This window comes from Leptosomus discolor, chromosome 2 (assembly GCF_034619465.1).
Source record: "Leptosomus discolor isolate bLepDis1 chromosome 2, bLepDis1.hap2, whole genome shotgun sequence".
NCBI lineage: Eukaryota > Metazoa > Chordata > Aves > Leptosomiformes > Leptosomidae > Leptosomus > Leptosomus discolor.
In genome coordinates this window covers 40,702,589-40,990,946 of record NC_141392.1, presented here as the reverse complement: position 1 = coordinate 40,990,946, position 288,358 = coordinate 40,702,589, and the positions used below count along the sequence as shown (strand labels likewise).

Here is a 288,358-nt window from a genome sequence, read left to right as displayed (position 1 = left end):
TAAAAAGCAGATGAGAGGTAAAAGAAATTTTGATCTTTTAATATATTAAATAAATGAAAATGGGGGTTAGGGCAAAGAAAGGAAGTCTTCCATGTTGTTTTTCCTGAGGAAATACCAGAATGGCAGCCAAATAATAAAAAAAAAATCTATACTTGTCTTAAAACTTTGATAACTGTAACTTATCTGTTACCTAAAGCTTTTATATGTTGTAAACCATTGTTTAAGAAAAGAAACTGAGAGTAAGTAAAAGTTGCACTGGTACCAATACTGTGGTATTTGTAGTTTTTATTGATTCAGCTAAGCACTGCGAGGGGGTGTGCTTTGGTTTTTTTTTCTCCCTTTTTAAAGCCAATTGAAATTTGGCTTAAAAATACTGACCAGAACATAAGAGCATAGTGTTATTACACTCCTGAAGCTAATAATATCTCAAAATCAAAGTGGGCGTAATCCACTTTAACAAGAAGATAACTGACAAAGTCTTTTGGTCTTTCTCTACTGTCAGACAGAAATTTGTCGAACAACAAATAGAAAAAAAAAGTTTGCTTTGGAAGGAATATAGGAATGTTTTTCTGAAATAGCTCATGAAAAACAAGGAGACACATCACACACACAAGTTAAGACACTTGCTCATGCCACGCAAGAAATCTGTGGAAGAATAAGAAGTAAGTTATCTATGATTAGGACATTTTTATTGCAGTTGTGCATCCTTCTTACCTTCTCTCACACCAGGAAATAATTCTCAAGTTTTGTTAGCAAATCCCATTAAGATCTGTCCCAGATCCTCTTTGTAAAATATTATGCAATTTAAGGCAACACAAAGAAGTGATATTGGGGTGTGTGTGTTTATCAATTATTAGAATAAATATTTACACTACATTAGTCTCTATAGAACATTAACTAGACTGTTTTGGCAGACCAATCATAAATATTAAACAACAAATTCCTACCTATAAAGTCTTGGAGCTAATGGTGAAATCCAAGTTAACAGTAATGCTATTAACTTTAACGAAACAGTGTTTCAGCTTAAAGGTACATAAAGGTAACAAGGCTTTATACTTTCTGGGACCCTAGGGTAAGAAAGACATGGACCTGTTGGAGCAAGTCCAGAGGAGGGCCACGAAGATGATCAGGGTGCTGGAGCACCTCCCCTGTGAAAACAGGCTGAGAGCTTGGGATTGTTCAGCCTGCAGAAGAGAAGGCTCCAGGGAGACCTTACAGCGGCCTTCCAGTGCTTAAAGGGCGCCTACAGGAAAGATGGGGAAGGACCCTTTATGGGGAGTGCAGTGATAGGATGAGGGGTAATGATTTCAAACTGAAAGGGGGTAGATTCAGGTTGGATATTGGAAAGAAGTTCTTTACTGTGAGGGTGGTGAGACACTGGGCCAGGTTGCCCAGAGAAGATGTGGCTGCCCCCTCCCTGGCAGTGTTCAAGACCAGGTTGGACGGGGCTTTGAGCAATCTGGTCTAGTGGAAGGTGTCCCTGCCATGGCAGGGGGCTTGGAACTAGGTCATCATTGAAGTCCCTTCCAACCCAAATATTCTATGATCCTATTTGTAACAGCATGTGTGTCTCATAACACATCAGTGCTCTGAAGTTCCTTGTAGGCAAAGCTCTTCTCAAATTCGACTCACTACTTGTGTCTAGAAAGTTAGGTAATATTTTAATTTAATAAAACCAAACAGGACAGTTGCCTATTTCCATCTCTGAAAACCATGTGCGCCTGCTAGAGGAACTGTAAATAGGGGCCATTTTGTACAGCGAGTCAGAGCTAAAGCCTAGTTTACCAGCATGCCCTGTAATAAAGTAAAACAAATGTTTACAACTTTCTGCTCTAAGACTCTGATCTCAAAACCATACCTGAACCCAAGTTTCATAAGGAAAGATTCTCTATGAATGTACATTTTCAGTTTAATAAATATAGAAGCTTCCTCCACTTACCAAGTATTACTAAATCTAAATGAAGTAAAGTGATCCTGGAGTACAAATGTTCTGCGCAAGGTGTGTAAAGTAATTCTTCCACTCGTATTGACACTCTCCAGTGTTTTGGGCACCATACTTCAAGAAAAAATGTAGACACACTGGACACAATCCACAAAGGAGTAAAAAGGATGAGCAACAGTCTAGAGGGAGCATGAGGCAGGGTGGAAGGTATTGGCATTGTTTAGTCTACAGAAGAGACGACTAAGGAAATATGGGATGTCAGCCCATAAACATGAACAATTTTTCTGTGAAGAAGAAAACATAAACTACAGATGGCAAAAGAAGAAATGAAAATACTGCAGTAGGGGGAGATTCAATAACATTGTTAAAAGTAACCTTCCTTGGTAGATTGGTGAAGGGCTTAAGGAAGTTTTCTGGCTAAATTTTGTTTTCAGTTTAAAAATCAAATGCCAATACCCGGCAAAGATGTGAAGCACAAGTAAACCCTGTATATACGCCATGACTCCTAGGCCCATTCTGAAAATGTAACAATAAACTCTCTAGGATCTCCTTGAAGATTTTATATTAAACAAACATCTGCAGCAGGTCATACCCATTTGGGTCAATAGGATGCTAGTTGCTGAATGCAACTAAGTTGAAGCTGAACATAATTAGCATCAACATTATAAGTAGCAGCACTCTATTTTCATTTCGGGTTTCATTTAATTTTTCAGCCCAACAAGAAAATCTCATAGGATGGTAATTGTTCAGTCCCAATTTTTCCATTGAATTTTGTCTTCATGTGGGCCACTGAACAGAAGCATGAATTTTGCTCACAGTCATAGTTGTTAATTCTGTGTAAGATCTAGGCCTCTTTCTATCCCCAGTCTGTTAATATTTCTAGAATTGAAATGTGGCTTTAGAGACTTTCAAACCAGTTCTTCTGAATCTTTCTATGCTTAATGAGGAAACTGGCTTTTCCTTTTTATATCACTCTTCTTTAAGTAATTTTGAGCATTTGAAGCCAAGTTTTCAGCCCTGTCTTCCTGCTCCATTCCTATTCCTTTCTAGAGATCTAAATAATAAATTCACTGAAGAATAACCACTGTAGCTACAAACAGGCTGTAAGCAATCCAGGAGATTATGTGTAGATATGCACATTAAAAGTGCATAAAGATTAAAGGACATTTTAGACATATCCTTCTGAACTGAAACTTGGAACTTTGCACTTCCTGTGTGAAGAGGAGTTCATAGCATTTGTGTTACTTATGTTTACTTTGTTTGTGCTTCTAGAGACCTGATATCTAGGAAGAGACCATTTAGCAGTGATTCACAAATACATTTTGTGACAATAGTCAGAAAAGATGAACAAGCTGGGATTCCCTAGTCAGAGTGCTACTAGAAATCATCAGACATGGCAGGTAGATAAAGTTACCTCATCACAGTTGTATTTTACCTAATGTGTTGTATCATGCCATGTCTTCTTATCTCCTTAAGGATGCATGTTTTCTGGAGTAACTACCTGCTTGACAGAATACGATAACAGTGGCACATACAATTGCAGCAAGAGCAACTTCTGAGTTGCAGTCAGTTCTAGCTTTTATAGATTTCAGGAGCATGTCTCAAAGCAACAGAGGTCAGCAGTACCGTCCTCATTAAAAAACCAACCAACCAAACAAGCAAAAAAAAACCCACGAGAAACTGTAAGATTGGGGCTGGGAAAATTAGCCTTTGTTCTGTTAACCAGTGAGAGAGTCAAAAATAACACTTCGTTACCTTGAACCCCAATCCTGCACTGTAACAAGGAGACAGCATTCCTGAAATCACCTGAAAGCACCTTGAAAATTATATCAGCAACAAAACCTGGCTATAGGACTGTAAATGAGACCCTCTGCAATGGGTCACAGATGGTCAAAAAGGAGTGGTATAAACATGTAAGCCCAAAACATTTGATTCATAAGGATGATTATAAACTTACCATTACTGGCATTTTAGGAGATCTAGGAACACCGTTGCCTCTCTTGATGTATTTTAAGTTCTGTACCAGAAAAGCTGAAAAGAGGCGGATTGAATAGAGAAGTATAAAATAAAGCAGGAGGGATGTCCAACCAGTTAGAATTTGTCCCAGCCTTAATTCCAGGAACATATATTCATCTCACTACCCCTCTCTCCTGGCCCTGAAAGTTCTGCTTGGGTATAACTTTGGGTGATAAAACAATATTCTTGGAAAAGAGTTGTGTTTCAGCACAAAATCAAAGATGCATGTTTGTTCTGTACAATACTAAATGAATGAATAGCGCACAAGAACGCATCAGTCCAGTGAGTTATATGTCTAAGCCTCCACTGTTTGGAGTAGAACTTAAACTGCTTCTGCGCTTGAGACATGTACCTAATGTTATCCTAATATAGCTGTGGCCAAGATCATCTGAACATTCCTCAGCTGCGCCTGTAGGAGAATGAGCACAAAAATGTGAAATCTCCCACATTTATATCTGTTGTGAAATGCTGGCACACCCTAGCAGTCAGTTTTAACACTTGATTTGGTTTTGTGGGTTTATTATTTAAATGCCACTAATTTATGTTTGGAAAACTTGAGTCTCACATATGCGATACAGATTTCAGATGTGAATATGTATATATCTGTATGTATGTTGGAGATTAAGAGGTTGAAATAGCCTTAGGAGTCTTCTATAATTCTTAAATACATCTAAATATTGCATATGTATAATTAACTTCTCCAATGCTGCATTCCTGGACAACTACACAGGTATGTGGGTAGAAAAAGAGCTGATTTCCAATGCCTTCTATAATGCCACTGAAGTCACACATACTGAATTTTAAACATCAAGAAAAATACAGTAATTAAAATGAAAACAAAGATGACTTCTGAAGTGATGTGATGCAGTGTATTTTCATGTATATGATAAACTATTTCAAATAAATTACTAGCCAGTGAGATCACTCAATTGGCTCCATTTGTGTTTTACAAAAAATAGATGTGGCATTATGCATTGAGAGGTCTATTCCAGTTGCGCTGCAGGAGAATCCACTACTTATTATAAATTTCTTCAGAAAAAACACTTTTTTTTTTTTTTCAGGACAGATTAAATGTTTGGACTTTAGGACTGTGGGAAACCAGGAATCAGTTAGAACAGCCAGCTGTTCTTTAATCCAGGGATCAGCCTGTATCCTGAGCAGTTGTGGCACCTGGGGACTTTGAATGTCATTCAAACTTACCTTAGCTCTACCCATCAGGGTTGCCTAGAACCTAGCTTGATTGGACCAGAGATCCTGGCTCACAAAGTGTCTCTTGCAGCTAGTGTGAGCCAAAATAATCCCTGAAAAGCATGGTAAGAATGATAGGTTATTGGCGGGGGTGTCTTTTTTGTTTGCATGCATGTGGCTCACTGAAAGTGGACCCATTTTGCTGGAAAACAGTTAAATCTGGTAGATTTGTTTTCAGTCAGAAATGTATCTTATTTTCTTTTCTTTCTTTTCCTTAGTGACCATGTTTTTTTCAAACAAAATCTTATTATTTTTAATTGTTCCATGTTTGAAATTCACAAGAAATTTTGCTTTGAACAAGTAGTGTTAAAGCTGGACATTTCAAAAATGTTTAGGAAAGGTGACATCTCTTGGATAGCAAGGCAGGTAAATGCTCAAATCAATGCATTCTAGCAATGTTATCTAGCACTCATGACATATGAAGGAAATCTCTAGAAAAGGACCTTTTGCCTCAGCTTGACCAGACTGTAAATGTCTGGCCTCATTAATCCAGAATGCTAGGTTAGCCTTTGTTCTAAACTCCCTGGACTGCATAAGAAGGTGTCCTAGGCCATGGTTATGTGGTTACTTTAATCAAGCAGATGTCTGCACTGCTGCCAGAAAGATTGGTCTTGTCTTTTCTCCTCCTCTCCAGTAACCTACTGTCTTTTCCCTGCTGCTTTCCATGTCCTACCTCTAATACGCACATAGCAACCCTTTGAATCCAGCCAAAGAACTCTATCTGTCTGAAAACTAAAGACAGTGCTCTTACAAGGAAGCAGGAATGTCCAAGGGTGCAAAGGTGGGTAGAACTGCCCCTTTGCAAAGCATTGCAGTTTTATACTGAACTGAAGAGACCATATAATGTTTTCAGGGATTCAGAGAAAATAGCACCTAGAGCTGAAGAGAGACCAATTTATCAGGGAATGCAAGGAGCTATCACAAATTCCAAGTTCTGCATGAAGATCACTTACGATCTCTCTTTCAACATTTCACAGGTGGAGGTGGATATACACGGTACATCAGTAATCAGAGCCCACAAGAAAAGATCAGGATACTCATCTACTATATATGTTGAAAGCGCTTTTGCCACCAGCCCAGCGACCGTCCTGGAGTTGATGTAGATCAGTCTTTCCATTGTAGCTGCTGGTGCAATAACCCCGTGAAGACAGGCATTCTAAACTGCCTGGGACAAACTTAGGTGTGAGAAGGAGCAGGATGCTCTTGTCAGCTGATTGGGATGCTAACCTGGGAAAAGAGGCTGGAGTTCTGCTCTGGCATAAAGTTTACATGTTTCATAGGAAATAGAATGTGGTGACAGCAAGAATAAACAGTAGATGAAAAGAAAATAGAAACCTACTTATGTTCACACTGCCAAAGGGCAAGTGTACGTAAAAGCTTTCTTGCTGCAAACTACTCATAAGATGTTCTAAGATCCTTTGCAGATAATATTTAAACTCAATAAGACGACTTAAGGAAAACCAGATAGCCATCTTGAATGAGGAACTGAGATAAATTTTTAATTATTCCCCTCTACACCACCAAAACTAGCATTAGAGCAGGAAGAGAAAAAACAATAGGTCAAAATCTTGTAGACATCAGCACTTAAATCCAGAGATGTGTTTGACACTGTCCCTGTAATATGCACAAACCCAGCCTAATTCTATTATAGTTTAAAGACATGTCTTTCCTGCCTCTCAGGTAATCTAAGCTGGGAAAACTCATTCCATACCAGTTAGGATTTCTTTTAATTTGGGTCACTTTTTCTATCACAACAACGCACAACTGACATGTATGATTTTATTTATGCTATGTAACCAGGTTAATATTCTTATTACTCTGCTGCATATCCCATGACACCTTTGCAGGAGAGATGATTCATCTTAACAGGCTTAGCTAGTGAAACTCTTTAAATAACTATATGTGAAACGTATGGTTCAAGACAAAAAACATTTTGAAAGTGGAATAAGGCCAGGAATAGCAGCTGTTGCTAATACAGTGTAGTGAGATTAGATGTCTCATAGACGGCAAACCAAAGCAAACTTTAATCTCTGAGAACCTTTTGAGTTTACAGACTAGTTAAAAAATACAGGGCTACAGAACATATACTACTTCTAGGTTAAAATTGACTTGTCTTTTCTACTATGACTCCATTAAAACATTTCACTTTGTAAGTAGGGCAAAGATTCTGTGTGTAGGCAGGCAGAGACAGCTGGGAGTTATCCAGAAGATTCAGAAAAGAGGAAAGCTGGCAAGGAGGAGCTGGAGTGTGTGACAGCAGATCAGCCTCAGGACTCAGCGGGTCAGGGGCATATCCTGCCGATTCACTGCTGGGGCTAAATCTGTAGGCAGGAACAAAACAGATGTTAAGGTGAACATGTAAGGAATTATAGTTGTAGTTGAAGAGTTAATATATGAGAGTGATGAACCAGAACTTCAAGGGAGAAGCTGTTTCAGAGACTTTTTTTGTTTCAGTTCCACCTGTTCAAGGTGAAAATTATCCTACATTATTCCATTTATGTGTGTCTTCTAAATGACATTATCTGTGAGATAACCAGATTAGTTGGTGACCAGTCTTTTCTAGGGATGCAAGAGACACTCTTGCATCATGAGCATCAAGCCACAGTACCTGTCTTTTAATCCCTTCCTGAGTCTTCCTTCTGTGAAAGGATGAGGTTTATGCTTCAACTCTTTCAGCTGTGGCTTGTGAGGAGTTCACAAAATGCAACTGTAACACTCAGCCATGATGAAGCTGTTGAACAAAAAGGAGCAGAGCATATGGCTGTGGCTATGTATGAACTTGTATGTTTAAAAGGTGGTAATGACCATGGCAGTGATAAGACCATGGAGACATGGTTATTATGAACAGAAAAAGACTACATTTTTGCTTGAACAGTTTATATTTGCTGGTTTTGTCTGAAAGAGAAATCATCTTATGCAAAAGTAACATGTTTTGCTCTTTATACGAAATCAACACTTGTACCATCTCTCACATTTGAGTAGCCACAGGCTGCTAAGTAGGAAAAACACAGAACATGTCACTTCAATTTATCTGTCCAACCTGTGCGTTTTTCCATGCCATGTCAGTCCCAGTCTCTGGAGCTAGCATGGAAAAACAGAAATGTTAAATAAACTATGCCCAGCTCTGGATGATTCCAAGGGCAAACCATTCTTTGTTTCCTCTCTCAGCCTTCAGATATGGGTGTACCCGGGCAGTAGGAGAGTGATAGTCTCCTTCTGAGGCTATGACTGGAAGAGAATGCAAAGTCATACCTCACATTAAACAACAGGACACAAGTGGTGGACCTGTCTGGTGCAGCTAGCTGTCTGCTTGAATCCTTTCTGCTCTTTGACATTGTATTGTTCTGTTACTGCTGTATGTGCTCACCTTCACATCACCCAGTAGCAGTTGCCTGCCCTTCATTTTTTATCACTGTTCTTTGAGACGTCTTCAGGCTTCATCAGTGATAAATTTGTGGTGGGGAAGATTAATTTGTTTTTCTTCTAGGTTATTAGTTAAAATGCTGTGCTAAAAATAGCACAGGCCTAGAAACATGGCTATACAGAGCTCAATTAAAACGACAATTACAGAGTGATGATTTCCCAGTTTTCAAGAGTTTTTTGAGATGTGCTTATGAACTTGTGCATTATTCTAGCTCCTCTAGTCAAAATGTTGTGTAATACCAAGGCAGGCATCTGAAAGGTTAAGTGGAAGTCTTAACACGTTAATAACAATACATGTTTAATCCTAACCTGTAATCTTATTGAATACTCTGATAGACAGGATGTATTTTCTGCAAGCATGTTAGCATCAACATTCATCTCATTTTAAACTCTCAGTTAATCAAGTCCTTGATATGCCCTACCATTACTGATGTCAGGCTGGAAGGTGCGTGTTTACCTGCGCCAATTCATTTATTCTTCCAAAATACTATCACAATATTAGCTTTCAGTTAGTCCTTTCTGAGTTTTCAAGTGACTTAAGTGATACCAGCAATGACTTTTTTATGGTCCAGCAATTGTAATCGTCATTCGACTCTTACAAACTCAGAGCATAACTTCATTTATCAACTCTACTTCTTTAATAGGGATAAAATACTTGGTTTAATCATAGGATTCACTTGCATGAGTGGCCAAGAGATCAGAGGTTTCCCCAGTCGTAGGGTCTCTGCTGACCTCATGGGGGCAGCTGGATCATGCACCTGGAGTTTGTCAGGTTAGTTTATAGCACTAACACATTCAGTAGCAGTACAGATTTAAATCACTTCATGGTGTTTTGAAGCCATGCCCATACATTTGCATCAGTATAAACTTTTTTGAAAGTAGACCTGTAAAATTAACTACATGAAAGTAAGGTAGCCTGTAAATCTTGTGTGTGTGGCAAGTAGGTGGTGGGTAAAGAAAAACTGGTTTTGGTTAACCTGTGTGTTTTCAGCCTAGTGCTTGTAAAGAGATTGTAGGGATCAGAAAGATGCACACAGGCAAACATACATGGCAAAAAAATCTTGACCTACAGTGTCCCTACCTTGTTATAAGTAACAGAGGATTAAATTCCTCTTAGAAATAGAAAAGTGGGTAAAAAAGTGTTATAATACATAATGTAGTCAAGGTACTAGGCAGATACCAAATCAGAGACCAGACAGAGAGCTGTGGACATCAGGAGGAGACAGTGGAAAAGGTTGATTTTTTTGGTGGAACTGCTGAAAACCACGTAGATAATTGGAACTGCTCATTAATTTACCCTCTGTCTATTGCCCTGTAAAATATTAACAGTCTGGTACATCTCAGCCATTGTTACTCTGATTGCAGTTGTAGTGAGGTGTTTCTAAATATTTTTAGAATTCAGATAGAGAGGGTCCATGTTTCAGGTTGTCTACATTTAACCTGTGCCAAGGGCTAAACTATAACAGTCACTCTATCACCCAACAACCCCTCACCAACCAGGGAGGGGAACTGGGATAAAAGGAGAGCAGACCCACAGGTGAAAGTGAGAAGAGATTTTAATGAGATAACACCAATACCAACAGACATATACAGAGTTATACTCAGACAAATAAATATCCAGTCCTCAGGAGAAGCCAGAGGAGAAGCAGAAAGAACCCCAGCAGAAACCCCACAGAAGGTCCCCTTCCTCAGTAAATCTTCCCCCTTTATAATGACCATGATATTACAGGATGGGCTACACCTGTTGCTAACTCAGGTCAGCTGCCCTGGCTGGCTTGAGCCTGCCTAGCATGGCTGGGCTGTGATTCTGTCCCAGCCAAACCAGGACACAGACAAAGCACAGTATAGGGAGGTAGGCAGTGTCTGGAAAGCCCCTTTCTAAGACACAAGTAATCTGTGGCACATGGGCATTAACATTCTTTTTTAAATATGGTTTGACAATTTGGCATAGAAGGGCTGGATATGACAGTAGAAGTTGAGTTCATGGTGTCACAAACTTTTTCTCAGGCACCCCTCTCAACTCTTGCTTCACTCATGCAATACACAGGCAGAAGTATTGGAGTGGCAATCTTGACTGGGGCACTGTTACAAATGAAAAATATAGTGTAGCTGCACATGGTAGTGCTAACAAAACAAAGTGTAACACAGGGGCAGGAAGGGAGAAGCAGCGGGGCTAGAGCCACTAAGTCCCCATGTGCCCTGTGTTGAAGTCTCAGTGTGGTGCTGCTTGATTGATGCCTTGTGCTACAGCGCTGTAGAGATTATCTTTTTCTTCAGAGTAAAAAACAATGTAAGAAGATCCCATATGCCCTTCACAGTTCTGCATCCCCTTCATTGTGATTATGCAAGTGTGTGCAAGCTCAGCAGTATAATCTAAGAGCTTTCACTACCAAGAAAAGTGTTTTCATGTTTAAGGAACAAAGATGTTTTAACAGAAAACATAGAATCAAAGGAAACAAGTACTGGGAAAGGGCCTCCAGAAATCTTCCCCTTGCCTCATGGCAGGATAAATTTAGACTCATCTTCCAGAGATGGACACTCCACAAATTTCCAGACAAGTCATCTCAGCATTTCACCATTTTTTTCATTAGGAAGTTTTTCTAGCTTTTTCTTGCTGCAATTTAAGCCCATTACCTCTCCTAATAGCCAATGTAAACAAGAGAAAGATTCTTCTGCCTCCTTTTGAAAGAGCCTTTCATTTGTGAGGAATGTGATGTCCTTTTTTCAGCCTTTTCTTCTTGAGGCTAAACCACCTCAGTTCTTGCATATTCTGTTACAGGACAGTCTAAATCTCTGCTCATCGTCATTATTCTCTGAACTCTCAGGTAGTTCATATTCTTGGTGGAGTGCAGTGCCTAAACTACACACAATATTTCAGCTAAAGCCCTTCCATTGTTGAGTGCAACAGAAGGTTTATTTCACACATCTTGCGGGCTCTTGCTGTTTAGAAATCCTAGTGTGGTGTTTGCTTTTTTCACAACAGCATGATAGTATTGACTCATGCTTAGCTTATGATTCAGTATATCCCATGGACTCTTTTAAGAAGAAACACCACCAGCCACTTGTTTTCCATCCTATATTTGTGCAGCTGATTATTCTTGTGCAAATATAGTATCCTGCATTTATCTCTCTCAAATAGTGCCCAGGCAGTGATGAGAGCGCTCTTCCCTCTTCCTGTAAAATATTTGCCAATGTATTTTATGTTTCTTATTGAAAAACCCACAAGATACACAGGACGAGCTGTTACATGGAATTTTTTTGCCTTTGAATTTATGTCTTTATTTGTTTAGAAGGTACAGGGAATAAGGGTGTTAGATGAGCACCAACTCTATTAGCAAATACTTCATATGAGGACAAGAAGATAAGAGAAGAAACTTCCTAATTTGTGTGGTAAACTCCATAAATTCTGACTTGTTTAACCAGAGATTAAACCCAGATGTGAAGCAAACAGCATTAAGAAGAAAAAGGCAGGAGCCGACATTGATTAAACCTTTGTAAAGTTCCATGACGTCAAGCAGATGATTAAAATGTTAGTCGGGAGAAAGATCTCAAGATTGTATAGATTTCCTTTGTGTTCTCTTGCAATGCAATCATGACTTCTGGTGCAAAGTAATCAAGGAGTTAGTTAGGAAGAAAACATCTTTCCAATATTTTGTAAAAATAGGTCTTTATAAAGTGCTTAGCTCACACTTAATAACCAAAATTAAATAAAGAGGTCTTCAGCAAGTTATTCTGGAGCCAAAACTAGTGCTGCACACTCCTGAGAATATGACAAAAATAAGAAAATGTGTATAAATAAAAGTATAATTAAGTGTGACTCTGGGCACATTTTTTATTTCGCTAATTTTTTTACTGGTAGACATAAGTATTCAGATGTAGTAGCAGCTATGATATAAGATGCTAGGCCCATTAAATTTAGCATGTTCGCTTCAAACTCCACAAAGCACCAGGATTTGTTCTGACCTCACTTCTACAGTTTTGGAACCACTGTTCAACTATTCTCTGTTTAAAATTAGTAAAACAGAAACTGGGCCAGATTTATTAACTGGAAAGATACTTACATTTTGAGCATTGAGATCTGTCTGAGCCTTGAATTCTGGCCTGCTGTAGATGTTTTTTTGTTAATCATCTGATTTATTTCCTCTAGTGGCCCAGAACTAGACCAAGAACAACTTTGAAGCACTTATTTTTATTGTTTGTATAATCTAGTTTTGCTCAAAAAATCTCAGACAGTTATTGATTGAGATTGTGTTGCAGACTTCAGTGTGGCATTAACTTTGATAACTACATAAATACGTCAAACAGGCTAGTTGAAGGGTCAGAAAATAGGAGTTTAGAGAAAAATCCTGGCCTGTCCAAAGGATTTTATTTTCAAATGTCCTGAACATAGGTGCTATCCCTGCTGTCTGTACTCCTTCCTTATGGTATTAATCTCACAAAACCCAGAGTTTTTTTAACAGATTGCTAGAAGGGTAGGCCCTACATTAACATGAGAAGATATACACATACAGCCTATAAGGTTTGGTTTGCAGCATGACTGTCTATCTCAACTTCAGTTTGACTGTAACATCCTCCAAAGAGCTTACCAACAATAACTTACTGAGCTTCACAGTCCATACATAGACAAGTTGTGTTGTACTCTTGCTCCTCCATTTAAAAACATACTGAAGGCAACCTTGATTTCGTATTTTCTTCAGTAAAATTCTGCTGAAATCCGTAGATAAATCCAATGGTCGGCAAAGTAATTCACAAAACTATTTTTTGAGAATATAAAAAATTGGCTAATTGCTTGGTGCTGTGCCTTTTTCTAGTTTGCATTTGCCAAAGAGCTTTCAATGAAACTATTCAAACCTTCCCTAACCTGCATTTGAGCTTTGGCCCTAGTTACATAGAAAAGATGGAGGACACAGTTTCTGTATCTCTGTATAAGTACAAGGAGAACTAAGAGGTAATTACTTATTAAAGAGATATTTGATTTAGATACCAAACAGTGGACTACTGCATCAGGAAAGTAAGTATTAACAAGCAGTCAGGATGTGTGGTTTCTGCTGCACACACACATGTTGGGATGGATTTTTCCTGTAACTGAATTTCAACCATTCGTCCTCATTCTACTCTGTCCCACCTTGTGATAATTGTTAAAGGATACCTTGAAGCACAGTCTTGTGGCACTTTCGAAAACAAGAACCTCTCTCCATTGCCATGTATAACTTTCTTCCCTTTTTCTCCCTTTGTTTTAGAAACTGTGTACTTTTGGCTATTCTCCTTCTCACTTGTGTCTCTGTTTCAGCAGTATAGTACTGTGTGTGTGTGTGTGTGTGTGTGTGTAGGTTTTGTGTGTTTCAAAAACAAAGTGCTTTTGAAACAGTTGTGGAAGAAGAAGGCGAGCTTACCACTAGAATCTCCTTCCAGAATTTTTCCTGAATCACCAAATGAGGTAGTCATCTAATGACTCAATAGACAATTAGACAAGAAATGAGGGAAGTCAAAACTAGCTTATTCCTCCAAATGAGAACTCAAACATGTTTCTTCAGCTCTGTGTGAGTATTAAGCCACAATCCTAAAGCCACTACTGTTTCAAGACATGCTTTATGGGTAGTGAAAGCTCTAAAAAAGGCATCACAGCCTCAGCCCACAGGAACTCTGCTGATTTGTTTGCAGCACTTTTAGGGTCACATTTTTTTAAAGTACATCTTTTCTAATCACTCACCTTCTTCAGTTTCTCATTTTCTTGATGTCTTTGATGAAAATACAGGTAGGGTGTCCACTCTGCAAGTTACAGTTGGCCAGATTTATTTCCTCCATGTACTGGCAAACTGCTCCCTGCTGCATCTCCATGATCTGTTTTTTTTGTAACGTGACATATAGGTACTCCACTATAGCTTGTTATGCAGTACTGCAGTTAACAAATCATTTACTATTAAAAGATCGTAAAGCACAGCCTGACCAAAAATGTATGGACCTTATTTATATGTAACTAAAACACATCCAAAAAAACCCCACAAAACACGAAACTCCCTATGCTGAGAATTAGCAGAAAGCTCCACTGTATTTTAAAATATGGAGACATGTCTAGAATAGAATAACCCAAGTGCCTGTTCCCATACATATCACAAATTTTTATGGCAGTCACACAGGTGTATCTGTATAGTCACAAGCATTTTCTTTAAGTTGAGGTTTGGATTTTCCCTTCTGACAAACCAGCATAAGTAAAATTAATTTGACAGGAAAAAAAATACAGCAGTTTGAATTGGGAAATAAGATATTTGGCAAAACCATACTTTAAAGAAAAACTTTCCAGAAAATTAAACATAATAGCTTTCATGTCTGCTACAGTGCTTGACCTTCCCTTCTTCTCTCCACCTCGTGTGGATGAGTGCTTCCTCCCATCAACTGTAACACGGTAGCTTTAGCTCTGCAGCCTTTATGGCTCCAGGCAGTAATTCCAGTGCATGCTGCAGCTTCTACTGGAATTGCTTCACTTACTTTATAGGGTTTTGCCTACATTTTCCACTAGTAAAACTGAAGCCTCTCACAGATCTTGCAGTTGGATAGTTTTTTTCAGAAAGGAAAGGTAGTCTGGGGATCTAATTTGGGAGCTAGGTTCAAGCCCTTTAGCCACACACCTCTACTGTCACTCTGGACTTTGCCTACAAAAGCCCTAGCTTCTAGCTGCAGAAAGTTAATTTTCTGTGCTGGGTCCAGGGAGGCAGGAGCTACTAGGGTGCCCAGTGTAGAGTATGTGGCTCAGCCTCTCCAAGGAGAAAAGGGAATCACAGCAGGGTCTCCCCCACTCTTTATCCATTGAGTTACAAAGGATGCTCCTCTGTGAAGCACATGACAGTAATCCTGCTCAGCACTTGCCTAATGGGCCAGCTGCCTTGGGTGTCAGAGTGAAAAGAAACCATCCTTTAAAGTCCTGACATGGCCTAGCCTGCAGACCCATATAATCTTCAAGATCTACCTATACCAGTAGCAGTTACCCCACTCAGTTTCTTATAACAACCCCCCTCTCTACCAACCCCTTCCTGAAGATTATCACCTCTCACCAGCCTGCTACTGGATAAGCTCGTGTGTAGCACCCTCCTCCTTCCATGGCAAAATCAGCTGGATGAGCTGGGATACAAAATTAAGCTGCTACATCAACCTACCTTGTGGCGCCTGTAGCAAAAATAGTTCACACTGATGAGCAAGGCTAAAACACACAGCTGTTCTTTGGCTGATTCAAGAAGGGATGTGACACCTTTTCTGTCTCAACCAAATTCACTGGAAGGGGGGAGCTACCTAAATAGCAGCAACAGCCTCAGCCATCGCTTTTAAACTGCTGCTCCAGACCTGATAGAGGCTTATAAGCCTGAGAGAGACTGAGGCATAGCCAAATTTTGTGGCTCCAACATAGGCTGAATTACAATAACAGAACAACTGTGAATTCTCATACAAGTTTGTTACATGGCAACTAAGGGCATATTATTTATAGTTTTCAGCAATCTTGGAATGTCTACCCAGGTTCTGCAAACACCAGAAGGCCTGGTCGCTTTCCAAAAACAGAATGGGAACAAAAGTCAGTGAGCATGGGAAGAGCTGAGGGTTAAACCAAATCCAGCTGCCTCCTAGGAAAATGCAGTATTTCTCCTGAGACCTCTCTTGACAGTTTTGACAGGTTTATGACAGAGCCAATATAGTTTTGAATAGCAAAATTATCTTCATAACCCCTGCAATGCTTGGGTTACCCTGACAGTCTAGACAGCCCAGATGTGTCTGCACTAAGCTGGTGATCCTGCCCTCACCTGTAGCACAGCAGCTGTTTTTCCTATTGATGGCTCTTTTATTTTGTTGATGACTAATGCATCAAGCTGCTGGAAAATGAGTTAACTCTTCCTCAGGCAGTCAGCATCCAAATATGCAGCTCATATCACTATCTGACTTTTAATTTTTGACCACAGATGCAGCATTTTAGGGGAGGAGGATCAGACAGAGACCATACTCATATCCATCACCTGACATTAATTTTTTAAGTTCTCAGAGTAAGGGCTAAATCGCCTTGTGAAGTAGTGCCAGCACCAAGAATAGAGTTTCTTTACTTGCAATGTCTTCCTTTCAGCAAGGAAAAGTCTTTTTTTCCATTGACAGAGTTTGCATTTTATCCAGGAAAAGGCTATATCCACCCTCCATCTGTGAGCATGCGTGTGCATGTTTTCTTTCTCATAACTTTTTTCTGTGAGCTAATGGGTGTAATTGTTGCCTTAGTGAGGTCACACTGAGGCTCAGGCTTTCCAGGCAGTCACAGGCAGGCTTGCGAAGAACACGTGGCTACAGCTGCTTTGGGTAGAAGCACGGATATGCATGCTTAACTCCCTGGCCCACTCTGTCCCCTATCCTCACCCACTGGTTAGGTGACCTAAAGATTCCCCTGCAAATCCATCTGGCAGGCTGTAGAGTCTTGGCTCTGTTCTTGAGAACAGAAAATAAGCTTTAGGTCTACCAGGGATGTCTTGACCAGCAGCAGATGAACCTGGTTCTTTTTGCATTGTCTCAAGGACCATGTAGTCGATAGCCATCTCACCTGTCTGACATATAACAGGCTTGGGCCTGTTAAGATCCAGACTGTGCTGTTATACACCAAAACAAAATAAAACCAGGGTCTTGGAGTATTTGCAAAAATAAATACCATTGGCCAAGCCCACCCTGCAACAAATCCTGATCAGCCTCATAAAGGCCCTTTACAGTCCCTGCCGGACATGATGTCAGTGTTGAGTGGCCTGAGCAGCCCTTCATCAGCCTCTGGAAACTCCTTGTGCAGCTGGCCGGGCACACTCCCTCCCTCCTGAGGTCGGCTGCTGAGGTGGAAGGGGCAGTGCTGCTTTTCAAACTGTAGCTTCAATACTTGCTAGATGTTCTTCAAAACCCACCTGGACTACACTGCTACAATTGTGTGTCACAAAAATGTACGGCCACAAGAGACAGAGAGTGATATCATTATGACTTTCTGGAGGGAACCCTTAAGGGCATTAGCCACCTTCGCTAAAATTATATTAATGTTCCTCTAAACTAGGGTCAGACTGTTATATATTATAGGACCCAACTGCCTTTCCATGTTGTGGACTGTATAGGAACAAGTAGCAGATAATCAAGAAACTTATGCTCTTAAGAAGCAACCTAAAATCATCAGGGAAAAAAAACGTGAGAACAGCTACCATTACAAGTGTCTTAGGAAAGCTAAAGAAACTAAGCACATATATATAGGCAGAACCTCCCCCCCCCCCCCAAATTTGAGAGGGTGATTCAAAACTGTATGAAAAGAATGGGGTATTTTAAAATTCAGGAGAGTTTTCTAGAAATCTTTCTGGAACAGTGACCCTTAATGGAAGAGTGTGTGTCATTAGTTCTGCACCTAAGTTGTACTGCAACATACATGAAATTGCATTTCTCAGTCACCTTTCATGAATTGCTTGGAAGTTTTCCACAGAAAATGGACTCTTCATAGTCCATAAGTTAAAAAAACAGCATTCTAAAAATAGCTTTTCTACTGGTTAGGTCTTTTGGTTTTCTCCCCATAGTTTCTATAGGGGCTTTCTTGAAAGGGAAATTTAGCAGAGCAATTTGATCCTGAAGGTTATATTTGAGAGAATTTCATTTGACCTTCTCAATTTACTGTATCTTACATAAACAAAACACCTCATTTGAAAAGGAGGAGGAGGATATAGTCTGTCACTCAGTGTGTTTAACAGTCTATCTTTTCCAATATTTTTACCCTGAAGCTACCACCATCTGGAAGTAGTTAGCACAGCAAAACAATAAAAAGCCCATCTAAGTTCACAAGACTTGTTGCCTGCAGTACTTATTTGAGCAAGAAGATTAGTATTCACATTAATTCAGTTATTTATTCTACCCACACACAATGTTGTCATTTTTAAACCCAGTTTGGAAAGCTCCTGCTGTTGCTTATGAGCTAAAGCCCAAGCTGAGGTTATCATGTTCGCCTTGCAGCAACAAATGTCAGTTTGCACTCCATAAAGCATTGTACAGTTTGTAGCTGTGATTGTATATGGCTGTAGGACACCAGCTGTAGCGAGGAAAGTTCAGACAGATGAATCTCTAATCTTAGCAGGCACAGAAAAAAAAAAAAATTTCTACACACTTGAAATACAAGTAAGACTTTTTTTTTTTTTTTTTTTTTTTTTTGACTAAACCCAAGAGCTTATGTGTTGTTTATTTGAATTGCTACTTCTTCAGCTGCCCTTATGAGCATTCAGAGTGCACGCAGCCAACAGCGTGCGCCTCAGGAGTGAAGTTTGTTCAGGTCTTGAAAATGATCCTGTTCCCAGAGCAGTCACAGTGCAGGCATACATTACAGACATAAATGGCATGTTCAATTAAAACATCATTTTGCTTAACCAAGGGCAAATCATGCCTGACAAACAATCAGGGGCCTGGAGCACCTCCCCTGTGAGAGAGCTGGGGTTGTTCAGCCTGGAGAAGAGCAGGCTCTGGGGAGACCTTACAGCGGCCTTCCAGTGCTTAAAGGGGGCCTGCAGGAAAGGTGGGGAGGGCCTCTTGATCAGGGAGGGTAGCGAGAGGACAAGGGGTAACAGTTTCAAGCTGAAAGAGGAGAGATTTACATTAGATACTAGGAAGAAGTTCTTTACTGTGAGGGTGGTGAGACACTGGGCCAGGTCGCCCAGAGAAGCTGTGGCTGCCCCCTCCCTGGCAGTGTTCAAGGCCAGGCTGGATGGGGCTTCAAGCAACCTGGTCTGCTAGTAGGTGTCCCTGCCCATGGCAGAGGGGTTGGAGCTAGATGGTCTTTAAGGTCCCTTCCAAGCCAAACATTCTACGGTTCCATGATTTTTGTGCAGCAAGGTTGCAGCCTCAGATTTTAGCTGCTTTTGTATTTCCTTTTTAATAACTCCAGCAGTATCTGTGATTATTAACATTTGAATTTTTTTAGTGCCTTGGTGAAGTTATAAAAGACAGAGCTTAATGTGTTTTTCTGTATGATTCTGTATGACTCATTATGTTTAAGTCACAACTGCCCCAGTACTCTATTTTACACAATATTCAAGAAAAAAAAGAAAATACCTCCACATCAAGGGTAATTTCAACCCTTATCCCACACTTCCATACAACATCTTTTCAGTTTGATCAGTTTTCTGTTTGAAGATGGGACACAGTGCTTGGTCTTACAAGTGACTGAGTGCTGTGGACTCAGCAGAGCATGTACGTACACAAGTGCTTTGAAGTCAGAGCAGGACCTAGCAGTCTATGTCAGAAACAGAAGTATCTTTAGGATGTTTTCTTTTCTCTGATGGACGTTTTTGATATTAAAGAACACGAGTCCATATCATAACTCAGAAATGAAGATACCTTTACAAGCAAGTGGCATCTCTGCCTTCCCTTTTTACATTGCAGGTGTAAAATTTACTTACCACAGTATGTTGTCCTTCATTGCAAAAAATACGTACCTGCCTCTAATCAATAGGTATTTGCTCAAGCAAATATTAGCTCTTCAGACAGCAGCTATATTGGAAGTAGCTGCAGTTATCTCAGTTGCTTATGTCAGTCCGAGCAAAGGTTTTCTGTTGGCTTCTTTTCTAATCCTTGTTCCTTGCACTTCAAGAAACAATAGGTTGAATCCAAAGTTTTAGTCACTTCAACGCAGCTCCACGAGCAGGATTACCAATTCATTTGGGCATCTAACCCCTAGTTTATTAATTCAAGACTTTTTGAAAACAGTCTTTGATGGTTAATCCTAACTGCTTTAACACCTGGTAGAAGGACAAGCCTCTTACTATTACCCAATGGTGAAGCTTTCTCAGTTCACAGGATTTCTCTCTAGGTTCAGCAGGCCAGTTTAAACAGGTTTATAATGATGCTCTTTACCTGCAACTGACCTTGTCCTGGTGTAATTTTTTTGGCTGGATCTGTGACTCTGCCTGTTAAGACACCATAGCCTAATGTCAATAAATGCTGGAGGGATCAACACTCACACCTCAGCCACTACATTACAAACCAAAGTTGGCTGTCAGACATAAAATTGCTCCAGCCAAGAATCGGCAGTGCATTTCTCTTCATGTACCAAGTATCACACAAGACAGGAAAGACAGAGGAGCCTTTGAAGCAAAATATTAGCCCAGCCCTTAGACTGGCAAGAGAGCTTGCACATAGCAAGGCTTCCCCTTGCTCCCCCCACCCCAAGGTTCCCACAGCTGCTCAGCGTTGCTGTGTGGTGCTCCTGCCAAACAGGTGTCTCTGCCCCCCTGAGGGCTGGCAACAAATGACTGTTTGAGTTCAGTTTGTGCAATGGAAACTGTTTCCATTACCAGCGTAAGTGAAATCTATCCAAGCAACTGATTCTGGGATCTCAAAGCCCACATGTTTTCACAACCTATACTGACATAGCCTTAGCCTTTTCACTAAGTCGGTCAGGTCAATGATTTCTTTGTTCCTCAGCTCGTGAAACATTAGTTGGCAAACATCACCTTCACTAAGGCAGGTACCCCCTCTAAACCCCGTGGTTTAGAGGCTTGAACCCAGGTCTGGTCAGAGCTTTAAGTTCAAGAGATTATTTGTGCAAGAGAACCACTGCAAAAGGCTTACACACACATTCCTTCCTTATGCATAACTTAAATACTGTCAACACTCCTCTCTTTGCAACCTAGTAATTCCTACATTAATCATTCTACAAATCAGTTTGGTACTGAACAGGATTGCATCATATTGTAACAATTTGACCATCCTAAGCTGAGGCTGCCAGAGGTTAATTAATAAACTGCACACTGTGACAGACTTTTAAATGCCCTGGTGCTTTAAGCTGATCATGCAGCATCAAACATTTACAACTTCCCAATACATTCCTCATGTATGGGAAGAGCAGGAAAGATAGCTTAAGCTATACTTCAGACTAAGCCTCACGTCAAGTGTTCCTTTAATATGTATTTAGGAACCAAGTCTGTATGTTAAGATGAATTGCCATCTCACTACATGACAGTTTTGACATCTTTAGAGACACTGGTACACCTCTTAGTCACAAGGTACATGACATAGCTCTATCCATCCTTGAAAGGAGGCTCACTGAAGTTGTTCATGGGACTGACAAGCAGGTGCCTGTAGGGGATGGATATAACAGTCTATCTACAGAGACGAGACTACCAGAACTCAGTAGTGAGAACAAGGTCTTAAACACCCTATTAAACTCCAGTTCAAGCCATGCTACCTGCATTTAGGTTATGCTGACTAGCAATCAGTTTTGTTTATTTAAACAAGTAGTTACATACATCACAGATCTTCAGTGTTTTCTGTAACAGCTGTCAGTAGTTTATGCAGGTGTAAAATTTATCTCTTCATTTGAACCCTGCTCTAGCACTAGTATAGTCTGCTTAATCTTTCAACTCAGCTATCTAGTTTAATGAACCATTTCTAGGTATGGGTTTTGCTCCTGTGTAACCCAACTTAAGCTTTGTTATTCCACTCAAAAATTCAGAGTGGCTATGTGAGCAATGCTTCATGTAAGAGGCACTGAGCTCACTCACAGAATTATTCTAGGACCTTCTCCTAGACAAGACTTTTACAGTCTTTCCCCAGATTAAAACTAACATTCAACTCAATCCTTAAAAGCTTCTTTATTTTACTCTCAGACCCAGGCTTTAAGGACATCTTAAAAAAAATCAGTTACATAACAAAGACTGATATTGCAAAAAAGCGGAGGTGCAGTTCCAAAAAACCCCACAGTGTCTTCAAATATAAAAATATATATCCAAAGCATTATCTAGGAAAAGTGTACCACCATTTCTGCCTTAAGATGGTCCTGCCAGCTTTTGGGTCATAACTCCCCACTACACAGCTCAAGAGCTCATATTGGAAGGAGCATCTCCAAGGTTCATGTCACAGGCATGATTCATAGCAAACTGCTTCACTGCAGCACATGGACCCAACCTTAAGTTTTGTGAAGGCATTCCATAGTTTCCCCTTGAGCAGTGGGCATAAAGCATCCAAACATCTCCTGGGAAGCATATGTCATATACACAAAGCCATCTTCATCTTTGTAGTTCCTATACACTTCTGCCATTGTCAAGGACATACTGGCTAGGCTTTTGTTGTTCACCAGCAGGTAGAAAGCTTGTGTAGCAGTTAGAGCCATCCTGCTTCTAATTGGAGAAGGAAGGAGAAAGAGAGAATCGACCATTAACAAATTTAATAAGGTTTCAACTTTAGTCTATGAAATACATTAAGCAGAGCAGTTGCACAAACCACGTAGAAGAAACGCTGTGTAAAGTCACTATATGGCTTAACATCTTCATCAGCAGGAAATTAACTCTATGTTTGGAAGCCAAAAGGCTTGTGCTCTGGGGAAAGGCTTACATTGTCAGCCCATGAGTGCTATTGAGCCTGGGCTTTGAGTTCCCAATTACCAGGGAGAAGTGCTGAGTAGAAACGAAACGCTTCTGCAGTACAGCTGTAGTAAAGGATTTCAGCATGGTCTGTTACACTTATTATAAAGCGTACCTTCAAAAGAAGAGTCATTTTCAGACACGTTACACACGAGGAGCAGGACCTAAGTCATCCAAGAGCCAAAAGCATCTTTTACAGAAGCTATTGTCTACAAAGATCTTTTCCATACTTTAAAAAGCGTGCTGAAAAGCACATAGCTTTCATGCTTTGTCAGAGACCATCACTAAATGCTTTGGGAGACTTCTTCCCTGTAGTGTCTCAAAGAATAATTTGGAAGCACTTTCATTCCACTCACACCTAAGAGTAGCTTCGAACTTGGGCAAACACAGCAAAGGAGAGCAAGGCAGTGACAGCTGTAAGCAGAACAGAACCACAGAAGCCACAGTACCAAGTTCATCGAGCAGGAAGAAAGCGCCACAGCAGTCTGATACAGCCTTTACTCACTACAGCTAGGGGGAAGAGAGAAGACTTTCGGAATCCAAAAAAGCATTTTTTCCCCAAATGCATCTGTGGAAACATCTGTTGGTTTTCTTTAAACGCTTGCAAGAGAGGGAAGCCGTTATTACACCGTTATCCTCCTCCCCACCACAGCCAGCACAGCGCCGGAGAGCAGCGGCCGGCCCAGCGGCCGGCCCCGCCGCCGCCCCGCCCAGGGGCGCTGGCCACCTACCTGATGATGGTTATGAACTGCGTCATGGTCAGCTCCTCGGGAACAAGAAACTTGGTTTTGTCCAAGAGAGGAAGGTACTTCTCTTTATGGTATCTCTCAACAATTACCTGTTTTAATTAGGGTCACACTTAGCAAGACTTAGAACACCCAGGTGTCTGTCCGTCCGTGTCGTGTGTGTCCCGTCCCCCCTCCCCACCCGCTTTAGAAAGCGGTTCCCAACAGCGGCGACAACTCCGACAACAAAACAGAGACCTACCGGGATTTTTGTCGGGAACTTCGCTCGGATTCCTGCTACTTCTTCCAGCCGGGTGGCTGCGCGGGAGAGAGGAGAAGCGTTACGCGCGCGCGCAGCCCGCCGCCGCGCAGCCCCGCCGCGCACCCGCCGCCCCTACCGAAACTCTTCCTCAGCTTGAACGGCCGGGCCGGCTGCGCGCCGGGCGCCGCCTGCATCATCCCCCGCCGACCGCCTGCTCCCGGCTGCCGCCCCCGCCGCAGTCCCGCGCCTCTTACGGGACGGGACGGGACGGGACGGGACACGCCCCGCCCCGCCTCACGTGGCGAAGGGCGGCCCCGCGGCGCGGCCGCCTGCGTTCCCCCGTAGATTTACGCCTCCCCGCCCCGCCGCCCGGTGGGCACGAAGGGAAGGGGCGCTGCACCGGCCTGCCTGCCCCTCTGCCAGCAGCGGCCTTCCTCGTCTTGGGTAGGAATTACCCGGATGCGAAATGTCTGGCGTGCACGGCCGTACGGTGTTTTGTGAGGGGTCTCTGACCGCCCTGTGGGGTAATCGGAGGGGGCAGCTCGAGGCTGGGCTGCCTCCATCAACCTTCCCTTTCCAGATAGCCAGTCCAGGAGGCCAGGTACCTTCTCCTACTGACATAGAATCATTAGAATAATAGAACGGTTTTGGTTGGAACAGACCTTCAAGATCATCGAGTCCAACCTTTGTCCTAGCTCTACCAACACCACTAAACCATACCCTCAGGCCATGAGATTGCTTATTTTCTGAACGACTTGGGAGGTGAGAATTTTAACTGTTTTTTTTTGTCTCTAAGGCATGGTTGTGATTTTAAGGGTTTCCAAGCAGTCTTTGGGTCCATCTGTTTGCCAAATACAATGAGACAGATTCCCTGCCTTTTGGATTGCTTGTTCACCTGCTTTTACTTCAGCTGTCAAGATGACTTCGCAGCCAGATGTGGCTCAGCAAGGAGTAAAGTGAACTCAAGGCTGGTCGTTGTGTATGTAAGTCATCTCAGTGGATGGCTGGAACTGATCCCTGTTACTCGTTTGCTTTGCTTCTGCCTTTAAACTACACTCTTTTTAATTTTTTTTTTTTTTTTTTTTTTTTTTTGATTGACCAGGCTAAGGGCAACTGGAAGTTGCTAAGATTTATGAGTTACAGTTTATGAGTTACGGGTTTGGCTGCTTTTTCAAGGCAAAGTCAATGACTGTCACCCAAGATCATTTTGAAAAGGAACATCTTTATTATAGTGCGTGTGCACTACGTATGCATATGTCACAATTTTCAACCAGAACACGGTTTCCAGTGGCTGAAGTCCTTAGTGCTGCTGAGCTGTCCTTTTCTCTTGATCTGGAAGTGATGAGCTCTAGTCACAGCACAGGCTCCCCCATGTGGCACTGCGAATTTAATTGCTCAGAGAAGACAAGATTTTTGCTTTGAGGAGTTCATGAGCAAGAGCTCTGAACTTGGAGAGAGGACTTGAGCTTAAACTGGAATGGTGTGGCTACAGCTCCTCCTCATGAGGTGACCTCTGCATCTGGGCAGGTAAGCTCAGGGGTCTGCTTACACACCTGGGTCCAACTTCAGTTCTTTTGGGTGGAGGTGGGGTGACAGACTAGGGAAGCGTGAATGGAGGAAGACGCGTGCCACAAGTGGCATGGTGCCATAACTCAGTCTGGTGATACACCTGTTTAAGAAGATGAAGGAACAGAATAACAACTAGAAGGGTAAAGAAGCAGCATAGACCTACGTACGGCACAGGAACAAAGCCTGGGGGAGGCAGAAGGATGTGTGGAGATCACAGAGTGTGTCTTTGGAGTTGCAATCACTGTGGGGCTTCCCAAAGCTGCTCAGGAAGTGGGCTTGTTCTTCCACACACCCCTGCTGGTTTCTGCCCAGTAGATCCAGTAGAGAGATCTGTGATCCGCTGTGGGCAGACAAGAGGGAACCTGCTACACCAGGGCCCTGCTTTCTGTGTCACCTCTCACTGCACACAAAGTACAAAAGTGTGGCTCTGCACAGGCATTAGCAGCCCACCTTCCAGAGAGAGGTGACTTCTTTTCATAACCATAAGCTCCTACAGCAGCTGCTAGTAAGAAAAATGTGTACCTGATAAGAAGGGGACCCAAAAAAGAAGAATTCTCTGGTGATCAGTGAACCTGGTGATCATTTACAGCTCCGACTGGTGTGAAAGCTGAGAATGAGCAGAGACCCAGGCTTTAGTTAACATGTACTACTAACATAATGTTTCACTGTCTGCAGGCAGAGCGAATGAGAGGTCTAGTGAGTGACTACATGGCACCTGCACTCACTCTTGCATTGAAGTACCCAGTTTCAGACCCAAATGTGGAATTTATTCCTTCTTCTCTCCTTTCCCTTGTAAGTTTTTCTCGCATGCACATAATTAATGAACTATTAGAGCAATTTTGTGTAGAGAATGGAGTACTTAGAAGACCCTACTGAAACAGAAACAGAAGGACCAAAGGGAATAAGGAATAATCACTCTATTTTTATCTGCTTGAATGTCCAAAGTCTACACTCATAGGAGTTCTGTAAGTCCCTGAACATTAATGCACAGTGTTGGAGTTGCATATCTTACCTAGTTCAGTTTCATGGCCACGCTCATAGCCTCTCCCAGAGTCCCAGGTCTGCAGCTGTGTAACTGAATTCTGAAATATCCGTTGTCTCTCTATTGAAGTTGTCCCACGAGCAGGATCTGAAATCTGGTGTGCAAAGCGCCAATATACACACAGAGTCGAGGCATTTTATTTCATTGACGCGCATCAATGGGTGTCTGTCACAAGACAGCACACCTGGCCTCAGAGTTTTCTGTAATTATACACTTAACTAATACATATTCATCATTATTGCCTTAGATGATCGGTTCTTCTTCCTCACTTTTAATGCAAATTGATGCTCAGTCTCTGTCTTTTTCTTCTATTGTCCTTTTTGAGTAGGTGGTATAATTTGGGTAGGTGGTTAATGAGTCGGTGGTCTCAATCTCCCCTTGCTGGAATTACCTTTTACCTCCTTCTCTAATCTTGGCAGTCCCAAGCAGTTCTTCATGGTTTGCTGTCCAAACCACAATCCATCACCCTTTCTAACAGAGCCACATTGTCTAATAGTTAGTTCCTAAATCTAGTCTTAAATCATGTTACTGTTTCACCAAAATTGGATCAGGACCATAAACAGGACTCTTAGCAGCTTCCCAGTTGCTTCAATCACATTTTACATTTCACTAGTATCAATAATAGCCAGGTGATCCCAGCTTCATGGACCTAATCATACACATAGTGTGGCTCAAGCGAAGTGAGCGTACAAGAGGCAAAGAAACAGCACGTCCTTCACATTGGACCATTCCACCTGAAGAGGTTAAAAAAATTTGTCTCATAGCCTCAAGGTGTTTTAGTCAGGGAATTATTTTCCCCATACAGGAGGGTATGGGGTGTCCAAAATTTGAGGATACTGCGAAGTTTTAGTTTCAGCAGAAATGAGGGAGCTCCTGTGCAAGACAGAATTGCAGTATATGAAGAGAGTCTGAAAGAAGCTAGTACGAATTTTTTTGGGAAAGGACAAACTGATTTGTCCCAGAAGTATGGCTGAAGTCTGAATATGCGATGCTGTCGCAGGGGAGAAGTGAGTCAGCTAATGGCTGAGCAAAATGACTGAGGGTTTTGCTTCCTGACCAAGTGAGGGGGTGCTTTTTTCATAGACTTTCTAGCATATGTGAGTTGTCCATCCTAAAATTTGCCTGTTTTGCCTGCATTTATGCTTTCAGGAGTTTTAACTGCTTACCTTGGTTTTTTTTTAAGTTTTTCATCCCAATTTCCCGCATTTTTTTGGGTAGGAAAGCAGGGGGAAAGTGATGAGTGGGCTCTAATGTAAGGCCTTTCTCTTAGACTGTTCTGTTTCGTTCATGGTCATGTTTCTCAGAAAAAAAGGTCTTTATTGGTGTTAGAGAAAAGGCCTGAAGAGTTAGAATATTACACGTCCTCAAATTGTTCTTGTTTGGTAGTTATTCTTCCTTCGAATCATGTAAGTCTGTAAGGGTATGAAAGTCTCCCTGGGTTAAGCAAAATATAAGCAGCTCAGAAAAAAACAACCTGCTCTGAAGAGCTTGAAATCTGAATCTCCCAAACAAGATAAAATGATGTTGAAATAATTACTCCAGCTGCAAAAATCCAAGACACAAAGAATGTGTGCAACATTTTGAACTCAATTTCATGAGGAAAGCTACGGTACTAATGAAAACTGGTTTAACATTTTTGGAGCACAAACACATTGAGCTGACCACCCTGCCTCTTACAGAATTAAAACAAAAACAAAAACAAAACCAAAAACAAACCCCACAAACAAAACCAAAACCAGACAAATAAATATCAATATTTTACATGTGATTGTATGTACATCCTATAGAATCCCTGACCAGCTGCCTTTACATAGCTGAATGCTGCATGCTCAGATCACACCTCCAAAGCTTTCCAGAAACTGCTGCAAGAAGAAAAACAAGGTATAAAATACAGAGTGCTTGAGCAGAGAGAGACAAGTTGCTTCTGAAAGGATCTAGCCCTGGCACATCACAAAGACAAGATAACACCATAATGTTAACCTGTCCGGTGTGGCTGTGTATGTATGTCCATTTTCCATCTAGTGGATCTATAAGTTAGTATTTCCTTAGAGAGAAATGCTTAACACCTCTTTGAATGGTGAATTCTCCTTGACATTTGTGAATTCTCTGTGTGTTCCTGCGCTGAAGCAAAAGGTTTAAATTACAGTAGTGCAGCATGTACGGAAGTTTGGATGACATCTGTGGTCTGTTATGGTTTGGCTTGGTTACAATAAGCTCTGTAACAACAAAAACAAAAAGGTGTAAAAGATGCTGAGGTTTTTGCATCAGTGTATTGGAGTCTCTTCCTCGTCTCTGCAAGTGTTTCTGAACACTCAGATATGTTGCAGAGGCACAATGACATACCCCAAAGCAGGCATCGCCTTTTTTCCAAGTGCTGTGAGACAAACAGCACTGCTTTCAGGTGGACTTGTGAGCTGTTTGGAGCTGAGGATCAAGAGCTGTCTATGTTAACCAGAGGACCGAGATCCTCTGCTCAGAGTGCTGGAGTAGCATGTATGAGTGCTGTAAGGCTCTAGCCAAGATTTTGCCTGTTGCAGGAAGCATACAGCTAAAATCCAGTAACCTCCTGCATTCTACCTTCAGAAGCCTCCCCAGTGCTCTCTGGTTCTCCCATACCCTCGTTATTAAAAGCCCTGTGAGGTTTAAGGAATAGCAGTGATCAAAGGGCTCCGATTCCCAAGACTGGGGAATTTAAGCCATGGTAGTTTAAACCTAACCACCTGGCTGCTGCCCCTCGCAGGGGAGGCTGCCTGCACAGCAGGTGCAGCTTGTGCCAGCACCCGAGAGCTGATCCCCTGCATGGTTGAGGCGCAGTGGCCAAGAGCAGGCAGGGCATCAGCACCCCTCCACACCTGCCACTCCTGCCACCAGGGCAGTAGCATCCAGCACATCGGTAGGGTGGGAGCAGCCATGTTTTAAGTTGGCAAAGCTTTGCCTGCCAGAGCTCAGGGGGCAGGACTCCCAGCCTGAAGCTGGACTGAAGCTTGTTAGTCTGTTCTGCCAAGCTAGCTGAACAGTGCGCGCGACACCTAATGAAGGTAAACTCAAGGGACAGACTTAGTCAAGAGAAAAACTCAATAAATGTCAAAGTATGGGTGGCATTAGAAGTGATTCGCATTCCAGTGGAGGAGATTCACTCCACTGTTACATGGTGGAAAGCACTCTGGTTTCCCGTAAACTGAGATTAGCTCTTCTTTGTAAGTCAGTATGCAGGTGCTACTGAGTTAATTCCAGCATAGCAAAACTTGGATGGCAAACGGGGCTTCGCTCTGGCTATAAATGCATCCAGCGCTTAATAATCCTGAACACAAGCGGATATGTAAGCAAGAGAGGCTGAGGGATTAAGTGCAGAAGGCACAAAACTGTTATGTGTAGACTAACAATTTAAATATAAATGATACAGTGCTAGAGGGACCGAGATTTATTTATTTAAGCAGCCTAACTGAATAGGAAGAGAAACTGCAGCATGATGTTCTAGGGAAAAAATGTGACTTGGCAAAATGAAGGCTTATTTGTCGTGCTGAGAAAGCCTATGAAGTTCTACAGTATTATGCATAGTTATCTTAAATACGTGCTTTCATGAGGGCTGTCTATAAGTGAAGATAAAATAGTCAAGAGGTGTTTGAAAAGCCCTCAAGCAGTCAGACTGAGCCAGCCAATTTAATGTGTTTTAAAAGAGCCATCCTGAATATTTGCACGCTCCCTGAACACAGCTAGTTACAGATAGGGAATCCTTTGCCTCCTTCTTCCCTTCTGCAACTCTGAACCTGTCTATTTCTCCTCATGTGACACAGAAGCAAACCCACACTCCTGGGTAAGTCTGTAGTAATTGTGTGCCAGTAACTAACTTACTGAATTCATAAGTCTTTATACCAAAAAGCTAGCTGGAGTATCCTTATGTTTTAGGGAACGCTTAGCCCTCTTATCTCAGATTTATGGTCCAAACTCATCTGATAATAAGACTCAGATCACAAGCTAAGTCCCTCTCAAAATGCTGAGATAAGTTAATTTAAAAGTCACCAGTGCTATTTCTGGGTTGATAAGCTAGTGTTTATATGTAGTTTTGATCCTTTTTCTTTGTCTCCTGATTTTTTATCCCTTATATTGAACGTAGATCATATCTCTGATGGCTTTTAGGTGTAGCCGCAAGGATTAGAAATGAGTTCTGTTACTTTAAAATGAGACATTATGCGACTGTTTTGCACCAGAGCTTGGGATTCTGAGCTTAAAATGTCTCTTCTGTAAAAGAAACTTCAGTTACACTCATTTCATCTCTTCTCTCTTTCTTACCTTTAGCTGTCCTGCTGGTCTTCAGCTGATCATGATGGAGTAGTTTCTTTATGCTACTTTTTCATTTCAAGTGCACTAATCATGCTTTTCTTGAGTGCTCTATCTTCCAATTAAAGATTTTAAGACCTCTATCAACATCAATTAGTTAAATTTTCAACCATAATGAAAACGCTGAGTAGGCTGAGGTATAGTGAATTATCCACAGTAGTTTTTAAGTTGTTCCACAGGGTAAGTGCTTCTGGTTTAGCATTTTAAATTTTAGAAGAATTTGAGAATTAGATTCTCAGTAATTTTCTGCAAGTGTTGCTCAGATTGGAGATTCTAACTAGATGTAAAAAAAAAAAATCAGTGACTCTTTCTGAGGAAAGCTGGCATAAGCTGGCAATGTTTTGGTCAAGGTCCGTGCAAGTAGATCTTTGATTTTCTGCTTCCTGCTGTACCGGTGGTTCACCAGCTTTCTGTTCCATGGGGGCTGAGTGTAAAGTCTAGAAAGATGCTAAAAATGGGAAAACATCATTGGATCCTCCTTTCCCGTCATCTGCTCTCTTGTTATTGCTAAGATGCAGTATATTATGTTTTCTAACTACAGAATTGATGTAGTTCTTGCTAGCCAATTTCGTTGGTCATCTTTTTGAGAAACTGAAGAAATGTTCCTCTGTGTGGACAAGATACTTAAGTTTTTCCTTGAGGTATAGTACTTCAGTTAATGGATTTCCCTTTGTAAAATATCATAACCTTCTGTAGTCATGACTGCTTTGCAGCTAGCAATAATTGAATAGTGCTGTTTGGAGTTTCTTGATAACAAGGCCCTTCTGTGGGACTGGACATAGTCAATGAGTGCTGTTGCTGAATCAGTGGCGTTTTTAGGAGAGTGTGCATATTTGCTCGTTATAAGGGCCTGCTTGTACTTCACATGCGTACCAGCAACAGTTAATGCAAAGGCATGATGAAAAGGGAAAAGTTCCAAATTTAACTCCAATTAGAATTTACTGAGCATCTGTTTGAATAAATCTGATTTTTTTCATGTCTATTATAGGCTGGAATTCTGGGAACACGATTTCCCTCTTCTGTTAATGTGTCTGCTGTCTGACTTGGTAGCACATTTGCATTCTGTCTTGCTGATTTTAATAGTACTCCTACTATGAGCACAGATCTCAGCGCTTGCGCCTTGCCGAGAGCAAACAGCATCCCATGCTCTGTAAAAATGGATTTAAAAGTTATGCTTTGTCCATATATGATGATAGTCTTGTTTGAAGAGGTATTCTTTTCATATAGGGTTTTAAAGTATTTTCTCTAGTATGGTTGAGTTGTTTTCAGATAGGATGCCAGATAGTGGCTTTATGTCCAGCCTGTTCCTGGCCTCCCTGTTGAGACTGCCAAGAATGTGTGAGACAGTGCCAAAAGTAACTGTTGGGTTTTGGTTTGTAGATGCTGGAAACTAGTTTCTATTTTAACCTTCAGAAGGGGTGTTATAACTGACAGAGAGCAGAGGATTTTAAAAATAGCTTTAGCATGTTCCTGTGAAGCTGGCAGCTTTGTTGTCATCTTGCTGGAATGCCCAACAGAAAGGTCAAGAGAGTCGAGCTCCCTTTTGGGGTCAAAAGCATTCCTCACCAGGAGAGCAATGCACCGTTTCCAAGAGTAGCTGGGACCCTTGGATACCTCTCTTTTCAGGTGCATGTTATAGAGGCCTGATCCCTACTGGGAAATTGCTTTGCACTTAAAATCTGGACTCTTAAGGTACTCAGAAACTGTGGCTCTTGGGACTTGAAGTCCCTTTAAAATGCTGTCAGCAGAAATGTCTAAGGCTTAGACAGGTCTAAACCCCAAAACTATCAAAAAAAAAATCAAAGTATAAAGGAAAGATTGAGTTCCCGCTCTACAAATTCAAGACTGACGCTTTGTCTGATAAATCCTTTTTTAGGCAATTTTCTAAGATGTTAGGAAAAATGCCAAAATTAATGGATGTGAGAGGGAGGGATGTTGCTTAGCTGTTTTAGAAGGGGGACCCCTAGATAACTATTCCCAGTGTCTCTACTGAATTGTGTGATCTGAAACAAGTCCTGGAACCATGGCCAAGCCCCTGAGCCGTATCATATACTTAGCTGCATAAAAATTGTGTTGCAGAGCTCCATTAATACTCATGTGCCATGAACAAAGTTCTGTAGAAATGCTAACAATTTATTGAATACGAAAATGTTGACAAGTGCTTTGGACTGGTACGGGATTACTGCAAATTGTAGCCCAAATGTGAACATTATCAGATATTCAAAATGGTCTGCCTCGGGAATCTAACTGTAGACAGCTACGTCCAGAGTCCTGTCTTTTCAGGTCAACAGAAAGAGAGAGAAACTCTTGCAGACGGTGTATTCAGTGCTCTGAACTGTCTTCTGCATGAGTCCTTCCCTTTACCTTGGCCGCACTGAGGGCTTGATTTGAGTACCTGAAGTATATACTGTGAAAACTCTCCAAAGAGCTCAGCCTCATAGGAGTGGGCTTGAGTTCTGCTCTAGTTCTTTCAGCTGAATTTCCTTTGCCCAATAACACATAGGTTTGCTCAGTTCCTTAGTGCTATCAAGAGAAATTGTCACAATAGGTGATACCAATGTTTGCGTCTTTAACTTGAATTTTGGTCAAAACTGTTATACAGAATGTGCTCGTATAGCTTAGAGGGGAGAAAAATATAGCCTTGTACTGCTAACTATCAATGGGAAATGGATTTATAATGAAGCACTGAGGAATAGTATGTGTAAGATACAGGTGGGATAGGAGACACTTAACAGAGGTCAGACTGGCGAACCCAAAAGTGCAAAACGCTGGCTTGTTGCACAATGGATAGGCTTTAGTTTGTGTGACTAACATGTATGCGGTAGATAAACCAATTCTTCCCAGCCTTTGCAGTACTATGGTTGCAGTAAGCAATCTTTACAAAGGGATGAATTGTTCTTAGGCTGCAAATAGAATATATTGCACATGAGAGGGCTGTTGACTATGCAAAACATGTGCCACTGTATTGCCTTTTGTCTTCTTGAGCAGACCTAGCTGCTTTGGAAAGCAGAAGGCTTTCATTACCTGTTTGCTTTCAGGTTCCCTATCCTCTTTCAAACAGTATCTTGAAAAGCAATGCAATGCTAGCTTCATAGTGTTGAAGACAAGAGCTGAAGGCAGGGATAGATCTGTAACTGTTGGTGACTGTGGCCATACAGTGGTCACCAGCAACAGAGAATGGCCTTTGCCCAGACACCCCTGTGAATGTAAGGGAGGACTCTCAGAAGTATAAGTATCCTGCGTAAGAAAGACTAATCAAAGGGATTTTTTTCCATGTTTTAAATGAAATATTAAGTAAAGCAGATGTGACACCTGGTGAAAGTCCCACCCTATATAACTACATAGAGAAATGGGATAGATGTGATAGATGGCAGTTGTGGCGTATTGAATGGCTCTTGTTGGTAACCTCAGGGGGACCATACTTAAGGATCAAATGACTTACAGAATTTGTATCTGGGCCGTTCAGTACTAGGTCCTGATATGGATCTTGCTTATTCTCAATATCTCATATCAAATTGATGAAGAGTATTGGAACAAATACATAATATAGTGCCACTTTCTACTGTGCAGTTTCCCCTGGGTAGCATAATTTTTTATAGGAGGGCAAGTAAATTTTCCTCTTTTAAAGAGGATTTCTCAAACAGAAGGGTGAACCACACTTAGAAGATACTGGTCCTTCACAGGAGGCAGCTTTATCCTAAATTTCAAGAGGGGACTGCTGGAGTTGCCTGCTAGTGGTTGTGGACAAGCATTAGACCCCTGCAGCCTTCTGGCAAATGTAAATCCTCTCCCCTCACATGTGCACTTGGCTGTTTGCACCAGCATGATGGATTTTATGGTGCTGCCTAAATGACTTGTAGTCGCTTGGGCTCAGTAGCCAGAGGTGTTAATCTTCAAAACCAGCTCTGCTTGCAGGCTGTGATTTTTCCTTCAAACCAGACAGCTCCAAGAAGGCTGTGATCAGACTCTAGGAGGACACATTGAACTTTTAGAAAGAAAAAGCAAGAGTTGTTTCAATATAACCTTAAATATTTCATCAGGTGCTTTTCAGTGTTATAGTATTCTCTCCTGCTTTATCTTTTCCTTAGTTCTTCGTATCCTGGCTTCCTTACATTTATTTGTGTGAGCAGTATTGTGCTAAGCTGAATTATGTTGAAAATTATATCCCTGAAATACAAATACTGAAATGTATTTACATATATCACTAGGAGCTTATTGGAAAACTTAAGTTAGCCTTGTAACAGCTGAGGCATTCATTTGCATCATCTTTTTGCTGTGGGCAATCCAAAAAAGTTAGTCAGACTCACTCTTGCTAATTGTACCTGTCCCTTATGTAGCATTAGCTCCATGCAACTGTTAAGGGCAAAAGCTGAAAAGAAATGTTTTATTAACTTAAGAACTCTTCCTGCCCTTGAAATTTCAGTGTGCTCAGTGAACTGAGTTAAAAAATTCTGTTCTTGTATTTTCTTTATCATAAGATGAGGTGCAGATTTTGGGTGTGTACTAGTATATATAAATATATATTAGTATATATAATTCTAAGTATATACACGCAGAGACATGTATATATGTATATTATTTCTTCTTTTTCAGTGAAGGTTTGTAGTCAGATATACACAGTGGATTAAATAAGTTGCTATGGATGTAAATGATACTAAATGATTAAACAGCCCAGCTGTCTGTGGTCAAATGCAGCATTTCACCAAACACTTCTCCAAAATAAAAATTCTTCCAAGGAATGATTTATAATTTAGACCTGGAAAAAGGTTTCCTGGATAGCATTTGTTTCCCATGTGTAATGTGGTTTGAAATCTACTTTTTGGTCCAACTTTCTGCAGTTGTCTCTGAAATAGGCTTGTTGATGGATGGTGGCAAACCGCCTAAAGATGACTAGATATTTTGCCTCTCTAACATATGTCTCGAGAGTGGTGAGTTAGTGTCTAGCATCATGTTAATGTCACAAAGTAAAGGAAGTGGGGTGAGAAAGTCACTAATCAAAAATTTCTGGACTCACAGAAGAGCTAGGGAGCCAGCTGCCCAGCCTGGATCCCCTTCTTCCACGAAGCCTTAAATCTCCTCTCAGAAGAGACCTTGATCAAGCAGAACAACCTTTGAGATTTTTTTTTTTTTTCCTGAACAGGAGCAGAATCAAAATGTCTTGAAAGCTTTGGTGAAAACAGACGTGTGTTGAGAAAATCAAAATGTCAGGGCGGGTCAGAGAGAGGTAGATCATCAGCATGGTGGTGGGGCACTTGGTCTGGGATGTAAAAGGTGCTGGAGCAAGCCTTTGCCCAGAGGAACAAAAGCAGAAGGTTTCCATCCTTTATTTCAGTGTCTGTCTTTCAGAGCCTCAGTGTTCTGTGCAGAGTTAAGTCCGTCCCACTCATCAGAATACAGATATGTGAAATCTCCTCTCCTCTCTCATGCCAACACAACCTTCAATGCAGTCCAGTTTGGAAACTCCTGGTAAAAATATTCTTACTATTAAACCCCATGGAGCTGGGCATCTTACCGGTTTTGTGTGTCTTTTTTTTTTTTTTTTTTTTAGTTTCTCATAACTGGAAGTACAGGTTAACTAACATGGGCCAGTCCCAGCCCACTGTCTGTGAGCTGGCTATAGCATTCTGGCACTATGCAGTGATCATTATAAAATCATACTTTTTCTACCAATGGAGAATTACTCCAAGAAAGGTTTGCCTTGTGTGAAGGCTCAGCTCTGAGACTCCAGATTAACTTCCTAGCTGTGCCACAGTCTTCCTGGGTGACTTTGGAGCCTCTTTCTCTTCTGGTAGAATTTTCAACCTATTCACAGGAGAGAGGTGCCAAATTCCTCATTTGTACTTTGTGCAGTGATTAGCACAGTATTACTTTGTCCTTATGTGAAATATGCTTGATATCTTGAAATCCAGAGTGAAAGTAGATGCTACTATTAATTACTATGCTTAGAACTGGGGATAGCCTATGAATATTCTCTATAGGAAATTGATTTTGAGAAGGCTGTTTCTCCATTAAAAACCAGAATTGAACACTGTGACTCGTGCATGTACTTTTACATTATGGACTAGGTAATTTTTGTCAGATTACTTTGAATAATTAATAAATTCAAGGATACTGAAATCTGATCAGACACCTAGTAAAGATGCAAGAGCAAAATTAAGTTAAAGGTTTACAATGTGTTACTTTTTGTGTTTCAACCCAATGTTTCGTCTACATCCCTGGTGGACAGAAAGTCTTCCACTCTACTTTGAGAACTGTGTGAATTGCACACACCAGTGTTGCTCCCGGCTGACCTACAGTCGATTCAAGGCAGACAGCAGGTTCATGTCTCTCTCCCTCAGCGTGTTGCTGGTGGCAGCAGTACCCTTCATGCAGCAAGGCCTGAGTCTCAGTCCAGGCACCCTGTTCTGTTTCTAGTTGTGGCCAGTATAAATGGCCATATGTAGCTAGTATAAATGCACTGTATTTAAACTATGCATCCACTACTGACCAAAGTTGAGAACAGACTATGGGGCTAAATGGACCTTTGGTCTGACCCAACGTTTTTTGTCCTAAATTTACTAAAATGTCTAAGGAAGAATATAAGAACATGAAATGATACTTGTCCATCCTCTGCCATTTGAAGTACAATGATTTCCTGAGCTGGGGATAGTACCCAGTACCCTCAGATGTACTTTCTTCCATGAATCTGTCCAGTAGCCTTTTGAATTCATGCTGGTATAAACTTAAGTGTCTGCAACAACATACTAGCAATGATTTCTACAACTTCGCTACACATGGTGCGAGGAACCACCTCCATTGGTTTATTCTGAAGGTTTTGGCTGTTAGTAGTTTCATCCAATGATCCTCTGTTCCAGTACTGAAGGAAAGGACAATCACCTCCCATTCACCCAGTCTGACATACCACTCATCTTTATAAATGCTCCTGCAGTGTGAAAAAAAAAAACCCACACTGATTTTATTTTTAGGTGTTACAGATTAAAACCAGTATTTTCTACCTTGGATGATCAAATTAAGCAATAAGAAGTGGCCTGCCTTTTCACAACATGCCCTGCTATTCTGCAGCTTCCAGATAAGACTGATGATTTAGGTACAAGGTATTGCCTCTGTTTTCCAAACTTGAGTGTCCAAGTTAAAAGGCTTTTTTGCACACTTTGATTGGCCTTGCAGGGTTATTTAAAAAAAGATGGGTTTGGAGTTTCCATAGCATTATCAGCACTGACTCAGACACACAAGGAACATGTCTCAGAGGGAGAAGGTGTAGTTTTTCACATAATCTGTTTTCTCACTATAACCACCATTTCTCACTGTGACAGACTGGAATGGAAACCCCAAAAACTTCAGTCAGCTTCTGGCTCTATGCAGAAAGTCTTGCCCTGTCAAACCTACAGGACATTTGTTTGTTTGCATAATAGGAAGAAAACCATTTAGAAGCTGGGAGTTTATCCCTTGTGGTCATTGCACTTCTAGAAAGAAGTGAACAAAAATGTGAATGTGCTTCAAGACTAATTTGGGCTCCAAACATGCAATGAGTAATTTTTTTTTTTTTTCTACAAGCTGTCAGTAGAAAGTAGGGCCCTAAAAGGTCTGCCTAGCAAAGGGTTATATGGAGGTCTTTAAGAGACATAACACAAAACAATTTTTGCACAATTCAGTGTGTGAGATGCAAGCTGAAACAATCCAGGATGAATGTGCTGCAGCCTAAGGTTCAGGCATGGCTTATTTAGAATAATTGCCCAGCAGAGTACCTTTCCAGAGCACACTGGAAAGTCCAACAGCACTAGAAGTATCATCTTGCAATATTTCTGAGTACCTCTATCAAGATAACAAATTCCTTCAATTTTCTCTGGCTTCATTTCAGCATTAGGAGAAGTCAGCAATCTGCAGGACCTCATTCTTACCACAGAGCAGCTGGACTGCTAATTAAACAAAAAATCCTTGACTTGTCCAAAAATGATATAGCTGAGCAACCACCTGTTAGTGAATTATATATTTTGAAAATGGTTTTAAGGGGGGTGGGGTGTATTATTTTCTTCTTGTTTGCATCATCTGAGCACTAGAGAGCCCTCTTGTGCTGGGTGCTATACACACACGGTGCAAAAGGAGACACTTGTGTTTGTAAAGGGGCAAAAGAAAGAGTAAGATGTCTCTGGGCAGTATAGAGGACAGTGGTTTTGGAGTGCAGCCAGCTGAAGCTCAACCACTCTCTTAGAAATCACAGTTGAAGAGGGACCAGAAAAAGGTTCCCAATACTGAGGTATGTTATGGGAGGTTCTGTAAATTGAAACTTCAGTCCCTATTGTTGTTAGTGGTATTGTGACTGCATGACACAGTCCTGTATCCACTGTCTTTCCTTCGTGTCGTAAAAACTGATGCTTTAGACAGAGCTTCCAGATGAAGAGATTAAGTTTAAAGTTTTCTTGAACAAATTTTATTTGATAGATTCCACATTTTAAAGACTAAAATTTCTTGCACTCAGTGAACTTTTGATGAATGTCCAGAGTCCTGAGGTAACCCCATCTCCCTCTCCACAGATGTCTGCCCGCAGCCGTCCCCTGGGAGACTGGCCAGAGAGTCAGGGAGTCTGGGAAGCCCCAGCCTTCACTGACACTGATACCTGGCTTTGCTGTTGGTATTAGGACGGAGGCAGCTTAGCTGAGCTGTTCCAGCGTCTGAGCAGCTTCCTGCTGACTGTAGGACTCGGAAGAAAAAAAAGATTTCATCTGGTTCAAACAGAAACCAAATTCTGAAAAAGATGAAGTTCCTGTTAGCAGGAAACCCCCTTTCCTGGCTGTCCTCAGTTCTAACCTGGATCCTTGAATCCTCTCGCCTGAACTCAGGATGCTTGTGCTTCTTGACTTCTGTAGTATCAGTGCACAAAGGAGATGTGTAAAGACAGTTGATTAAAATGATTGATGTTAATGGGAAGTGCAGAAGGAAATTATCTGCATTTAAATTACTAATGTGTCTCCTAACACTGTTTTTCTCTAAATTGCTGGGAAAGTCAGACTGGATTTTAACAGATGGTGTTACATAGTTCCAGAAACAAATAATCTGACTACTGTGGTTGGAAGGGAATTTACTCTGTCAAAGCCTAGATAGAATTTTAAGGCAACAAAATATATCTGGCAGTTTCATAGATTTATACAATGTGTAGGCCAGAAGCAAAGGTTAGGTCTTTCACATCACATGTAACACAGGCAATAGATTTTCATCTGGTTTCTCCTGTGTTAAGCCTCTTCTTAGATGACAGCAGATTCTACCACACCATCAGGTAGCTCTTCAGGTCTGTCAAACTTTCAGTGCTTGCCAAACTTTCAGGGCTTATTGTTTATGTGCATGTTTCAAATGTCATCACCATAGAGAAAGCGGTATAATATTAGATAGTGCAAGTTTCAAGGAAATAACTCACTCATTCTTCCCAGCACTGCAAATGAGGGTGTTAAAGGAGTTTCTTTTCCACCTCTGAACTTCAGACTGGCTGTCAGCTGTTCTACTGTGCTTAGTTTGCTTTGAAAAAGTTATTGAGTTATTGTTGTAACTGTAGCTTACAACTCTGTTCTGTTGGGCCTATTGAGTGAAGTGGTGTCTCTAGTATACTTTTCTATTAACATTTAGCACACTTAAATTTGAGAACAAAATTGGTAAATTGGTATCATTTGGTAATATTTGTTATTTAGCTTTTAACTGCCTAGATGCTACTAATTCTCACTCACTTGGATTTTTGTGCCCTAAGCCCCTGGATCGTCACAGACGAAAATCTAGAGGAGAGTTGTCCCCTCAGTACCCTCCCTGCACCGTGCAGAAAACGCCAGGCTGGGTTTTATCCAGGAACACTTTTTAAGCCCGCTGTCTACTGTGGTCAGTGTCAATGGTTCCCTGTTCCAGCACTCCCGATCCCCAGCTTAGGCAAGTTCTGCATTTTCATACCTGTCTTTGGGTTTGGCTCTGAGAGGGATGAGTGAGCCTTCTGGTGGCATTAGGATTCTTTATACCACCAGTCTGACTGCAAGATGATGCCAAGCCTTTAAAGAGAACTGCCTTTGAGCTATGAGTTGTAATAGGTAGCATATTGTGTTTTGGCCATTAAACCTGTATGGGAGGGTATGGATGAAAGATTTATGTGCTCGCAAGGCTTGATAGCTCAACCGAAGGACATCCGGCAAAGTAAACAAGACCCGTAGCTGAGGGGGTTGAGTAATCACATTCTTGCATAAGTTCACCCACAGGGCAACGAGGAAGACCTTCAGCTTTCATCCTTACGACCACCAGGAGGCAGAGAAAGACCCCCTAGCAACAGAAGGAACATGGGCAGAGCATGGACCTGATTGCGACATCGCGAATACAGGAAATGAGACTGTGTATAATGTGCTTACACGAAATGGGAAGTTGCGAGCCGTTGGCGGAGCGCAGACTCCCCGGCAGCCCAGCGCTGCCTTTGCTCTTGTTCGCTTGCTAATATAATAAAATTCGCATTGGATTTTGACACTTTAAATTGTCCGTGTCTCTACCTATCACAATTTGGTGCCGTGACTCGGATTGCGACTAGATTGTGGCCTGCGGCTGCATTGGGGAGGCACCCCGCCATCCGGCGGCCCCTGCAGCCCTCAGGTCGCTTCTGTCTCGACCGACAAACCTAAATTGAACACTGAGCAAAGGAGAACCGGTAACCCTGTAATCTTTGTGCACGAAGCTCCGAACGAAGATGCAGGACGCGTGAGTATAGGCCGGGAATCCGTTCGGTTTGGGTTGGGTATCCTGGGGCACGGTGTATGAGACGTCCTGCCAGGGCGAAGTGAGTGCAGACCCTCTAGTAGTGCGTTTCTCGTAGCCCGCGAGGGAGTGAGCCACAAACGAGGGGAGCGGTTGGTGTGTGTGCGAGAGTGCCTCAGAAGATGGGACAAAGGAAAGCAAGCCCTTTGAGCCCATGGGAGAGGGGCCCCATGTGAAATTGCCCCAAATACCACCCGATAGTCCCCTAGGGCTGATGTTGAAACACTGGGATAACTTTCCCTCTAGGCAGGGAAAGGATAAGGTAAAAATGATCCATTATTGCATGGAGGTCTGGGGCGGAAAACAGATTCGAGGAGACCATCTGTATTGGCCTGTTTTTGGATCATTTGAGGGTTGGATATGTCAGGCGCTAAACATCTATGTTAACTCAAAGGAACCATTTAATTTGGAAGAAAGTGAATATGCCAGTCTGTGGATGGTGGCCGACACTAGGGTAAATTTATACCTTTTAAAAGAAAAGGGGGGTGGCTACCGAGGGAGGAAGAATAGAGAGGAAGACGCGGTCCCTATAATACCACCACCATATATTCCCCCTCCACCACCTCCCCCTCCCATTTTACCACCACCCGCACCACTCCAACCTTTGCCCTCGGCCCCTCACCGCTCGGACCCAGATTCGCCCCCTAGTTCCCCTGAAACTTACAGACGTAGAACCAGGAGCCAAACACGACATACACATGAGGGTGGCGGTTTGTACCCCTTGAGGGAAGTACCAATGGGGGGTCCACAGCCAGGAATGGGGTTTGTATCAATCCCCATTAACTCAGGGGACGTAAGACAATTTAAAGATAAAATGAGGGATCTCCTGGAAGACCCGCTGGGGGTAGTGGAAAGGGTGGATCAATTTCTAGGACCCAATACTTATACATGGGATGAGATTCAGGCTATTTTAGGAATTTTATTCACCACAGAGGAGAAAAACATGATCAGGAAGGCGGGGATGCAAATTTGGGACGCACAACATGCCCAGGGGCCAGCGGCAGATGCGAAATGGCCCCTACAGAGGCCCAATTGGGATCACCAGGACCCGGTACATAGGGGCCACATGCAAGACCTTAGAAATATCATCATCCAGGGTATCAGGGAGGCAGTCCCTAGGGGACAGAATATTAATAAAGCTTTCAAGGAACATCAAGAAGCAGATGAGTCGCCCACTAAATGGTTAGAGAGACTACGAAAGAGTCTCCAAATGTATTCCAGTCTGAATGTAGACACTCAGGAGGGGCAGGCCCTGCTGAAAATGCAATTTGTAGCAAACGCATGGGAAGATATTAGAAGAAAGATTGAGAAGATAGATGATTGGCAGAACAGAGGTTTGGATGAGTTATTGAGGGAGGCACAGAAGGTGTTTGTCAGAAGGGAAGACGAGAGGTTTAAGAAGCAGGCAAGGTTGATGGTAGCAGTGGCTCAGGAAGGACAGCGTGGGGGTGGGATTAGATCGACTCACAAGACGGACCCAAGACCTGGGGTGGAAGGAACAAGGAGAAAAGACGTGGAGTGTTATTATTGTGGGAAGAAGGGTCATATGAGAAGGGAATGCAGAAAACGGCTGCAGGATGAGAAAATATTCAAGGAGGATTAGGGGTGTCAGGGGCTCTATTTGCTGGGGGCTAGACATAAAACCGAGCCCTTGATAAAAATTAAAATAGGTCCCCAGCAACAGGAAATCGAGTTCCTTGTGGACTCCGGGGCCGAGAGGTCCACAGTACAAGAGTTACCCCGGGGATGTCACTTGTCCCCGGAGACAATGCAAGTATTGGAGCAAAAGGAGAGCCTTTCGGGGTTCCAGTAATAAAAGACGTTCTTTTTGAAACGGAATCTAAATTTGGGGTGGGATCCCTATTGTTGGTCCCAGAAGCAGATTATAACCTACTGGGACGAGATATGATCATCACACTAGGCATTAATTTGGAAGTTAAAAATAATGCGTTACAAGTAAAATTATGTCCCCTTAGAAGTGAGGATGAAGTAAAAATTAACCCCGAGGTTTGGTACACTCCGGAGACAGTGGGCAAACTAAATATCCCACCCTTCACTGTAACTATTAAGGATCCGGAAATTCCAATAAAAATAAAACAATACCCAATCTCATGAGAAGGCAGGATGGGGTTGAAACCAGAGATTGAAAGATTAATTAAACAAGGGCTACTGGAACCATGCATGTCTCCCTTCAATACACCCATCTTACCCGTAAAGAAAACTGATGGGTCCTATAGATTAGTCCATGACCTACGGGAAATTAACAAAAGAACACTTGCAAGGTTCCCAGTTGTGGCAAATCCGTATACTTTACTGAGCCAGCTGGGACCTGAAAGTCGATGGTATAGTGTGATTGATCTCAAAGACGCATTTTGGGCTTGCCCACTAGATAAAGACAGTAGGGATTATTTTGCCTTTGAATGGGAGGATCCTGAAACCCACAGAAAACAGCAGTTAAGATGGACAGTGTTGCCCCAAGGGTTCACGGAATCTCCCAGTCTATTTGGACAGGCCCTGGAGCACATCCTCCAAGAATACTAGCAGGGAGAAGGGGTACAGCTGATTCAGTATGTGGATGACCTCCTGATAGCTGGACAGGAGGAGGAGAAAGTCCACGTGGAGAGTATCAAATTGTTAAATTTCCTAAGCCTAAAGGGATTGAAGGTTTCCCGATCAAAATTACAGTTTGTAGAACCAGAGGTCAAATATTTGGGACATTGGCTAAGCGAAGGGAAAAAGAAGGTAGATCCCGAGCGAGTAAATGGGATACTATCAATGCCCCCTCCGACGAACAAAAGACAGGTTCGTCAACTGTTGGGATTAATGGGGTACTGCAGACAATGGATTGAGGATTACAGTAACAAAGTCAAGTTTCTATATGCCAAATTAAGCCAGGAGGGACTGTTAAAGTGGTCTAAGGAGGATGAAAAGCAATTAGAAAACTTAAAAGAGGATTTAATTAATGCACCAGTATTAAGCTTACCAGACTTAAAGAGACCATTTTACTTGTTTGTGAATACCGATGGGGGTACGGCATTCGGAGTATTGGCACAGGAGTGGGCTGGGAAAAAGAAACCTATAGGATACCTGTCCAAACTCTTGGATCTGGTAAGCTGTGGGTGGCCAACCTGCCTACAAGCGATAGTGGCAGCAGCTCTGCTTGTGGAAGAGGCACACAAAATAACATTTGGGAGTGAATTGAAAGTTCTATCACCTCGCAACATCCGGGGAATTTTACAACAGAAAGCCGAAAAATGGATCACCGATTCTAGGTTGTTAAAATACAAGGGGATTTTAATTTCCTCACCAAAACTAACTTTAGAAAGCACTACTTTACAAAATCCGGCCCAATTTTTGTACGGGGAACCAGAAGGGGAAAGGTTGACACATAATTGTCTACATACCATTGAGGAACAAACAAAGATAAGGCCAGACTTAGAGGAGGAGGAACTGGAAGGTGGAGAAAAACTGTTTGTGGATGGGTCCTCTCGAGTGGTGGAAGGGAAGAGAAGATCAGGGTACGCGGTAATCGGGGGAAGAAATCTTAATGTAATAGAATCAGGACCCTTGAACGCGGCATGATCAGCTCAAGCGTGCGAACTTTATGCAGTACTCCGAGCATTATGTTTACTAAAGGGAAAGGCAGGAACAATATATACAGATTCAAAGTATGCGTATGGGGTAGTCCATACCTTTGGAAAAATTTGGGAAGAGCGGGGCCTCATAAATTCCCAGGGAAGGGATTTAGTACACCAGGGCCTAATAACCCAAGTCCTTCACGCCCTAAGAGGTCCTAACCGAATAGCAGTGGTACATGTGAGGGGTCACTAGAAAGGCCTAGATTTCCGACAGCGGGGTAATAATGCTGCAGATCAGGAGGCTAGAAAAGCTGCTCTAATGTTTCTAAGGGCTCAAGATCCCTTCAAACAGAGAGAAAAATGTATCACCTGTGGAGGTAATCTCTATAAGGAGCCTTGTTATGCTTGCTGGGAGGATTGGGGCATGGATGGGATAGCATGTGCCTGTGGAAATCCAAGAGCAAAGCATTGTTTGCATCATGGAAAGGTGTTCCACCTCCTCAGTTTCACCACTCAAGAAGAGGAAAAGTTGCATAAGATGGGGGTAAAAAAGGATGAAATGGGAAAATGGGTGTTACCTGATGGGAGACAGGTACTTCCAAAATCCTTGGCTATGGGGGTATTACAAAGAATCCACAATACCACACACTGGGGAACCCAAGCCTTGATAGACCAATTCGCTACTAAATACATGTCCATTGGTATTTATAGCCTGGCCAAGCAAATAACAAACAGTTGCTTAGTGTGTCAAAGGGTCAACAGGAGTCAAGTAAGAGAAAGACCTTTAGGGGGAAGAGAGCTGGCACATAGGCCTTTTGCGAGGGTTCAAATAGATTTTACTGAACTCCCAAAGGTGGGTAGGTACAAATATTTACTGGTAATCGTGGATCACCTTACGCACTTTGTTGAAGCATACCCGACTGCACGAACAACGGCCCAAACCGTAGTAAAGGTGCTGTTAGAAGAAGTTATCCCAAGATATGGGGTAATAGAAGCCATTGATTCTGACAGGGGGCCTCATTTTGTGTCTAAAATAGTTAAGGATACCTTGGCGGCCTTGGGGACGAATTTGGAATATCATAACCCTTGGCATCCCCAAAGTTCAGGAAGAGTAGAAAGGATGAACGGGGAGATAAAGAAACAGCTCACCAAATTGATGATCGAGACCAAACTATCATGGGTCAAATGTCTGCCCCTCGCACTTCTAAATATAAGGACGCAACCCCGTACAGATGTAGGAATTTCCCCATTCGAGATGCTATATGGGATGCCCTATGACTTAGAAGTCCCACATAACCACCCTCAACTAAAAGATTCGCATGTACTGTGGTACATCACTCAAATAATGAATCGTAGGGAACAGTTGAAGAAAAAAGGATTGCTTGCCCAACGACCCCCACTAAACATGGCAATCCATAAAATGAAACCCGGGGACTGGGTGTTGGTTAAATCATGGAAAGAGACCTCATTAACCCCACAGTGGGAAGGGCCTTATCTTGTTTTACTTACTACAGAAACCTCCATACGAACAGCTGAAAGAGGGTGGACTCACGCCAGCCGAATCAAAGGACCCATAAAGAATCAACAGTGGCAAGTGACCAGTGCACCCGGGGACCTAAAAATAAAATTTCAAAAGACCTGAGTGAATACTTTTGAAATTGAATATAGTGAAAATCCAATTTTGACTGAAGATGGGCATGTAGAGGCTGAAGACGTCCGAATCAAGTGTGGTATATTAACTGTTACCCATTCGTGTGCTTTGTGTGTAAGGTGTGTCGGGAACGGTGGTGGACCCATTGCCGAAACAGAAGACCCAAGGGGCATCTGCCGAATCTGCTGGGAGTGGGAAAGAGAACTTACAGAATTGGCACTAAAATTAAAAGAATCACAGGGAGAGATTATTCCCGAATCAAGGGAATGGTGGGAGATATTTGCTAAGGGAATCCGGCCCGAAAATTATTGTTACCATTCGAACGAACCGATTCCTTTTGTCGCTGAAATAGTAAGAGGGCAATGCCGGAAGTTCCTGAAAGGAGTGAAGTGCAACGCACCCCAAGTTAAAGATACCAACTGGAATTCGTACATCCTAAGGCAAGCTGCTAAAGTAAGCACTAGCCCTCCTGAAGAATACCCCTGCTGCCGAGAAGATGGTACCCCTCGTGGCTTGAAGCAACCGAGTCGACGAGCGAGGCAGAGGAGTAAAAAACTGTGGAGGAACGAACCCAACGATTGGGACCGCAAAGCAGTGCTTGAGATCCTGCCTCAAGGATGGTAGCAAAAAGGCAAAGCCCTGGAGTGCAAACGACAAAAATCGGGTACGGGTATCAAATTGGGGTAGGAATACGCAATTGGTATATTACAAAAACCACCACTTTTCCCGATACGTATTTATAGGGGCAATCTGGGTAGTCTTATGCGTCCCTGTCTGTGAGCCATATGCACACCAACCTTTTAATTGGACCCTATCTAGATGGGAAGACCAAGCATTAATTAAGAATATCACTAAGTCTGGAGCGCCCACCTTCCAGTTGACGGTGGGATCCCTCAGTCCCTATTGGCACCCAGACCGGTTAGCACCATTCTATATGTGCCCAGCTTCAAACCCAGGCAAAGGATACTGTAACTCACCAGGGCACTATTATTGTGCATATTGGGGGTGTGAAACCATAGCATTGGATTGGACCCCTGGGGGAGGAGTTGACAAGTTTATTACAGTAAAGTGGAGGCCCTCAGGCTGCACGAAACCAACGCAGCATAATTATATAGACACTGGAAACGGACCACCATCGGGAAACGTATGTCAGGGAGTAAACATAACCGTCCTAAACCCAGAGGACTCAGCATGGCTAATCGAAAAAACCTGGGGTGTCCGGCTTTATGTGGCCGGTGTCGACCCTGGTAGCCTATTCTTTATAAAAAAGGAGGCCATTCCAAATGATCCTGAACCAATTGGACCAAATTCCATACTCACACACGAACAAACTCTGGGACCTACAAATGATACTGAAACTAGCAATGATACCCAGTTTACTAGTAAGAATACTCACTCTGGTATAACTATCCCGGAAGAAGATTTAGGAGGGAATACCAGCGGCAAACACAAAATGGGTGTGCTCAAGTATCGGAGTAACACCTTGCTTGAGCCTCCGAAATTTTAATAAAAGCAAAGATTATTGCATACAAGTAGCAATAATTCCAAAAATTGTATATCACTCAAATGAGTTTGTCTACAATTATCAAACCACCCCCGAGCACCATCTTGCTAGGAGGGAGCCGTTTACAGCTCTGACCATAGCCGCCCTCCTTACAATTGGAGGAACCAGAGTGGCCACAGGGATAACCTCTCTGATTAATCAACAAGCTGAATTTAAGTCACTTAGAGTAGCAGTGGATGAGGATTTGAGCAGAATAGAAAAATCGATAGACGCATTGGAAAAATCACTAAGATCACTATCAGAAGTGGTGCTTCAGAATAGACGTGGCTTGGATTTATTATTCTTGCAGCAAGGGGGATTGTGTGCAGCTTTAAAGGAAGAGTGCTGTGTGTATGCAGATCATACCGGAATAGTACGGGACACAATGGCAGAGCTAAGAAAGGGATTGGAACAACAAAGGAGAGAGCGAGAATCCCAACAAAGTTCGTACGAATCATGGTTTAACCATTCTCCTTGGCTTACTACTTTATTGTCAACATTGGCGGGACCATTAATACTGCTCACTTTAACGCTTGCATTTGGACCTTGTATTTTTAATAAAGTTATCGTGATAGTTAAGAACCGTTTAGAAGCCGCTCACCTGATGCTTGTTCGAGCGAAGTACGAATCGGTATCCGATGAGCCAGATTTGGCAGAAACCCTTATTTTGAGTGCTCAAGAGCTACAACGGTTCAATGAACAAAATAATGGACAAAAGAAAAAGGGGGGATTGTAATAGGTAGCATATTGTGTTTTGTTCATTAAACCTGTATGGGAGGGTATGGATGAAAGATTTATGTGCTCGCAAGGCTTGATAGCTCAACTGAAGGACATCCGGCAAAGTAAACAAGACCCGTAGCTGAGGGGGTTGAGTAATCACATTCTTGCATAAGTTCACCCACAGGGCAACGAGGAAGACCTTCAGCTTTCATCCTTACGACCACCAGGAGGCAGAGAAAGACCCCCTAGCAACAGAAGGAACATGGGCAGAGCATGGACCTGATTGCGACATCGCGAATACAGGAAATGAGACTGTGTATAATGTGCTTACACGAAATGGGAAGTTGCGAGCCGTTGGCAGAGCGCAGACTCCCCAGCCGCCCAGCGCTGCCTTTGCTCTTGTTCGCTTGCTAATATAATAAAATTCGCATTGGATTTTGACACTTTAAATTGTCCGTGTCTCTACTTATCACATGAGTTGCAGAAGAAATCTTCCTCAGAATATCTAGTTGCATCAGAAACTGTCCTCCCAGTCCCCCCTTCAATGCACATAAACCTATGACCAAAGTTGTAGTTCAAAGATGCTCCTTGGCTCCTTCAAGATGCTCAGTGGGTCAGATAGCAGATCTTGGATGCTTTCCTTGATGCCACATCAGCAATTCTTAGAGTGGGAGGCTCCTGCAAAATGGTGAGGGTAGTAGCTCTGGTGGGAGAGGACAGAGGGCTTCACACACAGCAAAGCAGGAGGAACTGGAGGAGGAGGAGGTAGTTTGGCCCCAAGCCAAAAGGGGAACTCGGAAGCAGTAATGGCTGCTATGGCCAGGGCAGGCTGGGAGGAAAAGGTGGAGCAGCTAGCTCCAGGTATTAATGTCCAGGCTGGCAGACATCGTGCTTGCCAGTCATGTTGACCAGATTTTCTGTATTTTAATCCCCAGCTGGCATTTTTGTCCCATAGGAAAAAGTTCAGCTTGTTGGTTGTATTGCATCCTCCCCATTCCTAACATATTTCTATTCCACTGTTCCTGATCTGAAAAGTTCTTGATTGGCCCCTCAGTTCCTATCCCTGTTTATGTTCTTACAAATTATCAGCCATCTTGTCCTCACCAAGCAATAAAATTGTGTTATCTCAACATTTATGCTGATCCCTGATGTGCTGTTCAGCTGGCGGCATTCCTGCCATTCGAACTCAAAGCCTTTACTTAAAGCTAGCACATCCTCTTGTGTGTGTCTTTTTTTATGGGAGAGAAAAGCTTTGGTATGTTGAGGGGTTGATGGCCCATCAGGAAAGTGGGAAGGGCACCAGTCACTCTGAATTGGTTTTAGCCTTAGGTGATAGCCATGTAGAGAACTTGGCTTTTAAGTGCTTTGCACATGGAAAGCAAACATATTTTCTGGGACAGAAAAGGTCTAGCTGCAAGGACTATCTGATGAAGGGGCCAAGGACTATCTGATGAAGGAGGCATGGGCTATGGGGTGCTGATGGCCCATCATGAGGCAGGAATTTGGCAGACCTCACCAAATAGTTTCAGCCAGAGCTGAAAAGATGTGTGAGGGGGTTGGTACAGAATCTCTCATCTCACTTAAAGAGAGAGGAAGGCATCTTTCAATCTTCCATGGCCAAAACAGCTTCTTCATAGCCCTTGTCGCACTTCCCACTCCCAGTGTGGATGCTGTCAGCTTTCAAGGCAAGGACTTGATGGACAAAGGTTGGACTCCTGAAGGTCTCTTCCATCTGAAACTGTTCTATGATTCTATGATTCTATGATTCTATGACTCTTTCATCGCCCTCTCCCCCTACGGAGCTCTACTGAGCTGCACTCCTCAGCTTTGGCATCGTCTCAAGCATGGTCAAGATTTCTTGGGTTTCCTGAAGGAGGTCATCGTCATGGGCACGCAGCAATACACATGAAGGCCAAAAAGGGCACAGAGGACCAGAGAAGAGATTAGAATAATCATGCTCGTTTAAAGGACAACAGGTTGAATGACATAGACAGGGAGCGAGTGAAGCAGACAAGCATTAAGGGTGAAGGAGGGCATCCCTTAACCTGTCTTCTAAAGTAAGGGAAAGATGACACAGAGTTGCAGTGGGAAGGACGCACAGGCAAAAGCAGATGCAGAGTTCCTGCACTGAGCTGGAGGAGTGGCAGGCTGGAGAGTACTGAGCAGCATAAAACAGCAAAATGTGAACAAGTTAGCACCAAGAGGTGGTAATCATCAGCTCTTGTAGCTGGCCTGCTAATCGGAGGTAACTGTTGGTGTGGAAGAACTTACTTAATGTCTCATTTTGAACCATTGGTAACTCCCCAAATGTGGAGGTCTTGGGAGTGATTCACATGCTTTTTGCCTTGAGGATATTTGTGACCGGATTCATAAACACAGGCAAATAAATGAAAGCAGACACATGAGACTTTACTGCGGCACATTACAAATTTTTGATTTAACGATATTTTGATTTAAGAAACCCACAGAGTTAGTCTTGATTTTATACAGTGTAAATTCTTCATTTCTTATGTACTTTCCTGGAAACATAAGTTGTCAACATAAAAATTCTAGAAAGTTTCCTTTCAGTTTTGTTCCTCCTACCCTTGTAATTCTGCCTTTTATTTATAAAGCCTGCCACTGATGTATACACCATCTTTTTTGGAAGCTTAACAACAGAGACAGCAGAGTGGAAAAGGGTCTTTAACTAGAGGCTTCTGAGAGGCAGAAGAGAGTAACAGAAGGATGAGTGTTGGTCTTGGTTTACTGGAAGCAAATAAAACCCTGGTGATGGTCCCCCTGCCACTGCTCTGCCACTCCTGAAAGCAAGAAGAATAGTTTTCAGTGCAGTACACATTTCCTTTGAAAATGTGAAAGGCCAAATATTGAGCACAGTACATAAGATGTCAGTGATTCACCTTCCTCTGTCATGTATGTGATTTTTTTTTTCCATACTACCCCCGCCCCGGCCCCCCTCCCCGCCTTTACTCATTATGCTTTGAAGTCTCTTGTTTTCCCAAGCTGGCAAGCTCCTAGCATTTCTCTAGCTGAAAATTAGCTCAGAATTGTGGTGTCAGGATGATCAGCACAATATTTCAAACCTTTCTAACAGACAAAATTGCTTCACAGTCTTAAAACACTTCTCCAATTATTTTTTCTGTCAGTATTTTCAGCTTTATCACCATGTGAATGAAAATAAAGAACTCTTGCCCCTGGGATGCTTGTTAGAGCTCCCAACAAAGGTACATGACTACATTTGCCATGAGCTCCTCTGTATTTTGGAAATGGCACTGAGCCTAAGGATTTTGATGAAACACAGTACCAGCCACTAAAATTAATAATCATACGGGATACCAAAATCAGGCAACAATTTAGGTATTGGTTTTGTGTTACATTATAATTTCTGGATCATCATTTGTATGTGGCATTTATAATACATTGTAATTATTACTCCCGCATCTCCACCTTCCACAGTCTTCCAATATCTGTCATTCTCTTTCCCTCTAGAAATAACCTATTTACCATGCTTCTTTTGCACCAGCAACCCCTTTGCTTTTTGAAAACTGTTTTTTATATATCTGATTGTCTATGTAATATGCATTTATTTATATCCTTACCAATTGTTCTTACTATGCATTCAACTTTGGAATATGGTGCTTGTCTATTTTTCTAGATAATCTAGTTACTTTGATAACAGCTGTTACCCTTCATGTAAATCTTGTCTTGCATATAAAACAAAGCATTTTGCACAGGTGTTCCCTTTAGTGAGGGGCACATGCATTTGAAGGGTCCTTCAGCAAGACTCAGAAATTGTAGGTTAACTGCACCATCATAACCTCTACATAAACTTAATTTTCATGAAAGGAACACAAACCAGAGAAAGACAGAAATAAGGAACAACAATTTAAAAGAACGTATAGCGTCTTTTTATTACTTGAATAACTCTAACTGCAAAGAACACAAAGTCTGCAGAAAATGACAGAATGTAACAAAGTGAATGTAAACTGTGAAGAAAAAGACAGGGCAGCAGAAAACATTGAAAAGGCAGTCACAATGACAATTAAGGATAATGAGAACTACTAACACTTGGTAACTGAACGTTCCCAACAGCAGTCTAGCAAGTGGAAGCATCTGTGTAAAACAGCTGTAGAATAAATCAAACCATGAAATGTTTCATTCATTTTTGAGACACATGTTGAGAAATGATAATGTGGATAGATGGAGAAACACCGTCAAAATTTGAGTATCCTGAGAATCTGCCTTGGCGTGTGTAGTGGGAAAGAAATTTTAAGAAAAATTACAACCAGTATTAATTTTCTTACAATGGATGTTTCATTTGGATACTGGAAGAAAAAAAAAAAAAAGAAAGTAGTTTGTACCTGTGCTCTTTCAACATATTGTTTGGAAAATTTTGCTTTACTTGGCCTTGAAATATTTCACAAAAAGATATAGTATATTTTCATGTAAGCTGAGGGTGCACCAATGATGTTCCTATTCAAGGACAACAAAAGTAAACCATTCTCAGAGATCTTGGAAAGATCAGGTGATGCTGGTTTAAAATTCAGTTGACAGAAATGGAAGTTTAATACTGCAGGCTGAACAAGAGATAAAAGACAGATCTAGAGTAAATACTAATTTATTATTGATTATTAACTTATCTGCAGAATAAGAACTTGAACAAAGGTATGTTGAAATGATACAGGTTTTAGGAAATCCTATGTCCAGTCTGGCTGCTGAAACAATCTTAAGAGCTTTATTACAGAAAAATACAAAATGGACACAAGAGGACAATTGCAACTGAGATTTTGAAAATCTCAGGAATCAGAGCTAGCAGGCATCAGAGAAGCAGACAGCTGTTCTGACAGCCTGTGATAACACCAGGCAAAACTGCCAAATGATACTTCTAAGCAAGGCCACAGGGCAAGACTTTTTCAAATGCAGGGCAACGACCAAAAATATGCAGCTTATGCTCCTAGCACCTTAACTAAAAGGGCATGGCATATGCCCAAACGAAAAAGAGCCTAGCACAGGTTTGAAGAGCGTCCTGCTTCTGCCTATGAGGTACACATTGGCCCAGACAGATGCAAACCATTACTAGCAGTAGGAGGTCAGCAGGCACTTTTTCTGCTTTCAGTTGCGGTTGTATGAATGTCAACCAGAATCCAGACCTGGAAAAGACCTCAGCGGTAGCTGGCATACTGTCTGCAGTTTTTGCTAGAATTGAAAGAAAAGACAGATCCTTGGCATTTTAGAAGTCATAGTGGTGAGGAAAACTTTACTGGTCTTGAAAGGCATGGGTCACTGTGCTCCGTAGTGAGCTCATATTGACAGAGTGGAGAGGTTTCCCAGTATCTAATGCAAGGCTCCCATTTTGAACTGGTCTTTCATGCAGCCTCTCTGAACTTGACTGGAGAGAAACCTCTCATTGACAGGATGTCCTCCTTTACTCCATATCCTGTGTCTAGCAGTTTTGTAGGAAATATAACTTGAGTTGTGAAAAGAATGCTTTAAAAGCCGAAAAATCAAACTCAAGTCCTTATTTTGTTGTAGTGATTTATGTAACCACACTCTTCAATTTTTAGCTATCATGTGCAGAAATATAATTGATAATACAGGACTGTCAACAGAGTCAGAGTTTCCTGACTCTACCAATAGCCCTGATACAAAAAATATCAGCACTATAAATCCTTATAAACATTGCAACGTTCTCAAATCTTTTTATGACAGGAGGCCAATCACTCAAAATTTTGAAAAGTGTACTAATGATGTGTAATGAACATCTCAAGATGAGGCATGCTTTATATTTGTCTATGGACAGTTAAGTACCTTTTGCACTTTTTCCTATTTCTTTGTCCTGGTGGTTAACTCCCATTTAAGCCTTTGCATGAAGGAATTTTTCTAAATATCCTTGTTACTCTGGTGACAGCTATTATCCCTGCTTATAAATCTTGTCACATTTTACAAGGTGTTCTCTTTAGCAAGGGACACGTGCATGTGAAGGGTGCTTCAAAAAGATTGTGGCCTCTACAAAACCTTTATTTTCAGTGAAAGGTACTTGAACTGGAGAAAGACAGAAATAAGGAGCAAGAATTTAATGAAGTTTTAGAATCTTTTTATTTCTTGAGTAATTCTAACTGCAAAGAATAACATTTCAAGAACCATCTGAAGTATGAAAACTGAAGCATAATTCAGAGTTCTTCCTGTCTCTTCAAGGGCTTAAAAATAAAGACCAGGTTTTGTACCTCAGAAATAGATTGTGGAAAGTGTTTGTATCACAGATAATTACAATAAAATGGCAAGAAATTATGGAAATAATAAAGCAAAGCAAGACTATTTCACTGAAAGTTGTCAAATACTAAAACCTTGCTATTCTTTCCAGATAGGTAATTTTTATTTGTGGCTGTTTTGGCAATTTCAGATGGATTTGAACTAGACTTGAAACAAATTCATAAAAATGTTGCTAACTAGAAGAGTGAAAACAGGGTTAGGCCTAACTTTTAAAAGATGTGATTATTTATGTTGTGTTGGTTTTGGCACAGTGCTGGAAACCTTATATCTGAGGGACATTTCTAGAAATGGCTGTTTTGTTTGTACGACATATGTAGCTTGTATGATATTTGCCAGAATTAGTGAAGCGTTTGTGGGAAAATTACAGATGGGAACTCAGCTTTGCAGAGATGAATTGGGGCTGTGCAGACACTTGCCTGGAGCAAGGTCGCAGTGAGGGCTACCTGGGGTAGAAAGCAATACACACTGTTGGAAGGGCAGTGGGATATGGCTTATATGTGTTACTTTAGTTTGCACTGTACATTAAAAAATGTGACGGGTTTGGTTTATGTGGGAGCAGGAGGCCACACCTTCACTACAGGGCATTTGCTGTCAGGAAAGATAATAATGAACCGGTGGGCAGAAGAAGCTGTGAGGTGGTAAATGGTATCTAGTTACTGTCCTTTGATTAAATTATTCTCTTTTTGCCTTAATATAAAGAACAGCAACCCAGAACCTTCAAGACTTTTCCCAAAATATGCTGGTAAATTAGCTAATAAAAACAGGACAGCTTGTCAACTTTATTATACTACACAGAAGAGATAATGAATAGAACAAGAAATAACAAACATCAAGCAATGGAACAATTTATACACACTGGATAGACTACCCTAGTACTCTAGTCAGTTAAGCTCATGTCACATCCAGTCTTACCATTTATTTTGTTTGCAGGAAATGAGAACATACCGATGGGATGTATCTACACCTGTGCACCGCTAGGAGCTGTGTAGCCCTTGGTTTTTAGTAAACTCATACAGAATATAGAGCATGTCCTATTCTTGTACTGTAGTTCCATAAGGCAACCAAAAAACATTACAAACAACATTACAGGTTAAGTGCAGAAGGTATAAATCCTAAGATTTCTATTTTATGCTTGGACTATAGGTCAACAAGCTTCTATTGACTTTTACAGTATTAGCTGTTTAAAGTAAAATTAAGGACAGAACTAATTTGAGTTGTGTTGTTGGATTACAGAGTAAAAGGATCCACACAGTTCTTATGAATAACATATCCTGCCTTGCTGCATTTTGTCAGGTGATGTCAAGAGGAAATAACATCCTTCTCCAGCTCCTCTGAAGGCTACTTAGCCCAACTCTGGGCCTGTCTGCCTGCAGGCTACTTGTCCAGGAGCAGCTCTCAAAGCAGAGAATATGTCTAAGTTCAGTATCTTATGAAATAATTCAGGTAGAAATGGTGGAGCGTATTTCATAAAAGAACAGACATCTCCCCTCCCCCTTTATCAAAGAGGGAGTGTGAAATAACCTTGAACTGCCAGGGTTTGATGTACACAGCTTCAAGAAACTAGCATAGTATGGGGTAGACAGACAGGCCACGTGGATGCTATAAAACTAGTGTCAGTAGTATGTCCTGAAACTCTGAAATGGTCTATCTAGATTTATGCATTGTATGCTTCCATATGATATTGTTGCTCTTAGAGGATTTCTGTTGGCTTAAGTCGATGTTGGATGTGGTTAAGGTCCCCCCAGCTCTTTAAAGGGACACAAGACTGGGATTCTTCCATGTTATAACAGTATTTACTTGAGCCTTAAAGCAAATGTTAGGACACCTCTGTCTCTAAGGACAGGTAACATATTACTAGCAGCAAACAATTTGGGGCAGTAGCCAAGTAGGACAGAAACTCAGAATAATGCATTAGCTACCACCTATTTTGCAATCCGAGCATTCAAGCAAAAGAATTCCTTTTAAGCGAGTACCCCTGAATCAGGGCTCTTGGCAGTCTCTTGTGGGTAGATGGTTGCTAGTTGAAATGTATTTCAATCCCAAACTGAGACTGTCCAGTCAGATGGCAAGCTGTACAAGACAGAGGAGAGCTCTGTCTTCAATCTCTGCTATTCTTTTCCTACTGAGGTGGTCCTCACAGCCTCCATACGGGCAGTCCCACCGAAGGAGGGCTGCTCCTTTGTCAGTTGGTGGTACAGTCTCTTAGGCAACTGTCTGTATGTCACATTTTAATGATATAACATTTAGAGATTTATGTTAGAAAGATTGTTGCCAATTTCTTCATTGCACCACAAGATTTGAATATGGGAGGCACAGCCCTTTATGAAGAATGAACTAGCAGGCTTAGGTCTTTATTGTGATTTTATTAGTGGCAGTAAAAATAAGAAAGTTTATTTTTGTAAGACGACTGCCATTTAAACGTCAACTTTTTTGAAACTACAGTATTGCACATAACAAGCTATAGTGTCACTTAATTCAAGAAGTAATCCAGAGGCATCTGTGTAAAGACTTCTGGTTACTGGTCTTGAAACATCCAACAGCTGTTACTACCAGGGTCGTTTCTCTGTATGTATCATGTGATACTCCTCCTGCAACTGTGGAAGCCCGTTAACTCTATCACTTATCCACTAGTGGAGGAGAGAACACATTCAGGCTGTAATAATGAACACACCCCACAGAACAGATTCTGAGAGAAGAAATGGTCAGTGTTTTCAAGGTAATAAATGCACAACTAAAGACTGAGATATTTTTTTTTTAATTAAATTAACAGAAGCACAACAGGAAGCAAAATAAACAATCCACCCTCCAAATACTGATTTGAAGTTTTGTAGTGTAAAAGCAGTGAGAACCATTTTTCTGCTGCTTGTTTTTATATATTGCTTCTGCTGTTTCTCATTCTTTAAGGATTTTTAAAGCTTATTTACATTCTTTTTTCCTCTTGATGTTTCACTTACAACTGCTGTATTTGCTAAGAAAGTATCCTTTCACTAATCAGGAAGTAAAGTTTTACTCTGGGAAAGTTAATCTGGGTCATCTTGAATGCACAGGGTTTGTTCAAAGAAGGTCTGGCAGCACATGTGCTCCTTGTCTTTGAGATTCTCTAGTTACTCTTCTTCTCTTTGGCAAAACTGGTTCAGGTGTGTCCTAGGTTACAGTGTAAAATGTGCCAAAAGAAAAAAAAAAAAAGTATTCTATTACCATCTTCAGGAGCTGTTGAGACCAGGTGGGGCGGTGCTCCCTGCCTCCCCCCTCTGGACTATCTTCTGTTAATGGACACAACAATGCCTTATCGCCTGACCCATCGATAACTCGCTCCTGGACTATCTCCTGTTAATGGCCCATCAAGGAACTGCCTCACGACTCCCCATCCCATTGTGAGATGCTCCGCCCGGGGGGAAGGAGCCAAGCAGTCCTTGCTAAATAAAAACGGAGATTTTGAACACCCTAGCAGCCTTCTTCCACTGGATTACCAGAGGAGTTTTCGCCTCCCACTGGAGTTCCAGAGGACAAGAGCTACCTACCTACCACTGGACCTTCGGAGGAAGACCAGACCATTTTACCTGATCGCTGCTTCAACAGAACTACATCCATCGCTTCAGGAGGACTGCACCCACCATCTTATCGGACTGCTACTGCCACCCTAACAGGGTGTCAGGTTGTATTTCTGACTCTGTCAGTGTAAACCAGTGGGTTGTGGTTTGTTTTTTTTTTTCCCTGCCTTGTGTGTTATATATATATATATATATATATATATATATATATTAGTAAAGAACTGTTATTCCTTTTCCCCATATCTTTGCCTGAAGGCCCCTTAATTTCAAAATTATAATAATTCGGAGGGAAGGGGGTTGCATTTTCCATTTCAAGGGAGGCTCCTGCCTTCCTCTGCAGACACCTGTCTTTCAAACCAAGACAAGGTGGCAGAGTTCGCTGTTAAAAAAAGAAGGATCCAATGTGTGTGATGATTAATGCCTACACTCTCAGCCAGCTATCAGTTAATCCATAATTCATTTGCTTTCCAAAGAGAATTATCTAGGTAGGACAGTGTAGGAGAAAAACAAAAATGTGCTTTAGATCAAGACTGTTATTCCTGTCCACAAGGAGATTCTGGTGCTCTTCATGCAATGGGCTCACATCTGCCAGTTGGTAGGCAAATATATTGCAGCAAAGAGTACTAAGACCTTACAAAGGACCTGTCATGCTTGATATTGATACAAACGCAAGCTCATGATATTACTGAATTGGAGTTTTTAAGATAAACTCAAAAATTAGGGTCTTTGCCAAACCAGTAGCTTAATTAAATGCAACATTATTTAAACCAGGTCTGGCCTAGGATCCTGTGGTTTGTCTGCTTTCACAGCTGGGGAAAATCTGAATGTATGTCTGTCCTGGGTTACACTGTAAAATGTGCCAAAAGGAAAAAAAAAATATTCTATTGCCATCTTCAGGAGCTGTTGAGACCAGGTGGGGCGGTGCTCCCTGCCTCCCCCCTCTGGACTATCTCCTGTTACTGGGCACAACAATGCCTTATCGCCTGACCCATCGATAACTCGCTCCTGGGCTATCTCCTGTTAATGGCCCATCAAGGAACTGCCTCACGACTCCCCATCCCATTGTGAGATGCTCCGCCCGGGGAGGCGGGGGAAGGAGCCAAGCAGTCCATGCCAAATAAAAACGGAGATTTTGAACACCCTAGCAGCCTTTCTTCCATTGGATTCCCAGAGGAGCTTTTCCCCCCACTGGAGTTCCAGAGGACAAGAGCTACCTACCTACCACTGGACCTTCGGAGGAAGACCAGACTCTTTTACCTGATTGCTGCTTCCACAGAACTACATCCATCGCTTCAGGAGGACTGCACCCACCATCTTATCGGACTGCTACTGCCACCCTAACAGGGTGTCAGGTTGTATTCCTGACTCTGTCAGTGTAAACTAGTGGGTTGTTTGTTTTTCCCTGCCTTGTGTTATATATATATATATTAGTAAAGAACTGTTATTCCTATTCCCCATATCTTTGCCTGAAGGCCCGTTAATTTCAAAATTATAATAATTTGGAGGGAAGGGGGTTGCACTTTCCATTTCAAGGGAGGCTCCTGCCTTCCTCCACAGACACCTGTCTTTTCAAACCAAGACAATGTCTTAGTTTCATTTCTTACCCCCACTTCAATTGTGATGACTCTTGTGTGCTGTTGAGAAGGACACAACTGTATCAAAGCGATATACGGAGATGCTATTTAGGACGCCGTGAATTAAATGTGAGTTATTTCAGAGCATTTAGGCATAATTTAATACAAATTTATTAAACAGTTATCAGAAGTAATTTCAAACATACATATAAAAAAGATGTACTTCCTTAGGGCATGGTGCAACTACAGAGATGTGATTTATAGATGAAGAGAGCAGAGATCTCCCTCCGCCTATAAGAAGAAGTGCTTTCTCATTTGAAATCTTGCTTATTATGGTAAAAACTACCATTAGTGAGATCTGCTGTTCTTGTCAGGGGGTTTAGTTAAAGCCTGCAGAAAATAACACAATGTAACAGAGCAAATGCAGACTGCAAAACTAGAGTTAGTTTCCTGAATCTATCAATAGCCCTGATATAAAAAATATTGGCACTGTAATTCTTCATAAACTTTGCAAGGTTCTCAAACAGAAAATGTATCATGATGGGGGCTTAAACACTAAAAAATTTTGAAAAGGAATAGTTTGAGGTGATGTGTACTTATATTTGTGTATGGACAGTTACATACCTTTAGCACTTTTTCCTGTTTCTTTGTCCTGGTGCTAACCTTTGATTGAAGCGCAGAAGCTTTGCCAGAACAGTCTGTAAGTTCAGGGAGACTTATCCTGTTGAGAAGGACTCTCACATCTTTAACAATACCAAATTTCTTTCTTAGTTCATTGTCTTTTTCCCAGCGTGCTGCTTCCTCATTTCTTTTTTGCAAGCCTTCTTTGGATGGGAACACAGTCTCATTGAGGAACTGAAACAAGAAAGAGTAGAAAGACTCTCTGAAAGTAAGTGTTGGATAGCCATTTTCCTCCCACCTTCACAGCTTGTTTCTACATTCTCCCCTACTTCAGGGGTGTGGCTTTGCAAGAAGAATTTAATTCAGGAGGGACCTTGCAAGCCAGCCCTTCTCTCTCACTGTTACTTTAAAATGTGGTCATGATGGCACTTATCACCTGTTTTTAGACACCCCACCTTCTCCCTTGGGGAATATCTTGCCATTATACTAAATTCAGCACTACTATTCTCTAAACAGCAACAGGCTGCTCCCATTAAGTGCAGTGCCTTTGTCCTGTTCAAATACTAAAAAACCCTTGATACATCTCAAGATAGAATTTTTCTCAGCATTATTTAATTATATTTTCTTTTGAACTGGTAAAGTCTTAAAGACCTGCAAGCTTTACTTTAATTTACTTTACAGTGATTGTGTCCACTGGAGTTCTGTTTGGCTTCTCCCAAAGTGAAATCAAACCCAGGTTACTCATCTTTCACAGCACTTGTCCTGTTATAAATATGCTGAATAATGCACTTTGCATTCGGCTATATCTAAGAGGAAAGTAATTTACTGTCCATACATAGACATTCAACTGATCATCATAGGTTACTACTACCTGTTGTTTTTTCCCAGTAGAAGGGAAGCACTGTGTGGGCTGAGAGACGGTAGTCACGGTGAATGGAGAGACATCTGTCGCATTTGAAGTTTTACCTTGGCGTGGGGGGGTATCAAGGGTTACAAGACATTCTACATTCTCTTCTACCACGTAGTCTCTTGACAGCGGTGGATGTGCAACTTCGGTCATTATATCACGGACAGCATTACATGTAATGAGCCAAACTGTGGACGTCCTAAGCAACATATCAGGGCCATATATTTCCATATCTGATGACAGAGCTTCGTGCCTCGTTACATACAGAAGGTAGACTTGCCCATTATATATCACCACAGCATTTGACTTAGAGAGAGGAATTTCAAGTTGCTCTCCAACAGGACCGATAGGTGAAAGTGATAACATATTCTCATCATCCTTATTCTTGATATTGGTCAGTGATTTTAAAATTTGTGAAACAACGCTGTTGGATGACTTCACAATAAGAGGATATGATCTTGCTGTCTTTCCATACAGCTCTTCTTGGGAACATTTCACATCTTCAATTACTACATCAGGACTAGAACAATGTCTTGTTAAGTTTAGGCTTGTTGGTATTATAGACTTTTGAAAATAGTCCCAAAAGGGCCTGGAAGCCTCATTCACCTTTATTACTGGCCATACACAGATTGCAGTTTCTGTAGCTTGTCTTACTTCAGAGACATTTTTAGCTCTGGCTGACATTAATTGCTGCATTTTAGGTGGGAAAGAAGAAAGTGGTATTGATGTGATTTTCGCTTCAGGTGGTATCTCTAGATCATGTTTAACCTGAAGTTCTTCAGTAATCGTAAGAAGTTCAGGGATTCCTGAAACTGATGCTGTGTCTTCTTCATCAGAAGAAGTTAGTGAGAGGCATCTTTGTAGAGAGGGCATTTCAACTGAGGTTTCATCACTGTGAGCATTAAAAATTGCTAAGAGCTCTTGTTCCTCAGCAGGGGTAATGTCAAAATCTTCTACTATGTCGAAACTTCCGGTAGAAAAAAAGTCTTCACTGTTGAATTGCTGATACTCTAGCATCAGCGCAGATGTAGTACTGGCTTCTGTCTTCATAAAAGCATTATAGTTTGACATAATGTATCCTGTTTAGACAGATGAGCTACTGTGATCAGGCAGTTGTATACGTTGGCAAGGCTTCCAGAGGAAAGAGAATGCAGGAGTTTCAGTAGGTCTCGTCTATCTTCATCTCTTTCCCGAAGGCCTGACACACTTAAAACGAAAGTTGATATAAATTAAAAATGCGATTATATATTTGTAAATGCACAGAAAGAGTGATTTTTTTCCTAGTTAACTCAAAATAAATACATTAAAACCCAGAAATATATTTGTGATTTAAGTATTAACTAAAGCTCATCTAGCCAGTAGGATTTTTCTGCAATAATAGTTTGTTGTGAGACACTTCCAATCTTGAATTAAATTGGCAGTGAGTTTTTGCTGCCTCAGCAGGAATTTGCCCAATAGTGCAAACTGCTGGTGGACAGGAACTGTTTTGTTTATACGTATTATTCCCTCATGTAAGAAGATGCAATCTTAGATACAATGCCATTAAAATCAATGCACATTTCTAATAAAAATGAGCTTGATGAAAGACCTTCAGAATCAATTTTGTACTTTGCTTGCAGAATTGTTTGACTTCAGCAGTCACTCTGAGAGAAGGAGTTAAGGGAATCTTAGTAGATAAGGTGTTGCTTAATGATTACCTAGATTGCTGTATAGTCCAGGGGATCGAATTAATAGATGTTGCTTAATGTTTCTGTCATCCATTGTACAAATTAGTTGAAGCAAGAAGTCCTGTGCCCTCCTACAATAGACAGTCTCCAATAAGAATTATGAACCTGTCTTAAGAACCGGCTGAAACCCACTCTGAAGTTTGGGCAAGAGCCGAGGAGCCACTGAGTCTGCGCAAGGACAAGGGGTTACCAGTGGTGACGAAAAGGAGCCATCAGCCTTCATCTTTTCGACGCCCAACGACCACCACAAGGAGGCACTGCGCAAGTGCAGATGGGAGAAGCTTATGGAAATTACTTTTGGGGACTAATTTTAATATGAAGCGGGAACAGGTCATACATATGTATAGGCGTATTGGGAAATCTTATGTATTATGTAATGCTTGACTGTATAAATTTAAGACAAGTTGCTGCATTGGGGCATGCACGACTTTGGTGGGGTTACCCTCTGTGCTGCCCAGCACTGATTAAACATACCTACTTTACAATCTCACAGATTGTGGGGTCTGTTTTCCGCACGTCAACTCCTAGCTTACATTACTCAGCTGTAGCAGAATCAGACGCAGTAGCTTTGTCATGGCTTTTAATGTACAAAAAATCAAGTTCAGATGCTTATCTGATACATCTCAAGACCTTCTAAGCACATGTGTAATTGTAAAATGCTAAACAACTACAAGTACATAGTTGAATTTATAGTAGAATGAAACATGACATTTAAATTTGTATCATGAGAAAGGCAAAGACTCTGAGGTGGATTAAAAAAAAATTAATTTTGAACTAACTGATCCTATTCCAATGACTATGTTCTCCTAGGAACAACCTACTCATCTTAGCATTACAGACTTGATTTTGTAGAAAGTAAACATAAACACTCACATTACTTGCATGTCAATCACACAATTCTGAGGTGCTTCTTAGCCTTCCTGAATATCAAAAACCATAGTGAATTCTCACCTCTGTAACTGAAGAGGTTCTACTACTTAACTTACAGGAAGAAATGTTATAAAAATGAGTTCAGTGAGCCTCTGTTTAAGATCATGTAAATTAACTTTCCTGAGTACTTTTAACCAGTAAAAATTAATACATTGAAAAATAAAATGACATTTCCTCCTCATCTAGGCTGTACCTCCTGCATTTATGATGCATACATCTAGGTGTAAGCATATAATTTGAGAAGTCTAATCAAGAATAATTAGAAATAATTATATCAATTGTCAACAAATTATTTGAATAATTGATTGCACATATAGGATGAGTGAGACCTTCTGTAAAAGCAGAATGTAAAACCAATTTTTTTCCTTTGCTTTCTCTTGTGAGTGTTTTTTTTGTTTTTCGCTTCTGGTTTTAGGGATTCTATCTATATCCAGCATTGCGATGTGATAAAGCTAGGACAGGTCTCCTGCCCCAGAAAGTCTCTTACTGGCTTCTGCATTAGCCTTTGCACTCTTTACAATAGCCCTTAGTGCTGGTCTATTAAATACCCATCTTCTGCTGTGCAAACATAGGAATGGTTCCTCCAGAGCGATTGCTGAGTAATAAGGAATTTGCTCTTATCTTTCCAGCAATGGGAGAGTTTCCACAACATCCCTAAGATAAGCTCTCTGGAGTCCTATGTGACATTTAAAGACTTTCCAGCTAGCTGTCATTGCCAAACAAATCCCACTGAAAGCACAAAACCACAAAATTTGCTTTACAAATCTGAATTATTGTGTCACAGTTGTAGGCAAGTTTCCTGAGTTCATAGACTGTCAAGGTGGCTCAGAGAGGTGCGAGCTGCCACCATTCTTCTTGCAGGTGCCCAAAAGCTTTGTAAGTATCAGCACTGTTAAAGCCGTTTAGTTCCTTTTGCCGGCAGACACAGATAAGCACACTTTGTGCCACTACCACTGAATAGTGCAGAGGAAATATCTTTTGCTATGTTCATCGTAGAGGTGCCAAGACCCCTCTACGGACTGCAACTGGGAAAGCAGGGAATGTAACCTAGATCTCTTGACAAATTTTCACTGTACTGATGGTGCTAAACTTGCAGCCTGTGAGCTTGGTATGACTCACCAGAACAATTATTCTGGCCTATAACCTGTTCCTGGTACCTTCATTCCTGGGAATCACGAAGGCGCCAGTAGCACGTCTGGTAAAATATTTGTTAGTGGCAGCATTCTCCCAGCCACCATCTTCCCAGGGCAATTCAGGAGCACTCCAGGATGTGTGTACGTATATGCAGCACACACTGCACAGGAATTAAGCCTGCTAGTCCTAGGACTCTGATCCAGGCATGTCTGCATGCACCAATTTCACCAATTTTTCAGTCATCTTAGTAACACGTTCATCTCCTCCTTTGCCTTTGGAAGACATTCTGTTTCTTGTGTGGCCAGAAAATTTGGGCATCAGTTCTCTATGCCTTCTCTCAGAATTAAAAAAGCAAAAGCGGTGCTTGACTGTGGTGAATCTAAAGTAAGACACTCTAACAATCCCACGCATGACAGAGGACTGTGTTACTGCAAGTATTACATAAATTAATAACCTCTTCAATCCTAGCTCTTTGCCATGCATAGTGACCAGTAGACTGTCCTCATCTATTCACACTGGAAGAACTAAGGAGTTTCAATTCCAGCATTTTAGCAGCAAATCACATTGATGAAAAATGTATTGTACCTCACAGTTCTGGCGGTGCATATCTTATTGCACAGCAGTGACTGTGCTTGTGTAACTTTGGTAGTCCTTGGCTTTAAGAGATAACCACTTTGGGTCATGGATCTCAAGGTCCCCCGTCCAATTTAAAAAAAAAAAAAAAAGACTATATTTACGTACCTTAAAATGTGCTTGTTTACACACAAAAAGAAATCTGTAAAAAATCCTCCTTTCTTCTTCCACCTCAAAACTGACTGCAAAGCAGAGCCTCAGACGTAGGAAATAAGCAGCACAGATTCCCTTATTACTTCTAGTTTATGTATACAAATCTTTTCCATCTGAAGTGATCTTATAGTCTGAATTTTATGATTGTGACTCACCATTGCCCTGGCTTAATCAGAGGTGAAGACAGCAAAGAGTCTTAAGAGAACTTACAAAAATACTAAAATTGAAATATTTTTCCTTATATTTGATAAAAATGTGCATATGAATATTACAACCATGAATTTATAGGAACATTTATGTTCTAATTAGTTTTTCACTTGTAAAACTATGGCTTGGCATCTTAGTTTGGTTGTAGTGCTTCTTATCACGTAGCAACAATTCAGGGGCGTTTCCAAGGCTATCCCTGAGAAAACTTGGGATTTCCTGAAATACAGGCATGACTGCTGCTAGCATGGCATAGACTATTTCTACCTGGACTCCATCTCGTATATAGCCAAAGTGCCTTTCACTTGTTACATCAGAAGTCTCCTAAGACACAGCATCTGCTTGGTTAAGTACCCTTATTTCAACACTACGTCTACATAGAAGGGTCACACAGATCTATAAAGTGTCTAGGACTTTGTAGTGTATGTTACAAAATACAGATTATGACACAAGTCACTAGATCTGCTATATGGTTTAACATATATAGTTCCTTTCCTTTTGTAACAGGTGGCCTGCACTTAGGCTATCAAAAATGTTGTAATGTTCAGGGAGAGAGCAGTTTGGAGAACTACTAAAATGGAAAAATATTTTGATGTTAGTACACTGTTGTTAACAGTTCTCTCACTTAGTTTCTCAAATTATGGGCAAACTGTTTGGGTGAAGTGCTGTTTTGTGAGAAGCAAGTGTTAGTATTCAGGTTAGCATCCTCTAAAAGGACTATGTTTTGCTGATAGCAATCCCTCCTCCAGGAACTGAACATGAACAGTGTATGTAAATCGTAACGGAAAAAAAACCCTGTGAGGTTTTTTTTAAGTTGCACTAGTGACCTTGTGATCCATGACACAGGCCTGAACTGGCGTTCTGCCCTACACAATCACAGTATGGTAGGGGCTGGAAGGGACCTCCGGAGATCATCTAGTCCAACCCCTCTGCCGAAGCAGGTTCACCTAGAGCAGGCCGCACAGGATTGCATCTAGGTGGGTTTTGAATATCTCTGGAGCTCCTCCTCCACAACCCCACTGGGTAGCCTGCTCCAGTGCTCTGCCACTCTTAAAGAAGTTTTTCCTCATGTTCAGGTGGAACTTCCTGTGCTCCAGTTTCTGCCCATTGCCCCTTGTCTCTGCCTCCAAAGGCTATGAGGAACCTCTTTCATAGTTTCTGTATCTCCCACAACCCTGCTGCCCTCTTGTAGCTGAGGTTTGTCTACCTGGCTCTTTCCGGCATAGAAATTTGTATTAATCTTCACAGCAGAAGTGTGTGTGGTGGAGGAGGGGGGGCATCACCCATGATTTAATTACAGCTCCATGGTGCTCGTGAATGTTTACAAGAGCTGATTAATCACCTCATCAAATGCACCGTTCTACTGCATGCAGTTCATACACTGCCTTGCACCAGTCACACTGTAGAGGACTAATTACATACAACATGTGCTAAGGGTCCTTCTAGCACAGTATCTCTGACAGTGGCCAAAAGTGGAGGCCCAACAATAATTTGAGAAGAGGCCATGAACATGGTGATACTTTCTACTTTCTTGAACCCCTCCCCCCAGCCTCCAATAGTCAGAGGCACAGGGCCTTGCTCAGCCAGCAACGATCTCTCAGTGAATTTTCTGCTAGCACCATGCCCTGCTGGGTAACACCATGTCCTGCTGGGTAACACCACCTACATCCATGGCAGCTTCTACCCCACAGCAGTGCCCGCCTGGGTCACATACAGCCGCAAAAATTCCTCAAGCTCACAGTTTTGGGGACAAGTTCTGGCCTTCCTAGTAAGGCTGGTGTGGGCTGGGCCACGCTGCTAATGGTAGGAGGGTGTGGGGTTTACTTACCCTTACAGTTGGAGTGCAGGTGCCGTCCTAGAGGAGTAATTGACAACTGCTGCCACAACTGCCGGCTGCGGAGAACCCTGGAGTTTCAACAGCCGCGCCGGCAGCAGGATCCCTTGGCCCCAAGCACCGCCGCCGCTGCTCGCAGGCACTTGGACTGTGCCCTGCACGGCTGTACCTGCTCCACCAAAGCAAGTGGCTTTCCTTCTGTGCCCACCGTCTCTCCCTGCAGCCGCCTTCTGCACCCACCGTCTCTCCCTGCCATTGGGCACGGCCCTCGGCGCGACCTGCGCTGTGACATAAGCACTTGGGTACTGGGGTAACGGCTCCATCCAGCCTCCGCAGGGCCGCAGCACAGGGATCACCACTGCCAGAGCTAGCAGCCTCCCCCGTGGCTCGCAGGACTCCCACCCCAGGTCCCGGCCCTGCCTGCGGGAGGGGGGCGCCCTGGCCCCCAGGGTCCCTCCTCCACTCCGCCCCGCTGCACAGCCCGGCTGCAGTTCCCCTCAGGCCTAGGGCACCTCACCGCCCCTTCAGAGGCCCTCATTCTCCAGCAGGGTGCAGGGGGGAGAAGTTGCCCGGCCCAAACCTCCTTCCTGAGCTTTCCTTGGTGCTGTTTCCCCCCATTGCCAGGCCGTGTTCAGAAGGCAGAACAAAAGCAAGCTTACCCCTCTGCATCACAGGTGAGTACTGTGGCCTGCAGCCGGGCCTCCCCTGCAGCCGGGCCTCCCCAGCAGCCCACCACCACCCCAGCCTGTGCTGGCCTTCCCAGCATTGAGGGTGTGCTCAAGGCCACGGGTACTGCTCACACCCTCCCCAGACATTTGTCCTCAGCTGCCAGGCCCTGGGCAAGGAATCATTCCCCCAGAGGGGCTGCCACATATGATTGCCATGCACCAGGACCTCCCTCCTCTGAGGGCTGGCCAGGCACCACCATGGGGCAGCTCTCCCAGCCCACGAGGGAGAGGGGTCTGTGCTCTCCACTGCTCTGCCATGCTGCCAACAGCACCAGAAAAGTTTGAGTAAGCAGCCTGTTTAATCTGAAACACTTTAATTGTGTATTCACAGAAGCACAGAATCATTTGGGTTAATAGGGGCCTCTTGCGATCATCTCATCCCACTCTGCCACAACACAGGCGTTTATGCAATAAGTTGTGGCCTGCTTTACTCCCAGCACGATGGGCTTTGAAACAGCCTACAGTTTCAGAAAGTGCTGGAAATAAGCAAGCCACTTTATTGTTCCCATCCAGTTAGTAGCTCCTCTTGGAAAACTACTGTGTCAGACATTTTATTTTACTCTAATGAGTGAAATAAAGCTAGAGAAACATAAACCAGAGATGTAAATTGGCTGGTGAGATGCATCATGAAGATAACCACCTAGTGCTCCCAGTTTGAAAGTCTTACCAACTCCACTGTATTTCTCCAGCAGTCATTAGGCTAAATTCAGTCTGAAACATGAATTCCCTGGGATTTTTCACTGTCAGCCACCTCCTACCAAGAACTTTTACATTAAGTTAGAGGACTTATTTCATACCTGTCCTCTGAGATGAATACCTGCTGCCTCTGGCTGCCCATTGATGCAAGGTCATTGACGTTCCGTATTTTCTCTCTCTTGATGTCTAAGGATGCCTGAGAAATCAAGGCCACTTCCTCCCAGTCAAGAAAAAAAAAAAGATAGTCCTTGCCCCAGAGAGCTTATGAAGCAGAAACTTCAGAGAGAATAAGGACTTTTTTCCCTATTCCTGCCAACCTACAGAGTTTTGTTGAAATAATATCCTGCTGAGATACAGGCAAGAGCACGGAGCACAAAGCAACACATGCGGCATTAGCACAGATAACTGCTTTATTGTGGGCAACCCCAGGAATGCCCCTGACCTTCAGGACTGTCTCTGAGCATAACAGGACATTCAACACTAGCCATTCAACACTATGTGCCTATGAGCAGATGGGAGTGAGAAACAGAAGATGGAAAGGAAGGCAAGAGATGTGCTGAAAAACAAGATAAAGTGAATCACTTACAATTTTGGTTTTCTCATCTCCTCTTTGCCACCAGCTTTTTTGTGTGAGCTGAGAGACAGTGAAAGTAAAGGAGGAGAAACACTGGCTGACTGTGATCTGCCCACCTACAGCTTTCAAAGGCTAAGAAGTATTTTAGGGAAGATGGGAGCTGTGGTGCAGCCCCACGGGGAGAAAAGGATGCACAGATGTTACCCTAGCTAGTGACATCTAACTGCGGACCAAAAGGGCAGTGGGTGTTCAGATTATGTCTGTGTGTGTGTAGGAGGGAGGAATGTAATGTAGGACAAAATTATCTGTGCATGTCTCCTTCTTGAAAAAAACAGTAGTTTAGCCCTTCACTGTACCAGTACTTCTGCTACCTCTCAGCTGGTGGATATCTCTTTAAGTAGAAAGCTGGTACCCTTTCTTACATCCTGCAAACGTGAATTTTGGCTTTTGGTGCTACTCAAAGATCAGTCCAGTCAGAAAGGGAGACACGGCAGGAGGTTGAGGATTTTTGAAAACCATTTTGCTATAACTCTTGGAAATGCTACTTGGTGCAATTCTGGCTCATGGATCCACTCTCCTCACCCGCAGCACTTGGTAATCACTCACTTTTTGACTGTATGTCTTTGCCAAAAAATTACTTTAAGAACATAAAAGAGGCAAAGAAACATCAGAGTTTTCTCTGATGAGTTCCTATGACTCTGTCCTTCCGATAAGAGGGGTGCAAACCAGAAGGCTGTGTTACCCGCTCACAGCTTGCAGAGTGGGGAGAGGGTTTCAACAGCAACCCTCTATCTGCCTTTTTCACATTCATTTGGGAACTTGCTTAATCAATTAGGAAATAGGTCATTGACAGAGCATGTCACAGACACTGAGTAGACGTTAGACTTAATCTTGATTTTTTTTTGTCTGCACAACTGTTTTCTTTAAATACCTAAGGAGAAATTCCAATTTCAGTGGGTTCTGGACCGAGTCCTAGCATATCAAGCACTTGCTAATAATACACACAAGTATATTTATCTATTTCAGATGCTGATTTGTGACATATAAATACAATATACTCCACAGATTTTGAAAAGAGGTGGCCTCCTTCAGCTTGCCATAAAGCCTCCTGGCTGAGATCAATGCATAGCCTCAAAGAGGAAACTTGAAAACCAGGAAAAGGTAAGCACCCCTCCACAGTCTGTACTGCCCAAGAGAGTAAGCCCTGACCCCCTGCAGCACCAGAACAAAGAACACCACACGGACATGATCGTGGGCCTCCAAGGAATCAGCCAAAGTCTGCACAGGCCCCAGAAAAATGTGGTTTCTGTAGTGTTTCATATGAGCAACTAAATCCTGCCAGCGCGCTGCAGAGCACAGTGCATAAACTGTCGGGTGTGAGCGCTGCTGGCTGCGAGCGGCCCTGCACAGCTCGGTGTGTCAGCACAGCCCTCCGCACCGCTGCTGTCCGGACTTTTCCATCACCCGGAGCACCGGAGCTCCACATCCCAGCGAAGCGCTGACACGGTCCCTGTTCTTGCGAAGCTGTATTTGGCGGCGCTTGCCAGCAGGTGGCACAAGAGACTAGCTGGTCTGCCATTACTGCCTAGCATAAAATGGACTTCTTTCTTAAAATGTCTGACTTCTGCTTAGTCCATGTTCCTAGCACCACCGCCAAGTGTACCTTCCATAACGAACGAAGGTTCTCCAGATTTCTTATGGCACGGCAGTAATGCTTTACACACACACACACAGACACAAAATTATTACATATGGATCAGATTGTGTCTGGGTAAAAGAAGGTGCAAAGAAAAAGGTATTGAAATGCCAGCTCTTTTGAGAGCGATGGAGTGAGAGAGGAACTCCTGGTCCTCTCAGAAAAAATAATTATCAAAAGCCAGGATCTCACGCATAGAAAAGGTACCCTTCCAGCAATTAAACAGGGAACAGTTAGTGAATAACTGCTCTTGAACATATAAATGCATTAATACAGCTGTGCATACAACCTAGCTGTGTACCAAGCAAAGCAGAGGCTGAAGGAGCTCTATCTAGTGAACCAGAATTAACTTGATCTCATTGCTTCTATGCATCTTCCACAGCTGAACAGATTGATTACACAAAAATATCTTCTTTTTTAAGTGGTTCTGCTTATTCCAGTTCTTCACTGACACCTGCTCCGCATTGATTTTACCTGGCCCCAGTCACTAGGGAGCTAGATGTTTCATGGTCAGCAGCTCTGTAATAAAGATGAGGGAATTACTTCTCACACTGGCAAACCCTTGGGTCTCTGTATGGCTCTGAACTACTGGGTCACAGGAGTTATTGCCAGCTTCTTGTGCTTGGGCACAACAGTACAGCATGACTCAGTAGCACACAAGAGAGTGGACTGAGCTAAGGACTGCTTTTGTAACCTTCCCTGTAGTCTGGGACACAGCAGGGCTTTGCTCCATCTGCATGATATGATTTCTAATCTTAGGAACAAAGCCAGCCATGCAGAAGTTCTGAAGACAAAGAAAAGCTGGAACAGCAGGGAATTGGGAAAAGGGAGGGAAAGGCAGATGAGGATGGAGTGATTACTAGTGCTAGCAGTCGCAACAGTTCTGTGGGGCTGCTGCACCTGCACCCCCAGCTCTCATTATTTAAGAGGTCTGGAAACCCCCAGGGACTGAGTCTGCCATTCTGGAGTATTTTCACTGAGCTACAGATAACTGCACTCACATACCTGTGCTTAAACCTTTCATGTCTTTCTGGCATCTGAATTCAAATGTGTTTCAGCACTGAATTTACTCTTACCTTAGTGTCTTGCTCCTAGAAAAGACAGACTACAACATACCAGGACAGACAACAATTATTGTCAGCCTGTTGTATACAGTGCCAGTGCTGATATCAAGATTATTCTGGCCTCAGGGAGCACAGGGAGGTAAGGGACTTGGAAACAGAGCTACAAGAATGAAGATGAAAGTCATATAAAGCTTTGCTATCTCTTTCTGGCATTGTTCTTCCATACTTCCACCCAGCTGAAATGTAATTACTGTACCATAGACTTGGAAAAACCACAGGAGCAAGAAGGTAAGCTTATGCCCAAGCGTAGAGAAGTTTGAGACTCCACTCTGAACTTGTTGAGCTGAGGGGAAGGCAACTGGCACCGGGGTAATGTTTCCTTGTAATATAATGCCATCTGCTGGGACCTGCTATTAGCAGATGAAGTTCTTCAAATGAACTTGGAATAAATGAGTGCAACAGGGCTAGAAAACACACACTGCCTCACAGCCATGTTAGCACAGACTGCAATCACATTTTCATTTAGCACCAATTTATTGTTTAATAGAAGCAGGTTTTGAAGATTTTTTTGATTCCTTCCTGCCTAATACATTGCCATGGCATGCGACGGTGTATACATCCTGCACTACATTCAGACTGGCTATTACTGCTGTAGGCTTTTCCCTCTGGAGCGAAAAACTGAAGACGTTGTGTGACGACAGGGCAAATGAAACTTGCTGCATGAAGTACTACAGGTTGCCTAACAACATGCTTCCCCAAGGACTAATAGAAACGAAAACAGAGACCACAGTACCTGCATTCGAGATTGTTTCTTGAATGCAAAGGCTGCCTGTTGCACAGGGACATGAATAAGCACATGGCTTTGTCACTGCTGGTGCCGCCCCAGAACAGGGACATTGACACATTGCTTTGGTTCCTCCACACTCCCATTGATGTGGGGAGAGCAGCACAGGCTCTTCAGAGCTGGCTGTCTACCTTGTCAGAGCACTTGAGATGCTCAAAAGAAGCTAGGCAGTAATGGAAAAAGCACCCACTACACAGGAGCAAGCTCAAGCCATCTTTGGCTTAGCTTGCATGTTGTAACAGTAGGGACTAATATAAGATTTTGACTTCAGTGGGGAATCCCTACACTGTTTCATACAAATTTGCATACCTGGGAGAAAAGTGTAGCTCCATTCTTGTCTCACAGGTTGGAAGTGTCATTTGCCTTGTCATTCATTGTGCAGTCACTCCTTGTATTTGGCATCTGACCAAATACAGTCAAAGTTTTAAAGAAAAGGAATAGAATGTGTACTGTGAGTGTGGCTGCATTAGATTATGTAAACAGGGAACTGCAAGGCACCAGAGACCTCGGGTTAAATATGAGTCAGATGCTGGGTTCACTGCTGTGTCACTTGTAAGTCAAGGACATGTTGAACAGTGTATTTGTCATTCCTATGTCACCCCTGCAGTGGACAGAGAGTGGTGAGGATAGACTTGCCCATGAAATTGATGTTCTGACTAACAAGTAGGATCTCCTACTCACTATGATTCCCAAAGGCATGATCCTGTAGGCATGTCTGTTTGTGATCTGTGTTCGAGTTCAGATGACTTACGTGACTGGGGGTGTAAGATGCTGGTGCCAGTCTTGTCTGAGTTCAAATGCTATCCTAACATGTGATTGCCATGCAGCATGAGGACAGATGTGAAGCCGAGAATTTCTCTGAGCTGTTCCTGTGAGAGATTTGTTCATGTAGATTGTGTTTGATGACAACAAACTGGGAAGAAACTACCCCAAATGCAGGTGTTGTGGTCCTTTTCTATTTTTAGTTCTTTTGGTCCCTGGGGAGGCATCTTTTTTGGTAACCTAAATATTTGAGGTTTGGGTTTGGTGTTTTTCTTTTTTTGTGAGAGTCCAGCTGTTTCAGGTCGGCTGACTGGTTTATACCACTGTATAGGTTGCTGCTAAGGCTTGGTTTCTGCTCCATTCCTCATGCATGGTACTTACACAGTGATGGATGGGCTGGAAATCTCTCTGCAACGGGCACATTATGCTGGATCTTGTTTGATAACAGCCCTTTGGGAAGATGAGCCTTAACTGTCTCACCAGCCCCTTTCCTGCTTTTGAATGCATGTGTGTTGGCTGGAGACTTACATTCTGTTTCACATGCTGAGGTAGCAGGCACCTTTGTAAATACACATTTGAGCCCTACTTCTCTCTTTTCAGTACCTGCTGTAGTGAGGTATACAAATCTGGCTTCAAACTGTAATGGACATGCCAAGATAAATGGTTTTTGACAATGGTCCTCGGGGAAGGAATTGTCTTGCTCTGAATACCTGTGTGATATGTTCTCTTCTGTATCTTGGAATATGCTTTCACATTGGTGTGCCCTCATGAGATTCCTATCAGTGGTGACCTCAGTGATGCTGAGTGCCTCAGAGGCATTAACTGGATTATGAGAGGGTGACTGAACAGTCTGTCTAATATGCGCTGTAGAGGTTTCAGACTTTCAAAAATAGGGCTTTGAACCCTATTCCTGCTATGTGATGCCATATTGAGGTACACATAATGTTTACACGTAGCAAGTGCTAGAAAAAGAATTGTTTCAATCCTGTAATGGATGTGTTAATATTGACAATGAAGATAACAGTTCTTTAAAAAGAAACTCGGGATGACTGTGCATCTTACTTGTTTTGAAATATCTTTGTATCGTGCAAATCCCATGGGAAGCATATGCTTTAGTAACTTGTCATGCTGAATGCTTCAGGTTGATTAGATTTGTTGCTTCATGACAGCTTGTGGCTAATATGTTGCTTGATGACAGCCTCGTTGAGGTTGAAATCATTAAGAAAGAAAATATTCCTATAGCACCTTGTCTGCACCACCTACATTTCTGTGGCAGGGTTACAGTGTCCCTATAGGTGTGCCTTTGAATTACTCCATTCTCACAAATGTTAAATTAAGAGACTTGCTGAATTTACGGAGATCTGATGTTGAACTGAGCCAAAATACTGTTTAACCTGCAACAGCATTCAGTTTAAGAATATTATTGGAGGCATGACTGAAAGAGCTAAACCCTGACAATCCTTGGCTTAGGCCTCACTGTGATCTGTTTAGTTTCGCTTGCGTCTTTGTTTTCCTAAGTCTTCCTTCCCCCACAAGGATGGTTTTAGCGATTTGCTGAGCAAAGTTGGTGAATAGATAACATCTTGCCTGACATCAAGGAGACAAAGCAACCTACACGTGCCAGACATTAAGGAAAGCCCAGCAAACACCTACACAGCTGCTTGTTACAAGAGGAGGTTGCATCAGAAAAGGGGCCCTGGCTTGTGCTCAAGAAGGAAGATTCAACTAGCATGAGGAAGACTATGAGCAACCATCTGAAGACGAAAAGACCCTAACCCTAAATTTACTGCGCATGCTTGGACTACGTAAATGAATTCCGGGAACTCATCACCATAAGACTGCCCTTCTCAGGAAATCTAATGAATATGTATGATTTTTGTGTATATGAACTGATGTGTGTTGCTAGCCCGTTGGAGCACTCATGGTGGAACATCCCCAGTGCTGCCCAGTGCTGCAATAAAGAATGCCTGCTTAATAACACTCTGTTGTTATGGAGTTTTCATCTCGGAATCCTTACCCAGCCGCACCTAGCCATCCACCTCGGTGAGGAGTGTTAGAAAGCAAAGGGGTTTGGAAACTCCGAATTTTGTATCATGACTACATCTGGCTCATGAGTGAAGCCTTACTGTACTTTGGTGAATTAAACTGAGATTTTTGCTCTGGAGCTTTTATTCCCCCAAAATGCTGATGTCTACCATACACCCTGCTCCTGCCTAGACAAATATGTTTAGAGTATGCTAAGACGCAGACAGAGCAGTTTATTTATTTGGAATACTCATTTTTTGGTGAAAGTGCATGGTGAATGTGTACCTTGCTTACTTGTGTTTTGAGGCCATGCGGGGACAAAGCAACCAATAAATGACATTTACTTGGCCTAACAGCTAACAGTCAATGTTAACATGTGACAGCATGTGAGACTGCATTCATTAGAGTGTCAATTTGGTTTAAGATTCGTTTAAGCTCTAGGTAAGGTTTCTGAGTCATAGTAAAGAATCTCAAAGATTTTTCTTAAACGATGCTCTTTTAATCCTACTGTCAAGTATGGCAGGTAGCAGTGAGCAAGGCCTAATATACAGGTGTTCCCCTCCAAACAAACACATTTCTCTGTGTCCTGGTTTGGGCTAAACCAGAATTCTGTTTTAGTGCTTTAACTTTTCAGTTAAGTCTCCTCTAACTAACGGCACTTTCTGAAACAGCAGCATGTTTTTCCAGACAGTGACTGCTTCTAGCAGTGATAGGCCTGATGTTTATAGTTCGTACCAAGGAATGGTGTGCAGAGAGGCCCTTGCTCATACTTGTTCTTGTAGCGACCAAGGTCACTGCTAAATCTTGAACTCTGTGTTGAGGTGCCGGGAGTGAAAAGGGTCGCAAGCACGACAAAGGTCACACCTGCAGGGAGGAGAGAACTGGACAGGTGACCCAAACCTGACCAACAGAGTATTCCATCCCATATATGTCATATTCAGTATAAGGCTGAGGGATCACGAGGGTCAATCTCTCTCTCCTTCAATGGCTGACATCTGAGGAGGACTCTGTCTGTTCTGTCGTTGATCCCAATCCATGCATCCCTGAATCCAGTGCCTGAGTCCAGCTCCTGCATCCCATCCCTGTCTGCTGTCATGTCCAGCCTGGGACTGCCCCAGTGCCAGCCCTGCAGTGTGGTGGTGACGTATTGTCATCAGGGTGGGGGGAGCTGGGTTCATTATTGGTTTTGTATCTATTTGTACATATTGTATATATTTCATTCTTTCCTTATTCTTATTATTATCTTTTATTTTATTGCTATTGTTTCATTAAAGCTGTTTTAGTTTTCTTTCCCAAACCGTAAAGTCTCTCTCCCTTGTTCTCTCTTCTTTTCACTTTTGGGAGGGGAGAGGGGTTAATAGAGGGCGTCTGTCATTTGCTAGTGGCCGGCCCAGCCTCAAACATTGACACTCTGGTATTTGGTATCATTATTATTTTCCTTAGGTCTTTATGAAAGGCACCTCTCCCCCACTTCATTTAGGTGGTACTAGAAAATGTTGGGATAATATCTACCAAAGGACATAGGTGGCAAAAAGTTGGCTTCTCATACAAATTGTGTGTGGTCAGAAGTAATTGCAGAAGCTTAGGAGTAAGTCATACCCCTGAGCTATTTCTTACTGTCTCTCAACTATTAAATTAGCAGGGATTAAGCTGACTGTTTTACATGCCCTGAAACAGTTTGCACACAGCCAGCAGGGCTTTAATTTTTTGGTTGTAGGAACAGTTTGCTCCAAGAATATGATCCTCAGAATGGCTGGCATGCCCACTCTGAAAACACCTATGGGGTTTTCTTGGATTATAAATTCATGCTTTTTGTTGCCTCAAGCTGCCTGAGTTCTGTTAGAAAGGAATAGTTTAGTCATTACTGCACACCTGCAACCATTTCAAACTAGGTGCTCTTCCTCCTCAGAGGTCTGACCTAGAAAGGATGCTCAGATCGCACCAAGCACACGTGGGTTCATGCAGGATGCAGCTCCCACTGCTGCTGTTAACAACTGCTGGAAGGGTAATGCTGCCTTCCCCCTCACACTAGTTCAACAGCCTGTGGTACAGAGCACCAGCAGCAGCAGAAGATCTGGCTGCAGTTCTCGCCCTTGTGTGTGAGGATTTGAATAACAGCTCCTGCCTCCAAGCTATAGCTGGACTTCCAAGCTGAAATATTACGAAGATAAATCAGCTTTGTGTTCATTCTTCACCAAGAAGGGAAAGGAGGCAACCCCCAACAGCCCACAGACTTGACCTGCAACTAAAGCAAGAAGGTGCAATGTTCGTTCACCTGCAGCAGAAGCTTCCTGCGGCCATGGGAAATGGGGGAAGGGATTATGGGCAGCATGTTGCATGTGATTTAGGGACTGTCACTCCAGAGGTTCCAGCCGAGGTGATTATATTGGGTCTGAAATGGCACGTTGCACGCTACCTTAGTTGTACTGGGCCTGCCTGTGCTGAAAATTCTCCACGAGATCTTTCCGGGTCCTTACTGTGATGCACTTGCTACCTTTTTAGTAACAGCCATACCTGTCATTAGGAGACAGTTTCCAAAAAATATTAACCTTCGATTGTGTGATACTTTAGGTATGATATGCAAATTGCTCAGATAAAGGGCAGGTAGTCAGCCTTGCGTAACTGCAGTATCTGTTACTCTTGGCATTTATTTCCTGCAGTTAACTCTTAAACAACAGCTGTCCTGCTTTAATGAGCTTTAAAAAAAACCTACAGCAGCTCATTATTTCTGTCTTTCCTAACAGGCCCATTTTAGAGGCCCTCATTTAGCAGCTCGTGTGATTCTTGCCAAATGGAACTCATTTCCATGACTATTAGGATCATTTGCAGAGTGTTACACATAACACAGCACAGGTTTGCAGTGAACCCTCTCTGAAAGCTCGTTTTTCTGCTGGCGATGGTCTGTATCACAGCAGCACCGTGACCATCTGTGGATCTCCCTGCATCTGTGTGAACAGAAGTGTATAAAACTGAAAAGGTTAAATTAAAAGATATACTGCCAAGAGAAACCTCTTATTTATTGTGAGCAGCTTTCTTCTTTTTAAGGTGTTAACTCCAACTGAAAATTGCATAATGTTAGGAGTCTTCGTTTTGCCCCTTAGAGGACATGCATACACACATCCCAAACAGAAAAGCCATTTCAGATGCTTGAGGAGGATGAAATACGAGTCTGCTGGGTGAGTCAGAGAGGATTTTGCTCAGAAATTTAAAAATGGCACAATCTCAAGTTTAATTCTCCAAATACCCTAACACGTAGCTATTTTCAAGGCAGGACAAGGCATATACACAGAAAGAAAAGCATTCAGGGCTTCTGTGTTTCCCTTTTAGGATTAGCAACGATGGCATTCAGCTCCGTGTAGATTCTTGCATAGGGCAGAGCTGCCATCGAGACTTTTATCTCAGCTGGGGTGAACATGACAGAAAGGTTGTACCTAGTCAGTGGTGATGTGTGAGGATTCATCATTTTTGCAGTCCTCATTCTTCGGTTTGAGGCCTGCACTGTGCACACTTCAACTTCACCTAGAGGCAAGGCACTCTGCATTTAAATGATAAGCAAAGCCAGCATTGCAAGTCAACACAGACAGCAATAAGGAGGTAATTAGCATCATTAAAGGGATTTACAAACTCAGGCTGAACTTTCTGCAATTACTTAATGAAACAAATTCACTCTAGTTTCTATTAAATCTTTTAGATTGCCTCAATCTCTGAAGGGTGTGAATAAAGAGGGATTAGTTTGGTCACTGTTGTGGTAAAACGGGTGGTGAGATCTGACCCTGCACATGTAAACTACAAGGACTTTCAGTCTTGCAAAGGAGAAGGATGCCCTAGATAACCTGTTGACTTCCCTCCAGACTCACTATGACATTATCCCAAGTGGAATGAGGACTGAATACAGGCCACAGATTTATAGATGTAAATGACATATGGTGTTATCTTGGCAAACAAAGGATTTTTTCCCTTCAGTGTTTTTCCTGTGCTTTTTTTTTTTTTCCACCTTTTGCTGTGTTCCTCCAGAGCCTCCTGCTCATTTTAACAACCCTCCACCAATGCCAGCTTTTCATTACACTCTTTCCCAGAGACTAATCTGTTGCCCTGAGCAATAGCCTGAGTAGGTCTGGGGACTGAAAAGAGATCTAAAATTAAATCCCTGCAGAGAAACTGCCTTTGTTCTTTCCCAGAGAAATGAAATAAGAGTATACCCTTGCGAGAAACAAAGGAACCTGTCCCACAGAGAAATGACATTGCTGCTGTCCCTAGGTGCCAAGGGGACATGAGAGGACCAAATACTGCTCCAGACTGTAAGAAACCCTGGTATGAAAAGCAAAGCCACCGTGCCTTGCTCCCTGTTTCCTCGCAGGGCACTGAAAGGAGCATGAGAGCCAAGCAGCCATAACCTTTATCCTCAGGACACCAAGCAGAAAGCACCACTGCCATTTTGAAGCTCAGGTTTATTTACGTTTCTCCTTTCTTTACATTTCTAGTTCAGATCCCAAGCTTTTCCACAGCATGGATTTATTACAGTGAGATGTGCATGCAGGCTGGTGGACAGCACAGGACCCTCCTGCATGGCAAATAAACATGCTGTGAGAACCGTTCATTTTCCACACGCTGCTGCTAGAAAAGCCACTTTTCAGCACCTTGGTAGGGGAAGGATAGGCCCAGCAGAAGGGCGAGACCCGCCCATTTTTTCCTCTGGCTTCAGAACTACCTCGCAGAAGACCTGCATTTTTTGACAGGAAGTAACTGGGAAGCCAAACAAAGTATCCCCTCTCTCCCTCCCGGAGCTCTGTAGCCGTGACAGAGAAGCACCAGCACACGACAAGAACACAGCCACTGGACTTGCCTACCACCATTGCAGTGCCCGTGCGCGGAGGAAGGTTGGGACCTGCCCCTGAACGTGGTAGTGGCTATGGCCGCGGGCCCTGCGGAGAAGCGGAGCCTGCGCCCGCCCCGGCGCAGCCGCAGAATCTTCCAGAGCCCGGTGAGGGGCGGGGCGGGCCGTGGTGGGTCGGTTTCGCTCCGTGTGCCGGTAATGGGGAGTGGGGGCGGGCGGGACCCGACCTCTTCTCGGCAGTTTTCGTCTGGGCGGCGTGGTGGGGGAGTGGGTAGGCGCAGAGCTGGAGCCTCGGGAGAGTTCCCAGCTGGCCTCGGCAGCGCTGCCCTGCGGCTGAGGGGGTAATAGTGGGGCGGGGGCGCTTAGTTGCTCGCTCGGGCGCTGGCGGTTTGTGCTCGTTGTGCACAGCTGCGGGTCATCAGGCGTACCCTGGGAGAGAGGTCGCTTGCCTCCTAAATCCGCGGGGTTAGTATTCTGAGCGTGTTGGTTGTAGTAGAGCTGATGCACTGGACGATCATTCAGAGCAGAAGATACTTTGAGGGGCATTGCAGACTTTTATGAGTCTAATTTGCACTAGTTGGACAAAAAACGAGCATTGCTTTAACTAAAAATATTGAATCCTTTGAGTTGGACTGTGCAGGCTTCTAATGCTGAGGTCCTGTAGCTAAGCTGACTTCTGATGGCACTGACTTTGCTTCATTTATTTTGCCAGCGCAGCGGCTTTCAGCTGGGTAGAGCCAACTTAGCGCTTCTGGTTTAGAGGTAAGAAACTGGATTGGTCTTTGTATTTGAACCAGTAGCTGACCTCTGCACAAGGATGAGTCTAGGCCTCCCTCTATTGCCAAGCTTCAGCTTGGTGCTTGTAATTATTTCCTCTGTTCACAATGGTTATGGACTGAGTGGAGCAGCAGTGCTGAAAAACGTGCAAGTCTGAGAGGCGTCTTCAGGTAAGAACTTGTGCAGCTCTCTGCAGGGGCAGTGCTGGGATCTAGTGGTACCGGTCTGGTCAGTGCCTAAACTGTAGGCTTTGGTCCTAGCTTGGCAATATTGCAGGTGGTTTAATATTGTTTTGAAACTGTCTGGAAGCAACAACATCACCTGGCCTTCTGCCCCTCTGGCTGTTTCAGAAGGCTTGGGAATGTATTGCTGATGTCCAGGAAGCAGTGCATTTAAATGGAAACAAAATAGGGTTTTGTGTCCTGTCCGGTTTTCCCCTCCACCCCCGAGTTTCTACGTAATGTCTGACCATTTAAACTCTGTAGGAGAACCAGGTGTGTCTGTGTATCTAAATTGAATAAATAGTTGTGAATATCGATTATCTTTCCTGCAAAGATACCAATGTGGTTGCTTTCTTAATAGCACAAGTTACCTCCTGGAATCTCACCTTGTGATAGAAATGTGTCTGCCATGCAGTGGAGATATTGCAGGTGGTGAGAAACTGAAAAATCACTTTTTTTTTTTTTTTTTTCCTCGTTTGGCTTTACTGCTTTACTTCTGGAGTCGTCTTCTATCTCTGATTCCAGGTTAGTTCTCTGCTGCTCTTATTGATTGTCACACATTAGAAAATAAGGGAGATGCTCGATTAATCTGTACAAGGACAGGCTGCAGTGCAAATTAAAAGTTTCAACATTTTGCACAGTGTTTAGAGAACTTGCTGAGGAACCTGGATATTAGCCTTTGTGTAGAACAGGGTGATAATTCCATTATTTCAGGCTGTTAGTTTGTGAGAGTGACTCCTCTTCTAGAGATTTTTTTTAAAGTGGGTTTGAAATCAGGTTAAATGATAAAGCCCTTTCATGGAGACAGGCAAAAGCTGAGAGACTAATGCCACATGGACTGCCTTCCAGCCTTTTTCCTTTTGTAGGCACATTCTGCCTGGTAGCCTTCTGTGTAACATGATCAATGTGATCAGAAAACATCTTGAGTCAGAACAGGTCTTTGTTGCCTTATTGCTGCCTCCCCTTGTCATGGGAGCTAACAGGTGTGAAACTGAGGGAGACCACTTATGAAGACTTTCTTTTTGATCTTGGCCCTAGCCTTTATGGCAGGCCTGTGGAGGTGTGCTAACAGGTGAGCTGCTCTGTGTGGCAGCTGAAAAGTGCTGTACAATGCTGATGAGTAGATTCTTTTCTTCGCTTAATCTTGGACTTTGCATAAGGTCAAGCAATATGAAAAAACATGGTGCCGGGCTTCGTTTGTAATGTCATCCTTCTCAAAGTGGCAGGTTTCTTTATGTCAGATTCCTCATAATTTCCCACTGTTGTTCCGGGGAGGGGGAAATGTGGTGGAGCAGGACAATTAAAAAATGGGTTTGGAAACTAAGCGTCTTAACGGGTCTTGTGGGATTTGAATTGGAGCTCTGATGAGGAGGGAGGTAGTAATTTTCTCCTGCGGAGCAAAGCAAAAGACCTGTTGAAAGCTTCATGACACATTAGGTGATTTATACTTCGTAGGTTTATTGGCTTTGTACCTTTTTTGCTTATCACCCACGATGCTGCTGGTATAAAATAATTCTGGTTAGCTCATGCTGGGAACACTAGCAAATCTGAGGAAAAGAGATTTACTATCTGTGTTTAAGTCTAGAACAGCTGGCAGAAAATTGGTACCTCTTGCTATGCGAAGATCAGGAGAGGTTGAAATGAGAGGAACCCCTTTGTCTAGTTCGAAGGTAAAGCAAAGCATGTAAGAATGTCTTTCTGTCTCCTGGGAGTACCTGAATACTTTAGCATGCTAGACTGCTCCCTTTGTACTGGACATGACATCTTGGTAATTCTTACATGCGCTACTGCTACAACAAAAGATGTTTCTTTTTCTGATGGTACCATTTTACAATTCCTTTTTCACAGTGTACAAGCATTTATTTTTATTATTTGAAAGAAGAGACGACTTCTTGAAGTATCTTGAGAGAGCTGACACGAACAGTAAAAGCTTGCTTTCTGCTTCCATGTGTCTAATTATAGTTAGATCTCTAATGACTGGTGCCATGAGATTCAGTAATTTTTGTCTGGGTTCTGATCTCATGCTTTTTACAACCTACTGTAGCCCAGAACTGATGCAGATGTATAACTTAAAGGATGTGCTGTGAATTTATTCAGACTTTGGTCACTGAGTGCTCTTGTGATGGCAAACCAACCTACAAATTCCTGACATAAGCTGTTGCTCCTTTGAGCTATGACAGTACTGATCTTTGGCAATCTCTCAAGTGTTAGTTCTTCAGAGCAAACAATTCCTAAAGTAGCAGGATGGTATACAGTCACACTGGGGCTTGGAGCTACTGTGCCCATTATGTAGGTCATTTGCACAACTGGGACTTGTTTTTGATTGACTGATATTCCAAAGACCTTTGGCTTGACCTCAAAGCTGAGCTAAAATATTAAAATGGTTAATTTTGGTAATAAATTACTAGCCACGAGATAAGACTGGCCTGTTTATGGGCATGATACCTGTGAATTCAGGAAGCCTGTATGCAGTTTTGAGGAAAAATGTCACTAATTGAGACAAATAGAGGGATATTAAGTTTATGTGGAGTATACCACTTGTTTCACACCGTGATGCCAGATGCCTTTGCTGCAGGAGGATAGGGTTCTGCCCCTGGAGGGGGCCATTACTGACTTGCACTTGTCCTCCAGCCACTGCCTCTGAGGAGCTGTGTCTAACTGGGGCTCTGACCACTTAATGCTACAAACTAATCTTTTGGCCATTGGCCAGACTGCAACCCATATCTCATGGGGCCCTTTGCCACAGTACGTGGTTACTCTTAAGCACCTATGCAGAGCTGTACTGTGATATCAGACTGGCAAGTGAAACCTTTCTGGTCCTTGCAGGGAACTTACTTTGTTGCTCATAAACATTTATGGGTCCTGTGGAAACACTAATTAGTGTCAGGCCTGATCTGTGGCCTTCCTTCCTCAGGTCTTGGCTTTGTTAGATAATCTGCTGTATTCTGAATGACACTTCTGTGTACAACAGGTGCACAATATCACATGGGGGGAAGAGCAAGAAGGATCACTTGGGCAGTGTCTTACTATTAATGCTTCTCACTTCCAGATGGGAGCTCCTGATTATCTCATTAATTTCTTCACTATTAATATAATTCCTGTTCAATTCTGTACACATTCCAGAAGCCATAATGATAGTAAACCCCTCTTCCACATTTTTCATCTAACTAAATGCGAAACAGGCTAACAAAACTTTGTGGAATTGCAAATAAGCAGGTTTTTTCTGAGAACTGACTTTTCTATTTCTTCCTTATAAAAATGGCAATGAAACAAGTTCCATCTTGTTTGAACTTCCAGTCCTTGCATTTATTATTCTTGTGATGTGTCTGGCCACAGTGTACCAAAGGCAGCAATGTGCATTCCAGACATTATGGACTTTAAGTACTGAAAAGCATGATTTTACCATTTTGTTCCTTGTTATGTTTTATATTTAGATTATTCTAATATATTTTTTACCTTAGGTTCACAGGAAAAACAAGCCATTTAAAAAACATTTTCCTGTAAAGCATACTTTTTAGTGGCTGTTCTGATCCTTTCGTTTGACTATTTAAAGGTAAATAAGCCACTGTCTTCAAAGTGTTTCATCCTTATCAAAATTTCAAGTCTCTACTACATCTTTTGTTGTATTGCAGATATGATTGTGGTTAAAATAGAAAAATAATTGCCTTTTGTAGCCTGTTTCTTACTTGGCTTAGTCTGTCAGACGTTTTAGTTAAAGAGCTTTCAGGAAACGGAGAAGGCTTGGGACTCTGAGCATGTTGGGACTTAAACCTAATGGTGGAGCAAATAGCTAGAAGAGTTTGCTGGAGGCTGCCAAAGTAGCATTACTAGGGTTGGAGTTGCTGCTGTCACTTCATTAGGCAAAAATGTTACTGCTCCTGTTTTGTGGTTGTGGGGCCTCATCTTGCAGTGTTTAGTTTCATGCTGCGGGTTCTGCTATTGGACTCCCAGTATGGGAGTTTTCATATTCATATGAATATTTCATATTCAATTCACCAAGAAGAGGCTTTGAGGAAACCTCTGTCCTTCTAAAACTTGCCGGCAGATGAGACAGACGGGCTAGGAATTTTAATGATCCAACTTTTTTCCTCCGAGTTCACTATTTTTTTCCATTTTCCTGTTTATGCTAGCCTGCCATGCCCTTTCTACTTATGGTGCAGCTTAGGATCCAGCTTATTTTCTTGGATTGCTCTCTCACTAAAGTGTAATGTGTTTGTTGCCCTGTAACATACAGGTTTTTCACTTGCCCTGTGCCTTTCATCAAGTCACCACAAAGGAGGATGCATGTCAAGCAGCTCCCTCTATAATATATATAGAAAACATAGTGGAGGCATTAATTCTGACAAGGTATTGTAACAGCAAAAAATGTGAGACGTGAAGATAAATTTCAAGTTTCAGTGTGAAAACTGAATTCCACTATACAGTCTTAGGTCAGAGTGTAGATCAGTGATGGGGTACAGGCTTTTACTCTTTTGCACCATTTCCTTGCAAGCACTGAACTACGGATCTAAAAAGATCAGGTTGCAGCTGTCTTGGGGGTCCCAGGACGTGGCTGAATACATTTTATTGATTTAGAAGAACCTTTTTCTCCAAGTCAGGTGATCATGAAGATTTTTTAAAAAGATGATTCTGCTCACCATTTGGTACTTAAAAGCAAAATTGGGGACCAGCTGGGGACTAGATTTTACCGGGTGTTATGGTAGCCACAGCTTGGAATGCTGTTTTGATTGCCTATATATATATATATTTTTTTTTTTAAGCTGGAGCCACAGCCTTACCCATCTTAGTTTTCTGTGCTTGTAGATCAAAAGACATTTTTGTAAAACTGAAGGGGTTCAGGAGTGTATTCTTGAATAGGACTGAAAATCACTGGATGTAGACTTTGCTGCATTACTTGTCTGTAAAGAGTTTGCTGTGTTGCTAACATAACCACTGCCCGTTTTAAAAGGGCCATACCTAAAGTTTTGAGTATTTGCAACTCCCTAAATGCTGTATCAGTATGAACAGAATGTGCTAATCTTTTGGTGTTCCCTGGAATGATTCCATTGACTTAAATGGCACTTTTGGTTAAAAATGTGTTTGTATGACCATATCTGTAACTCTTAAGCGTGGCCCTGCAGATATTCTTGGACTGTACTGTTATGACAGTTCTACGTGAGCTGTGATGCATTAAGCATTTATAAGCTTTTAAAATGAGCTTGTTAAGCTGGTTCTGCTACATGACCTTTCTGGTAGCTCATAAACTCCTTGGAGGTGTTTTAGCGTTCTGTTGGGAGCCCTTCCTCCATCTCCAGCTAGAACTTTGTTCAGATAAAAAAGTTGAGTGTGGGAACCCTGCAACGTGGGTTATTGCTATTCAATGATTTCTTTGCACTCATTCAAACTTCCTATGCATCATACTGGGGGCGCTGTTTCACCATTGGTTGTGAATACTAGGAATGAAGTGATTTGGAAGATTTATTGTAATAAGCCAAACACGCCTTCTGAATATTTTTCTGGCTCTCCAGTTGAAGTCTGTAATACAGTTCCATTGACCTGGATTACTTTAGCCTGAAGAAGCAGCTTAAAACCTGGGCTACATTTATCAGAGTTCTGTAAGTGGACCAGTTTTGTGTTGGGGCAACAGGTATACGTAGTTCAGGAGTCATTTAACCAGGGACAGACTGTCTCAGCATGTTAGCACGTTGTGCCCTTCAGCTACTTTAAAGAGTGTACTGCTAAGAAACCAGTATGTGAAAGAAAATGGCTTTTTTTTTTTGTTTTGTTTTCTTTTGTTATGTCATCTAATGGCAAATTAGCAAAGTCCAAGAGCATACCATAGCTGATTTGCTGATGATCTTACTCAATTACATGTGCTGTCACTTGCTGGGTTCTTTCAGTGCAGCATATTGCTTGAATGGGTGTGGCACTTGGTGAGAAATGAGTATTAGTACTCAAAAATTACTCAGGTTAGCAAAGGCTCTCTATCTGGAGGGAAATGCAAAATTCTGAATTGGAGATGTCAACACCTTTGGGGATCAGTGCCCTACTTTAATTGATAAAAGGTTTGTGCTGCTTCGGAGATAGAGATCATGTCTGAAAGGGATGTAACCTTTTAAAAACATCATAGTATTCTAAGTAAGCATCCTCTGTTATACTTGGAATGTGGTCTGTTTAGGACTAGGCAGTCTTGTTCATTATATCCTGTTGTTCATTATATCCTGTTGCATATGATTCTTAATGGGGAGCGGACCCATCCATGTTACCAGCATCATCTCATCCTGCTGGAGCACAAACCCTGTTGGATGCTATCAAAGGCAGGGAATGGGATAAAAATCTGTTCCTGCTCAGTAAATCAGTCCACTGGTAGTGGTTTGTACTGTAGCTGGGACTCTGTAGCTGGTTTCTTTTCAGCTACTGGGACTGAAATTTTTTTTGATCTTCTCATGGAATGCATCCGACCATTTCCATGCATATCTCTCTAGAGAGAATGCGTATTTGGAAAGGAAATTTAAGATTAAAATAGATGTTACCAGTTGAATTTAAATTTAGTGTATTTTGCAAACTACCTTCTTTGTGATACAGTGCACAGTAAGCAATTAAAGTTGCTCATTGTCTGTAAACAGGACTAAGATTTTGTTTCCTGCCTCATAAGATTGTTATGAAGCTGCATATGTGAAAAGAATATTGAGTTCCTAGATGCAGATTTTTTATATGAAGTGTATATTTCATTTTCTGTGAAAATGGGCACTAAAATAAGTAGAATAATTGTCTGCAAAAAAACACGAGAAATGTACAAGTGAGGTGCTCTGATGCTGTTAGAATAAAATGGGGACATAAGTAGCTTTGGAATTAAGGTTAAGCTGCTCTGCACAGGAATTGCCTCTTTCTCCTTGTTCTGAACTCATCGCTGCTGTTGCATTTAGTGAAGGAACCTGTTGAAGTGTTGTGTATGAAACAGAGTGAGTCAAAGTTTGGCCAGCTATTGCTTACCTCATTGTGACCTGTGCAGTCAAAAGCTGCCTTTCTGGTAAAACATAAACCAACTCTTACAAAAGCACATGCTACTGAGCACAGCAGTTGTCTCTGGAGCTTCTGCTTTCTCTCATCTCCTGTCAGTCTTTACCTTTTCTGTTTAAATGTTCTCTGCTGCTTAGTGTTCTCGTTTTCAAACCATAGGCAACATGAGTCATAGAACAAATTACTTAGCAGTAGACCTGTTTGGAAGCTTTTTATATGAAAATTGGAGGGGGATTTGTGTTCTCTTGTTTAGGCCTCCTGTAGTCTCAAAAGTGTATGAGAGCAATCCCTGCAACAGAAAGTCCCAGTGACTATGGCAGTCTCCTGGGAAATAAGGAATCCAGGGTAGTGCCTGCTTTGCTAGATTCAAACTAGGATCTTAATTTGAATGTACTAGAAAAGAGGATGATGTTGCAGAAGTTATAGAGGTCTGGGTAAGTATTGGTTGTTGATCCTTCTTCTTGTTAGGAGAACTACAGCCTTCTGCTAGTGAAAAGGGTGTCTATTGGAAATAGAGAGCAGTGTGATAAGCTATGGATATCTTAGAATTTGTTTACAGCATCCTCCAAATAACATAGTGCTTATCTGGAGTATTGAAATGTTTGGAGTCAGCTTCTTTGCTGGTTTTTTCAGTCCTCATTTTGTTTTTTCCATCGTCTATGTAACCCACACTTTGGTGGAAAGCAGACTAGGCTGTTATGCAACACCCGTTTCCATATCCATCATTGTACCATGTCTTTGCATGTATGCCTTCTGTCCTTCATGGTGGACTGCTCTTTCCACAGCAGCACCTCTTTGTGGAAAAGGGGTTTCCCCTCCTAAGCATCAAGGTCTTTAGGCAGAGATTTGTTAGTGTCATTGTTGTTTCTGTAACTCAGTTCTTGGGACATGTGAGGGGACCTGGGCTATTATCTGTTACAGATCTTTTTCCTTTTGTACGTTACGTTTTCAAAGCCTGTACTGCAATTCAGATCTGGTGGAAGGCTGGAAACCTTACTTATATATTGAATTAGAACAGGAAATAAAAGTCTGGGCCACATAGCATACTACTGCAAATGTTAAGTCAGGCTGTGCTATAATTTATGGCTATATCCAAAGCAAACTACTTGAGGAAAACAACCAGAGGTGGGGTGGGGCATTGGAAGTGAAAGTATGAGCGGGAGGGGGAGAGACACACAGACACAGACACATACACTCATTCACTCTGAGGTGGAACAGTCCAGCAAGCCTCTGTGTTCTGTAATAATCAGAGAAAGTAAAAAACATGAGGAGAGAAGAAACTGCTCTTTCTTTTAAATCATTCTATGCAAATATCCAAGTATGAAAGTATTCTGTACATTATTACACTTAATGTTTCTTGCCTCTGTCAAAAGTCAGTCTAGGCACATGTGGTTTTGTAGGTTAGGAATTCTGTACAAGAATAATTACTTGTTAATGTAGAAACTGTATCACTGCTGTTAACAGAAGCAGGTACTTTCAGATGAATTGTATAGTATACAAGAAATAATTGGAAGACTCTAAGCCATGTGAATGTCTTCTTTATTGGTATCAGCTGATAAGCTGAGCGACTCATGTAACTTACTGCAGCATTTTAGAATCACAGAATTCTAGAATGGTTTGGAAAGGACCTTTAAAGATCATTTAGACCAACCTCCTTGCAATGGGCAGGGGCATCTTTCAGTAGATCGGTTTGCTCAAAGCCCTGCCCAGCCTGACCTTGAACAGTTCTTGGCATCCACAGCTTCTCTGGGCAACTATTCCTGTGTCTCACCACCCTCATAAAAAATATCTTTTTGTTTGTTTGTTTTAATGCAGTCCAGGATAAGATTACCTTCTGCGCTGCAAGAGCACATTGCCAGCTAATGTCCAATCTTCACCTACCAGTATCTTCAAGTCCTTCTTAGCAGGGCTACTCTCAATCCATTCATCCTCCAGTCTGCTTTGATCTTGGGGATTGCCCTGACCCAGGTGCAGGACCTTGCACTTGGCCTTGTTGAACTTTGTGAGGTTTGCATGGCCCCACATCTCCAGCCTGCTAAGGTCTCTCTGCATGTGGCCTCCCTTCCCTCTAGCAAATCACCTGCACCTCTCAGCTTGGTGTCATCTGCAAACTTGCTGAGGGTGCACTCAATCCCACTGCCTGCATCACTGATGAAGATATTGAATAGTACTGGTCCCAGTACAGATCCTTGAGTGACACCACTCGTTACTGGTTTCCACTTGGACATGGACTTGGATTGTAACTCTTTGACATGACCATCCAGCTATTCCTTATCCATCTAAAAGTCATCCATCAAACCATATCTCACCAGTTTAGTGGCAAGAATGTTGTGGAGGACCATATCAAGGGCCCTACAGAAGTCCAGGTAGATGGCATCCATCGTTCCTCCCCTGTTCATTGACGCAGTCACTCTACTGTAGAAGGCCACTGGATTAGTCAGGCTTTAGGTGCTTCAATTTTACTACTGTACATCTTTTTTTTTTTTTCTTCCAGATCTCTACTTTGCCTCCTGCCTACAGTCCCAAGAAAAGGTTGCAGAGTGAGGCTTTATGGCCTTGATTTTGACATAGCTCAGACTAGATAGTTTTTATATATTTCTTCTAGAATTTAACAGACACTGGTAAGCTCTCTGCCTTTTATTTTCTTCTATCTTTTTCCTAGTGTTACAGCACCTACTCTGATAAATACTGTTTTCTCTGGTCTGAATAATAGGACAGTTTTTCCAATAGCAATTGTTCAGTCAGGGAAGAATTGGAAGTGCAGAGATGGATGGAGTTCCCTGCTGAGTTCAAGTGTTCACAGGTAAGCTGTATCCTGGAGAATGCCATGCTTTTGTCTGGCACCAAGACTTGCTGCTAAGGTCCAGATTTGGAGTGTGACAATTTTAGGGGCGTGAATAGTAGCATCTAAACAACTAAAGAAGCCAGGAGCAGTTCCTTGGCTGTACAGCTAAATGATGCAGCGTGATTGACATCCAAGTGCCTAACCTTTTATTTTTTTTAAAAAAAATTAATCTTTAACCTTTTTTCCTTTCTTCCATAGGGCAGCTGCATCCTGACTTTATTGAAGACAGTTACTAAGACATCTTGCCCCATAATGCTGCACCTGGGTGCTGTCTGGGAGCATGTTAGTTGTTGTGGGCCAACGCGAGGGACAGCTATGCTAACAAATAATTCGGATTATACTAGGTACTGTTCAAGCTTGTATCACGCCCTTGTTTTATGTATGAATATAATCAGCAAGACTGCTTGGTAGCCTGAGAGTGTGTTTAATGCGAACATGCAGGATGGATACAGCCTGAGTGATGCGGAAACTTAAGATGCCTACGAGTGGGATTGAAGTTGATGGGTCTGAAGCCTAAAACAGGGGTATGGAAGACCTGTGTTCCAATAGCTGTGAGGTTTGCTAGATGCTCACAGTCACCCAGTGCCAGTGCTGCTCAGACTTCACAGAGCCTTAGTTGGAAGCACCAGGTTGTCTGTGTTGCCAGGTATGCTTTTGGTGTGTGTGTATGTACAGAAGACTGCGAGCGAGGGGCTAGTATGTATGATTTAGGGCTCATAGAAACAAACACTGACAGAGACAGACCAGAAAGAACAAGAAAAACATTATGTATTGAAACCAGATTGTTTTATTTCAGTGCAGTACAAAGAAACAGGAGTTACTTTGCTTTGAATTTGTGCTGAAACTAAAAAATGAAGCAGTTGAAGTACATTCGTGTAGTACTGAAATCCTTGGGTATCAAAGCAGTGAAAAATGATAGCTATGATGCTGCAGCATTAAAATAAATATTTACATAGCTTTAAACTAATGCATTACTTCCTTGATTTAGTGTTATATCATTGGTAACTTAGTTTCCAGCAGTATAAGATACTACCACTGACAATGGTGTCTTAGCCATCAGTCTTTCAGCCAGTGATTTCCGTACGTTTACAATGCACAGGTACAGCAGCAACACTCTGTTACCAAGCCACCTCTCCGAAACCTCAGCAAACCAAAGTCAGCCTCTTTTTTTTCCTTCCAGAAGAATAAATTGGCTCAGTTCTGTTAATTACATTGGACTTCGGTTACATATAGTAACACCATAAACAGTGGGCCCCGTTCACAGTCAAATAATGAACTCATTGTATTAAGGTAATGAGAAAGTATTGTTTAAAGAAAAAAAAAAATTGCTACATTGTCATCCTGCAGCACCAACCACAATAGCTGCTCAGTTTTGGACTTCTTCAATTAGAGCACTAATTTTCAGCTTGAATCAGTACAGATCATCTGTTTTCCTAGTAAGTGCAGAACAATTACATTTTCAAAGGTATCAAAACATACTGACATAGTGATTTGCAGCAGAGTCAACAGCCCCATTTACAGACTCAGTGATTTTTTTTTTTTTTAAATAAGTAAACATTAGTTACACAGATATTGCTGTGAACCAAGCCCATTATCTAAAGGAAGCACATTTTTTGCCAAAAAGTCTTTACTTAAGAACATGGTTTTATAATGGATTTGAATAGCTGCTGTGTAAGGTATTAAAATCATGTGTCTTCCTGCTTGCACTTTGTACCGACACAAAAAATGGATAAACATGCAGTGAAGTGTAGCATCATTTAGAAAATAACGTGTAAAAAACCCATTCAGTATCTTATATTAAAGCATTTACACTGCATAGGCATTCATATAAGGATATAGTATAATAAAACTCATCAAATATACAAGCATGCAGCAATTGCTTTATAGTCACAGTTCTAGAAATGACCACACATTGATTCCTCAAATATAAATTGGATTATCCAAAATAGATTTTTGCAGCCACTCTCCTTTGCAGTGGCAAACTATTTTCTTGTGTGCATTGCAGATACTGACCTATATAACAGGCCTAAGCTATGCCGCTGTACCGTACACATCTGTGATAAATACTGTGTTTTGAAATAGGAAGGATAATGAGAAGTTACCCATACTTCTCATAGTAGAACTTGGAGACTACGCAGTGCTTGAAGAAAATATATAAGCATATTTATTGTATTCTCCTTAGAGAGTAACACTGCAACCTTGCCACATATCTAGCTACTGCATAAGCTGGCCATGCAGTTTTCAAAATAAGTTTAGACAGATTTTTCTATTTAATATTTTATTCCATCAGAAGAGGCATAGTAATAAACCTATATAGTACATATCCTTTTTGCTCTGCAAACTTTACAAAGGACTCCTGGCTACTTTTAGATTGTGTAGGGAAACACAGTGCGGTGCCAAAGTCGCACTCATATGAAACATGTTTGCAGAGAAGTCTTCTTTCTTCATTTACTCTTTTGAAGGTGGTGGTGTTATATACGATGGTGAGCTTGGACCATCTTAACTGTCACATGATGACAGTACCCAGATTAGACCCCCTCTGTGGCCAAGTGCCACCTGCAAGGTAAAGTTGAGGTCATGTGGCTTGAAGTTGTCTGTGGTTTTGACTTGCTTGTTATCGCCTAGCTTGGCAGGTTAACCTGGTCTGTGTCTCCAGGACAACAGCGAACAAAATACCTGGAGACAAGGCTTGTGTTAGTTGTGCAAGGTTTGCAAAATTGGGCTCTAGATGCTGATACAGGTTTCGAACATGCCACGGCAAAATCGGATTGAGGAGTAGGACTTAAAACCCTTTCCCCGTCCAGGTATGTTTCCAGTAGTGCCTGCATTCTGCTTTTGCCCTGACTCCCCTTGTCTTCGTACATAGTAATTTGTGTGTCTTTAAACAACATGTGCAGGTACTTCCTTCTTCTGAGGACTTCAAGTAAAGCTAGTGGAAGTAACCTTGTAGGATGTTACAGCACCAACGATGCACGTTGCAGGGATTCATCCCTGTGTACAAAGCAGCAAGGGATTCAGAAACAGCTTGTAGGAAATAGCTTGGAAAGGAAAAAGACAAGAGGCAGGGGAGAGATAACAGAAACATTTGCCAATGGAGAAAGGGAAGAGAGAATTGGGGCAGTGGTTGCTGTTCTGGTTTGTTTTGGTTTGTTTTGTTTTGTTTTAAAAAGTATAATCCTCTCTGGAACATTTAGTTCAGAGGGAAACATTGCCCTTTGTTTTTTAAAAAAGTGAGCTTTGGCACACGTGTAATGTGGGAATGAAAAGGCGGTTAGATGGCTTTGGTATGTGCTATCAGAAACTTACATTAATGTACTTCTGTGCTGTGGCCAGGAGTTTACTTTTGTAGTTCATTATTCTGAGTCTCTTCATGGGTGCATGTTTGTATTTTCTAGTAAAGGAGATGTGGCCCTTTCCAGAAAAGCTGTACTATTACCTTCAGTCTTATTTATGAGTAGGACAGCAGTGGAGCAAGTCATTGTACTAGAGAATTTCCAAGCTCTTCTGGTACAGAAGATCATTTGTCCTTTGAGGATCTGTCTCTGTGTCTGTGCGTGTGTGTTTGGAGCCTCAGCTCTGCATTTGGAATCTGAGATGGATGTGGGGGCATCTGAGGGCTTTTATTGTATCACCTGGCACTTGGAAAATTGGCTTACAGTTTATTTTAGTTGGCTTGCTTGCTGCCACAGGTGTTGCTTTTCTGCCTTTCTCTAGATTTGTTCACCAAGATCTCTGTGGTGACATCTGAAGACACAAATGCTGTGAGAAGTGACTATTTTTTAATGATTATTTGGCAGTAGGGTCTGTATAAATATACACAGAACCCCATTTTTTTTGCCTACCTTGTAAGCGGTATACATCCATTGATGGATGTAAGACACTGAATGCTGAAACCTTTGTACAGTATATCAAAGCTAATGGTTCACAGATTCTTCGCTGCATCTCTGTCACATTAAGAGCAGCAGTTTATATGTGAGGATTGTCTACAAACATAACAGTGTTCTGGTTTATAAATTTCAACTTCATTAAACTGCACTAGACTCATTCTTTGTCCAATTCTCTTTTTTAAATTTTTTTTTTAATTAAATGTTGGCAAAAATGAGACTGTTCTGGTTTTGATCCTGATTTCGTATGCATTTTACTATTTGTACTTGGTTCTTTGGGTTCCTCACTGAATCTGCCATTCATTTTTCTTTCCACAGGGAAAATTCTTATTATCTAGTTTGGAAATGTCTTTGAAAAAGCTGGAGACTGTTAAAAGCAGATGTCACAGCTGTTTTGAGTATAGTGAGAAGGAGGAAGAGGAGCTCTCCTGAGAAGCCTCACAGTTTGCCACAAAGAAGTTGGTACAAAGCTGTGAGCCCCAAGTTCCCACAGGTATGCACCTTTTGAGAATTAGTAGAAGTTGGACACGTAAGATTTTTGCTTTCTTTAGAAACATCATCATCAGCTCTATTTCAAGTAGCAACTTGGGCTGTTCCTTGAAAAGAGGAGGCAGTGCATTTTCTCTTTTCACCTGGCTCTTCCACCCATCTCACAAAGTGAAGAAATTAATTCAATTCCTAAAGCCAAGGGGCATTTGAACTCTCACCTTTTCCTGCTAAAGTTTAGCTGCACGTTTCAGTCATTTCAAATCCGGTTGTATGGTAAAGAGTGGTTTACACTAGAATAAAATTAGGCCACCAGAAGAAGTATTTATATCACCAGAAGAACCTCTAACTAATTCAAAGTTTGCCAAACATTCCCTGCACCCTCCCCCCCTCCCCCAGCCAATCTCTTCTTCCACATTTTGCATATGTGTCTTTCCAGGTGAAGAACTATGTGAGGCACCCAGAATTATATGTTTGACCTCCTTTATTATGCTTTCTCTAATACCACATTAGATGAGGGATCTCTCAAAGGGCAAAAATATGTTGAGCAGGCAGCAATTTTCAGAAGCAGCAGGTAACTAAAAAATACTTTGTTTTCTTTGCTCCTGAGGCAATGACAAGTGAAAACCTGGACCGGGTTACTGAAGAAGCAGGAGACAGTAAGAGGACAAGTGAGATTAGAACAGCCCTCTGACCTTTAGTAAGGTGAACAGCAGTCACTTCCAGAAGGATCCTGCTTTTCTGTCAAGTTTCAAGAAAAATACTGAATACAGGCGCAGTGTCATTTGAGGAAATATAAATGAGGAATATTGTGGAGTAATTAAATACTGAGCAAATCCACTTGAAAACATCTGTTAGCAAGTCAGTCAATAAAATGTTCCACACACTTCCATTTGAAGAGCTGCTCATTTTGTGTTATATACTATCTCACTTAGACCATGCTATATATAATGGTGCATGCCTTTAATCTTTTAACATAAAGATCCCTTCCCCGTTAAGTCCCTCAAAGTTACACTTGGAACTAATTCCAGCTTCTAAGTCATATGAACTTTATATAGTTAGCACTTTTAGGGGGGATTTTTTTTTTTCATTTAAGAATGATTAACTTATCAAATTTGATTGCCTGATACCTATGCTTAGTTTTTACCAGTTTATTAGGAGTTCAGAATGCTGCATATGATGTGAAATTTACAGGCATGTGCTGTGTTGTAAATTCTTGCTTACACAGCACTAGTAACTTGTACCAGGCAGAGCCCCATTTCAAATATTGCTTTACCTCTCAGTACCTGCTATACAGAAATTGAAGGGGGTTTATTCATGCTGCTTATTTCTTTCTGTAAAACATAAGTTTGTTATAAGTTGTAAAGGTTCCCTCCTCATTCTGAGAACAATCACGGGAGTTCACTTATACAAAGGAGTGCAAGGTGGATGCATAAGAAATAGAGGATTTTGCAGGGAAAGGAACAAAATGAGAATGTAGCCCAGAGTTTTTAGGCCAGCACCCAGACCATTAACTCAGTCTGGTTCAAGTTGGTTTGCCTCTGTAGCTTTTTCCACCCCTTCCTTTCTATCCTTATTACATTTTATGCTGTTGCAGGAGGGACAGATACTACTGTGTGAGATGCAGTGCCTGCCATGTGTTCACACAACGCCATCGCAATACATACAATTTGTGTTATTCATATTTGTGGCCATGCAGCATAAAGGAGCACAAAATAATCGCTGCAATGCTACAGTTTTCAGCTATTTTATTATATTTTGTTCTATTCTGTAGCCTGAGTAAGCCATCAACCTTATTTCTATTCTTAAAGGGAAAATTACCATGTTCACTTTCCAGGATGAAAAAGATTTATTGAGTCTTCCTGTAAAATTGCAGTGTACAATTGTTGTGAACAAAATAGAGCTGATGCGATTGACTATAGCAGAATAATTTGCAGCCAGAATTGAACTGTGCTCTTAAAATCTAATTTTAACAAAGTTTTCAAAAGTAGCTGCAGTAGCTTCATTTTTGTCCTATGTGTATTCTGAATTTTAGGGAAGACCTAACCTTAGTATGTTAATGCAGTTGTAGCATATGGATGTGGCATAGAAATGTGTTTTCATGAAAACCCAATTTAAGTACTGTCTTGAACAACTCAATAGAGCTAGATTCTTCATTCTGATTCTCTGCAAATTCCTGATTTCAAGATATTTCAAACACACAATTCTCACAGACCTTTTCTTTGAAGCCCATGCAGGGCTAATCCAAACAGGAGGTGTAATAGAAGGCTCCACTGTATTATAAGACTGGAGTTTGTTTACTGACTTCAGCATCCATAGAGTGTCAAGCATGTGAATTCTCTTGTCTAAACTATTTTGAACGAGGTCTCTTTTACATGCTAGCTTGGCAAGCTTCTAAGGCATTTGTGCAAAGTGATGGTGCAAGAGCAACCTGATTCAACACTGAGAAATTCATAAATAACATCCAGCAATAATTAAAAGTGAAAAACTACAGCTAAGAAAAGCAATCACCCTACAGTATCAGTTGAGCTACTATACTCTGCAGTGTTAAAAGTGGAATATGTTTACTGATGCCTTCAACTCAGGAGGTATCAGTGAGAATTTTACATTTACTAAGGATTCATTCTGGTTTTTTACATAGATTGAACTGGATTAACAGTGATTAAAAAGAAAGGATAAGAGGGGAAGAAAACCATAGTTTCCAGAAGTTACCATCTGGAAACATACTATACATGTAGCCAGTATTTTTGTATTAGAATGAAGAGTTAATTTTGAAGTCCAAAATGGTTTTAAGATAACTTAGCGCTCTCTGTAAGGCCATTCTCAGGAGTCAAGTGCATGTCATTCAAGATGGGGATATTTATAAAGGACTTCAGTTTGAAGAACTGGAATAGCCAGCTGATGTCTTACCATCTTGATGAGAAAGTCTGCGCTGTTTCCTCTAAGTACACACTAAAGTCACAAAAACACCCTATAAATTTTTTCTCTGGATTTCTCCTTAGATTAGGGTTAAATTGCAGGTCACATTCACATAGAGCTTAGCTGTTCAGTTTTTATGCATGCAAAGCTCAACAAAGTAGTAGAATTTAGGTAGCTAGTAGTATAGACAATAATGGGTAGATCTTAAGAGTAGCATTGTGAGGCTTTTTTACTTGTTTCCCAAGCTCTCCTCAGAACCAGCCACAGAGCATGGAGTTACTGGGAGGAACACTTGGCCCTGTATAGTGTAAAACTGTACAGCATAGCCTCAAATTCAGTTCAAAGATGCAGTTTTGTTAGAAAAAGGTGAGGAGAAAAAAATTGGACAAAAACTTAAATCTGTTCCTGTCAGGGTACAACTATGGCAGTTGTGCTGTGGCACACAATCCATGCTTTTCTGGCCTTCAAAGAGAAGGCGAGAGTGGTTGTAGATACTAGTTCATCCTTCAGGCAGAAAAAACTGGTAGCTGGCCCAAAGCAATTCTCAAGTAGACTTAACATGCAAGATTTGTAAGTAGCCACTGCATGGTTTTTGGCCTTCACCCTGTGCTTACAGGAATTTCTGTAATTTTGCTTTTGATGTCAGCCAGGTGTCAGGGAATTCAGATTTTATTTATTTTTACACCTTGGCAGGACAAAATAATTCAACTGTGTTGTAGATTAGTTGATAACAAAGACAGGAATAACTTGTGAAACTTAGTTCTAGAACTGGGCTTGGAGAAAAATGCTCAGGTGTAGATGTGGTTTGGACCAGCATTTCACATTAAATTTTTGTCTTTTTGTGACTCTAGTTTTAGGTACTAACCTGTAAACATCGCAATATGTAGTCTTCTTGCTTAGGAAGCTTGCTGTATGCTTTAGCAGGACTTTACATGAGGAACAGTTAAACAAAAACTTGTATGAATAAGGCACTAGTAAATGTTTGCAGCAAACAACAATTACAGTCTATATTCTTTAAGAATAAAGCCGTTCTGTTTAGGAAATTGCCTTTAATATGACAGAGTTACCAATGCCAGTTAGAAGGGGGTTAGAGAAAGTGCATCTTTTGGATAATGCTTGTGAGGTCTGTGAGAAACCACTGAATGCAAATTCCTGTTAAGTTTGGAAATAGCCTGTGCTATACTCAGGAGAGCTAAAGCAAGAGGAAACTGGTCCAGATTCTGATCCCTGCTAATCCAGTGGGAAATCACTGTAATGGATTTGGTCCAGATTTATTTACATTGGTAGAAGGATCTGAAGCCAGAATTGAGGCTGCTGTGGCAAATATAGTTAAACAGTAACAGTGCTAATCCAAAACAAATAATTGGCTATAATCCCCGTAAACAGATTCAAAAAAGAATCTCATATTTTTAATTTCCTACTTGCTGAAGTCCAAGGATGCACTTTGTCTTTTGGCTAATGTAACAGACCAAAGCTTTCTGTACTGTTGGAGCTGCTGCCATTCTAAACACTAATTAAAATGTCAATCCATACTTTATACCAAATGAAACTTGAGTCTGCCAGTCTGTTTGTAGGATGGCTGACCACGATTTTGCATTAAAAGTTGTTCGAACCCCCCCAAACTCTTCCATTCATATGCTACTTTTAAAATGTACTTTTATGTATCATCTCATTTGGGGGTGGGGGGTGTCATCGAAGCACCAGAATTTGTCTACCATGCCAATAAGAATGCATTTGTAAACTAATGGATCTGGTCAATATTCATGATTATATTTCCCTAGGATCTGTTCAGTAAAACTACTACATCAGAATCGTTCATTTGGTATACTAAATGGAAGGTCAGTGGTAACTCCACAGTCTGATTTCATCACTAATCCTGCTTTGTAAACAGACAGCTTAGCTTTATCATCCGACAAATTTCTGTTCCACTCAGATCCTCCATTATTTGTACCAGATGTCATTTAAAAAACTTAACACATTTCTAGTATCCATAATGCAAGAGGGGGAAAAATGACATTGATTCATTCTTGTATGTGATTGCCATCAGGTGCTACAATTAACAACTCCAGACAGTGGGGTTTTTTTGTTTCCTTGGGTTTTTTTTGTGTCTTATGTAAGAACTTGGTATTAAGTTTATCTCAAGCTTCAAGATCATCCATCCATGGGGACCTCAGAAGCTTTAGAAAGATCTCAAAAATGTGGTGGGTGTTTTGTTTGTTTGTTTTGGTTTTTTTTTTATCTTTGACTCATAAGACTAAATTCATTGGTGGTATAACTTGGCTGAAACTTTCACCAGAAATTAATCTGGACTAGTATTTACTTCTTGAACAAAACAAAAAAACCCCAACAAGTCAATTAAGTGGTGGGGACCTCTCTCCCATACTTGCTCTACATATTCTAATTACATACAGAAGGAAGAAAATACAGAAATTTCTCTTCATAAAGATCTTTCTTTCATAGCAACTCAGGAAACTTTTTTTCTTTTTAAATATTTATTTCTTATATGACTGTTAGAATATATGCTTTTCTTTGTGTGTGGGGATGCTAATAAATGGGATGTGTTTATCTGAAGATTAGAAAATGTTATTGACCTTTACAGCTGTGCAGGATCTTTCCTGTAAAAGTTGACAACTTTAAAAAATTTTTGTTATGTCATTATTTCCAGTAAGATGATTTAAATCTTGGCAATTGCCAAAGAAACAAACAGTCTTTGTCAAAAGTGTGCCTTTTGCAGTTGTAACTAGTTTTGTAGTGTGTCTCTAGCTGGCAAGCTGAAGTTGTGCAGGTGTTGTTACCTTATGAGAATTTCCTAAGCTGTGCTTACTTTAAAATAAATTTGAACTTCTTTTTAACCTTGTAAAGGAAATGTGTTTTGAAAATCAAGGTGGGTTTTTAACTTGTTCTTAAGATTAAAATAGTACATTGGGACACAATTGGTTGGTTTTCCTTCCCTTTTTGCCCACTGATTTCCAAGTGTGCCTTCAGGAGCGTACAGCAAGGTGAGGAAAGTCTGCATTTTGGAAAAAGTTCTGTGTTTAAGAAAATGCAGAATACACTTTGCTTTCATGGCCATATTTCTTCTACAGACGTAGAGGGAGAGTAGTGAAACATTTTTATTACAAAACTAAGCAATTACAGGAGAAAAAAAAATATGTTGTCAAACATTTATATGTATTTTTTTAAAGAGCAGATTTGCACTTTTAGAGAACAGTTGCTTCTTGGTGCAACTGCTGTGTTTGCAGAGGCACACTATAAACACCAACTGAAACTGTGGCCTAAATGAAGGCATCACATTTCTGTTTGTGCTGATATATTCACCTATATGGGTGACATTTTAAGAAAAAAATGCCATTTCACAATTTTTTTTTTTAAATTAAAAGTTGTGAAGGAAAAAAATTCCAGGTGTAAAGTCGAACAAAATAACCATATGATCATGTAACAGTAATTATGGCATGATTTTGCATAACCCTCGACCTTCATAAAAAGCAGTATTTGATTTGTATATGTGCATTGGTTTGATAATGAGTCATCATGCAGCTGCTGACTCGCACTTGATAAGTACTTAACTTGGGGGAAGCCATTTTTCTTGAGATTAGAAAAAAAAAAAAGGCAGTCCTAGGTCTTTGCTATTAATCCAGAGATTTTCATTGTTAGATGAAACATAGTTATTTCCAGTTATATTATGTTGAAAGGAATCCACATTACTTTGATAAAAATTCCATTTATCTGAGAGGCTTTAGGGATTGTGATGACTTTGATGAGGCCAACCCCAATCCCTCAAAACCTCCTCCTACTTCTAGGGGATGAATGAATTACCAGTCATGTAACTCTACAATGTATTTTAAGGCTAGTCAGAAGACAGAGAAGTATGATACTCAAACTAAATGCTCAAAACTAGGACTGGATATTTATTTAAATGTAATGATTTATGTGGTTGAAAGTTTGCTTATTTCTTTATGTTTTCTAATACAGTAAACCTACCATCTACTTGTATATCAATAACTGATCTTAGAATGCCATTTCATAGCTTGAATCTTGGTTTTGCCTCAAGGTTTATTCTAGCCAAGATGGCAATTAGGGGAAGTCCTAAAACTGAAACAGAAAAATTGACACATGCTGTTAAATTCAAATGCGGAACATTAATATGGAAGCAGAAATGACATTCAGTGTCAGAAGTAACAAATTTGAGTCTTAAATAATTCAATACAGAGAATATAGTTTAGACAGTTTTTATATAAGTGTGCTTTTTCCTAAAAACACCCCCCCCCAAAGCAAACTTTTTTTTTTTGCTTTTTCTTGAAGTCTTTTGTCTGTAAATACGAAAGAGGGCTACACCCCAATGTAATTCTTCATTGCCATACTAAACAGTAAACAGTCTTTCTAATTCACATTGCTCATGGCAGTCTTATTTGATGTTGCTTTATTAAGTTTGTGATTAAAGCAGTTTGGGATTTTTGTTGGTTGTAAACTTTTGGCATAATGTGAGTACCAGTCCCTTTCAAAAACAGCCTTGAGTTGCTTAATGATGCTTGTGCTGTTCCCCGCGTCTGCTTGGTTGATAACAAGGCCAGCTCCAGCATTCTGCGTAAAAGCATTTCCTACCCAATCAAAATTACCTACAAGTAAAGGCAGGAATATACAATGAGTTTCTAACATTAAAAGGAAAAAAAAAAGATCTCCCTAAGGGCAATCCAGCATGACACAGTATCACTTTCCGCAGTGCCTACCTGGGCAGAGATGGAAATAAGATTTCTATACTAGCAGCAAAGAAAAATCTCCATTACGTACCAGCATGTAGTGCAGACTTTTTCTGGAAGTTTCGCAGCTCTAATCCTTCAGAAGTGAAAACACGTTCTTTTATGTGCTCAAACCTAACTTGCTCTTCCTTGTGCGTATATTGTGTTACTCACAGAATGGTATTATTATTACTCCATTTACTCTCCTCATCCGCCTTTTCAGTGCCAAGAATGAAAATATTTTTTTGCTGCATAAACAATTTAAAGTAGATGGGATGGAGAGTGGTTGCTCCATAATGCTGAGCCAAACCAATAGATCTTTTACAGGTTGCCCATTGATAAGATACTATTTCAGGGAAGAAAACAGGTTTCACTGTTTTATGCCAGTTATTACTGCCTTTGTTAAAATCTAAGGTAATGAATGAACAGGTCAAATCCTGGTGATCATAAAGCACAGAGGATAACTGGATTAATGGAAAACAGGTAAACCAAATGTTTTATTTCTTTCTTTTTATTTCACTAGGACTATAACCATTTAAGTAGTACATTTATAACACATGCAGTATTTTGGAGAAAAAATGCTCTTGCTAGAGGTAATCTTTTAAAACAATAGCTGAACATACATAAAACGTGAAGGTATCTGAGAAGTTTATATCCTTTCAGTATCATTGCAGCTGCTTCAGCAGGAAATTATAAGAATTATAAAGTTGTTGGGCATAGTAAATTGAAGCCTCATCATAAGGGACATTTCTTCCTATGCTCTCAAGTAAAAGACACATCAGGTCCTTAACAGGCATTTGTATTACTTTCACACAGCTTTGATGATTTCTTTCTTTTATTTATAGGTAACTAAGGATGTAAGGCAATGGGAAAGAAAAACAACCTAGCTAAGAATCCATGCTGTCTAGACAAGTTATGTTACTGAAATTTGATCTGGCTAATATAAGGAATTTAAAATGGAGTAAAACCCAATTATTTGGGAGGGGCTCACAAAATATTTGGGAGATAAGAGGAATAAGCTGCACTAGTTGAAGTGAAAAGCTTTGGATAGGTTGAGAGGTGTGTGTGTTTAGAGCCCATCAAGGTGAGCTTTTCAGAGTAGCTCTAGGTGATCTCTACACTCCTTGGGATTCTCCATCTGTGCATGGGCATGGTTCTGGGTTGCAGCCTTTGCCTGCCCTCACTGCCTCTGTAGACCCTGGCATTCAGCCCTTTGCAGTAAGGCAGGGTGAGGAAGTAAGCAACTAAAGCATCCAGCTGCAGCATATTAGATGCATGTTTTCTCTCTTGACTTTATAAAATCTCATGAGTTACTTTTTAATTCCGTAGCAGTTTTCTGATCCTGCAGGTCACTCACAGCTCAAGCAGTCAGATTTTTTTTAAAAAGTAGTTTACAGCTTGCATTTTGCTATGTGCCATACAGTGACTTTACTTAAACACACCTTTACCCCAAAATACCGATTGGATATGTACCTAACATTAGGAGAGTGTCTGAAGTGTCATTACAGTAAATTGAATAAGACTTCAGAAGATGAGGATGAAAGGCATTTACCAGGATTGACTGTAGCTTGGTAATAACATTGGAAATGGAGAACAGTCCATCTTCACTGGGTTGCAGAAACAAGATAGTATATTAATAACCCAATTTATTCCTACTTCATAAAGCGTGTGGTATTTGTGTTTCCAGTCAGTTTTTAAATACTGGAAGCAGAATGCTGCTTTTGAGAAACTGATTCATGGGGGGGAAGAAAAAAGAGTTTTTAAATGAGAAGAGGCTCAAAGCTCAGTCTTCATCTAGGTTCCCAAAGACATGAACTATTATTTTAACTTAACAAGCATATCAGCAGTAGATTCCTCATTTAAAAATGGGTGTTATATTTCAGGCTTTTGGCTACAAACCAGAATTTCTTGAGATGTGGTTACTTACCAATGTATGCAGCTCCATCAGTCACCATATATTTGTTACGATTTAATTTGGGAAGGGAAGTGTTCTTCTGTTCTTTAAGAAAGCATGCATTCTCTTCCTCAAGGTCAAAGAATTTCTGCCATAAAATAGAATGGAGTGCAGGTTAATGAGAACTGTTCTGTAACAGACAGACAAAATGTGGTCTGCTCTCTGCTCTTTATTGGAAATGAGTTAGTGCTACAGAACAGCTTGAGTTTTTATAGCCAAGCATTAATTTTAATAAAACACTGCACACTGTATTTCTTACTAAGTTCTCATAGCTTGTGATACTGACTATGCCTTGGCATTCTGAACTACACAAAGTATATGGCTGCCGCATACTAAAAGCAATACAGTGCCAGGTAGTAAAGGCTATGAAATGAACAAAAAAAGCCCTCATCTTTGTGTTCCGCATGATAAGAGCCAGGAATTCTTTAGGTCGTTTTCTAATCAAAGGATATTGGGGTCTGAAGTCTGCTTCAGGATCCAGATTGGCAGGCACACCAACAGCTAAATCAATACCTTTATATTACACATTGCATAGTTTCCAACAAGCAACTAGTTGATTTCAGAAACTTAGAAACTTCTCAGGATTAAATCTGATACAGAGACATCAGATTTACCAGACAAGAAGAGGAAATTGCATTTGTTTTACCCTAAAGGGTCAAGTCTGAGTTAGGGGTGTTTTTTAAAATTTTGGAGCTATATGCACTCCTTGTCTGCATCAGTGCAAGATAAAAATGAGATTTCCAGTACAAATCTAGGTAGTGTTTGTTTCATCAAGGAAACTAATAGCTAGGCACAGATTCTAAAACCAGAAGTAGAGAGTAACAAGATGAAGGAGAAATTAAATATTTACTGCATGACTGGGAAACTTTGATTGAGGTGATGGTGTAGATCCTCAGAACAAAGCTAATTCACAATATATTACTGATGAAAGTAACTGGCTATACATTGTACCCACTTAGGACATTGAAAAATTGTACTTAAAACCCCCCACCCCAAAACTCTTTGATCATTCTTGGGGATCTGTTTTCCATAATGCAATATTCATCTCTTGAACCAGTTGCTCTTTTTGATACAAACCTTGAACAAATCCTTTTAGGTTATGGAGATGTCTTTCAGAATAATCTTACTACTTTGCAGTTGGGTTTTCAAAGTACTAAGTTCATTACTGAAATGTAGTGATCTCTGTGGTAGACTACGTCATCAGTTTGATTAAATGAAACAAGCATGTACACATAGCATAGAGGCAGTTAGTTTTATAAAGCATTTTTTAGCCAGCTGAAGATGTAGGCAGGTTTCAAGCTGGTTTGCAGTAAACTGCTTGACTGTTGCAAAATGTGGTGTTACTGATTACCAGGAACACCAACTTGAGGTTTTATACCACTGGTTACTTAAGAACTGCATATAAAACCTCATTCAAAAAAAATCGCTCTTTTTAATTATCAGTCTTGATCATTATCGTTTGGTTTTCCACAGAGAACTCTTTAAGTTCTGAACAGGCTTTTCTGCAATTAATATTACCAAACCTGATTAGATGGTTTAGTTGCAGACAAAAAGTAGCATAGCCCAGAGGCTGCTTATCTAACACTTCATGCTGTGGTCTCTGTCAGAATCTTTCTCTTCCTCGTTGGAAAATGCATTGGGTAAATTTTAGGTTGTCCGAGGTTGCACCAAAACTGCTTGGAAAACCTTTGTGTAAAATACCAAGGCTAGTTCAGGCTGCTGCCAATTCCAGCACTGAGGAGGGCCTCTGTTCTTGGACTGACACACCTGCCTCCCCACAGTGATGAAAGTTTGTTAGGGCTGAAGCAGGTTTTTAGTGCATTAGAAAGAAAATTCTAAGAGTTTGTGTTTTTTTCAGTGCCCAAATACTGAATGGTACTGCAGTGCAGTTTTGTGATCAATAACTATCACACAGTTGTTCCCCTAAACTGTCTCTGAATTTTGTATGTCACCTCATGCTTACTTACCTGTATGTGGCATTGTTATCTTCCACAGCTTAATTTCTGTAGCGAGTTCAAATACTAGCGAAGTTCCAAAGATAGTTTTTTGAATTTAAAAACAAGCACAACCACCCAAACTGTGTGACTGCTTAATAAAGGGCATTAAAAAAGATAATTCTATGTAAAACTGTATTATCTGTCCTTTAAATGAGATTTATATTGTATATTCACATCTAACTAAGCTGCATGGAGAAATTTTTTCTTTAATTACAGATTTTTAATGTCACTAACAACTACAGCATTACACTTCTAAATCAATTAGAACAAACTATCTTAGCAGCTGTCAAGGAAATTTTACTAGATATTAGGGGTTGATCCTTAAGCCAGCATTCAAGACTGTAGCGCTCTGCCTGAGGAGCTGCTCTACAAACACACACCCACCATGGAAGTATGTACTTAGCAAGCCAGAGATGGATCTAAATCTTTCTGAAAGGGTCTTGAATTTTTCAATAAAGTCAGAAGAAAATGGTCATGTTTTTCCTGGAGCAACAAAACAGGAATGAAGACAGTTAACAGCCATAGGGTGTTCATCAAGGGTACTTGCAGTAACTCTTCCCAGGGATGGGGAAGATGCTGTGGGACTAATATTAATATTGTAGGGAATAGTCTAAAACTGTCAAATAGGTAAAGTATTCAATGCTAGGAACGACAACATAACAAGCTGTCTTCTTCCTGGGGGGGGAGACTTGGCAAAAAGTTACATACCTTGATGTAAAAAAGTAGTCAACCACAATAATCATATAAGCTTAGAGTTGTCAAATTGAGGTAGATTCATCAGGTGTGCTGAATTGAAAAAATCATACCATACTGTTCTGTTTGTATAACAACTTTGTAACAGAGAAAATTTCAGATTCGGGCAGGAAAAGATAGAAGGCTTGAAAATGTAATGTTTTCTCCAGCAACAGCAGGGAAGCCTTTAACTCCTTGTCAATACAGCTACCAGTGGGGAAGCCCATCTGCCCTCACAAACAGAATATACAAATGTAGCTTAGAGGAGCAAGCGAACCAGCACTGGCATTAAGCAGCACAGCCTAATGTTCTCCAACACACTCCTTCGGAGAACTGTGGTAACAGTACGCTGCCTGCTGCTAACATTTCATAATATTTTCCATCTTTATTTTAGCAGTTTATAGCTTTAAAATTAAATTAGTGCTTAGGAGCAAAGGTTTCATAGCTAACTGATAACACTGTGTTTACTCGTAGGGCATTTCTGACTTTCTGAGAATTAGTGAAAGGTTCAGTTTTTTCCTTCCCCTGACCTTAGCAAGAATACACCTGCACAACTCAAAAACAGATTCATGTGGAGGCTCAAGAACCACTTGTGCTGTAGATATACATGTCTGTTCCAAGCCACTCCTTCCTTGTCACCAGTCACTTTGTCCTAGTTCACACTTTCTGTGGGCCCTTCAAAAACACATGCCTTTCTCTGTTCAGCACTGCACCCAGCAGAGCCGGCCCCTTTTTACTGCTCCTCCGAGAGCTAGACTGAGCTGAGCATTCTTACACAGAATCACAGAATGGTAGGAGTTGGAAGGGACCTCGAAAGATCATCTAGTCCAACCCCCTGCCAGAGCAGGACCAGCTAGAGTAGATCACACAGGAACACGTCCAGGCAGGTTTTGAATGTCTCCAGAGAAGGAGACTCCACAACCTCTCTGGGCAGCCTGTTCCAGTGCTCTGTCAGCCTCACAGTGAAAAAGTTTTTCCTTATGTTCATGTGGAACCTTCTATGCTCCAGCTTGCACCCATTGCCTCTTGTCCTATCATTGGCCACCACCAAGAGAAGCCCGGCTCCAACCTCCTGACACTCGCCCTTTATGTATTTATAAACATTGATGAGGTCACCCCTCAGTCTCCACTTCTCCAAGCTAAAGAGACACAGCTCCTTCATCCTTTCATCATAAGGGAGATGTTCCACCCCCTTAATCATCTTTGTGGCTCTGCGCTAGACTTTTCCAAGCAGTTCCCTGTCCTTCTTGAACTGAGGGGCCCAGAACTGGACACACTATTCCAGATACGGTCTCACCAGGGCAGAGTAGAGGCAGATGAGAACCTCTCTGGATCTACTGACCACACCCCTTCGAATACACCCCAGGATGCCATCGGCCTTCTTGGCCACGAGGGCACATTGCTGGCTCATGGTCATCCTGCTGCCTACCAGGACCCCCAGGTCCCCAACCTGTGCTGGTACAAGGGGTTGTTCTTTCCCAGATGCAAGTCTCTACACTTGCCCTTGCTGTATTTCATTCAATTTCTCCCCACCCACCTCTCCAGCCTGTCCAGGTCTCGCTGAATGGCAGCACAGCCTTCTGGCGTGTCAGCCACTCCTCCCAGTTTTGTGTCATCAGCAAACCTGCTGACAGTGCACTCTGTTCCCTTGTCCAGGTCATTGATGAATATATTGAATAGTGCTGGTCCCAGTACCAACCCCTGAGGGACTCCACTAGATACAGGCCTCCAACTAGACTCTGTCCCGTTGACCACAATTCTCTGACTTCTTTCCTTCAACCAATTCACGATCCACCTCAGTACCCAATCATCCAGACCACACTTCCGCAGTTTAGCTTCAAGGATGCTGTGGGAGACTCTGTCAAATGTTTCACTGAAATCAAGATAAAACACATAAGATGTATTTACAGAGTCAGAGTCAAGCACACAAAACTGCAGGAGGACTGGAATTAAGGTCACAAGAACCACAACAGTGAGCTCTTCAGCTTGACTCTACCCTTTATGTTTCAAGCTTTAGTTTCATGACCATATGTGGATCAGTGCATAGGACAGAGCTCCCTGACTGAGCAGCAGTTTGGTGTGCAGTTGACATCCTTGACATTTGTCTGTGTGCTTACAGCATTCATTTAGTCTTCAAATAAAGCTTTTTCCTCGCGAGTTCTTCCCAGTGATCATTTTCTTAGAGTACTTATATTGAGTTTGCACTCTCAAAGCAGTTACAGTTGAATCCAAGAATTATTAATGCTTATGTGAACTGAACTCCGAGCGAGATGCTGAGGAATGCATAATGAGGGACTAAGCCTTTTCTGACTGCATTGATGATGATAATTGCCCAGTATTACCAAAGTTTTGTGGCAAGAGAGAAAAAACCCTGATTCTAGATAGAGCACACTGTTACAATTCAGAGATCACAACTAGGAAATCACGTCTTGCAGTCCCTGCCTTCCTGACCTCAACAGCGGCCTGAAAAATTACACACCCAGCGGTTGGTGGCTGGATTGATCACAACACTGGTTGGCCCAACAGATTTGCAGTGCCCTGTTTCTAACTATATATTTGCAGTTAGGCAATACCAAAACTTCCATTAGCTCAGTCAGAGACCAGGGGAAATCAGGAAAAGGTTCCCATCTAACAGAGAAATTATATCTGCACAGCCTTCTTCAAGATGACCATGTACCTCAGGCTGCTGCTGTTGGCAAAACAGTGTACCCTGCAGCCTCAGCAAGCCATTGGCACTCGCTGGAAACTTCATAGCCAAGCTAGTGTTTCCATAGGCATAAAAAAAAAAAAAAAAAAAAAAAAGAACCAATCACAACAAGGCATATCACAGGGATCAAAAGCTACATGAAAGAAAAAAGTTACTGAATATATGCTTTGTAGGACTTTGTATTATCCCCAAGAGAACAGAAGCAGCAGGGCATGTGCCATTTCTGTCACAACAATATTGACGTATTGGGACAGCTTAGCAATTTTAACTATAATTTCAATCAGAATTTCTAAGTTAAGGTTATCTTAAAACTTCAGCGTTCTTCTGTATAAACACATACAATACATTTTCTGTACAGAGTTTAGTTTCACTTTATTTTCTCACAACCAAAGCAGAACCAAAAGGGAAAAGCAGAATTTTCCAGTAATCCAAAAGGTTTAAGTTTTTACCTTGTTAGCCTATTCCTTCTCCCCCATACACACACGTAGTTTTGTTTCACTTTGATCCTGGCTAGAGCAGATGAATACAAAAGGAATGCAGTTTGAAAAAAAAAAAATAGTGCTCATCTGACATGTTTTGTGAAGTAGAGGAATGTCTGATGGAGCCTGCGGCAGTTTCAGCCAAAACCAATAGATACCAGTAAACTCTTGAGCCTTGGGCTACTGCTCATACCAAGGCTTAAGGCAGTGCCTTACCCAGTTGTGTGGCACATGCGATGCATATGTGGCACAGAGGTAACTGAGGTGTGTTGTACCTTTACAGCTATTTAAATCTGGGGTAGTCTCGTTTTTTTTCTGGAAGTTGTATTTGTAATTTCTAACTACAGATATTCTAGCCAGAATAGATCTCTACCTAGAGTAAGTGTCTAGAAGTAATTTTTTTTTTCCTTTTAGCATTTACTTCCTGTCAAGATAAATTCTGCACTAATGATTTTACCTGCTCTAAATAGATGGAAATGGATATGAGTATGTAAAGCATTAGGTGCCACTTAAATAAAAAATGATTTTGAATATATAAATAGAATTTTGATGATAAATATGGAACAAGCTAGAAGTTACCTGGAGTGGCTTAAACAGTACCAGCCATGTATTGGCTTTTTAACTTAAAAACACAAATTATGCTGCTTCTTACCTAGGAAACTTGTAATAACGGTGTACGTTATAACAAAAATCCCTATTTCAAGATACGCATAAATACCATTTAGTATGTGTAACACAAATAGTACTTGTTTTTTTACAACTGTCAGTCTTAAAAAGCCAAAATGATTCAGTGGATTAACAATTTAAGAAGTCAAAATAATTCAGCAGATTAAGATAGTTACCTGAAAACAAAACAAAACAAAAAGAACTTGGTCCAAGATGAATTGATCCAAGAAGGCTGATTTCTAATATGCCTCAATGTCATGAAAAGGAACTGTATCAAACTGAAAGTAGTACTTACCATCCACTCTGTTCTCTAATACAAATGTAACATATATGGTTCCTGTATTGCCTGTCTAATGTGGTCACGTAATGGTTGTTCTAGTCTTCACAATTCTGAATTTGTAGCCTGAATTTAATGCAAAATCTTAATTATTTTTTCTTGAACTTTGTACCTGACTAAAGGAATGCAGCTGAACAGTAAGGTTACACGAATCCAGATTAAACCACATTTTTGTGCTGTCACATTTACTCTTACCAGCCAGTATAAACAAGACACGTGACTACAGTTCACTCCATTAGCTTTGCTGTAAAAGACCAGATGTAGTGTTTTACACGGGCTGTGCACCACATAGACTGCCTTTTGGCATAATTCTATTTTTCTGTCTTAATTTCCATGTCTGTTGCTACTAGGAATAAATTCAGTTCATTATATTACATTTCCTATGTTAGTTAATGACATTTAAAGGCTTTGATTTTAACAAAACTTTTCTTGGTTTTGAAGTTTTCTTGCCTTTTTGGGGGTGGGGTGGGTGGGAAATATTTTAGATTTCAAAGCAATATAGATTATACTTACCACTTTCAAGCTACAGCTTGGAACTTCAGTGCAAATAGCTTTCAGAGATGAAACAAAGTTGAAAGTAAGGGGATCTGTGTCTCTTGAGAAACTTATGAGAAGTCGTACTTTAATACTTCGTAAAACTAATGCTTCTCTTATCTTCCCATCTAAATATGGCCAGTACCTGTGGAGAAAGAACACAATATATTCCGAGAACTTAAAAAAAAATTTGGATTTTTATGCAGCCAAGTCTAGACATCATAGAGAAAACTAAACACGCGTAAATTTCATTTTCTATCCATTGCAGGAATGCCGTCCTCATTTAAATGGATTCTCACTACACAGATCTGCCAGCATCCTTTTTTTGTGTCATTCTGCCCTGCACCAAAACTGTCACTGTGGGGACAGGGAGGCTGTGGATGTTTGAGCACATCTTCCATCTGTGCAGGTGCACAGAGAGCTGCCAAAACACTTGCACAAAATACAGGTACCTTGTCTGCCCATAGCTGGGAGAGTTACTCCTGTGTCACTGCCTGCAGTGGGAGCAGGGGAGCTCTTGCAGTGCCAGAGAACCAGCAGAATGAGCTACAGCTGGAGTGTGCTGCTTCCCCAGCCCAGACAGAGGGACAAAGAGGATTTTCTGTTGGTTACACAAGTAAGGCAACAGGAACCCTGGATACCTCCCTGACTGCCATTTTTTTTTTTCCCTGTGTCCTGGGACCGAACGGGCTGAGGACTGGAATGCTTTCTGTAATTTCTTGCTTGGGAAAAGGAGAGCTGCTGCTAGGCAGTGTGCCTGCGTCCTTCAGCAGCAGATGAAGATGGGTTGTTTCAGGAGGATGCCACCTTTTTTTCCTGATGAGGATTGCAGAAGTTCTGCCATGAATGGGATGGTGGCTTCCATGGTGCTAGTCTCACCATCACTAGTTAGCTCTGTGTTCCTGACCTTTGGTAGAAGCAAGTTGGGACAGGGAGAATTAGACAAAGAAAATGTATGTTTTCTTTATTCCAGCAGCATCAAGGCATTCGGTCTAATGAACTCTGAGCTCTACAATGCCAGAAAATAACGTACAAGGGAGAACTGGGAGCTGACAAGGTAGAGATAAGCTGTGGCAGTGCCTCAAACACAAAGCCACGCTGTAGGAATAACGTTGAAGAATTCATACAGGTGGCTTCCCTGGGTCTCCCTAATCCAGTAGATTTCTGAATTCTTCAGGCATGTGAACGAAGTAACGAGGAATATAGAAGAGAATATCAACTGCAACACTGTAATGGTTCTACATACTAAGATGCTTTCCAACATGAAGGAGAAACCCGAGGGATGTGGATTGTTGCACTGAGGTTCCTACAGCACTACCCATGACCCTTTCGTTGTGACAAAGGCTGTAAATAATGAGTTTATTGGAAAAAACTCTCTTGTAGACTTGAAACAGCTAATGCTTGATATCAGTCAAATTATACTTATTTTTTTTTAAATTTGAACAAAACATTCTGTAACAATGCAAAACTGGAAAAAAGTACATAACCACATGTTTAGTTTGGCTTAACTGCGTTCAAATAAAGTGCATGGAGGGAATGGTGAGCTTTGCTAGATGCTCAATTCATTGTGAATGTTATCGAGAGTTGGAGGGGCCACTGGATACTTGCCTTCTGAGTGGGATGGTTTTATTACACTGTGGCTCCAGTTTTGGGTCATGAGTGCTTTTTAATGGTCCGTACAAGCAGGGTGTTTAAAAATTACTTGGTTTTGTTTGTTTTGAGCAACTCTCAGTTGCTAAATGTGATATAATCCAAATTAATCTATGCTGAATTTGGAATGTTCACATATATGTGTCTTTCAACAAAATGACATCTCCCATGTTGTATATGAGAACTCACAACATGTTATTTCTCTCTTAACGCACACACACGCTCACTCTCTCTCTCTCATGTTGAGGATCTGTATGATACTCATAAAATACCAGTAGCTGTAGTATCAAGATAGTGAATATAATTGTGTAAGAAATAGGATTCATGTATAAGCAGATTCTTGTATTCCTGGGTCCCAGTCACTTGCAGACGGTCACACTAGACAATTTCTGATCTCCTTCGACAAGCAGATCCAAAGCCTAGGACTCAGAACTGGAAATGTCTTCTTAGGTCCCAATTCTGCTCCCATTTAAGTCAATGGCAGAACTCTCACTGATTTCAATAAGAGCAGAATTGGGCCCCAAGAAATTGGTCCACAGTAGCAACTAATCTCCTGTGGGTTCACTTTCTCCAACAGACCTTATTGGCATTATGATAACCTGCTAGTCCTGGACATGGACACTCACCGTTTAGCATTGGTGTCAATGACGATCGGCAAGTAGTCCATGACAGCTATGTATACAAACTGTTTCGCATCATCAATAACACTGTATATAGCTTCAATGTCCAGAACTCTGTCCTTTGGGCAGAAGAGTTTAGGTGAATTCTGTGAAAGGAAAAGTTCAAATATGGCATTTAAAATATGTGATTTATTTTCTCTTCCTCTCATTCTTCTTGAGAGGGCAAGTAGCGTCCTTTATTTTAGTGGAGAATATCAACTGATACCTTCAACTGTCCTGCTAGAATACTCAAAGGTACAAAGGAGAGGTATTTGCTTAATTTCCCCTTGAAAGCCTCACCATTTAGATGTTACTGTGGGTAAAATGCAGAAGACACAAGCTTCATAACATCCACTGTCATCAGAGAAGCTCTAGTTGAAGTTACATTTCAGAGAATTTTGTTCCAAAGAGTCCCAGGACTGGTTACTATTAGATGGAGTAACGTGTCTGTTCCTGCCACGTGAGCCTGATCCCCGACTTGTGACCAGGAATTAAGTCAGTTCTGTTTAAAGTTCCACACAAAGTCACCATTTGCTCAGTCACTGTCACAGGGAGATGCTGGAGTTTTGCAAAAAAACTTATCTTTAAAACCTAGCTTCAGGTACAAATTAACTCTTTACCTGGTACTGAGCCAGAAAGTGGGAAGCCCAGATTTCAGCTGTTCTGCCTTGTATCTAGGGCTGTTGAATGTGTCAGTGAGCAAGGTGAAGCCAGCAGTAATCGCCCATCTCTGGCAGAGAGGCCCAGGACTTTGCTCTTCTGCCCACTTAGGGAGAGAGAAGTGGAGCCACCTGCCAAGCTGCTCACAGGCAACACCACAGTTCCTGGGAGCAGAGGTTGTTAAAGGCCATTTATCCAGCCGGAGCAGGTGCCAACGTGCCGTGTGTCCTTTTCTTAACAGCTGGCCCTGCCAGACCCTTGCCCTCCTGCTGCCATATCACCTTCTCACCTTCCTATCTGCTTGGGTTGCAACCGACATCTAGAAGAGTTTGTTTTCTTTAGGGACAGATGCAGGGGATTTGATTAGTCTTTTTTTTTTCTTTTAATACAATACCTGTCACACGGGTTTCTTAATCATGACTGGTGTTCTTAAGGTTTTACTACAACTAAGTTCAGAAGGTACTAGAAAATTAACTGTAGCAAGATTTCAAGACCAATATTCCAGATTCATTCCTGAATGCTAAGAAAAACAACCAAAACCTCTTATATTTTATCAGCCAGTCTGGAAGACGATTTTGTTGCTAAGCAACACTAAGCCACAATTCCCAAGTATAACAAAAAAATGCAATGACCGTGTGTTATGCTTGTTGTTTTATACAGCACAAATGTTGAAAGTGAAATACATTTTCAAAGGATGAGTTTCAATTCAAGAAGATGTGTAAAGTGATTTTGCTAAATATAATTTACGTCTATTATCTGAAACTTTTAGGAGGCTATCACATTGAGATTTTCTTCTTATACTCGTACTATATTCTTGAATAGAAGTTTTAAGTTACAGAACAGCTAAAGAAAGGAATTCTTACACATTGTCTTTTTCAGATGTGTCCACTATAAAGACCAGAAAGTGAAAGACATTTAGAAGATAATTAGAAGAAAAACTTCTGTTGAAGCTCTCACTGTAACACTTGTGTTCAGGCATTCCACTTGTTACCCTGTGGCACAGCTGACCCCTGCCATGGCCATACAATATTTTAGTACTTCTCTCCATATTAGTTGTATAGTACTTGCTGTTCTGATCAAATACCTATTGATTCTTCTCTTCACCTACCAGAAACAGCCCTTTAGTCTCACTGGGCAAGACTACCTTGCCATGCCCCTGCTCAGCGAGGTGTGTCATCCCAGACCAAAAGGGAGGCAATGCAGGGCTGAGGCAAGGCCAGCACCCCCAAAGCTCTTGGAGCTGGACCTCACTGATCTGAGCTTCTGAGTACCAGTGATTCCTTCCTTTTGTTTTCTGAAGGGGAATTTCAAGAGAAGAGGCTTTTGTTGCCCACAGAAAGGGAAAATACAAATCCCAGGGAGGATGTGAACGTTCTGCAAACTGCAGAAGAGCAGTTTTTTTGTAGAGTCTCTCTTCACCTGTCTTTGTATAGGATCCCAGATTCCTTGAAGTTGGCCTTACCCAGCTTTCCTTACTGTGTGCCCCTCCAGGACTGTCTTTCAGCAGGATTTCTCCATTTCTTACAGATTGCTTAGAAGGGAGTAGGAGTTCATTTCACAGCTCCTTAGCTAACTGCCCGAAAGTCAGTCTCTAATTTAAGCTAGTCCTTAAGACTCTCCAGAATCAATGGAAGCGTATGTCTCTTCAGATGGCTATTAATTCTGGCTATCTTAGGCACTTCCACATTTTCACTCCAAAATAGCTCTCTGTCTCCCCACTGATGGTAGGAGTGTGAAAAATCCTGGATGCCTGAATGTTGTCTGACTCCCAGCAGGTGAAGGTAAACCCTGCCCTGTGTAACCACTCATCTACACCAAAACCGTGTGCTAGTGGCTGTACAGCTTAACAGTGTGCTACATGCCTTGCATTGTTTTAGACACAACTGGCTATAAAGCAATGGGGGTTTGCCCCTTGTTTTATACAGAATGGTAAATAACTCTTAGCAACTTCATTACATTCCTCATTTTGAAGGGGTTGTTGTTACTTATGCAATTACCTCCAAAATGAAAGACACTCCACATCATCATCATCTCTGTTGCTCTGTGTACTTTTTTCCAGTTTTGCTACATCACTGCTGAGATGGAGGACTGCTCCATTTCTTCCCATTAAAAATACACACACAGACAGTGTTTCCATAGGGATTGCTGCTTGAATTTTAGAAGTTTTTAAATGTCGTTTAAAAATAAAGCTAAAGTAGATGATGATCTACAGAATTATGAATGCTTTCAATGAAAGAGGGTAAAGAGGGTTAATCCTTATAAATTACGTTGACAAAAATGCAAGCTCTGATATCGAGCTTATTCTGTATCATTTTAGATGGCTGATTACAGTTCATTTACTCCCAAGTCATTCACCTTCTATCTACTAGTGTAAATAAATAACCTAATTTGAAGGGCCTCCCTATTGTTTTTTGAACATTAGAGGAAAAGCAGTGAACATTACAGAGAGGGGGGAAAAAATAATGCTCGAATGAAATCCTGCAGCATCTTCAGTCCTAGCAAACTGCATGTATGAATAATGTCACAGAAATCAGAATGAAGAAAAAATATATTGTGATTTGTCTGTTCTGCACCACAGGAAAAGGCAAATAACTAAAAAACCATTTCAGTTACAGACTTCCCCATGAAAGTATATCTATAGGAATAACTGTTTTCCTAGACAACAGAATGATTTGATTTTCCAGCATTATGAGACTATCAAACAAGTTCTGTCTTGCATAGGTGACAGCTGGAGTGGTCTTATCTCTGTAGCTGAGTTTCCACTTGCACGAATCTCAACGTTGGTAGCTGCTTTTGAGCAGCTGTCTGCTATTAAGGACATAGCAGTAACGTGCATCTTCTTCACTTAGGGCCAATTTAGAGAGATACTTAAGCCTAGGCTTAAATTACACCATATATGTTCCTATTCATGGAGATTACTTTCCATGGTAATTTCTCCCTGACAGATACTGTCACGCAGCATTATGATGGATTTATTGCGGGGAACTGTGAACATCTCTGTATCAGCGCAGAGACACTTGAGATTCTGTCACAGATGCTACTAACACCTACCTAACCTGGTCTCACTGATCTGTAGTTCACAAACGACAATATTACGAGAGTAAGCAGATGTTAAATTTCCAGGTCTTCCAAAAATCTGGTGGGTTAAATAAGTTTCTTCCCTCCCTTTCTGCAACTCATTTCAGAACTTACCGACACAAAAGCTTCTGATTTTGTCTCGTTCAGCTGCAGTGTGAGTTTATTCTGAGTATCGTACACTCCATATAGTCTCTTAGACCAGCTCGGTGGTATTTTATTCTTGTATCTTAATGAGCTATACAGGGCAAATATCCTTTGTAAATCCAGGACCAGGCAGCTGCAGTTGTATACGATGACGCCAAGTTCCTTCATCTGTGAAATTAAAAGTTCATATCATTAGTGATGCTTTGGCTGATGGATCTCTGTAAGTACGCAGCAAAAACGTAAAGGTGTCTGATGGGTGTCTTCTAGACGCGTGCCTTGAGTTCAGCGGTAGTACTATTGACCACAAGAACATTCCTACCAATACCCTTTTAAATGCAAACATATAAGTGAAATCTTCAAAGTTAAGAGTGGGCAAAAGCTGTAACTGTATGTTCAGCTGTAACATACAAATATGTTCGGTGAATGTCAGAGCTGTGTGTCCTGATAGAATACAACACACCTATGGACACAGCGTAGGGGTGATACCCATTTGTCATAGGCACCATCTTTATTTAGGTGTTGCCCAAGGTTTACTACTCCTGGCTACAGTGGTTTTAATTTCTTTATTATTTTTATGTTATTTTGTTTATAGGAAAAGCATCCTTTCTGCTGGATGATGTAGGAGCACACACTGCTACCAGTGACAGTTTCTTACTTCAGAAACAATTTGTTTTCTGTGAGTTCTGGAAAAGGTAAAAGAAATGGACTTAAGTTATTTCCATGTTGGAGATTTCCATGTTGGAGAAGCTTCAAGTAAGAGGATGAAAAAACAGGTGTTTAATACTATCAGTAGCTAAATTTACCATGCTATTAAATCCAGCATGTTCTCGTTTATAATATATCCAATTAGGACACAAAAAAGTTGGGTTATTAACACTCCCATTGCTATGGTATGGTATCTCACCTGGGGTATGCCAAATTTCTAGGTGTCAGTTTATTCACATGTAAAAATTGAGATAATGATACTCTTCTCTCATGAAAAATACTCTGTAAGCATCAACATTCTCACATACAAAGTATAAGGAAAAATAGTCCAAGTAAATATAGACATCATAGTAAAATTAAATGCTTTAACCTATGCACACAGTCTCACTTCTCTATTTACGTGAAGGCATGTCTCCTGGTCATCATAAATCTTGGTTTGGCAGAGATTTCATTAATTGCACATCCCTAGTACTTAAGTTGTTGACAGAATTTAATTTATAAACAGACTGTCTGGCTTCTGTTATCAAAGTGTTACCACACACACACTCTCTCCCTTCCTTGGCTTTATAATAGCTCAGGAAAGCACTGCTGTGGGCACAGATGCTATTGACCTCTCATTATCTGCATTTCACACTAGTTCAGCCATCTCCAAAAATAAAGTGAGAAGAAAACCTGCATTTATCTGTTGGAAAACAGTATGTAGGATAACTATTTAAAGGATCCATGCTGGTTTTCTGCAAGCAAACTCTCTTGGTAGCACGTCTCAGAAGTCTTCCTGGTATGATGAAGAAAATAAAGTGAGTACAAACTCCAGCATGCTCATGCTTTGACATCAACAAATCCCCACTGGTTTTACTCCGTTAGGTGAGATCTCCACAGGCACATGGAGTAGTTTCTGGTAGAAGCATATCTTTCTGTAAAGCCTGTGGGAACTCTGAACCCCACACTAGCCTTATCTCAAAGCTTGTTCCTGCGCAGTTCTCCCTGACTGCAGATGAGAACTACTCTGCAAGAGTGGGCAGAGGAAGGGAAGCAAAGGATGGAATTGAAGCTTCACTGTCTGTGGTGGGTGAGAGGACACAACAAATCCCAATACTCCAATGAGAAAGAAACTCAATGGGTGACCCCTTCTTCAGGTCCCCGACCTGGAAAAATCATGTGCATAAGAATATACAACCCTGAGCGATCTCATTTCCAAATATTTACTGAATAGTTGCAATCACAAGAACATTACCTACTATTCTTACTGCCTAAATCAGAAAGCTTCTGCAAGCTTCTTTAATTCAGAAACAATACGGAATTCCTCCATTACCTTGCGCAACCTGAAACTTGTGGGTAATTAGAAAATACAGACTACTTGCTGCAGTGCAGCCTTTCATTTATGGATAAGTAAATTAATTTTGATGATAAAGACAAATTATTCCAATGTATGCCCAACATCCTAGTCAAACTGTCTATTTGGAATAACATCTTTGTTTTTTCCCCTGGACGCTGGTATCTTTGAGGATGTTCCTGTATTCAGTTCTAGGCTGTCCCTATATTCCATGCACTGTTTGTCTCCAAACATTTTTAACTATACATTATCACTGTTTTCACTGTGGCTGCCAATACCGCTCTTTTAATTGCCAGGCATACCATTGCGAAGGACTTACTATTAGTACTCTGTTACATGTAGCTGCATAATGTAGTTTAATCGGCTTTTCATGGCTGTTAGTTTGATTCTGACATAATTATGTGGTTACAGTTTTCCTTTCATTTATCAGTCCCATTATTAATGACTCCACTTTATCCCTTCCATTAAAAGTAAAGATAAAATAGTGTCCTCACAGCACACCAGAGCTGCCAAAATTGCATCTGTGTGAGCAGCTTTCCTCGAAACAGGAGTGTTTGCTTGTCTTCTCCCTATGAATTAAAGGATGCCCTTCTGCCTAAGCGCCTCCTCAAATAGAGATAGAGAAGAAGCCAGGGGCACTAATGGCTTTTTTTTAAGTACAGTTTTTACAGATCACCTCTGAGCCTGACTGTGAAGCAAAGCGTTAGCCATGCCTTACCGCCAGCCTCTCCCCGTGAACAGAAGCACACAGGGACCGGCCCGTTTTGCACAGGAACTTGACCCTCTTGTGGGAGTGGGCGTCTGCCGGAGCCGAGGTGGTGTCCTGGCCAAGGCCCTGCCACTCACCCACTCGCAGCAGTTATACTCGAATCGCAGACTGGAATGAAGCCATTTCAAGAGATGTATTTACAGCGCAGTGATGAACCCTGCCTTCCCACGGCGTTGCGTCTTGCAGTTGGCTTCCCTGGCGGCAAGCACTGATCAAAGCTTTTCCTGCTTCTGATGCCGTGATAAGAGCTCTCCCTCACATGGCTTCCCTGGTACATGATACAGACCAGGCTCCTCCTTTCTCTCTCTGGGAAAACACAGTTATCCTCTTTACCAAGCTGCCTGTTTTCATTAAGCTTTTATGAACTTAAGTTGACATTTGACTGAACCTGAAAAGTAGATTCAAAGTTAATGGAAGAGGGCAGACAGCGACAGTGATGCTTATTGTGTAGACCTCATTTTCTTCGGAAACCAGGTTAGATGTCAGCCTGTCACCTCATGACCATCTTGGTTTACATATGATACATCAACTTAAAATGAAAATAATACGAGCAGTGCACACATACATGCAGTAAAATCCCAGTCATCTCCTTTCTTGTAGAACAGCCTCAATAGGTTTGGAGACCAAAAAGTACTCTGTCTCAGAAGCGTCTTCCACACTGAGCCTATTTTTACTCCCATAGTCTGAGGTAAGGAGAGACTGTTCTTTTTCCAACTAATCAAAAAGCCTATCATCCTAGAGGCAGTGCAGAGAGGGAGCAGCAAGGATGCACTAGTGACAGATTTAGTATGAAGTGGTATATCATCCAGATAAGGGAAAAGACTTTCTCTTTGGTTTGAAAGCTACTGTTATTGCAGACTTTTTTCTAAATAGTCTCAGAGGAGAAGCAGAAAAAAAAAATTATATTGAAAGAATCAAAATCTGAGTTTGCTGCCTGGCTTGTAGTGACTGAAACCTGCAGCTAAGCATCAATCTAAAATATCTGTTCATGGTAAAATCCTTCAGGGCAAGAGCTCTTAAGGCAAGGGAATATTTCTTCATCCTGAGTTTTAAAAGCAGCTCCTACAGTAATGAAAACATCACTGAAAAATTAAAGTGAAGAAGATCTCAAGAAACCAAAATCATAATAAAACTAAGGAAGATAAATCTGTAATGAAAACAAAGTCACAAATTTGATTATCTCAAAATGGAATTGAAATAAAACCACAGAGTTGCTTGTGAGTGACATTTTCAGGGCATGTTCTGGGGGCTGGGGACAGGAATGGTTTTCTGGATAGAGATTTTTGTGTCCTTTACGAGCAGGTTTCCTTTCCTTTTTGTTAAGAAGACCATGAGTGCTCTTCTCAAAGAATGAAAAGCATGGGAGCTGGTTGCCCTTGTCTTCCCCATGCCATTTACATTTGTGCACAGACACTATTAAAGGCTACCAAATCACCATTCGTCTTTCTTGCCAGTAAGGGCTTTCTTAAAGCACCAGAGAAGTGAATGGCTACATAAGACTCAAGAAACGGTGGCTTAAACCCACTGTACAATGATGCTCTAACTACAGAAATCAGTTAAGCTACAAAAAGAATAAATATGGCCTAGCTAGAAAAATAGTGATTTTTATGACAAGAGAAGGAATTCCTTACTAGACTGGATAAAGAGCAGGATTTCAGAGACAGGAATTTTTGCCCATTCTTTTCCTTTGTACATTTATAGGCAGCATATACAAAATGAAAAAAACCATGGGAAAATAACCTAAACAATACAGGTTGTGGGCCCATAACACTGTAAGCTTCCTAAACTGAGAAACTGTAACCAAGACTTTTCAAATACGTTTGGATCATGGGTTAGACAGGGTGTACGAGGTGTCCTTATCCTGCACCATGCAGACCAGACAGTGCATTTTATATTTACCTTGAGCTACACTCTATGAGACAACCCCACTGTGTAAGCAAGGTACTATTTGACCTACATAAGAGTGGCACAATCTGGTTCACAGCTTGCAATATCTGAATTGTGGCAAACATAGCAGGAGGATTTAGAAAACTCCATGTTAATTTCTTTTAAAGAAAGAGTTTTTAGTAATTGCTCACACTTGGGCCTGATCCTGAAAACTATAAGCAGCTCTCCTCGGGCATTAACTGCTATTTGCCAAAAAGCTCTGGCCACCAGCAGGTGCCAGGCATCCACTACCTGTGCTACAGAAACTGGATTAACTGCAGGTAGTCTATTGCACACTAAATTTACTAAGTAGACTTTTTACATACAGGACTGTGTGTGCATCTGCCATTTGAAAATGTATTTAATTATGCTTTGAAACCTATGATTTTTTTTTTTTTTAGTGATCGATTTCCAAATGACTGACCGAGCAAAACCAGAATCACAACAGGGTAGTGTAACAGAGTAATAAAAAACATGCTACGCTGATTAATCAATTACTAAGGCCTAAAAGCACCTAGGATTTTCAATAGCTTCTAAAGAAAAATAATATACAATGTATTCATTACCACCTTAAAGCAGACCACAGATATTTACAGTAGTAAACTCATCTTTTCATAAAATGTGCTGTAATTATTTGGTTAGCCTGCACTTCAAACATACGTTCTTTTTCACTTAGTTATCAGTCTTACCTGACCCCTACTGCAAACATCTCTTATGTTTTCATCGGTATCATCTAATGCTCAGTGAATCTTTCCCCGTCACACAGAGCATCATCTTAATGCTGCCTTCTGTGCAGGTGTTCTTCACCTCTCACCAAAACCTGCTGAGCAGATATGTGTGCCAGTCCCACGCCAGGCAGAGGTAACAGCCGAGCGGTGGCCTGCGGCGCAGCGCAGGAGGGGAAGGGCGTTCGGATGGGAGCGACCATCACCAAGGGAGAGACAGAGAGATTTGAGAAAGGTAAAAGCGTCTGTTTGTGCAGTATTGTTTGATGTAACTATTGTAGCAGACTTTGCTATAACAAGATTACATGGGTAGTGCTCACCACAAATTCATTAAGTGTAACAGACCCCATTCAAATAGCTGTCACTTCGATGCAAACCAAAAAATGCAACCTGATGCTGAAGAGGCCAAGAAGGCTGCAACACTGCCTGGCTCTTTTCTCAAAAAACCTATGCCAGTACACTGAAACAGCAAAAGCATGTAACTCAGCTATCGCTTCACTAGAAATTGCAACCTACCCTTCTGCATCCCAAGGAAAATCTTCCCTCTGTGCTTGGCTAGTAATACAGTGCAGGGACTTCACAGCTTTGTTATGTTAAAGTCAAAAGTAATTCAGTGAAATCCAAATCCAACACAGTCCTGCTTCTGCTCTGATTTCCACTTTTTCCTTCCATGTCGATAAGAACCTGGGTGCTACACTACTGCTGGGAAATTCTAAATAGAAAAAATTAATACAAATGGCAAAGGACTATATTCTCAGGAAGTTAGTAAAACTCTGTCTAGCTTAAACTATCTGAGAGTGAATAAATGCAAAATTTAAATTAATAGCATCTTTTCATGTCAGAAGTCACCTAGGGCACAACAAATGTTCTTACCTGAATTTCCCTGTTTTGAAAATTTTGAAAACTGCAAACCGCTTTTGAAGATTACTTAAAGAATTCAAACAGATTAAATTTTGAGAGTAACTGTTTCATTACAATGAGTGTTCTGATTTTCTATAGACATTTTTCTTGAATAAATGGTATTTTGAAATTCCTAGATTCAACTCTTAACAATTCCCCAATGAATCGCTTCGTGAGTCTTGCACGTAGATATCTCTTGTGACTGGCCTATGTCCCACAATCATGTGGGTTTTACATTGCTGTCATCTAAGGCCAAAGGTTAATTTTCTATCATCTTGCTTTTAAGTGATTTGAAAATAACTGGCAGGCAGAATTTCTACTGAACCAGAAAAATGTTCCTTCCACTTGACATAAGAATGCAGTCTCAACCTGAGCTGGAAGCTCGATCCCATCACTGAAAATGGAAAACTGTCATTCAAGCTACTATGCTGGAAATAAATCTGAGCACGTGATCAAGAAAAGGTGATGCATTTGATAGAGAGTGCACCCAGCATTGGCACTGAATGTCAGTATAAAGCCGTGACATGGTCTCACTACAGGAAAGGAAGGGACAGAAGTGGACTGACTGTGCCCCACTGGAACTGATAAAGCACATTTGAATTGGCAGACACTAGGAGTCCCCTAGTCTTTAATCCTCACCTTTAGAAAGTACATTTGCTACATTTGGGTCTGTGGTTCTTGTAGAGTCAAAGTCTCAGGGAAGTCACAACTTCATACATTACTTTAACTGTTATTACCTAATGACAAAAAGCTGCCATGATAAGGCAGAGGAAGTATTTCAGGAGCTGATAATTTTTGTGTTCCTTTCCTTTTTCTGCTGGTCCACAGGTCAAGAACACGAAACTGTACAGTGGTGCTATTAATTTCCACTTCACCTTACATTCGGTAGATACTCCCACCATCATTTTACATAGCACCCTGCTATATGCTCAACCATGCTGAAAAAATGCCAAGGTTCAGCATTTCATTTCTACTGAAAGGCACTGCAAACGAGATGCAAAGCAAGCTAGACACGCAGGCAGAAGGGGGACTTGCTTTAAAATTGTGTGGTTTAAAAAAAAACTTTGTGAGGAACAGGTAGCAATGCATCTTCAAAGCAGAAAACCAGAAATCCCTTGTGTCCTTGTCACGTTAGGAAAAAAACCCATCACGATTTTTCAGCCATCTCCTCTATTGATACAGAAAACTCAGCAACAATAAATCTGTTTGTACAACCAATACAAATACCATTTGTTTAAACCATGGACCACTCTGTGATGATGTTCACGTAGAATCAAACACAGAAGTGAGAGTGCAAATTTGGGCTTTCTTACTGCCGTTGATGAAGCTCACTAACAAATCAAGCCTAACACATTGCACTTGTCAGAACAAACCAGAAGGCAGAACTGAATCAGTTAAAAATTCCTTGCTATATAGTCTATCAGCATAATTAATATCACTTGGCATAATCACAGCCTAATTTATCATTTTCAAATGACTTTCTGGTTTACAGTTTCATTACCCTCTCAAAGCAAGCACAAGCATCTCTTTAGGGGAAAAGCAAGCTTGGAACTGCAAGAAACCATTTTTCCAGTATCATGTTTGATTTATTTCTTGTTTTACTGCAGGAAATCTAATTAACGTGAATTCTAATTTGATTCTCTTTCTCTTTTGAAACCCAGATTTTGTTCCTTATATCAAAGAAAAGCGCAGGCTGGGAAGAAAAGCACACTACATTGTGCTGGCCTCCATCTCACTGCTGGCAAGCTGTACCACATTTCAATACTGGTGTCATTCACATGATGTTAAACAATTCACTACCTCAGTGGAACCACAAAAAAATTAAAAGGTGAAGTGAAAAATCCTGCTAGCTTGTGGAAAAGCCTGTCATCTCCTTTACCATGCACACATGCATACCTCCTGCTGCCTCTTTCCATCTTTCCTGTGTTGGAGCCTGCCCTGTCAGCCCTTATCTCGCATCCTCCTCACGCAGCTGGAAATCACAGCACGAGCTCTTAGTATTTGTTCTCATCCTATGTAATGCTGCAAGGGGCAGCCTCTGTACGTCTTCTGCTGTACAACACAGAGAGGAGAGTGCAAAGGACTGACCTCAGAATAAGGGCAATATTTATGTCTAAGGATTTCTCTCAAAGTACACAGTTTCTTTGGGAATTTCAGATTCATGGGCTTCAGGGAAATGCAACAGCACGCAGTTGACTAATTGGATGCATTATTTATAACGTTACTGACACACACAGTGGGTTTTTCTTTCACAAACTGAATAGGGATTGGTGGCAGGCGTGCTGTGGACACAAACTAGGACAATGACATTGCATATGAATTATTGCTGTAACTGTTGAGCCTTGGCAGACTACCTGATCAGAATTAGAAACCTCTTCTCTTGATGTAAGCAGAAGGCCAAAGGCTCTAATTAATTTTTGACGGAGCCTTGATTAAATTCAGTGTGCAGGACCTTGAGGTAAGCCAGGAATCCAAGCAGTTTAGATAGGTAAAGTAATTTAATGAAACAGTACACAGGCAGCCCAAGGACAGCAGCTAGCCTATATGAAAATCTATTTCAGAAATCCATGCTGCTCTTTGTCCTATTCTTCCGAGTAGCCACCTTAGATATTTGCAGGGTTTCCGGCTGCTTCAACATGGAAGCAATGACTCCTATAAAGAGGTGGTCCTGGTATATGCTCCTTGGAAAAAAACTGACCTTAACAGTAAAATTTGGAACACATTGATTCATGCTTCCTTAATTCCCTCTCTCTGCTAAAGCACTATGTTGCACGCAGAGGTAAAGGTCATTTGGGTCATCTGAAAAAACCTCTTTGTACTTGGTGAAGTAGTAGATTCAGCTGAGGTGTCAGCTGGCTGCTACTACATGAACAAATAGTAATAATGCATGCTACGGCTATACCATCATGAGAAAGAGGAATATTAATCTGTTTATTGCATAAGGTTATGACCTGGGTGTTTTCTCCTATCTCAAATCACAGCAGATGCTGCCCTTGTGGATGTAAAAAATATTTCTAAATCGTGTATAACACCCCTTGTGCAAGAAACAGAAGTATTGTGTGCCAAAGATGTCAGAGACTTAATATGCTACTAAAAGTCAGCATAGCTCTTACGTAAGTTAATACTGAACAGAATGAAGAAGAAAAACCCAACATAAACCAAGTGAGAGACAACTTTAAGGCTGGATGCCATTTCCATCTGCAATATTGGGTAATAATCACTTTAACTTTATGGAAAAAGGAAAGAAGTATCTGAAAAGGTACCTGAAAACATGTTCTAATCCAGTCTTAAAAACAGAAGATCAAATTTATTTCTCACAGTTTCTGTATAAACCAAATTCTTTGTTACAGCACATATAGAGTTGAAGGTAATAAAATATAAGTTACAAAGGTAATAAAAAAATGTTTTCAATACGTTTAAGCAGAACATAAGTCATGAAACTGTAGTATATGTTCATGGTGTCTATATATATATATATGGCATATGTAGGTTCTGTACCTATGCTGCAAAATGATTTGCTACCCAATCACAGAAATCTACCATACCATTAAATTTGAAAGAAATGTCTAATAAGTCATTATACTCATTAGAAAAACTTGATTGTCCAATACAGGAACTCTCACAACTTCTGCAGTTTTCTGAAGATACACCGCACATTTCTGTTTGCGTGCGCTGCCTGGCCAATACCCCTCCCTCAAGCAAGAATTAATAGTTTGCCACTGAGCAGTTCCATGAAAACACCAGTGATTTCACTGTTTTGGTCACTGCCATTTACTTAGCAAAGTTAAGAAAGGTGACTGCACGATGACTTTTGAACTAGGCCTTGATGCTTATGGCAACAATATCAAAATCTGAAAAGGTTTAGTGATGCCATTAATTCTGCAGATTCATACGGAAGGAATGCTTTGTCAGAATCTGTTTTGTTCTGCTTGATGACTTATAGATATAGAAAGATGAGATTTTATACTGAACTACAGAACCATTATTCTTTTCATGGAATGACTGAAATGATTGTCCTTTCTTGCCCTGACTCATGGAGATTTATGGCACAGATTTCAGCCTGATTTACTGTGTGTCTTTTTCTCAGGACAATACTAAATGCAGTTTACCATGAAAGGGTTCAACTGTTAAAGTGGGAGGTGACCGGGCCACTGCATTTGGGAATGTTTTGGAGTTGAGGCAGTTCTCAATGAAGATGTTTAACTAGAAAGGAACTATTGCCTGTGCAACATGTAAGTGTGTGTGCGTGGGTGGAACCATATATTGGGAATACACTTTCATGGTTATTTTAATGTTATTTTAATTGTTTAGTTGAACAAGACTGATCTGATGGGGTATGCTAGTAACTGAATCCCTCTGAGAGGAATCTGCCTCCATTCGTTAACATCACTGACCAGGATTAGTTACCAGCAAGTTCTTGTGGGAGATGACAGAATAGAGTGTGGTGCATTAGCTCCCCCGCAGAGATTCAGCTGGGTTTTAATAAACAAGTTCTCTTTCAGCACAACATAAATCACAGTTTTGGGAAAGTGGTGGATTTACTACCTGCCTTACATCCATAGAAGCTTACTGATTATTTAAGACCCTACCACCAGCTGTTGATACAGATGCTGGAACCCCTGGATCAGACTGTATGACCTGTATCGTTATCTAGGACAAACAAAATGATTAATGGTTGGACTTGATGATCTTAAGGGTCTTTTCCAATCTAAATCATTCTATGATTGTAAAAGGCCTTAAGAGCTGGTCTTAAGAACTCTGACTCTACAGGCATGCCTACCCCTTAGCTGCTGAACTCCAGCAGTAGGCTCGGCACAGAAGTGCAGCACAAACACTTTTGCTCCTTCCAGGCAATCTGGCTTGGACTTGAGAACAGCAGTGGGCGGGACAGATCGGTGCAAACAGGTCAAGTTCTGCAGCCCCCACTTTGTGCAGGCTGTCTGCAAGCCAGCTCCGGTGAGAAAACCATAAAACCATTCTAGTGCAGCATCTGCATTAACATACGTTGCTGTCCCAGCACATCTTACTATTTCAGGGTTTCTTAGTGAACACCACACAAATGAAACTACAGGACTTGTAAGTGCAATTGGTTGGCAGATCTATAAATTCAAGTTGAGCCCTTCTGCTTTACTGATTGCTGCAGACAGGCCTTATAGAAGTGTGTCTGGAAACCATTCTCATCACTATGACCAATACCAATAGGTACACTATTTGTGATGCCATTTCTGGGAGATCATCGTAAACTATTTTTGCAAATTTCAATAGCTTAACTCTTAGGCTGCTGAGTCTCATCTCTAGGCCATGGACTCATGCAAGCACATCTCACCAGTGCCTGCCTGATTGCTTCAAGATAGCAGTAAGGGTCTTTAAAGCTGTCTCTAGTTTTGCACACACATGTATGTAGGATTTTCTGTCCTCTGTGCAGTGGTGTACACTGTGTATTCTGCCACCTGCCGTGGTTTAACCCCAGCCACTGGGATGGGGAGAAGAATTAAAAAAAAAGTAAAACTTGTGGGTTGAGATAAAGACAGTTTAATAAGACAGAAGAGGAAGAAAATAATAATAATAATGATAATAAAATTACAATCATAATAATAAAAGAATTAGAATATATGAAACAAGTGATGCACAACGCAATTGCTCACCACTTACCAACCGATACCCAATCGGCCCCTGAACAGGGGTGTCCCCCAGCCAATTCCCTCAAGTTTATATACTAGGCATGACGTCATATGGTATGGAATACCCGTTTGGCTTGTTCGGGTCAGCTGTCCTTGCTGCACCCCCTCCCAGCCTCTTGTGTACTCCCAGCCTCTGCAGGCAGGGCAGTATAAGAAGCTGAAAAGTCCTTGACTTAGTATAAACACTGCTTAGCAACAACTAACACATCAGCGTGTTATCAACATCATTCCCATACTAAACCCACAACATAACTACTATGAAGAAAATTAACTTTATTCCACCCGAAACCAGGACACCACCAAATTCCTGCATGCCTCCAGTTCCCTAAACACTTCTAGAACCCATCCAAAACTCTCAAGTCTGATAATCCTAATGCGCTGATATTTCGTCATGTCTGAGGGATCACTTATAAATCAGAACCAGACACACTGTCTTTGAAACGTCTTCTATGACTTTTATTTATTTTAAGATGTAGTGATTGCATGGCAAGTATTAAAAAGCAAGCAAACAATTGTGAAGTTAGTTTTACTGGAGAAATAACTTTTTTTTTTTTCCTGTGGATTGTGGAGATCCAACTACCTGAATATCCCATGCTGCTTAGGAAAGTAGTTTATCTGTTCAAACTGGATATTCCATCATTTTGCTCTCAAAGTTTATTAGTTATTGATTTAAAATTTATGATTGATTACTCCAATGGTAGGTAAACCCATTCTACAGAATTATGAGAAGAAAATAGATCTGTAATTTCAGAGGTCAGAGATAAATTAATGAGTGTACTCCTACAGTCAATAGAAATCAAATAAAAATATACAGCAAGCTGTATTTTGCCCTCTCTCACACTAAATACAAACACATAATGAGGATGATGCATGTGAGAATGGAGCACAACAGTGGAAGAAGTATGATAAACAGGAATGGCTTCCTAGCACCTCAGAGCTGGGAATCGGCTCTGCACCCAGAGAAACAAGACAAGCTGAGAAGTCTTTTTGGCTCCAAGTGCAAGGTGAATATACAGTCCCATGCTCTTTTCAATCACTAGATCACAAAACCAGAAGTCCCCAGGAGTAAGGTGGAACTAAGAGCACTGCCAGGCAGTCACAGAAGTACGTGCAGAACACAAGTTACCCAGGTTCCTGTCTAGTTTCAACCAGCCCTCTGATAGTGCACAGCAATGCTAGCAAGAGGCAAACAGGCCATTTGCTTCACTGAGATGCATTTGTAAATAATACATAATAATTATTGGTCAGATGGTCAGATAAAACAATTTCAAGCAGAGTAAGCCTAATGGGCAATGCTGACTGGCCTGATTTACTGGATGTAACAGAGAAAAAGCGGCCTGTCTCAGTTAAAGAATAAAACAAAACATCAGACTTCCAAAAATACAAACTTCACACCATGATAAATGCACACTGTGAGTTCTGCATATTTCCAAGAGCAACATTTCCTCCTCCTCTCCCAAAAAGAAAGAGGAAAGGAAAAAGAAAAGCTGCTGTTTTGGACATAGGCAACAGTCATCAAAGTTCTCTAGATCTGGTCAAAGATGGAGATGCTAGCCAAAAGCTCTTAGTAAAAATAATAAATATATTTTCAGCCTGTCTTTTGAAGGACAAGCCGTAATAGCACCACAGCAGAGTTCCGACAATACAACTAGGTTTCTATGCAGCAAGGAATAAAAACACAAAAAAGGTATTTAATTGTAAGTACAGCTCTAATACCTACTTAGACCTGTTTTCTTCACATCTTGACCCATTCACCTATGCTTGAAGATCTGGGTTGCACTTTTATGTTATCTTTATAGTATTAGCTAGTTCTGGAAATAATCACATTGAAATAAATCAGATTAACAGCATCAGTTTTTTTAAGGATTGTATCACATAGCTAACAATTTATCAAAGCCTTTTAGAAGCAGATATTCTCTGTCACATAGTAGAGATATTATTTAACACAGAAAGGTGAATTTAGATAGAACATACTAGTATTATGTTGCATGTACTTTCAGACTAATATTTACCCATCTGAGCTTGATTGAACCTTGGTGGATGACGAAGTTGAAAGAGGCTCGTTTCATGTTATAGGACACTTGAGACTGTGCTCAATATACTAATAGCGATATGATACTGAACACCACAGGGAAAGTAAGAAAATTAAGCAAATTATTAGGAGATGATGGCAAGGATTAGCAATGGTCTGAAGTACACATTAGGGACTTCATAACAGAACACATTATATCAAATTGAAACTCTCAATATAACTTTTGCTTGAGCTAAAAGATGTAATTCCACTGTCAGACAAAGTATCTTATCTCAAAAGGACCAGATGTGCCATTACATGACTTCAAGAGACTCATTTAGATAAAAGTTCAAAAAATGACTGATTATAGCATGCTTTTTTGCTCTATGCAGTTCTGTAAAGATAGGCTACAACTGTCATTAACAGAAACTGCAAATGTGCAGATCGTATCTTGGTGATCAGTTTGGAGAGGTGGCTCTGCTATAGCAAGATTTTGGGAAAACTGGAAGCAAATGAGATCATCACGATGTAGTCTGAGGTATACAGAAGTCCAGTATTTATCACACATTGTTTTTATGGGAGGACAATTTTGATCACACAAATAAGTAGAAACTACATTGTTCAAGGATGTACTTTGAGGAAATGATCATTCCCCTCTCCCTAAGAGATATATAAAAAGAAGCATGAGTTGCATTTGCTCCTGGCAGCATTCCAGAGCTTCCTGCATTTCTGGAAAGTTTTGATCTGGATCTATATCCCCAGAAACTGAGACCAAGAGAAGAAGGAATAATCCCAGGATGAGCTTTGCCACTCTCTAAGCGCAGCCTTTGAACTGTGACTTCTCCACATGAGTCTTCTCAATATAATTGGGGTGATCCCTTCAAGTAAAGAACCACATGGGTTGCTCCCAATTGATGTTACCCCTTGCAAGCAATCAAAGTGTTGCTCCTCCAATATCCCCATAATCCCAAATTGCCCCCAAACTGCCCTTTAGGCGCCGCACTCAATACCTGAGATACCATTTTCATCTCTCAACTTTTGTCATCTCAGAGTAGGAAGAAAAAGAAGTTAAGTTTTATCATTCTTTCTGTCACAGAAGACAAGAGGAGGAAAAGGTGGTAGATAAGAATTCTAACTGCTGCTTTTGTCTCCTTTTTTCTATGTTATAAGGAGAAGAGCCTGAACAACTAAATTGAAACCCCTAGTATCTCTCAATCCAGTTCTGTTCTGTCTGGTGGTAACAGGCAAGACACACAGCAACATTCCAAGTGCTCCTGGAGCTGTCCTGCTGCAAACCTTCCTATAGGCTAAGTCCAAAAAACTAATTCCTACTAAGACAAATAAAGTATTGGCTCATCAGTTTTTACTTAAAATTGACACACATAAAAAGTATATCTTTTGACCAGCTGGGTTTTTTGGTTGGTTTGTTTTTTTGGTTTGGTCTTTTGTGCATAACCTTGTTTACCTACTGTATCTACAGGTGCTTAACTTTTTTTGAATAATTAATACTCATGGCTCTCAACATCTCACATAGCTAATCTGACTGTTGATTCAACTGAATTATTAACAGAATAAATGAATTATTTCTTATTCTTCACATGTAATTGATCTTTCATAATTGCTACAACTTTCATGTACTGAGGGAGTCAGTCCTAAAGAGACAAGTACATTTTACATAATAATAATAATAATGCCCATAAATAGTTTCTCAGTCACTCATTGCCACATATCTCACCATGTACAGTATTTTGGTCCTCTTGTATATTTAACATCTTAAACGCATCAAGTGAAAACCTAACTCCTCAGAAAAAACAGGTCACTATTTCCAACCCAGTGTTGGGACAGTTTATCTAAATTTTCTAACTACCTTAAATTACGTAGATATAATCAGCAGTTTCTAACTTCTAACAACAGGAGAGGAAGAGAAGGATGGACAAGAAACTGCCTGAAAAGGAATTACTGTTGTTTAGTAGTCCTGTCAGATACCCAGCTGTCACATGGGACACTTTAGAAAGTGCTCCAAGGCACCGCTGAGAGTTGGCAAGAACAAATCACTGATCCAACAGAGATGATCAGATAAACTTCTGCTATTCAAAACACTGCCCAATCTCATTTCATGAAAGAAGAAAAGCCAAAAAATGCAACTTATAAGACCAAGCCTAATTCACCAAGAATTAATGTGTCTTCATAAATGAATACATGGGTGAAGATACCAGGTATTATTTTTCCAGTCCTCCTCCTGATGGATTTTTAAGATGAATAGAAATCAAATGCCTTTCTGAAGTCTTACTTTGTAAGTGGTGAAAGAAATCACACAACAAACCCATCAGACATATAAAACAAACAGGAAAACCTATTTGAGAGCAAGTTCACAGGGTTGGTTTTCTGTCCCTAAAAAAAAAAAAAAAAAAAAAGAAGTATGTTTTACAGCCTGGTTGGTTTTTTGTCCTTAAAAAATTACATCTTACAGCCATTCAGCTTAAACTGGTCTGAATTTAACAGAAGAATGAGCAATCCAGAAAATATATGGACTTAAGAGGCATCTTAGAAAGAAAAATCCTCTGCTAGCAGTTTTTACACAGCTAACTAAGAGAGAAAATCATGGGTCTGCTTAGGAACTTTTCCTCAACATCAGCTGAGCCAAAATTTAAGCAGAACTTTTTGAGATAATGCTTTTAAGATGTCACAGGCAAGGTAAAGTAAATTACTACCTGCAGTAGAACTGGATAGTGGGGTTTGTTTAAGAACCAACAAGATGAGAGCTTTTGTAACTACTTGGTTATCTTTCACACCTTCCATCCATACCTTTCATCCCTGCAGGGAGGTGGCTGGTGGCCCAGGATGCTTGGGTGGAAAGTCAGGTCCGTCTCTGCCACGTGGCTGCTCACCATTACCTGTCTCAAGCATCACCAGCCAGTGATGGTGCACCCCCTGGCTTCCATCTCCTCACAGCTCTCTGATCTCCAGGATCTCTCCCACTTCCAAGATCTTCCCTCCAGCCAGGAACTTCACCTTCTTCTGTTTGGGTCCCCTTCTTTTTTTTCTAAGGCCACTTCTTTCTGGCACCCCAAGTCTCACTTTTCCCCCAATCTAAACAGTTTCTGTGCATAAGCACAAGGCATAAGCAGCCTCCTAACTGGTGGGTCTGTCTCACATGTCTTCAGTAACTGGAGAGCTCCAGACATGCCACTTCCATTTAGTCCAGGTGTTTACAGTGAGACTCCACCAACTACAAGGAGGAACCAGCAGGCTTCTGCTTGAGACCTTAAATGTTCAAATTTGGACAGCAGCTCCCACACATACACCCTGCTACCTGTTAGGATTCATGATTTAAGCTACCTTTTTTGCCTATAATAGTATTTAATATTAGCCTGATTCCACTTCCAGTGAAGACAACTGGATTAATTTTACTTGTTTTAATAATTTTCAGTAATAGAATTTTCCAAGGGCTAATTATTAGTTGTACATAAACGTATATTTCTGAAGTGGTTCAACTAATCCATTAAAACAGTTGTTTGCCCACTGGATTCAATTATTCATGTGTGAATAAAACTTTTCCAAAAATGTTGTTAGTATTAAGAGAACCAAAAGTGTTTCTTGAGTTGATTAAAGGTTCTGTCTGTACTACAAACCTCACACTTCTTAACGGAATTAAGGAGCTAAATGCATTTTCAAGTTTTGCTGGAACTATTGGAGAGCGTCATGGAATAAAAGAAATATATGACACCTTTTGTTAGCTCTTACTCTGCATTAATGTTATGAATTATAACAACTTTTATATAACCAATTTCTTTCATTTAAGTACATTAATAAGCTACCTGGTCAAGAAACTAGAAACTAGAATACAGCACCATGGCCACCTCAATTGTTATTAGTTCAAACCACAGGCAAAACTTAATCAGTATATGTACCTAATTTTAGGCATCTTTGAGTGAATACTTTTTCAGCCAAACATTTTAACATAGATACGCATATTTTGCTGAGACTTCAACATGTTGTTACCTTAAATATATACTTAAGTAAGTTGCACAGCTACGGCCCAAAGGTGTTGCTTGGCTTGTTTGATGGTTACAAAACTAACTTCTTAGTAGGTAAGAGCCTGGGAACTTGGGAAAATACTTTATCAATTGCATGTATTACTGAATGCACATCATTGAAGTGGAAGATGGAAGTTGTACAGCTGATCACATAGACCTCCTATATGAAATAAGAACTTCAAAATGTGATTTAAAATTTTATCTCAATTTTCCTCCTCTAATACCCCCCATAAATCACATTTTGAAGGCAGAATGGCACTACAAAGAATAAGAAAGCATCTCTCTGGATGTATTTCATCAAGCTGGTGAACCTGTAAGACTTATTTATACAGGTTTTGCATCATTTTATCAGTTTACAACAATTTACCAGAAAGAAACTAAGCTAGTAGAAATATTATTTCACCGATAAAATCTTACACAGCTTACTATATCTAAGAAAGCAGCACCTGTCTAAAAGTGGTAAAAACTCCGTGTGTTCACAACTCAGAATTTTAAACAGGTTATGTAATTGGGCAATATTTGCAGTATACTGAGAACAACAGAAAAAGATGACACAAATCCTTGACACAAAATCTAGATCTGTTCAAAGAACAGAATGAAAAAACATCTAATTTTTGTAAAACCCTGTTTTCAGGGAGTCTAAACAGTTCTTTTCATTTGCCTGTGGAGTCCGATTTCAGACTGAAGCAGAGAGCTGGCATAGATCATTTCTGCCAAAATTATTAGAGTTTTGGTGAACTTGCAACCTAACTGAACCACAGTTTTACCTGAAAAGTAATGATGTGCTGTCAGACTTGCCTATAATTTAAAAGCTGAAATTTTGGCAAGTATTAAAATTTTGACAGCAAAGGCACAAGGATATACGCAACTCTAAAGATTATTCCTTAAGTAATGTATGCAGCACATCAAAATCTCTCCTTGATGGAAAAAAATTTACTTTTAAAGGAAATACCAGTATTGCTGCTTGTCAGTGCTCGCAACTCAAGAAAATGGCAACAAAACTCAGTAAGCCTCATACAAGGATGACTTCTAGTGTCCAGCTTATAAATGTAGAGAACTCTTCACAAAGACTGTAAAAACAAAGCTGACACTTTGGGCATGTAAGTCCTGATGTTGTTTTCTACGGAGCTGTTAAAGGCAAAATTACTATTTCAACTTTAGACTCAGGCTCCCAAGAGAAGAATGATACTAACGGACTTTTTTTTTTTAATCCCCCTGCAAAGGAATAAAATAGCCATAAAATCCAGTTAAATCTACCACAGCATCCTTGCATAAATATTCTCTAGTATGCTGAGCTGCCCTACATTAAATGCTCTGTACTGCTATGTCACAGAAGTTCTACAACTTTAGGCCCCTAGAAGGCAAGAGGTAGGAAGGATCTGGGACTATGGCCCAGGGTGAAATACTGTAGAGACCTGCTGCAACTCTCTAGTACAACTGCCACACCAGGGAAGCAGGTAGGTGCTCCTGTATGAACTATGCAGTGCACTGGCCTGAATGTATGCAAAGGTTCAGTACAGAGGAAGCAATAAACACGCACATAGAAAATACAGAGGAAGGCATACAAAATATATGACAACCATGCACAGTTACAATCTTACGCTTTTCATTGCATTTTAGATATTATTACATGTGAAACTGGATGCACTCACATAATTTACACTGGAACTGTGCTGCTGAATAATGAGACATTGTTAGCTAGAGGTGACTGACTCATACTGGATGTTTTGAGTGAGAAGACAACTGCTGTGCTTGATAGGCCAAAGTACCATATGTTTCTAGAATAGCAGAAACCTACTTTATTCTGAGATTTGCTGTCAAGATCCAGTAATACTGGCCAAAGTGGTTTGCTGATTCAATAACCACAAGTTCTCTTACTCTAAAAGTCTGGTGAGCTTCTAAAGAGACCATATGGGACTAATCAACAGCCCAGTTTGCCTTTTCACAGTCCCTTCCCTGCAGGTAAACCACGATGTAACAGGAAACGTGCAGTGGCATCTGCAGTGATTCCCTGCCTCCTACTGCAAAACTGCAGAAGCCCTACCCTGCTACTGCAGGCAGTGCAAGTGCAAGGGCATGGGTCTGCCCAGGCCTGGCACTACCTGCTCTGCTATTTCCCAGTTAAACTAAATTCTTACTTATTTAGGCTGCTTTGAGAGAAGAGATGAGGGACCTGATCGCTCATTTGCAGCTACACTGGGACTCTGATAATGAGAACCCATGGGAGATGTATTTCCCTAGTGACAGCGTGGCTCACCGTGGGTTTTAAGATTAGGTCCCATGCATGTGCAAAGCATTTTCCTCGAGGAGAGCACTCAGAATAAAATGAGAGAGTTCTGTGCTTATTTTGCCTCTTATGTGAAAAGAGAAGTTTAAGACAGATTATTATTTTAGGATTGCACGTCAGATGTCTTTGAAAGTTGCCCTGATTTATTAACCTGTAACTCTGGGGTAAGGGAATTGGATACTCATATCTGATGTCAACTGGAGCCAAGCCTCTAATTTCCTTAGGCTGTTCTGAAACCCCAGTATACATTTCTCAACTAATTGAAAGCAGATTCTCTAACTGCAATTCAGAGTGTTTTCTTTTTGCTCTGTACAAACACTCTTCTGAGTTTCATCTTATCTCTACATATAAAAATATACTGTTATATGACAGTAAGATGAAAAAAGGAGTCTAAATGCATGTAGAAAAGAGTGATAAAATTAATAGCAAGGAATCATATTTGAAACACTGGCCCACAAAGCACTGGCAAAGTTTAACGTAGGTATGTTACAAGAGTTAAGGTTTACTTCAGTATGAGAAGACCAAACCTATAAGGAATTGTAGTATCTGTTATAAAGATCATAAACACAATATATAATAAAGATAATAAATATAACATAATAAATATAACATAATATAATAATCTGTGTGGTAGATGTGCTGCTTTTCTGCACATTTATTATTCTTACCAGTACTGAAAAATCACAATTAGAAGAGTCTTCAAGGCTAAACTATTTATAAGCTAAATAATTTAATGAAGAGCTATTTTGTTTTGACATATGAACAGTTTAGCTCATGAGGCACAGACAATGTATAAACATTTAATTTCCAAACTGTCCAAAAGCCCAAACTATATGTTCTTCTGTTGACTAAAAATACAACGTACTTTGAGGAAAGGCTTTCTCTGATTTGCTAACGACATCCTCTTTCCTGCCAGTTTTCCAGATGCCTTTGTAAGGATTAAAAAAGTTACTTTTTAAATAAATTAATACACCTAGGAACAGCAAAACTGTTCTGGCAGGGGAGTTGGACTAGATGATCTTTCGAGGTCCCTTCCAACCCCTAACACACTGTGATTCTGTGAAAACTGTATTTACTCACTCTACTAAGATGGTTAATCTGTTTTTATTCAGACTTTCAGTCACTTAGCTCAAAACAAACCTTAAAAACTTCAACACAACCAACACATGCTTTCTTCTTTACAAAATCATTGAATCTGTTAAAAATTATTCATGTGTTTCCAACATTCTCCTCATGTTTAGAAAGTAAGCTTTTTTACTGCAACTAATAACTGCCTAAGATTGCTTCTTTTTTCCCCTCTGTTGTGTGTTTCAATTACTGAAATCTAAAAGCACAGGCTCCACGTCCTAAATATGACCAACAGCAGCCTCATACAGTCAGTGGTATGTAGGAAAAATTAACATGACAGCTATTAATAATCCTGAGACTGTTGCAGAAAGAAAACAGCTACAGATACCTACAAGAAGGCAGATAAGCTGCATCACTGATGAATTACTTCTTCAAAATGGTTGTAGACTGTAAAGAGTCCTCAGCACTGGTTGTTGGCAGAGGCCTTAGTCTACATCCTTCAATTCTCATGTTTATGCAGAATCAAAATATGGAATTCTCTCTAATACATACAGCCTTCAAAGACATTATGCTATTTGACCTTCTGCACTCATAAATCTCTCCCTCCTCAAAGGTGGTGGTATTTTAATACCCACTATCCATTTGGAATTCTTTCCAAATTTGTCTTTTCCTTATTTAAATGGCAGATGAGAGGGACTAAGTCATGCTCATGACATTACCACAGAGTTTCCATACTGGTTTGTTTTCCAACAGATTTGCCCACTTTTTTTTTTTTTTTTACAATAAGTGAACTAGAACTTACTATCTTCAAACACAGAATCAAAGAACTCAATAAAGGCAATAATTTTTCTAAATCTAACCCAAAGCATGACTGTTGAGGATAGCTATTCCAAAGAAAAGTAGTAAAATTTACAGCAATATACTTTCGCCAACACAGAAGAGTCATCAAACCCATGGCAGCACAGTTTCTGATGATAGCAATTTTGTCAGCAAACTATGAGAATGCTATCCATCTCCACATGCTGGCCTCAAAATGTTACTTTTTTCCTCATTATACGCTCAAAGGGTATAGGATTATTTTTTTAATTAAATTACCTGTCCCAACGATCTCCAGTCTAGGCTGGCACTTCCAATGTACACGTGCTGTTTATCAACAATCCAGAAAGATGACTGAAGCCGACCTTCATTATATGCAGACATGTTCATATACAACACTTCAGCACCTAGGGATTTAAGGATAAAATAATAAACAGCATTGTTTAGAAAAACATTATTTAAATATATAATAATTTACATTATTAAAAAAAGAAACAACTTTGTATTTCAGGGCCTCAGCTTCCAAAACTAGTGAGGGATGTAATTAAACATAGCATTAAGGTTTAAAATCAATGATAAACAGCGTTACTGTCCCACTATTTAAGACCTTAATTAACATATAGTCCAGAAAAGCAGGTATAGGGAACATCCCCATGCATTATACTACTTAATTTTCTTCCATTTTAGAACCAAATAATTGCTAGTTTTTTCCAGCACTGTATGTTCCTAAAAATAGTTTATTTTTAAAGGTCTATTCTGTAACTCAAACCTGCTACATATTATAATAATGACCTTTAAAATATGAACCTAATTACAATCCCTTCCTGAAAAGCAGAGTCTGCTTATTTTCCCTCTGCAATGGTTCAAGCAGGTAGCCTACAGTGGGCTGCTGCGTGGAACAGACCTCAACAAGAGGAACATGGGTGGAGAATTAAGGAGTGAGGAAGTAAGCAAAAGCCTAAAGCATGCTGAAATTGCTCTTAATCCTGCTAATCTGTGACATTCAATCTACCACTTTGAACTGCACAGTTTTAATCAGGATTATAGGCCACTGAAATCAAAAGGAGCTACTTATTGGGTAAAAGCACATTGGCTCCCTCACAGGAACAGGAATGTCTGAATTGGCCCCATCAGTATGTTTGCAGGACTAAACCCAGAATATACTTAATATTAGGTGACTTTAGGAGATTTATCACATTATTATTGTTCTTTCAGTGCTCCAGTGTTTGTAAGATTAGGCAATTAATTTGAATTAATCATTGCTGAAGGTAATTTAAAGTAACCCACTCATCTTCACATTTTAGTTATGAAAGTAACTGGGGAAAAGAAGTGACAGTAAACAGGAGCCTGGAGGGCCGTTAATGATACCAGCCATCTCCCATTAAACATTGATGGGATCTTCAGTACCATGAATTCCAGTAATGGTTGAATATGACTCACAACTTCAAAAGAATTCCAGGATACCTAGAGAATTAAAGTGTATTCTTTTCATCAACTTCTTATTTCTGACCTCCTGAGAAAAATTTGACTTGCAATTTTAAGTAACAGTTACCAGTGCTAAATATTTCTTTTTTAATTATGAAAACTGTAATTCTCACTTGAACAAATTATTCTAGAAGGTCAGACATCACGGAAAGCAGAAAAATCAGGTAAGGTGCCACTTTTCATAAAGCGCCAAACATGCAACATAGGATTTTGAGCAAGTTACCAAATTTAGTTCGTTGTGCAATTACATTTCCTGCAACCCAAATACCTTTCCCATTTTTTCTAGGTATCACCCATCCACATTCAACTATGATTAGAAACAAAGGTATTTTCCAATATTCCTTGGAACGCATGGCTGCTAACTTTTAATCCATGCATTAATGAGCAGAACTGTGCTAATTAATGAGATAACGTGTGTGAAATGGAAAAGAAATCAGAAAACACTATAGCAGGTGTTAAATGGTTTAAATTGTTTTCTGATGAATAAACAAAACAAAACCAACTCCTACTCGCTAAGGAAAACAATTCTGTAAGGCCCTAAGCTCATCTGAAAACTGTGTATAAAAATCAAGTTTAACATAGCAGTTTGCCTTGATCATTTTCTTTCCATACATCCAATTTGCAACATTAAATAGCAGTATAAATTTAACTCCCACAGCACACCTACATCAAATAGATTATAAATTAAATGTTTAGGATTTTTGTATAGGAAAGGTAAAACAGTCAGAAGCAACAATGAGCTTCCTTCTCATAACTGAGAGCCTAAAATAAACACAGTTTAAAAACATTTTTGAAATATCCAATGTTGAACAAAAATGCTGATTGCCAAGTTACAACAAGAGACTATTTAACCAGCAATACTAACATTAAAAATAGCAGACATTGTCAGTAACCTGACACAAAATTCAAAGGTTGTAAAACACCAGGATTTGTGGGTATGCGCAGTTTAAACATGGGGATAACCAGTGGGATGGGACTATTACTGTAAAATATAATCTAGGCTTCCATTACCAAAATGGTGAATATAGCAGTGCAGGAGATACTGCTATCACACATATCATTAAAATCAAAACCTGGATCCCAGTTTCTTTTCCTTCTGAAAACAGCCAACTCATAAGGCTGAGGAAACAGTATCTTCACGTTAATTAAAAAAAAGTCATGTGTTGCAAACAGCAGCTGCTGTGCAGCCTATTAATGAGCCCTTAACTTTTGATGAAAGGAAACATGTACCAGTATTGATAATTGCCTCTGTTCCAGAAGCCCTTGAGATGTTTTGTTAAAACAGGCTTATCAGGCCTTCAACACAATCCATCATCCCTAGCATGGTCCAGGTCCCATGAGGAAATTAAATTGGACCGATCAATACGTGAAGCCATAACAGAACTCTTTATCATGCTGCAGTCTCAATTACACAAAGCTGTGGGTCTACTGAGTTCAACCAGGAGGCACAATTTGTAGGCTTGATTGCCAATATAGATGCCAGATTCTTAAAGAATGAATCTAACAATTTTGTTTTATTGAAGATTGGACTGCAGGATGAGATCTGAAGAGAAAAACAGCACCGTCACTTAAAACTCAAGTGGATTTGCCTCTCCCATAAAATTGTGCATTCCAAAGGTCGGGCCGGATTGCCCCCTCTGCAGGAAAAAAAGAGCACTGCAGGGATCAAAGCATACTTTAAGTAACATTTCTCTGAGCACTTTTTCTTCTAGGTGGGGAGGTTTTCTATTCTGTATAAGGGAGATGACTGATGCAGTCAGGGATGCACAGAGGGAACCCTGCTGTTGAATGCCCGGACCTTCTCCATGTGATGGGAACACAGCCCCTGGGAGGTACCAGAGTGCCACTTAGCCTATTCCTTTGTCTCATAATGGACGAAGAAAATAGAAGACACTAGTAGTATTGCAAAAAGACTGGCTCTTCATTAATTTCCAAAAGAAATCCAATTCCCAGAGTAATCCCGAAGAACGATGGCACAAGTAAGTATCATTTACTATTTCTAGCCTTGCAACATCCTGTTCAGTCTAGCTGCCTGCTCTCAGATACTCCACTAACAACGTCATGAAGGCTACAGGGCAAGCTTCACTTCAAGAACAGGAGCTTAAGGCTAGGATCTTTTCTACATGCTTGAGTCAAAACACTAAGCTGTTAGCAGGAGAATTTAATCAAGAGCTCATCACATATACGCTCTATCATGAAAAACTCTATGTCATCAAGAAGCGTATCTTGGCACACCTGTGTTGCAGCATACGATAGTTATGGATTTTACTGATGCTCAAACTGGGGGGCTCTTCTTCATGGGAGACTGCAGGAGGCCAGGGCTCACAGGGCTGCCACTCAGCCTCCAGATCCAGGTTTTTGCAAGAGCCTGAAGAAGGTGCACCAGGCGGCTTTGGATCCAAAGCCTGCAAGCAATCTAGGATATTACCAGGTTATACTGGTAGAGAAGTAACATCACTGAGACAAATCACCTCTCTGGTAGATATGATAAATCAGTTTTATAAAGACGACCCAGAAAGAGCAACTGTTTAGGCTGCTATTATCACAGCTGCCTTGAAAGCAAACATGCAAATTCTGCCCGCAACAGTTTTCAACAGCACCAGTTACAGGCTAAACTCACTCTGGAGTTAGCAAACATAACGCCCAAGAAACAGAAGCTGCATTTGCTTGTACCACAGCTAAAATTGGCTTTCTGTCTTCACAACTTTCTTACTTTCACTACAGTGTTTTTAAAACCAGAGAGAAAGAAAAAAATCAGAAAGGAGAAGGACTTAAGAATTGAGAGGAGAGCCAGGTAGAGGTATCTGGGAAGTTGCAACAACAGCGATGAGTGATTCGCAACAGTCAGAGCAAGGATAAGAGCAGCACCAAGAGCCCTGACCTCATTATCCCTGACAGGAGGAAACAGTGCTGCAGCAGAAAAGAGGGTAGAGAGAAATGGAGATACAAAATCTGATGGCACATGTTGGGACTGTGCATCGTGCAAGGTCCCAGGAGAAAGGGTTGTGGAGCCAGGCTGGGCTCTGCTTCCCCTTGCTAGGAACAGGAGGGTTTTAAAGGTAGAGGAGGCAAACAGGGGCTTTTGAATTCCTCTCCTTCCCCATTTTGGGAAATCAGAGCTTGTTAAGTGCAGGCTGCAGTGGCACAGCAGGCGATAGAAGGGGGATCACATTGGGGCAGGGGGAACTGCACAGGTCAGTCGGTAGGATGTGGGAGTGGGGAGGTTGTAGAGGGATCACGGAGGAGAAGGGACAGCAAGACACAAGGAAGTGCTAGTATATGAAATGAGTTTGGCCAGTGAAAGACAACGGCAATGCTTACAGCTCTCTTACACATCTGCAGTTTGAACCTGACAGAGGGTCCTGCGCCATAGTCCTCTGCACATCTTCCAGCCAGTTCCCCACATCATCACCAAGCTGGCCACAGTAGGAACAGCTGCCTTCCTCTGCTTACCCTATTCTTGCTGTCCCTGCACTCTCCTCATCACCATGTCCATACAGTTTGCTCACAGCACCGTTTTTTTTCCCCTCTCCTAATTCTGTGTATTCCCAAGCAAATACCCCAAGTAATGAGACCTTTAAAAAGGAGTCTGAGAATGCAAGCCTCTTCGTTCCACCCCACTGCTGACAGCCACTTGGCACACAAAGATACACGTTTTGATCTGTACCTTTTGGAGGGTGGCCTCAAGCCAGAGTCAAGAGAAGACTTAACCAGTTCCTACCATGAACCCTAGAGCTCACAAGCACATGCACACTTGAGCACAGCTGGTGCTTGAGCAGCCCGCGTGGCACCTTGCACAGCCTCTCTGGGGGCTACCACACAAGTGGGAGGTAGCACATGTGGCACTTGCCATTGTGACATAGACCTGCTGTATTTGTTCAGCTAAACTGAGTTTTCAGATCAGTGTAGATGCAGTTAATCATCATGTGCCAACTCAAAGATCAACAAGAGACCCTTTATTACTACTAGGTCCCAAACTTGTTTTTTAAAACACAATTTGCTCGCTAGGATATGGATGTCTACACATATAGTTATATAAAGTGAATGTCTCCTTCCCTACATTTTGCAATAGACTGTTTCATTTTATTTATTTGCTTTCAATTACAAGCCTTAGCACAACGTACACCCATGAATAAAAATAATTTTTATTCCACTAAGACAAAAATCCAGAGTTTTTCATGCCCTGCTCACAATTGGTTGAGTAGACGTCTCATATTGGGCAGACACAAGTGACCCAGGCAGAGGATCATCACCCTAGGAATTTTCATGCTTTTTTCCTCAACTGATTGCAAAAAGTCTGGAGTTGTTCCAGAAGCACCATTAGCGTTACTCGTGAACACTCAGAGGAGCCCAAGTACAAAAGCTGAGGAATGCACAACTTGACAACAAAGTTATTTTTACTACATCTCTGAACGATTAAAAGACAAAATAGACTATTTGCTATTTCTGTGCTGTTTATGGAATACTGGATTTGAAATGCAATTTAAAAGTCTGCTTGGCACCAGAAGGATTAATGATACAGACTTAAAGAGAGAACACTCAAGGACTTTCAGGGAAATCTCTGATGGTAATACCTTACCTTTGAATCAGATGTTTTATTTACACTGTCCCCCATCCCCCCTCCTTTTTAAAACTACCAGGACTGAATCCTGCCACTCTGGGATTATGTGCTATTCATCAGTCTAAGCCCATAGTAATTTAAAACAACAACAAAAAAAACACAACACCAACACCACACTGTACAATAAAAATGCTGACTTTTCTTTAGCAGCTCCATATGCAACTGCCACACACACAAAAAATGAAATCATAGTCACTCAAAGAAATTACATTCTAGTACAATCCCAAGCAACTCAGAAAGCCTTTGCAGTACAACATACGTTCACTCACCTTAGCCTGCCTTAAACTGCAGCACTCAAACTACCTGTGTGACAAACGTGTCTTCTTTCTGAGGGAAATTCCCACTCACCCCCAATGTACAACCAGCCATCAACTATGTGCACATGCAGCTTCTCAAAACATCACCGGCCCCCAAAGTTAATGCTGCCTACAATAAAATTAGGCTGTTTCTGATGTACATATTTTTCATGAAAAATTACTGTAATGAATACTGCCTTATTTTACAGTATCTGAAGTCACTGACACAAAGATAATTTTGAGGCGATCAGTGCACAGGAGAGAAATCTGTGACTGCACCTCCATGGGCTCCTCTGTCCATCTCTAGAAAGACATGGGGGCCTGTAGCATGCAGAAAACACCCTCTGCTCCCTGCATGCTGCCATCATTCAGCTCCACTGGCACGTTCCCCAGTCAGCCCACGTCTCTATGCCTGGCTGGAGCTTGGAAGAAAGGCTGCTAGGAGAAAGCTTCCCTGAGCAGACGGGCTGCAGTCAAGTATCTCCCTGCAGACTTGCAGGTGTGAGAAGAGAGAGGTCTCCGTCACTGCTGGCTTGACTTCCCAGCCCCCTCTCCAGGCACTGAGCCAGCTTCTCGCCTGGTTCCCTTCCCTCCCCAGCAGACTGTAACATGCTGTCGGGCTCTGTCCTGCACGATCAGGGAGAACAAATATCCTCTACACTCACCATTGATTTTTTGCTTTGTTTTTCACTCATTCAGTGAACTAAAATCATTCCTGTGAGCCAGCACAGCCCCAGAAACTGCTCCATCCACACAGCTGAGGAAGCAAAGAGCTGAGTGTGGGGACAGGAGAGAGCAGGAAGAAAAAAAAAATAGTGAGAAATGAGCACCACAAAACCCAGCTCTCTGACTGAAAACAAAAGTATTACAGAATTACAACTGGCATAGGTTAAAAAAACAAAAAAACAAAAAAAAAACCCAAAAAAACCACCAAAAACCAAACAAAACCCAAACCAATAAAATAGTACTAGTGGCATGAACAGATCTCATTTTCAGCAACCCTTCTCCTTCCTTCCACCACCCCCTCAGCTGTGCCCAAGTAGCTTTTTCAGGGTCCAAGGAATGAACTGGATCAGAAAAATTGATCCAGGATAAAAATAAATAAAAATAAAATGATTGTTTCAAATGTAGAACAATTCACTGCTCCAGTTCACCACGTGGCAATAAACAATTTTTCCGACACAGCTGAAGGCACAGCGCAAGTGGGGAACAAGTGACTTGTGGCTAGGTGCAACAAGATGCAGGAACTGCTTATTCTAGTGCTGCTATTTAAAGGTACACCCACGTAATCGCAGCCTCTGTTCCTCGCAAAACCAGGCCTCAAATTCCAGAAGGCAAGCCCCACTATTTGTTTGCCTTTTATCTTGCATAACCATTTGCCTCGTGCAAACAAAGCAGATAGGAGGGCAAAGCTGGCCTTTGCTTGGGATGACATTTCCCACATGCTTATACAGGGGTCTACAGTGACACAGAAGATCTGGAAAAGACCCATCAGGGAATCCTTGTACGGGCAGAGTTTGCTCACTGGATGCAGGATGGAAGATTCTTGAGAACAAAGGAAAGGTCAGAATTAATTTCTTTCAATTGCCTGTTTAACTTCAGTGACATCTTGGGAGCTAGCTAGTTCCCAAGGTAATATTTCTCTAAATATGGCCTTACAGTGGCTTTGAAGATGCCAAATGTTGGCCTTTGTGCTAGTCCAAGTAATCAAAATACCGATTTCTCAGCTAAGTACCCTACTGTAGGCAGAGTTCAGTGTAGGGGTGTTACAGCTCTCACCTATGTGAACGTTGCCCGCTGGGCCATTTTGATTTACTCAGCAGAAAAAGGGGACATATAACCACAATGCTTCCCACTCCATGTCACAGGGGAGACAAAAGAGAGGCCTGACGACATTTCTTTGTAATACTTACCTACTCAGCTACATGTAATTTCTGATTCACTCACAAAAAGCCAAAGGGCCATCTTAATTGCAAGGTGGGCAAACAATGACAAACACGACAGTATAGAGATAAAAGGCCTCCTCTTCACCCACAGAATAGATACAGCACAGGCATGCTCTACTTGAGCTTCCCTGTGAATAGCAGGTAGCTCTGTTGATTAATCATGTGTGGGCATGTTTAATTAACCTATGCACAGAATTTTAGACGGCAAACAAGGAAGAAACTTACACAACTACAGACCTCTGGTCTTTCCAAAGATGGAAATCCAGTTTCCAGAGTAAACTCGTGGCTTTCTCATTTTCACTCACAGAGTGCTTCCATAAATCCATAAAGGATTGAGATTCCATAAGGAAAACCACAAAATGCAGTGCAGCCCATGTTAAAAAACCCGACTATTTAGGATTTGAAGCCTGATACCCCCTTTCTCTAATGCAGAATATATAACATGATTTTTAAAAGTAAATTAACCTTGTTAATCCTATGGGGTTTTATTATTTAAACTGCATTAGTTCTTTCCTTTCTTCCCACCTCCTTTTCTTAAACCCTGTGGTGTGTACTTGACTTTTTATTTAAGATTTTTAATTGTTACAATAGGATTTTCCACATTGCATTTTCCACCAGAAAATGTCTGTTCTATTCTTAATGAAGACACATCCATGTCACCACATCCTTAAGAGGCACATGCTGCCAACCCAGTTGATATTTGATAAGCAAGTATGCCACAATTGCAAGCAGCCAACACTACAGTTCGTTACATGGAACAAGTCAGGAAAGCAGATGTGCTTCAACTCTACACTTCCCCACTCAGATTTGGCTTCTGAAGTCAGCGATTTCTACTGTATTTGCTATTGAAACCTGTACTGTTTGGGACAAAGTTTAGGACTCCCATTTTAGACTATCTTTAAAAACAACAAAAAAAACCATTAAATTGAGTCTGTGCGCAAGAATTTAGTGTAACTTAAGATCAGCTTTTCCTTTCCCTCTAACAATTTTATTGAAAGCAGCAAACATTTAATGCCTTTTAACAGGGTTTGCTGCCTGATGCAGCAAACATGAGAGAAACCCTCATTTTGCACTAGCTTGACTCTGACATCAGTATTTTTCAGTCAAATTTTTACTTCTTTTTGAGCTATTTAAGGTACTTCATATCAATAGTCACAGATTATTTTGAATAACATTTTGAATAATGAGAGCACTGATGATCAGTTCAATTCTTTCTCCTTAGTAGAACTCAGCATTCCTCCAAATAGCATTTTCTGAGTATAAATCTGTTTTGTGAGTCTGATGATTCAGTAAAGTCTGTAAGATAACAACTGTACAAAACAGTTTGACAGAATATTTAAAAAAAAATTTCCACATTTTTTTTTTGCCCTTCATTATTGGAGAGTAGGCTGCTCATTTACTAGATGAAGCTATAAAAGTGATTGCTTTAGAGATTGGGTAAAGTAATTTCCTTACTTAGTTGATTCAGGCAACAAAGCATATTACTGCTTAAAGGAAGACTGTAATACTATTGGTAAAAGCATTACTAAAGTTGGATTGTGGCTTTCTTTCTTTGCGTAATTATAATTGCATACATTTTTATTATAAAAGAAAGCTATTTTAAATATAATAGAGAGATTAGTAAACTCACACACTGCTTACCCCACCCCACTTCAAAGACTCTTTTCTTTACTCAGATTAGCATTATGAAGCACTAGATTTGTTATATACTTCCTAGAGGAAATATCTAAGAATTCAGGGACATTTTTTCCATCTTAACGTATGAGGAATTAGAATCACAATCTTCTGTGAATGATGCAGGCTAAATCTCTACCAAAAAATGCAGCGACTATCTATGCCTGTTGTGGTAGGGATTTAGCCTGTACACCACCAAAAAAATATGTAAGAAGGCAGCCTTTACTAAGTTACAAAAAGCCAAGATGGTGCAGCAGAAAAAAACATACCCTTTTATAACCTTTCTTATCCGTCCACCGGTTCATGCACTAAGGCTGTTATAATGATTCGCTCAATAGCTCTGTCCATTCACCTGTATTCACATACAGATTGGCTGGAGCTCCTACCGTACTTCCCAATTCTTCTACTGTTCTCTTGCCAAATTTCTGCTCTGTGGTATTCATTTGTTTAGTCTCTCCTTGCTCAGTCTCTTATCACCTCCTCAAACCTGTTTACAACATTCTTCATCCACCTCTTTCATCTTCTCACGGGTATACTGGGATGCTGTCGAGGCCAATTTCATTTTCCTCAGTCAGGCTATCCCCAACATATCCCTATCTGTCTTTTTAACTTATCAATGAGATTTCATTCTATATATTCTAAAACCAATTCTAAAATTGGCAACAATCACTTCTAAACATGATGACTAGCAATAACAACACTTGAGCAATCATTCCTAAATGTGGTTCTCAGACATTTGTGGATCTGCTTTGGGTTCTGTTGGTTTTCTTCCTCTCCCTCCGAAGGAAAAATCTCAATTCTGGAAGGTGAGAAAGCATACTGCAGGGCAGGCAAAGAGGATGGAGTCTACCTCCTCAGAGGGCAGTATTACTTGGTCCTAAGATACTGCTTTTTATAATACCTTCATAAAAGAATTGACTTTTTTCTGCACTTCCATTAACTGATTCTCTGAGCAGCCCCAGAGTATTATCTCCAGGCTACCAAAAGCCAAGAGCGCTAGCTGACTTGGCAATGGCCATACAAGGAAAGCAGAGGCACAGCCTGGGTCTAACCTGGGTCTGCCACCAGCACAAACTTTTCATTTTCTCTCTTACTACTTCTTCTCATTTGTCTCTCAACATCTTTCCCTAACTCTTTCCTTTGATCCTGTCCTATTATCCTGTTAAGTCAGCCTTTGACTTCATTTTTTTTCCAGATCATTCCTATCTCAATTCCAATTATTTTTCTGTCCTTTCATCTATGTTGTCACAAGCCCACCAAGAACACGTTTCACCTTTTGCCAGCATTCTTCTCTGATCTTTTCCTGAATTAACTACTGTTTTCTGTTTCTGCCTCCTTCATCTGATTCAGTCTCTCCTTTTACTTAATTTCCCCCACTACTTTCCCCCTGCATCATTCTTCCTCCCTCTCTTCCACTTCATCCTCAGTTCATCATTTTACTCCTGCCCTTGCCCACTCATTCATTGTTTCATTTATCACATATATTCATTCAGTTATCATTATTCACTCCCCCACTCCCCAATTACTTGAGGAACATATTGTATTCTCTAACTATATAAGCAGCATGATATATTCTCCAAGTCTTTAGAAATAAATTTGTGGAAAGGAAAAAAATATTTTTTCTTAGGAGTTTTAAGGCTAAACACAGTTTTGGGATGCCCAGTTTTGTCCTAATTTTATTTTATTCAGCATGTGCTAGAACTCCTGCAGGTATTAACTCATGGTATACAACCCAAAGGTAGACAAAGATTGCTGACTGTTGTTGCAGATTGGGACTCTGCAAATTTCTTCATGCTTGATCCAAATAACAACTGAAGCTGAGCTTTCGTTCTTTACCACAGGTCTGGGTTCTTAAAAGAACAAGGCACTTTCACAGTTTCTTCTTTTATAAAAGTAAGCATGCTGAATAGACACAGCAAACTTAAGAGTCTCATGCTTGATTTACTATTGTTCTGACCAGCCTGTCCAATGCATTTTTGAGGGCTTCAGCATTCTGTTTTGGTCACCCAGATACTTCATACGTTAAAATGGAGACATTTTAAAGAGACAAATGGACGTGCCCCAATGTCAAAAGCAGAAAAATGCACATAGTGCACTGAGGAAAAATAAAAAGCACGTGAGGAAAAAATACTTTGTCTTTGAGGAAATTCATAGGACATACAAATCAATAGTTTGTCAGTTAGCAGCTTTTTAACACAGAATGACTTTCAGCCAAACAGTCTATTTGAAATGTAGAAAGCAAAATAAAAAGAAGCCACAACTCCACAGATTCTATGTTATTAGCTGGGTGAAGGACACACACACTATACTATCAATAAAAGTGACAGCACACCACAATTACAGAGGATTTTAGTGTCCCAGAGGGACTAGACCACAAGTATCATCTCATTTCTCCAGTGTAAATATCAGCAACTGTCTGGGAAGGACAGGAATATAGCTATATTACTCCCCTGTGAGATTTTGAACTGGTGGAGAACCAGCTCTGTAGGACTTCTTTCTTCTCAAACCACACAGGACAGACAGAATTAGCTCGAGGACAGCTCGAGACAGAGACGGACCAGTTCAGAGCCATCTGGGATGGCAGCAGGGTAGAGGACAGGGGTTGTGTAACTGGATTGCTTGCAGCTGCACACTGGGATCTCTACAAAAGTAATGCCAGAAGGCAGCATGTGCCCTTCTAGTCCCAACAATCACATTGTGGACTTGGTGCCAATCCCTTCAAGGCACTCACTCTGAGCTGCAGGAGAAAGTGCTGCCTTTACCTCAGAAGACCCACGGAAGTAGCTAGCTGGATGCGTACCCAGGAAAGCCTGAGGGACGAGAGTGTGGAGCAGCAAGACAAGAGACAGAGAAATCAAATAGATTTGCACTATAAAACACATGTTATATAATACTGGAAATGATAAAGATTTGATGGTGAACACGGCTGAATATTGATAGGAAGTATAGTGAATGTACAGGCAAGTAGGCAACTCCTGCATGAAAACAATGAAAGATCAAACTGAAAGCAGTACTATAAACTAACAAGGTCATAGGAAGCACAGGAGACAGTTCTGCTGTGGAGGAGGATCAGGTCCTTGGAATAAAGACTGTGGCTGTATGACCTCTCTCTTTTGCATTACAAAGGATGAAGTGAATGGAGCAAATAAGGCTAGGATTCAAGAGAAAAAGGAATGTCTCGTATTTTAAATTGCTTGAAACTACCCAGGATATTTGGATCCCACAGCTGATGTTCCACAAAGTCTCTCTGCATGAGAGAGGGCAAGACAGGGCTGGCACACACATCATTTTCTGAGGACTTAGTTTGAACCCTTGGGGTCTAATCTTGTTCACAATGACACTGATACATATTAAGTGCTACACAGTGATAAATACTCTTTTAAAAAAAGCAACCGAAACAAGCAACAGATTGTGTGTGCCACAAACTGACATCAAACTAAGTGGATGTCTTGGCTCTTACCCACGTCCTATTTCTTCATCTATAAAATGGAAACTAAGCTATTCCTCCATTTGCTGTGAGCACCATGAACACTTATTCTTGAATATACATGAAGCACTATTATTTTAGTGTTAATACCCGAGGAAAAAAAAAAAGGAAACAAGTTTGTCCCCAGATGAGGTCTTCACAAGTGTTCAGTAAGCAAAAGAAGAGGCAATACAATGAAAATGACCATGAAATAAAATATTCTACACATGCTTACATAAGCATAAAAATCCCTGTGCATTGAATTTGATAGGCTCCAGTGGGAAGAAGATTATGTCATATTCAACCAAAGTCTGTATCATAACTGCGAACAGCTTGATGGTACAAAAAGAAGTGATACAGAGAATCTATTTTTACATAACATAAATGATTTTCTTCATGGACAAATAAGAGAATGCATAAGCTGAGAAGCTACCGTTTATTTATTTTGAGCAGTGCATCGTACTGATTCAAACTGCAACTATCAAAAAGCTCCTGTACAGACAGCCACACTGTACTCCAGCTCACTATCTTCGTAACATCATTGGCATCCTGCAAGCCCATTCTGATAAAGTTTAGTTTCAGACAGAAGACCTTCATAACATAAGGACATAAGCTAAGAGAAAAATCAAAGGTCAAAGACAAAAACCTTTACTGTTTTCCTGGCAATACTTGAAAACATTTTAATAGAGGCTCAGCAAAAACATATATGATTAGCAAACCCAAATGCCCCTCTCCCAGGAGATGATGCAAGGACAGTTAAAAGAGAGGCTAAAGAAGAATGTTAGAGATAAAACTGTATCCTTCAATAAGTAGATCTCAGTCCAAGTGAGGGAAGGAAAGAGAGAAAAGTTAAATTAAACTCAGACAACCTAAATGCAAAACTATATAAAGCAAATCACAAAGATTTTGGAAATCTGGATACTGAAGTTGCAGAACACATTACTACTGTGCATAGTGTTTTGTGGATGACAAAAACACAGATAGATTCAAAAGTGATTGCACAAATTAAAGGAAAACATCATCCAAACACCACAACAGATTGCTGAACTCCATGACAGGCAGTTCCTAATCTACAAATTGCTAAAAGGATATATAAAGTAAGGGGAATATCATCCTCCACTTGTTTCAGTTGTCCTGCTCCTTCTGTAGGTGTGCAGTCCTGCTGACCCCAACAGTGCAGAAGACTGACCTTCAGTCTGTTTCCATTGTCTCATGCCTGAGAACAGTTGCTCTGTGAACCCTTTGCTTAAGAACTGTTATTTTTGAAAGCTTGACATTGCAACCATCATAAAGTTCTTTTGACATGATTTTGGAGCTTAGTATAAATATTATGTAGTCCTATAACTCTGCTAGTGTTTTTCCCATCACTCTGTGCAAACATGACTACTGAGATAAAAAAGCATCAAGAGCAAGGATCTGTTTTGTTCTGAGTCACCGAAGTGATTGTCAGTTTCTGCACTACATAGGTATTAATATTCGTACATTATATATAGTTAATATTCTGTCCAAAGGAAGGAAAAGATGTTGAATGTGCTCTGTTCTCAAGCGTAAGCATTAGAGACAATCACTCTACAAGAATGTGCAATAAGAGATGGAAATGATGGAAAGTAACACAGAGATACCATTCTGGGAACTTTTCTTCCAGTTGAATTACTTTAGAACAAGCTTAATGTAATTCACTTTCCAACTATTAGGCTCTGTAAAAATTCATAACACACCAAAGAGTTGTAGCAGCCTAAAGTTAACTTGAAAATTTATATAGAAGATTACCAGAAAGATCAGTATTAGCATTAGTGGCAATTAAGATAAAGCTTGGTAACTAATGTTGTATAAACACGCAAGATTTGGTCACATGGGTTACTTTACGGTACAACCGTGCTGTATGCAACAACCCAAGGGTAGACACAGCTGAGTAGCCTTTCCAAAGCATTCATGAAACAAAAATCAAATGGTGTCAGCTTGGTTTTGGACATATATTAATGCTCTCAGATGCTTTTGACAACTTCTATTTAACTTTGAGCACACAATACTTTAATTGCAGGTCTGAAGCAGAAGTGATTGAGCTAAGCTGTGAAGAAGCTAGATGGATGTAAAAACATGTACACAACTTTAGAGATCCAAGTGTCTGTGTCATTTCACTTCAGATGATGGTCTTCCCAGAGCTGCCCAGGTTTGTAGTTGCACTTCAGCCTAGATGGCATAAAAAAACCCCTGAACAAAGTGAGAGACCAAAGACTCACCATCACTTGGAAGGCCGAAGTCTGCTCGTGAACAGCAGCAGTCAAAAATATACCAAGTCATACCAGCAAGACTGCTGTGACTGACCAAGGCACAGCTCTAGGAAGACAGTCAGGCTTCACATGAGTATCAGCCATGTGGGGACAAGACAAAAATCAGCAACAATAAATCAAGATGCTTTCTTTGGTCCCCTATGTAGAACCATTAGCCTTCATCTCTTTCCAGGATGAGACAGAGTTAGTGCTTTCGCATATAAGAGAAAGCATGGAGTGCGAAAATTTCTGCAAAGGAAGCACAGCTACCTAACAAATGTTTTCTGAGCTCAGATGGCCCTGGCAGCTCTTAGCAGCTCTTCCAGTAACTGTAGGTAGGAACTTGCATGCTATCCATATGTTTTAAAAATGTCACAACTAATTTCTGTTAATGCCATCCGTTATTGGTTCATCTGTACTAAAAAGTGTCAAACCAACTACTGCCACACAGGAAGAATCCATTCCGGCATGTAAACTATCAAGCGAGATTTGGAGATGATCCCCCCCCGTGGTATGAACCTGCTCTGTTGGACCTAACTAGTTACTACCAGACAAAAGCAATTTGGCTGTTCACAAGATGGCTGGATTACCAACACTCATAGCTGTGCTGGCCCTTATGAAATACAAAAGTGCCCATTTCTGGCAAATCCATGAATACACATGCATTAGTAACAGACTCAAGTGCAAGGACATTTGCTAACTGAAATTATGCACTAAAATACTGATCGATCTACTATGAAAGACTTTTTCAATTACAAATTTCAAAGCAGAAGTAGTATTATATTGTTTCTACTAAACACCTAGCATCTTAAAAGTGCCTTACTGTACATCTGACCTTAATTATCAAGAAAAAATGTAGTATTACTTACCTATGGGTCTTTGAAACAATGATTACAGATACTGGAAAGCACGTGACTAGTCTTTTATAATGCAAAAGTACACGTTACCAACAGAAGGGTACTGTCCCTGGTAACACAGCCATTCCTCTCAGCAAAGGTATTCATGTCTAAGTAAAGTCTACAAACACAGATGCTGTAGAGCTTAGAATTAGACTTTATTGCTTGCATATCTGGCTCTGATGGGCACAAATTTTTGGCTTAAGTGAACCTTTTCCCCTCTCCCCATTTGCAAGTAGTAAGCCAGTACAACAAGACATTTCTTTCAAAATGTATCTGGTGGCAGTAGAAGAGCAGAAGCAGAGCTGGGTCTGGAAGCTAGGTTTCTTCCATCCCAGATGAATATCTAACTACTACACAGCCATCTTTAAGTGCAGACATAGATTAGTGTATTTTCTGCAAACTGTTACATTTTGAAAAGGAGGGACCAAGGGAGCACCACTGCACACTTCCCAATCCTTTGTGATCTCAAACTCTGTTTTACAAAATTTAAGATTTTTCAATACTAGCTTCAACAATTTGCTTTCTGTCAGGTGACCGGTAAGACAGACAGCTCTTCAAGTTGACAATTTAGAAACCTTCAGACAGAGCAGGATTTTTAACCTAATCTTCCGCAACTCAGGCAGATGCTCTGTGTCAAAGGCATACTGTTTATCTGTATGTGTGTCTAAAATGTAACAAAAATACTACCTACCTGCTCTTTTCAGCCACATTTCATAGGGTTGGACATGGCTTACCTTACATTGCAGGATCTAGCTCCTCAACTGAAACAAGTGAGAAACATCGCATGAGTTCTCATGGGATTTAGGCATAAAACCAATGATGAACATTTCCTTGGTATCAAGACTTTAGTGGATGTGAGCATATTTAGCACCGTAAACTGAGAGTTTAGGTGCCTAAACAGAAAGATGTTTACCCAAACACCAACCAAGCAGGAGTTTCTGCATGTTAGTGTTGCCTAGATGTTAGATAGATAGATACTTGAATGCCTGAATCTCTGATGCAAAACTGGTACCTGCTTCTTTCTTTTAAGATGACATGCAACTAGTTTTGGAAATTCTGCTTTGTTATTATGCAGAACTCTGTCAAAGTTATGCAGTTCTAAGAGGTAAAGAATATAACAAGATCTTTCATCTTGAAATTGGCTTTAAGACTGCTTGTCACAGGCTGAAAGTTGTTGAGAAAATATCAGGGAACACTCTCCAGCAGCAACTAATAAAACCTAAATTAAAGCATGCATCTACTCTGTTGTGGGTACCAAGGAGTATAACATAATAATAAAAAAGGAACAAGGTCTGATTCATAAAAAATATAAAAATGAATTAAAAATCAGATGTCAAAGGCTTTGCTAGTACAATTTTCATTAGCTGCCTTTTGAATACACTCATATTTTAAGGTATGGCTTAGGCAGAGTTTTAGAAAAATGTCAACATTTAAAATCTGAAAGGAACGGAAGAAGAGATTTCTCCCCTTCTGTTCACATCCACCTTTGTTTAACTCTATGAAACTCAGATCCAGATTACTTGTTTCCTTCAGGAGGACTCACCCCTAATCTACTGGTCCTCTCAAAGGATCCTGCTTACTTGTGTGAAAAAACATAGGTAAAAAACAGTCCATTTTTGGTACTGGTGAATTTTAAAAGAGCAGGAGCTTATCCCATCTTCAGCACCCATCCCTCTCACACAGACTTGCAGAATCCAGCCTAGGAAAGACTGATGAAGAAAGCAACAGAGCTACAACTCCATTCAATGCCTTAAGGACAACCAGCAACTGAACTTCAGCTCTCAAGAGCACTCTTTACACTCCTATGGAGCATGCATCAGACAGTATTATTTTTATGGTACAATGTACAAAAACTGGCCATCTGGCCAGGCAGAAATTTCTTCAAGATCCAGCTTCAGGATTCCAGCTTCCCATTGTATGAATGGAGTGTATTTTCTTTTTAGTCTTTGCAGTGTTTTTAGATTGATTCTCAACATTACCTTCACATGAAAAGGAATTAAAGGCTTGCTTAGAATCATAAAAAAGCCCAGGTTAGAAGAATCATAGAACAGGTTGGAAGGGACCTCAAAGAAGGGTACTCAGAAAATTATCTGGCACAATCTTTTGTGGGAAAGGGAGGCTTAATGAGGTTATCTAGCACCCTGTCTAGTCACATCTTAAAAACCTTCAGTGGTAGGGACTCTACCCTGTTCCTGGGGAGTTGTTCCAGTTAATGATTGTTCTGGTTGTAAAAAATCTTGTTCTTTCTTGTGTTGAGATGAACGTACCTAAACACATATGTTTATGTTCTCCTTCCAAATCATTATGAAACTATTAAAACCATCTTTGAAACCAATCTAGATCTTCCCCATGCACCAGAGCCAAATACTCATAAGGCTACTCCTCACAGGGTCTTGGCTACTTTCTTCTTAAAATTGCCAGTGAAAGCTCTTCCATAATCTGCTTACAGTCCACCGTCTCCATATTTGGAACACCTTCTCTGATACTGAAACCAAATATTCTGGGCTGAATGTAAATCAATGTCATCATGGTTTACCCTACCAATGGCTTTCAAAAAAACCTGTCGCCTACACCCCAAACATCTTTTAGGCCCAGAGAAACTTATCAGGAAATGCCCTCTTTTACTTCTATATCTTTATCTTTGCCAGAGAAAATGGCAGTTTCTCCCAAATGGTGAACTCCACATTCCTAGGGTTTGCAGTACACAAAGGCTCTAGGTTAAACAAAGTGCTTCAGTCACATCCAGGAGAAACTGGACTGATGTTGCCAGGTGATCTCCATCTTTTCTATGACATAACACAACTTTTTCAGTTCTTCTGTAATATATTAAAAATATGACATCTTCCCATTCCCCCAGAGCTAGACAGGGAAAGGGAACATGACTGTGGCCAAAGGTAAGAAGAACTCATGTCCCACAGGCATCACAGCTCTAAAACTACACAGCACCTTAAGTGTGCCAACAGAAGCAAACAGACTATAGGACTTAACACATTTCATCTAATATATAAATCATATTCACTATTGCTGTCCATCATGCAGCATTTTCATTAAAACAGAAGTACAGGAAAACCCAAAACCTGTAGAAGTTCCTAGGCATTACACGAACTCCGAGCTTTCTGGTTTTTGAACCTTTCAAAACCAGGTCCCAGCGTTTCTACCTCCCTTGACAACCCCAGCTATGTGTTTTCTGTGTCTCTGTTGTACCCAACATTTATGCCTGTGAGATCATATGCTGAGTAATGCAGAAATCTAATGCAAATTACAACTAAGGCAGCCAAAAAAAAAAGCAGACTGTAGCCAAATCAGCCCCCTGAACTGTCTTACCACATGATCACTGGTGCAAGGAAGGCAGCAGTGACAACATATGGTGGGGAGGGTAAAGAGGAGGCTGGGATCATGCAGCTGCCCAGATATAAACTGATTTAATTTGTCATGGAATGGTATCTGATGTTTGCAATCTAAAGCAAACAAATAAAAGCATAAAAGCTTCTAGAGCTCCACTTTCTACTCATTTCTTTGTCTCCTTGCAATAACAGAACTTTTTAGTTTCTCTGTTCTGGTTGTACCTGGTTAAGAGTGAGTGTAATCCTGGGCAAATGTGCACAAATGGCTCACTGAGTAACAGCCACGCACGTGACCTAGTGATTAGATCCTGCCCTAGCACAATGACCTTATATTGTCCTCCAGTTTCATTGCTAACATTCAATAGCCATTAATTGAGTTAGTTGATTTTTTTTTTTTTGTAAAGACAGACTCCTCTTTTCACATCTGCCTCAGCTAGCACTGACAAAACAAAAAACATTCCGTGTAAATATATGAAAAATGATTCATGAAAAGGGAGTATTGGGGAAAAAAGAAAATAGAAAAGGAATGTAGCAATGCAAACTGAAGAAAGGAAAGCCATTAGCACGTCTTAAAAAACATTAACACTGTCAGCTAAAATAAGATTGTAATTAGTAAGGGATTTAGATTCTGTACACGTAAGAAACGATACAACAACCTGCTCATTGGAGACAATACTATTCAAATGTTACTCAGGAACAAAGACTGATAGATAATTACGTGCAAGGAGTGGGAGGGTTACAAGAAATGTTTCAATCTAGTAGACTGAACCACAGCTGAAAAAAGGCTAAAACAATAACCTTGAAAACAAGCATTAATAAGCCTCTGTCACAACACAAGGAGGATAAAGCACAACATGTTTGTTTACACAGTGAGCAAAATTTTGCCTACAGGCAGACCTACCTTTCACAACAGTCATACACCTATATACATACGTGAAAGTAAAATATAGCTTTAACATTAACTATAGAGAAGCAAGACGTCACAACCTAGGACTGCATATTATAAAAAGTCTTGTAAAAATAAGATGTTTTATAGCCTGATTCGTAATAATTTTTGACAACATGAGCTAGGAGAACTTACATGTGGTTGATTTTTTTTTTTTAATTACTAATATACATTTTTAAAAAATACAACGACAGAATACAAATGATCAGATCTGGCTTCTGGTGCTTGTGCTGCCATTAATAATCACTAGTTGTCCCTGAGAGACAGAAACAGCAAGCAGCCTCACCTAACAGTGATGTTGTAAAAAGAAATTCATTAATACTGTGTGGAGCACTTGGATACCACAGTGAGAAGCAGCACAGCAAAGCCTGTGAGGAAATTAATCATTCTGCATTCAGTGCAGGATCTGGCAGACGTGCAATAAAGAAAGCCTGGAGACATACATTAAATATGAAGAGATTCTAGCCATTACCAGCAGAAATAATATCCCCTGAATGAGCATCATCTGCCTTAGGCATTAAACGTTTGACGTATTCTCATTCAATACAAGGGAGAAACTTCTGATTAATGTGGTAAGATTATAGCAAGTATCATCCAGGTATTCAATGCAAATATATAGAATTTGGTAATCTAATTGAAGTCTATCTTAAATATAAGTTCTGAGACTAGTATTTCCTCATTTCCGCATGCTTAATTTTGCAAGTAAATAACAATCCCACAGTGCAGCAATTATTAGCAACTGTACATTATCTCAACACTCAGAGGCTCCTGTAACCACAGCTCTAGGCGTGTTGTGTATTAGCACAGTAGATCAATCTATGTTTCATGCTGCAGCTGCTAGACTACTTCTGTAATCAAGCTACCCTGTTTGACAGCTAGCTCAAGAGAGTCAGGATAGCAAAGGCATGACAAAAAATAATTAAAAAAAAGGCTTAACAGTGGCAACAAACCTGTAGGTTTACAGCTAGCTCAGATGACTGTACTAACATTGCAACTGTAAATTACTAATGTTATTTTACTCTACATCAGTTCAGTTCTGCTCTGCCATCCAGGTAAGTTATGCTTTATCTTACCCCATCAGCTCAAATCTGAAGACAGATTTCAACTTTCTCCTCTGTTAATCAGTAGGGACGGCTGCTGTAGGGAGGACTCTAGGATGCACCCCTGGGTTGGAAAAGGTCTATCAAAGCTGTTTTCTACAGTACTTCAGAAATGGGGAGAAGCAGCAAGGGGGCTCCATGCACGCCTGTCTAGAAAAATGAAAGATGTGCTAGAATAATCTGGCTGGCAGAAATAGTCTTAATATCCGTGCTGAGATGCAGCAGTGCTGTAACATATCGTGGTTGCTAGTACAAAAAAAACTCCATTGCGTGAGACAATATGGATGACCAAATCTAGTTCTTCAAGCAACCATGTATAAACCCATGTCACTGTGTTGAGTGAAGCTGCAGTATGAGGCAGATAGCCATGGCCTGAGGAACTGTAGCATCCTTGAAGGTTCCCAGGTGGTATATCAACAGGTACATCTTTGGGCTGGTGCCCAAATTATCTCTCATTCTGACCCAAGGAACCAGCCCACAGAGCACTGGGGGAGGGGGGGGGCGCACAGCTTAGGCGTTCCAATCACCTAATCTGCTGAAAAGAAAGGCAAGGCTCTTCCACCTTCTCTATGCAATAGCAACTGTCTTTCACATTTAGTAGGACAGCCCACTACCTGGAGACAAGTCTGACTCTTGCATACAACCTGCCTTGGAAAGAAGAGGCTAGCCTGTGCTTACCTAGCAAGATGGAGGCAGGCTCGGGAAGACATGAAACTCCCGGAGCCCCACAGGCTATGTGTGTGCTTTCTCTCCATGCTGCTGCCCATGGCTCGGGCTCCAAGCGTATTTGCTGCTGAGGAACAATCAGCTCAGTTTATTAGCTGGTGAGCCCCAGAGTAGTGCTTGGACCTCTTCTGCCTAATTCAGACAGACACCACAAGTAGGAGTTTGGGTCTGTTCAGCCAAATGTATTCTGGGTCTTCATCTTGAGAAACTTCAACGCTTGGCTGAGCTATTGATACATTTACTGCTTTCTTTCCCACAAGAGGAGCACTTCTATTAAAAAAGGTGCATGGCATACTTTCCAAGACAAATCTGACCAGTTGCAGGGGAAAAAAAATTATTTATTTTCACGAATATACCTGTCCAAATGATGATGCAAAGTTCCCTTTCAAGGATCAATTCTGCCTGATTTCTGAGGATGCAGGTGGCCAGTGCCTCATGAGCAAAGAGATTAATAATTTTAATAGCCAGATCTTTCATAGCAATAGGATAGCATAGCAAAGCTTAATGACATGTTTGTCCTCAGCTAAGTCAATGGTAGTAGGTAATAGCAATTTTCTTCTTCAGCAGATATGAAAAATGCTACTATAGATATGTTTTCCATTTACTGTGTTATTAATACTATTCAACTAATGGAAATTGGGGTAGTCTTTTTTTTTTTTTTTTTTTTTTTTTTTTTTTAAGTAGCCTATCAGTTAGCTTCTGTTTGACACAAGCAGGACATACCATGAATCTGCTGTTCATAAAAGGTCTGCTCATTTCAACATAAAATTAAAGAACTAAATCTGATTGAATGTTAAAACTAATAAAGATTAAAACCAAATAAAGATTTACCTAGCTTTCCTGGAGATAAAAACCAAACAAACCTAAATGGGGGCTAAAGACTTGCAAGAGAGTTGGCAATCACCACATCATAATAAAGACATTCTAACAAATTGTAGAAATAAGCAATCGAAAACATGGAATGGAAAAAAAAAATATTCATAGTAAGAAAATCAAGAAGTTCTAATATTGGTTTGTGAAAAATACCAACAGTACATAATGATAACTAGTTACAGGGTTCTAAGGCTATGACAGCAAAACTCACAAGTATTACTACACAAAAGCAACTTTTTCTGATTCTTTGTAGCTCAGAGCACTCAAATATATTGATCGCTTCATTTGAATACTCTAAAATCTCCTGTCTTAGTAATATGAACAAGGCATAAGGGAAACTAAAGCTAGTAAATTTGTAGAAGCCTATGCTCTATTTCATTGTTCAAAAAGCTCACAGGTCTAATTAATTCCCCCATAAACTGAAGGAAGTGTTAATGACAAACATCACTCCCATTTCTAGCTAAATTTTCTGTTCATCTTTTTTTGAAAGAGGGTAGGTTTGATATTAAGTATTCTCAATAAATGATAGCTAAAAATATCTAATGCCAGGTACATCAATACAAATGTACAGTCCCTATCTCTCATCTCCTCTGACTCATGGGAACTTGGGACATCAAAATCACAGGGAAAAGAAACCGTTTTTTCAAACTGTTTCACTGACATTGATATTAAAATACCTATTTCATTTTCAACACATCAGAAAAAGATACTTCCTTACTTCACAGATGTCTGACAAACAGATGTATCCTCACAGGTTATCACACAATCAGTATCACTTTTGGTTATATAACAGAAATCATCAAGGCCCTGGAATAGGCCATGTCATGAAATGACACGTCTCTGTAGTTATTACATTTAAATAACGTGTCAATCTTGATCAAAAGATTATCTCTTTAAGGGACCAGGACATCCATCAGTAATGTTCTTTTACTTGCCCAGTGAGTAGATTACAAGGAATTTAAACAAACAAAGACTGTTTTTTTGTTGGAAAAGCGTGTTCCTTATTCTTTACTGTAAACGGACATAGTTTATGCCAAGGTGCCAATTCACATAGCAACTGGTTTTCTTAACTTTTTAGAATTCCCTTAGTGACTGATATAGTAATCTGTGTCAAATATGATCACCATCAAAATATATAGGTTCTTTTTTGATGATTGAAAAATGTATCCTACCCTTAAAATTATACTTTTATCAGACTATATAGATAATTAACATATTATTATTCAGGAGAAGTGTGTATAAGATTACTAAAACTCCTAAGAGACTCTAATTTCTTTCAAGCATTTCTTAAGTTCTCTTTCCTATTCTTCCACACAGTTTTACATAAAACAAATTTAGCCATGTAGTTCCAGTGTGTAATCCCTCATTGGATAGGGATTTTAAGCCTTAAAACAATGATTAGGAAAACGGTCACCTAAGAAATACACGTAGCACAGAAAACCTTGTCAGCTGGCAAAATCTTGACTGGTGATCTATTTTCTAGTACTCCAGAATCACCAGTACCATAGACATGTTGTATCATTAATTTATTTTATTATTGCTTGAAAGATGAAACTATCTTGTCTCATAAGGAATGACAGCAGCCTCTCAGGTTATATTGTTTACCATTAGAATGGCTTTAGTGAGTTTAAACATTTATCTAATCACTACACCACCTTTTTATCCACTTCCAAACTGAAAACATCAACTACAGTAACAGAGTTTCAAATTTTTTATAACTATGAACCAGAGAAAGCTAAAGGATTATAGGGTAACAGTGCTAAACCAATAGCGTGCATTTTACATAGCATCTGAGTCTGCATTTTAAGTAAAAGGAACATGACATAGTATTCAATGGCATAACAACATGAAGACCTTGGTCTTACCCTTTGTTTTCAAGTCGTTTAATACCTTTGATTCCATGGGCAGTATATCGCTCACTAGTTTTATCTCAATATTTCGGGATGCCAGTTCAAGCAATTTTTCAAAGAGACGCTGACCCTATGAAGAACATTAAAGGAAAGCAGAAGTTGACATAGAATTGTTCAAATAGCGTACCAACAAATTAAAGAAGCATGTTAAAACAAAAACATTGTACAACAGCTGAGTAAGTATGTTCCTAGATACAGTTCAATCTACTTTAAAGGTTAGCAACTCCAGCAATTTTTTCCTGGAGAAATACGGTTTTGAAGGCCAAGCTTGCTTCTTCCTTTTCCCAGATTGTGCAATAATATTGATGACAGGCAACATGCAGAGAATGAAGTGTCGGAGGTTTTTATTCTGAATAAACATATTTTTACACTAACTTTCATCTAAATAATTACATTCTGTTAAACAAGGATAAAAAGCGCAAGGAAAAGAGTCTATTACACTTCTTCTGTATCGAATGATTTTTTTTTTTTTAAGTGGTTCTAACCATAATACAATACATTTTCAAGTAGTCACGTGCTCTTCTTTAGATGAGCTCTACTAGAAAGGAAAACAATGATCTACATGTAGTTCATATGCTTTTCCTTTTTACGCTCCTATAACTTTAGTATTTAAACCCTATTTCTAACACAGAACAAAAAGAATCTCGTACTGAGCTAGAAACATTTTAAAACAGAAATCAAGACATTTGTTTCACATGAAATTGCCACATTTTTCCATATCCAAGAAAGAAAGAAAGAAAAAGTAGGCCTTTTGATGGCATAGTAAATATTTAATATTTAGAGTCAATATTTTAACTTTAAAAAAATGCTTAGTTAGAAGCATCTAACTACACAATGTCAAGAATAAAATACCCAGCGTATCACTACTGTGCTGTGTTACCACAACCACAGTTAGAGTCCATTACCTTGCTGCCATTCTAGCTTACTACAGCAGACACCAGTTACGGTTAGCAGTCAAATACACAAAAACTTTGGGTTTACGCAGCTGACAAAGCACATGCCCTACCTACAAGGTTCACTTTAGGTTCAGTATAATGCTGGCCCCAAGGTAAACCTAAACCAAAAAGCAACAGCAATATCAACTTTCAAACAAACAGGTAGAAGATAAAGTTTTCCATAGAACCATGTTATATAATTCTCTGTACAAACTGTTACTCTAAAAATCTTAAAAGGATCTTTCTGTTCAACTAAAATGGCCAAAGCAAATGCAGTCTGGGATGATGCAATCTGACGTAGCATGGACTAACAAACCCTCAGACAGAAGACCTCCTCCCACATCGAGCCCAGAAGCAGCAGACAGTGGAAAGCCACCCTTTGCCCTGTAAATGCCTGCACAGATTGACACCTTGAACCTTGCTGGGCCTTAAGCATTATGCAGTGACTGAAAGTAGCTCTTCACCTGTCTACTGTACAGACCTATTTTTTAATGTTCACTTGTTTTGAATATATGTGGCAAAATAAGAATACCCAATCTCCTAAAACTAGCCTTCTCAAAATTACAGAGCAGCCAGAGGCTGCAATGGAAACACAGAACTACTGTTTATGTTTTACTTTTGTAATATATACCTGCTTCCTCACTCAAATCCACAGCATAGCTCCCTGATCATCCCAGGGCTCACAGGAACTTAGTAGTCAACAAGATACTGCTATAACAAAAGCATTAGACAACAACTAACAACAGGAAAGCAAAAACATGCTTTGCATGAAGTTCCAAACGCTTCTTACACTCAGATTCAGCATTTCTTGAAATGACTAGGTGGTCCCATATGTAAGAATTACACCCATAATTTAACTCACACACCCAAAAACCCTTACTGTGTTGCTATGCAAGTCAAGGAGCAGCTTTCCTTCACATTCCTCATGAAGCTGAAAGGATCCTCAGTTCTAACATCAGTGACTGGGTTGGGTTTTTTTAAGAAAAAGAGGAGCAGATGCTACCAGAGGTAAGAATTAATGAAACAATAGCGTGGAGGGGATGGAAGCTGCGTACAGGGTTATGCAGCAGCTCTATCATGATCCTGGGGGAGCAGCAGGGCACTGACCAGTATTCCTGGGTGCCCAGCTCCCTCCAAGAGGGTCTTCTCCTGCAATTGCTGCAGACCAGCACTGCTAGACTCTAACTGAATCTGGGAACAGCAATCACTGTGCTGTTGTTTGCTGAGTTCCCAGCCCATGCCTTGCCCCGTCCCCCAGCTCCCCCAGCACGACAAGCTCCTGACATGCCAGAGTTTGGGCAGCCTTTGGACCCACTTCTCTCAGGCCCACCAACTGCAGGCACCAGTACTTTTATCTTTGCAAAAAGTGAGCAGGGAAAATTAAGGACTAAAAGGCTTGCATGACAAATTGATTAAATATATATATATACATGTGTGTGTGCGTGTAGAAACAGCTACTCTGAAAAGTTCTATGTGCTGATTTAATTTACTAGGTAGGAAGACAGAGACATACAGTCTTTGTTTGGGTTATCTGTAAAAACTGATTTTATCTGGAAGCAAGTAGAAAGTTCTAGCATACAAAAATAAACATGGAAAAGTATTCATAAATTTGATGGAGAGCGATTTGCATTATCAATACAAATTAATGCATTAACCTTTCTGCTAAATAAATGTTTAGAAAGTTAACATATAATGCTGACAAGACTATTTGTTTCAGGGGATGGTTCTTCACATTTTTTCCCCATGGTAATTATTTTTGGACATTATTGCCACTTCTACCTGCACAAGATTTTATTTACATATGATTTACAAAAGTTTTGGTAAATAAGCCTTGACTTTCGGTATTCATTTTAGTTTGGACAAAAAGAGAACATGGCAGTGCTTCCTGAGTTCTACCTGATCTTAGTATGCCCTGATGTGACCAACACAACATCCCTGATGGATGACCTGGCTGTCTCTTCCAGGCTACGCTGCCAGCTCAACAGCCCATCCTATGGGTGAACAGATCATTTGGGGTGCAGCCCTGTGGTCCAATGAAGACATCCTCTCTGAAAATACATCTCTCTTCCCATCAGGGACACCACAAGCTATGCATTTATAATACCCCTTTTTATCTAATTATGTTAATAAATGGTAAAACCTCAAATTGATAAAACACTTAAAGCATCTCTAAGTAGTGTTGGTTAAGACTAGGAGTGCACTCACCACAAATTTGTGTGTTTATACAGGTACAAAAAAACACCACTCACTGCCAGAACTGGAAAGAATTCCCTCTGTCTCATCTCTTGCTGCATCATCCATCAGCAAGCATTCATATGCTCACCAAGGCTTAGTCTAGACACTCTAAATTCACAACTTGCTTTTAAAAATCCGTATGTACTATAAAAGAGTAGGTTACTAGAAAGTCTTCCTTCATTGTTGAAGAACCTGGCCTTCTTATCCATTAATATTAATTTGAAACTCAGTTTCTATACTTTGTGACATATTTACTTGCAATTTTACTGTTTCGTTCTACGAAAAGGAAAAAGACAGGACAGAAGGTCTGAAGAGTTTTGTCACTGCTGTCAGCACATTTGAAATGCTTCTGTTGAATGCAAACCCTCATGCTGTCATTCAGACCACATTCTCTTTGCGAGACAATAGCAGGCTGCTGCGCAACTATGTGACAGTGATAAGAATCACTTCTATATACAGCTTGTGAGGACTGAGAAATAGTAGCAGCCAAGTGCTATGAAACTGCAGTATGCTACCTTATACTACATTTGCATTTTAACAAACAATACCACCAGAAATCTGCCTATCCTGATAAAATATTCTCCTACACTTCTCACTGAACTGTTTCAAAAAACCTACTGAAAGTGACAAATTATGACGTAAAAAGTATTCATCACATGAACATATTGACATTCTCATGGTACCTTTAAACTATGATACATCTGAAACATCCATCCCAACTGTACCTGCCACAGACACCTGGTGAATTTTAAAAAAAAGAAATTATCATTACCAAAAGGCCCTGAAATTGCCCTCAAAGCCATTTCTTAGCAGTCACTAGGTAGACCGATTCTAGCCTGCCTGATTTCCTTTGCCTGCTATTGTCTTTATCAGCATGCATTCCTCACTAAAAATAAAATAGGGGAGATATGAATGTGAAAAGGATGTATTTATTGAAGAACTTAAAAAATGAATTCTTGTGCTCTTCAGTAACTTAGATTCCTACAGTTTAGACAATGCTTAGCTTTTTCTTTCCACAGAAATAAAACTGCTTACTTCCAGAATTTTCTTCTGAATTTATTCTATCTAATTCTACTATTATTTTTAAGAGTCGTCCTATAATCAAGCCTCTGTGTGTATCTATAAAACATCACTAAAAATAGCATGCTGGCAGAAACCAATAAAGCAAATAAATCAAGAAATCCTAACTTTAACTTCTGCTATTTAGTACAAAATGGAGAAACTCATATGCTCTCCTCAAATTCTTCTTGCAAAACACCTCATGGAAATGGAGGGAATGTGCTTTCATTTTAAAAACTCTCCTTTTTTAATTTCTTTCCTATGCCTCAGAGTCTGTACCAGCTGCATCGGGAAAATGCCATCACCAGAAGAGAAGAGATGTTTGAGTAAAGATACGCTTACAGAAAAGAAAATACACTGTGATCTCTATAACTAATTATAAGCTATTTCTGCTGGTAGCTCTTAGGTTTGGAGGAGTGCTCTTCTTTGTACTTGTTTACATTTTTTAATAATCATCAAGGACAGGTACTTAAGCTCTGGCACTAACACCTGTTCTACCAAACAAATCACTTAAGAACCTTGGGCAATACATGTCTGGGCAATACAGGACTCATCATCAGAGATTTTATACAAAGCTGGACAGCTGGTTTACATAAGACATATTATCAGATGGAGTGTGAGACTGCTCCCATTGAGCCATTTGGGACCTGCACAATAGGTAGGTAAACAGAGCTGAAGTCAGAACCACCTATTTTTTATATGATCATTGTAAAAATCAGGCACAGATCTACCTTTTAATCATCTTATGGTTGTCCAAATAGCCATCCGGGGAGAACTGTGCCATACTTATGGCAACACCAGTAAGCCATGATGGCACTAATTCTTATTTGTGAAACACAAACAAAATTTGTGAGGAAGGACTCGCTGGAACTATAGAAGGTCACTCTAAATTAAAGTTTCTAAACATGAGATGAGCCAGAGGAAACGAATTGTGAAAATCATGAAATTGGCATCATCTTATGTTCACATTTCTCTTCACTTCACATGAATTAAAAGCTATCCTCAAAAATTGTGTTTTCATTGTCCTCTGATATCACTAAACATCAGATTGCCACAGGAGGGGTCACACGTTCACACTCCACAAAAATCTCAAAGCCTCTATACGACAACTACTCTGCTATCTTGAAAACGCACAGATGACAACACAAAGTTATGAAAACATAGTTTTCTTCTAATGAGAAAAGCAGGTGTAGAAAGCCTACTCAGTATTTGCCAAACAAATATTTGTTTACTTGACCGCTTAAGCTGTAGAAGCACACAAAACACTGCAGCATCATGTGTTTGCATTTGGAGATTCCAATTTAGCAAGACTCATCAACTCAGATGGCTGAGCACAGCAGTTGTGATCTGGACAGCTCAGTCAGAAATGATTGTTTATTTAGATTTATAACAACAAAACATGGACAGGCAATTGTCAAGGACACTAGGTAATACACCCACCAAAAAAAGAAAAAGAAGAAAAATAGAGCAGGAAGTTCTGTAATTTTATATATGCACACATATACATACATATATGTATGCCCAACACACATCTGCACAAAATGGACAATACGTATATTGGGCATATATATATACACGTATGTGTGTATATACAATTGCAGAATTTCCTGCTGTATTTTATTTCAACACATATTTGACATACACGTGTATATATATATATATATGCATGCATGTGTGCATGTAACTACACAAACACATATAGATAGAATGTAGCTAAACCTTGTAACTAATTTAGAAAAAGCAATCTAGCCTACTCAGCTTTTCTCCTTCAAAAATCCACATCTGTTGAAGTGCTCTTGTAGAGAACCTTGCTTTGCAATATGCCTTGAATAATCATAAGATGGAAATCACTAGTTATAGAGCAGAATGTTATAAAGTCTACTGCTCACCTAGTAGAGTATTCTTCACAGTTGGACTCAATTTTAAAGGTCTTTTCCAACCTAAATGATCCTATGTGGGTCCATAGGGAAAACAGTTATGTCCTTAGTTTCTAATAAAACGAGGATGATTCAAGGAATGACTAGAACTTACTCACTAAGCACCATACTACCTGGAAGTTTTGCTTCTCACTCCTTTACCTTTCATAGTACTTCTGCTATTTTGAGGCAAATTTCCCTGAACTCAGACTTGAGGACATTCGACTTACACTTCTGAAAATTACTAGATTACAATTCTTGAAGCTCCTCTGAAATTTCACTTTCATTTTACAAGTGGAGAAAGCAGATATAACAAGACAAGTTTTCTTCCTTCCCTTTCACATGCTAAGCTTTGTGTATGTTCTCTGGGGCAGTGATTTGCTAAGAAACGCTGCCTCTTGGCAATTTCTCTAGCAATTAGACTGGCCAATAACAGTATAGTGTTTTAGCATGAATGGACAAGCTTGACAGAAAGATCTATCAGCTGTTCAGCCCACACTGCTGTACGAATGAGGAAATGACTGGAATATTAATTGCCTTTAAACAGAAGTAATTACTCATTTTTGTAAGACTACTAGCAGGAAGAAATAAATAACTAGAATAGAATATTATGAAAAACGTTTAATTTTTCTGTCTTTAACAGTGCATTTAAGGATGAAAGAGCAAATCCACTTCTTGTATGTCTCTTCTTTCTTTCCCTGCTCTGACATTTCGCAGTATCTTACAGTTTTTGCTTTGCATAGAATGTGGAACAGTGAATGGATTTGACGCTTAACTACTGAAATCCCAATTTCCAGTTTGCTATTTTTGTTCTCTGTTTGGGATTTGTTAGGCTCTGATGGTTTTGAAGCAAGTGACATGTTGAGGTTTTTTTCAGACAAAACATTTTTAAGAAGATTCATGAACATAACAATTCATGCGCATCCTAAAAACATGTAAGGCACTATCTCTTTGAATTCATCTGCTTGAATGACAGTACATGGGTCTGAAGTTTCATAGGCAACAAAATTAAATAAAGCTTAGCTACATAATTACCTTGTGAAAAATCTCAGTATTTTGATTCTCAAAAAATTTATTAAAAATTATATTCCAATATTTATAAGCATTCTAAAAGGAAAGGTTTGCACTATATTTTCCATTTGTTTGCTCACCTGAGATTTTCAGTCTTAAATGGACATGCATCAGATTTATTCCGAAGAAAAGTTAATATATGCTGTTCAACTAGGCTATAGTCTCTTTCAAAAGAAGTAGAATCCAGTTCATGACTTGAAAACACAGGCTATTTGCAGTACTATCTTTAGTTGCTCAGAATACCAGTCTTTGTTTATCATCTACCAAACGGCATTTTTTTACTGCACAGCATCAACAGAACTAGGAAGGAAAGTGAAGAGTTTATGACATAGTATAATAGAGCTGATTCCTAACAGTTACCCAGCTGTCATTTTAACCCCATTTCACGTCAGCTGAGCGACTTCTTTCAGCAGAGGATCCATTTAGTGGAAAAGAGGAGATACTCTCAGCCTATCCATTCTTTGATATTTTAGTTTCACAAGTGATACTATGTGGAAACCTGCCCTTGCCATATTTCTAAGAGGATTACTCTCAAAAGTAAAGTGTTTGTAGGCACAGCATCATTGTAATGCATATCTGTCTCATTCACTATGATTTCTGATTTTTCCTATTGCTTTTAATTGCAGTAGTCTTGAACACTGCTCCCTCCCAAGATTAATTTTGAAAAGGTATAAGAAATCATCTGATACTACATTGTTCTTTATAAGTGTAGGTCTATCCATCTGTTTGGCTGCAGAATTAATCCACGTGTTTGCTCTTTTACTTCATCAGTTCTACCAAACAGAAATAAGTGTATAGATTTAGGGATAACCCCAAATTATGGATGTGTTAATATAGGTACAATTTTGCAGGTTTCTTAAGATTACACAATGACACCCTTTCCTAAGATGGAAGTGATATGAATAGGTGTTGGACGTGTTATCTAGTCCAAACATGCCACCACTCTCGGGAAAACTATTTTATTGGCAGGAAAATCCCCATAAGGAAAGAGTTTTTTAGACTACCCAAACAAATAGGTCTGCTACAGGAAAGAGCTGTAGTTCTAAAAATGTAGTAGTGAAGCAACAAGAAAAGATTGTTGAAGTCCCACCCTTTTGTTAGGCTAGAACATACCTGGCATGCTGATGGATGACTGTGATTGAGGTCCCACTGGGAAGATACTATGTCAACAGACTTTTCAGCCATATTAAGCAAATTCATCCAGCCTTGGAAAAGAGACAAATGGGATGGTGCACTGTCTGAATAGTTGATCCCTTCAGGAATATTTTCCACAAGAGCAACCCTGAGAATACATAAGGAAAAAATAGCCACTTAACAAAAGCACTTTTCTTTATCAAAAAGTTCCAAATTGTAAAGAATGTCAGGTTTGGTGCCTGTGGTTCAACATCTGCTCCCAGAGGCTCTCAGCAGTGTGTCACCCCTGAGCTTGCTCTGAAGTTGCTGACTGTCATGCTCTGTGCTTCCCAAAACAATAAAATGGGGAAATGACCCACTGTTAATGCAGCAAAGCCAATTAAGCTTTTGAAGATCTGCAAAATTAGTGTAAACATAGAAAAGCTTCCTTTTTAAAACACTGCAAGTGGCAATTAGACCTTAAGGTGAGGATGAGAAGAACAAAACAATCTCTTCCTGTTTTACCACTCTCATCTTGGCATTTAATTTCTTCTCTTCAAGCAATGCGGCAAGACACGTACTCCCTGGCATTCTCTTAGGTCTGCTTTCACAGCTGACATTTTATTACATTGCAGCCTCTATACATGAATTATCCCTTTCCAACTGCTCTAAGCTACATAATTTTTCTGCTTTTGTTTACCTGTGTGTAAGGCTTTAACTGGGATCCAGTGGTTAAGAAAAGAAGAATTATGCCCTTTTAATTTCCTGTTCTTTTTTTGGAAGACTCCTTGAACTTACTGTCTACATTATTCCAAAAGTTTGCAAATTACATACATTCACATGGATCCAAGAAGCTAAACAAACATTGTAAACTGACAGTTCAAAATATGCTCCTCTGCTTCAGGGAAATGATGCGTTTCATCCAGCATACTGCCTCACTGCTAGATTCCTTAAATTCCAACAGGTAAAACTCCTCTCTACACTCAATAAAGTAATCTTAAAAATAAACACAAGTCAAACAAGTTTCCCAATTCTCTCTTTAGATAAAGAGATTAGATCTTCAACTTATCCAAGTGTCCCTTCTCTAAGTGCCCCCAGTATCTGCCACTTTTAGTGTGAATCATAGAAACCAGATTTAGGGACTTGGAGAATACTCCATTGTATCCAAATACAAGAAGCATTTCCAGATTGTTGCTGTACTTATGAATTATACACTAATTATCAACTCCATCAATATGAAAATTATTTGTAAACTTTTTAAAAGTAAATCATTAATACAAACCTCTAGTGTAAACGAGAGCTGTACACTTTTTGACTGTTCGAAAAACAGGTTAGTGCAGTACCTTCTATTAATTCAGTTCACCCCTACATGGTCATATGGAAGCTTTTATGGCTATTTCAGAATATCAAGCATGTTTATGAAGTTAACCCATTAAAAGACTGAAGATTATTACTCTAACTGTGTAAAGAAAATCCAGGAAGAATTGTGATAAAGTAATTATCACATTCTTACTCTCCTGGCTTAGCAAAAAAATCCACCCCCCCAAAACCATAACAGGCACAGCTCCACCTTTCATTAAATATTGAAACATGTTTTCTTATACCCCAAAATCTATCAAACAACATACATATCACTAAGCTACAATTACTGATGACGTTCTCCACAACATACTTTGAACACACTATTCTATTGATTAATATTAAACTTAACTGTATTATAGTAACAGAGTTGTAACAACAGTAAATTAACTGTAAAAGGTAAAAAACACAACTTGATTTTTTAATGTCTTCAAAGCATACTTTATTCTAAAACATTCTACCTACCTTGTTTACAAACTTTCAAAATAACTAGTGCCCTAAAAATTCTTTGCCCTTATTAGTCTATTAGCAATGCTGCACTTTTTAAAAGAAACTATTTTATTCTGACACTCAATGTTTTAGGCTTATTTATGCTGCATCTAACCCTGTTACAGAACTTAATAAAACTTTTGTTAGATCTCTTGAAAGCCTGGTTAGTTCTTTTTCAATAGTTAACATTACTAATCATATTGTGGCTCTTAGCAATGTCCATGTTCCCAGAGCTGTTTTCTGAAGACCTGCAGGATAGCCTCCTTCAAAGAGCAGGAAACTGAAGCATAGAAGATAAAGTGATCTCTACAAGGACATAACCCCCCCCCCAACTACACAGTAGCACAGATGAGAAATGAATCCATGTCCTTCTGGCCTCTTCCACCCCCTACCCAATCACACATAGATACAGGAGAGCGCTATTTTGAATGTTCTCCAAAGACATTCTTTGTATCAAATGATTATTTTAAAAATTATCATTCAAATGTGGTTCTGATTTAGCTGGAATTTAAAAGTGCACATCAGTCCCTTAACACAAGATGTGACCAAAATTTCTCAACAGCAGAATATTGTCTGACATGCATAGTGTTTTCTGGTGGAACCTAAGCAAATGAATATAGATGACCCCACAAAATGACTGATTGGATTGAATCTATTATGGTCACTTCCAGGGGCTTGTAATGGTGCTTCCCATGGGCTGTACAGAACGGCTGTCTCACTGGAAAGCATAAGCTTAACTTCCATTCTTCCTACCTCTGTCTTTGGCCAGTTGGAAGCTGCCAAAAACATAACACTGCCAAAGGAGAACTGAGATGATCTGGAGATCATGTATCTCAACCGCTCCTGTCAAAGCAGGGTCAGTGACAGCAGGTTGCTCAGGACATTGTCCAGTATATTCCTCTAACCACTCAAAAACACCAAACTCAGAAATTAAAAGTAGTCAATCACCAAGTTTCTAAACTAAGTGATTTTGCCTTCATAATCTTCCCTTTTCCTTTGGCACAACAGCAAAGTTCCACTGCTTAGTCAAGAAGAGTTTTGTTAAACCTCTGTGCAAATTTTGGGTTTGCAAGCCCCAAATCCATCAATAAAAGCTAAATTTAGTTCTAATTTTTGTTCCAATATGACCCACAAAGAGGTTTTTAAATATTGTGTAACAAAAACTTCCAGGAAAGAAGGTCATTCACAGACCTTGAGGAAGATTAGACATGGTGACATAATTTATTCTGCAAAAATGGCATATTGACAAAGCAAAATAAAAGTAGCATGTTGATTAAAATAGACTTTTCCTATGCTCAAAGTCATTAGCAGATAACCTTACATCTGTTGGATGAGATGTCCTTCCCTTCCCTGATTTCCTGGTGCTCTGAGTATTTTATCTGATTAATGGCAACATAAGCTAGCCTCTTCAGTTATATGGGTGAATATTCTCAAGCCTACCTCACACAGACTGAGAAGCCTGAAAGTAATGTTACCTGATTTCTGTGAAGTTACAGAGAGCACCAAGGCTCAGAACTGAGATGCAAGCTCCTCTAAGCTAACAGAAATGTGGTAAGCAGTATAATTGTATTTAATGCCTATCAAAGAATAGACCTTGACCTCAATAATAAGACTCTTCTGAGCTCAGCTACATGACTTGCATTTAACAACTCTAAGTGAATTCTGTCCCAGGCTAAGGGTTCTTCTTCATCTTTGACAGTTCTTTGGTCAGAAAGCAAGAAGGTCAGTTTCTGATCTCGCACCAATTTTTTCCTCTGAAGGAAAGAGACAGAGTCTTAATTTAGCATCTGGGTTAGTTAGAGTAGAAAGAGGGCTAGGGCAGTGAAAATAGGGAGAGGCTATATGTCTGTCTCTTGAATAAACTTGGGGTTATTGGCAAAAATTTATAGCTCTGTTGAAAAGTTTAGCTGTAGTTGATTACACAAACATAAAAGGAAAGTTCTTTTGATAGTTCAAACTTCACACTATATTAAAATGACAAGTTGTAGAACATTATTCACTCCAGTTTGTCTCAATCCAGAGTCATAAAGCAGAGAAAATCTAGGTCTCATGCACTTAAGTGTCTCTACAACATCTGAATTTACTCACCATTAAAAGGAAGAAACATGATAAGAAGACATTGAGACAATAAAGAAATGAAAGATGAGCAAGAAGACTGGGAAAGGTTACATGAGTCCTGCCCCTACACCAGGGTCCTAGTTCAAGATACTCTTTTGGGGCCCAATCTCTTAATCAAGAAGTCCTGGAACCACCAACCCTTGCCCTGAAGAGCCATGGCTCCTCACAGAGTTCCAGCTCCTCCTTTGATATAACCCCAGAGTCTTTAATATCCATTCAAAACCTAGTCTTTCTCAGATCAGTGCTTTCAGTTGAGGCTTTCACCATGTCACCTTCAAGCCCTCCCCTTCCTCCTACATCACATCACTCCCACCACTCTTCTCCCTCAGATCTACTCATTAGCTGTCGTTCTGGCCAAGACCAGCTCCACAACAGGACCACAGGTCCAGCTCTTGCTTCAGAAAGGGATTAAGAAATAACCTGCTAGACAAGGTATAATTGCTGTTCCAAAAACATGCGGAACAAACTCTTTTTTTCCGTGTTCAGAAAAGTGTCCTAAAAAGAAGAGAAAGCACAGCACAACTTACCAGTATATTTGGATATTCTCCTTACAGTCAGTGGTAAGGATTTGGAAGACCATGCACTACAATTCTACTTGCAATCAGACTCCAGAGCATAAACGTATGCAGTGTATTTGGATAATCACATGGTATTTCCAGTAAAGAAAATTTAAACTGGGCATTATATGTAAAATCTACTCTATAACTAATTACATCTAAATCTTCCAGTATGAGAAGTTACAGAATCTATTAGCTATCACATGCTGTCGATTTCAATTTAAAACAAAATGTTTAACCCATTAAAGTAAATTCACTGCAGAACACAATGGTTAAAAGTGAAATGGAGAGCAGATAAGATTGAATTTAAAATGGACTGTGAACTCAAACTAAGTACCCTAAAGCACCTACATTATTGGCATTTAACTGATAATGCCACAAGCTCTGTAACAGTCCTCCAACACTGACAATCTCAACTGGTGAGGCACATGCATGTGCGTTTGTACATGTGCATGCACCTGTGCATATGCACACTACAAAAGCTCTTTGCTAACATTTACTTGTCTGGTTTTTGAGTTTTACTCATGAAAACTTTGATTTCCAGACACAAAATCTTGGGATGCCAAATGCTTGGTTTAAGACTATGCTTTAAATTAGATCTGCAGTGAATGCAGAGAAGTTCAGATTCATGGTATTAAATACATTTTTCTACAGACATGCAGCATTGGCCTTCTGGGCTGTGAGCACACGTTGCTGGCTCATACACAGTTTTTAATCCATCAGGTACAGAGCTTTATCTGAGCATTTCTGAGTGATATAGCAGACTAGTGTGATGTTTACACTGAAAAGCTGCTCTCAGTGCCTCCCTGATGAATACATATTTTCAACATGATTCCATGCAGTCAATGATAAAATACTGCAATGAGCATATTAACACTTACTATTTTAAGAAATCAAACCGTGCTGGAATTTCAGAGGCACATAGCGCCAGTCTTTGTTTTGAAGGAATATTCTTCATCTCTTGATTGTCTTTATATTCAGAATCTGGTAATCAGTCATGAGATATGAAGGTAAGAGTTAAAAACCTGTTGTAGAGGAAGGCCCACTAGATGGTCTAAAGCAGATTTCCTAACTTCCCTGTCCCTGGACATATGAATGGCAACCCAGTGGGATAAAAGGGGAGAGGTTTGACAGGGTTGATGGTAAGCATGTAAATGGGACTACTAGACTGTTGTGTTGGTGATATAACGAAATAGAGCCGTGGTTACAGGGTGCAGCAAAGCAGTGTTCCCTCTAGCCATGCTGCCTCAAGTCAAGGATACGCATACTGGTCCTGGACTTCTGCTCTTCATCACAACAGTCAGTCGGTGACTCCTCACACTGCTTACCTGGGCCAGCGTGGATGCCACCAGGGCATCCTGACACAAGAAAGGGCCACAGCATTTCACCTGTAACTGGAGCCCCTTCAGCCAAGTGAGTGGTCTGATCCTATTTAAGATGTAACTGCAGGAGGTGGCTGTAGCACAAAAGTGGGAATAAACAGCCTTGCTAACTTCAAGTGTTCTCTGAACTCCAGCCTTAAGCACTTTAGCTAATGTTTAGAATTAGAAGTTGCTTTTCAGCTTTCCCCTTCTATGGCTGCCCCTTCTTTGCACTTAGTCTCCTTTCAATTTTTCTTATCGGTCCACAGAAGCAATTGAAGTATGCTAACTATACAACAACACATATTTTAACTGCTCACCACTTAGACCTTTTTATATTTTCCGTAACCAATTTGGAGATCACTATTATTGCTGTCCCCACATAATTGTTTTTGGGCCCACTCATCATGCTGTTTACAAGCTAAACACAGCGTGCAGACATGCACAATGCATCCATCAAGCCTGGCAGATTTTGTGTGCCAGATTTTTGGTTGGTACAACAAAAAAATAAGAATTTCCGTCAGCAGTTATGTCAGTGGAACAACATTGGTTTTTACTAGTTGAAGATTAGACTCAATTCTCTGGGCCTATAGAATAAATAACTAGAAGTGCACCAGGAATACCCTCTTCTCTTTGGACTGCTGCATGGATTGTTTTGTAAGAAAAAGACGATTTCCCCCTCTCTCATACCATTATCAGAAAGAATGTACCAACAATAAAATCCTACTGTTTCAACTTCCTGCAAGTGATGAGCAACACAATATTTGTGTTGTAACATACCATAGACACGTAAGTCAAAAGAAGGACCCACTATACAAAAACACAAGTCATCTAAGTTTTAAACCTGTGACTGATTTCTAATTAAGCGTATTTGAGGTGATAAAATGAAATTTACACAGTTGTATTTCAGATGTAACTTTCAATTCTCAAAGGCAAAGCTGCATCCAAAAGAGGAAAATAATTAACCAGATGTTTTACAATGTCACTTCAATCTACTGGAGACAGTATTGCCCTTGTGCCAACATAAGTCTGAACCTTAGTCAGAAATTCAATCTAGCCTGCCATGAACATTTTAATACTGGAACTAAGATAGCATATAAAGTATCAAATGAAAAAGGAGCACAGACATGGGGAAGAAAGAAAAACACAAGAAAGAATAAATATCAAATATTAGAGATCTTCATTTGTTTGTTCTGACGCAACTGATGTTTGCCTCAGTTCAAAAAAACATATAAATAAAGTGCAACTTAGCATTAAGCCTTTAAATGGCTTTACTGATATTCTTAGGACTTCTTATATGCTTGATGCAGACTTAGGCATTTTCTTGAATTATGCAGGTAAGTCCAGCTCAACACTGATCTTTTCCCTCCACTACCACATATCCAGGCTCATAGCAAAATAATCCTTATCAACTGGCCCTTGATTATAAAAATCCAGTCATAAGTAAGCAAAATAAAGCTAAGAACTAGCAATCACTAACAGGTATCATCAGCTGAGACCCTGAAATCCCTCCCTACCAGGTAGAATTAACATCATAATGCAGTGGACCATTATCTGATTTACCGTATTGACTTTAACTGTCTGTTTATTTATTGAACAGATAGGATGTAGAGTTTGGTCCTCTAGACTTCAATGTGGCATTTCTCAGCAATTCAGCAAAGAAGACATTTCATAGGTCCTGAACATACAAACCTAATTCTTCCAGAATTAAACACTGAGTATAAACAAAATGAAAACCTTTTACTGTAACTTTCTGCTTCACAACCACAGAATGGTTCGGCTTGGAAGGAACCTTAAAGATCATCTAGTCCAACCCCCCTGCCATGGGCAGGGATACCTTCCACTAGATCAGGTTGCTCAAAGCCCGATCCAACTTGGCCTTGAATACTACCAAGGAGGGGGCAGCCACAGCTTCTCTGGGCAACCTGGTCCAGTGTCTCACCGACCACACAATAAAGAATTTCTTCCTAATATCTAATCTAAATCTGCCCTCTTTCAGTTTGAAACAGTTGCCCCTCGTCCTATCACTCCCTGATAAAGAGTCCCTCCCCATCTTTCTCATAGGCCCCTTTTAAGTACTGGGAGGGTGCTTTAAGATCTCCCCAGAGCTTTCTCTTCTCCAGGCTGAACAACCCCAACTCTTTCAAGCCTGTCCTCATAGGGGAGGTGCTCCAGTTCCCTGATTATTTTCATAGCCCTCCTCCGGACCCGTTCGAGCAGGTCCATGTTGATCTTATGCTGGGGGCCCCAGAGCTGAATGCAGTGCTCCAGGTGGGGTCTCACCAGATCAGAGGGGCAGAATCACCTCCCTTGATCCGCTGGCCACACTTTTCTTGATGCAGCCCAGGACATGATTGGCCTTCTGGGCTGTGAGCACACGTTGCTGGCTCATACACAGTTTTTAATCCATCAACACGTCCAAGTCCTTCTTGGTAGGGCTGCTCTCAATCCACTCATCGCCCAGACTGTATTTGCACTCGGGATTGCCCTGACCCAGGTGCAGGACCTTGCACTTGGCCTTGTTGAACTTCCTGCGCTTTGCACAGGCCCACCTCTCCAGACTGTCAAGATCCCTCTGGATGGCCTCCCTTCCCTCCAGTGTGTCGACTGCACAACACAGCTTGGTGTTGACAACAAACTTGCTGAGGGTACACTCAGTCCCACTGTCCATGTCGCTGACAAAGATGTTAAATAGCACCGGTCCCACTACTGACCCTTGTGGAACACCACTCAGACACTGAGCCATTGAGTATGACTGAGTGTGACCATCTAGCCAAATTCTGATCCACTGAGTGGTCCGTTTGTCAAATCCATGTCTCTCCAGTTTAGAGACAATCCTACGATTAAGCCCAGTATAGTGACAATCCCTAATTTCTCAGAAAAATTTCTCCTCTTTTTTTTATACCTTCTACAACCATATATATATACACACAGACCAAACAGATAAAAACCTAGTATGTGAGAACAGATACATCTTTTATGGACTAATTATTGAAACAGTTACAAATATCTCATGGTTTCTGATTGGGACAAGAAATTTATCAACACCAGCTAAGAAAAATACAGTACCAAACTGAGCAGTCAAGTCATCAAACCATAAATGAGCATACCTACATTTAAAAAAGCCAAGTGTAAAAACATAATAAAACTAAAATCTATATGATACAGGTCTTGTGCTACTCCTAATTTAATTTCGTATACAAGTGTGGCTCATGAAGAGAAAAGAATATGACTTAATAACAGAAATTAACAGGAGATTAACTGCAGACTTAATTAAGGCTAGTTTGACCAGAAAACCAACACACTATCCCAATGAAAATCCTATGCTTTATGATCCCAGCTTTCCCATCTTCATCCATGACAATTAGTTCCTTATTCCAATATGAAAGAAGTACTTGCTAGAGGGAAGGGCTGCAACAGTGACACCTACATGTGAATTTCCAAGAGACAGAATGAAGTTTCATTTTAGGAAACATCCAGGTGTCTCATTTAATCAGTTCACTTCAGATGAAATCTTGCAAGAACGGATGAGCACCGTATCTAAATCCATCCCATGTCAGCAGCTCTTGAAGTCCCCCTGTTTAAATTGTAATCAGAACTGAAACATACTACAATGGTGCAGTGTTCTGCTCATGGCGCAACAGTTATCAGCCTTATGATATGTGTAAAATCTATTTAATGGACACAGACTAAGAATGGAAATTGCCATCTGTTCCTTGTATATATTTGGGCTTTCTTTGAGACACTTCCATTAGTCTACTGTTAGGGTATGACAAGCCATGACAAGAAGCTCTAAAATTTGGCTGTGACATATCTCTGTCCTCATCATGTCTAAAACATACCACAAAACTTTTCAGCACCTTATCACACGCCAGAATAACTTCCTTTTAGACTGTGATTTCACAATAGTGTTTAAAGGCAATGGAGGGCAAACAGCTTGTATTGTGATCTTATTAAACAAACAAACAAACAAACAACAAAAACATCGATGAAGAAGGATGCCATATTGACGTTTGCACATGGTTAAAATTTATTTGGGGGTCACAACAGCACTTCAAGAGCTCATATCTACTCTGCCAAACTTCAGGTAGCATAACTTTCTCCTATCAAAGCTTCTCTATGACTACCACAACTTCATTCTTTATTCCACTTATTTCTCATCATTTACCTCCGTCATTTTTTCCCCCAGATGCTCATTGTGGAGCACTTTGTGACAGGGAACAGAGAGAATTTCTCTCTCAGTTTCCCTTCATTTTGACGATGTTTTATAAAATGAGACTTAAATATCGCTGGTAAATGCCCAAAATGCATAATTTTGAGTGAACTGGTCATTCTTGGGAGATTTCCTTTGCTTTTGTAGCAGAAACCTGCTTCACTTTACATTCTTTTACCTGCTCTACCCTTTAGCCTCAGTAACTGAGGTCCCACCCTGCAATTTCTCTCTCCTGTGATGCTTTTATGGACAACAGTCATTTTCCTTCTTAGCTTTCACCCTGCACATCCAAGTGCCTCTGGTGTCTTTTTTATTAAATAGACTCTTCATTCCTAAAACCTCCTCCTACTCAGCATGAGTTCAACCTTCTTGATTACTGATGGTCAGTTACACACAGTATTCCAGATTAAAACTCATCAATGCCTTTCAAAACAGCATTAATACTTCCTTTGCACCTCTGGTTACATCTTGCCTGATGTAAGTAGCATTGCATCTATCTCTAAGCAATTCTGTCTTCTTTTATTACAGTTTCCCTGAGGAATTGCTTCTCTTAAACAGTATAAAGATGAAAAATCTAGTTAAATTACAGTTAGACTAATGCCTAGGCATGACTAAAATCAAACTGTTAACCAAAACGGTACGTACATCCCCATGAGAAACCAAAAGATCTATTTAAGAACCATTATAACCTCACGAAATTTGAAAAGGGGTTTTCCCATTCTCAGTCTGAGGAAAGGGCATTTTTGTATCACTTCTATTTATTTTCTGCCTTCAGATCATATATTTTCTCACTCAAATTTAAATCTAACAATGTCTGTAGGGAAATGTATCTTTAGGAGCCTCCACAGTCAGCTGTTACTTTATTCATATATTTAAGTGAGAAAACTCACTAAACCAGACCTCTGTCATTCCCTGCTTCTGCATGACTGCTGTAATTTGTGAAGTTCAAAAACTAAAACAAAGTAAAAAGATTCCAAGACTAAAGAAACAGACCAGATGACTAGTGAAATGTGTAACAGACATAAGAAAAATCTTTTTACAATCCTCTTCTGAAACTGTAAGCAACATGTTCCAACAATACAGCTGAGGTAGCTTTATTTCTTTCAAAGCTGCCTCTGAGGATGTGTTACTATTTTCAACTAATCCAAGAACAGACTAACCACAGAACCTAAGGACTGATAAACTGCATGAAATATTAAACACAAGAAATGTTGTGAAGCAGAGAGGACAAAGTTGAAAATACAGAAAGTCTGCAAAGAGCAATTTTGAGGCATTAACTCAGTCCCTGATAAGAAATCGTATCATGATTTGGATCTGCAGCAAAAAAAAAAAAAAAAAAAAAAACCACTTGAAGAAATTCTCCTGAAAGAACCAAAATTAACCCTTAGCAAAGGTATTGGAGATTGACAGAATCACCTATGTTGTACTGAATCCTAGAGAAGGCAGACATCCTTCCAAGAAGTGGACAAAAAAAAGCTCACATAACTTTAAGGAAGAACACCACTGCACAAGGGAATAAGGAGCTCCAATTGGCATTCCAGCAAACAAAACAGCAGACAGTATCATCAAATAATTCAAGTTAGAAGATGCTCCTGGAGGTCATCTAGCCTAAACTCCTACTGAAAACCAGCCCACTTAGATCAAGTTGCTCAGCACTTTGTCTGGTAGAAGTGCTGAATATTTACAAGGATGGAGATCACACAGTTCTTTCTGGGTGCCTGTTTTGATATTTGACCACTCTCACAATGGAGAAAAAACCCCAAACAACCCATGTACTTCATTGGGATTTCCTGTGCTGCAATTTCTGTCTCTTGCTTCTCGTCCTGTCACTGTGCACCTCAAAGACGACTTCGGTTCTGTTGTCTCTATAATCTCCCATAAGATAGCTGCAGACAGCACTAAGATCTCTCCTTCCCTTCTCCAGGTTAACCAGTTCTCTCAGCCTCTGCTTGTGTACTTTGTGCCCTCAAGTCCTCTAACCATTCTAGTGGCCGTTCACTAGATTTACTCTAGTGTGTCAGTATCTTTCTGTTATTGGAGGACCCAAAACTGGACACAGTATTCTAAATGTAGTCTCAGAGGTGCTGAACACAGGGGAAGAATAATTTCTCTCCCTGCTGCTACACTCTTGCTGACAAACCCAGCATGCAGTTGCCCTCCTCGGATTCATATTCAAGCTTGTTGTCTAGCAAGAACCCCAGATCCTTTTCTGCGAAGCTGCCTTCTAGCCACTTGCATAGGGTTATTCCAACCCAGATGTGAGACTTCACATTTGTCCACATTGAATTGGTACTGACGATCACAACTCTCCGAGCCAAACATTAAAGGTAGTATTCTGATGAAATAACAATGACGATAACAAAAGCATGAGCTGATGCAAACAGACGAAACAGCTTCTCAAGAAGTTACAAATGCAAAAAGTTTCACGTCTTTATACAAGAGACATTAGCATTGCCTAATTACTTGTTACTACCTAACGTCAGACACGGCCCGTCTCACTAACTTTTCAAGATTATTTTACCATTTACAACAGTTGGATTTGCAAACTACAGTCCTTGAAGAGATTTGCTTGTTGCGCGCACTATCTCTGAATAGGTGACAAAAGCACAGTGCCATTTCCATAAGTCACACAACACCAAAGTTCTTTGAAGGCAACAAGGAAATTGTTGTAAAGAAAAAAAAAAATTAAATTTAGGAATAAAGATTCTACAATAAAGGCTAGTGATATCTTATACTGATTTCAAATGAACAGCAACCTGAGAAATCTGATAAAGCTTTTCATTTAATCTTAATCTATTAAGAGTCAAACAGCCTATATTAATAATAAAGTAAAATGCCCTGCCCTAGTACCCAGGCTCCTCCAGTTCTTGATTTGTAGCACCCATTCTTACTTTTCATCTGCAAACGTATGACTTTTGTGCTTTGCAGTATTAAGTAACTTCTCTGTAAATCCAGACCATAAGATCACCTCTTGTCTTCTTTGATATTATGCAATTCTTTTGCAGAATTACCAGGTCCTTCCTAATATTGACAATATTTCTCAAACTAGTTTTTGAGCACAAAATACACTAGTTAAAATATTAAATGGTATTGAACTTGAGGATCACTGATTAATTCCAAAACACTGCTGGCCTCTCCCTATTCATGATTTTACAGTACCCACTGTTGTGTTCCTTTGCAATTTCTCATCCACCAAATGGTTTGCTTAGACTGATAAAAAGTAGATCAACTGTCTTACCTTGTTAAAGTAGTCAGTTACTTTATCACTGGAACTAGATTAGTCTGGTACAACCTATCTTTTACAAAATCAAGGGAAATTTTTATCCTTGTTTCCAATATCTCTGTGCTAAACCATGATACAACACTGAAGTCAAATTTACAGGCTGGGATAATTTTTTTTTTATTTTAAAGTAGAGAATCTGTTAACTTACAGACGCTATCTGGGAAAGCATAAAAACTTAAAGTGACCTATCCCAAAGAGACCACGCTTTCATCACAAGAGATGAAAAGAATTTTCCTTGACTTAATCATACTTAATCATTGTAATGAGTAAATTAAAAAAAAAAAAAAAAAAGCAAGCAATACAGATGGGATGTGGAAAACTTACTTGCTAGAGTGAATGAGATATATGAAAATGATTAATTAAATTATTAGAGAACAAAAACAACTGTAAGATGAAAAAGGTAGATACATAAAATCAAAAGTAAAGCTTATTTCAAAGAAACTTCAATAGGAACACTAACTAGTAAAGCAAAAATACAAAAATGTACTCCAGTTCATCAGCTGTGCTTATATAAAAGAGTTTGGACATTTGCAGCTAGGAATCTCTACATAAAAACAGATTCAAGGTCAGAGAAACATAAAATGTTCCATTACTGTAATTTACACAAAGTGACTGGATATGAAGCCATCTTATCTTGATCCAAAAAAGAAGGAAAAAAAAAATATTGGTTACTCATTACTCAGACTATTCCTTTTCCCTATGAAAAAAAAATCAAAATTATTTTGTTTTCCCATCTCCAGTATTTTCTGGACTTATACTTTCTCAGTTAACATAACTAAAGGTAAGTTCATCAGGGCTGCCTGCTAAACTACCACTCATTCTTTTCTTATTCTGTTTCTAGCACTTATAAACTACGTCCCATAGCATTTATGGTAAATAATTTACCCAGGCTTATGAAAAGAAAAAAAAAAAAATCAGTAATGTAGACCTGTCAGTCTTATTTTCCCACTGCAGGATAGAAACATTTGATGAAAACTCAGCAATATTTTGAGATACGAATTGCTTTGCTACATGCCAATCTTCTCAGGAGTTCCACCCACTCTAGCATGATTCCTCTGGTGGCCTTTTAGAGATATAATGAAAAGTTATTACATCTAACTTTCTTACAAGTTCAAGACTAAGTTATTTAGGCTACAGATTGTGTCATCTCACGATTTTTTTGCAACATCTAACATATCCTGGACAATAATATATTGCAGACCACATCAGGACTACATAAAGATAGATAGATGCAAGGACAGATAAAACCAACAGGCTCAACTGGATTAATTTATTGTTCCTGACACTTACTAGTAGAAACACCTGGACCTGCCACAAATAACATACCATTCAGAGTAGACCCCTTCAACCTTATCACACATTCTTTCAAAACCCCTCTACCAGTCTATCATTACAGAAGGTGGAAGATGTTTTGAAAAGGGGATATTGATCTGAAGATTTCACATCTCTCTTCCCAATACCAAAGAAACCTCAGGGATGAGAAGGAGGGGTTTGTTTCTGTGAACTGGTGCTTTAGTTATAACTGAATATAAATGCTTTTTTTAAAAAAAAAATCTCTCCTGAAAGAATTCCTATGACCTATTTCTCTTTAATCAAACTACGCATACCAACGGAGATGCTATGGCAGGACAAGAGTCTTCAAGTATGTCTCTGTCCCTTGGCCCTAGTGATTCCCAATAAATAACAGAAGTAATTGATGAGCTGCACAGCATCTTCAAAGCAAAGACCCCATTTCTGATGCTCCAAAGACAGAAATGGGGAAAAGGCTACAAAGAACAAGAGACTTTAAAAAGGTTTATATTAATGGTGATGGGAGAGGGAAAGGTAGTAACAAAAATATCAGCTTTTTGTCTCTTCTATTCGTCCACTGGCGAGGAAAGGCTTCTCGCAAAATTGATGGGTTTCCTCCTGCCCTCCCAGGTGCAAGACAACTGTTTATGGAAACTGCACACTTCCATGGATCCCCATGTGTCCCTCACCTGTGAAGGCAGATTGTGGATTGTGGTGAAGCAAAATAAATTTAAAACTGGCCTCTCTAAAGTGAATAACAAAATTCCTAACAGTTCAGTTGGAACAGAACTTAGCTCTAACTTAATTTTAAATAACCTCCAAAAAAGTCTATGAAGGATTCTACAGTAGTTCACTTCTCAAACCCATTAACTGTCTGTTTGATCTCATTAATACTCAACTTTAGTTAATTCTGACTCAGCATTTTTTGTGCCTCATGAGTTCATGCATATAAAAAAAGAATAAATAATTAGTATGTAGAAGAATCTCAAGTGTTTTAATTTGCAAGGAATGAAAATTGCAAGTGAACATTTTTAACAGTCAAGTTTAAATGGTTACTGATGACCAAAAGTACTGTAGAAAAAGTCATTCAAGGCTGTTTAATATCTGCTGTAAGGGCCAGGATCTACTGGGAGTACCCTCATCAGCAGGCACACACACACGCACAATTAAAAAAAAAAGAAAAAAAAAAATCACACGCTTTCTCACTACACAGTTGCACATTCTATGGGCCCTACGAAATTTACATTATTTCCTTCCCCCACTTTTCGCAGACAGCACAGAACACGCCACAGAACATATACCTGCCCATGTCCCTGATATGGTGATTAAGATACTCTTCTGAAAGGGAAGATGCAAAGAAAAGCTTACAGCTCAGCTCTTCTGCTTTCCGTCTACTGCTCACTCTAAAGCCAAGCAACAACATCCTCACCTGGCATGGTTATTCACTCAGTGGTGTGCACTCTGTTTGGTTTGGCCTGAGCATCTCTCATATTTGTAATTACCTGGAGGAACATTTTAATTGTGAATCCTAAGTTTGCTGAAGGACAAGATAGGAAACCCTGCTAAAAAGGTAGCAGTGTTAGAAATGCAGAGTAGTAGAAGCTTTGTCTGGTTGGGGTAGATTTTTTGTTGTAGTAATTTTATTTTAATTTTTAATAATTTCTTAAAAAAATCATTTTTATGGATAATTTTCTCCACTTCTGCTGCCTAATTTGGATTTCAGTACACAAGGCACGGTTTGGGATATCTACACGATTTTTCAAAGGAGGCCATTTCCAGTAAAAGTTACAATAAGACAAAGTAGGAGGACAGGACTATCACAAGCAATTTAGAGTTCTCAAACTAATTTTAAAAACAATATGATATGACAACATAAGCATATCGTCTGGTCTGTTCTAATTCTAGCAAAATTACATGTTGAAGAACTTCACAGGACTAACCAAGTGCAAAACCAAGACAGAGAATTTCTTCTAATTTAGCTGTTTAGGACGGGACTCACTCTTGTGCTTGTGAAAATTATAACAATATTCCACCAATTTCTTTTAAAGGATTAAGATCAAGTTTTTGGTAAATAGGGTTTTCCCTGTTCTTCTGAGTACCACACAGATGAGAAGAAAATCATTTACAATGCTTTTGACTGCATAGTTTCCATTCTATTAGCCTTCCCCTTATCAAGATGTTTTCTGACTCAATTCATCATAATTTTTGTAACGAATACTTGTCAATACCTTATTTGCCTTACAATGCATTCCTAAAAAGTCTTTCAGCATGAAGTTAGCATCTCTTTACAATTAATGCTTTTCCTCCCAATACATGTTGCAACATAACTTCCTTTCTTATTTTTCTTTAATCCTTCATGTTTTGGCTGACAGTCCTTCAAATATACATAAAGTCAGTGACTCAACTTCAGGAGTTTACACCGGCACATTCTCACTGCTGTATTTGATTATGCAGGTTTTGGGAAGTTCATTCTGGAAATGTATTCTGGACAAAAAAATGCACTTGGATAGTAACACAGCCATTGTTGTGATAGACAGCATACAGAAGTAAACAATTTAAATCATTCTTATTCAATACTCTGCATTCCTTTCCTACTGTCTTGTTTCAAATACTAACTAGATCAATAAAATCACTCTTTCATTTGCCACTAACTCAAATACAATCAGAAAACCACAATTTTTTAAAAAAGCTTATCTATAACAGCAAGGGTTTGTTGGGGTTTTTTTGTTTGTTTGGTCTTTTTTTTTTCCATTTACACTCCACAAATGACAGAACAAAATAAACATCAATCTACAAATTGCATGTCTGGAAAATAACTAAATCTTTGGGAAACTAGTTTGATCCCTGGAAGAACAAACTGAAAGTTTGAAATTCAAAAGGGTTCACCAAGTAGTATTCAAGAGCAACAATGAAAACAAAACTACAGAATGGTAAATTCTGATGGAAGTTACCAAAATAAAAAGCAGGGTAAGCAGGACAGACTTAAGACAAACACCAACACCCCCCCCACACACACCCCCCACACCCCCCAACCCCCACCCCCTCCATTCTACCCCTGCAAAAAAACTCCACAACCCAAACAGGCAGAAGGTATGTAATGCATAAGAAGCCAGAGGTGTGTTCCCAATCGCTGTGGTACATTCAAGCTTTCAAGTTTAGAACAGACCTGTTAGGTACTGATACTTGGAAATGGATTTGGCTTATTCTTTTCTCTGTAGAATCATTGTAAACAAGATGAAAGCAGAGAAATATGAGATGCAAACTGAAGATAATAGTACTGTGAGCAGCTTGATACAGTCATTTTGTCTGAAAACCGCTTTTGAAAATAAATAGCACTCTTGAAGAGCAAATAGACTCCAGGAAAAATAAAATAGAGATGTCTTCAGTTACATGAAAGTCATCTTGTGTCTTCTAGACACAACTACCAGACAATCACAGGACAGGAACATAACAGTCTGGCACAGACACTGAACATCCCTAAACTTGCTCAAATTCTCAGTAAGTAAACCCATAGTGATAGTCCAAAACGGAACAACACATCTGTGTGGTAGCCAACATAAAACTTGAATGTAATGTAATACTACACAACCTCAGAATAAACAGAATAAAACAGTTTAGAGAATTTAAAATGAATTTTGCTCTGTATATAATTCACTATTAGTTTGCCAATATTAAAAGAAACACCAATAATTTTACCCTTTGATGCAAAGAAAATGTAGCGTGCTTAGCAAGATTTTATGTAGGCCTCGTGCACAAAGCTACACCAGAATTTTATATCATTTAATCAGATTAGTTCCAAATATCTTTTAGGGTATTATTTGATTTTTTACTTTTTTTACTTTTTTTTTTTTTAAAAAAAAAAATAAAAAAATATGACACTCAACCAAGAAGAAATCAGGTAACAAAGTGAGGTGCAGTACTGGCAGCAAATTAAAATGAAATGAAAAAAAAAATTAAAAGTGTTTTGGGTTTTTTTTTTGCATTTATTTGGTTTTTACATTTTAATGAATTCTTCCCCTGCTCCCAATATAAAATGGTAGTTTTCAGCGTCAACTGCAAGTTCATAATACTATTTTACATTTATGCACTCTATGTATTCTTCTAGACAGTCCTTCTTCCTTATCTCCTTCATTATTGCTGAATTTTAATTCAGTATTTAATAACTGCATTGCAATTACAATTTAAAGAGCTTTGGTGGAAGAAATACCAATGCAACTTTCATGTCTTATAATTTAGAGGTAAGTTCTAGTCAAGTTTCCAGCCTTGAGTCTGTGAACTGGAATACATGAGAATCACATTGTTAGTCTAAATCCATCTCTGTTAAAACATGGGAACATGAAAAATTTACCCATTACTATATTCTGTCATTTCAGTTGCTGAAAACAAGAAGCAATAGCCACATATAATGATAGCGTAGTTATAAAGTATATCAGTGAGCCATAACACCACGATCTCATGAAAAAGAAATTTCATATGCTTTAAAGCATATGAAAGTCAAGAAAATGCACTGCTGACTTCTCAGCAAATAACCAGGCTGTCTAATGAGGGTGGGACCGTTTATGAAAATCAAATGCTTTTTATGGCTGCAAGCTTTCTATTGTAAGTCAAATAACTAACAGACAAAAAACAGCTAAAATGAAGAGTAGAACAGTAAAGTCACTTGCTGTAAAAAAAAACCTATTAAATTTTTAAATAATTAAAAAAGACCAAGAAGCTTTGCTGACATAACAATCTATACTGAACACTTCCCCACCTGCCCACCCCCCAAAATAATAAGCACTGTACACCATCAGGAATGTTTTTTTTTTTTTTCAGTTTTCACATAGTTTAAGCCTGTGGTTGGCGAGGCGAGATGTCAAGACTGGGTTGGGCTGCACTTGGATGATTAACTGACCTAGGCTTTTTCAGTACCTTCCCCTCCAAGCATTCCAGAAGGAAATAATTTTTTTAAAAAAAATAAACTAGTTCTTCTAGTTAGAAGACATCAGCTTTTCTATCAAAAAACATCAAGGCCCTAAACCCAGAAACCACATACACAAAGTATCTTCTTGTACAAACCCCAAGAACTGACTAGTTGCATTATTGACTACTCAAAATTTGGGCTTTCTATTGTGCTACAAGGAGCAACAAGAACATGAATGAAGCCGTTTCATTGAGGAAGATTACTGTACGTTTTCAGCAAAATATTTCTAAGCATTAGCAGAAATGTTTTGTTTCTAGTTAGTAGCCATACACAAAATAATGGCATTTGTAATGAAAATCACTTTTTCCAATGTCTTCAAATTCGTAAGATTTCATCAGCTTGAAAATGCTTTCTGTTGCTTCAAATTGGTTCTTTTTCACTGGAAGTGGGACATGTTTTTTATATACACACTGAATGGTTAATGAAATGCAGTCATTTGTGTTACCATCACACTCCTTTAGCACTATGCCAAAATACAGACTTCCAAGTAGTCTTTACTTTATTACAAATGCTTTGCATAGAAAATACATTTTTTGATTAAACTGAACTTTGTTCTTAATGAGACAAACGCTGTTACAGTAAATAATTTTTTCACTGTCATATTACAAAAAAAAAAGCAGCTAAGTATTTAAAAAGAGGAAAATTTGGAAAAAAAAAAAAAAGGGTAGTAAATATAACATGTTAACTCTTCAAGTGATCAAAACACTTGGTCTTGTAGGGGTCTTACACTGATTTGGAAGCAATTTTTGAGGTAGACTCCCTCTCCAAACGAGAGATATCAAGCAGTCACCAGGTCACCACGCAGAAACTGTGTTCCAGTATAGTCTTGCAGCAGTATTTTCAACTTTCAAAACAGTAGTTCCTGCACGAAATCTCATTCAAACATGGTAATTCCTGCTTCAGAGAGGTAGCAGTACTCCAACAGAGAGACTTAGAGACAAGAAATAAGCACCCAGAGGGTGCAGATCGAGACAGGGTGCCCTAACTGTTGGTCCAAACAGCAATTACAGCTCATTTGCCCGCCTACAGCCATGCTCCCCTCCTGCACATGGCACACAACACAAGGGAGCTTTGAGAAGCACTTTAAGAAAGATATGACAACAGTTTTACAAATAAGCAAAATGCCTGACAGTGGAATTAAAATACCCGAGAGGGACATAAACAATGATGATTGTTTCACTTAGTAATGTGATAGAGAATTCTGTTACTCCATCTTCATGCTCTGCTCTTGTTGATTACTGTCCCTTCCATTTACATCCAATACCAATGGGGCCAACATCACACCAAGCGAGTGGGGTGAGCACTGCTGTGCCTTTAAAACTGTTAAATTGCAGCTGCTTAACCAACAGAAAAGAGCCTTCATGGATTTTAAAAAAATAATCATGAAAACCCCAAACCTTCTGGAACTAAGCTCCTCAGAAATGAAGCAAAGTTCCTTTCTCTATCTTTTCCTCTTTCCAATATAGGGATGGGCAATTTTCATTTATGCTACATCTCATACAATCATGTACTCTGCACAAATAATTTCAAGGCTGGATGCTGTGTGTGCAACATGATGACCTTCTAGCATGCATTACCTTTCAAAACATTGGCACTGGACAACAGAATAATATTCACAACACGCTCATTAAAAAAAAAGTCACAGATAAGGGAGCTAAAAGTTTTGCTACTATTTTTGACCTTGAACAAAGACAAACACAGAATATTTCCTATGGACCGTGGAACAATAAACAAAGGTTAGTTGTTTTTCCACTATACTTCCAGCTATCTTTTTCTCCTAACCTGTCACTAATGTCTAGGAAGAGTGTTCCACACTACAGTGATTATTAATAAAAGGCCAATCAGCATTCTTCCCTTGCTAGACAGTGAGAGGCACTGGGAGTGCATTAAGCTTAAAATATGTCAAACCAATGTCCCTCTTCATTGCCACATAATTACTAACAGTATGAGTTCAACGAATTCGCATTACCTAGAAAAGGGGAAAAAAAAGTTACATACCATCATCCTGATGGATTGCTGAAGCTCGAAAGCAAAGGAGAGAGAGAGAGAATATGCAACGAAAAACTGATTGGTATGAATACCACCTACTTCCAATATGAAATAATAGTTTTAAATACAAGGTAGCATTTAGAAAATGTGTGTTTAGTCTTCGATTTTTGCTACTGATTAAACACTGCATCTATGTACCTCCCAAAATAATTAAAACTTTTTATTGTTTGTGGATAAATTTATGAACTTGATTCAAAACTTTTATCTTTAGTGGATTTTTTTCAAATAAACTCATCTTGTTTATAACTAGAAACAACAAAGTCAGAATTTGTGAGTTAAGACCCTACACATGACAGTTACAGTTTATTTCCACATGAAAGCTATAATAAAAGCAACTTAAATGTAAATTTTCAGTAAAGAATCTACAATTAACTCTTTCTTAGAATTGCTATATATGGGTTAGTTATCTAATAGCATACTAGGTTAATATAATCAGTGAAGGTGGAAAACTTAAGAGAAACGTATTTTTGATTCCAACACACATATATTGGGCAATAATTAAGATAATACATACAACTTTAATACCATAATACAGCTAATTAATCTTCAGTCAGCTCTACTGATAACCCCTTTATCTTGAAGTATGGTTTCACAGATACAGCTTGAGTCTGTACAGAGTCTGGTACAGAGACAAATTATCCAGCTGACAGGCCTTTGATTACCACAGGATTACAAAAAAGCAAAGTCTGTGTTTGCAGAGATCTCAAAATGCTTTTGTAATATGTGCACACCATCAGTATACATTTGTGACAATGCTGCTGAGTCTCTCAAACAGTGTTAAATGTCCCACTGAAATTTTTAGGCTTCGTTCCCCTGTGGGAGGGTACGATTTCTGCTGCCTTCTCTATATATTGCTCCTATTAATGGGACTTTCACACATTGCATTGAACACTGCAGACATTTCTGTGTGACTCAGATTTTTTCGCAGACTAGGTTGTGAGAATCTTCAAATTTGTATGCCCCTTTCACGGCTGATGAGATTAAAATAAACAATACTGAAGTATACGTATTAATTTCACATTTGTGTACTGCTGAAATCACTATGGAAACTTTACTACAAAGAGCTACTGTTTCTTGATACTGGTGAATCAAGCAATGCTCCTGAAACACTCAGTAGACACTTCAGTAGTGTTATGAGAACGTATCTGGAAAAGACGTATTATTTTTGCTTATTATTAATATTTGTGTAAAACATTCTGAAGATGGTAGTGACAATCCTCAGAGACAGCAACTTGCTGAACTGCAAAGGTCTAATCCTGCCTGTCCTTTTTATCTGTCATCTGATGTAAAACTGAAAGCTAAGATGAAATACAGCAACACAAATACAGTAGCTCAATATAGGTGACTGCACTTCGGAGAACATATCATGCACATTATGCCTGAATAGCCCATACGGGGAAAAGGAGGACCAACAGAGGATGAAATTATTGCATTGTTGATAAGAAGTACATTATTACAGTAGGAAAGAGTCAAAATATAATCAACTCCTCCCTTTTTTCAGCCCCTGGTTAAGGGACACAAATAACATCCTTCAAAGCAGTCTCGAATATTAACTGCTATGCAGCCACTATATTATTTCATCTGAGAGATGAAAGAAAAACAATTTGTAAATTTTCTGATCAAAGGTCACAGCCTATTCCAAAATCTGGACAAAAGACTTGCCATCTATTTCTTTTGCAAGAGAAAACACCATTGTTTTCATTAGATCTTCTTGCTTTTAAAGAAAAAACAATTTCTCCAACTCACTACTCCACTGACAAAATCAAGAATGCAACTCTGCATTTTACTTGGCCGAAGCTTTACAGAGCACCAACTGTGCACAAGAATTTAAAATATCTGCTGAATGAAAGCTGACCCTTCCATCCTGGGCTTTTCTATAGAGATTCTAAGTATAGTATTTAGGCAGGTGAAGACAGACAGTACCATTCTGGAGCCTACAAAGCAGTCCTTCCTATGTGCACCAACAGAGCAGAACACCATTTCTTAACCCATTATTTTCTATTAAAAAAAGAAGTAGAGAAAGCAAACACACTGTGCCAAAGTCCTGAAGTGACTCAAGAATCAGTATACTGGTGATCTTATTGACAGTATAAGCTTCTATCCCATTGTTTAGAACTCTGCATTCCAGCTGTAACAACTCCCCCAAAACTCTTATTCAGCAGTGAAATGTTTAAAAAGCATTTCTTGGCATCTTGCCCTTCAGCAGAAGAAAATTTGCATTTTTACAGCATTTCTGCCTGTCAGCACTAAAATATTCTAATGAGTTTTGCAGCTGTGCAGGGAGAACTGAGAGGCGGTCAGCGGATTCTTATGGCAGACTGCTGGGAAACAAGTGCCTGAGGGTGCTGAGACAGGAGAAACCAGCTGACCTGACCAGTCTTTACACTCCACAGAAAATTCAAACAGCAGATTTCACCTCCAATGAGCATGTCAAAACAAAGGCCCTTCATGATCCATGGACTCCATGCAGCAAGGAGTGTTAAAATCCTTATTTTTTTGCCTGATGCTAACAAAAGAAGCAGCTTTCTGTAAGAACTCCCTAAAGAGCAAAATACAGCTAGCTGCAACTGCAACTCCCATAAGCTGTACCTAGTATATGGGGTTTAATTCACAGATCTTTATGCTATAATGCACTTTGAGAAACTAAGCAAAAGCAAAATCAGAGAACCAAGGCATCCCAGGTTTCTACTTGGAAGTGGGGACAGCAGTGTGTCTGACTTTAAGGCACTTCTTGAAAGGATGTTAGCTAAATGTACAAGTAAGAGGCGGCAGCAATAACACCAGGAGCTAGTCAGCCATGCAGTCTCTGTAAGAGCCTCAGGCTGAGGTGGCTGACATAAGAGGATTGCAATACCATGAACTGCCATTCCTCAGGGGAGCCATCCAGCACTTGGACACCCAGTTTCAAAGGGTGAATTAAGTCCAGGAATCAAAGTCCAAGTAAGGGGTTAAACGCACTTTCCTCTCTGCTAAAAGCAAAACAGCACTTCTTCATTGTGTCTCTTGGTTAAACACTAACCTTACATATTTCCTCCTAAAAGACATCCCTTGGCCAACCCAAGAAGAGGCTGCCTTGCTGTTTCTGTACATCTTATTGAAGTCTACTAATTGCAGTCATTAAAAAAAAAAAAGAAATCCTTCACAGTAGTAGAACAGCTTAAGTATTTTGATTTCAAGTCTAATAAAACTGAGATCACATAAGCATATTCACTGGATTAACTATTTTATCACACAGTCTTCTAACAATTACACCAAAACATTTCTTAACTAATTAGCCAAATTCTTCTCTTAGCTATACTAATACATGAAACTATGGATTTGTTTGATATTTGCAGCACTGTGGCCAACACAGATTTATCCTGGAGACACTCTGTCTCCAAATATAGACTCAAGATAGTTCAAATCCAGGCAGGGAACATGCATGTGTGTAGGAGGGAGTCTGAAGATGCTCAAGGAATGGAATTTATGCCACTTCCTAAACCACTGGGGGATAGAGGAAGACCACAAAAAGGCCTGTAAGGATAAGTCCAAGTGCAAGCACACTGTCAGAATCTCACAAAGCCAAACCTAAATAACAAGCTAAGGAAAGAGAGAGGAAAATAAAGTTACAGATATCTGTCAAGGGGAAGGAAAGGAAATTAAAAAATCCTGTAAAACTAAGCAATAAGGAAACATCTTTACTGCATGACAAAACCTTAACAGAGTGTAACCCAAGAGAAAACTAAGTCCACATGAACAGTAACACCAACTAGTCTTCATGTCAGAGTTTATAGATAAAGTAGTAACAATTTAACACACCACCATTCATTATTCAGAACATTCACATTCACTCTAAAACTTCTTGAAATCTGTCTTGCTTCTCAGATTTGGAGTTATTGAGAGGAACGGTATTCTCCCCATTAGTGCCTGCCAGTGTCCTGCCAATGTGACACAGCCACAATGTCTCTGTCCTTTTCCTACTACCAAAGTGTTACACCACTCAATGCCTTAAAAAATTAAAACCTCACCCTTGTAAAGAACAGATCTGTAGCTCACATTATCACATTGTAGACGGCTAGATGTTATGTTGAAGGGTAAAGTATGAAAATACGAGGATCCTGAGGATCTGAGGTGAATCGCAATGAGGAAAAACAAGGTACACATTACAAAGTTCTGACTGAAAAAAAGAAACTGTGACCCAATTCTGTTGAATTTAGAATAAGAATTTTATCTGGCATTGGTGTTTATTATCTAGAATGCCATATACACCATTAACCAAGAGAAACTACGTCATTTAGTTTTCTCTTTTTGCTACCATACTGTAATTGAAGATCTACAGGATATGCTTATCGAAAAACCCATACAATGGCCTTGTGTATGTATTTCAAAAATTCATGCTTAATCTCTAGACATTAAAGGACAAGGACAATATCAGAAAAGAAATTTTTTTTTAATCTCAATTTTAGTTACCAAAACTACGGTTTTTCACCTCCCACTTTCTCCTTAGTTTTGAGGAAGGACTAGCCAATATTGTTTTTATTTAATCACTTTTTGCCCATTAGATTTCTGCCCCTCACCAGGAAGATGCAAATGTCGGGCTTGTTTTTATTTCTGTTCTTCTAAATATCTCCATTGCAGTTCGATGCCACAGTACTACTATACTCAGAATTTATACCAAAAAATTCCGTGAGTTTGTTTTCTTAACAGCTTATTTGTTTACACATTCTTAATTCTGAGCTAACGTTTTCAAGATTCACTATCTACAAATGCTGTTAGAAAAAGTCCTTCAAATACAGTAACACACACCACCTCATATCAAGTGCCTGTTTCCTGACAGCCGCTCTAGGCAATATACCTAAATAGCTGCTGGAGAAGCTCTGCACCTCAGACCATGGCAGGCAGTTTCCTTTCTAACAGAGATGAGCACACACAACTTGGACAATGCTGCCCTTCTTAGGTGAAGCCATTCGTTACCGTCATACAGAAGGAAATCCAGCTGCTGTTCTTGGTGTTAACGTTGTATTTTCACATTTAAATCTGCAATTTTTCCTCTTATATTTCATGGTATGCATACTTCTGGGAACACCCTGAATATCCATCAGTCAGGAATCAGGAGCTGATACTTCCTGATAGTAAGCACTGACTTGGTACCTGTTAAGCCACTGGAAAGAATCTCAGCCCCTTTCCTTTGTTTGCATCATTTCTAAGTCTTGGGTAAATACTATTATTTTGATTTTCAAATTATCTAAAATTTAACAGCTGAGGTACTTAGTGTCCTGTACAAAGCTGCACAGCAGCCACATAAGCCCCTCATCAGCTGGGTTATGTCTATTCAGCTGTTTTGGGCAGCAACCCATTCACTGTTCACCCATCTGTAAAACACAGTAAAATATCCTAATATTTCAACTTTACTGAGCCTCTCAAAAGATCAATGAATAGTGTTTAATGTCATATACATTAATTAGTTGGTGAGATGTTCTTATTTTATTTCTACATTCAGCTTGTGATCATGTAAGTTCATACAAAACCTTTTTATAAGGCCTGAATATTGCAAATAAATATTACTGGGACATTTAGACCGATTTTTTAATGACAAAATATATGTTGTCTTTTTATTTCCCTCCACACAACCCACAACCTTCTTATATGAATGCTTTGTAACTGTAAATAACAATAGTAATTTGGAACAAATAATCATATATCAATACACAGTAAGTGGGAATATGATTGCTACCTTCTTTTCTCTTGGCCTGGGCATCTTTCTAAAAAGTCCTGATTATCTTGGTATGACTTGGGATGGATAAATGGGTTGGCTCACAGCTGTAGAAACCAATCAAGAATCAAAATATTTTTCCTCAAACAAACACAATTTTATGGAGTTAACAATAATTTAATGAGAATCTTCTAAGTAAGAGCTCTCCTCCCCAGAGCAGGAACAAAAAGATATTCTGTGGTGTTCACATTTACACAATCCAACAATCCTTTAAACTTAATTAATGCCCTTCCTGCCCAACAAGAGCAACAAAACTACTTTGCAAAACAATGAAGGAAAATTCAAGGTAAAACCTTTAGTCAGCAGCTATTTGAAATCAGCACTGCACATTCAGCACACATAGTCAAGGTAGGAAAGGTAATAAAAATCCACAGATGAAAAGAATGAAGTACTCGAAGTATCCATTCCCAAAGGACATTGCCAGCACTCAAATTACAAAGGCAAGATTCTACAGAAATTTTCCAGGACACCTTTGGAGCACTAAGATAGGTTAGTGTCTGTTGCTTTTACATATCTATTTGTATTTCTGTTTTTTTTGAGGGTTTTGTTTTGGTCTTTTTTTTTTTTTTTTTTTTGAAAAAAAAGGTAGTTAAGTTTAGTTTACATAGAATTGCATCTGGTTAAAACTGCATCTGTTAAAAATTGATGGGTAAATTTCTGGCCAAGATGAAGAAACTAAAAGAATGTTTTAGTCTGGTGCACTTGTGTAAAAAAAACCAAAACAAACCAAGCAAAATAAAAAAAACAAAACCAAAAAACAAACACCAACATAACCAACACACCAAAACAACAAACCCACAACAACAAAATACCCCCCCCCCCCTTTCAGATTTTAGTAGGAATCATTAACGGAGTTATTGGTAATTACTCTGTACAGACAAGTCTATGGAATATATTTTAATAGCAACATACTGACCTAAAAAACAGCCCTGAAAGCATCAAAATATTCTCAAGAATTAGAAGTACATTTCTAGCTGGAGCACTACTACGTGCACATGCCCAGAGCAGTACCTCTGACACAGAATCACTTGGCTGCTCATCCCAGATATTTGTGTAACTCTTCTCAAGAGCAACTTTGAGCACCGTACTGTTTTTTCCTTTCTAGTCAGTCCTGAACATTTCTTTTTCCTGTGCAAACAGATGGGTCACTAGAAAAAAAGAATAGCTTGTCTAATGTCATACAGAGGTTACTTCTCTACCACCTTCCCATACTATTCCTCAAAGTTGCTATAGCGACAAAGTGGCTCTAGGTTGTGGCAGCTCGTTTTGGCCGATAACTGGAAGGTGTTTAAGATACCTTTAAGGTCACTTACAAACATCTATAAAACACACCAGATGGGGCAGGTCTTGGAGACTGTCACCATTCCAGTAGCTCTGGCTGCATGCTTGAGAAGACACTTCTACTAGTCCAGCACTTCAGCCTCCATTGCCCAAAATACATTCCCCCCTAACATCTTCCAGTGCCTTTATTGAACCATAAGCCTGTCTATTCTCCACCAGCATATGTAATGAACTGCAAAACACACACTGCCAAGCTGATATAAGTGACTCAAAAATGGGTGAAAAAAGGGCTAGTATTTTTGAGTGTTTGAACAAAAATCAAATGGTGGCTGCCCTCCTCATGCTGGTGGCATATTCATTCTTTCTTTAAAGTTTTGTGGTTAGTTATGATTAGCATATTCATATTTTGCTAAACTATTGGTAAAAGTGCATTTTTTTCCAGTACTCGGCCAGTAGAACCTGGGGTCTAAATTTTACAATTTGAGAGACTGATTCAAGTCCAGCTGACTTGTGGAGGTACTTCATAAATGACAACAAAGAAAACTAAAAACTCATTTTATTTTCCCAACAGGATTTATAAAGAAATGTTTTGTGAGATCAGTGAAGATCAATTAGCTACATACCTGCAAAAATCACAAAAGATATCAGATTATCATCTGTGGTCATACAGATGAGTACAACATATTTATTCCAAGATTTCTAAGCAGATCTAGAAAAACAGTAAAAAGTCAAAGCCAACACTTTTAACGTGCCATTAAATATTCATCAGAAGTTTAGTCTGAGGCAAGATGAATCCTCCCCCTCATATCAGAAGGCATGCAAATCACTGATGGCTCTTAGAAGAGCCATTTCAACACTTCGTATGTGAAGACATCAGATTTAAATGTACCAAATTATGATGCTGTCAGTCATGAAAATTCCCTCCGAGTTGTATCATAATTTTGCAATAGTCTTATTTGGAAAGGACCGGTCATTAACTAAAGAATAAATGACAGATAAGGAATTGCATCTGGCAGATGCCAAGGCTGGTATTTGTGCATTATTTTTCTGTTTTCTGGTCAGGTTGACAGGAAGCAAATTCATTATTGAAAAAACCTAAAACATAACATGAAAAAATAGTAATGGTAATAAAATGGATCAAGTCCTCCAATACACTTTTTCCTCTTGGTCAAGGCAATGGGACCTGGGTAAATGTAATGAAGGAAGCAAACTCATACTTTACCGATTAACAAAGGTCATAAACAGAGAGGTTTGGCTGCTCACCACATAAGAGTACTTTGTATCTAAAGTGTTACTCACAGGCAGTGATGCTCCAATTAACTAGAAACATATAGACACAGGGAGACCGTATGAGAGACCACAGAAAGGTGTCTCTGGCTCCACCTATATCAGAACCCACGTATTAATATGAAGGAAACAAGTCAGGAAGAAAACCTTCAGAAAAAGAAAGAAAATCCTAAATGTTTCACCCAAGTATATCTTCCTGAAACATGTACAGAGCGTCTGAAAAAAACCCAACAGTCCTAGCAAACCTCAACCATCGATTCTCCTCCATGCCTCCCAGTGAGGCATTAGCATCAAGAACTGCTGCTGTCTGACTATGCCCTCAGTGCTACAACTGGCAAAGTGTGCTGCATATGGCTGGAAAAACATAGTCAGCTCCAGCTCACCCAGGCAAACAGTACCAACAGCTCTGGCATAATGCTAGGGCTTCAGCATGCACCACAACTGCTTTTTCTTAACTGCAGCACTGCTCTGGGAGGCAGGCCCAGCCACATACTCAGCAGGTCACCAAAGGCAGTGTCTAGCTCGTTACACTTGTCTTGAGAAGTTTCAAATCACGCTAACTGAGAGGACACTCACAGTACCATCATCATATGATTAGACACAGAACTCAACACATCTGCTGTAAGCTGACAGGATAAGTACCTTTTTTATATACTGTTCTCGAGGATGGAGAAGCAATTAAAAATAAATGTTGTCACTGGAACAGGTGCTTGCTAGGATCTGCTGCAAAGTCAGCCCTGGCCAAATGAACAAGTCACCCTGAAATGGAGCAGGAATTCAGACAGATTCTACTACAAATTTTAGCCACTTTTAATGCCTTTCCCACAGAGGAAAGGAAGAACGATTTATCAGGGAGCTTTATTAAGTTGGATTGCTATTCTTACCAGACAGAATAAAAACCTCTCTGAAATGTCAGAAATCACTCTTCGAGATCACAAGAATGACCAGTTATTTTAGATTTAATAACTGTTTAGAGCAGGCTTACAATCTAGTAAAGAAAATGACCTTGGAAATCTTAAGAGTCCCACTGGGATGAAGTCATTTCACTTTTCTGAACTCATTATATAGAAAACGAAAGGAACAGGAGAGGAAAAGGAACAGGAAAAAGAGAAAAGGAAAAGAAAAAGCAAAAAAAAAAAAAAAAAGATAATTTGATCATTGAGAAACCCCAGCAAAATACAGAGGAGAAAGGCTACTCTAGCACACAAACTGTTCCTTTGTCCCACCTACATTACTCAGGAACCTTAAAGTAACTGGAATTTGATTTCTATTAAGGTTGGAACATTTTCTCTGATGTGAGTTTACAAATTCTAAGTCATGAAAGGAGAAACAAGCACATACTTAAATACATAATTTCCAAGAATACAAAATATGTCAATCTCTATTAATTCCTAAAAAATGCTTAGGATGACAGAAAAAGCTGCCTTAAGGAGACTCTAAAGCACTGAGTCTAAAACTCCTGTCCTAAACTCCTAAGGAAGTAATTAGATTTAACTGAACAAAGTAGGAGAAAAAGAACGGTTTGTACATTTGGACAATAGGAGTTAAAGCCCAGACCTATTCAATAACACGTAGTTAATGATGAACTATCTATTGGCAGTAATGCAAATAGATTAAGATATAAACAGATCATGAGTTTTGGCACCCCTTTTTAATTTTGCAAAGACATTCTTTATAGCTGAAACTAAATGCAAAACAAACAAATTGACCCCTTTTTTGTACCAGTGCAGAAACAGAGGAAAAAAAATTCTACTCTGTACAGCTACTGAGGAACTATGGTATCTTTTCCGTTGAAATACATTTTTAAAAATGAAAAATAAAAGGCAGGAAAGGAAGAGCTCCCTCTCATGCAAGTTTGTTGAATTACGGATTTCCTTCCCTGGCTCAGGAGGTTGAATGCCTTTGCAGGAAGTCCATCAGCTCTTCACAGTGTCCAGCCATAGAAAACAGTTCTAATGGTACTCCTTCTTTTGATGCAAAAATAAAAATGACTGCAAATAGGAATAAACTTAAAAAATAAGTGGTTTTATAGCTTATACTCTCCCATTACCCCAAAATAGGAAGACAACAGTCATCAAAGAATCATAGAATCGTTTAGGTTGGAAAAGACCTTTAAGACCATCAAGTCCAACTGCTAACCCAGCACTGCCAAGTCCACCACTAAAACCATGTCCCTGAGCACCACATCTACACGTTTTTTAAATACATGCAGGGATGGTGACTCAATCACTTCCCTGGGCAACCTGTTCCAATGCTTGATGACTCTTTCAGTAAAGAAATTCTTCCTAATGTCCAATCTAAACCTCTTCTGGTGCAACTTGAGGCCATTTCCTCTTGTTCTATCACTTGTTACTTGGGAGAGGAGACCAACACCCACCTCACTATAACCTCCTTTCAGGTAGTGGTAGAGAGCGGCAAGGTCTCCCCTCAGCCTCCTCTTCTCCAGGCTAAACAACCCCAGTTCCCTCAGCCGCTCCCCATAAGACCTATTCTCCAGATCCTTCACCAGCTCTGTTCTTCTCTGGACACACTCACTCCAGCACCTCAATGTCTGTCTTACAGTGAGGTGCCCAAAACCGCACACAGTATTCGAGGTGCAGCCTCGTCAGTGCTGAGTACAGGGACACGATCACCTCCCTACTCCTGCTGGCCACACTATGGCTGACACAGGCCAGGATGCTGTTGGCCTTCTTGGCCACCTGGGCACACTGCTGGCTCACATTCGGCCGTCTGTCAAACAGCATCCCCACATCCTCTTCACAGAATCATAGAATGGTTTGGGTGCTTTTCTGCCAGGCAGCTTCCCAGCCACTCTTCCCCAAGCCTGTAGCGCTGCATGGGGTGGTTGTGACCCAAGTGCAGGACCCAGCCTTATTGAACCTCATACAATTGGCCTAAATCCATCGATTGATCCAGCCTGTCCAGATCCCTCTGAAGAGCCTTCCTACCCACAAGTACATCAACAGTCCTGCCCAACTTGGTGTTGTCTACAAACTTACTGAGGGTGCACTTGATCCCCTTGTCCATCATGTTGATAGAAGGCATTTTTATGCCAAGTGGCATGAGTGTTTTGTAAACAGAAATTTTCAGTTGCTCTTTAACAGGCTTGTTTTCAAAATCTAAGCATCTTGTTCTGTTTAGACATTTAATTATTATGCCTGTCATAGTTTGTTTATTAAACAGGAATCAGTCAATATAAACCTTGCTATGCTCAGAACCCACGCAGCACAGAGAAAATCTCCCCCACAATCAGCCAGGGGCAAAGCACTTCCAAGGTAAATCAACATAAGCATGTGCTGCAGTATGCTTATTTAATAGTGCTGCAAAACTCTACTTGGCAAAATAGCAGAGAGGAGTTGAAGGAAAGATTTATAAACCAGAAGAAAAAAAAAATTAATTGTGGGCCCCCTCTCACAACCCCAGAATAAAGAAACACCTAATGAAATTGAAAGCAATACACGCAACACATAATAACTGATCAATACAAATAATTACTGTATACAAATAGATTTAATCTCTGGAACTCAGTGCTGCAGGGTATTGTTGAGATCTAAAGCTTAGCTTTTCAACAGGAAGATTCAGCTCCTCTGCAGGATACTGAAATTATAAAGGACACAAACTCTTATCAAAAACAATCCAAACAATTTCCAAAGCAAACACAAACACTGCCTAAGTATCACCACTTACTTGCTGTAAGGCAGAATTAGTCAAAGCCTCCCTACAATCACCAAGTGAACTAAATAGCTTTGCCACTCATGTCACTCAGAAAACCGAATTCCTCCAACAAATCCAAACACAAAAGAACAAATGCCTTCATTATATATTACTCTGAGGACAAGAGAAATGATCAAAATGGCAAAATTATCACTGTAACAATGCAAGACAATCTGCCTTAAAACAGACAGACAAAACAAGAAAAATCTTCCAATTAATATCAGAAAAAGACAAAAATTGGAAAAAAAATCATTATGACCACAGATTTGGTACACCCTAAACTTGGGAACCATGGAAAGTAGCTACCATTGCTTCCTTTTCCACCTTGCTGTTCCTCAGCCCCTCTCAAGAGACGGGGCCAAACCCATAGCCAGAGGCAGGAGCTATGCCAGCTGCTACTATCGCTTCAACGGATATTGGAAAAGCTAGTAAGACAAGGATAATTAAGGACACGTGCAAGCTCTGTAGGAAGTCTAGCATGAGCATGACTATCAGGAGCAACAAGCAGGAGAAGAGGCATATTGAACAGCTGAAGTTCCTGGTAATAAATCAAAATGACCTTGGTTCAAACACTTTGGACAAGACAGACCATCTCTTAATAGTTGTAATTTCTTCTGTTTCCCAGATTGCCATTTTTAGAATTTACCAGTCAGTTTCAAAGCCAAGTACATCTTGACTGACATTACATCAGAGGCTAGCCAAGATTTATTCACAACAGATCAGCCATTAAAAAGTACTATTTTCAAGTTACAACAATCTAATTTTAAAGATGCAGTGTCTAATGGACCCACAACAAGACAGGCAAAATTTCAGACTGCTAAGCATATCCTCTTAACCCGTCTCATCCATCAGGTCTGCCTAACAACATTACTGTGGTGTCTCAAGAGAATCATTTGTATCCCATACCACAGACGGCAAAACCTCAACTTTTCACAGTCGTCACTGTTTTTGTTCCTTAAATTGCTTTTAATAGGAAGGGTCAAAAGCCATTTGTATTTTTTAAAGCCCAGCATCCTGAAATCAAATTCTGTGGAATGAAGCCAAGAGTGTACAGCACCCTCTGAAGTGAAAAGCTTCCTCTTAGCAGACCTGATCCACTTGTAAAAAAAAATAAAATGCCTACTTTCAGTCATTTAAGAAAAAACCAAAACCAACCTCCACATATAATTCACAGTATGAAAGTTACATGGGACGGTGAAAATAAATACAAACAGCATCATTTCATCTAAACCAATACAGTTTTCCATTCAGTAGAGTTCAGATTCTAATTTCAAAATCTGTCTGCCTGATAAATTTTACAGACCTTCCCCCATCTCCCCTGTGCTCTTTATTTGAATTGCAATGTGTCTATCAGTAGAAGACACAGTAATGTTTACAGTGGCCCTTGGTAATTAATCTGATAAGTACATTTATTTGCCCTAATATTTGCCTCAATTATTAAGACAAGGTTGTAAATTCTTTTAAATTCCCTATTTTTATTTTTGGATTATGACATGCAAAGCAGGCTAAAAAAAAAAAGTAAGTTTCTGTATCTACATGTCAAAAGACAAAAAAATTAATTTCGGTCATTTCTTAGTTAAATTTCAAATATTCAAGTTTCTCTTGAATACTCCACTCGATATTATTGAATATCAAGTTCCTCTGTCCATTTAACAAACAAAATAGGAAATTGTTTGCAGCCTACCGCTTACTTCACATTGTGGCACTAAAAATGACCTATAAGGCAAGATGCATTTCTGTTCTCATGCATAGGCTGTTTTTCATCAAGAAGCTCAAAGATTATAAATCATAATTCGTAATTTTAGTTTCAAACATATTTTCATTTCTTCAGAAAGTGCTATTTCTTACGCACCCTTTCAGATGGGTGGCAACAATCCCTTCATACAAGAAAGCTCGCTTTTCCACTTCCCTGACTTGCTTTTGCTACGAAGCCCCCAAGAGAAATAAATGCATCAGTTAAGAGGAAGGTCTTTTTGGTAACATATGCAGTAAGTATTCCTTATGTAATAAGAGTTTAAGGACTGATTAATGGAAGATCAACCTCATATTGAATAACAACAAGCAGATCAGAAAGACTGCCTTTGTATTCATGAGCAACAATACAATCACAACAAAAAGCTGTAGGCTTTATTGGAAATACCACTTACAACATATATCAATGATTCCTCTCTCAGTCCACAAAAAGCTCTAGACTTCTAAAAATGTCTTCCTTTGTCTTTCTCGCTCTTTTTAAAAAATACTCCCTTGCTATTTTTTGTCACAAGCTCCAAAAATTTCTAGCCAACAAACTATTCTAGACCACAGCTCTATTTCAGACCTATTTTCCTTTAAAATAGACAGAAATGAAATTGACTTTCAGAACATGAAAGCCTTTAATGAAACATCAGTGAAGTTGCTCTCAAACCAACAGCATCCTTTCCCATCAAGCTTCTTCACAAATTCAATTAATTACAAACAAAAAAAGAATTCTAGGATCATATATGTAAACTTGTGTTTGACAATAATTTAATCTTAAAAAAAAAAAAAAAGAGAGACTATTTAGTACCATTCTGTCTCAGTATATCCTGCATACATAAGCGCCTGTTCCTGAATTTCAGTGAAAGTACTCACACAGCAGAAATATAAGAATTCAATAATTCTTGTCTTACTTATTAAAAGTGCTTACCCCAAGTACTAAATATATGCCACAGGCAGCAAATTGATCTTACAGCACTTCAATTAAGTCTGCAATGTATTTAACATACAAAAGAGCCCAGTTTCATCACACAGAGAAAGATTCAATGTTAGCAGCTAGCAGCTGCCAGCACTTGGACACTGTTATTAGAAATAGTTTAGGCAGTTTATACACATAGCATTGATGTGCCTTCTGGTTCAGGCATTAGTAGCTAGATCACGCACTTGAATCACTCTGTGAAAGGCACCTTAAAATAGAGCTGGGGTCTGAGATCCCTTTTGTTACCGTGAATGTAGAGCAGTTTCATTGACTCTTATGTTTAAAGTCAACGTGGTGGATTTATTCCCAGCTTCCTCTAACACAGTCCAGAAAAGACAAGAGTGACACATGCCAACCAACAGAAAACTAGGCAAAGGTGAGTATTCTTCAGAAAAGCAGACTGGTGTTACCCATACAAAGAGACAAAAGTAATTAATCTCTCACACATGGAAAAAGTATTATCCAGATTTTCCATAGCACTATATATCACTCCCACTCTGAATTTTCTTCCATTTGAAGAATACAAAGTGAAGAAGATTAAGTTCTTCCTTGGCTAGGTCTATGCAGCTACCCAGAACAAAATGGGAAACATTAGTTGATACAACTAAGAGGAAAACATGGTGCAGTAGTTGTTGCATATGTTGAAGTTGTGCGCAGCACCTTGAAGCCAATGAGCAGAAAGACTTTCCCCTCATCTGACCTAGTTCTGTCAAAGATTCACACATAAAGACAGTGGGTGTAGAGGTGACACATGCAATATCTTTAAAAATTTTGGAAGGCAACAACTCACACTGAAGAATACCCAAGATCCTGATGCAGAAAGCAAAGCTAGCTGAACTCTAGAAAACTTAAGACAAGATATTAGAAGGCTATCCAGAACTGTGAGCATATAAGAACGTGAACAGATTAGGGCCAAGTCATTTTACAAAAACAAAACAATGATGGATAAAAAGTGCCAGAAGGATGGTTGGTTCCAGGACAAAGCTACATGATGCTGCAGGTACAACCTATCTGAAATGAGCTATGAATTTAAAGAATCTCCTTTACTCACCCCCTTCTCTCTCCTTTTTTTTTTTATTTTAAGCAACATTTAAAAAATATTATAAAAACCCATTAAAATTGCAAAAACTTAATCCAATGTGCTGGATTGTGAATTGCTGCTGACTGCACTGTGACAGATGCAGCACAAAAATGCACTGTCCCCAAAGAGTTTTCACACAAAATCAACAAGAATAGCAGAAAAGGCTCAAAGAAAATTAATTTTTCACTGCATTAGTCTAAAAAATAAATATCAATTAACTCACTGTATACCCAGCCATTGGCAGCTTGGTAGATTCTGTACAAAGAGTGGAAGAGGTTGCTCAGGAAGGCTGCGGAGTCCATCTTTGGAGCTATGCAGAGCCCAATTGTGCACATCCCAAAGTAACCTGCTATAGCTGACCCTGCTCTGAGCAGGGAAATGGACTGAAGGATGCCCAGAGGCCCCTTCCCACTCCAGCAACTCCCTGATCAGATTAGATTTCTGAGAAGTTATTTAAGGATGACTGTTTCCCCACAAAATGAATCAGAGAGTGTGCTCTACATACAAGTTAAAGCCTTGGAAAAAAGCAAAATACAGTTGTGAGTGAAGTCTACAAATGTTTGTTAAATCAGCTTTACTGATGGACAGAAGAGGAATTTGGACAATACCATGCAGGAAAAGCATTGGTCATCACTGATGAACAGATTCAGGGAGGAACCTGACAGTAAGAAGTGGCAAAATAAAATTCACAGTCTGAAAATTAAAGGTCAAAAAAATCTAATCACCTACTTAAATCTAAAGTTAAAAGATATACACAACCATGGCAGGTGTCTGAGGCAAACCTTAATCCAACATAGTCAATACTCCAGTCTTTCTGATCGTATCACTGATTTTCTTCACAGTTCCTAGACAAGCCATTGTGTCTATTAGTAGAATGCAACAAACAGTAATATATAAAAAGTCCCCCTATATAAAAGGGACAGTAGTCTTAGGTCAAGTGATCAGTGACCTTCCTGGAGAAAGAACAGAAGCTCTTGATGAAAAAAAGACTTGACAGAGTTGGGAACTATGTGAGCCACCTCAGTACTCATTTACTGAAATTTAATGGGCTTTGACCCAACCTTACAAAATAATTGAACTAACGCAAGAGTCTTGCTCAAAACCTACCACCAAAAATAACTTCAAAAAATGTCCTTTATTTTGCCAAACCAGCCTCCAAAACCAGAAATTCAAAACAAGAAACCATTTCTTCTTCTGTTACCTACTTTTCCCAATTATACCACAGGACTACGATAACTACTATGTGCCATTATATAAACACATGTACGTTCTTGTCCACGCCAAAATAGAAGTTTTGTTTGTTACCTCTTACCGACAGTTATTTTGACAGTTCTTTTCTGAGAGTCCATCCTCATCTTCTCCCATAATATCCACTGCCGAAAATATCAGTGCAACCAGAATTGCAAAGCAGCACACCAGTGCAAAGATCACAATGCATCTTTGCTGGGACTGAAAGAGATTAAGATTAAAAATGTTTTAATGGCATGAGCACATTCCAGTCAACGACCTGAGACTTTAAAACTTTTACATAAGATCTAAAATTCTTTGAAGATCTTACTGCCATAGCTGTCAACATGAAACACACCTCAGGATGAAAGCACTCTCAAAACTGTCCTTCAGGTATCACCTTGAGAGGTATTTTAAACCTCTCAGACGTTAAATAATTCATGTCACAAAAAATATTCATGATTTAAACTGTTTTCTGTTTGTACCACAAGGAAAGCATTATGCATTAAAATAACGATTCTTACAATAACTACGTATTTTCTGATTGTTTCTGACAGGTCAAGTACACACTTAGGATGGCACTCAAAAGTCTTGAGAGTTTTGTTGTGTTTGGCCGAAATAAAACACATCATTGCAAAAAGACCAAAAAGCAAAGTCCTTTTCCTTTTTTATTGCTATACAAAGTAACTAAAATTGTTACTACGATTGTCACAGCAACTGAGACACTTTGGCCAGTCCTTGTCCCACAGTACTTGTAATGTCAGGGAAATGAATTCACAGGTGATAGATGGGATTCAAAGAAACAACAGAGGACTGTTGCTCAATATGATAGGCAAAGCCCTCCGCATCTCAGATTGAATATTAAAACATGGCATAGCAATATCTTATTCTACAATATGAAATCCAGCAGTACTAATTCAGATACAACTGTGTACAGCCCTAGATAAATGTGAAACCTCCAAAAGACAATCTCCTGACATGTAATTTACATAACTGCATGAATGTAAAATATATTTTATTCTGACATCAAATGTTCAAATAAATATAACGTGTATTTTTCTACTGAAGAAAATTTGCACAAAACCACACATACATATAAAAATGTAAAAGCGTAACTTCTGTTGCCATAGTTATTTTCTAAATTTTCATTATTGCCCTGTAATTAAAATGTCACATAAAGAAAAAAAAAAGCTTTATAAAGGAATGGGAAAGAGGGAAAGTATATGGAAAGCAGGAAAAGCGTAAGAGAAAGGAAGCAATATCATGCTTGCATGAACACCAACTTCATAGTATTTCCATTGTTCCTGACATGTTGTTTAAGAGGCAATAAGTTTTGGAGTAATAAGAATGTTTTCCCATATGCATAAAGAAAACGCCTGACTTTTTTTTTTAATAAGCTTCCAAAACTTCTGAACTAGTGCACATCCAAGAATAAACAAGCTCATGCATTTCAGAAAAAATCAGATAAAAGCATATTATTTCAGTTTGTGAAAATTTAAACCGCAACAACTTCTTCAGACAAACAGGAACAACTTTTCTGAAATTTAGGGAGAAAGGTATCCTTTTACCTAACATTAACGCTGAATATGCTGCCTAGTTTATACGCATATTTTAAATATAATGCACATTAGACACTTTCATACATTTTTTAATATACGTTTAAATCTGTGTTTTCTAATGTATTACCTAAAAAACTCACAAGAACGTAGCACAAGAATGTCTTCTTCAACTACTTATAAAGCCTACTTCTGAAATAAATAAAATTTGGATCTTTTTTTTCTGCTACTAGATATAATCATGGCAATGTACAAGAAGAATTAGACTGCATTTGGGTGTCCAGAAGTAAGCCTGCAGTCAGACACACAGTTGGACTTAAGAGAAAAATGTTAAAACATTGCCTGATACTACTGGCAAGAAAAACTAAGACGTGCCAAAGACAAAGAGGTAATCAGATATGGGACTCTGCTTTATGCCCTTTCTTCAGGATGGCTCACACTCTTGTTAAGATGACCATTGTCTCATGCCGTTTTTACAGTTCTGTAAATGCATTTGCAGAAAACGTTTGATGCAGCCTCTTCCAAGTGCTGAGCATATCACCATGGCAGCAAGATAGCAAAGCTACTCCCATACTAGCGAGCCAAACAGACTCAGGGCTTGTTCTCTAGCCCCTAAGAGCAGGGGATGTGACCCAGCAAGGCACGCAACACTAGCATTCTTTTTCCTCCCAAACCAGGATAAGTGCAGCCATTCTACTCACTGGGAATAGTCCCAAGTCAACATTTTGGGTGAATTTGTAGCACAAGCATCCTAGCTACCACACAGGAGAAGTGACTTTATGCCATTGTTCCAGGGAATAACTCCCATCTTCTTGCTGTGTCGCCGTGCAAGCAGTAGAATAACTACAGAGAGTTCAGGGTCACTGGACCAGCAGGGACCATCGCAGCCTTCAAGGCTGGGCCAGCACACAGAAGAGGCAGCAAGAGATGTTTCATTAAAAGGAGTCCACAGCACCTCTATCACACATGTCGTAAGTCCTAAACCAGCCCTAAAAACCTTTCAATCAGCTTAAAACTTAAAGGCCAAAAGCTACATAAAATCTTCAGTGTATCAAAAATTATATGGTACCACAAGAAGGAGGGGGGAAAAAAAGCAGGTGCAACAGATCCTTGAAGTTCCTTCCATACCAGGAAATTTTATGTTAGCAATTTCTATGTGGTTATGTTCAAGGAATATGGAAAGGGCAGACCAAAACAATTCTGAATGGACCCTCTTAATCTATCTTTAATCCGCATTCCACATAAATTTGGTGAACATATTCAAGCCTTCTTGACTTCTGTGCTGGAGTTGAAATTTGTATGAAGTTTAAATCCCTGTTCTTTCACTTCTGCATGTGTAGAGCTTGCCAAGCTCTGCAGTTTGACTGACTGCTTCTCATTATGTGCAGCACATAAGTACCACTAGTAAGACCACTGCTATTCTATCAGCACTAAAATACTGCATAAAACTAATTTACTGCTCTTATTTACACAAATCCTTTACATTATGCATTTGTCTTTGACAATTATAATGGACTAGTTATTTCACTTTTTCTTAAGTACTAGCTTAACAGTGTGGCTATAAATAGTGTAGGGGACCTTTTAAATCCACACACAAAAAGAACCACCTTATCAAACCATGACAACAGTATTTTTAGTTTGAACTAAGGGTAGCACAAACTACTAAATGAAACAAAGCAAAAATTCCAAGTTTGCAATTCTCTTAACCCTATATTTTTAGTCACCAGTCTGAAGGGTCAAGTAAAGACCATTTAAAAAAATTTACAGAGTTAGTAAGGATGTTTTACAGTCCATCTTAAAATTACTCCTGCTGTGTGGCGATTTTTTGATTGCTTTTAAATCTATATATTACATTAGAAATGAATATTTGAGTATTGCTTAAATTCAAATAGATGATTATATTAGAAAAAAAAAAAAAAGCTACTAGCACCAAACAAGTCTTCTCAGCCTTTCTTTTGACAGTGGTAATAAATCTTAATTTTCATGCACTAATGCCATACTGTGGGCAATTTTCTATTTTTTTTTTTTTTAAATTTAAAATGGATAAGAACAGACCGTGTCACCATTCTATTATACCATCTATGGAAGCCTATGTGTATGTGTGCATGTCCAAGTAATAGCAGGCTTCTTTAAAGAATTCAAAATAGAAGCGCTCACACCACAGACAGGTTAGAAGGATTCTGTTATATTTGCTCTTCAGACTCTTGCATTGGTGGGCTTGGGCAGACTGTTTGCTTGATGCTACGTTGCTGCACACCCCCTTGGCAACTGGGATCCCTCAGAGCTTATCAGACCCATCCTCGAGTTTCCGTCAGTAAATGCCTAGAACCCCTCTCTGTTTAAGTTTTTGCTCTTCTACACTTAATTACAGAATACAGGGTCAGGAGGGATATCTTAAGATTATGTAGTCCATCTGTCCATACACATGGTTAATTTATACAACTACTACATGTGACAGATATTTGTTTAACCTGTCCCTAAGAATCTAGCTTGACCGGACCTGTCAGAGGACAACCACGGCTGAGATCTCTCTACTGTAAGCTCAGGAATTCTGTTGCATGAGAGAAAGATTTCTTCTTATGGAAGACTGGAAAAGAAACTCCTGCAGGAACAAGGACTATAAAAAATGTTGCTATTTTCCATTTCACAAGCAAAATGTATTTCTTGCACCTGCCTCATCTAGCTTAAACAACACTTATGTTAAAACAAATCCACCAAAACACTGCATTTACTAAAACAAAGTTTTAACTAAACTAAACTTTAAACTAAAACAAATGCTATTAGACCCCTAAACAGAGAGTGAGAAAAAGAATGAAAGCCACACAATGGGTATGCAGTACAGCACTATTCAGACTGATCTGAGAAGGATCCTGTTTGTTTATTATTATTTATTATTAAGAAGAAAGATTGTCCATTAAAGTTGCATCAGAGCCTGTGATATTCAAGCAGAATTGAAAATGAGAGCAAGAAAGAAAAAGGCCTCCATCTTTACTGCACTCCCATTGCTCAAAAGCTGTTAAGAACACTTCAGTGGCCCATAAAGCTTTCCGTTTCTTCACAAACAATAGGTATCTCTGTAACATACTAAATTTAATCAGGAATTTACTTTTCGCTCAATACAGTACAAAAATGTCCTTCGGTCCTCAAACAGGAGCCATGAAATCGCAATGCTGCATCTAACTGAGAAAACCAAGCACATAACAACAAAAATGTCATGGCTTTGAACTAGTGCTTTATTTTTATACCTGTTTAAAGAATAAAGGAGGTAATATTTACACAGCATGCTAACAAGGAGTACATATCTGCTTGTCAGAACCACAGAGGCTCTAAGTGGTAGGCTTTCTCATCATCTGCCATAGCAGCAGCCTGCTTTCCTAGAAGATGTCCGAACACCAGTGTGAGAACAAAAGCACTCATCTTCAACACTAGTAACCTGTTCAACTGCTCTTAAAATTCTCCTTATGAGTTCTGCTACAGTACATTGGTCATAGATAGTAACAAACTGGACTTCAAGAATTAGCATTCATTCTTGGATTAACCTTGGTTCTTAAAATTGTTATATGTATTTAGTAGAGAAAAACATTACAGTAAAGACTGTTTTCCATTAATCTGGAATCCATACACAGCAATAATTTTCATTGCAGCCTTAAGTCTCCCAGCTGGTATGATTAATACCAATCAACAATTAAGTTCCTGATAAAAAAAAATTGGAAGGAACTGAACCAAGAGTGCTAAGATACGTTAAATATTTTCAAACTGGCTGAGCCTAGTGAGCTTCATCCTTAGATATTTAAGGTACTGGCTGAGGCTAACAGAGAACTTTTAGTGCTTATCTCTGAAAACTCACAAGCATGAGTGAAATAGCAGAAGACCGGAAAAATCGAAAATGTTACCCATATTTAAGAAAAAAAGGTGGTCACGCAGTAGAAAGTAGGAAATAATAAACTAGTTATTTTAATTTCAGTCTCTAGAAAATACTTGAATAAGTAAGTAACAAAACTATTGTATGTAAACATATAGCAGATAGATTTTGTCAGGAAAAAGTCACATCAATTGATTTTGATTTCCATCTTTCTTAGTCACGAGCCCTGTTATCCTGCTGGAGAAGCTGAAAATAAATATACTTCGATCCTTAATAAAAACTTTCTTACAAACCACAGAAACTATGTCCATATTATTATAGGAGAGGTGTAAAGCTGGTTGGAATATCATGTTTACTGAAAAAATGGGAGGATGTTTCAGAAAAGATTCAGAGGATTCTGCTGCATATCTGTTTTTGTTCATGTCTTCGTTAACAATCTAAATTATGAACTAGAAGTGAAATCTGCTTATTAAGTTTTAAATCAAAACCAAAGTAGCATGAATTGAAAGCATGCTCAAAGACTAGATTAAAACTTCAAAATGTCCTTGACAATGTAGGGAGTATGTTGAGAAAAATAGGTTAAAATTCAAGTAAGGAAGAGAAATCAGTTGCACAGATATAGGAAGACAAACCATTAGGAAAAAATATAATCAAAACGATTAAGAGGCTGGAGCAGATGCTTTAGGAAGACAGACAAAAAAGGGTAGGACTCTGCAGTTTCGGAAGAAGAAATATGACCAAGGGGTACAAAATCATCACAAGAGCAACAGGCATAGTTAAGGCAGAATTATTGTTCACTAAGTACCACAATACCAGAAATAGGCGATGTTTATTGAAACTTGTAGGAGTTAAGTTTCAAACAGATAAAAGTACTTTTTTATGAACTGGATATTGAGCATCTGGAATTTGTTGTCATGGGAGGCTGTGAAAGCAAACAGCAGTAGCAGGTTAAAAAGAGATTAGATAAAGCCTTCAAAAACATGACCAGAGCAGATGCTAGAGAAAGCAGGCAGGGACGAGCCCTCTAACAAAGAGGGTTGGGGACATGCTGTTGCCACTGTTAGACACACAGTACAGGGCTAGATATGTCATGGGTCTGAGCTGTAGAATATATTTTTTACACTCGTAAGCAGCTTCCTTTTTCCATAGAAGGACCCACGAGTAACAGCAGACTACAACCTGAACACGAATCAATCATATCACACTGTTGTGTTGACTTACCTCTCTACATCCTAATATAATGTTTGTACTGCATTTAAGGCAAAAATAATCCTTACCCTCTACTTCAAGTTGTTGTATTTTGTTCACCTTTCAAGACCACATGAAGACAGTTTAGAGAAAAGTCAACAATAAATATTTAGTCCTATAGTTACCCACAGAAAGAAAAGAATCAAGAGTTAATTCTCCAAACAACATCCTTTAATTTCAGTGTTTTCCAAGCAAACAAGGCATATGAAGTTACACTATTTGCCCAGTAGTCCCTGTCTGCCCACTTTCTTTTGAATCTGTATTTGAAAGAAAGATTTATAGAAACGTAATTATCTCAGACATTTTACAAAATCCAGTATGTAGGTAAACTTGGCTAAGACAGACCCAAATTAATGCCTCTACAAAGGGAAAGATGGTCCAAAGTTTTGCCTTCCAGCACACACACAGCTCAGCACCATGCAGCCTCATGGAGGCAGGGATGGGAAGAATCACTGCTATGGTGGTATACAAAGGGATTGCGGGCCCTGAGCATGCACCTGCAGTGAAGCAGCTGTGTTGGTTTCATTACCACCTAACAAATGTTTGATCCAACAGGTCAGGCATAGAACACATGGACAGACAAGTTAACTATCAATAAAAACCCAATAAATTACCTTGGAAGAAACCCAAGGCTTTAGGGGTTCCTTATCTGAACCTCCTCCACACAAAGTGCTATATTACAGAAAGCTATTAACATTCAGAATATGAGCTCTGGAAGAAAACTGTGTTTCCAGCACATGACCAACTAACCTCTAATGCATTTGTTGACCAGAATTGGCATAAGGAGGAGTGAAAAGCCTGAATACATTTAAGTGTTCATGTACCATTTTCCTGAAATTTGGCCCAGGCTTCTCAACACAATATATCGACTCAGTCTTCAGCATAACATAAAACAGTATTATAGTTTAGCAATGTCAAAAAAAAGCCATTGTCTACCCTAACAGTCTACTCAAATACACTGTCTCCTGCAAAGAAAAAAAACCACCACTATTGAGGAATCTGAACCTGGCCTGAACAACCAATTCAGAATACTATTAACAACCCATTAGTAAAAACCACTGTAAACAGGATTTCTGTACCCTGATATCTCCTTACGCATCTTTAAACTCGGACCCTCTAAGTAAGGACTCTTACCATAGCTAGCATTAGACCCATTACTCCACCAGGAATTTTGCAAGTAAAAATTGCTGGGCTAGAGAAAGTTATAATCAATTTCTTTTTAGAAAACTTCGCTACGTAATAAAAAGACAAAATAGCTTTAGAAAAAAAACCAAACCAACCAAAAAAACCCCACCAAGACTGAATGTCAGAACTGATAGCAACAGTATTGGATTAACATTTTGGGGTGACCCAACAACAAGAGTCTTTAAAGCACACTGAAGGGAAGCAAGGAGAGAATAGATTAAATAAGGTGGGGGAAATTATGTTCAATATGGGGAAAAAACCTTAACAACAGAAGTCCAAGGTTCACAAAGGAAGAGTTGGAAAAAACAGGAAGGAAGCAGAAAGGTAAGAAAGAATGAAGGAAAAAGAAATTACAAAAGAGAGAAGTAAGAGGTAGAAAGAAAAACTGAGAGGGATGAAAATAAATATAAAATTGAAAAGGGACAAAAAGATATAAGAAAAGTAGTAAAAAAAATCAAATTAGCACTTGAGAATCTACAAACTAGACGACTGCAGCTAAAAATAGTGTTACTAACAGGTCTACACATAAAATGCTTAACTTTACATATCAGATCTTTTATGTACAGACAAGTGACCTTCTATACAGCACTTTAGTTCATAAATATAATTAAAAACTGAACTCAACCCTTTTCAGCAATCAGGTGAAACAGAGCAAATAATCACCGAGCAAACAAGTGTTTAAAGGTCTATTTCCCATCAAGAACTTGATCCTGTAAGGCAGCACTTTGAGAAACAATGAGATTAATGAATATATCATGATGCAAGCTATTTAGCATATTGTAGAACAATCAATTTAAAATCAGTTGTAATCGCTGGAGGACAGCTGGCTGGGGAGATCTAGCAGATGATACAGACTGGCCTGTAGTCTACAAGTCCAGGTATCAGCAGGTGCTTTGGTTTTCTGATTGCTAGCAGAGAATGGTCTTTGCAATTTTACACCTTTTAAGTATCACTCTGAAGTCTACAGCATAGCAGGCCAAGCAGTTAGAAAGCCCCAAAGTTAGAAAGCCCCAAGTAGTAGCCCTACTACTCTCTACACCTTGTTTAAATTTTATGCTGACTTAACTCCTAATGGAAAACTAGCCTGAAATACCAGAATCTCTATAAATAAGATTCTTCTGCAGACACTGAACAAGAAATTGCAGTAACTCACCATATTGCATCTATCTCTAGCCAGCAAGTCCCTTCTTTTCATAATCAATAGAAAAAAAAAAAAAGCTACATTACTACTATCTTTCCCACACTTCGCATTCATCATATACCCATTTTTCTACTAACTCTGACCCATGCATTTCTTAAATCTCTTTTGGAACAAACTGTTCATTGTACACTTTCAAATATTAATCTAAAGATTAATCATGTTTCTACTAAAGTGAAATGGAACATTTTAAATTATAAATAAGGGGAAAATTACACTTTTCTTCTTAGTTGCTGGTGAAATATGCTCAAAACTTTTCCCCTTAGATATTTCAGGCTCATTTTAAACACCTTACCAAGAAAGGAAGGGCATCCCACATTTGAATTACTTGAAGTCATGCGTTTAACAGGCCTAATGCATATTTCAGGTTTTATTTCCATTTGGTCACCATTTGAACACCAAAACAAGCCGGAGCACTGAAGCATCAGTTTGGCTACAAATGACTCCAGAGTGATTCCACCCCACTCCACTGGATCAGTCTAATACACTTTGCTCTGGCAGCACAATTCTGCCCCAACCTAGGCAGGACTGCAGTAACTATAGGACAGCTTTTGCTCTTCAGGTAAGGCTCCTAAGGAGCAAAATATAACAGTTATAAGTGTTCTAAATTTTACCATCAACCCTGTCGTACTATTAAGGCGTGTTCCGGCCTAAGGACAATCTGCTGAGATGGTAACATCAAGCAATTCAGAACTCTTTAACAGTCTGAATCCAGGACAAGAAGCGCTTAGGGGCAGAGGACTGGACAGGGTGTGCTCCAGCTAGCTATGGTATTTAGCATTGCAACACCAAAGAATTTGACAGTGCCTGATGGAGGAGATCAGCAAAATGTTGAGCAGCTATTTCGTGTGCACACAATAAACAAACTTTCATGTGCAAAGGGCCTTTTAAGAGAAAATACAGTAAGCCTAACAACGTCAGTGCAATTATGCCCATGACAGATCATTCCATATCACTTTGGCATCCAAAAAGCACTCAAACATCTTTGTGGGTCTTACCCATATCTGTGCCATGTTCCCTGAAATCAGCGAGCATTTAGAATGTAGATTCTGGTTCCAGGACAGTTATTAAATGTATAGTTTTTGTGTGTGTGTATAAATATTCTTAAATATGTGTATTTATACACAGAGACAGTCCATATATATATATAATAGTGACTTAACAGCAACACAAATCTGTTTCTAAATCACAAGGAAAAACTAGTATGTTAGATTCAGTTATATATATTTATTTGTGAAGGCAGAGCAGACTATATACAGATGAATGCATTGATTCCATTCTTGCGATCTCTAATTTATAAATGGTAATGCCTCTGTTATGTTTAAAAGTAAATATAATTTATTTTAGTATTTTAGTAACTGCGGGAAAAAATATTGACGGACTCGATTAAGTAACCTAAAACTTGCTGACAGCACAGCATCAGCTACAAAAATCGCATTTCTTTCAATAAAGTGTTTTATCTAATAATGCTGTTAATAAAGCTTTAAGGTAAACTAAATTAAATTTAAGTCACGAAGAAAATGTTTTCTCAGTGCTTGCATATATAATTTTTGTCACATTAAATCATCATATGTACAGTCAGCTCAAGCTCCTTCCATACACCGTTTCATTGTTTTTCCAAGATTCTATCAAAAAGAGACAAGACAAAAAAAAAAAAAAAAAAAAAAAAAAAGACTAAGGACAAGAAACTGTGGCTACTGGCACATAAACACCATCAGGGAGGCTGTTAGACACAAATCTGAGCTCAAGTGCAGTTCTGCAGCATGATAAACTCACCACTCCACCTGAAGCATGTTTTTTCTTAGCCAAATTAACAAAGCAATATACATTACCTTAAACTTTTTCCATTGACACTTAAGCATTTCGTCCTGCAATTGGGACAAGCTGAGTGCACATCCCATCAATTACAGCAACATCACATTAAGTCTCAATACAGCAATCATTCTACAATCAAAGGCAGGTGGTGCAACAGAACCCAGAGGTACTAACTTCTTTTGTTATATGAATCATAAATTGTCAGTTTCCCTTTCATAAATTGTAAAAAAGCAAATTAAGATTTCAATTTTTTTTTTCTCATTGTGATTAAGAGTTTGCTTTTATTCATTCTGATGAGACAGGCTTAAGAAAAAAGTTTTATTAACACTAATATAAATCGACACAAGTTCATGAAATGATATTATCTCATATGGAAGCATTTATTTTTAGCTCATTTTGAATTTCTAACTTCTCTGTGAGTACATGTTGAAATAATAGATTTGCCATTCGGCCAAGCAAGTTAATTCCATTGTCATAGAGAACACAACCAATGTGACACTCACAATAGGAATTATATTATACTTTGAGATAAAGGAAAATAGAGAGGCTTATGATCCATAGCTAATCAGAGATATAAAGGTAAACTAGTTAATTATAGTGATAAAGTGTATCTGATCTATGCTTTCTTTCTTATGACAGGCTGGAGAGGTAATTTAGTTACCATGTTTTTTATCCTACAAAATTCTGTATTTGAAATAAATGACAAGATTCATAACTTTTATACCTTAAGTAATTCTACTTGATGGATAATTCCTTTACTGGCTGGAAAATATATAACGTTATGAGGAAAGACAGGACTGCTGTATTGACTTTGGCATCTGGGAATTCAAAATTATATACACAAAACTGATCCTTACTTTCATTTTTGGAAATGCGAAACAAAGCTATTTGACCCAGATCATTCCTTGCCTGCCCAATGCTTTGAAGAAATTCTCTATGCCAAGATGCCTGAATTTCTTCAGAAAATGAACAAGAGACAAACATCGCCCTTGGCATCTGACACTTGTCTGTGATTCAAAATGACAATTTTACAGTGAACAGAGGACTGAAGAGTGGGATGTCACCAAAAGTAGCGCCATCCGCTACTCTGCATGCAATGCTCCAACATGAAGAAAGCCAGGCTGAAAGTATCCACTTTCACATGCATCCCACAAGGGCAGCTGACTCTCCTTGGAGGGGGCCCCAGGGGCTCTGCTTTGCAATGCCAGACATTCCAGTTCCGGGTTTTGGGGGTTTTTTTGTTTAGTGTTTTGGTTTGGTTTCTAGGAGGTGGGTGGGTGGTGTGTGTGTTTGTTTAAATGAAAACTCTCCCTAGCAAAGCAGGAATTATTCAGGTAAGGAAAAAAAAATAAATCAGTTCCACAAAGTTTTCAATGACTGGAACATCTAATGCTAGCTATTTATAGTAGTTGTTAATACTAAGTCATTCAAAATATATTTGGTCAGAAAGGCTTTTCCTGAATCACAGCAAAAGAACAAAGATTTTAATATTTACGATCAGAATAAATTTACAAACACACATGAATACATAACAAGCAAACAAACAAATGAGCACCAAGAGAAAAAAGTTAAGAAACAAACAGCAGCAAGCCTTTAAGACTTCCAGTCTTCTACTTCTCTCTACCATAACCTCTTTCTGTATGAGATCTGTTACAGTATTCTCAGTATACCTCATTTCTCCTACTCCTAGTGAGTTGACACACATCATTATGTGTGGAGGAGATAAAGAGAAGCGAAAATGAGTTTCTCCTTTCATACAGTGCAGAGAAAAGTCCACAAAAAGGACACCAGGTTTCAAAACCAGCAAAAGATAACAGATATCTTGAGTGGAGGACAAAACAAAACAAAACAAACCCATCAGCACCAGTGTGATCTAATTTTCATCATAGAATCATATCATAGAATGGTTTTGGGTTGGAAGGGCCCTCAAAGATCGTCTAGTTCCAAAACCCCTGCCATGGCAGGGACACCTTCCACTAGGACCAGGTTGCTCAAGGCTCCATCCAATCTGGTCTTGAACACTTCCAAGGATGGAGCATCCACAACTTCCTTAGGCAGCTTGTTCCAGTGTCTCACCACCCCCAGGGTAAAGAACTTCCTTGTATCTCGTCTAAACCTGCCCTCTCCCAGCTTCCAACCATTACCCCTCGCCCTATCACTACAGACCCTTGTAAAAAGTCCCTCCCCAGCCTTCTTGTAGGCCCCCCTCAGGTATCTGAAGTCTGCTATAAGGTCTCCCCGGAGCCTTCTTTTTTCCAAGCTAATTTTAGTAGGGTCAAAGAGATTCATTTTCTTAGAGTGCTACAACCACGTTCCTACAGCAGCAGAACTGTGCAGAACTACTCTATCCTGATCAAATTTTCACGTCTTGCTAGAATTACTGGATACCTCTGCACCAGAAGCAATGCTCCCCCTGGTAGCCCTTCCTGTGCTGCCTTATCTCCTTATTAATAAGATTAGAATCCTTCTGGTATGTTGGCACATAAAGGTGTCTTGATTCACAGCCTTTTGTCAAGTTTTGTTTCTCTGCCTTGTTTTTCCAATTTACTACCTTTGTCCCACTCTTTTCTTAGTCTATTAATATATTACAGTATTATTCTACTGAATTGTACTCATTGCCTATTGGTCTATTTTCTAGTCAAAATATTTATTTTGGTTTTCTGACTTTGTTTATATAAGAAATAAATTGTTGTGTTTTTTTTTTTAAATAAAAACAACATTCTACATAAGGATAATCAATCAACATCGTAACTGACTGAACAATACATTAAAAAATGTTAGCTTGGCTTCCTGTATTTTCTATTCTGTCCTTGATTGGTTTTGGCATGTAAGTCATTGAAAATCCAGATATAATAGAGCCCAGTTACGTAAAACATTTCACTTTACTAGGAGGCAGTGAATCTGCTCTTTCCCTCAACATGTCATCGATTTTCATGACATCTGACTTGAAAATCTCTTGAAGATTTCCACCTCTGTATTATATATTAAGTTCAGAAGAAAAAAGATGCATGCACGTGAATATACATATTTACGCACATTGCCTTGACCACAAAGTCTCAGTTTAAGAAGAAAAGAGCTAAAGATTAAATATTATATCCAATACACTAAAAAAAAAACCTATGCAGATAAATTGTCTGTTCCCATGAAAACCACAAAGTGTTCTGGCCTACCTGAGCTTGTGTCTATTTTCATTATTGTTTTAAATTAGGTAATCACTACAGACTTCTTTAATCTTTGGCAATTTGGAGTTTTAATCATTTTGTAAAACAAAATAGGGAATGAAGGTACTGTGAAGGTCTGGCTTCTTATTCTCAGTTCTGTAGCAGAAAATCCCAATAAACTGAAAAAAATGAGAGAGATGGAAGATGAATCCTGAATACAAAATAGCCACACAGCAATTTGACAGGTGGAGGCACACACCCCTCACTGATGTTTCAATGCTCCTGAAAGGAGAGGAGGTGTATTGCGCCTCACCAAAAGAAGTGATGATGTATCAGAGAAAGTTCCAGGAAAGAGTAACTACATGCCAAAGAGCATCACTAAACATTATCACCTTTCATCCTACTGTGAAGTCCAATATTTTTCTGGAGTTTTTTTTTTTTTTTCTCTTTTCTATTTTAACAACAAACTTAATTGGGAATACTCTCTTAGGAGGAAAAGAACTAAGTTATTTGGCATAAAAGCCTCTTACGGCACACTATCAACCGAGGAAAACTGTTTTGGGCACAGATTTGTGCTCACAATAACTTACAAGCCCTTTCTAAAGAGCAAAATAAAGTGCAGCTTAAGTTTTCAGTTAAATATCAAGGCCTTAACACAGCAAAAGCATCTAGGCAAAGGCAGCGAGATTTATTTGGGAAACCTCAATCTCAGGATAACAGTCTCATACCCAATTTAAAAACAACAATAATTTAATAGAAGTTCTTGCTCTCAAAAATGTAGCCAATTTGGTTAAGTTCTATAAAATTCACACAGAGCACATTCAAAACAAACTATTTTGATTCCTTCTGAAATAATATACAATATCAGAACAAGACAACACAGACTTACTGCAGAAGCTCTATGTGCTCATACTATCAGCCGATTGATACTCCATGTTCATGTTTACGTAGATTTTACTTTTAAATTGCAGATATTTATTCCCATATTAATCTATTATGAGATTTCAAATTTCCACAAAAATAGTTACAAAAAGCATTGCTCCACAAACCGAAAAAGTTTAATTTTGTGGATTGACATGCACTGAATGAATGGCAAATTATTAAAAGCAAATTAATAGATATCTTTGCTGAGATTTGTAAGAAAAACGTGCATATACACATACATGTCCTACAAAGCTTATTTCTGTGCAAATGCCATTTTATAAGCATAGAAGTTCCCAAACTTTCTGGGTCACTGAAACACTGCCAGACCTCAAGAGCTGTAATAGAAAACCACAACTATTTATCAACAACTCACAGCTGCAATAAAAGTAAGTAAACAACAATATTTAATACGGTTCACTGGGTCAGCTACATATAATCTACGATAATTCTTGTAGGTCATCAGTGCTGTCTGGACTATACCCTACAAAATTTCGCAGAGAGCACTTATGAACTGGGGTGCTGTAGCAGAGAGATATGGGGAAGATGCACAGACCCCACTCAAACTTAACTCTCCAAATGCACACAGAGGTGTTTGAAATACATATTCTCAATACATAGCAAAGGACAAAATTTTGTAGCAGCTTTGAGCTAAAGACGTGTATATGCATGCCTTATAGACATAAATGTCTATGAACACACCAAGACATTGTATCACTAAAAATGACAAATGCTTTGCACTAAGCTTACCAAATGAGCCACAGCCATTACTCTTTAGTAAGGAGTTACCAGAGAGAGCGCTGCTCAAACACTATCCTTATCCACTATAGCACCACCAAGCTTGCTAGCACACTCCCAATGCAGATTTAAGTCATGGTACAAGCCATGATCTTGTGTGCCATTTGTGTTCCTCATTTTTATACTGACAGCAAACTTCCCATCTGCTCCTGCCTTTCTCCGCTCCCCACCTTTTTTCGTATTGAATTTGCTATTGGCTTTGAACAAACTGCTGTGTATAATAGCGATTTTGTCACTGTCTTTAAAAGGAACAAGTCTTAACCTTCAAAAAGCATATACAATTGTTTTTATATTGCAAAAGACAAAAATCCACTTTGAATAAAAATGTGATAAATTTCTTTTAAATCATAAAACTGTAACCTTTTTTCAAGGGGCAGACTATAATCACATAAAAGTCACTTGTTCAAAACAATCTTTTTCAGGGACAACATGCACTTCATTGTTTAAAACTTTTGCCTTTTCTTCAGTTCATTCTGTATGGCTATGAAAACTCCAGTTCCCTATGGACCTAAAAGCATAATTAGATATGTGCCTAAGCCAAATCTCACCCACTTCACTGAGCTCAAATTCAGATTTTGCTAAGGACATAAAACTGTGGCTATAATCTACCACATTGCCATGGTGCAACAGTTATAGATTTTGCCCCTCTTATGCCAATTATGCTCTTCTAGGGGATACACCAAATAGCAAGACATCTCACTTTGTCTGCTAGGACTGCAAGGCTGGATTTGTTTCTAAAAAAATTAGCTTTGTGCTTAGCTGCTGAGTTTTTTACTGAGAAAAGTGAACCTGAACAACAAAGCATGACAGTAACTTCTTTTTCTGTTTGCAACTGTGTTCTATTATCATATACATACTGCTAAAATTACCTAAGTCCACTGACTTTCTTCAAACTTTGCACTAATATAAACATGAATAGAATTTGGGCCTTGTTCTTCTTAGCTCCTCCATGGCTGACAACTTCTACAGTTATTTAGTTAAAGATGAAAATGCTTAAGTACGTCTCATTCTTATATATCTATTTCTTGCATGGCTTTCAGCTTAGTTCTTACATAAAAAAAATGGGTACACTGGGAACAAACTAAGCTTGCTATCTTGACTACATAGTAATCATTTTTTAATGAACTGAGATACTTTGCAAAAAATTATTATAAAGGTCAACAGTTTTGCCTGAGAAGCATGGAAATTGTTTTTAAACATGAGGGGAAAAATTATTAGTTTCCATCTAAGCCACGATAGTTCAAATCGAAAGAAAATTGCCTCACAATTTATAAATTCAATAAATATGCTTGCACTTATCCACAGATCCCTCCAAGGACATTGAATCTATTTGCTATATCTGCAGAAATTAATATATTCCCTTTCTGATGTTTTGTAGCTGTGCAAATTACTTTGTAGATGGCAACTTCGGCAATTTATCTCTTCACTATATAAGAATGGGCTCAGAGACTGTAAATGATTATTTGACAAAAAAGCATCTCTGAAGTTTTTTGGCTCAATGCAAGCATTTTCTAGTGCACTGTTCTCTGCTAGACAATCACAACTCCCCATAGAAAGCTGAAAGTACGTACCCAGGCAAACTTCTTAACCGGAATGAAGATTTGCAACAAGTTTAAGAAAAAGAAGTTAGCTGAAGGTTAGAAAAAAAAAGCAAAACCAAAAAGTAGTTTGAAAAATTTTGCTGTCATCTTCTACTTATTTTACCTTAGATAAGCACAGGGCAGAACACAGCATGTGGTCTAACAGTTGTTTAACGGTTTGGATGGTATCCTTTTCAAAAAGCAAGCCCTATGTCCTCCTCTCTCCAGCCTCTATGTTGTCATCTTTCAGCTCGGCTGCCCTAAAGCTAGCAGAGCTCCTTCAGGGAGCGTACAAAATGTGCAGGCAAACTAGGCCTCTCTCCTGTGGCAAGCGAAGGGAAGGGAACAGCCCTGCCCCATCATTATTCTAAGAGCTGGAAGGGCCACAGAGCAACACCAATGCCATCAAAGGAATTAATGCTCACTAGATGATGGCATTCCAAAGGCAGCTGAGAATAATGAGGTTGCAGAAGTTGTGTAAGGCCACTTTTCTCAACTGTAATCTTGGCATATTGTATAACGTGATTAAAACTGAGTTGGCAGATAGTGGGCTGTCTGTAACAGCCAATGCTGCCAAGAAAAATTTTAAAAAAAATTTTATTATTTCTCCAAGGTACATGTACAGGCAGAAAAATCAGGAATGTGGTTCTGTTAATGTAATATTACAGGATGCAAGCTGCCCTTTTCAGCCACTCTGACAGAAGAAAGCTCTATGGACTAGGATAAGGCAGGTCTATGGGATGAAGGAGGGCAGAAAGTACTAAACTGGAGCTCACCAAATAGTGATAACACAGAGGAATTTAAACAACTACCTTCAGAAAAGTGAAAAGGCAAATAGCACAAAAATATTACTGGTATTTGATGCCGAATTGCCCTGAAAATGATACATTAACTAAGGCACATCTAGCAAAAGATCTAGAGTCATGTTTCATCCATAGCACCAACCAGGGTGCATAGTTCACTACTATCATACTAACTACAGTACCTGTGCTCACCCTCCATGGCTTGATGTTGGAGCAGAGAGCATAAAGAAGAAAAAAAAAATCCTGTCATAGTACATCTGATATTCAGAAAGCCCTTCCACAATGAAGCTATGCTCAAATCCCTTATATCTCCCCAGCCCATGACCACAGCAAATAGCTTACTGTTGCTCTTATGATGATTTATTCCACCTCTAATACCATAGAAAAAAAAAAAAAAAAATCTGTGCAACTGTAACATCACATAACAAAATACTAGTCCAATATTAAAACACTATATGCTGACTGCCAGGAAGATCTCCCTTCCTACTGCTTGAAGTATTTTCCCTGGCTTTGTTTATGAAGGTACAGAGTTTTCATACAATCATAGAAGGGTTTGGGTTGGAAGGGACCTTAAAGATCATCTAGTTCCAAACACCCGCGCATGGCAGGGACACCTTCCACTAGACCAGGTTGCTCAAAGCCCCATACAACCTGGCCTTGAACGCTCCCAGGGAGGTGACATCCACAGCTTCTCTGGGCAACCTGGTCCAGTGCCTCACCACCCTCACAGTAAAGAATTTCTTCCTTACATCTAATCTAAATCTACCCTCTTTCACTTTAAAGCCATTACCCCTCATTCTATCACTACACTCCCTGATTAAGAGTCCCTCCTCACCTTTCCTGAAGGCCCCCTTTAAGTACTGGGAGGTCATTGTTAGGTCTCCCCAGAGTCTTCTCTTCTCCAGGCTGAACCAGTCCAGCTCTCTCAGCCTGTCCTCATAGGAGAGGTGCTCCAGTCCCTGATTCATCTTCATGACCCTCCTCTGGATCCACTCCAACAGGTCCCTGTCTTTCTAATGCTGGAGACCCCAGAGCTGGGCACAGTACTGCAGGTGGGGTCTCACTAGAGCAGATTAGACGGGCAGAATAATCTCCCTCGAACTGCTGGCCACAATCCTCTTGATGCACCCCAGGATCTGATTTCTGGGCTGCAAGGGCACATTGCTGGCTCATGTTCAGTTTCTCATCCACGAGCCCCCCTCAAGTCCTTCTCCACAGGACTGCTCTTGATCCAGTCATCACCCAGCCTGTACTTGTGCTTGGGATTACTCAAGGATCTTGTGGGGATTGTGCAGGATCTTGCACTTGGCCTTGCTGAACTTCCTGAGGCTGGCCTAGGCCCACCTCTTCAGCCTGTCAAGGTCCCTCTGGATGGCACCCCTTCCCTCCAGTGTGTTGACTGCATCACACAGCTTGGTGTCATCAGCAAATTTGCTGAGGGTGCACTCAGTCCCACTGACAGTATTGCCAACAAAGATGTTAAACAGCCCCTTAGGAACGCCACTTGACACTGCTCTCCATAGTTCTACCTCCTCTTTGAATGTTTCACTGAGTCCTCCCCTCTGCTGTTAGTCTTCTTTTTAATCCACCAGTCACATTTTAATTTTATTAATTAATATTTCAAATAGATTTAATTAATAAATGCATTGCAGACAGACATAGATAGCATAGAGACTTGGCATACCAGGAGCATAGAGAATTCCCTCTTGCATTTTAGCCTCCTGGCCACAACACCTCCAAATGTTTTAATTTCTATTCTTAATCTCAGTCCAAAAAATGCATGGAGATTTAGGGAGTTTGTTAGGGAAGAAGAAAGGTTTTTAACACAGGGAGTTCTGAAGATTATAAGCTAACAAAAGCAGCATTAAGCTAAACATTAAAAAAAAAAAATGGTACTCAGCTAAAACCATTTCTATATCACTTTTATTTTTTAAAACAAAGTCAGAAATAATCTGTAAAATCACGAGTGCATCATTGAAGAATCTAATATAGCAGTGATTTACTAAAGTTAAGATTTCCTCCCCTAATGTTAGTAAGTGCACTTTGAATAAACATTCATTACTGCTTTCATTGTTTATTTTCTTAGTTACATGACAAAATCTATCCTAGTGGGCAGTTAGCTGATGACAAAGTCACTGATTAGTAAAGAAGGCAGCCAAAGGCAAGATGTGGTGGTAGGACTCACCAAGGCTGAGTGATGGGACGGTACCATAAAATTATATAGCTGCATATAATATTATGTGCACATATGTGCAGTATATTTCTGACATTATTTGCCTCAAAATTATTTTTAAACTGAGCATTAGCATCTATAAGTAAGATCATAGTTAGAGTACATACCTTATGGAAACATCAGCTCAGTGTCTGGAAGTCAAAGAGGCAAACTGAATTACTAGAAAGGGAACAGAACACCAAAGAAAATTTCTTCACATTGTGAATTTTTATACATTTGTGTACCCATAACCTTAAAGTCACATGCAGTTCTGGTCCACTCATTTAGAAAAATCACAGAAGAACTGGAAGAGGCATGGAAAAAGGTAAAAAGGATAATCAAAGCCTAGAATATTTCTGAATAAAGAAGGATTAAATAAACTGGTAGTCTTCAATTTGGAAAAAGATATGATTAAGGGAGGAATGTGACAGAACTATAAATTCTTAAGTGGCATGGAAAAGATGACTAAGAAACAGTTATTCACTGTCTCTTCCAATACAAACATTACAGAACATTAATTTAATTATGTTGGCAAGCTCAAAATTAACAGAAAAGGGTACTCTTCCACAAAAGGCATTGTTAAGCTGTAGAACCCCATGCCATGGGACACCATAGATGCTAGAAGCTTACATAGACTTGAAATTAGTTCTTTGGGTTTTCTTCATGGATGAAGAAAAGCCCTGGGAGCTAGTAAAGACAAAAGATATCAACTCCAGTAGCTGGTGATTACAAATTTGGTCTATTTTCTTCTCTCTTTGCCAGGCTCCCATCAGAGATGAGACATGAGGCTGGCTGCATTTTCAGCCTGAATAGTACAGCTGCTCTTGTGTTCTTGGTATGCCTTTCCTGGAGAACATCTCTGGCTAAACACTCCAGGACTGTATTTCAAGGCATTACTGTAAGACACACTGCCTGCTCAATGCTAGTGACATATTCACTTATAAGACAAAATACCAATACTGAATGTCCACTACTTGTATTTTCTTTTGAGTTCAACAGCTTCAAGGGATATAACAGATGACATACGCAAAGCACTAAGTAGTAAGTGCCCATAGAGCACAGGTGTTAGCAGTGCCCTGAGGGCACACACAGGCCTTACAGGTCCTGTCCAGCCCCTCCACAGCTCCCAGCACCTGCCCATGGCTCAGGATGCCATGTCAGCTCCCAGGGACATCAGTCCCTGCCTCAGCGTCTCCAGCTCAACACAACCCTACCCTGCCATGGGCACTACTGAGCCAGGGCCACCTGTGGCCCAACGCCTAGTGCCAGGGCTGCCCCCCCAGCTGCCCTCCTTCCTGGCTGGGGTGGTGGGACAGGCCCTGCCCTGACAGACCCCATGGGGAGCCCCCACTTCTACTGGACCCTGTTCCCCAGGGGAGCCCCTGGCCCACATGGTGCCCTGGCCAATGGTGCCCACTGCACAAAGCAGTCTACACCTCCCACAGCAAGGCAGACACATTCCTTGAGAAGGAGGAAAATAATTCTACTGCAGTTGTTGATCCCTCACAATCTGCACCAAAGGACAACCTCACTGATCACAATTTTTAGGGGCGTGCCTTGCAGACAGAAGGAGGTTACTGTATTGTACACAGGCTCTCACCAGTGACAGAAGGGTCTCAGCTGCTCCTGCTTAGGGACCCAGAGTTGTCACTTCTGAGTGATCGCACACAAGCAACCCTAATGGTTTAGCTGAAGAATGACCATACAATCTGATTCTGTAACTATTTAAGTAATAACAGATCAATGAAGTCACGCTATTTGTATGCCTTTAGATTGCAATAAATCGCATGTTTAGTTGAACTACCTTGCATTCACCATAATTTCAGAGTGTGTATGTGTAGTAACCTGTTAGGCTTTTTGTGACCCTGAACTCTCACCACACAGACTTTCATTAGAGTATCTATTCTGAAGGACTCTTTCAATGTTTCTTTCTTCTTGCACATCACTGTAGAGCCAACATTCATCTGACAGCTTTATCTAGTCACTGTTACAAAAGAGAAGCAATACTTGAAAAAATTTAAGCCTTTGGGCTGTTTAGTAGATTTTATTCATTGCACAGGAAGAGAAGGAAGATTGAGACACTCCTTTACATAAATCTTTACAAATTTAAGGCCATTTGTACCTGTATTTATGACAGTAATAACCTATTTGTGTTTCTTGGGTTTATTAAAATTAACGACCTCAATAAAAACAACAGCAATAGCTACATATAAACAGCAATATGAATCCAGAAAACTGGCTCCAACATTAAAAAATTAAACCAGTATTAATACTGCCTGTCATGATGCAAACAACATCCAATTCGATCTATCAAAAAAAAAAGTAATGCTATCAATCTAAGCCCAGCTAGTAATGTATTAGTCCTAGCCTTCAGGCATGCACTTTTTCTTCATTATCATACAAGACCTTGGAGCTCTTCAGTCCCAACCACTGCCACATGTTCTGTGTTAAAGCACAGCTTCCAGATAGCAAGTACACTAGATTAATGGAGAAAGTAGTTTGATCTTCTACTTGCTTTCCATCTTAAGAATTGTTTATCAAGAAAAAGTAGTGCTTTGTCTAGCATAAGAACAGCTCTTACATCTATGGATTTATGTGATTTCATATATATACATTTCATATGAACACAAGCAGCAATGCAAATGAGTCTCCACAACGGCATACACAAAGGTACTGTGTGCTTTGGCTATATAGCCTGCTCCTCTTTCCAAATAATAATGGAAGATAAATTAATTCTGGCAGTACCTCACAGCCACCTGAGAAGCCTAGTCCTCAGAATGATCTCTATTTTGCCTTTAATGCACATTTTACTAAGTCAGTTTTTGCTTGTTTTGAATAGACTCTGATTATAATAAAAGGTAGAAATATCACCACTAAAAAAAAAAAGTAAAAAGGATAGGTTTCAAGCTTCCTGAGTTGGTATAATTATGAAAGATTTGTATGACTCTCAGTAAAAAGACAAATCATACACTCAATGTCAGTGAGTGTTGCAAGATCCATTGAATTTAATGGATCTGGCACAGAATTCACTATGTTGATGTCATTAAAGTGAATGAAAAAAAGTTCTGCTAGTCCCACTGGAAACTTGACAAGGCTGTAACTGATAAAGGTTTCTACTAAACAGAATTAGCAACTAATAAACCACACAGGGAAGATATACAGGCAATCCATTGTAGCTTAGCTATTTCTTTGGCCAATCTCAACAGAGTAAATGAGAATCTAGTCTCTTCTACAATTTGACAGTACTCTCGTGCTCTAAATCTAGTCTCTTTCTTCCTTATCCAGGTTTGAGCGGTATTTGCAGCGAGCAAACCACCCAGCAGTAAAAATACACTATCTGCATCAATTCTTTGAGTAAGTCACTGCTTACTAGGCCACGACCCTAGGACCACAGAATCAGCTATTAAAAAAATGAAGTTATTCAAACAGGAAAAAAACCCCAAAACTTGAAAAAAAAAAAAAAAATAAATCAGTTGACATCAGTAAAATAAGCTTCACTAGGTTTCAAAAATGAAAGTTTTTACAGTGTTAAGCAGCAGGATCACAATCCTAATTTATAAACACATTTAACATCTCCGTAACAGACCCCCATTCCTTACCCCTACAAATGCAAATCCACTATGGAATCCTTGTTTGGATTACTGGCTTCTAACACTTAACGAACCACTAACAAGCATCAAGACAGCAAAACACAGTGCTCCTCGCCTTCAAAAATACTGATTCTTCAGGTAGGAAGAATATATTCTAATACAGATGACGAGCAAGATGTTTTCCATTTTCTCATATGCACTGTCCCTGATTCTCTTCATTTAAAGAAGATGCAACATCTACAAGGGCAATGCTGATAGCACAATTCAAGTTACATTAATATACCATGAATTTCTTATAGGGACATTAAAAGCAGCAATGAATCTTAATTAAGATCCTGAGAAGGTTCATAATTTAGAGCACCTTTGTATTATACAGTCTGCAGGAGGAAAACCAGTAGAATTTACATCTGTTTCTCAGAACTTAAATGATCAACTTGAAAGTATGACCTGACAGAAAAAAGCCAAGAAAAATGATTCGGTAATTCAAAACCGCATTCAAAGAACAAGAGTCCCCTGAATGACTTTTGTGACCAGAAAGTAAATTCCAGTGTTTTCTTTTGTGCTATCACAGTCTTAACATACTGCCATTTAATTTATGCTTAGCAATACTCCTGCCTTTACAAGCCAAATCACAGATTCCTTGCCAAATTGAAGTCTGCAAAACTCCTCTGCAGTAAACAATGTCTTCCATCCCAAAACTTAAAACTCTTGGTTAGTTTTCAAGCAAGCAACTCCCAGAACTGATTCGTTACAAGTGATGGCACTGGCAGGAGGAAAAGAATGGGGCTGCACGGCCTGAGGCAGGGCATCGACATGCAGCCCGGACTGGATCATTTCAGCTGCCTTAGAAGCACAGTTTGAATAGACATGGTCTTGACAACTTCCTGGATAACCTCTCTTGTAACTACAGAAGCTGCACAGAGCCACAGTGGTTACGAAGCATTGTAGCTATTTAAGCCAGATGCTTGAAGCTGGGTGAAGTGAACGTTCCTTCTATATTTTAATTTTCAGTCACAACAGAGCAAAGATTTGTGAAATTAAAAGATGTCATGGATATGCTCCATTCTTATTGCCTTCTTATTTTTGTTGAAACATTTGTTAATTCACAGTGATCGCTAAAGAACAGCAGTATGATTCTGTCAATGATCTTCCATGATTTTTAGGCTACTAACTGAACCAGAAAGCCTGTAAACCACTTCAAAAGCAAACACACAATCCTTTGTTGAAAAGACAGACTGTTTCCTGGATGATTTTTCTAGGAGTACAGGTGATTTGTATCAGGATTTATATTATACATCTATCTCAACAAAAGTCATCACCAAGACAAATTGAAGTAACAAACTGTGCATACTCTGATCAGCATTTGGAAAGTGAAGCACAACAGGATATAATTTTACCATTTTAGAGTAAATTCCCAGATTTCCCACTTCCACCTCTAAATTGCAAATATCATCCCAGGACTTTTTGCTGAAGGCTTCAGCACCAGAATTCTTTGAAAATCCTTTGCCTCAGCACTGAGCAAGGGAAACTGCTTACTTCATGAGATCATCTGTCACCAGTGCCAACTGCAACACAGCAGCAGGATCTAGGTTGTGATCTTGATGATGGTTTGCAGACTGGATATAGGTTTCCAGAGAATGAGTTCATCCAATTTTTTGCTGTGCATTTTTCTATGCTGGAAGAGAAGTACAGGTCACTTTTCCTGACCATGCTTACATGTTTTGGTGGCAAAGACTTGATGGTACAACAACTCTACCTCCTCCTCCAACTCTTCCTCTCTCCAACCCATCGCCCACCCCCCCTCCAAGAAAAGTTGTAGCACACTGACAAAACAGCATGAGGAAGTTTGGACTGCCACTGTCTAGGGAGCACATATTCCGTGGGCAGGCAGACTATTTCATTTGCCAGAGCTGTCAAGCCATCCCTTTCTACAAACACTAGCTTAAGACAAAATAAAAGAAAAATTATAATAAAATGTTTTAAAAGCTGCATGCAGAGTGCTGAAGCAAATGCATAGTAATTAACTGGTTTCCTGGGTAACCAAGGGCAAAATGATCAAATCTGCCTGCTTAAAATTAGATCCTTAAACTTACATTTAGACATTTAAGAGTTGCACAACTTCCAGGTGTTCCAAGCTGCAGCTGTTCGGTTAACTGAACCTCTAGCAAAGTACGGAAGAGTCAGTCCACAGTTTTGGGAACATAAGTCAGTTAGATTCCTCTTTTCCAGTTGTGACTTCCATATAAAGTATAGAAATGGCTTGATTTGCCAATGTGCCAGCACCCACAACCTGTCAGACTCAAGCAGAAGTGACCTTTCAAAAATCTGAGCAAGGTAAAAGTCTAAATTTAAGTATTAAGACTAGAGACGTCTGCCTACCTAAACACAGGTATGAATCTAGTCCGCTGTACTAAAGTACCTAACAAGAAAGGACAGCTTAAAATTCAAGCACCTCATTTAGAGGGGAAATTAATGGCACAAACCCAACAAGAAAGCTTAGAAAATTGCCTTTCCCATCCCCCTCTATGTGTATCTGCATTTCTTGAAAGGGGCAACAGGGAAATAACACAGGTGAATACCCTGCATAAATCCACTGAACTATTCCCTTCTTGTCTTGCAAGCCTCATATGGGTGCTCCATACGCTTTGCCAGACCTTTTGCCTTCTGTTTGTCAGTATTAGCAAGCATAAGATCTCTGTAATGAGCTGTGCAGTGATGATTATAAGAATTAGAAATCTTATTTGCCACACAAAAAATGAAATGCACACCCTGGCAGATGGGCAATCATGAAAGAGCTTTAGGACTATCTAAATAATTTTTATTTCAGGAATAGACAAGCTCTTGTGCAGTCTTCTAAATCATGGAATCAGACATCTGGAGACCTAATTGTTGTAGCTTAAAACTTATTTTTATACTATTTTTTTGCATCTTTCCATCTGTGGGAGGCTGAGTGCATGGGAAAGAAAATGTTATTAACAGGCTAATCAGTGATTTCACATTACAAGCAAAATCAATTACACATGCTTTTTTTCTGGTTTGTACAACAATACTGTCCAATTCCTGGTGTAACTTAATGAAACAACTGGACTCCCACTAGTTGTGCATTTGTCCAGGTGGGTTACAATGTTATAACAGAAGTTGTAGTACGTGCATCTAATTCACTAACTAGGATTCAGAAAAACAACCTGCTGGCTAAAAAAAGGAAATAAGAGGTTCTCTCTGCAGTTCACTCTCTTTATTTATTTATGAGAGAGAGAAAATACTTGTTTGAAAAAATGCAAAAAAAGTGACAGGTGGTAAAGAAGCATCTGAATTATGTTTCAACTCTAAGGAATTGAGTCACGGGAATTCTCATCTTTCAAAATAATTTGAAATCTTCAGAATGTTATTCTCAATGGTGTTTCCTAGAAGCTTTTCTTTGCTAATTTAAGCAAGAACAAACAACACTGAATTTTAATTAACTGTCAGGTACATCATTTTATATTCCAAGCCTCCTCCAGGAAACAACTATTTTAGAATTTAAGATAGAAGAGTGTTTATAACACAATAAATAATATGCCTCTCACTGCAGTCTAGTGAGTGTTAGGCCCTAAAGGTAGTAAAAATCTTAAAACTAACATAAGTCTTCTATATCCTGCATCCATTTCCACAGAATACACTGTCCATTCAGAAATTATGCTTTTGATTTAAAAACACACATACACAATTACCAAACACAGTCTGAGATCAGAGACTCAGCAGAAAATGTACATGCCACTACTGAAAATGCAAGAGACATATGTAAGCTCAGGATAGGATCTCCGTATCTAGATTCTGCAAGTTTGCCATATGCAGCTGTAGGTCTCACTTTGACCATTAAAACCAACAGCACCTACTTTTTTTAGTCAGTCAGTTATACAGGTTTAGGTTATAAAACCTCTTATACCTGACAGAAATTCAGCTTCACAGTTTTGGTTGGGATTTCTCTTTGAAATTAATTCTGCGTGAATGCACCATCCTTCCCTCCTTGCTAAGATGCAGTCTAGGTCAAAATCTCTGCTCTGATTTTTGTGCAACACTTAACACCAAAATGTAAAGCTGGACTGGCAAGAACACTCAACTCCAGTTACTATGATGTCTCAGTATAGCTCAGACAGTTGCAATATCCTAACCTAATAGTTACTTACTAACAAAGTTTAAAGTAAAACAAATTGGAAAAAGCCTGTCTTTACAACAGAGAACAATTGGTTAACTCCCATTTTTCAGTGACAATGACACTGATTGCACCGAGTTTGTTTTTTAAATAATAGTTGAAGAAAGTTATGTGATAACTTCAATGAACTCTCCACAAAGGTAAACTGCTGTGCCAATTCATTTTCTCAATACACTTTCCACTGCACTTCTTCAATCAGGCCTGTAAGTAAAGTGTTAAACGGCAACCTCTTAGCAAAGTAAAATATTCACCAGTGGTGGGCACAGGCAGGGGCAGGTGAGCACCAGCCTTGGCCCCAGCCCTCCTGTCAGAGCTCTATCTGTGGGCCAATCAATGCACAGAGCATCCTCGGGAGACTTGAGCTCCTCCTGCTGAAGGTTTCTTTGGGCAACACCGAAAGCACAACCCACAACGTGTATTTTTGACCAAGAGTTTCCAGATGCATCTAAGCTGTCCATTCTTGTGATCAAACATTATCACACACACTGCCTACAGCTTTGTTTGGAGACAGTTAAAATAAAATCTACTTAAGCCTTTTTCCTTCCACAGAAAATGGAGGAGTAGTAGGGAGGAGGAGGGGCAACTGGAATATTTTTTCTGTTTAGGATGTGATTAAACCCAGGAAAGTCACAACATACCATACCCAGTAGTAAGCACTTGCAAGATTTAGCCCCAAGCAATTGACTGTTTTCATTTTTGATATCTGAGTCACTTCTGAATTACTTTCTAAGTAGGATAGTATTTAGCAGCAGATGAATTAATATAGTCACCTCTTCTGGACACCTTTAAAAGAAACATGGGTATGATCCACAACAGTGGCAACCATGCACACAATTTAAGTTGTAGTAAATAGACAAGAAAACCTATGTCTTTGGAAAGTTTTCGTAGTTCCCATAATGCTGCAAGACCAAATAATTTTTAAGCTACGAAACAAAACTTTACAACAGTGGCCTGTATTAGTTCTGTACTCATATTCCAGTGTAATATGCCTAATAAAAACTTGATCCAAAATTCCTTCCTGAAGACACAAAGATTATTAGAAAAAAAAAACGGTGTTACAAATAGGAAACACACTACTCAGAAAACCTTTACACCACTGGTAAATTAATAACATGTACTACTATTCCAGAGAAGTAATTTTTTCCCTATAATTATCTATTTCTATAAAGCACTTTCTCAAGCAGCATCTTGCAGGTATCTTTTACATACATGCATATAATTATATTGTTAATGAAAAATCCTCCTACTCCCTCTCTATCACTGACTGGAAGGATATTATATGTGCTTCCCCACCACCACCGACACAGATCAGAGTGAGTATTTCACCCATTTTGGACCATTAAAATGAACCACAGCAAATGCACTACTTGTATAAGCTTGTACTAGAGAATCCATAAGGCTGCTACAACTGCTAAGACTATTAACGTTATTCTATATCAATATGAATTAGCAGCCTTTAGCCTTTGTTCACCCTTCAGATTCTTCTACAAATATTTTTACATTTTCTTTTACTAAAAAGGGACTCTAATCAACAGTGAAGCCAACTTCGTTAGTAAATTTGAGAGGTATAGCATTTTGGGGACTTGCTATATGCTAACAAACCAAAACCAACTACAGACATTAATGTAACACAGTCATATAAATTCTGAAGTACTGTATATTAAACTTCCTTCTATAAGGAACTCTATAAGAGTTAAAATTTTGCATGTTCTTCCTTATGATGCATGGCATCAAAACTAATTTCTTCAGTTAGATTGTTTGCATTTGTCATAACTTCAAGGAGTTCCGAAATTGAAACAGCAGAAAGATTCATGTTTATCCTGGTACACACTTGGGTTTGTTTATTTTTTTCCAAGCACTTAACTACACATGCATGTTCCCTGTTAGATTGCAGCACTGCTTCCTAAATGAAGTAAAATACCTAAACACACATTTGGCAAAAGTTATAAACATTAACCCTGTGCAGATGTTTTGGTTGTTGTTTTTCTTCTTTAAGGGAAAGAACAAACAATGGATTTGTGCAATAGCACATACTACAAACATTGTTATTGCCAGCATCACAAGAATGAACTGCTGTCACCCTAGAGCACATGTTCTCAATCCATCTAAAACTACATCCATAATAACAGTTTCCTAGTATTTTTTTTTTTTCCTTCCAACAAACTTTTAACCCAAAATTATGACTGCCTCCTTCCTTGGAATCTAGCAACACAGCAATTACCTGTCAAATCCAAACCCACCAAATCACTGAGACAAAAGATTCTTTCAGGACTCAATCTTTCAAGCTCTTCTGCAACATCCTAGGAGCACAAACTGAGCAATTAGCTTTGGATGATGAACACATGAATGACCTTGAAACCGAATGTATACATGAGGCACAGCCAGAGATGAAGAACACCCCATCACTTAGCTACAGGACCACACCAGCACTGAGGGAGAGAGGAAATACAGTCCACAATCAGCCCAAATGCACAAAGAGGAAACCGCTAACTACAAGCATCATTTCATGATGACCTCTGCAGCAAACAGATGCTAGCAGAGACCTTAATACATTCTGCCTATAGCATTCCTAGTATGTCGTATTCATCCCTCACACAGAACTCATTTTCTCATGCTTTGCACGTGCAAGAAACCAGTTTTCTCTCTACCTGTGCTGTAGTGGAAGAATTATTAGTTGGAAGTGCTGCTTTTGTGATCGATCCTCTCTAACAGTAGAATGAAGAGTAGGACAAAAACAGGTTTCTTTTTAATACACTTATTACTTTTGACAATCCTACAAAGAGAAAAATAAGAAAATTAACAGTAGTGCATGCAACAAGTTTAGTATAGTCAGAAAAGAACCTAACAAAGTTTAATTGATTTACAGGATCTTTTAATCATGGAGTTTTTCAACACTCTCTAAAGTTAGTCCCTTCTACTTCTCCAGTGAAAAGGCACAACAACAACAACAACAACAACAACAAAAAAAGAGAGACAAAGAAACATTTATTTTTCTGACATAAATTTTGCAGGACTTTCAGCCAATGGAAGATCCTTCATTCTTACCTCAATGAGTCAGAAGTCTGCAGAGTAGTAGCTCTTTGGTTACTTAAGAGATAATGGCTCAGACAGTGTGTTTGGGCCAAATCAAGGACATATTCTTCCAAAACTTTCTCTCCAGAACTAATGCTAGTAAGATCTCTACCACATTACAGAGATTTTTCCTTTCTGAACAGGAAGGACCACAACAAAAACTACTAAAAGTATTGCCAGGGAAAAAGTTAAATCAGAGGTGTAGACCTATAGCATCTTCCTTCTTGCCATTTTTCCCAAATGAATCTCCAGTCTCAGTCATCACCGGACCAAATATATACCCACTACATGGCCAAAACGGAGTTCTCCCTGTTACTGGATACGTGTATGTCCAGTCATAGGAAGGACCATGTCAGCAGCCTAGCAGCCTGACACACATGAACCACCTCGTAATCCTGTGACAGGGAGAATTATCACATAAAAGCCATGTGACAAAAGCCACATCCCATCACATCAGGGGAGAAGAGGCTGCAATACATGGTCTCGGAAAGTCTTTGTCCTATCCGAAAGGTTAGCATTATTGAGTTAAAGACATGGCTGCTAAGAAAGCCATTCTACTATGACAATGGAGGCAGAAGTGCTGTGGGTTTCAACTGAATAAGGGTCTACACCAAAGGTTGCCAACCTTCTGTGCTAGATCCAAAAGCTTTAGTCATATACCTGAGGTGCATCTTGGTGAGCAGAGGGGGAGTAGAGGGGAAGCAGAGCCTCCAGCACAGTTCCAGGGGAGTAGATGACACTCACCTCCAAGTTGTCCACCTTGTTATCAGATGATACAATAGGGCTGACTATGCAGCTGAATCCCCAGGTGACACAGCAACATTGGAAAACATGTTTAAATAAAGTGTTCTTTACAACAGATTTACAGTAGACTGAAAACTCAAGTGCAAGATCTAGAGAATTCCTTCAAGTATAGCAGCTTCCTATCTCCACTCTAGGTAGCAGAGCAAGCCTGGAAATCCAGCCAAACTGTGCATCATGTCTCCTCCCACCACATATTAGGCAGCCTCAGTTCTGACCGCAGCATGATTTATATAAACTGGAAACATATCTTTCAGGACACAATTCCATAACTGGCTGCTCTTACATCTGCACACTATCAAGTAGGTATAAAGTTGTCAGTATCCTTTTGTCTTCTCCAAGCCTTTTTTATGTAAAAGGTCCACAGTAAGTCTCAACCTTAATTGTTTTCAGTATTCCCAATATGGTCATGAAGTATAAGAACAATAACATGTGGCAAAACATCACATTGCTATGAGTCATAAAATATATGGGCAAAAGAATTTTGTCCTGATATTTCAAAACACTGCAAATGCCACAATACAAACATTAACCCAATGCAGAAAAATATATGTTATCCAACCACTGTCTCACTTTAGCTCTATTTCTCAGGAAGCTGCTCCCATCAATTATTTCACCTAGAGACCAAACTGACCTTTTCCCCTGCCTTCATTTTCCCCAACCTTTATTTTTGATAGCATGACAGGATAAAAGCCAGAAGAAGACCAATGCTAAAAGCACCCGTTTTTTAATAGTTTCTTTGTATACCACATGGATGAAGGAATAAAACCCTGTCTTGAACACAAATGCAGCAGACATGCTAATACATTATGTAAACCACAGCAAATAATTTATAACTTCCTGAAAGCAGCTCATTTTAAGTTGCACTGCCAGTGTAATGGCACAGTTTAAAAGATGGATTTCAGAGAGCAAAATGTGATCTACAGAGTATATTGATAACGAACCAAAAGGAAAATGGCTTAAAAATAATAATGCACAACCACAAAAAAACCCCTATTCCAGTTTAGGAATCCTTGCATAAACCTTGCCTGCCATCATATTTTGTTCATTGAAAGCATTCAGGCTCCATAAACATGGCTGGTGAGACTTCAAAACACAAGCTTATTTCATTATGAATAAACTCTAATATATACCTGGAGATATTAGAGCATTACATTTCAATTAAAGGTCAAAGTGGTTATCTCTGCCCTTCACAAACAGTATTTATGGAGCATGCAAGCATGTATTTCATTCTAGAATGGTGCACAGACTTACTAGTGTGGTAAACAGCCTGTCGCACAGCTATGACACATCACCTGAACCAAACTGTGCCAAAAACTAGTTGAAGCATACAAATTAGTACTAAACACATACACAAATCCTGTGTTTCAAAGCTGTGCTGCATCAGATTTCTTCTGACTAAATCCTTCAAAACTTTTTCAGCAGTAGCATTACGAGAGCCAGCACGACTACTTCTGAACGAACAAATTCTATTTTTTGCCAAAAAAATGGCAGAACAAAGCAAAAAACTAAAACAGTAAAACCTGAGAATATTATTACATCTTAAATCAACTTCAAAGCAGATACAAAGCTATTTTTCCTTTCCCTAATCACACTTTAATTACATAGAAACTACATAGCTTACATATTTATTGTATACCTCTTTTAATACAGGGTTACATTTTCAGGCAGGTTATCATACTTCAATTTAGTCACTAGGATTAGAAAAAGTTTATTTAATCTAAATTCATTTGGATGAATTATGCATCCAATTGTCAGGTAGTGTTTTTAAGTTTTGCACCAGAAACAAAGCTTAAACACTTAAAACAAACTTTGCCATACCCAGCATCTCACTAATTCTAGATGATATTTTATTACAGTTTAGCACTGCAATAGTCATGTTCACAACTTTTAAATTTTTCAAGTAAGGCTGGTACATTATTTGTAATTTTACTTTTGTCCCTTCAACTTATTAGAAGAAAAAACAACCTAACTTTGAATAATTAAACCTGGGTATCTACAGCATTTGACAGCTTGCAATTCTGACCTCTTTAAGACCATTTAGTATTTACGTTCTGAAAGAACTCATATCATTTTAAAACTACAAGAGACTGTTTCCTTTGGACTAGCTGTGCCATTTATTACACAGCTGATTACTACTAAGGGTTCACCTTTTGCGGGGGCGGGGTGGGGGGGTGGGGGGGTGGTGGTGATTCTTTTTTCTCTTCTCCCCTCCCTTTCAGCAACATGTGCAAGACCCTTGCCCAGGCAATCCAAACTGAAAGAAATAGAACCCTTGTGAATTGCATGCACTAGTTACCCAAGTAATCCATGTCAAGCAGGACACAATGCAAGTTTACTTTGGCTTAAACTTTATCAAGAGGAAATAAATGGCAGTACACGAATGTTATGCTTCTAGAAGAAAATGTTTTTCTTAATTTGCTGTTACTGAAGCATATCTCTATTTGACTATCATAGGAACTAAGGAATCACACACCTGGAAATATATATAACCTCATTTGTTCATAACAATTAATGTAACAGTTAAGTACTGTATTTACAATAGGGAAAAGCAGACAGATCTGTCTCCAATGTTTTCCTGTACCAAAATTTAAATAGAAGATAACACTATGAGCACATTCTTTTCTGACAAGAAACAACAATATATTGAAGTCTTTCCAGTACCGCAGCAGTAGTTAATGGATACTCAACACTGGGCATTTTTGTCAAAAAAAAATAGTAATAAGAGTAACAATAACCACCATGCTTAGATTCATACTAAACATCTTTCCAAGAAGATTACAGCCTGGTTGCCATTCAATTATTGATTTTGTAATATAAGTTGCATGTTGAAAACAAACCCATAAATCTTTAACACAAAGTGTATTTACATTCCTAACCTGGAATATATAGGCCAAGACTGCATGATTTACTATCTAGTGTACTTCAGTATTTTCTTTCTTGCCACTCAGTGAAACCTCTTAGAAAAGGAAAAGATCAGAAGCATTCAGTGATAGTTTTCGTTCTTGCATTCTAATTTTCATACTGCTGAGCAACAACAATACACAGGAAAGATAAAAATTACCAAATCAGACATAGTTTTATATCTGCTGTACACTTTTCAAACTCCCTTAGTTGCTCTTTTAAAAATCTCCTCTTCCATTTGAATCACAAAGAGAATAATTTCCCACACATCAGCTTGGCTGTCAAGTAAGCATATTTCAGTGCCCTTCAGACTTATTTAGTAATTTGTTTTCCTTTCACCCTGATGTACTGTAATTTCATAATCAATGTATTCCTGGACTTAGTATGCACTTAAAATAAATGGCTGAGTTCCCATATAGGAGACTGGGTTTTTCTTAATTGAAACATGCATCAAACCCAGTCTTGACAATGCGACTTGGGAGTAAATACTCCCAAGATTTGCATCCCCCCCTCCAATTCTTTAATATCTAGAAAACTGCTAATAAGAATATTTTTATTTTATCTTCAGGCATTGTTTAAACTACTAATAGCATTGATATCAATTTACAGTCATATCAGGCTTTATATTTATGTATTTTATATTCTAATTCTATTGTTTTATTATTCAGATCAGAATACTGAAATTGTTACAAAGAATAAAATCAGTATCCTAAGAACTTTTCCTTGGTTATTTTTGCCACCAAACAATTACACTAGAGAAACACAATATAACTAACAGGTCTTCATATATCAAAAACCTGGAAAAATAAAAACTTCATAGCTCCCTAAAAGTCAAAGGTATGTACTGAGCATTGCTGCCTCTTTCTAAAAGACAAAACCAAAACCACAATACCCCAACAAAAACCCAACAGAAGAAAACATATAAACATACTGCCTGCATAAGCAATCAGCATAAGTTTATTTATATTTGTATGTATAAAGTCTGTGTCGGTGGTTATTAACGCAAAATTATTTTAAAAGCCCATGCAGCTGTCCTTCTGCAATTAAAAAAAAAAAGTAGATAGGCTTACATTTTACATCAAATTCTAGTCAGCAGTGTTTCCCAATTTTAAAAGATTTATATAAACTGCACAAGATATTCAGTGCCAAAGATATTTGTCACCAACTTGCTTTGCTGATCTTTTCCAGCAAAACATTGATAACGCCACTGTATCTTACACACTATCTACTTGTTTTAAATACTGATCCCTGCTAATTTCATCACCACCTTTTAAACCTTCTTTTCAAAGTAACGATCTAGATCTGCTGAAAAGTAAAGAGCTTCTTACCATTCTGATCCAATATTTTCCCCTTCTCTGGAGTTCAGCAGCAAGGAGCTATTGCTGTTGCACTGCTTACTAGAGACACCGGAGGCTTTAGAAGCAGAGAGTCTTTTATGTGGTTAAAATGTATCACCACTGATTATATTTCAGTCTCTCAATTCCTAGCCTTGATGCTCTGGAAATCAGCCAATCCAAGCGATAAAGAGGTCTGCAAGAAGAAGTTGCAGAATTTTCACAGCAAATTCTTCATGGAAATGTTTTGCTTCTTGATACTTGTTTTTTATATCCACTAAATGTTAAAATAAATCCTAGCTCCCTCTTCCCTCCTCCTCTTTTTTTTTTTTTTTTTTTTCCCCCAAAATGAGATTCATATATTGTTCACAAGAGACTTTAGCACTTGCTACAGCTAGGCACAGTACAGAGAGGCATCATGCCAGATTATGCATACATCTCTGCCAAGATACCTGAATTTTGACTTGCAACACACCCTGTTATTCCAAACATGGATCTTCCTAAGCCAAAGCTCCTAACTTTGCCAAAATACACAGTGTTTTTGTGAGGCAGCCAAATGCCCCTTCAGATTAGCTAAGAGCATCTTTCATTTGCAATGTGCTTGCTCTTTGTTGGCTTTTTTTGTTGTTGTTGTTTAAAAAAAAAACCAAAACCCACAAACCAAAAAAACAACACTTTTTTTGTAGTGAAGACAAGGTGGTAAGTTCCAAAGGGATGAAATGATCAACTGTCACTTCTACTACATGCTTCTACTCCCACCCCTCTCAAGAGAAAAATCACAGAAATACACCACAGAATATCTCTCTGCAGTGCTGTAACTATGATTAATTACTTAGTTAATATTATATCTGTCTTAATGTTTTCAGTGACAACCCAGGATGCTGCTGTGCTGGGTGTGTTACAAAAGAAAAAAAAAAAAAAGAACAAAGACAGTCCCGACTCCGCAGACCTTGCCATCAAAGAACACAGTAAGAGATGACAAAGAAAGAGGCAGAAGGAACCAAATCAGACAATACTGGTTAGTTTGATAGGTACTTAAGCGTAATATCCCAGGAATCTGACCATTTCCAAGCTTTTGGGCATTACAATAAAGGAGTTTTAAAGAAAGGGTCATCAAGAGGCTATAGAGTCTACCTTGGAGGTGCTCTCAAGGAGAAAGCATATTATACCACGACAGCAGAAGACTGAGCCTGAAATTTTAATGAATGGATGAGAGGATGGAGTGATGCTTCTGCAGTGACTGAGAGTTTATAAAGGTCTAGAAAAGTTAAGACCATGCTCTGTGCAAAAAAGGGAAAAGAACTTCAGAAGAGACGTCATAGCTTTCTTTTCTCTTTGCAACAGGATACAATAATTATTTTCACTGAATCTGTTTGGATGGGTATGAGAGTGCAGGACCGACCTGAAGAAAGCAAGGGAAAAGACACCGGACTAATTGACAAGCTTGTTTAAAAGGTGAAGAGCAGCTGGATGGAAGTATTGATTGTTCATTTACACAGCAATCAACTTCTTTTAAGAATTTACACAGAGAAATAAGATTTAGTCATCAATAACACTAACTCACTGAACTTAGATAAAGAACAAAACAATAAATGATACATGTTATGGACATCACGGCAAGATTGTTTTCCAGAGTGAAAGGAAGCAGCAGTAGGGGAGTCTACAGGAGGTCTGTTTTAGCCATGTTTAGCTGTTGATATGTAGCTGAATAGTCACAAGAAGCTCTCATTAATTCTAGCTGAAGAAGAAAGGTCTGGAATATAGAAATTAATTAAATTAATTTGCAAGTCATCATGACAAAGGTGAAATTGATTTGTATTTACAGATGAGATTATCTGATGTAAATAAAAGGACCATGGTTCAACTCCTAAGAAACATAGCAAGATGGAGTGGAAAGACGCATTGAATGGTGATTAAGAGAGTAGAAGGAAAAAATTAGGCAAAACATGTTCTACAAAACCAAGAGACAAAATTTTAGGAAGAAAATGAACAACAGTATACAAGCTACCTTACAGGATGAAGAAAATCAGTATAGAGCAGTGGTTTCACTGTTTGACCAGAAAGTTGCCTACAGAGATTTTGCCTTGGGCAGTTTCAGCAGCGTGGAAGGAGCAGGAGATGCACTGGGAAGTGCCCAGTGCCACAACTTTATCTTGACAGTGACAGTAAAGAACTCATACAGCTGTGTTAGGCAAGACTGCTGATGGGGTTCCCATATGAGAGGCTCCTCTTGTAACATCACTGAGATCCAACATACAACTCTGTGAAACAATTTAATTGCAATAAAGTAGGTTACAGAGGGCATGATCTTTTTAGAAATAAAAACTTTTCCATCAGAATGTTTTCAGCCATCTTGCGAGAACCTTTCTTGCAATACTTGAAATTTCTGAAACCCTTATATTTACGAAAGGTTGCGATAGCAATCAGATGCTGAATACGAAGACACGCAGCCAAGCCTTGCCCCTGTGTGTTTCTACACAAAGTGTGTATGGAACAGGGTGATAAGGCCCTATGCGTACATGCAAACAATTTTCAACTCTGCCCTTCAGTCAATGAAGCCAGGATGCTGCCATTTTTTACTGAACAGTTAAGAATCAAATGAATGCATACAGATCTCAGAGTGAATTCTGGCATGGTCTTCTCATATTTAAAAGACACACCTCACAAATTCAAGTGCAAATATCTCCTAAATTTAGCTAGAAGACATTTCTATATAGAACAAGCACTATCAACACAATTATACAGGTAGAAAAAAAATAATCATTCAAGTTAGCTGATTGACTTTAGCATTAGCACTCTTGCTTCAAAAGAAGCCCACCTTTTTCATTTAGTTTAAACTCCTTCTAACACACACATACACAGAGAAGGAGTGTCCACCAAGGGAAAGAACTGTGTATTGGTATAACTGCAATAGTTTAAATGTGAACTTCAACTTTTACATCTATCTAAGCCCTAAAGATGATTTTTTTTTTTTCCCCTTCAATTCTTAAGAATTCCACAAACAAAGGGAGCTGAACTTTTCCAGACAGGTCTAGAAGTTCTCCTCTTTATAAGAAGAAACCATTTTCCTCCCAATTTAAGTTAAAACCCTTAATTTAATCCTTGCTGACTGCCTACAACCCTCTTGTGCAGGGGCACGTATATATAGCCAGACTTTACCCTTCTCAGCAGATTAACTGTCATCATAAGTCCCATGCTCCAGAGGCTATTTCAAAAAAAGAAAAGAAAGTTCTCAAAAGCATCTGATCACATTCTTTAGGCACCTGTAGAAACATAGCTAGCAGGCCACATAGTTTAAACAGTTATTCAGACAGTTTTTCTTAAGCAATCACATAAGGAAGTCCCTGAATGCCCTAAATGATCAAGAAATGCACAACGACGTTGAAAAACTGAAGTTAGATTAAAAGTAATCTATTTTTGTGATGAAAATAATTTACATTGCCAGATCTACTCTATTTCACACAGGCATGCCCTTTGCAGCATGTAAACCTTCACACTAGACCCCTCAATCTGCAACAACTGGACAGTTGTATTAAGAGGTACCAAACATAAAGCAACTGATCAAAGAACTGAACTTTTGCCCTGGTAGTATTTCTTTTATTTTGGCATTTGATTGTTGTCTGAAGACAGGATGGGAAAAAAAAAAAGTATTTAAGTTTTTCATTAAATGAAAATTCCCAGTAAATTTAAATGCAGAACTGTTGAGTAAGTATGAAGCACCACATCTCCCCACAGGTCGTAATAAATAATGGAAAGATCTATGAACAGCTTGCTATGAATAGTTAAAAATAAGTCACAGTCATAATGAGTAATAAGACAAAAACATGCAATATTATTTGACTTCATAGAACAAAGATAAACTAGGTTACATATGTGTGCAGGAATTCTAAAAGTCAGCAAACCAAAACAGATACAAAACCTCAGATACCTACACAAAATAGGAAATTTATCAACAAAATAATTTGATTTTTAAAATAATTTTATATTTCACAAAATATGTATTTTTTTCCCCGTTCCTTCTCCAAAATCTTCACTCTCAGAAAAGGTCTAAAACCATCATGATAATTGGGACCTATACAGAATAATAATATGCACTTTCTCATTTTAAGGATATTCCATTTCATCAGGAATAGGAAAGCAGTAAACCAGGGCAGAAGACTTTTCAAGATCTTAAGGCACTCAAGTAGCTTAAAATCCAAGCCCAAATACTTTCAGTACAGAGTCAAGCCTGTATTGGCCAGACCAACTTGAACAACAGAATTCTGAATTTTATTGTTAAATGATTAGAGAAAACAGAAATGATCTTAAAAAGTAAACTGATAATAGGTAGATGGCTATGCAAGACAGGAGAATGGATGTGGCAGCGAATGTCTCTGTGCTTTCTACCTTTCTGTACAGAAGACTGGCAGATGATCACGGTCACAAGACCTACTACTCTGTGGGAGCAAGAACGGTATTCTTATTTCATTGTACCATGGCATTATTTTCATACAACAAATGTCAAGACTGCACTTCAAAAGCACCTTCCCCATTTGCCTGGGTCTCTTCACCAGGCCCACGACTTCAAGATAACCTCTCTATAACATCTTGTCAGCTTATTGAATATTTTGGCTGTCATTTTCCGAACTGTTTTTTCAGAATCAAGTTTTTTCCCAAAATAGTAAGTCCCTATCCAGAATAACTATGAAGAAATACGTCCAAAGTGCACTTGAAGTGCAAATTGGTAAAGTGCTGTACTTCTAGGTGCTAAAAACCTCATGAACACATGCTCACAAATACAGGAATTCCCCACTCCTTCAAAAAATCTAACTAGTATGGGTACTCCAAAGCCAAATGACACAACTATAAACATCAGTATTAGTTTTTCCAGTGCTCACCAGTTTCATTGGTGACATGGGAAAGCAACAGAATTTGCAGGAAAAAAGAAGTTGATGGAAAGACAGAAAGAAAGTACAGAGAGGGGGGAGAAGAGATGGGAAGGTTTAAAAAAAAAAAAAAAAAGAAAAGAAGAGGGGCAGAACAGCAAGATATCTCAATATGGTCCATCTTCAAGGCTTACTGGATCTACAAATCAATAGCTAGCACAAAAAAACCCAGCAACTAACCACCAAAATCAAAATCACTACCCAGTCTGTTACTCTTTCATACAGATAGCAGTATCTCACCTTGCAAGAAGCTTTACCAAAATCTTACATAAGCGCTACACCCTGAAACACCCTCACTTATACAATTAATACATTAACATCAGTGAGACTTTCAAGTGGTAAAGTCCTGTTCTCCAAGAGGACTAATATAAAAGCACAACCTCAAATACTTCGAATGATATTGTGAAGCAAAAATAGAGGCTCAATAAGCTCTACTGGCCTTACAGGAAAGAAAACACGTATGGAAAATTCTGCTTGTAGAGATCAGGACCTCACACTAGAAGGAATGTAATTTCAAAACAGTGTAAATACATTCAGATATTACAAAACTGATACAGCATCTACAGAATAGCAGAGACTACTTACCAATTAAGACTCTACTCAGCAGTAGCCAACAGATGAAACATGGTCCCAAGTGTTTAGCTCTCTCAAAGACTGCATACATTGCCCAGCCCTGAACTGATGTGCCAGCTCACAGATCGTAACTGGAGCATGACCCTGTCTACAGCAGGTGCCTGGTATTTAAACAGGCAGTATCAGCACACAGAGGACGCTGCGGTTTCACTACCATCAAGACTAAACATTGATTACAAGTTTCAAAGAAATATTTTTCCATTAGTTTGTGAAGAGCTGAAAGCATGAATTAAAGGTAGGAACAGTTGCAAAAGAAATGTCATGACATTAAAAACATTTTCTAAAAAAACCCAAACAAACCAAAACAAAACCCAAAAACCCCCACAAACAAACAGGATGAAGCATTCTTATCTAATCAGATGCAGCTGAAAAACCATATGAGTGCTGCCTCCCAGAGTCCAGCTGCCTGGAAACAATTCTTTCTATTTTGCTGTGGTACACTGATTCAGCATCCAAGGAAACAATCTCCAAGGGCTGTGAAACAATAACTAGATTCTCTGTTTCTGACAACCATTGTATCAAGAGGGTGACACTGGACCACCCCAGCTCAAGCTATGCAGAGACCTAGGCCTCTATGTTGCCCAAACAGCACAGACAGGTAATAGCTTCAAAATGGAGCTGAATCCATGTGTCTCTCTCTAATACACACATGAATGCCTGTCTGCACAACCTCATAAAGGAAAACAGAGGTAATTGATCCTCTCTCTCTCCACAGACCCCAACATTACTGCACAGAGCCTATGTGTCCCACCACTTTTCCACCTGAGGCAGCCAGGTGGGATATAAGAGCCCCTCCAGTGCCCTGGGGAGATGGCTGGAGGAGGAGAGGCACAGGAGTGCAGTGCAGAGCTGCACTGGAGAGGATGGACAACTTCCACCTCCTGTCATCAATATCAACAGAGATGACACTGTTTCTACACATGCTGCAGCCAAACGACTCGGGCCAGCACAGCATTTCTTGATCTAACCACTGAAATTAGCACACAGCTGTAATCATATCCTAAAGCAAGAAGCAGATGTTTAAGGAGTCTCGTTTAAAAAAGTTTAGGGTTTAGTCTATCGTATTTTGATCACTAATCACAGATCACTATTTTGCAAGTTGACAGAACACCCACACCAAGCATCCTTCCATCACAAAGCAACTCAAGAGATGTTTCTAAAAAAGCCAAATGCAAAGAGTATGATCCTAATTTTTTATCCAAAAGAAAAAAAAAAAAAGACTGCCTCTCTTCGCATATGTTAGTGAAAATGGAACACAGCCTTTAAACACTGAAATGGCTATCAGTATAATATCTCACCAGCAAACTGTTTCTGTCACTGAGAAATACAGTTAACAGAACAATAGTTCTCCCAGTAACTTCCATTCCTAAGGAAATACTTGCCCATATCGAAAATGGGAAGAAAGGACCTAAGAGTCGATATAAACCGGCGCATCTCCCGTTTTCGCGTTGCTTTCAAGGCGGCGTCTGCCAGGCGCTCTCTCTTCCTTTCCCTCTCCCTGTCACCACGAGAGGGAGGTACAGCATCGCTTGGGCCATTCTCCAGGAACGGAATAAATATAAAACACAGAAGTGTATCATTATCTTATAACAACCACTTGAATTAACCTAATTAAGTTAAGCAAGAATGACCACGATATATGTTATTGAGTACTTAATAAAAGAGATTTTTATACAAAAAGCCTGCGTAATGTATACACTGAAAAAACAGCCAATTTTAAAAACAGCTAATCATATGTACATTAGTGTTTGGCCTCCTACATAACAACATTAGCTGTGTTGATGTAATTCAGTTTTGTTTCCATGTGAAATTATACTTGATATAATTTTCCTAGATTATAAAAGACATTTAATTCTGCTGCAGTAGTCTGCCTAATGCCAGTCTCAAACTTGGATAGATAAGGAGAGAAATGGCAGAAAGATCAAAGCTGAGAATCATTTGAGACAGAAGTGGAGAAATGGAGCAGCACCCAAGGACATCTTCAGGGCTTGGTGTGACCTCAGGGCTACAATAGACAAGGGTGACCAAGATCTGTTGGACTTCCTTGATCATGATGCCCCTCCAAAGCTGTCCTCAGAAAGCTGATACCCCATACAGAGGTACATGATAGAAAGGGATGGCTCTGGAAAACTCCAGGCAAAATAGAGGCACAGCAGGGTACAATTGCAAGGTCATATGGACAAGAAAATCCTCAGAAAGGCATTGTAGGGTCAAGGCTCACATTCTTGAGTGACACAGGACCTGACAATCCCAAGTAACTGGGTCAGAAGAACGCCAAACTATTCCAGTGTAACTAGCTCAATGACAAATACATCCTATTTAAAAACCAACATGAGGCTCACCGATTTCTTATCCTAAGAAAGAACTGAAAAGTAGCTGAACAGCACCAGCATTTTTTCAGTTACCAGACCCCGCAACGCCAAGTGAAGTAGGCAGCAGTGATTAAACCCACCTCCAAATGAAAAGAACCATGAGCAAGAGATTAAGCAGGCAAACATCTGCTACAGATTTGTGAAAATTTGAGAAGTGTAGGGGCACACAATACGCATCTCCATCACAGACTGAGCAAGAAATGGACCTGCACCATGCTGAAAGACATATGCAAGATTGGGATTCTCTTTACCATGAAACAGGAACAGCAGCCGCAAGGAATACCTTAAGGTCAACACATACTTAGACTCCCAATCCGTGAGCTGTCATTCTCCCTGCTATAAGCTCTGTGAGAAAGATCAACTATGAAGATACAATGCTGAGACTGCAATAGGCTTAGAAGAATAGGGTAATAAAATGCTGTGGGATTCGGCCCAGGAATGAATCCTAAAGGACAGTCATCTGAGGTGCACTAGGGAGTTATCAAAGAAGCCCTAGATATCACATCCACTCTCCATCCATCCAAAGTGAAAATGAAAGAGCAACAGCAATCAGATGCTATCAAGTAGTCATATACTATCACGTAGGTATACTACAGACGCTGCAAAAAGTCAAGAAAGTGGATAAAACACAGAAAACTGCCTCAAAAAACCCCCCATAAACCAACCAAAAAACCAATGAAACCCCTCAAATTTTACCAGTATTAGAGCAGAGAGTAACAAAGACACTCAAAATAGTAGAGATATTCCAAAGGCTTTCTTGATGCTCTGAGAAAATTACTTTCTGAAAAAGTGGTTGGAGGATTACCAGAACTTTTACCAAAACAATGGACTGCAAGATCTAATAGCATCTTGTGAAGAGACACAGTAAGAGGTCAGAAGGCTGAACAGAAATCATCTATAGAAATGACAGAACATCTGAAAAACTGATGATATCAGCAGATCATAATCTGGCTCACCTGCAGCTGAGCATATGAGAAAAAAGAACATGGAAGAGTTGATATTATAGTGACAAAGTCTCTGAAAGGTTTCTCAAAAAAAACGCTCAAGCTTCTGAACTAAATTCTTTAACCAAAATCCTATCCGTGTTGGTAAAAGGAGATAACTGATTTAAGGGACACACTGTTTCCTCAAACAACAGAGGAACAATGCAGCTGAGGCTTTGCCCTAAATTAATTGTGGGCAAATAGAGTGAGATCAATAGAAAAAGTCTTTCACTCATTTTACCAAGCTTAAAAACCAGTCAATTTAACAAAGGATCACAAGATAGACTACTCCTTGTCCTGAGTGGTATGAGGCTCCTACATATGAAAACATGAAGTCAAGAGTCTCACAATAAACTCCGCAAATCGATGGTTTTAAAATAAAAAATGTTGCTCAGAAAGAATAGGTTATCTCATTCTGGAGACTGATGGACAGAACTGACACTCCAATGGCCAAAAGCTTCAAAGCAAATATACATGCAAAACAGATAGACGATCTGCTGTAACACAGCTAGTTTTGACCTAGCTGCACACAAAGCACATGTCTGGACAGCAACATTGCTTCTCACTGCAGGTCTGCAAATGATTTACACTTACATAAATTACTGTGGTGGGATGACCCTGGTCAGAAAAACACCCATACACTCATCTCCTCCCATCAGTGGGAGAGAATAGGAAAAACAAAGCAAGGAAGATTGTGGATCAAATAAGGACAGCTTAACAGGTGAAGGAAAGAGGGGTCACCTCACCCTCAAACCAGCAAGTGACTCAAGGGAAATCACTCACTACCTCCCACAAGCAGACCAATATCCAGACAGTCTTAGAGCAACAACCACCATGGAAGTCACTCACTCACACACACACCACACCACACCACCCACCCCCCCTTCTTCCTCTACCCCCAGTTTTTATTGCCAAATGTAGTGTCACATAGTATGAAATACCCTTCTGGTCAATTTGAGAATGCTGTCCCAGCTGTACCCCCTCCCAACCTCTTTCTCACCCTAGCCTACTCACTATGAGGGGTGAGTTAGAAATAGAGAAGGCCCTTGTGCTGTGCAAACACTGTTCAGCCATAGCCAAAACACTAGTGCATTATCAACGCTGTTTTAGCCACATATCCAAAACATGGTACCATATAGTGCCATGAAGAAAGTTAACTACATCCCAGCTTGACACAGTACAATTATTTTACAACAAAGTTGACTGTCATTTCAGGAGACAGGAAAAAGGCAGCAACCTGGATAACACTGACAGTTCCATGTACTTGCAAGGTCTTAACATGAGAGAGAATGTTGCTCTCACCCTGATGTCATCATAGATAAGAGTTGATGTTAATGTAAAAGACACTATGGAGAAGTTATTAAAATCAGGTATAACTTAATACATTAATATGCTCAGCTTTGCTCTTTGTAACCAACACATTGCTTGCTTTTGAAAGGAAACGTTTCTAATGGTTGCCTGGAGTTAGCTGGTAAGATGACATCAATAACTATAATTAGGAACCAAGACTGAGAAAGAGCTGATCAATAATGTAGCAAAAAACCCAAAACAAACCAAAACCAAAGCAACTTGACTCCTCCAAACACATCTTCCAGATGAAGGATGATCATCTGCTTGTAAGGCTGTGTTTTTCAGGCTAACAGGAAGTGACTGGACTATAGAACTGTGGTTGAGTAGAAAATTTAAAAACACTGTATGCTGAAGCATAAGAAAGAACAACAATATACTGAGTGCCTGGTGCATACATAGTCATTATACTGCACTGGCAGAGGAAGAAAGGAATAATATGCATTTATAGTAATTCAGATTAATACCCACATTTTTGCACTGTAGCTGAAAGCTACTCTTCAGAAATTAAATGTCGGGTAATGAATAACTTAATGAACTTACTACCAGTCAAGCCGAACTGAAAGCACAGCTTAAGTTCATTAACAGTTTAAGCACCTAATGATTTTAAGGCATCAAGGTAGATCCAAGAGGTAATTAAGGCCTGGGTATCCTTCCTGGCCAAATTCTTTGCTGCTGTACCACACACACAGCCTCAGTAGTTTCAGTTGTGTTTCACTTGTTGCCCTGTTCCACTTGTTTACACAACTGAAAAATACGGCCTTGAAGAGATTGAAGAGTGACCTCAGCTTGATTTGTCAGGGGGTTAAAAAAAAAAAAAAAAAAAAAAAAAAAAAATCACTTTGAAAAAACTAAGGGCTGAGGAATATATACAGAATATTGCAGCATGAAGTCTTAAGCCTCTCCCTTTCTTTCTTTGGGCAACAACTTCTTCAGATGACAAAACCAATAAGCCCCCCAGTAAAGAAGCCCTGATGCTATTTGCTTACCTGCAAAACACTAAGAACATGCTTTCCTAGGTGATGCACAAAACTCTGCAGAGCAATGGCCAACTCCTCTCTCTGAAATTTTACAACTAAATCACAGAGTTACCGGTTCCCACTATTAACTCACAAATCTAGTGCATTCCTGAAGAGGCAGTTTAATTCTGCTGTTACGAATTACCAAATTTCAAAATGAAGGGAAAGGAAAACCACATCTTAACACAAAGAAGAATGACTTGCAAAATATTACATACCAAATGTATATCAGCCATGTTGAATGCTTACCTGGGCCAGACCAAGAATCTTGACTGGAGCTAGGAAAAGTAAACAATTTTCTCCTGTATATAAAATAAGGATCACAAAGTACCCCTAAACAAGAAAATTCATCGAGAACAAAAACTAAAGCATTGGAAGATTCTGCCCTAACAATGTGCAAAAACTATGACTACTAAACACAGCAGTGTACTAAACAGCAAGAGTAGCATTCAGCAGCACTCTCTACATTACATTTGTTGAGTGCTGTGATCTTCTTTCCAGCCTCATTTGGTTAAGCGTCAGTAGGAAGACACCCCAATAACTCACACAAGGAGGTCAAGAATCTACAATTCAGACATCTGAATAGTGAGAACACAGTTGGAGCCACCTCCGCATTGCAGCTGGTTGCTGCACACTCATTGCTTCACAGCACAAAGAAGCTTGTCCCCAAAAAGCATCACTGTGCCTCGAACATCTCTTCTTGAATGAAGAATCTGACCAATCCAATGCTCAGATTTAATGGTTAAATCAATCAAAATCCTTTGTATATTATACAAAACACTTTCTACCTTGATAATTCTTTTTTTGGGGGAAGAGTGTGAAATTTAATTATTTCCATTATTTACAAGAACTACACATAACATTTCTGTAGCTAACAGAATCAAGCTTCCTGAATATATACGTTTCCTGAAGACAATAGCAGTCTTTGAATCTGCTATAAATAATTTGACCACTAACTGGAGACAAAGCCACAGCATGTCCATATAGTTTACAGGAACTATTAAAAAAACATGAATCAGCCTAGACTGAGTTGCAAATTTCTTTCCACAGATCTAAATTTTTTTTTTTTCTTTATTACATTTGGATTATATTCTAAGCTCTTAATATTGGGAGGTAGTTGTTGACACATCTTTTACATTCTGTCTCTATCTTTCTTTAGGCTACATATTCCATTCAGGAACTTAATGCGTTTCTAGATAACGGACTGCAACTATGAGAAGTACATCTTTTAATCTCGCTTCCCAGGACCACATTCCACAGTATATGCAATATTGTCCAGAAGGACCTCTAAATTTCCCCTCTCTATAATTACAAAACTCAACCCTACAGACTAGGTTTGCTCTTACTCTCAAAACAAAGTAGTTCATTCCTTCATGAAAAACAGTGTCTCATAAAAGGAAGTTATACTTGGATATACTCCCCTTGGGGTTCTGATCACTTTTCAGTGGACAATTTTCAAAGCTTCATTGAGCCCTCTGAATATTGAAAAGCCTCCAGCTGATTCGGTCCTGATTTGAGAAGAAAAATCGAATAATTTGTGCAGAAAATAACCAACAGACCCTCCCCAATCCAAGGGCCAAAGCTTCAACCCCATGAAGTGAAATTGCAGGATCTACTATGCAAATGTAAGTCCTACTTTGTTTTCCTGAAGAGCTTATTCTTTGGCTGTTTGATGGGCATATCTAAATTAGCCTTTTCGCTTGCTTCAAGAATGTACTTTTGTAAATGCACAAGTCTCCTGACTATCCCTGTTTTGTACTGGATCCCAACAAGCAGGGAACAAACCCTTTGAAGACAGGTAACTATTAATATTCCAGAAAAAAGTGACAGCAAGTTAAAAAAATAATATTCTCAGGTCTCTTCTGATGCTAGGAACCCCAAGATGATACAGCATTGGATGGACCTCTAGTCAGGGCATGGCACAACACACTTATCTTCTCCATGGCGAGGCTGACCAATTCTACATTCACTTGCATTCTTATAGGGTCTGGCTTACAATACAGATTTATCTATCACTGATAGCAGTCAAGCCTAGAATATGGACTTAGCTTTGAAGAGCACCTTGGTAGTAGACCCTAATATTTTTATCTCCAACAGTTCCTGGGATCAGGTACATATATTTGCACACTGATTAAATGCACTTCTCTTAAGTAGCTAGGAGTCACACTGTGTTCGTGATAGGGAGGCATACACCTGGATTTGCTATCATATAGATTACTAACTCCTTCTACAATTGTCTTCTGGGCCAGTCACCATAATCCCCACTTAAATTTGTTTCACAGTGTGATCTAGGCATATGTAGCTGGATTTACCTGGATTAAACCCGCACGTGCATTTCAGGAGCGCAATACTCAAAAACTGCTAATAGGTGATTAGTCATTTGACCAGACAAGAGCTTGTCCTATTTAAAGTTCCCAAATGTGTACAGCATGGACACTCAGCCTTAACACCAAATATTTTGCTTTAAAGATCTATGTATATCGCTCTGTACTCTTTGCTACTGTAGACATAGTCTGCAAGTGCAGGGACAGATGAAAACTGAGGCCAGAGTGTCTCATCTCACAGACACTTGCAATAAAAACAGACAAGCCAGAAAATGATATATAGTGGCTAGGGCACCAATCTAGGAGTCAAGAGAACTAATTTAAATTCAAAACCAACAAACTGAGCAAGATAAATTGTCATTCTGTGCCCTTATTTCATCTCCTCAGCCTTCAAGACAAGATTTGTCTCTCACTGCGTTTGTACGCTGCACAGACAAAAGGCCCTAATCTTGGTAGAAAACACTAATCCCTACTATCATACAGTATACTGTTAAAAACATAAAGGTGACCAACTTTCTCTATATGCTTTCAGGCAAATAATTTAACTTCTGTGGGATTAAAATACATCCATATTGCGTTCATAAAGTATGACTATGTCACAGAGCGAGCCTGGAACCTAATCAGCTTTGTCCCTATAACGTGTGAAGCTGGCGCAAATCTGAACACCGATTCATGAGGTAATCTCATAGTCCAGTCTCTGCATCTTCACTACTACGAGAACTGCAAAACTGATGACAGATACCTACATGTCTTCAACGGCAAAGTGAATTCACCTCATGTTGACCACTCATTATGAACCAAAAATTCATTTGGATAAAAACAAAAACCCAAAAACTTCACCAAAATAAGCAGATATTCCAGTGTTACACTTCGCATTTTCCAACCACTGAATACATAATAAATATCATATAAAGTGGCTATTAGTCTCCTGAGCCAAGGGGATTTTCTCAGGTTGGAGATAAAGTGAACTTGGATTCTCCAAATTAAATACATGTTTTTCATAATTTTACACATCTTTGTAAAATTATCCTTTGGACATCTGTCACAGCATACCCAAATCTGTAACTATGTAAAAGACTGTTAAACTCTATATTGCACACATACATATTTTACATTCAGAAAAAAAAAAAAAAAAAAAGGTATAATTGCATCCTTAAAACAAAGGGAAGAAAGAGGAAAACTGTAACCTGAAGTAGTCTGAAGGCATTACTAAATGAAGAAAGAATAGTTGTTTTTGTTTTGCCTATGTGCCCTCATGCAGGTGGAAATCAAATCGCTATTCCTCAAGGCGGGGGGTGGGGGGTGAGTGGGCGGAACGAAACACCCACAAAAAAAAAAAAAACCCACACAACACAAAAAACACACCAAAAAATGGAACAGCAACAAAAGTTAAAACCAAACCTTTCTCTAAGAGAAGTCTGATGAGCAGGAATGTAAAATAGATGTTGTCTGATATACCTTGTAAGCAAAGCATACTTGTTACAATCCAGCCTGAAACAGTTAATTACTCTATAAATTACTGTATTCATGCCTTTTTCCTAGTTTCCATCTTATTTAGACAGAAACTACAATCGCTGATGACTAACAATAAATTCTTACCAAGTTGGTTATTCAGCATCAATCTTACTAAAGAATGTTGACTCAATGACTGATTTTCAGAAAATCAGAAACGACAGAATTATTTGGCTAAAGAATAGGAGTGTAGCCATCACAAGGGTTCTTTGAACACAGTCTGATTTATACTGTCCCTCACCTACTGCACAGTGACTGACTATTCTGCAGCACTCCCAAGTCTACAGGCACTGAAAACATCATAACCTCAGATGGCAAGCAGTGGAAAACGTAAACAGGTTCTAAATCATCCAACTAGCTCAAGGTACGTGTTAGGAAATGGTGCTAGGAAGGCAGGACAGTTAAATCTTTGTGATTTTTTTAATCTTATTTTAAAAATCATTAAGTAGTACTTGCTTGCTTCAGCATGCAGACTCACAGAAGTGTAAAAGTACTTAAAACTATATGCAAGTAGGGCATCAAAAATCATTTTTGATGGGAAAAATTGTAACGGTCATTTTCTTCAAAAACATCATGTGAGGTTTCTGGTTTACAGCCCTATGTAAAACAGGGCTTTCTGTTATCATAGAGTTTTCCTTTTACTGAAGGGGAAAAAAGGTATACTATAAGTATAGGGTTACCCATTCATGTTTCAATAGAAAGAAAAGAAAATAAAACAAAACCAAACCACCTGATACCCAAAATTCCAGTCTCTCAAGTAGTTGCAATACAATACACTTATAAAGAAAAGGTCTTTAAAACTATGCCAGACTAAGTGACTTTAAAACAAGTAGTATCTGTGTTGAATATACTCTTAAAAACAAAGTACAGTCTAAAGCCCTCAAAACAAGGGTTTCACAAGCCATCAACATTTCTTCCTGCAGAGCTTAAAAGTGAGAATTTTAAGGCCTTGATCACAAGTTCACTGGAATTCACAGAGGGTTTTCAATAGCTTTGGATTATGTCCCAGAGAAATAAACAGGCACAAGCAGACAGGAAGGTGAGGCAAATTAGCAGAAAAACACATTAACAGTAAGGGTGAGCTTACATTATGATCTGAGAAACAATTTGCACACCTGCTTTATTTCAATATCCTAATACAATTATACTGCAGGCTATATTTGCGTATGAGAGGCAGCACCTTCTTTGAACTTAACTTCTTTAGCTTAATTCAAGATAAAACAGTAAGACTGAGCATAAAAAATAATAATAAATGTATTAATAACCAGAAGAACTTGGTAAATTTGTAAGCAAAGAGCATTATTTCATAATTTTTATATGAACTATAATTGAAAAAGACTAGGTACATTGGTCATAATTCTGGACAGCAAAAATGCAATAGTAAGTTCTAAATATTTTCTTACCAGAAGTCACTATTTTCATTCTTTATCCTGATGCTTATAATATAACTTCATCCACAATTAAGTATTACACTTAGTTATAGTTAATGCAGTTAAGTGGCACAAGCACGGACTATGTGACTCAATCTTCCTTTCAGTCTTGTTTTTTGTGATTTATTTGAGAGTGATATATTTCATGGGCATGCTTCCAGTGACCCAATTATGAAACATATATTGTTGTAAAAGTTGATAGCAAGTATATATATTATCTTAATACACCATTTTTCTTTTTCACACTTCCCAGCAAAGCAACCTTTACGTTCTGAGAAAAAGTTGTATAAAATACACCATTACATGCATTTTTGTTACATAATCTTTAGTAATTAGTAATGTGCCTCAGGGATAGCAACTGGGTCCAGTCCTATTGAACAACTTCATTAATGATCTGTATGACAGGGCAGAGTATACTTTCAGCAAGACTGCAGTTGACACAAAACTGGGAGGCATGGCTGATATTCCTGAGGATTGTGCTGTCTTCCAGAGGGATCTCAATAGGCTGGAGAAATGGGCCAACTAGAACCTCATGAAGTTCAACAAAGGGAAGTGCAAAGACCTGCACCTGAAGAGTAACAACCCCACCAGTACACGTAGTAGTACATGCTGGGGGCACCCAGCTGGAAAGCAGTTTTGCAGAAGAGGCCCTGGGTATCCTGGTGAATACCAAGCTGAACACGAGCCAGCAATGTACATTAGAAGGAGCACTGCCAGCATGTCAAGGGAGGTGATCATTCCCCTCTACTCTGCACTACTGAGGCCACACCTGCAGTACTGTGTCCAATTCTGGGCTCTCCAGTACAAGAGAGATGTGGAGCTACTGGAGAGAGTCAAGCAAAGGGTCATGAAGATGGTTAAGGGACTGCAGCACCTCTCCTATGAGGAAAAGACTGTTCAGCCTGGTGAAGAGAAGGTTCAGGGCGAGCAAGCTCATCAATGTATACAAATATCTGATGGGAGGGTGTAAAGAAGATAGAGCCAGACTCTTCTCAGTGGTGTCCAGCAACAGGCCAAGAAGCAATGAGCACAAACTGAAACACAGGAGGTTCCATCTGAACATCAGAAAACTTTTTTTTTTTACTGTGAAGGTGACAAAGCACTGGAACAGGTTGCCCAGAGAGGTTGTGGAGTCTCCATCCCTGATGATATTCAAAAGCCATCTGGCCATGGTCCTGATCAGCCTACTCTAAGTGATCCTTCTCAAGCATGGGGGTTGGGCCAGATGACCTCCAGAGGTCCCTTCCAACCTCAATCATTCTGAGATTCTGTGAAGGTACAGCAGTGAGTTTACCTGCAGCAGCTTAAGACAGTGTAAGAAAGAACAAGAATTATAATGCTTCTGGATTTTTCCATTTGTGGAGGATTATACTTCTTTTAAAAACAAGAATTGCATGAAATTATTCTTAATAGTTAAGAGCATAGCAGATTGGGCTGCCTGAATTGACAGTTTTCTATTTTTACATCATCTTTTCTATTTACTATTATGAAGACCATACACCATGGAAGCAATTTTTAGAAGCTCCACTGTGTCTTCATATCCACATTTCTTGATATAGTTCTTTTATTCCAGTGTCTCCAATAACACCTACAGAAGTAACCTAGTCTTGTCATTTGGGAAATATTTTCTCTGTAATACTTTGGATTTGGGTAAGTAGAAATTTACTTTCTGAGAGCTACTTGGACAATGGTTAATGTTGATATTGCCATAGAACAAACAGGTAATTGAAGTAATCTGTCCTCAGATATCATTGTGTATTGCAATAGCCTGCAACCTCAGGCTGCAGCCATCTAGGTTCCTACTCTGAAAGAGAGAGAAACCTACAAAGAACACATTGCGGGAGGTCACAATGAAGACAAATACATCCCTACAGATGCTATTTTGCTTTGCATTTTAACCAACCTGAGTACATCAACCATAAAAAGGGAGGTTTCTGATCAGCTTCCCTCTTCTTCTCACAATCCTGCTCCTTCCTCTACATCAAATTTGTCTCACCCTGCAGCAACATGGTTGCTAGATCAGCTCACCTATCTGAAAGAAAATTAGCAATTTCATTTGGGAAGAAAGGTAAGTAAATTTTCTGTAAAAATCAGCAAGCTGATCAGCTTAGCCTCTGGCCACTTGATCATTAGCAGCAACACAAAGAAGTTGGCAGACTCTGCAATGCAGGAAGCCAGGAATCATTTCTCAATATCAACCTGCCGCTGGACCAGATGAGACATGCATAGAATTACATCCAAAATTGCCAGCGTACCATGTATTCCGGAGAGCTGAAATGAAAAATGTTGTATTATCACTTATCTAAAGTACTCATACAGTTCACAACTTGCCCATATGCATATTTTATCACCTTCACTGGATATATCCTCTCAACCCTTATAAAAAGCTGAGTAACGCTATTAGCCCAATACATATGCACAGAAACGAGTTGCAATGAGAGTATGATATCTCACCCAAGGTCACATGGAAAACACAAAACCTGTTTTCACCCTACCTTTAAAAGGAGTAGTAAAGTCAAACACTGTCCTGAGATCTCATTCCCTATCTACGCCTAAAACATTTCTTTAGCTTATGCCAACTTTAGGAGACTCAATCTAGACACTGAATATAAACTCATAATGAAATGAGAATTCAACAATATTTCCTCTGCTCAGCTCAGCTCCATCGCTCTTTCAGAGAGCAGTCATTTTCCTGGAACCAGGCAAACTTCAAGGAAGTTAAGCTAACCCAACTTTGTAACAGAAGAAACTTGCGGCATATGAGGAAATTTAGTCAACATCTTGAGTCTCAAGCTAGCACTGCTACTTTAGATACCCCTTTCTCTAACACAAAAAAAATTAGTCACAAATACAGTCTCAAATCTCTTAATCACAGTAACAGTCAGTCTAATTGCAGACAGTTTGTCTTGTGATGTTAATAGCCAGGTGCACTAAAGAGCAGGTACAGAGGAGGAATTTACAGCCACTTTTTCTTAAGAGTTCGAAATGGCGAATATTTCCCACAGTCAAGATGAGACCAAGCTCAGGAATCAGCCACCGAGAGGCCAAATGGTCAAACATTTCATACTTCAAAAGGGAAGACATCAAGCGAGGAAGATGATATGGATGTAACTTGGATTTACCAAGCGCAAATTGTATTTGACTAACCTGAATGTCTTCTGTGTGAAATGACTGTGGACTCTGTGGACTAGAGGAAAGCAGCACATATTCAATATTTTGACATTAGCAAGGCTTCTGACAGTCTCCCATATAATTCTTACAGAGAAATTGGCAAGATGTGAACTGGATAACCATATAAAACGGGTTGGAAACTGGATGGTCTACTGGGCTAAAAGGGTTGAGGTCAGCATGCAGAGTCCAGCTGGTGGCCAGATACTACATGAGTATCTCAGGGATCACTACCAGGGTCAATACTGTTTAATGTCTCATTAATTACCTGGACAGTTGGACAGAGTGACTTGTAGCACATTCACGGGCAACACAAGGCTACTATTCGGACAGATTTCAACAGTCTTAAGAAACGGGCTGACAGGAGCCCTGTGAAGGTCAAAGGCAAATGTGAAGTCCCACACTGGAGAGGGGACCAATATAACTACTGAAGAATGAGCTGCCTTTTGAACAAGTAATCAAAATTAGTCCACAGCAAAAGCAAATGGATGACTTAGCTGGCATTGATAAAGGGTTACACAGACAGTCATGCAAAAAGGTGATGTCACCTTGTCTAGAAACCCAGAGCAACAAAAATATCACAGGTTTTCAGCTAAATCCTTAGCTAAAGAATATAGGGATTTCATTTTTCCTCTGACTAAGAGTAAAAAAGGATGTGTTGGTGAAAAAAAGTTAAAACTGAAGATCCTTAAAAGCACATAAAATCAACTAACCGAATAATAAAAAAAGGCAGCTCAGAAACAGGTTTCCAAGTGGTATGTAACTTCTCTTGAGTCTATGAGAACAAGATAATCTGTCATTGCCTCTAGAAAAGGAAACAAACGAGTCCTATGTTTGAGATCCCAAAAGATAAGACAAAATGAAAAGGCAAGTGTAAAATATACACCTCCACCCCATCAAAACTGAATACATAGGGAAAAAGCAGCTTCTTAAGAGTATTAGAGAACTTTCTGCATACAGTTTCAGCTTTAAGTAACACCACTTTCTCCCCTTGAAATTAGTCCATACTGGGTTTTCCACTGGGATATATACATGGTCATGAATGTTGGACTGAGAAACCGAAAGTACCAGTATTATTTCAAGTGCCCATCAATCTAATGCTTTTTATCTGCAACTGGAAATCAGATTTATCAACAAGAAAAATCTAGTGAAAGTCTTTTAAGAATTGAAACTGTTGCTATTGCTACACCTGCTATTAATACTGTACCTTGGAGGCAACTCCAGGTCATAAAACACTCGTCCCCATTGGACCTGAAGATCTAATCCATAATCTTTATGTCTTCCTGTCCCACAACACAAAGGAGAGGAAAGAAGAAGAAAAAAGCTTCCTGTTCATCTGAAATATACACATCAACACATTTCCCATATCAAGTGAAAGTGTTCATGAAACACCATGGAAAGGAAAGGATTTCAACTCTCTGGAAGACAATGCTGTCACTCAAATGACAAATGGAGACTAGTCATAGAGGGTTATTCTCATGGAAAATATGATTGAGGTGACCATGTTGTTCTCCCTACATGCTTCAAGTAGTATAACAACCTTACAGATTATATGGTAGCCAATAACTAAGAAAAAATCCCCCATTATTTCATTTCTGTAGTCTTGGTTTAGAATCCTCAGAAAAGTATCCCACTTTTAATGCAGCTTTTCTTTGCAAAATGGTATGAAAACTGCTTGAATTTTTACATAAATCAATGGCAATTTACCCGTCATAAAGACTGCAGAAAGAAACTAAACCCTCTGCATCTCAGAATAAGTACATGTAAACAAATCAGATGAGACCATCACGTATGTGTCAGGGGTTGAGCCCCATTTTTATTTTACCTCTGTTTTCAGGTGACATCCATATAGACAGACATTTGGAGTGGCCTTTTTTGGGTTGGAAAAAAGCTCCTCAGAAATATTTGTGCAAGTGTACATTTGCAAAGGCTTATGTCAAAAGTGTTAGCATAGCCATCCAGAAATTAATTGTGTACCCTCTGCAGATAGCAAACATTAAAAAAAGAAAAAGCAAACTGAATACAGCATTATTTGTGTCCAGTCATACACAGTGAACTGCAAATAAATAAAAAAATTAAACCAACAAAAACTACGAAAGAACTGTCAGCTGCATAGGGACTTTGATAAAATTAACTCACAATTAGAATACTTCCAGCTTTTGTAAAGCAAGAGTGGCCCCTATCCAGTATAAATACTTCATATTCCCTTTTTGGTGGTCTGTGTAGCTTCCACATTCCTCAAAGCTGTGTAACAGATGCTAGTTAATGAGACAATGACTCTATATATCCCAGGCAGACACTGGAGTCTGTGGTTCAAATATACATTTATTTATTATACTACTGAAGTAAATAAATAAAATCTTTGCAGCAACATTCATGTATGTTTTCAGAGCCCACTATTCCAAGTGCTCAACCACAAAAGCTGCTTAATCTACTCTCATCTTGCTACAACGTTTGGCCATTTTGTAAGTGGACATTCACGATGGAGCTTCATTTCAGCCAGGGCCTTCATGTAAAATCACCGAGCATACAAAAGTGAGTATACCAAAAGAACAGACAAAACAAAACAGCAGCAGCTAAAAAAACACCCAACCAAAAAACACCAAAAAAACCCCAACACTCCCTCCCCCAAAAGCCAAAATAACCCCCCTACCTCTCTATTTCTAATTACTAAGCTAATACAGAATGCAGAATTCAAACCTGCTCTATGGAAAAATCTGAAAAATAAATTTTGGCCCTATTATTTCGCATGGCAGGCCTTTTCCTCTGATTTGGCTACCTGATCCAAAAGCTTTCAAAGGCTGAGTTGAACAATCCTCGTGTTTTCACTTCCAGAGCCCTAAGAGAGCTTCTCTCTTCCTATCATCATCCTACTACAAGCAAGTTCTCTGCTCCTTTCAGGGATCTTACATCCTACCATTTTCTTCAAGCTTCTCAGTTCCTCTCCTTCTCTGCTTGTCCCACCTCCACCCTAAAAGCTTCTCTAAACCAAAAAGGGGAAAAACAACACAATGCATGGTAAACATGCATAAATACAACTAAAAAACCCATCAGTTACAGTATCAATTTCAATAGTTAAAAGCATACACATATATAGCCATGTAATTAAATTTAATTAAGTATAGCTAAAACAAGCTACTATAAATCCTCACAGAAGAGAGGCCACTACCAGCAGTTATGTTGTTTTCAGATTACATCATTGTGATGTCTCTAATTAGACATGCTATTATTATATAGCATGGTATTTTGGGAAGGTGTTCACGTCATGATGGTAAAAATCAAATACCCATCAGTAGCTGGTTCCTCATCAAGCTATTCTACTCAAGTCAGAACTTCCATGCTCAGAGCCTGAAGAAATCAGTCAAATATGCTATCAAAAATTAATGATGTCCAGAAATAAACTGAGAACATCTAATGCCAAACAGAATCATAACTGAATAAACAAAGCAACAAGTACTTGCAAAGGTTCTTACAAAAAATGTTAATCTTCTGAATACTGGAGAAACAAGCATTAAAAAAAATAAAAATCACAAATAGCTGTTAGGGCAAGACTTTTATAAAAAAGAAACCACAGAAAGCAACAGCTCAAATACAGTCGCTAGATTAGTCCAAACAGGAAGGGATCTTACTGTCTTTCAAAAATAGCACTCCCCCTTATTTAGGCAATTATTAAAAAACCAAAACAACACAAACACAACATACAGTGGTAAACTGAGAGCTAAAACATATACAAATTTCAAATACTTCATGTATGTCTTATGTACTGTGTCCTGTAAATCAGAAAGTATTACTACACAGTGGTGGTCCTATAATAAACAAGCATTTCTACATCTGCTGCAAATTTCTCCCTAGATCAGAGAAAATCCTATTTACTACTTGCACAAACTAACTTCAAAAGATTCACTCGCTCAGTTGTCTATTTCTGAAAAATAAAAATAAATGTGCAACCTCTTGGAAAACAGACTCCACAACACTCAGAAACAATTTTCACATCCCTTTCAAGGCACAATGGTACAGTTGCTTGTATTTCTCTGCACTGAAAACACCCGAGCTCTTGTTTAATTACAAGGAGAGAAGATTCTGAAAGAACACGCTGTTGGCTGACACAACGAAGTCACAACAGTGGCAAAAACTTTTGTTGTTCTTAGTGTAATCGTTGCCTTTTATATCACTAGATCTATAGACCACAAGTTGGGCAAGGTTGTCGCCCAACTCAAACCTGCCATTTTCACTGTAACTTCAGGGTTTTCAAAAGTGCGTACTCCCAACTTACAAGTATAAATCACTTAAGAACTTCAGAAAGTGTACCCTGTCAGTACAAATATTATGTATAAACCTTGTGAGACAACTGTATTTTTGCAAACCCTACATATATTTCACTCACTGTATTTTCCCTGGGAGTTCCACACAGGGTACATCACAGAAGGTGGCATGCACTACCAAAATAGGGCTGTGGATTTGTCAGAGAAGTTCAAGGGGACAGGGCAGTACGGTGGGCACAAGGGAATAAAGAAAAATAATTTTAAAATTAATCATCACCAAAGAAGTGATGAGATAAAATTATAGAAAGAAGGAAAACGCAAACGCCTTCGTTTGGGTAGATAAATCCAAACTTGAAGAAGTATAAATGGAAACAAATGTGCAATACAGTAGCTTTTAAGAACTGGATATGAAGCAACAGTTATTTAAAGCCAAGTAGAATGCTTGGAACAGCTACAGCACAGACAGACTAGGGGAACAAAGTGCGCAAACTGAAGAAAAAAGATTTTTTTAAAAAAATTGAAGTTTCCAGCAGTCTAAGGTTTCAGCTGTCATATGGTTGCAGAAACAAATTGATTTAGGCTGAGGTGCATTAAGACTATATACCACACAGCCAGAGAATACAGGCTGGCACATTCCAGCTTTCCACAGCAGGAGTTTGATGCAACTAAGCCATGACAACAAAGCTGAGAGAACAATACTGCATGAAATGGGATAAAATAACACAGAAAGGGTTAGGTGCTATCTCCCTGCCACAAGCCCAATAGGGAACTGAAAGAAAAGTCTACAGATACAGCAGCTCACATCAACAAAGGAAATTGCTTTGTTCAACGAGGTAACATTTTCCAAAACACTTAAGTGACTTTATTTCATGCTAGACCCACCCAAAGGAATCGTTATTCAAACAACAAATCATGCTCACTGTGAGGGCCTGAAACAGCATTGGTGTATTGATATCTGCTGAGACTCAACAGCATCCCAATCAGTCTTCAGCATCACAGGCTTGATATAAGTCAATTTCTACAAACAAATCACTCCAGAAATAGTTTCAAATCGCAAATAATTTCAGAATTGTTGGACTTTCATTCATCGGTGTTCTTTTTATTTGCTTATTTTGAGCCATTCATTCTCAAGTTGTGTTTCCTTAGAACCATCCCATCAGCTGCACCAACCAGGGTGGCTATGTAATCTTTATTTATGTAACAGGATTTACTCAAGAGGTGCATTTAATGCAGGAATCTAATAATCACAGATCCAATAGAGGCAGCATCGAATACGGTTCATCCTATATTGTTTTAAGCAGTACTTATGCACAGGACTGTATGCATGACTCCAAATGACTTTATCTAGCAAACAGCAAAAGTTGACTATTCATGAAACACAGGTTTTCCATGAAAAGACACATGGGGAAATAGTGCAGTTTACCAAACATTTTAAACTGTGACTGAAGCCACATCTAAATGACGCAAAGGATAGGCTCACTATCCTACCAGAACCTAGCATCATGAATCCTTTTGAAGGCTTAGGGAAGCTACTTCTTCATAAGGCATCAAAGACCACAAAGGTCAGTAGATAACATACTTTCAATATTAGAGTTTACAGGACTAAAGACACTGCTGCAGGCCGTAAGACAATTCTTTAACAAGCAGGAAGAAGTTATTGAACATATTGATTTAGTGTGATCACTACCTCAGCCAAGCCATTGGCTTGAAACCTTTGAACCACTTTATTCCAGAAGGTAACAGTGATAAGGGCAGCACAGGATACTAACTTCTGTTAGTGAAGACAGAAAATCTCCATCCATCATACTGCACTCTTAGAGCTGTCTAGGTCCTAAAGCAAACTGTCAGAGCTTTAGCCCTAATTTATTGCATTCCACTCATCTTCCCGACCTAATGTATGCTGGCTATTTTATCACTGCCCATGAGAGGCTATACAGGCCAACTTCTGTCAGTAGCTGCCAGAAAGCCATAGGAAAGATGTTGTTTCAGAATTTCTACACGTTCTCTAATCACTTGACTTTTTTCTTAGTGTTCCAGGAACACAAGCCTTTCTAGAGGCTCATGGGTCCTCCCCAATAAACAACTATGGAGAAAGAGCAGAACTTGATAAGTCTCAATTTTTACTGTAGCTACCAGTCACATCCACGCATATTCTTCTATTTGCTCACTTAATTAATTTTCCACAAGAGGCAAAAGGTTTATTTCTTTTTTCAATTACTATCATTAAAGCAGGTGTACATTTCCACTTAAATGAACATGAAAACAGATAATACCTGCTATCGTTAAACTGAGATCATATTCCAGTTTAGGTTTGATTTGGTTTTTTTTTAGCATGATGGGTATTCTTTTCACCTACACTTTCTAATGAGGACAAGAACTATTCTAATCGGGAGCAAAGAAATAATTTCCCCAGTAGCTCTTTTTTTTCTGTTTTCTTTAGGTATCGACTAATTAGTCTTGACAGATAAGTGAAGTTTCAAATGCACCTAACTTCCTTCTGTATTCTCCATTCTGAAACACCTTAAGGTGGACTTAAATGGTGAGCAACTGGATCTATACCATTTTTTGTATGCTTACATAAACCTTACAGCTTACACAGACCTTACATCCTATCTGTTATATTAGGATGCCTTTTGGCCTTTTCATAGCCTGTCAAGGATTTTCCTCTGTGCTAACTGCAGTGTTCTCAAATAACATATCCAGCAACTAGCCTGATGATCCAGCGACTTAAAGCTCAAGAAAAGGTGAGGATTCCGAGACAGATTTTTTTCCCTCCAACTGCTTAGCATGGTACATTGAACTTGCCTTTTTTGCCCCAAACCCATGACAACTGAGCTGATTCAGTGTCTTCTCTCAAGGAGTTCATGTACAACAATCCACAGTAGTGAAGTCAATGGAGACTTTACCACGGCTTTGGAACATCAAACAAAAGTGCACAAATTGCATTGAGGAAGTAGGTTTCAAATCACTGTCACCATTAAAACCACTCCCATAAGTAAGTAGGCAGACTTAGTTGAGGTAATGCCTGAAGTTTGTTCAGCACACTTAATGCCTATTCCCTTATCAAAAAACTCCTGCCTAGAAAGGATCAGTCATGGAACTTAATGGGCAGCAGCACAATTTCTGTAACATAAAAAGCACTAGTGAGATGTGCCACGTTTACTGTGGCTGGAAGTACTGAAGATGTTACTAACTTTTACTCATGTCTTTCAAAACAAATAGACATCTGCTCATTATGGTAGGCTTTTTACAGCATATACCAGCATCTAGAGAATCAAGTTAGAATATAACCTTAAGTAAATATGCCTTCATTGCAGTAACAACAGGATCACGAAAGTTAAACTGGTCACAATCGCTGTCTCGGCACGGCTCCACATTTGGTTCTGCTCCAAACAGTTTAAAATGCCTTGGGAAAATCTAGACTATTTTATCAGAATGGCAGGAATTATCTGAATCAGTATTTGGTTTATTATCAGCAATTCTCAAATACAATAGCTTTTTTTATTCCATTAATTATTGATTTTTAAATAGTGAAATACAAACAGCAACAAAAATTAGAACAGAATGACTAGTATCTATGAGCTGCAGCAACTATTTAAGTTACAAAACAAGCTTCTGATCATGTTGACATCATGCAGTTAGAAATGGATCTTACTAAGTTTTTTTAAAAGTCTTGGTTTAAATAAGAAAAATTAATAAAATGCACAACTTTATTCACCTGCAAATATTGTGCACAGAGAATAGGGTTTACAGGTTGTGCAAAAGTAGAAAAAAACAGGTAAATTTGTCTTCAGAGAGCAAGCCAATGAAGTATTGCCAAAAATAACACTCACATTTCACTGTCCAGGGCTAGATATTATCTACACAGTCAAAGTACACAATGCATTGATCAAAACAAAAGCAGCTGAATCCCTATAAACATACTCAAATCCTATGTTGTATTTGGAAAGCCTTTATAAACATGAAATTCTGAGCAGCAAACCTTAAAACCAAAATAAAATAAAAAAACCTAACAACATAAGATTAATTTTTGATAGATAAGCATCCAAAAAACCCAACTAGGAATAAGTTTGTGACCCAATAAAAATTAATTTCTGATTCAATTAATCCACTTCATTGGCCTCAATGTGTCATTTTTCCCCTCTCCCCTTCCTCCCGAACTTCTGAGGTTCTCCTAACTCCCTGCACATATTTATTCAGTTTTTGCTGAGTGGCCCTTCTGTCCACTAAGGCACAGCAGATAGACAATCACAAGCCCAATATTTAAGTCACTTTGGGGGAACAACAGGCTAACCGGCTTCCTTTGTAACACTAAAGGCAGGTGAATCTGGGAGTGCCTCCATTCTCAATAAATGGCTCAAATGCGTCCCCACCAAATAAGGTAACACCTAGGTACAGTTACTTCATTGTTCCCCATTCTGGAAACCTGGGTGCACAGGTCCCCGATTTGGCTGATCAGAGGATATTGATCCCAGCATGTACCTGTTGCCTAAACTGGACATATCCTCAAGTAATGTACTCTAGTTGCCAAGAACTGCAGACAGATTGCAAGCAAATTGATTGTCTGCTCAGACTACGCAATGTTACAGACACTAGAGGAGTGTCACTGCACTGGAAAATTAATGTTACACTTTTTCACTCTGACAGCTGTCATCTAGTAATGCAAAAATGTAAAAAAAAAAAAAAAAAAAAAGCAGCATCCAAATCTCATTTTGAAAAACTTCCTTTCAGATTCTGAAATATGACAGCAGGAACACTCATGGACCTTCCAAGACATTAGCAGGGTAGCTGCTTTTTTTCCTTCCTCTCGGTAATGAAAGTACGTAAAAGGCCTGGGAATCAGACCCTAAATAATTTTACAAAAAGAGCAAGGCAAGAGGCAGCCAGTCACAAGCATGTCCCTCAGGAAAGCACTCCATCAGAGGAGACGGATCTAGGGAGTCTAATCATTCCTAAAAAAGAAAGTCCTGTGCTGGCGATAAACAGTATATTTCAAGCTTCCCATCTTGAATGACAATGAAGTGGGGTTTATTAATCATTGGCGGGAGTTGGTCTGTTTCCATCTTTGCATAGTCTGGTAAAGAGGTATTCACTGCGGTATTTCAGCATTCCTTGTTCTAGAACAGAAGAAGGCCTAAGCTAAACATATGTTCAGTCACAAAGACCAGCTTCTTTGGGCATCCTGAAGTGATGTGATCTGCATTTGTGAGGAGATTTTCATTAAGGGAATATTCATTAAGGATAATTTTCATAGTGTCTTAAGTACTCACACTATCTTTAAAAGCGTTACTGTCAATGGTCTGCCACAGGATCAAGCCACTGAAGAGCGCAGTTTTCTTTTGTGTAACTAACTCTTTAGAACCCTCTGAACTGTCTCCAGTTGTGTACCTTCATACATGGTGCACTCCACTTTCTTGGTATCCAACATTATTCCAGATAACTGCTTAATGCAAAAGGCTCTGTCAACTCATTTAACTCAAAACAGCCGCGTGTTTGCATTTACTGCAAGACAGAGGCTGCTTTGGGAACGTGTGCAAAGATTTTTTGAATTCTGACTTAAATCTTTTTGTTATTCTCCCTTAAGTTAAAATTGTTGCTCAGGCCAGCAACTGATTTGGCTTGACTGAGTTCTACTCCCCTCACTTGCGAAACATAAGCTATGTCCACCTTCTTTGTTTACATGTTACAGGTTACACCTACGCATATGGTGTCTTCTGCCATCCTTAGGACATCAAATTCTGAAGCCTATAAATCTGTCCTCTAACTTTTAACACTCGTGTTAATTTATGTGCAAGAGCAGAAAAGCAAGTTTAAACTGTCCAACAATGTTTTTTTAAGAATTTCCTGTATCATAAGGAAAAAAAAAAAAAGAAAAAAAGAGAAGAAAAAAAAGGCTGCCTAAGAGAACTAGTAGTTTTTGAATAATAAAATGAATGGGCAGAATTGGATTTAGGATTCCAACTTTCATAAAGATGGTATGACAGGTGAACTAAAGCTATATATTATGTCTGATTTGGTCACGAGGCTCTGAGGAGTATCACAGCCATGCTTGTCAGGCAGCACTGTAAATTGTCTTAAGCCTGACATTTGCATGTCAGATATCAGCCACTGTTGCCACATGACACTGCCTTCCTTCTATCTCATAGCCTCTTTTCTCTCTGGGTAGCAATGCTGCCCAAGGGACAGCAACATGCTGATCCAACTGCATAGCATCAACTGGTCAAGTCAACTCTCATAACAGCAAGAGTACTTAGAATCTGAAAACCCAATGCTGCCCTTGCTGCTGATCAGAACATAAGTAAAAACAAGAGATGATGCAAGAATGATTAATAACTTCTCCTAATTATGATAATACTGAAGGTAACAGACTGAGGATCTCCAGTAAATAAAACTGTTCTGACACCAAATTTCCCAAAGAGTTATAGTCTTAAAGCAGTTTCTTAAAAGACAATTTTTAAAACGTTTTAACATAATTAAGTAAATAACTAAAAGTTATCTTTGAGAAGGAATACCTGTACGTGGTGTTAAAAAAATAAATGCTTGAAGCATATCTGTTGTAGCTTAAAAAGAAGTCTGTTCTGCTTTTAAGTTTTGATTATTTAAAATTAAGTTCTTTAGAATTCTTTGCTGATGTACTATGAAAGCAGCTATACAGTACTTGTCATTACTGAAGGATGCACAGACATGATGGAGAGCTGCTGTAAAACCAGACATAGGTAACTCCCACCAAGCTAAAGGCTAGCAGGTTAGTTACTCTTCCCATCCCTACCTCCTCCTCCTTTTTCTTTTAACCAATTCACATTCCATTAAAAAAAACTTTGTCAATGACAGACAAAGACAAAAAAACAAAAGAACATTACACAAAGGAGACTTTAAGAATATTTGACACCACAGTTTTCACTCCAACACTTCCAGTACCAGACAAATAACTTCACAAAAAGGCACGAGGAACCAGCTGAAACAGATACATAGCATCTGAACAATCTCATCTCTGAAGGAATTTCAGCCAAAGGTTTGCAAACTCATTGTGGTCACATCTGCAATGTCAGAGCTCCTCACACCTCTAGTAATTTCCTCCATTAAATGTATGGCTCTGACACACTAGCTACAGCACACATGTACACTAAGGCCTCACTTCAGCAAAAACTCCTCATTGGCTTATCTTTAAACATGTTCCAGCAGATCCATTTACTCTTAAAAACAGCAGTGTCCGAGTTCACAAAAGAAACTAGGGGAGAGTTGCGTGCAGATCTCGTATGGTACAAATTGTGTTCCTGCCACTTGGAAAAAGACATCTCACAAACTATTGGTCAACGAGGAGACACACTATATTAAGTTCCATTTGAAGAACAATCAATTAGCAAGACACCAGTAATACGTTCCAGATTTTTACTTCCTCTATGGTCAATAATTAAGTATTGAACAATTTTAAAGAAACTGTAACATATTTGAGCATCTGAACTTGTTCTGTGCCTTTAGAAGGGATACGGCAATAGTTGAATTTTGAACCTCTCTACCACACTCTTCCAGTTGAGATGTTTAAAAAAAAAAACCCACCAAAAAACACAACACCAAAACCCACAACTTTGTTACAGCTTTGAAATCTAGAAACAAACTGATTTTGAAATTTTTTTCTATAAACAATTTGATAAAAATTGGCTTCAGAAGAGGTTTTTTAGTCCCCCAAACTCTATATGGATTAATAAGAAGTGTGGCACATGAATAAGTCATGCTACTCACTTTAACAAAAGTCAACATAATACACCTACTGTGGTCTACAAGGATTTACTGGAAGTAGCATACAAACAAAATATACTGGCCCAATTTTATCCCTATTACAATCACACTGAAATCTATTTAAGAAAAAATTTCAGTGAAGCAAAACACAACCCCCTCCACAAGGCCTAAAGAGTACATATGAAACTTCAAAGCCTGTTCATGTATATCTGGACTTACACTCACTATATATCCTTCTTCTGCCTATATCTGTCATTACACAGCATCAGATTTACGACAACATACTTTCAAAATCAGTGCCTCCATGAATGCTCACTCCTTGTATTTGGATTTTCTTTGTAGGTATCAGTTAATATGATTATCTCAGAGGGAGCTGCAGTGAAATGTTATTCACGTCTTCTATCCATTGCATGAAGTTTGTGGATCTTCATTATCCAATATTGGCCATAAGCTATCATATGTCAGTGACTACACAACTCAAAATGATGCATCTCAAATTAATTTGCTTTTCTTTTGGAGTGGAAGATTGGAGTGTAGAAAATAACTTCTTTGTCAAAAAAAAAACCCAAACAAACACTCAAAACCCTCAAAGATTTATCTCAAAATAGAAGATAACAACCTTGCTCCAAAACTGTATAAGCAAAATACAATCTAGAAATTAATACATATTTTATTTACATTCATTAAGGGGAGCTATGCAATAGCCTGTCTGTTACAACACTCATTAGTAATGCAGTTACCCAAAATCATAAAAACAAAGTATTTCCACGTATATACTGTCAGTATATCTAATGTACTGCAGGGTGTTCACAATGAGAGCCAATGAAATAAATACTTCATGGCAAGAAAGAAATATCAGTGTTCCAATTTTTTTCTTTACACTATTCAAATAGGCTCTGAGAATAAAAGCAAACTGTATTAAATGAGAGGGAAACCCCCGGAAGAACATGCATTCACACAAAACTGGTTACAGAGAAAGCTTTTCACACCAATGCTGCAGGGTTATTGAAGATTACTATTGTGACAAAATACTGACTTCATCCAAAAAAAAAAAACCAAAACCAACCACCACAAACCAACCACCACAAAACAAAAACACCCCAAAACAAAACCCAAACAAAACCAACAAACAACTAAACCACACACAAAATAAAGGTTTCGCAGTTGTAATCTTCAAAGAAGTTAATGCCTATTTTCCCTGTTCATGCTAATATTGTATTATGATTTAAAAATACAGATACCTGAACATGCTAATATTCAGCTACCAGAACAGTAGTTAGCTACCAAACTGTTGACAAATTATTACCCAATTAATAATAATTCATTGGATGACACATATCAACATGTAACCACATGTAGCAAAAACCTGTTACAAAAGCCAGAGCTCAGATTCCTGTACTTTCTATGTTTTAGCTATACTGAGATAAGGCATTGACCTTTCTTCTTGATTCACAATGGGAGAATACTCTGCTTACAAGCTTACTACTGTGAAGACTTGTTATTGTGAAGAATCATAGAAACGTGTAAGAAGACAGATAAGATTCAATATTCTCAACATTTGAAATGTGGTATTTTCAACAGTTCATCAGTTCTTGTCATTTCCCTGGAAGTGTAAACAGCTGAAGTTTAAGATTTCACTAACAGGGATAAAATACTCTGCAGGTTAGTGGGAAGGGCGGGTAATACTCCATGAACTAGTCGATAGAGAAGCTTTTTTTCATGTTTCATCTTTAAAGGACTCTACTATGCCATCTAGGATTTTTCAAGTAACAGAGGCAATTTGTCCTTGTAATGAGACCATTTCTATCCAAAGAGACTTCAGGTGGCTGTACCACAAGAAATATTATTCTGTGCATCTTGAAGTCAATGTGACTGATTGCAAATTACTCACTAACTTAAAGAACTGCAGGCTGTTGCATTATGCAAACCCATCCACGTTCTTTTGCATCCCTGTAAATACAGCTACTTTCCTGGTTTGATTGTGCTGTACACTGTAACAATGGGTTTCATCTAATAAGCTATTCAGAGAACTCTTACACAGTACGCAGGCCTTCTCAACCCATTTCCTTGCTGTTAGAAGTAGCATGAAAAATGCTTTCAAACATCACCTGAGATAAATACTTAGAAGCACCTTAAATTCTCATAAAATATTCACTAGAGCTATCCCCAGTATCAGTTCTACTATGGTCCCAAACACTCTTAGTTAAGTCATGTACTACTGCTGCAGGAATAGATGTCTTGAAGGAAATCTCCTCTACCCCACACAGACTGAATATTTTCAAAGTCCTATGCATGAAGAAGAAGCAAAAGAAGGGGGGGGGGGGGGGGGGGGGGAGGGAAATCACAGCTAGAATTAAAAAAAGCTATTTTCCTTTAGCAATTCTAGAACTACATGATAATCACTGTGAGATAAATGCTCTAACCTCCATCTGCACCATCCCATTTTTTCTCCTCCCACATCAGTGCTGAATTTGCGGGAATAGAAGAACAAATAAGCTGAGAACATCAGAAAAATATTTCCAGTTAGGAAGAGACTTGCATGTGGTTTGGGAACAGTACTGAAATCCCATTTACCTCAGATTTGACCAGTCTGGGACCTCTAAGTAGCTCATTTCTCTATCATTTGGGAAACGTCATGCCCAATTACTGGAGCAACACTTTTCTTCTGGAGTCCAAGCTGGCAGAGAGGTAGCCTAACAGAGTGCCTAGACAGAGGTCTAGAAAGAAAAAAAAAAATAAAAATATGAGGGAAATAGAAGCTGGCTTACGTGCTCCAGTTTGTCTTTCCTCCTCAGCCAGACACTGGCACTGTAGTCCTGCTGCTTGACAGTGCTGTAGAAGTTCGCACCTACTCTGGTGAGACTTGGGGAAGGCTCCCTGGGTCTGCTCTTCAGCCTCATCTGCTCGAAGCCCTCATGGGGGGATGAGGAGAGCCAGTCATGCCTGACTTCCATCTTGACATGACAAGGCAAAGTCCAAGGAAAAAATCAGAAGAAATCAAGAAATTAAGAGGCGCTAGGCAAAGAGGGTCCAAAAAAGAACAGGATGGAGGAAGAAGAAACAGAAGGAAAGCAAAAACAACCCCCTAAAAAACAGAAAATGGGAAGAGAAGGGAGAGGAGAAATAACAAGGTAGGAGGAGTGGAGGGAGAAGAAAGGCTGCAGGTACGCGAGAGGAGCGGACTGCGAGAGATGAAAGGGCACTGGGGAGAGAAGACGCTCCAAGATGCCGCTGCTTGTTGCCCTCGCCGCCAGCAAGCTGCAGCCCAGGACCGACGCAGCGGGAAGCGGCTGCCTGCAGCTCTGCCCGGGACGGAGGCGCGGCCCCGCACAGACGGCGGCCGGGCGGGGCCGCTGCCTCCAGCCCGCCTGCAGGTTGGCGCAGTGGAGGGGCCGCCGCCCGCCCGGGGATGAAGCCGGCTCCTCCCCCGCCTCCCCCTCCCCGGCAGCCACCTTCGGGGAAGCAGAAAGCCGGACGGAGGAGCCCCGCTTTTGCCTCTAAGAAAGCAGCAGCCACCGCCGCCTCCTCCCTCCTCGCTTCCTGGGGGTGGTGTCGGTGCAGGAGGCTCCCCGCGCCCCTGGGGAAGTTCATTCGTCCGCTCTCCCCACCCCGTCTCTGCGGACACCGACCCGCGCCCCGTCCCCGCTGCCTCTGCTGGAAGCCTTTGTCCGACATCCCCACCCCAGGGGCTCCTGGGGCGCCTCCGCCCCGCCCTGCCCGGGATGCGCCCCCCGCCGCCGGCCGGGGACCACCGCGCTGGCCTCTCCCCGCAGCACCTCTCCGTCCCCGCGTCGCCTCCCTCCCTGGGCAGGGGCTCCCGGTGCTCTGAAGCGTAACCGGACCGAGCCGCCGGCCCTTTTCCCGGGGCAGCCAGGAGCTCACCTTGCCTGGCCAGGAGGCGAGAGCCTCGGCCCGGCGCGCCGGAGCCGGGCACAGGGCGGGCAGGAACCCCGGGCCCGGCTCCGGGTCCAGGTCCAGGTCCCACCTGGAAGCCCTCACCCCCCGCGGACGCTCAGCCAGCGCCACGCCTCAGAAATCGAATCGCTTCTATGGTCCCGGCTGGACAGTATCGGCGGTGTGTCCACAGCCGTAGATACCTGACACCCTAGTATTTGTCCCGTAAAACAAAGGACGTTTTGGGGTGGTTTCTAGGTCCAACGCCATCTCTTTTAGTAGAAGTTGGTGTATGTTGCTATTTAGCTCAAACTTATTTCAGCAGAAAAAAGGACTTTCCTTTTTCACACACTGAAAAGCCACCTCTCTAATTGCCCACACACTCTTGAAAGCTATATTAGGCACAGACAAGAAAACTTTCTCACATAGCACCAAGAAATAATTATTGGAGCTCAGAACAGCATTTAAATTTGTGGTGGATATTTGCTAGCAGACAACTTGTACTTTGCCAGAGAACTAAACTGATGTAGCTATTCAGATAAGGTGATATTGAACTAAAAGCCTGCACTTGAATCCAGTTAACTGAAAATAGCCTTTGAATGGTAAAACAGTTCATTCAGACTAGCTGGCGAGAACATCATAGAAAGAGCTCTCTTCTAACCGCTTGATCTGAAGTGTACTCCCACCTGATCAAGGGGCAGAATTAAAATATCCTTATGATTTGGCTCAAGGTGTATTACTGCAAAATATCATTCAAAACCAGACAGATAACGAAGTTTTTCCTTTCCAAATTCAATGGATAAATGCAAAATTCACATCACACCTCATAATTAAGAATTATTATTAATAGGTAATACAGTATCTTCATGAAATGCTAGAAAAGTAAAGTGAACAGTAGCAGGAGTTTGGTAGGAACATAAAGTACAGCATTTTCCTCTAAAACTAAAAAGGCAATTTCTTAATACGTACCTAAATACCACAAAAAAAAAAAAAAAAAAAAAAAAAAAGTGTAACAAAATAGCAGCAACCAAAGCCATCAAATTTTTACTCACCAGTCTAAAGGATTTGCAGCTTTCTTTCTAATAAATTCCTCCCAAATTTCTTCAGTTAGTAGAGTAAATCCGGGCATTTCCAATATCATCAATAGACTTTCATAACACCTGGAGCAGAATTAGGACCATGTGACTCTACTGCATGCAGGACATAC

The 288,358-nt window shown here is 39.7% G+C and overlaps 3 protein-coding genes across 3 annotated transcripts; all 3 read right to left on the bottom strand.

Annotated features, from left to right (window-relative positions):
* Positions 1-22,559: 22,559 nt before the first annotated feature.
* MAP1LC3C (microtubule associated protein 1 light chain 3 gamma) lies at positions 22,560-24,194 on the bottom strand. The gene is made up of 4 exons (XM_086460946.1): positions 24,137-24,194; positions 24,001-24,056; positions 23,745-23,851; positions 22,560-22,770 (listed from the first exon to the last, which is right to left on the bottom strand). Exons 1-4 carry the CDS (start codon positions 24,192-24,194, stop codon positions 22,560-22,562), a joined length of 432 nt encoding a protein of 143 aa, XP_086317072.1.
* A 30,837-nt stretch (positions 24,195-55,031) lies between these two features.
* On the bottom strand, positions 55,032-63,148 carry LOC147415959 (uncharacterized). The gene is made up of 3 exons (XM_086482381.1): positions 62,096-63,148; positions 61,280-61,458; positions 55,032-55,068 (listed from the first exon to the last, which is right to left on the bottom strand). The coding sequence occupies exons 1-3, from the start codon at positions 63,146-63,148 to the stop codon at positions 55,032-55,034; spliced, it is 1,269 nt and encodes a 422-aa protein (XP_086338507.1).
* Positions 63,149-104,480: 41,332 nt separating this feature from the next.
* Positions 104,481-286,211, bottom strand: PLD5 (phospholipase D family member 5). Its single transcript, XM_086460945.1, has 10 exons — positions 286,026-286,211; positions 215,399-215,535; positions 176,577-176,745; positions 168,203-168,317; positions 142,971-143,098; positions 120,404-120,601; positions 116,519-116,658; positions 114,222-114,387; positions 106,764-106,878; positions 104,481-104,716 (listed from the first exon to the last, which is right to left on the bottom strand). Exons 1-10 carry the CDS (start codon positions 286,209-286,211, stop codon positions 104,481-104,483), a joined length of 1,590 nt encoding a protein of 529 aa, XP_086317071.1.
* Between the last annotated feature and the right edge of the window lie 2,147 nt (positions 286,212-288,358).

What these genes read in the sequence shown, in the direction of transcription:
- MAP1LC3C (XM_086460946.1), bottom strand. Translation starts at nt 24,194, where the DNA reads ATGCAGGCGGCGCCCGGCGCGCAGCCGGCCCGGCCGTTCAAGCTGAGG. An exon ending in CAAGCTGAGGAAGAGTTTCG is followed by an intron (nt 24,057 to 24,136) that starts GTAGGGGCGGCG and finishes TCTCCCGCGCAG; the next exon opens with CCACCCGGCTGGAAGAAGTA. An exon ending in CAGTTCATAACCATCATCAG is followed by an intron (nt 22,771 to 23,744) that starts GTAGGTGGCCAG and finishes TTCTCCAATTAG; the next exon opens with AAGCAGGATGGCTCTAACTG.
- LOC147415959 (XM_086482381.1), bottom strand. Translation starts at nt 63,148, where the DNA reads ATGCTAGAGTATCAGCAATTCAACAGTGAAGACTTTTTTTCTACCGGA. An exon ending in CTACTGGGAAAAAACAACAG is followed by an intron (nt 61,459 to 62,095) that starts GTAGTAGTAACC and finishes TTCTTGTTTCAG; the next exon opens with TTCCTCAATGAGACTGTGTT. An exon ending in TGTTCTGGCAAAGCTTCTGC is followed by an intron (nt 55,069 to 61,279) that starts GCTTCAATCAAA and finishes CTTCATGCAAAG; the next exon opens with GCTTAAATGGGAGTTAACCA.
- PLD5 (XM_086460945.1), bottom strand. Translation starts at nt 286,211, where the DNA reads ATGGAAGTCAGGCATGACTGGCTCTCCTCATCCCCCCATGAGGGCTTC. An exon ending in AACTGTCAAAATAACTGTCG is followed by an intron (nt 176,746 to 215,398) that starts GTAAGAGGTAAC and finishes ATGTATTCTCAG; the next exon opens with GGTTGCTCTTGTGGAAAATA. An exon ending in AATCAGAAGCTTTTGTGTCG is followed by an intron (nt 116,659 to 120,403) that starts GTAAGTTCTGAA and finishes TTCCTTTCACAG; the next exon opens with AATTCACCTAAACTCTTCTG.